At 36.8% G+C, this 288,358-nt stretch overlaps 9 protein-coding genes and 2 long non-coding RNA genes across 26 annotated transcripts in view; 5 read left to right on the top strand and 6 right to left on the bottom strand.

Annotated features, from left to right (window-relative positions):
• Nucleotides 1-53,878, top strand: part of dchs1b (dachsous cadherin-related 1b) — a 95,823-nt gene extending 41,945 nt beyond the window's left edge. The window contains exons 3-21 of the mRNA XM_042732587.1: nt 29,572-29,760; nt 31,620-31,851; nt 32,695-32,931; nt 34,532-35,578; nt 36,447-36,634; nt 36,874-36,970; nt 37,172-37,329; nt 40,278-41,127; nt 43,261-43,500; nt 44,333-44,458; nt 44,775-44,984; nt 45,205-46,071; nt 46,927-47,040; nt 47,154-47,365; nt 47,738-47,889; nt 48,269-48,399; nt 48,512-48,798; nt 49,050-49,191; nt 49,518-53,878. Coding sequence (XP_042588521.1) covers nt 29,572-29,760; nt 31,620-31,851; nt 32,695-32,931; nt 34,532-35,578; nt 36,447-36,634; nt 36,874-36,970; nt 37,172-37,329; nt 40,278-41,127; nt 43,261-43,500; nt 44,333-44,458; nt 44,775-44,984; nt 45,205-46,071; nt 46,927-47,040; nt 47,154-47,365; nt 47,738-47,889; nt 48,269-48,399; nt 48,512-48,798; nt 49,050-49,191; nt 49,518-52,135 — 8,097 coding nt within the window. The 3' untranslated portion in view covers nt 52,136-53,878. The remainder of the gene's footprint in view (nt 1-29,571; nt 29,761-31,619; nt 31,852-32,694; nt 32,932-34,531; nt 35,579-36,446; nt 36,635-36,873; nt 36,971-37,171; nt 37,330-40,277; nt 41,128-43,260; nt 43,501-44,332; nt 44,459-44,774; nt 44,985-45,204; nt 46,072-46,926; nt 47,041-47,153; nt 47,366-47,737; nt 47,890-48,268; nt 48,400-48,511; nt 48,799-49,049; nt 49,192-49,517) is intronic.
• A 22,582-nt stretch (nt 53,879-76,460) lies between these two features.
• Nucleotides 76,461-87,989, top strand: LOC122134045 (arfaptin-2-like). Of its 9 annotated transcripts, none has more exons than XM_042732579.1 (10): nt 76,461-76,707; nt 79,410-79,520; nt 80,730-80,789; nt 81,906-82,014; nt 83,394-83,456; nt 84,680-84,795; nt 84,896-85,117; nt 85,558-85,715; nt 86,243-86,417; nt 86,516-87,989. In XM_042732579.1, exons 2-10 carry the CDS (start codon nt 79,422-79,424, stop codon nt 86,669-86,671), a joined length of 1,158 nt encoding a protein of 385 aa, XP_042588513.1. In that variant the 5' UTR covers nt 76,461-76,707; nt 79,410-79,421; the 3' UTR covers nt 86,672-87,989. The 9 variants fall into 9 exon arrangements, with proteins under 9 accessions (XP_042588513.1, XP_042588512.1, XP_042588514.1 ...); XM_042732578.1 differs by having other exon boundaries at nt 80,730-80,813; XM_042732580.1 differs by having other exon boundaries at nt 76,462-76,707; nt 80,757-80,813.
• A 2,159-nt stretch (nt 87,990-90,148) lies between these two features.
• Nucleotides 90,149-97,476, top strand: fhdc3 (FH2 domain containing 3). The gene is made up of 12 exons (XM_042732577.1): nt 90,149-90,305; nt 91,124-91,570; nt 92,678-92,739; nt 93,165-93,264; nt 93,361-93,446; nt 93,613-93,713; nt 94,420-94,490; nt 94,591-94,698; nt 94,819-94,889; nt 94,968-95,085; nt 95,210-95,374; nt 95,987-97,476. Exons 2-12 carry the CDS (start codon nt 91,148-91,150, stop codon nt 97,169-97,171), a joined length of 2,490 nt encoding a protein of 829 aa, XP_042588511.1. The 5' UTR covers nt 90,149-90,305; nt 91,124-91,147; the 3' UTR covers nt 97,172-97,476.
• A 1,068-nt stretch (nt 97,477-98,544) lies between these two features.
• Nucleotides 98,545-130,849, top strand: LOC109097651 (tripartite motif-containing protein 3-like). Of its 6 annotated transcripts, XM_042732572.1 has the most exons (14): nt 98,545-98,611; nt 99,387-99,448; nt 117,982-118,163; nt 120,982-121,222; nt 121,558-121,748; nt 122,723-122,903; nt 122,982-123,714; nt 124,363-124,466; nt 124,640-124,807; nt 126,033-126,201; nt 127,901-127,942; nt 128,218-128,288; nt 128,623-128,763; nt 128,853-130,849. In XM_042732572.1, the coding sequence occupies exons 3-14, from the start codon at nt 118,018-118,020 to the stop codon at nt 129,003-129,005; spliced, it is 2,340 nt and encodes a 779-aa protein (XP_042588506.1). In that variant the 5' UTR covers nt 98,545-98,611; nt 99,387-99,448; nt 117,982-118,017; the 3' UTR covers nt 129,006-130,849. The 6 variants fall into 6 exon arrangements, with proteins under 6 accessions (XP_042588506.1, XP_042588505.1, XP_042588504.1 ...); XM_042732571.1 differs by lacking the exons at nt 98,545-98,611; nt 99,387-99,448 and adding an exon at nt 104,159-104,385; XM_042732570.1 differs by lacking the exons at nt 98,545-98,611; nt 99,387-99,448 and adding an exon at nt 113,857-114,033.
• A 118-nt stretch (nt 130,850-130,967) lies between these two features.
• Nucleotides 130,968-138,243, bottom strand: LOC109098010 (zinc-binding protein A33-like). The gene is made up of 8 exons (XM_042732576.1): nt 137,974-138,243; nt 137,481-137,698; nt 137,205-137,250; nt 135,343-135,438; nt 134,972-135,196; nt 133,991-134,013; nt 133,725-133,840; nt 130,968-132,802 (listed from the first exon to the last, which is right to left on the bottom strand). The coding sequence occupies exons 1-8, from the start codon at nt 138,157-138,159 to the stop codon at nt 132,273-132,275; spliced, it is 1,440 nt and encodes a 479-aa protein (XP_042588510.1). The 5' UTR covers nt 138,160-138,243; the 3' UTR covers nt 130,968-132,272.
• Nucleotides 138,244-141,960: 3,717 nt separating this feature from the next.
• Nucleotides 141,961-145,043, bottom strand: LOC122138599 (FRAS1-related extracellular matrix protein 2-like). Its single transcript, XM_042731996.1, has 8 exons — nt 144,965-145,043; nt 144,813-144,842; nt 144,589-144,716; nt 144,254-144,388; nt 143,844-143,970; nt 143,527-143,714; nt 142,926-143,072; nt 141,961-142,795 (listed from the first exon to the last, which is right to left on the bottom strand). Exons 1-8 carry the CDS (start codon nt 145,041-145,043, stop codon nt 142,289-142,291), a joined length of 1,341 nt encoding a protein of 446 aa, XP_042587930.1. The 3' UTR covers nt 141,961-142,288.
• An 824-nt stretch (nt 145,044-145,867) lies between these two features.
• Nucleotides 145,868-201,742, bottom strand: LOC109093620 (FRAS1-related extracellular matrix protein 2-like). Its single transcript, XM_042732569.1, has 17 exons — nt 196,508-201,742; nt 194,633-194,722; nt 185,644-185,790; nt 180,859-181,083; nt 175,312-175,437; nt 173,825-174,076; nt 154,639-154,788; nt 154,095-154,304; nt 153,722-153,919; nt 152,319-152,483; nt 151,961-152,143; nt 151,579-151,709; nt 151,336-151,494; nt 149,723-150,026; nt 149,401-149,532; nt 147,860-148,191; nt 145,868-146,126 (listed from the first exon to the last, which is right to left on the bottom strand). Exons 1-17 carry the CDS (start codon nt 201,504-201,506, stop codon nt 145,923-145,925), a joined length of 8,007 nt encoding a protein of 2,668 aa, XP_042588503.1. The 5' UTR covers nt 201,507-201,742; the 3' UTR covers nt 145,868-145,922.
• Nucleotides 201,743-212,919: 11,177 nt separating this feature from the next.
• Nucleotides 212,920-223,656, bottom strand: LOC109076322 (ubiquitin-fold modifier 1). Its single transcript, XM_042732568.1, has 6 exons — nt 223,493-223,656; nt 223,336-223,392; nt 222,074-222,131; nt 220,369-220,408; nt 219,589-219,621; nt 212,920-214,213 (listed from the first exon to the last, which is right to left on the bottom strand). Coding segments are annotated over exons 1-6 (273 nt in total). The 5' UTR covers nt 223,495-223,656; the 3' UTR covers nt 212,920-214,130.
• A 28,983-nt stretch (nt 223,657-252,639) lies between these two features.
• LOC109076317 (short transient receptor potential channel 4-like) lies at nt 252,640-269,906 on the top strand. 3 transcript variants are annotated; one of them, XM_042732565.1, is made up of 11 exons: nt 252,640-253,075; nt 256,970-257,373; nt 259,522-260,040; nt 263,688-264,033; nt 264,118-264,257; nt 265,907-266,235; nt 266,325-266,520; nt 266,713-266,907; nt 267,339-267,380; nt 267,634-267,723; nt 268,553-269,906. In XM_042732565.1, exons 2-11 carry the CDS (start codon nt 256,996-256,998, stop codon nt 269,087-269,089), a joined length of 2,772 nt encoding a protein of 923 aa, XP_042588499.1. In that variant the 5' UTR covers nt 252,640-253,075; nt 256,970-256,995; the 3' UTR covers nt 269,090-269,906. The 3 variants fall into 3 exon arrangements, with proteins under 3 accessions (XP_042588499.1, XP_042588500.1, XP_042588501.1); XM_042732566.1 differs by having other exon boundaries at nt 252,640-253,080; XM_042732567.1 differs by lacking the exon at nt 252,640-253,075 and adding an exon at nt 254,468-254,665.
• Nucleotides 269,907-271,176: 1,270 nt separating this feature from the next.
• LOC122138705 lies at nt 271,177-271,896 on the bottom strand. Its single transcript, XR_006155746.1, has 2 exons — nt 271,650-271,896; nt 271,177-271,294 (listed from the first exon to the last, which is right to left on the bottom strand). It is a non-coding gene; the product is annotated as an uncharacterized LOC122138705 (long non-coding RNA).
• Nucleotides 271,897-278,074: 6,178 nt separating this feature from the next.
• On the bottom strand, nt 278,075-278,688 carry LOC122138704. The gene is made up of 2 exons (XR_006155745.1): nt 278,547-278,688; nt 278,075-278,191 (listed from the first exon to the last, which is right to left on the bottom strand). It is a non-coding gene; the product is annotated as an uncharacterized LOC122138704 (long non-coding RNA).
• Nucleotides 278,689-288,358: the final 9,670 nt, after the last annotated feature.

Genomic DNA, 288,358 nt, shown 5'->3' with positions numbered 1-288,358 from the left:
CACTAGTTACACCGATTACATGTTGCTTTTATGCTGTAGTCTGAAGATTTTTAAATAATTTGTTTAGTGAAGATTCACGTCTACTCTGTGAATCTAGTTATGTGTGAAATTAGATATGAAAAGAGCATTGTGGGTTAAGTCAGTTGTAATATAGTCTTAAAAGATAAATTATCCTTGGCTTGTATTTCATTGTTTACTCTGTGAGCCATGGGTTGTTTTTTTGCACGTATGATAACATTTAGCCTATTCAAACATAGCATTGATCTTAAAAAGCTTTTATCAAAAAAGTATTTTGCTTAAAAATAAGCATTAAAAACCTCCATTAGTATCTGTTTGAGATTTTTTAGGTGAATAAAGCTTTGACACAGTAATTTCAAACATATTGAGCCATGGTTGGCATGTATTGTGATTATTTTTATAGCAATGAACTACAAAAAATTGATATTTATTATGTTCTTGTAATACCAAGTTATGAGGAAAACTGACGTCTGGACACATTGTTTCTTCTGTTTTATGACACGTCTTTTGTATGGCAACCAACATTGACAGTTTGCCACTCAGGTAATGCGCATTTTCCTCTGAAGTTTATTGTGTTTGTAACACATGAGCTCAGTGTTTCCGCATTGTTAAATTTATATTTTTACAGAGCCAAACTTAATGTGAGCTATATTAACTACAGCACTACAACAATGATTTTGCCATCTGCGCTGTTAGAACAGCAGAACAGCAGCTGTTCTTCGCTGCCAGGATGAAATGACAAGATGAAAAAAGAAAGCTTGTTGTATTATGTCATTTATTGTAATAATTGTATTATGTTGTATTATGTTATTAAAAATAGCTTTCTGAGAAGATATCAGTGCAAAGTTAATGTCTTCTCACGATGGTAAGAGTCCTGAAGAACCTTGAAAGAAAGAAAACAGCCTTGGTGCTGCAAATGAAGCCATTATCGCATTATCAAAGCTTCCGTTCTCTCTCCACCAACAATAGACACCTTTTCCTGGTTTATTACAGAATTTCCTCCAAGGTTGCATTTTTTCCTTTCTTCAACGTTGGTGAAGTAGCACAGGTTTTTTTGAATTACTTGTTCCTTAGGTGTTGCTTTAATGAGGCGTTTCTAAATGAAGATCACCGCAGACCAAGGCAGCAGACAGCACTCCCTATTTGTTTTCTTTATGTTATAAATGCTATGCTTTATGCTTTATTAAAAAGTTTTGTTGTTATTATGTGCAAATAAATTTAGACCCTTTACAGATTTGATTGATGTATTGCTGTTATCTGTACGATCAAAACTGAAAGTGTAATTTAAGTTCTTTTCTGTGTTATTAGGAGAAAATGCCACAAAACGCGTATCCGCATTAGTCAACCCCAGAGGGTTAAAGAGGAATACACACACATATTATTAGCCCATAACATTTTTAAAACATCTAAGGCGAATTCATGGGTGAATTCACACCAGGTGGTAAACAAATTTTTAGGGCCCTGTGATTTCCATGATGCAGAAAACATGGATGGAATCCAGTCATAAAAAAGGAATTTACTGTATAATGTGGAATGCATTACAGTAAAATCTGTATAACACAGAATTTGCGAAATTTTGAATAAATCAAAAGGAGGTCAGTACATTTAAATCAAATGCAAATATTGAATAGCATCTGTGAATACAGAAGACAAGAATTGTTTAATAAAGTTGTTCATTTTGTTTTCTCTGTGCACAAAAAGAATTCCCATAGCTTCGTAAAATTTAGGTTGAACCACAGATGTCACATGGATTATTTTAACCATGTCCTTACTACCTTTCTGGGTCTTCAACATGTCAGTTGTGTCGCTATCTTTGGAGGGTCAGAAAGCTCTCGGATTTCATTAAAAATATCTTAATTTGGTTTCTGAAGATGAACGAAGGTCTTACAGGTTCGGTAATTAATGAAAGATTTTTCATTTTTGGGTGAACTATCCCTTTAAGCCGCATGTTGATCCAATGTTCATTATGTTGTTATTTAATGTTTACCGTTTTATTTTAACATTATTATGTGTGGTTTTCTGGATAAACGATTAAACCTGCTATTTTCAGGGGAGATACATATGGTCAGTTAATATTGACACCCCAAGAAAAAATGTCTACAGAATGAACAAACATCTCTGGCTGTTTTCAGGACAGTGTCTGATTCTGCTTATGTTAACCTGGAAGGTGGTGTGTGTGTGTGTGTGCGCGCGCATGTGTATACATTTTGTCAGACAGACAGGAAAAGAGAGGTGGTAGAAGAGGTAGAGATATACACTGGGACGGAAATGGGAGAATGTTGCCTGGCGCCCCCACATTCCTCCAGGACTCTCACAATCACGCTCCACAGGTCCTGGTTAAACAATCGAGAGTGATAAGTGAAACTCTGACACACATGGGCAATGACTCACACTTAACAACTGGGTGGACAAACTGGCACTGTTTTGCTCTACAGCCTTTGCTGCCCTCAAACTTCATGATTCTTGCTTGTGCCAACACGACAAATCGCTTAACTGTTCTGTAGTGTCCAAAATCAGTTTATTTCCTATATAAGTCTTACTCATTTTCAATTTTGTTGTCTGAATTCTGGGTAAACATGTTTGTCTTTCCCCATATAAGTCAATGCGAAGAGGACTTTTTTTTGGAGGGGGGGGGGTGGGATTTATGCTTTATGGATATGACTAACTCTTGACTAACTATTGAATGTAAATGTTTAAAGATCTAGCAAATATAAGCTTAATAAATGTCACTTGTTGCCACCAAATGAACCCAGTGCCCCCAAAAGCTCTCATTTGGTTTTAACTTACAAATATTCTTTTCTAATTGTTAGGAACATAATGAGCTGTGCCAAACATGTGAAGTTGTTCGCTCCAAGTTGTTCGAGTGACGTTTGTAGGGTAGAATTTTTTGGACTTTTGCAAAACTTGGACCATGGATTTGTTTATTGTTCCATGAGAGAATGATGAATAACTTAAGACTGTGATTCTGTCTCCGATAAGGAGAGGTCAGAGAGTTGCTTGGCCAAGGCTACACATGAGCTTAAACAAACTTGATGTGTTGATCTGTTTATACCTTGACTGTTCATCTACAACACAAGTTGATAACGGACTGTGCCTGGCAAGAATATAGTGCCTCATTACGAGAGAATTATTCCCATAGTGCCTTGTCAAAAATGTTTGGTACAACACCAAAAATTTAATTGCAATTTTTGTGAAGAATATTTAAGTCATTATTTATTTAAAATATCACCCTCTTGACATATTCAAATACGCTGCATCAAGCCAGGTTTGACATTAAAACTGCAGAATTGTATTTTACTGTAAATTTTTCATTCAGTAACAACTTTTTATTCACTACAAATTTACAAGAGAGTGTATTTTGTGTGTTCAACAGGTAATTCTGTAACTAGTTAGCACAAGCAACCCAACTAACTTGACATTTACAAAAGAAACATGATTTGTTTGATAGTTGTATTTGATCGCAGAGACCGTTTAAAGGCAGAGCCTTGTCAATATGTGCAAAAGACAGTAAAAAAGTGTTCTAGTATGTGTGTCTGCGTGCATGTGTTTAGAGAGAGAAGATGGCTGGGGTATTAACTAACCTCATGCACACAGAGGCCATTGTGCGCTCTGGGTTTGGTGGCTAACCCAATCTGACGGCCCGGTTTAGAATAGGCCTGCAGGGAACCAAGTGTTTAAGGTAGAAATTTACAAGGCTGTGTTGTTTCTTCATCCCGTGCTAGTCCAGCTTTCTGGAGAGAAATGGTGAAGCCACCCCTCCACACCCCCCTCTCCTCAATCTCACATCCACTGCAGTAAATGTAAAAGATGTGAAGTTCACAGAAGTTGGCAGCTATTTCCTCAACATTGTTTTTTTGACCGTAGCAACATGAGAACCTGCTGAACGTGTAATTTAGAGTTATAATACTGTTGATATGTTTCACTTTGGGCGACTGATATTGAGATCAATGAATTGACTAGTGAAATGTGCTCATATTTGTTTTCTTCAAAGGATGGAGGTGTTTTGACCCCCTCACGTTCTGTCATTAGTTAAACGTGCATTCTTGTTGTCACCCTGCTCCAGAGGTCAACAGGTCAGACTCCGTAACTGGTTGGTATGAAGCTGTGCATCTTCAATTTCATAAACTATAAAGCTCTGGGGTTTTAAAGATGTTCTGGGTAACTTAATCTTTCAAATTAGTAATCTCTGCACCTGTGTACGTGGCTGATAGTCAGAGTTTAGACAACCTGTTTTCCTTGTAAAAAAAAAAAAGTGATTAATTGGAAAGAGTTCCATTATCCTTGATAAGGAGTTTTTTTTCTCTGTTTCATGAACAATAATGAAGAAACAAGCAAAATACATTGTTATGAAAAGTAATTAATTTTAATATAAAGGCTTTGTTGACAAAATATAACAGGAAGGTGACACTTTAGTATAGGAACAATTCTCACTAACTAGTTTCTTATTAGCATGACTATTATTAACATGTTGGCTGTTGTTAGTACTTATAAGAGCACATTTTCATATGCAAATTAGGAGTTTATTGAGGCAACAGTCATAGTTAATGGTTTTGTTAATTGCAAGAATTGAACTTTATAATAAAGTGTGACTTATAGGTCCTTCTCAAAAAATTAGCATATTGTGAAAAAGTTCATTATTTTCCATAATGTAATGATAAAAATTAAACTTTCATATATTTTAGATTCATTGCACACCAAACTGAAATATTTCAGGTCTTTTATTGTTTTAATACTGATGATTTTTGGCATACAGCTCATGAAAACCCAAAATTCCTATCTCAAAAAAATTAGCATATCATGAAAAGGTTCTCTAAACGAGCTATTAACCTAATCATCTGAATCAACTAATTAACTCTAAACACCTGCAAAAGATTCCTGAGGCTTTTAAAAAAACTCCCAGCCTGGTTCATTACTCAAAACCGCAATCATGGGTAAGACTGCCGACCTGACTGCTGTCCAGAAGGCCATCATTGACACCCTCAAGCGAGAGGGTAAGACACAGAAAGAAATTTCTGAACGAATAGGCTGTTCCCAGAGTGCTGTATCAAGGCACCTCAGTGGGAAGTCTGTGGGAAGGAAAAAGTGTGGCAAAAAACGCTGCACAACGAGAAGAGGTGACCGGACCCTGAGGAAGATTGTGCAGAAGGACCGATTCCAGACCTTGGGGGACCTGCGGAAGCAGTGGACTGAGTCTGGAGTAGAAACATCCAGAGCCATCGTGCACAGGCGTGTGCTTTTGAACCAGAAACAGCGGCAGAAGCGCCTGACCTGGGCTACAGAGAAGCAGCACTGGACTGTTGCTCAGTGGTCCAAAGTACTTTTTTTCGGATGAAAGCAAATTTTGCATGTCATTCGGAAATCAAGGTGCCAGAGTCTGAAGGAAGACTGGGGAGAAGGAAATGCCAAAATGCCTGAAGTCCAGTGTCAGTACCCACAGTCCAGTGATGGTCTGGGGTGCCATGTCAGCTGCTGGTGTTGTTGTCCACTGTGTTTTTATCAAGGGCAGGGTCAATGCAGCTAGCTATCAGGAGATTTTTGGAGCACTTCATGCTTCCATCTGCTGAAAAGCTTTATGGAGATGAAGATTTCGTTTTTTCAGCACGACCTGGCACCTGCTCACAGTGCCAAAACCACTGGTAAATGGTTTACTGACCATGGTATTACTGTGCTCAATTGGCCTGCCAACTCTCCTGACCTGAACCCCATAGAGAATCTGTGGGATATTGTGAAGAGAAAGTTGAGAGACGCAAGACCCAACACTCTGGATGAGCTTAAGGCCGCTATCGAAGCATCCTGGGCCTCCATAACACCTCAGCAGTGCCACAGGCTGATTGCCTCCATGCCACGCCGCATTGAAGCAGTCATTTCTGCAAAAGGATTCCACGACCAAGTATTGAGTGCATAACTGAACATAACTATTTGAAGGTTGACTTTTTTTGTATTAAAAACACTTTTCTTTTATTGGTCGGATGAAATATGCTAATTTTTTTAGAGATAGGAATTTTGGGTTTTCATGAGCTGTATGCCAAAATCATCAGTATTAAAACAATAAAAGACCTGAAATATTTCAGTTGGTGTGCAATGAATCTAAAATATATGAAAGTTTAATTTTTATCATTACATAATGGAAAATAATGAACTTTTTCACAATCTTGTTCAGTTTTTTTTTCATTTATTGAAATAAAGTAAAATATAAAATAAATACAAATATGATAAACGGTAAAACAAATTATATATAAATATTAGATAAAAACTAATGAAAATGAGGAATGTTGCCTTGACAACTAACTGAAATAAAATAAGTTAAATTTGAAATACTAACATACTGCAACTAAAATGGAAATACATACAGTATACAGTGAAATAGAAATGACAAAAGGACATAAAAATTAAATGTAAACTAAAATTAAAATGAAAACTGAAAAAAATAAAATAAATGCAAAAACAAAACATTAATACACTGATTTAGATTAATGTTAATTTCATATGCAGTGCATACACACAAATTAACATTAGTTGATATACTGTGGACAAACCTGAATTAACAATTAAATTAACATTAATCTAGATAAACAATTTGTGTTAAAAATTGTTGTCCATTGTTAGTTCATAATGCCTAATGCATTAACTAATGTCAGAGAATTTAACTTTATTGTAAAGTGTTACCAAAGTAAACAAACAGAAGTCAGAGCTGTATAGAGCTGTGACTATATCCCATCCTGGGTTTGAATTTAACTTTTTCACTCACCAGCCGATTTGGCTACTAAATTTTTAAGTTACTGGCCATTCATAACATTTACTAGCCAACAACAACAACAACAACAACAACAACAAAAATTACCGAAATAAACCATAAGCTAGCGGCTGTCTACACTGGATGGGGTAAAGCAGACATTGCAGATCACTTGAACTTTGTGTCATTGTTTCATAAACAGAACAAATCATCAGTTTACTGTCGGGATTTGTCATGTAGCACATCATCCAATGTAGACAGCATCACTGATCATAATGGGTTCTATGTTGCTGCGCAGCTCGCGTCTGGTGTAGACATGGTGTGTGTGTCTTCAGTCGTTTTCAAAGGAAACCAGCGCGCCGTTATTTGTCGGGAATGTTCAAGTAAGCTAGATAAGATGCTGCGCAATTAGGCTGTATTTAATATATCATGATGACTCACGAGTTTAGTATTTGTGTTAAATCTGCGCAGGTTTGGCTTAAATGAACTTGACCAAGAAATTAATGATTGAACATAATTTACGAAAAGTAACTTACCAGATTGGCTAGTGATTTGACAGCGTTACCCTCCACAGCTGATTTTTTCCGCATTTGGCAGGATGGCGGGTGTTAATTTCAAACCCTGATCGCATCAGTACTAAAGCAGAAAGAAGAAAGAACATTAGGGTGTCTCATCATGACTTTTCTTGCTCACACGCATTTTCTCTGCCTTTTATCTCGCACCCCGTGCTGAGCTGAGCTGAACATGACCCTGCAATGGACTGCCAGCTAAGCTTGATTAGAGGATCTCTGTCTCTTATCTGGGGACTTTGTAGGAAAAAGAGAGATGGCAGGAGACAGAGAGAGAATGTAAAGAAGTGGCTTGCAGTAATGTCCTTGTAGAGGTCAGGAACATTACAGAGAGGTATTACAGACCGGAGTGGGTTATGTTTTGGAGACGATAACCATTCTTCCTGAATCAGAAGAGAAATAACTTGTTATATACATTAGCTTGATTATGAATGAAATCATACAAGTGGAATTCACGGCCGTGAGCATGCTGACCAACACTCACAGACACTCCCAAAGGGTCATCCTAGGCTGGAAATACATGCAGCTTGGGAGTCAATGAAGGGGCAGACGGAACTTTCAATTCCGGGAGTTTTCCTGGGACAGGAAAAGAGGTTCACTGAACGTACGGAACAGAGACTCTTGGAAGGAAGCATTCATTTGAAACAAGCTGCTTTGTCTTGTGCTTTTAAGCAAAATATTAAGGAGATGCAGAGCTGTTCCCAGTCACAGTAGCTTTGTTTTCGCAGACGGAACTCAGAACCAAACAGTCATAACATGCAGTTTTTGAACAATACCACCAGAGCTAATTCTTATCGCTCTATTTTTTTTTTTTGTACTCGGCCTATATATTGACAGAGGAATTGGCCTGTGATTGCAGATTCTGTTATGCATTCTGTTATGCAAATGCATTCTGTTATGCAAACATTTTTTTTTGCAGCAAGATTTAAGAAATATGAAACAAATGTAATATGTACAGTATATCACAGGTTAGGAAAACATGGTGATAAATAAATATATATTTATAAGTTTATCTTGAACTGCAGAGTATGTAAAAAAAAACCTATAGCAGAGCATTGTTGTTACTGTGAACTACACACAAAAAAATCATAATTTTCTTAATCATAATTTTTGCCTTGATTTCTGGTTATGAATTTCTTTAAAAAGATTCATGTGCTTGAGAAGACTGATAAGATACAAAAAGATTTTTTTCAAAGAAAATATTTTTGTTAATTAAAACAGGAAACAACTTTTTTCAGATTACTAATTATTAGTAGTATTATAATAACATTGTTATATTATATTATACTATTATACATTATTATAAATAACATTTATTTTTAGTTATTAGTTATGGGTTACTAATTCTATTATTTTTGCTTGTATTTGCTTGTAAAAGAAAGTTTAAAAATGTTTAAAAACTTTATACATTTTTTTAAACAAGATAAATATTATTCAAAGAAAAAAGTAAAAACAAGAAACAATTTGCAGATTTCTAAAAATTAGTAATGGTAATAAGTATATATATATATAAATAATATGAATAAATATGTGTGTGTGTGTGTGTGTATTAATTCTAATGCTTATAAGAAAAAAAAAAAAAAAAAATAAATTGTATTATTTTATCTTATTGATAATAAGCTCTAATTCTAATGCTTTTTTGTTTTTTGTTTTTTTTGCACTATAGTCACCCTTAAAAGAGTAATTCTTTCATCTATTTGCCCACAGTGGTAAACACCTCCAGAGAGCCCTCCTAAATACCACTAAAAGGTCCAGCTGATCTGTTCAGAGCCCACCCTGAAAGCCAAATCCACTTTAGAAGACTTTGATCAGCTAATCACCTTCCTGCTAGCCGTTTGACCGCACATATCATGTGATGATGAGAGCTTTGCACCCTGACTAGAAGTCTTTTATTTAGTTGGCAGCTCAGAGGCCCAGAGGCACAGTGATTCAAAGATAATCTCATCCTCCTCGGCTTATATTGGCACACACAACTCTCTCTCATTTTTCCAAAACACACTCCTTAACTCCTTGTTTGCCTCCCATGTGTGGGAATGTGTGAGAGAGAGCGTTGATCCGTGCACATCTCCTACCTCGCTCACACGTCATCTCTTCTGTGTGTCAGTGATGGATCTATAGTAACGGGTTCGATTTAACCGACTGTGGGGACCCAGCAGGTGTGAGAAACGAACATCCACCCAGCATGGGTCCTATCCCGGGAGGTGACTGCAGAGGGGTCCGTTATGTCTACATGGTTTGATGTGACGGTTGGCTCTGTTTGCAGTGTTGTAACAGATGTGTTTTGTTATAATGGGACTCATAAAGCAACAGTTTTGGGAAAGGATTAATTCTGAGATAATGTAGTTTTGTGTGAAGAGAGACTTGAGCATGAAGAGGGTTTCATTTCCATTGGAAAGGACACGGGCGGCACTAACGCTGATGAGAGCAGGGGCTGGAAGGACAGCTTTAATCGAAACAATGGTACTTATATTGGCAGATCCTGCCTGTCATGCCACAAATATGGCAGTTAAATGGCAAGAGGCAATTTCAAATCTATGTGGGGTTTATTGGTGCAGAATTGTGGTTGTGATGTACTGAGATGGTATCTTTGGAGTTAATCATAAATGTAAGGAAACAGACAGAGTGAGAGCCTCAAAGGCATCTTTTCTAATTGAGGTCATGATGATGTCATGCTCCTCATCTCTTTCATGAGACACTGAGTTTATAGACAATCTACAGCTGGAGAATTTAGGAGCTCCACTTTTCTCTCCTCTCTAACTTCCATTTTCCTTCTTTGGTGAATCTAATGAAAACTTTAATGAACATCAAAAGATAATAAAAATCACCATTATATTAAGAAATAAGAAATTAACTGGTGTTTAATAAATCAAATGAAGCTCAAGGGCATTTAAAACAATTAAGTTACACAAAATCTCATTTTAATGTAATTTTAATGTAATGCATAAATTATTTTTTACATTTCTTTATTTCTTATTTTTTTATATTTTTTAATTTTTTATTTACTGTATTATTAATTTATGCACCTTTTTAAATATATTGAATATTTACATTTAGATATACTTGTATATGCTATATATATATATATATATTATATATATATATATATATATATATATATATATATATATATCATATATATATATATATATATATATATATATATGTGTGTGTGTGTGTGTGTTGGGGGGGGTATGTGTGAAAATAAGTATTTATTAAAGTACATGTAGTTAATTAATATTACTCAGTACTTAAATGTTTAATTTAGGGCTGCCCTCGACTAAGGATTTTTCTGGTCGACTAGTAGTCGTTCATTTTAAGCATTAGTCAACTAATTGCATGCTTCTTAATAAACCATTTAAATCATTATTATGAGCCTTTAATTCCCTACAAAGCCTAATAAGTGCTCATGCACACACATAAAGCTTGCCACAGTGCCCAGCATAAGTAATGATTATGAATGTCTCAGGGAAAAACAGTAAGGAGACTGCATTAACATTTTAATAATTTGATAAACTTGTGTTTTTATGCTTTTTGCTTAAGTCAGGGGATGAAGTCGGCGACACTGACTCGTCATCTCCACAGTAAGTGATGTGCCTATATGAATGTTTCATATGGATCACATAATCTGAGAATATTTGTTTTCCATTTGAATTGGTTCATTTGAAAATAGACATTTCACTCTCTATAGTAGTGTTGTCAAAAGACCCGGTACTTCGGTGCCAAGTCGGTACTAAAAAAATTAAAATGTCACGGTAGCAGGTTTCTTTAAGTACCGGTGGTACCGAGTACCCCGGTCAACCCGGTTCTTGACGCATACAGCGCTATGATTTCCGCGAAGCAGAAAACGCGACGGAATCTCAAAATCCAGTCATGAAAATGAAACTTACATTTTAATATGGACAGTCACGGAATTTGTCAAAGTTATCATAAATTAATCAATTCAATACTCCATATGGACCAGTATCTGTAAATGTTCTGTGCGTCTCTGTATGAATGAATGAATGAATGAATGAATGGCAGAGACGTGCGGTTTTGTTTACTAACGTTACATAGACTGAAGCGCGTGGCGCTTGCAGTAATTTCAGCATCTGCCGTCTCAATGAGGACATAAATACATAAACAACATCACCAGAACTGTTCTGAGTCACTTCACAAGCATTTTACCGTTTCATTTGAGTAAAACCAGTGTCAATTTAAAGGTATTCACGGCAACCCAGAGTTTCCCACACATTGATTTATTACAATATCAAAACTGACCTCCACAAATAGATTTTCCAAAAGGCTTTGACTTCACTGAATAAACACGAGCACTGCACGTTTCAAAATCAAAATCGGTGCGGGTGTTTTTATATCACTGTATTTCAGAAGGAAACCGACTGTGTTTAGAAAATTTTCGATTTCATTTTCATTTTATTTTGCATGTACTGCTTGATAAGGCAGCGTTTGTGATCTCAGCGCTGCTTTACAGCCGTTGTAGTGCCGAAATTTGCACCCTGCCAGATTATGCACCCCCTGGTATTGGTAGGTTTAGGAGTAGGTGTAGGGGAGGGGTTAGGATTAGGGGTGGGGTTGGGATTAGGCAATCAGGTAGCGACTTCAACGAGGGGATGCAGAATCTGGCAGGGGTGAAGAATTCGGCACAACACCGTTACCGGAGAATCCTGTATCTCTCCCGCTCTTAAAGCGCCTCCTGCTGGCAGAAAATGAATTCGCATATATATGTCTATATGGAGTGTAAGGCTGTGGGAAACACTGCAACCCATCAAAATAAAAGTTCATTTTTACATAAAGGCATTGTGCTTGAAATATTACTATTATTTAGTAGAATGTATGTGATACTGCTACTACTGTTGAAAAAATTAATAAAACTTTATTTTTTATACTTTTTTATTTAAAGAAATAAATCACACAATATTTCTTCCATGTTTTAATTTTAATAGCAATTCCCCTTTTTATAACAAAAAATAAAATGTGTTTAAATTTTATTAATTAAAAGACAAATTAAATTTGGGTGAAACTTGTTTACTGTTTTTCATAATTATATTACTTGTAGAAAAACGTTAAACACAAAAATAAATAAAAATAAAGAAATTCATTTTATTAATAATTATAAAAAAAAATTTTTTTTAATTAGCATATCATATTTTTTTGTTTTGCTTTGGTACCGAGAACAGTGGATTTTCACTGGTATCGGTACCGAATACTGAAATTTTGGTACCGTGACAACACTACTCTATAGATATATTTTTTAATGTCTGTAAGGTAAAGATATACACAGAGTTCCGCGCTCAAGTTCACAGACCGAGATGGCAGAAAACACATTCTGCTTGCTTTCATTATTTTACAAAAGCACAATGTTTTGTTGTTATTGTGAGTGCAAACAAATAAATGTAGTGTCTTTACAGATTCGAAAGATGTATTACTCTTATCTGTATGAGCGAAAATGGTGGAGCAGCTATTTGAAGAGCAAATGAGCAAATGGCGCCTCCATCTGTCCTGCAGCGAGTGCGTTACTATTCAGCTTCCACACTCCGCACAGACACTTGAACAGCTCACATATTTCTGGATTAACATTAGATTGAGCGGCCGTGTAAAGTTGCTAATACTTACATATATAAGATGATAAGTCATATTTGAGGTCGATAATTGATAGGCGAGCATTTGGATGTCCTGCCCGATGTACTGTACTATTATTAGCAATAAAAAACATCTTCCAGCCATTGCCTGCGTGACTTCGCCTGTGGATTTTTTTTTTTCTGTGACTGAGCGACTAATAAAATTATTTTTTTAATTCTAATACAAAGCCTCTTCTAGCTGACTAACGATTAATTGACTATTAGGGGGCAGCTCTAGTATAATTACACTGTAACAAGGATACCTTAAAATAAAGTGTAACCATTTTTTTATATTCTTTTTTATTTTTTATCAAACATTTTATTTTATATTCACAGACAACATTAACATATAAATCAAAATATATCTTAACCAAATGCATTGAAAAAGGAAACTTGTGTAAATGCACTAATTCCTCTGTGGTTGTTTTAGCGTTTGCCGTAAACCCATTTGTTTGGTAATAAGAGTTAGCAGTGGAGTCAGCGTTTTGTGGTTTGGTCCTCAGGGAACGATTCCAATTAGACTGATGTCAAACACTGGTCAGATAAAAGCTCCCTCTGGTAATGTTTTCTAATAACCATAAAGACACCACCTTAACAAAAACAAAATATGCTATTTTTGAGAAATACACCTTATATTTTGATTACATTCTATTTCAAAAATGCAGGCATAACTTGGATCAGTGCACTTTAAGGTCAAGCGATTCTTGAGGACAAGGTCTTGATTTAACGTTCCCTCGGATGTTTCTCGCACCCGTACGCACATACAAACACACGTGTGCTTTTCCATGTATGTTACTCCCTCTCTCCACTTGTGGCCCGACTCTCTAAGTCCCAGCTGGAGACTCATGACCTTTGACCTGTGCGCTATCTTGTGCTCCGCCGGCTTGTTTTTCTTGGCCATTTCCAGAGCTTTAGGTAGCCAAAAGTGAAGAAAATAGAGTGCAAGTGGGACCAAGCTGGTGTGCGCTGTCTAGAGGATGTTTGTGTGTGTGTGGGAGGGAGTGCGTCTGTGCCTGCAAGCGATTTATATGCATGAACTTCTTGTAGGTTTTGTTATGGATGCATATGGGTGCGCTGGAAGTGCTGTGCCACTCTCATAATTTATGACCCATTTTCCACAAGGGAGAGACTTAATTATCTGCTGAGCGTGTGGAATAACCACCATAGTTTGCTTTGATCCTGTCCGTCCGTGTCCAGAGGCTGTGACTAGGCTGGTGCATAGTGAGGCTGTAACGGTTACATCCGGACAGCAGGGATTCGCTGACAGCTTTATTTCGGTTTGTGTGCCCCTGCTAAGCTCCTCGGAAGTCCTTTCACAACAGCAGGGCACCCCTGAGGTAACAGGTGCTTTACAAGTTTGAATTCTCCCCCAAACCCTCATTTGAGAGGCGCATGTGTGAAGAGGTGGGGATTGATTGGGGAGCTTGTGTGCGTTTGGGGGCGTTGGGGGTCTAAATGCTCAGATCTAATTATAATTTATAGCCAGAGAGATAATGACTTCAATTACTCTATAAAATCGACTGAGTGTAGAGCGAGAGAGTGATTTTACTGCTCAAAGGTTGTTCGTTTAAAGCTCAGGGGATTTAATTCAGCTTTGAGTATCAGATGTTTTTTCTAAATATAGACATGAATGAATCAATAGTTGACATACAGTAAGAGTGTATAGCTATAACAAAGTGTATGGAGATACACAGTAAATTGGCAGAATAAATTTTTTTTTTTAATGGTTGTTTATGTGAAATAGCAGATATATTTGAGTTATTAAAATACTCAAATGATCAGGGCACTTTATTAATTCTATTTGACTAGCCTGTTGTTGAAATAAAACAAAGCAAAATCATGTCATATAACTTAAAATCTTAAAATAAAAATAATATAAAATAACTACAAAATTGTATTTAATTAAAATATAAAATAAAAATAAAATATAAAATTAAAATAATATAAAACAAAATTAAATTAAACTAATTTACAAAATAAAATAAAAATAAAATAAAAGCCATCAAATTTAAATAGAATAAAATACCACGTTAAAAAATAAATGTAGAATAAAATAAACATTGTAACATTTTGCCCATGTCCATTTATTATCCATTTAATTTTTACATTTTACATTGTTAAATGATTGCAGGACAAAAAATATTGTTTTCTGCGGTTGTACCTGTTTTAAAATTAAAAAGCTGTTTTTTTAGTGTACGTCATTTTGGTGTCATTTGAATCATGTAAAGATCTGGACTTTAAAAGGGAGGTGTTATCTATGTTGGGAGATTTTAATGAGAAATGTTTGAGCTTGTACTGATTTCTCTGACTTTGGCAACAAACTGGTGTTTATGCAAATGTGAGAACAGTATGAGTCATTGTCAAGATCTCTTCTGAACCTCTAGAGGAGATTTATGAGATTATTGAGACCTGTTTCTCAGGGGAAATAGTTGTTTTTTTTTTTTTATCCTATAGGGAACAGAAACCTGCTTGGAATGTGGTCTGAATAAACTGCAGTTATTTCTCTCTTCTGTACCATCTCCGATTCCATAACTCTCTCTGTAATTCCTTTCTGGTACATGATAATTCAAATAAATAATCTCCTGTTCCACCATCAGCGTAATACATAAACACAGAGCTTTACTGTACAAAGGAATGTCTTATTGTTTTGACCTTGTTTCAAGAGATCTTCCATCTCTTCACCTGTCTCTCTCTCTCCATTTCTCTTTGCTCCCCAAACAATCTTTCCTCCAATAATCCACGTCCTCTGGTTAATGTTCCCCAGGCTCATGATTGTTGATTCATATATTCATACATCTCCGTTGGGAACCTGACTGGGATTTTAACCCTTTAAATCTTTGTTTTAATGATATGCTGTTGTATATAATGATCAATAATCTTGGTTTCTCTATTTCCACACTCACAAAGGTCTTGATCGGTCAGTGCAGTGTAAATCAGGTTAAGCAAACTATACTGCACCCTTGCAAAACCAAAATCTAGTCACTGTTCAACTGAGAGCAGTATGTCACTTTAACCCTGGATTTTGGCGGCTTACACAGTTGTCAGCTATCAATTGGCCAGCATTTATTGTGATTTCTGTGGTCATAAAAGTGTGCATGAGTCACCTTCTACAATCTGCTGTGTGTGTTCACACCGGCCTAATTCAATATGGCTTCCATTAGACAGATTGGTGAGGTTCTGCTCAAGTGTTTTTCAAGCCCTAACGCTAAGCAGGGACTCTCGAGGGAGGTGCTTTCTCTCTCCCTTCCCCCGTTTCTGCCTTCTAATCACCTTTTTTGTCCTATTTTCCCCCCTTCCCTCATTCTTTCTCTATTTCTTTCTTTCTCTTCCTCTAAATTTGCATTGTATAAGTGAATTTTGAACAGCATTTGTGGCTATAACCTTTCTCTCAACCTTATTATAGATTCGTTCACCCTCTGTGAACTTCCTTCACTATACAACCAACATGAACATCAGTAAATATTAAATCTGGGTTATTTATATTGAACATTAAACATATACTAGCAGTGATTGTGTTATGTTATATTATATTATATTATACCCCACGTAGTTTAAATTATATTTTATATAAAACTTTTATATATTTTGTATTATTTCTGAATTATTCTTTTTCATTAAAATGGCCGGTGCAGAAGGTCTCAATAAAATAACCCACAACATAACCGCTCGGTCAAGGGATGTGGTTTTAAATGATTTCCATCTTTCATGGGGCTCCGTCATGGAATGGTGATAAGACCTGAGTCATTAGCTACATGAGATAGGAAAATGATGTAGAACCGACCCGCTCGCTCCATACTTTGGTCTGCACTCTCTGGGTTCACGTAATTGATTTCAGGCCTCAGATGTTTTGTTTTTCTTCTTACAGAGCTAAAATTTGACTCTTCCTTAAGTATTTTTTCCTGGATTCAGCCACATGTTGGGAACAGTTCTTGTTAGCATCTTTCTTTCATTTTTTCAAGTGCTATCCTGTATGTTTTCCATTCTTGAAACATATGGCACTAACCATTCAGAAACAGTTCCAGTTTGTGCTTAACAGGTCATGTTTCATGCTACGGAGCATTTTGATTCATCCAAATGATTTGAATCTTTGCGATCAGTTCACAAAGATCTGAATCATTCACTAGCTCTTTTTGCAGGTTTAATTACCAGTATCTTTTTGTTCTGTTGAATCATTCACTCAACTGATTTGATTTCTCCAAAAATGACTACAAATCATTTCTCCATTTTCCTCCAACCTTTAGTCATGAGCAAGCTATATTTTGCCTGTTCATAATTCATCTGCATGCTTTCTATCCATTCTAAAAAGATTCATATTTTCTTTTTAACAAATTATGTACACTGTGATTTCTGTTCACAGAAAAGCACTTGATTGAGATCCATGCTCTGATCAGATGCTTTAGAATTTGTCGCCATCATTGTGTTCCCATAATCCTCTCTAATGAATGTAAGTTGCCCGGTCTCTCTCTGCTTTAACTTTTCACATAATTTTCATTTGTAACGCTCAAATGAAGCTCAATCTCATGACCTCCCTGATTCGCATGCGTCCAGCCTGAGTTCACCACAACCACTGAACTCACATGACACTGAAATCTGTCTGATGCTTCACCCCAAGATTACAAAGCAAGTGTGTGTTTGTATATGGAGATGAAGCCAACGTATAACAGCTTTCCACAGTTTAAAGAGGTCACGCTGAGCCCCTGACCCTCTGGCTAAAACAAGTGACATCATGCCTCAGGATATCCCTCTTCCTAATTGAATTTATTTGCTCCTATGAAAAGAGATGAGCGGAGGCCACACAAGAGTTGTATTTAAAGATAGCAGGTGTCCTCTCATTGTCTGGCTATGTGGCATGTGTCACAGTCCAAATGAACAGCTCATTTTAGATGAAGTGAAAGGATTGTTTTTGCAGCTTAGCAGTCAGGGGTCAGGGGTCGAGGTGGCGGCTGACAATGAACTGGACGACATCTTGCTGACCTATGACCTTGACCCTTTAAAGCTCCATGGGTCATGACCCCAGCCTGACCAGCGGATGTGTGTACCTCTACAGGTGGAGCGTGTAAAGTTAGATAGTTAGATACTGTGAAATTACAATGTGATACTAATGAAATTAGCAACAGATTTATAATAAAAACAGTCAACTTTAAAAAACAAAACTTTATTCATCTGCACATTATTCAAATGAAGAAAGTTTGTCTTTTGATCAATTTAATGCATCCTTGCTGAGTAAAAAGAAAAAAAAAGAAAAGAAAAATAAACCCTACTGACCTCAAAATTTGAACAGTAGAGTAATTAACCATTATTTTTGCAGACTCATATTCAGTCTGACTCCATGATATTTATGATCATGATTAACTCCCAAAGTATCAAACCAATTCTACTTTTAGTTTTTCTACTTTATCTTTTAGAAATACATAAATGGCAATTCACATGGACTTATGGTGGACAGTTATAAAAGACAGAATAATATGATAATAGAATTCAGCTTTGTGACATTTAGACCATGTTTTTCATGTCTGAAGACGTGTGTTGAAATCTAAACCATGTCCGATCATCCGTTTGTCAGCAATGGTTAAAATTTGTGACAGGAAACGGAGGACGCTGCCATAATCAATGCCAAATGTGACTGTCAGTGTACTTCCTCTAACATAGTGGCTTTATGCTTGATGGATACTTGTATGTAATTTGTAAACTTACAGACGAGTGTGTCTCCCATCATGATGCTGGCGATTTACTCTGCGGCAGAAATTGTTTATAACAATTACAAAACTTGCTGTTATAGTTTGGGTGTCTGGAAACTCAAGGTCAGCAACTCTGTCAAGCTTTGGATTTTATTTATAACTCTTTTTAAATGGATAGTTCACCAAAAGAATCATCATTTACTCACCTTCATGTCATTCAAAACCTGGAATAACACAAAAAAGATCTCCTCATCTCAGTCAAGTCAGTGGGATCTAATTTTGTTTGTCCATTAACTCTTATCGTATGGACAAAAACAGTTTTCAAAATATCATCTTTTTGTGTTCCACTGAAGAAAAGATTTTTGGGTGAACTATCCCTTTAAAAAGACTCATGTAATGTTACAGAAGGTAACAGATTTGCCCTCTACAGTCCTGTAAATAAAGGCTAAAATAAGTCTTACAGATGCTGTAATCGACATCCACATAAACTTCTTCATTTCTTCTCTTGGGGTTCTGAATGATTTGCCTGAGGCCTGCATACCTTAATAACTCAATAAGCTAAAAGACTCCTGGTGCTCTGTGCCTTTAAGTCAAAGTGATACCGTATGGAGTGCACATCCATGTTTTTGGGGGAGAACACCGTTTGTCTGCCCATGTTTATGGGGCTTTGACAGATCATGCTTATCCACTGAACTCCTCCAGACCAGAGAGGCTGTTACGCTTTAGCTCCACCCCCTCCCTTCCCATACACAACCCATCCTCCCTCATCCAGAATAGCTGTTGTGAGGCGTTTGACTGAGCTGCTGCTGTCACTGTGGCGACTGCGTTGAAAAGCATTGTAGGTTATATATTAGTGTCAGTTTATGCTGCACTAATGTTGTTTGGGTTTTTGGGCGGCTGCGTAATTAAGACCACATTATCTGAGAGGAGACGGCGAGAGGGGAAGTTAGGATGGCAGTGCCATGAAGCCATGTTTCTTCCATTCTTTCCTCCCCCCAACCCCCATCCTCGTTCTCTCTTCCTTAGAGCTGGGATCATTTACCATAAGAGTGTTGAGATGTGAGGCTCGTGCCATTCGAGGTCAGGGGTTGGGGGATGTATGGAAGAAGGAGGCAGCGTTCCTTTAGTTTCTGGCCTGCACTTTGTCAGCATCACTGAGATAATATCAATAAATCAATGGGTTTGTACTCAAACTATGGGCAGGAAACGACATAAACTACCGTGTGCTTCAAGTATAAGGGTTTGTTTTTTGCCCTGGTAGAACATGTTCTTACAGTATAGCAATGTCTACAGTGGCTGCATTTACACTGGCACAAAAAATCAGATTTTTTTTCTCACATCTGACAGAGATTGGAATTTATTGCACATGTGTAAACACGAGTTCAGATTTTTTCGTATCAAGTTTGGCCCACCAATGTGGATCTACCAAATGTGGATTTTGGACATCCAACCTGTGTCTAAACACACATATCCAATTCCTTGCAGGACTCCTTATACAAGTGCTACACATTTGCCCATAAAGACAGCAATTTAATGTTGCATTTTATTGAGATGAAAACTTTATATAGGTAAGAAATTGCACATTTATCAGCTGGTTTTCAACCCCTGCCCTGTGAATTTTATAAATACAACATACTGTACACTACCATTCAAAAGTTTGGGGTCGGAAAGATTTTTTGAAAGCCTCTAATGCTCACCCAGACTGGATTTATTTGATTAGAAATACAGTAAAACAGTAATATTTTGAAATATTATTACAACTTAAAACAACTATTTATTTGTGTTATAAAATATTTATAATTTGTAATTTATAACTATCTAATCGTTGAATAGAACGTTTAAAAAAACAGCATTTATTTGAAATAGAAATATTTTGTAACATTATGAATGTCCTTCTTTACTGTCACTTTTGATCAGTTTAGTGTGGCCATGCTCAATGAAAGTATTCATTTCTTAAAAAAAAAAATAGAAAGGAAGAAAAGAAAATATTACTGGCTTCAGACATTTGAACAGTAGTGTGAAATGTACTAAGAAAGTTTCTTGGACCCACTTATTTGTCACTGACCCTGATATAAAATAGTTTTCCTTATGTATCCTTACACAATATATGAAATATTTTCCTTGTGATGACATGCTCATCTCTTATAAATGGTAATGACATAAAATGGTTATAATCAGTGCATGTACAGATGAGTTGCTGTCCCCGGCCAGACCTGATGAGGAACTCTGGCCAGATCTGGGAGAACTTAAGCTCCCAAGGCTCTCTCACATTCATTAGAGGCCTAGTGGGGATGCTAATCAGCCTGCATTTAACGGGATTGGTCCCCAGGCTCCATCAGAACAATCCCATGAATCCACTTTACAATGCCTGGAATAGTAAGGTAGATGTGCTTCGGGTGCATTTTAGGGTACATGTTAACAGTTCATACAAAAGAAAAGTGACTGTATAAGAGAAAAATAAAAAAAATTATTTAAATTTGCCAGAAATGGTGTATTCTAAAATACCCTCTGATGTCCCATTGAGCACATTGCCCCCTAAATGGAGCATACAAATGTTTCCAAACCTCAGTTGCCAAAGTAGAGGAATGAATTATGTATAACATGTTTCTGCTTTTCTCTTCTGTGTACATACTTCTGCCATGAAATACAAATTGGAAGCAACCAACAAGCATTGCATACACTTCAAAAGCATACACAAGTCTGGAATGAAGACCAAAGCCAGATCCCACAAACTTGTAAAAGGAAAATAAGACTCTTGTGGCATCTTGCAATAGCTGCTGCAAGGAAAACATCCACACTGTACCCTTCCTTCACTGTAAAACCACTAAAATACAGCCTTTTATATTCTCTGTAGTGATGCATAGCTCAGTGCCTCGGAGCGAGATGCTCTTGCCCATAAATTTTCTTAAAGGTGCAGTGTGTTACACAAACAGCACTGAGTGGAGTCAGCCAGCGCGGTTTTCAGTTGTTGAGACACAGATCCATTGAGGAAAAGAAGTGGTTGGAATCTGTCCGCTCTCATCTGTTGCCAGTTTAGAGAATGTTCTGGACTGTCCCCGTTCCATCACTGTCCAGCTTAATTACAGCTGTCTTTATGAAAGTTTAATGGCAGAATGGTGTGTTCTGAAAGTAATGAATTTTCATTTATAAAAGAGTCTGGAAGCATTTCTCTTTCTTATTTAGTTTGCATCTGGGCTTGTGCTTTTTGTATTCCTAATATGTGATTTTTTTATGGATTTGTTAGAATTTTAATCTGGCCATTGCTAACAAATTTCCTATATTCAATGAAATATTGTTTAGGGGATATTCCTCACATCAAATCACCAAAGAGAAAATGTTAGGGTAAAATCATGAAGATCTGTTTTTGCTCTCAAAACATAACTTTGAATAAAGTAGGATGTTATGTCTATATAGTATAATACTTGCAGTATTATGGTATTATGGTTTTTATGCTATAGTGGTTATGTGTTTCTTATATTAAGTAAACACTTGGTATAAATGAAAACCTTGTTGTTGTTCCATATTTAGTATCATTATCCCCAAACTGTCCAATTAAAACAACCGGTCACATCCTGTGCACAACATTATAAGAAGTATTGATCAAAGGTCTACTTGTACTAATCAATGAATAGTCCATGTGCACTGCAGTCCGCTAATTTACAGTAAAGCATTTATGAACAGTGCGGTCTGCTGATTCATGCCTGGATCAAAGAACAGCTACAGGCATGCTCCAATATACTGTAACCACCTCGCTTTCATCACTTCATACAATAGACCTCATATTTTAGCACTGGCATATGAGTGCCAGACCAACTTCCTCTTTGAACTACCATTTGCCAAATTTGCGGGAGGCACTGGCTCTGTCTGGCCTTCATAACACTATATGTCAGTAAAGGCTCCCATTGATTAATAAGACTGGTGGTTAGTCTGGAGTATATATATATATGGTGGTATAGGAGAGTTGATTTCATTTATGAGTTATATTGATCTTTGATTATCTGTGATCTGTTATATTTTTTAGTTTAGTTTAGTTTTTGTTTTGTCTTGTTTTGTTTTGATCTCTATAAAATGAATGTCAAAGGACAAAAATAGCTGAAACATTCTCTCTGTGGTGGAAAATCATGTATTGAATAGAACGAGTTAGGATTTTGATTTATGAGCTCTATTGATCTTTGATGATCCGTCATCCATTATTCATGTGTCCAAGGGAACGGGCTATATTAAAATATTTAAATTCCCAAACCAATCTATATCAACAGAGTCTAGGCCCTTCCCCTAAAGGGAAAAAACCTTGTTAGATCTATGTTGAATCCTTAATTTTTTTAAATATGTTTAAATATTGATCTAAATATCAATAATGTCTTTTAAAAAACTGCAAAGTAGTCCATTTTTAACTAACTTTGGTTAAAAGAAGCTCATGTTTGAGAGAAAGGGACTTAGAATCTTGCTGAACATATGGCCTTCTTTCTTTTGTTCTTTGTTTTGTTTTTGTATGTTTTTCTCTTAAAAAGATATTTGTAAGCATGTTTAAAAGTGTTTTTGTTACTACAGTGAAAGTGGGGTCCATTGTTATTTTGGATCCCATTGACTGCCACTTTATGGACAAAAACATTCTTCAAAATATTTTCTTTAGATGAAATCTTTTAGGTTTATAACAAAATCACAAGTAAGTTATGAATTTAAACTTTTTAGATAACTTAAAACTGCTTGCTGTGCCACACATAAGTTTTGGTCTAGATAAACAGGGACTAGATTTAAACTGTGTCTACATGGGAGCACTTAAAGATAGGCGTGATTTCATCTTGAATCAAACGTACTGCCACTCACAGCCTCTCACAACCTCTTTGAAAAGGATCGGCAGAAAGGTCACGGCGAAGGAAAGGACATCCAGAGCTTAGCTCTCAATTAATCACATCCAAAGCACTGTTGCTTATCTTGATACAGACCTGAGACCTTGTAATAGTAGATTCTTTTACTTATTCTAACCCCTGTGATTTTTAGAAGCAGATTCCCTTGGGAATGAAACAAGAATCGGAGATTAACCAGGTGATCTTGAATTACAGATATCAAGGGTTGTGTGCATTAGCAAGAAACTCTATAACTTTGCTGAAACATGTAAAAATAACAAAAATTTTCCTGTTGGACAAGCAGTGACCTGTAAAAGATCTGTTGTCTTATCTGAAATTGTTTGTGTGTGCCTGTGTTTGGGTCAATGGGTTCATGGCTTCAGTGTTTTGCCTTCAGTAAAAACGCAGATAAATTACAGCATCAACCTCTTGACATTGGATGCTAGCAAGAGATAAACTCAAAGATGAATAATTTAGACCACATGTTAGAGACTGTAAGCAATGGAATAACAAACCATTTATTGCTCTTGTAAAACTGCAGTGACCTAAGACATCAGGCAGTTTTGTTGTTGTTTGCTCTATAAATTTCACATACGTAGACATTTGTCAGCTTGAAATAGCTACTAGAATTTAGGAAATTAAACCGTTTGACCCCAAAAGACATTTACAGTGTAGTGCAATCACTCATCGATGGTATTTTATATATTTACATATATTTATAGAGCTTGTTTAATGCATGTTAAGATGTTCTAGAAATCTATCTAAATAACCTCGTAAATGCACACATATTTTGCTGTATGTTTTTTGTAGTTGCATTTGTCTGGGATGTAATTTTTCCTGTCAGGGTCTTAACTTTATAATATGGGGTGCAGTGGGGCGGCACCAGGCGAAAAAAATATATTGCACTTTAGTTGCGGAGATAAATTCAGTTATGTAGGTCAAGATAAATTTAACTTAATAAGAATAATAAGACTAATAAGAAACTGCTGTTTCATGACTCATTATTTTTTGCGCCAGTTTTTGAGAGGTTTTAATGGAAAACATCTACCGCATGATCATACAGTACATGCAGCCCTTCAATTACAGATTTTCTCCTTTAATCAGAGTTCATCTGGTTAGTTATTATGGCAGAGATCAGGCTCTTGAGATGTCTGCAACCCAAGAAAGCGATGAATTACGGCGTATGGTGTTAAGTCCTATTAGCGTTTGTTTGTCCCAAAAGAAGTTTGGATAGGGAATGGATGAGACTCTTTTCATCCAGACAGAATTATTGCAGTGCTTTCACACAAGTCGAGTTCAGTAACAACAGAAAGACTAAGTGGTGGTTGAAAGTTCTAGTTGCTTGTTGTGGGCTGTATGTGTCTCGACAGTATTGATCTGCTGTGAAAAGCGTAGCAAGATAGTGATTTGTTGCTTGCAACGCTGAGAAGCCCTCAGAGTCTGTCGTTTAATTTATTGATGAATAAGGAATGGAGTGATGCAGATGGGAATTCTGCCTCTCGTCAGGACTGTCGGATTGATTGATGCCAGAATGGAAGATGTATTATTGCACGTGTGCAGAAATACTGTACGGCTTTACACTTAATTGCCATTGATGAGTGAGCAGGAAATCTAGATGGCCCACTTTCAGTCTGCAGACTCGCTGACCTTCTTTTTTTATCTCTTGTGAAGCGTGCAAACTCTATTTATGGATAATTAAATCAATAAATAAAAATATACAATTTCATGTATTATTTCTTATTCAATTATTTGTTTATATATATTTGTTTATATTATTTTTTATTATTAATTGTCAAATGTAATGTGTATGTGTGTGTGTGTGTTTGTGTGTATATATATATATATATATATATATACTGTATGTATATATATATATATATATATATATATATAAAAATTAACAATTACACAATTAAATAATAAAATAATAATATAAATTATACATTATATAAATATAATTAATTTATTTATTAAAAATTGCATAATTTATCATATTAAAACTAAATAAATCACATATGTTATACATTATTATACATATAATTAGTTTATTTAATTGTTTGTAGTTGTTAATTGTTAATAAATGTTAATTTAATACATCTGAATTCATTGTTTATAAACAATTGCATAGTTAAATGATAAATAAATCATATAAATTATGCATTATATTATTGACAACCTTTGATAATGTTCTTTTTTTATAAATTTCTTTCATTTAGTAGTTTCATTTATAAGAAAATAAATATCTATTTAGGAGAGCAAACATGTGCTTGTATTTTTCCCACTAAATTACATGCAGATTTTGTGCAATGTCAGTGAGTGTGAACAGTGGATGTCCTTTCATTATCAACTCCTTACCGGGCCCCTTAATGCTTTTTTCACCTGCACCTTGTTTAACGAAGGAGACTTCTTAACACTGGTCTCATATCAGTTTGAGATTTGTGCCACCCTCCCAACCTCTCAAACACACACATTCTCTGAACCCTCATGCCCCATTACCCCACACACCTGATCCAATCATCCACAGCTTAACCACAATCTCTCTTGATGTTTAAATCTTATTCCTTTTTTTCTAATTCTTTAATACAATATAAATGATTGGCTCTAGTCTGCTCTGAAAAATGGGGTAGTGTAGAGGTCATACTCACCAGGTGGGCTAGACTTGTCATTTCTATCAGCGTCCTGAGAGCGAGGCCTGGCTACCACAGCGTCCCAGGACAAGTCATTATTGCAGGTGCTTAATCCCACCCACTTTACCCAAATATCCCAAGAACACAGGCAAACATGGGGCTTTGATTTGTCAGAAAGATAGTATTTCACCACACATAATCCCAACAGGAAATAACAGCGGTAATGGGAAAAACAGATGGAAAAGAGTTGACCACTGCAGAGCAGAGCATGAGCAGCGGTGCTCTCATTTGGACTGAGATCTGGCTCCATCACCATCTGGCTCCTCAGGACACGTCAGCCACAGCAGAAATTCACCTGTTGGTCTATCACTGCACACTAGAAGTATTCCCGTCATAACAGAACACCACAGCAAACTGCTACAGCGTTCCAGAATGGTAGATAAAGTGCATGTGGGAATGCATTGTGAAATGTGGACAGCATTCTCTAAACAGGTGTTTTGATTTTGATTTGTAATAATTACACCTAAAGTTTTCCCATTTCAGATTTTAAAGACAAACTGACTTGCTTTTCCTTTCCAATATCAAGCTGAGATGCAACTGTAATGCAAAAAAGAAATACCATTCTTATTACCATAATGCATCCAGATGTTTTTCTTTTGACTTTTATTTTTTAATTCTCATCATTCTCAAAGGTAATGTATAAATATTTGAGTATGATTTTTTTTAAAATAGAAATAAGATATTTGAATTGTAGTAAAATAAATTAGAGTTTATTTTTATTTGAATGTATTTATTTAAATATTTGTAAAGGCAATACAACAAAACTGTATCTTGTCATATATAAATACTTTGTGCATTGCACAAATGTTTTTTACTTGTATTTTTATTAACATCTATTTATTTAAACAATTATATTTTTTTCAGTACAACACAAAAATTATAAATACTTTGCTATTTATATTAGTTTTAGTAATAAAAATGCATTATAATTAATGAGAATGTTCTTATTTTAATCAGTTTGTCTTATATATATATATATATATATATATGTGTGTGTATTGATCTATATTTTTTTAAATCTAAAAATTTAGTAATGAGGATTTTGCAACATTTTTGCACATTTTTGTATTTTATTTTGTTTTTCATTTAAATCAATTTATTTGAAAAATTTTAAATGCAGTACAACAAAAAACAACATGATAAATATTGGAATATTTGGCAATTTATACATTTTACATTTTCTAGTAACTAGAATGAGATTTACTGAGGATTTTGGTAACAGCTGACACCTAAACAGGACAATCATCTTGCAGCCTTTATACTTCCTGTTTTCACAAGATATTATTATTGGAATGGATATTGAAAAAAAAAATAATAATAACCTTCAGTATCTATAAAGAATAGTTGCCTGACTTTGCTATTTTGGCCAGATATCATATCCTCTAGATCTCATAAAAAAGTTTTTTTTTTTTTACAATCCTCATAAATGACACCAAGCAACGTTATGACACTTCTTCCAGAGTCGACCGTATTAAATATTTGCAAGCTCGGCAGAGTCAAAGGTCATTTCCCCTTAATGTTTTGCAAGGAGCCCTTTGTTGTGTTACAGGCACTAGGGTCTTCAGGTCTTTCTGGAGTTGATGAATGGGAAGGTTTGTGGACCACCAGAGTAATTTTGTTTACAGAGTGCGTCATGGTGGGCGAGAGGTCACTGCATAAAGCAAAGTTGAGGGGTCGTGACCTCAACCTTTCCGGTAGCAGGCGCCCTGTTGAGTGAGGGCCTGAGATTCCTGAGTCCTGTATGGCTTCTCGCCTCTGCTTTACCATGTCAGGACCGTAATGTGAATCAGCTGTACAGCTGCAGTTATACGGCCGTGACAATATGAAGATTATCTGTGTTGGTGTGTGTAAAAATGTGAGTGCGGTTTCTTTTAACTGTATTATGAGTTCAGCTGATTTACTAGCTTCAAAACAGCAATTTTCATAAACCATAATTCTGCATTTCATGGCTCTCTGGAATGCTTGATTCTGACTGGTCACTTTCTGCAGTGAAATATTTTCTGTTTAATGACCATTAAACGATAATTGTCTGTTTTGCCAGGCGGCTGCATTTTATGTCTCTTGTATCATTCTGCAGTCTCTTTCTTTTAAATAATGAAATTATGTCAATGTTTAATTGCATTTGTTTACTTATTTGATAAGTAGCTGTGTAATAAGGAGGATAACGCACAGTCAGATGGTCATTATCACTAAATAAACCCCTTCAGGGTGATACGAGGCTCCTGATCCCCCTGTCTGGGTTTATATTGTGATAATGACCAGCTGAGTGTATATTATCCCTTACTTAATATCTTCCTAATGATTATATATGAACTGTTGGCCAAGATTTGAGAGAAATTTCTCCTGGTGTGTTCAGTTAGTATGAATTTAACCTGATCTCAACAGTCTAAAAGTTGTTACTTTCATTTTTGATTAATTTAATACACACTTGCATACTAAAAATATAAATTAATGACAGCAAACTTTTGGATGGCTGTATATTTAATCAAGTTACCTTTGACTCCTTCCTCTGCACCCCCCCATTAAAAAAAGAAAAGAAAACTTTTGTCTCTTACACATTTCCCTTGCTTTCCACCCTTTAAGTTGGTCATATCACCAACATATCATTGAGGTGCTTTACAGAAACCAGCGCACTGAGAGGGCAACATGCCCAGACAAACAAAGGCTTTTATGATTTGTGGAAGCATAGAGGAAAGAGATCCAATACATTTTCCCCTTTCCTATAACCTTCAGTAACTCCAGCAACAGTCCCTGAAATCTCCTGAGAATACGCCGAATTCTCTCAGTAACATTTGTCCCTCATGAAAACAGTATTGTATGGCTGCATATGGTATGCATTTGAGGAATCTACGCTTCTGTCCTCACATTAATGTCACCGTAAATTGGCCAAAGCCCTTCCCGAACACAAGGCCAGAATTTTCCGCTTGTATCAGTCGTGACGTCCTTCACTACGAGAAGCTAATGCTGAGTTACCTCCACCTCATTACTCCTTAGAGTCTCCATCTCTCAGCAAGAGTGGCCGTCTTTCCATAGACATTCACCCAGGCATTCAAGGGCAGGGAGTCGTAGAGTGGAGACACTTTTCATCCCTGCTGCTCTCTCTCTGCCTTCTCTTGTTTTCCCACTCTACTGTGAGAGATTGATGAGTCAGGTGTGGCCAAGAACAGACCGGCTGGCAGTAAATCCATGGTACAATCAGCTAGAGGACAGAGGGAAAGAAAATACAAAGGGATGGGGATTTATGTCTGGAGTGTCTTGGTTATTTAATGGGGCTATACTGAAGTTTCAGCATTGTTGATTAATTATTTTAATGAAAACATATTAAGACCTCTGAATCTGATCTTCTTGTGCTCTCTGGAGACGAGGGTTTATGACGTCAGTCGACCATAATTCTGACAACATTCTCTGTGTTTGGGCTCCACAGGTAAAAGCAGACGATGCAGATGGCGGGTCATTTGGGACCATTATGTACTCGATTGGATCCGGGCCCGCTAGCGCTCCATCCAGCCAGTTCACCATCAATAAGGAGACTGGACAGATCTGCACTAGTGTGGCTCTGGATCGAGACGAGGGATCGGAGAGTTTCGACTTCACTGTCACTGCAACGGATGGGGTGAGGGAATGAGTTTGTACCTCCCTCGCACAGGAATACTCTGGGCTCAGTCGACGTTTGTAGCCTTTATGTATAATCCATTATAAAAGTCATTTTAATGCATTAATTATGCCTTGTAAATGTACCTTATTGTGCAGTCTCATTAATAATTGTAACCAGTCAATATATTATAACACTTATCAATTCATTGATGAATTTGAAATTCAGTTGTAATTATTTACGACAAGATATAATGTATTACAGTGCACATTATGAATTATTCTAAGGCATTATACACTTTAGTAACCGTTTATAATGCATTATACATAATAGCTTTAAGTAAAGTGTTACCAAAAATTTTATTCAACTTTATGGTGAGCTACTTACTGTGGAAGTGAGTGGGGCCAATTTTTAGAGGATTTAAGACCAGAAATGTGATGCTTATAATTTTATGAAAACACATTAATTAATCTGCTAAATGTGTTATTTGAGCTATGACATTGTTCTTATAATTCTTATAGTCTTTTAGGGTTTTTGGTGTTATGTTGCCATGGCAATGGAATTGTAAATATGGGAATAACTGTACATGTTTTTCACACTAAAATCATGTCAGCACTCATATTACTTGCATATTGTTAACATCTTTTAGCAACAATTTTGAAACCGTGAGTCTTTTAAAACTGGACCCATTCACTTCTGTTTTTAGTAGCTGTAGTATTTTTAAATAAAGCTTAAATAAGATATAAATATTTTAACACTGGCCCCATTCACTTCCTTTTTTAATAGATGTAGAATATTTAAATAGATCAGAAATAAACATAAATATTAGATGAAAAATGAAAGTTTTGAAATGTTCCCTTGGCAACTAATTGAAATTTAAATAAATAAAGATGAATTACAAAAAATACTAAAACTAAAACTGAAGTAAAAATAAATTAATGTAACAGTATATAGCAATAAATAATAATAATAATAATAATAATAATAATAATAATAAAAACAAACTAATACTTGAAAAGCACAGAACAAAATTATTAAAACTAAAATGAAAAATAAAGATGTAAAAGTAAAAGTGAATTCAAAATATTCAGAAATGCTATAATGGTATATAAATATTACTAAAATAACACTGGTCTCACCAAGAATTTTAATTTTTTTTTTTGTTTTTTTTTGGTGGTAATCAACATTATGCCACAAACGCTGTTTGTTGATTTTAAACTCAACACACAAAATTGCTGTAAGGCCCACATTGTATGTTGGGCTCCAAAAGTGTGAGACCACTTGGCAAAATTGTTGGTCATTAATACATTTAATATGCTTTTTAAGTGTTTGAGAAACCTGTTTCATTTGGAAATTTATACACTGCAGCTTTAAGAGCTGAAAACCCTTTAAAACTCAATTCCGAAGCATAAAGGTTGATTTAAAAAAAAAACACCATTACTTCTATCGTGTAGCACCTAGATGCCCAGTCACATGCCCTACTCAATCCTGTCTTCACTTAGTTGCCAGTAACAACAATCATGAGCTGTTGTAAATGAAAAGGCAATAAAGCACAGTGTCCCAGGGGCACACTGCTGTACATACACACACACTCACGCTATTTCCCTTTATAAGCTGCTAGCAGTGGCCCGCTTTGTTTCCCATTTCAATTATTAATGCAGCCATAAAATGCTGGCTGTGATGAGCGAACAGCCCACTACACAGCATACTACAGCTCACTGGCCCCCCATAACCTGGAAAGGCAATTATATGCCACTGTGAGGTTTTCTTCTGCATTATTACACACCAGAAATCATCCAGATAGATTAGACAGTAGTGGGACAGTATCTACAGTCCTGTCGTCGTTATCATCAGTAATATGATATGATCTTTTCCCGCAGGGAGGCCTTACATCCTCGGCCTCTGTGAAGGTGTCACTGGTGGACATTAATGACAACAGGCCGACATTCTACCCTGTGAACTACGCCGTCAGCTTAAGCACACAGAGCATGCCCGGGACCTCCGTTGTCAGGGTAACGGCCCACGACCCAGATGCTGGTGCAAATGGTAAAGTGACATATCACACTGTGCCTGATGGAGGATCCAATTTCTTTACCCTCAACAAAGACACAGGTATTTAAATCAATTAAACTATTAAATGATTATATATAGATAGATAGATACTATTGTAGTTTTGGTCATATTTTTGTGCTCGTCTTTTTTTATTAGTTTTTGTTTTGTTTTTTTTGCTTCTAAATATTTATATACAGAATAGTGTATATACATGTATATAGTTTTTACAGATTTTTATTTTAGTTATAGTTTTTATTAGTTTTATTTTTATTTTAGTTATTTTAGTACATCAAGTAGAACTAAATAAAATTAAGAAATGATTCAACTAAGTGAAAAAAAAAATTTTTGCTTTATGTTTATATATTATATAGATTATGTTTATGCATTTTATGTTATGTTATGTTTATATATTTTATACATGATTTTATATATTTCTTTATTTTAATTTAAGCTGCATTTATGTCTTTATGTATTTTATTTTATTGTTAGATATTTTATTTTATTCTATCTATCTACATACAAACATACATGCATACATATAAGATAAATTGATGTGACGTTTATATAAAATTTATATAAAACTTTTATATTAATTAATATATTTAGTACCTAATCATAAATATACACATACTTCAGGCTTAATCGTATATCACCCCCAAATTTTGCTCATCCGTATCCTCATCTTTAATTTTCACAGTCTTCAGGCTTAATCGTATATTTGACTTTGAAAAGCTCTTATGACTTTCTTTAAGGAACAATAAATATTATGAGCAAATTTGCCCCAGGTTGAAAAAAGGCTGAGCAAATTTGCTCATCCGTATCCTCATCTTTAATTTTCACAGTCTTCAGGCTTAATCGTATATCTCGTTTAATTCCATTCCCACTATATTTTTTGTCTGTTAGGTGTGATCTCTCTGTCACGCTCGCTGCATGGAAAGGCCAACTCTGTCATCACCATGGTGATCACAGCACGGGACGGAGGCGGTCTCACAGCACCTGTCAATGCTAGAGTGAACATCAGCGTTGTGGCCGGCTCAGTGGCGCCTCCGGTGTTCGAGCAGACGCAGTACTTCTTCACCGTGTCTGAGGACGTGCTCCGGGGTACTGAGGTTGGCGTAGTGAGGGCCAGCGGCAGGAATGGTTAGTTTCAGCTTTTTCCATGTTACGTCTTCTTGGAATTACCATTATATTGTCTAAAAATAAACTAAAATAAGTAGCCATGTGTTGCTGCATACTTTCGCATAGCTCTGCTAACCTCAGTGCTACGGCTCTCTGAGGCTGTGAGACAGTCAAGGGTGCTGAAAAGCCTGATAGGGAATATTTTCACTCTCGCTGAGCCAGTTGTGCAAATAGAGCAGCAGCTGCAGAGTGAACCTCATTAAACAGGCACATCCATCACTGATTCCACTCTACCTCATGTTGCTGGAAATTATTATTTGTTGATGTATATTCTCTGATAGCACAGACATATCGTAGGGATGTTTAATGAAAAATAATGGGCAATTCTATAGGATGTACCTGTCTGTACTAGGAAAGCACTGATATTACAATTCTGGCTGATACTGATAAGCCGATAATTACATTCAAGTATGGCTGATAACTAATAAATGGCCATTATTAACAATTGATAGTATTTTATCTAAATAAATTTTAACTAAAACACTCATGTCATTAAAGTTATTAAAGTGATTTTAGGCAACACACCATTATAATGTACAATATGAAAAATGTAAATGTTGAGTTTTGCTAAAGACTTATGGTGTTTTTTTATTACTTTAATAATTAGGGAATAAGTAAATAATAATTGGGGAAATGTGAAAATAGCGAATATAGGCATGCTCAATTAAGTACCAATAAAACATGATATATATCCAATATAATCTGATATAATAATTTTTTTAAGAAATGAATATTATTTCATTCTGCAAGGATGCATAAAAGATTAATTAAAGAATCTTGAAAAATGTTTTCGAGTTTTTTGCAGTTTGCAGTTTTTGCAAAAATATTAAATAGCAGTTAACGATTTTCAACATTGATAATAAAAAGAAATGTTTCTTGAGCAGCAAATAAGTACATTAGAAAGACACTGAAGACTGCAGTAATGACTGTTGAAAATGCAACAAAAGAATGAATTACATTTTAAAATATGTTACAATAGAAAGCAGTTTAAATTATGGTAAAATTTCACAATGTGTTTAATCAAATAAATGCAGCCTTGATGAGCATAATTTAAAAATTTGTGTTTTTAATAGTGCATCCAAAATAAAAGTTTGTGTTTACATAATATGTGTGTGTACTGTGTATATATAAATATACATAAATAAATATCAATATTAAAGAAATATATGTAATATATAGTTATAATTTTACATAACATAAATAATACATAAATATGAATATAGTATATGTACATGTACATATTACTTAAATATACTGTATACATATATATGTGTGTGTATTTATTTATACATGTAAATATACACAGTACACACACACATATATAATGTGAATACAAACGTTTATTTTGGATGTGATTAATCATGAATAATCGATTTTTTTCAGCACTAGTTTATAACCAAATAGTTGCAGGTTTGGATGACTCGAGGGATGATCCATGAATCACTACCTTGTGTTTCTTCAAGAAACTGTCCTTGTAATAAGTTTAGAAAGTCACTTTAGATTAAATCATCTGCTAAATCACTGCTTATAAATCTTTTCCCATCTCTCTCTCTCGCTCCAGGAGTCTCTAAGGATGTCACCTACGCTATCTCTGCTGGGGATCCAGATGGCTATTTCATGGTCGATCCAGAAACTGGAGCGCTCAGAACAAGCCTTCCTTTGGACCACGAGTCACGACCCTTTTTCGACTTGGAAGTTCAAGCACGCAGCGGTTCCCCTCCAGCTTTTGGAGAGACTCGTGTTCGGGTCACCATTGCAGATGTGAACGATAACGCCCCCATATTTTCCCCATCATCCTCTGAGTCTCTGCTCCTACCAGAAGCCACAAAAATGGGTACCGTGGTGTACCGCGTGCAGGCGGAGGACCGCGACTCTGGCCCTAACGGACAGCTGAGCTTTGACCTGATGTCGGCCGGAGGGCAGCGCACGTTTGGGGTGGAGCGCAGCAGTGGGGAAATCCGGCTAATTGGGAGTCTGTCGTACGACAGCGTACCTCGCTACGACCTTCAAGTGATCGCGAAAGACAGCGGCGCGCCTCAGCTCAGCGCTACGTTCAGCCTGGTGGTCCACATCCAGGCGGAGAACGACCAGGGTCCTGTGTTTGACACGATGACGTACCGTGTGGAGCTGAAGGAGAACACACCACTCAACACCAACTTCTTACAGGTCCGGGCACTCAGTAGAGACCCCAATGGAAATGGAGGGACGTCCAAAGGCTCCACACCAGCTTCCACACTGGCATACCGGCTCCGGCCTGATGGGGACGCGGCAGGCTTTGGGATTGCCCCGGACAGTGGATGGCTGTTTGTTAAGAGTGCTTTGGACCGTGAGGCCAAGGATATCTACCTGTTAACTGTGCTTGCCACTTACGGAAGCGGTCAGATGGGGAAGACCGGCAGCGCGACAGTGAGAGTTTCCGTCACGGATGAGAATGATAATTCTCCTCGTTTCTCTCAGGAGAGGGTGTTCTTGGCAGTGAGAGAGAACTTGCCTGCGGGAACTGGTTTCGGGAGGGTGTCTGCTACCGACCGCGACGCTGGTCTCAACAGCCGCCTTACGTACAGATTACTCCACACGGATCGCTACTTCCAAATCAATTCCCACACTGGTGAGCTGGAACACAATCCGAATCTGCAAAGACATTTGTTATTTATACATTTAGGAAATGTTTTAGATGAGGGATTTTCAAGCTTTTTGATAGCAAATTTGTTTCCTAAAAAGGCAGCTATTTATAGTGTGAGACCCATTTATTGTCTGAAAAATTATTTTTTTCTACCCACTGTTAAAAGTACTGTTAAATGTAATTCCTCTGTAGAAAAACAAAACTATGCCTATCAATAAACTAAAATAATCACAATTATTATATCCAACAGGAAAGATTCCAGTTTTAGAAAGCAGAAAGAAACAGTTTTGTTTTTTCGTTTTGTTTTGTTTATTGTTTGTTTTTTGTTTATTACCTTCTGGGCATGGTTGAAAAGCCCTCTGTATACTCTAAACCTTTGACCATCAACTCAGTGCAACTAAGGTATTCAAAAATCAAGTATTATTTTAGTATTATTTACATACTGTATACTCTTATTGTTTAAAATTAGATAAAATTAGATTTTATTTTATATTTTGAGGTTTTCAGTTATTTTGTAATATGCTTTTGTCATTTTTATTTTTAGCATTTAATTGTTGATTTTTCGTATTTCTATTTAGATTTTTTTTTTTTTAATTTTAGTACTTCAAACTAATTTTAGTTCAGTTTTATTTCAGTTAGCTGCAAAGACTATTTTTTTTTCTAATATTTATATTTATAAATACTATAATATAATAATATAATCTATATATTTATTTCAGCTTTATAAGAAAATGTTTTTTAAATTATTTTAGATTAGATTTGTATCATTTTATTTTGTACAAAAACTACACTAAAAATCAATTGCAGCATTCTAGACTGAGTATTCTGACTGACTCAAACATTTCACATGTAGGTGAAATCAGTACCAGAGCGGCTCTGGACCGTGAGCATCAGTCCAGTTATCAGCTCATCGTGGTGGTTCAGGATGGTGGTACTCCTCCACGCAGTGCCACTGGAACAGCCCATATCACAGTGCTGGATGAGAACGACAACGCGCCAGCATTCAGCCACACACAGCCTGGCAGGGAGATTCTCATTCAGGCAAGAAACAGACTGGCACAGACTATATTTAAAGCCTTAACTCAGTGTGTCATAACATAGGTGCTTGTGTTTATTAAAGCACAGTTCACACATCATAAAAACATCATTACGTCTGTACATAATATCTTTCAAAAATTGTTTATGTGACCTTGGATTTGTTCCCGCTCTTGAAGTTGTTTGTATCAAGTAGAAAAGCAGCCAGACTGTGTTGTTTAAAAAACTTGCTTGATGTTTTCCAGGTTCAGGAGGGTCTTCCTGCCGGTTCTTTATTAGGAACTCTACACGCCAAAGACCCAGATGAGGGAGAGAATGGCACTATTTTCTACTCATTATCAGGTAAGCAAAAGTCTAAAATATATATATAGAATAATTTTTGGGTCTTCTTATTGCCAGAGGATGTTATTGCAAAAAGGTATAACTGCAAAACATAAACATATGTCCTTACAGTTATCTTTGTGCCCAATGTGATGTATTGTATGGATAATTATGCTACCATATTTGTCTATATTTATGCTTCCATTTGTCCTTGCTTTTTAGGCTCCAGAGCGGAACGTTTCTCCTTGAACCCAAACACCGGAGAGCTGCGTTCCTCGTCCCCCCTGAGGCGAGCTGAAAAAGCAGAGTACAGCTTCACCGTCACTGCCGCAGACCGTGGAGCTCCGTCTCAGAGCTCTTCAGCTGCCTTACTCATACAGGTGAGATTATCCAGGACCATATTAAAACGTAACTTTTTGTGTTACAAGCAAGGTAAGTATGTCAGACCCATGGCCTAGTGGTTAGGATCCATGATGGAATTGGGTGCTCATGCAGGTGATGCAGGTTTGAATCTGGCTTGCGTCATTCCACAATCCCTCCCTCTCCCTCATAATCAAAAAATCCTTTTTAGAGTCTCTATAGTTAAAAACTAAGCAAGGCCAATAGCTCACCAGGTTGCCATATTGACGACACAAACAGGAACGAGCGCACTTGACGATGAACGAAATGAAATATGCTGCGTTTTCTGCCAACTGGCAAAAAAAAATATATCGAAATACAATTGGGTGAACTGGCAGTGAGCGGATTTCACAAACCAAAACAAACACCGTCATTCCGGCCTGGACCACACATTTTCAAAGGAGAATAACCATTGTTTTATCAGATAAACAAATATGTTAACTTAGCATGTTTCTTAAATATCTGCAAACAGATTATGGTATTTTTATGCTTTAGTAGAGTCAAAATCAATATTTGTGTAGCATTAAGCATCAATTAAATTAAATTAAATTAAATTAAATTAAATTAAATTAAATTAAATTAAATTAAATTAAATTAAATTAAATTAAATTAAATTAAATTAAATTAAATTTGTTATTTTTCGTTTTTTTATTATTATTTTATACTCAAACTTTTTACCTGAAACTGAGTGTCTTCAAAAATTAACAATGTTTTTATATATTATAGTATATTATTATATAATTATATCATAATATCATTATAGTATATTATCATATACTATTTAGCGTATATATACTATTAAAGTCGTATTTATAAATATTTTAGAATTAGCTTTTATTTTTATATTTTCAGTTTTCAGTTAAATTAGTTTTTTTTTAGTTTAAAAAGTCATTTTGTTATGTGTTTGGCATTATTTTATTATTTGTATTTTTCATTTTATTTATACTCAAACTTTTGACATGAAACTGATTGTAACTAAAGTCTTCAAAAAAGACTTATTTTATTTAATTTAATTTTATTTCATTTCATTTTTTATTCTATTCTATTCTATTCTATTCTATTCTATTCTATTCTATTCTATTCTATTCTATTCTATTCTGCCTGTGGAAAACATTCAGAGAATTATTGTGTGTGGTTTCCAATTAGGTGCCTGTAGTGTTTTTAGCATGCTTTGCCGGGTTAGTTCAAGTCAAAAGACTGCCCTTAATTATTATTTTTTTAGTTAATCTGCCAAAATCTTCAAATCCTGCTGCGTGAGCACCAATACAGACAAGTCGTCTTTCACTGGGCCAAATGATCATCATTCTTACAGTCCCCTGATCTGTGGTATCATTATTCAAGCAGGGAAATGAGCTGTGACCCAGAGGCCAGCTCCTATCTATGCAAACACAAACACCTCAAAACTTCCAGGATTATTTCCTGCTCCAGAGGAACATACTGTAAAACAAAACTCTGTATTAATCCCAATGCTCAGCATGGAACTGCGTGAATCAGACATGTCAAACTATATCTTTGACAATAGGATAATTTTCATGGCTTTTCATTCCAACGTCAAAGAATACATATTCTGAAGAGTTTGTTCTCTACAGAATGATTCTCGCCAGTTCTCTTTTGTAACGAAATATCTTTAGTGCTTTTACAGATGTGATTTCAAAAAGGGAATTGGAGGCTAATTGTAGAGTGTGCGGTTGCATGTGATTTCTGTTCTCCCTGTTTGTATGGGGAAGATGAGAGTGAGGGAGCAGTGGAGTGAGAGAGAGACGGAGGGAGAATTCACCTTTGAATCAAGTGTTCCCAGATGGCTCTGATGAGGCCCAGCTGTGGTTCCCCATGATCAAACGGAAAGCTGCAAACCTCAGTAGCGCTAACGCCGATATGCTCGCACCACAGAACCTTGCACCGTAGCAATCTCAAGATAATATTTTACATACCATCAGTAATGCCAGCTTCATTTTGAAAGTCCAGGGTATTTTGCACCTAAAAGAGAGCCCAGGAATGGATCAGCGTCAATCCTTCTGTTGCTTTCCTTCCTGTGATCCAGTATGCATATAGTGTTTTGTTTTTTCCATGGGGATATTAGTATGAAAGGCTGCACCTGTCAACCATTTTCCAGCTTTTACTGTACTTCAGGGACTTGGGAAATGATATCACGGACCTTTAATGTGGCAGGTTCACTCCATTTTATTCTTAAATGTCACATGATCCTTCAGAAATCATTCTAATATACTGAAATGGAGCCAAATTTACTAAGAGCTTGCACAAACCGTCTTTTGGCATTAAAATAGTACTGTCAGGATTTAATAAACGCACAGTAAAGAATTAGCACAGAAAAGGCGTGGACAGTTATTTTTGTGCCTGACCTTATCGAATATGCATTTGTAGGAGTTTCCCTTTCAGACACAAAATTTATGGGAGGAGAGTATTAAAATGACTCACGCAACGCGATTTACTAAAGTTTGCACTCGTCAAGTTACTGGTATTTGTGCCATTATTTATGAAGCAGGCGGTATTTTGTGCTGCTCTTAGTAGATTGCGCTGGTCATTATTGAAATGATCTGGCTGCGTCTGTGTTCTTTAATGTGCACATTGATAGTAAATCACCCGCAGAAATTTCCCCTCCCATCGCACTTTTATGGAATTGTGCTCTAACTCTAATTTGTCCTGTTTAGTAAATCTGGCCCTTGGTCTCAAGAAACATTTCTTATTATTATCAATGTCGAAAACAGTTGTGCTGCTTAAAATTTTGTGTTAAAATGATTCTTTGATGCATTTATTTGAAGTAGAAATCTTCTCTAACATTATTATAAATGTCTTTACTGACACTTTTTGTCAGTTGTTTGGAAAGTTTCACAGTTCAAGGAGGTGTTTTGTAAAATATCCAAGTTGAGTTTAAAATATAACTAACATGTGAAATTTTCCCAATCTGTAGGTAATTGGCTCAACAAGGACTCCTCCAAAACCCAACACCCTATCCATGATGCTCAACTCCGTGGAGGGAGCCAAGCCTGGTTCTGTTATTGGCTCAGTTAGATCACATGACCAGCGTGAAGTGACCTCAAATGGTCAGGTGACCTACCTTGTAGTGGGAGGCACAGATCATGAAGGAACCTTTATGGTTGACCGTCTCACAGGAGATGTGTACTTGGCTAGAGAGCTGGACTATGAAAAAGGTTCACGGTATACTCTCCAGATCGAGGTAGACGATCTCTCCAAGACCTATCCAAGCATTCACATGGTTCAGTTGGAAATCAATGTGCAAGACAGTAATGACCACGCACCAGAGTTTCCAGAAGATCCAGTCACCATTGTTATTCCTGAGAACATACAAGCCGGTTCCTCCATTTACACCTTTCAGGCGACTGATAAAGATGGCAGTGGACCCAACAGCGAGATACGTTATTCTATCCAACAGCGGTGGCCTGACATCCCAGACCTTTTTAGTCTTGATCCTGTCACAGGAGTCTTAAAACTGGGCCGAGAGCTGGACCATGAGGAGACCTCCAGCCTGTTCCTGGTGGTCCATGCCACGGATTCAGCCTCAGATCCCAATCAGAGACTCTGGGGATCGGTGACGGCTCGAGTGTTTGTCACTGATGAGAATGACAACGCTCCAATCTTTAGCTCCCCGACTGCTGTTAGTGTGATGGAGGACCAGCCGGTGGGCTTCGTGCTGCTTTACGTCATAGCCCGGGATGCAGACCAAGGTGAAAACGGCCGAGTGTCCTACAGGATCCAGTCAGGAAACACAGCGGGGCGGTTCGGCCTCAGCCTGAACAGTGGTAAGACTCATTACTTCGCTCTATTTGAAAAACATCTCTTTCTCACACCACGCTGCTTTATGGGCCGTTCACTCAAATCCAGAAGCAATTTAGCAGAACGGATCATTTTCTTGAACGGTTCTTCATGGGAATGCAGTTTTATTTTGGCCCGTCAACCATACCTCTTTGATTTGGTGCTGGAAGTATGCATTTATTAGTTTGAAATTTCTCCCATTATTCAAGAAGACGTCCATTTATAGCTCACGCAAAATTAGATTAAATAGACAAAGTCACCTAAACGATTTTCCTTCCATCATTGTCGAATGGTTTATGATTTAGGTTAGTGTTTTATTTCTGTTCTAAATCAGCCGTATACTATATACTATACATATTAAGGTTGGTTTAAAGCACACGATAAAGTCACAGCTGATATTAGCCAGACACTGAGGAGAAAGTCTTCAAACTCTTTGGACACTTTAAGTAGGAGGTCTAGAGACGGACGTTAAGCACAAAACCAGAGCTACTGTACTCAGAAGCAGAAGCCAGCTCAAACATCTCAATGATGTGTTTAAAGCTAGAGTGTGTTTGGTGGACTATAAATAAAAAAAGGAGGCCGCACACAGACTTCTCACAAAGACACAATAATATTTCGCAGTCAGCAAGCAGTCAGGCTGCCATATCGACCGCAGGGGTGTGTTTATCCAGAGTGACCCTGGCCTGGGGTCTTGCTGATGACAGCATTGTAGAGAGGTATAGCTGGAAAGGTTCAAAATGGATCAATGACAACAACTTTCTGCGCTGGTCTTCATACCATACAGTCAGCAAAAAGCTTCATTCTCAAATTCCATATAGAGAGTGGAGGAGCTAAACTGAGGAGAAAAACAGGATGAATAAAGCTAAAATGAATGTCGGACTATAGTTATGGATATTGTGTTTGACTTCTATGTTGTATGAGCAATTTTATGTTCACATAGGGCCAGCAAAGATAAATTAGCCCCTGAAGCATGGATGAATGAATGAATTAATTAATTAATTTTATGATAAATAAACGAAAAACTTCTAATATATATAGAGAACGGTAGCACCCCCATTATTCTCAGTGGCATTTTCTGAGCTGGCACATGTATTATTATATTATATTAAATATTATAAATAATCTGTGTAAATAATAAATCAAATATGAAGTTGAACTAAATGTACTAAAACAGAAATCAAAATAAATTAAAGCTAAATAGAAATAATAAAAAAACCTAATAAAAATGACAAGCAAATCGCAAAATTAAATCGTAAAAAATCTGCATTTATAATATTTTTTATATATTCTATTCTATTCTATTATAAAGATGAATCTTAAACTAAAATGAAAATTAGAATTAGTTGCCAAGTTGAAGTAATTTACTAAAACCAAAACAGAAATAAAAATAAATAAAAATTAATAGAAATATTTAAATAATAATTATGATAAAAACATGCAACAAACTAAAACTATTTTTTGCATTAATATAAATGTTATATATTATATTATATTCAATATATATATATATATATAATATATATATATATATATATATAATATATATATATATATATATATATATAATTTTTTTTTTTTTTTTTTTTTTTTTTTTTTTTTTTGCAATTTATGTTCCTTGATTGAAATATATTGACTGCTTTTAAGTGGCCATTAATGGAGAAACATACTTTTAATCCACAGAATAGTGTACAGTAGTTAAAGCATCCTAAGCTAACTGCGTTAGCTAACCTGCCAGCTAACTTTGTCCCCCTGGGTAATACCATGTTTTTTTTAAATAATGTACTGGTAATATCATGGTATCATTCAATATTATGCTGTATACCGTCAATATGGTACTTTTTCTAAAGGTGAAACTCAGTAGTATTTGTTGTGGTGGGATATAGTTTAAGTCACATATGAACTTCTAACCTTAGCAGAGCAACAGACTTGTCCAGCCACATTCAAGAAGAGCTTTATGATGGTGTCTGGCATGTGTGTACATAATGAAATATTAGAAATATGCATAGTATAAAACAGAACAGCTCCCTGACCTCGGTCACGCGTCTTCAGCCACAGGGCAAATGATCAGGAGGCCACCTGCAGCAGATTTACAGATGTTTTTCTCTTCCCCTCTTCTCCAGGCTCTCTCTCCATCCTCAAACCTCTGGATCGTGAGGAACAGGAGAGCTACAACCTCACCATTGTCGCTGAGGATCATGGGATACCCCAGCATTCCACCACTCAGGTGCTGTCTATTCAGGTGATTGATGTGAATGATGAAGCACCATGGTTTGAAAACAGTGACTTTGAAGCCCAAATCAGAGAGAACCAGCCAGCAGGAACAAGCATACTGAAGGTCTCAGCCTCAGACCGGGATCATGGTGAGTTGATTAATTCCTACAATAATCCATGTTAAATATGCCTTTACTTCTGAAAAGAATCGCCTACATTTCGGGGTATTCCAACCTTTTAGATGTTCATGACCTGTGTCTAAAAACTTCACCATCTGGTTAAAGCAGTTTTATGTTGTGTTGTGGTGAAGGCAGTGTTTTTTTAACGCTTCCTGAGGAGGGTTTGTGGGACTCATTCTCAGCCCCCTGGGCTCAGTGAGAGAGTATGAAGGAGAGACTGTAAAGACATTCTTCAGGAAGCTTTAATTGAGTAAGCAGGTGCTCGTGCCAAAGCTCGCTGACTTTGCACGCAATCTGGCACCCGTATGTCTTTGGTCCACACTTAACACTTGTGTGGACCACGACTCAGCGGCTGAATCAGCAAAATGAACTACTAATGAAACCAGTATTAAATCCAAGATGAAAAGGTTTGAACCTGGATATTTTATGACATGTTACTTCTGTTTTAATTCAAATCAGGTTGTTCACAAACACCAACTTCCTTTTCACCTTCTAACTCAGAATAGAGGGGCAGACTGCCGTACATTTACTCTGTATTTTCAACAAAAAAATATGTGTCCCAAAATGCAATGCATCTGTTTTGACGTACAATTTTCAGTGTGAAACCATAGGTAATAATACCAACCAAGACTTTTGACATGTTATGTAAATAATATATTTAGGTAAATTATTTATATAGATTTTAATAATTAATTTTATAATTTTTTTTTTTTTTTTTTTGTAATTTATTTGTAGTAACTGGATGCCACTCATGTTCAACATATGTGCAGGATTATTAATTATATTTCTATTTTTGTTACAGGAACTAATGGGTTGGTGACTTACGGTGGTGTGACAGAGGATGGATTCACAATTAATCCTGAGACGGGTGTGATATCAGTCACTCAGGTTCTAGATAGGGAACTTCAAGAGCACTATACTGTAACAGGTATTAGCTTTTATATTTTTTCAATTATTTTTTATTTCATTTTTATAATTTAATATATTTAATTTTTAGTTAACTTGTTTTGTGATTTTATAATTGTTATATATATATATATATATTTATATATTTATATATATATATATATATATATATATATATATATATATATTATAACACACACACACATTATATTATTATATATATACACACACACACACACACACACACACACACACACACACATTATTTTATGTAATTATAATTTATTATTAAACTGCATTTAATAATCCTCTTTTTATCTTTTTTGTCTATGTAATAGTGTATGCAAAGGATGGAGGCATACCCCCTAACTTTGCCAAGGCTAAAGTGCACATCACAGTGCTGGATGTGAATGATAATTCTCCTGCTTTCGGGTGGCAGCATTATAGCCTGGAAGTGCCTGAGAACCAAGAGCCTGTGGAGCTGTTCACCCTCAAAGCCACAGACCTGGACACTGGAGAGAGTGGACGACTGGAATATAAGATCACTGGTAAAACAGTTTTGATTTTTAGATTTTTTGTAAAGAGGAACATGTAGAAGAACTTCTACAACCAGAGTCTATAAGTTAAAAAAAACATACTGCATTTTGAATTCTATGTGGGCAAGGCACTTTACTGTTTTTCTTCACATTGCAGGCTTGTTTCCTATAAAAAGAAGATTCATTCTGCTTGATTGTTAACAAATGTTGTGTCTGTGTGTGGCAATTCTAGCTGGTGACCCAGATGGTGACTTTCGACTTGATGGTTTCTCTGGAGCTCTGTCTACCACAAGACCTCTGGACCGAGAGCGGAAGAACAGTTATTCTTTAAAAGTGGTGGTCCAGGATCACGGCAGCCCGTCTCTGAGCAGCACAGCCACTGTGGAGATCTCAGTTCTTGATGTAAACGACAACAGCCCTAAGTTTGGAAGCAGTAGCTACACCGTCGATGTCTCAGAAGATGCTGCTGTAGGTTTGTTGGTGTTGGATGCGACAGCCACAGACATGGATGAAGGTGAAAATGGTCAGATCTTATACTTCCTTAGCCAAGAGGCCAAAGGTGCATTCACAGTACATCCAGACACGGGAAAGATCACAACCACAGCACTCCTGGACCGAGAGAAAAGAGCTTCTTACATCTTCCAAGTGTATGCAGTTGATCTATCACCCGCCGCTCCCCGCAACACCACAGCCCAGGTGACAATTTCCATCCTGGACGTCAACGACAATGCACCATTCTTCATCCAGGACCCACTGATTATCAACGTGTCCAGTGGAAGTGTGTCCACGCATCAGGTGGTGGCCACCATGAGAGCAGAAGATAAGGATTTTGGAGCCAATGGTTCAGTGTTCTACCGGTTTGCAATGCCAGTCAGAGGATTCGCTATTAACTCACTAACAGGGGAGATCCAGACCACCGAGAAGCTCCAGACCCTGACGCAAACCCAGCGCACCCTCATAGTGGAGGCGATGGACCAGGGCACTCCTCCCCAGTCTTCTCTAGGAGTGGTGATCGTCTATGTGAAGGAGCAAGATTACAAGGGCATTCGATTCTCTCGCACTGCCAGAGATGTTACAATACAGGAGAATGCAGCTAAAGGTAGAAAAAAGAAATAGTCATCATTCATTAAAATAAAAATAATTTTTGCTGTTGTTTTAGCTGACATCATTACAGCCAAGCACATTTATGACAGGGGGAAAAAAGTTAATCAACCTATTTTAGATAATTACATTTGTAAAAAAAAAAAAAAAAAAAAAAAAATAATAATAATAATAATTACACTATTATAAAAAAAAAATATTAAAAAATAAAATAAAACCTTTTATGCAACTTTTTGATATATTTTTATAATAATAATAATAATAATACTTTATAATTATTTAAAGATAAATTAATTCCAGTTAGAATTAATGTAATACAGATTATGACAATAAGTGCAAACAACAAATTTGAAAAACGAATTTTACAATTGGGTCATATAGAGATGATATTTTTTATGATCCGATCAATTCCAGTTGGATAATTTTACCCTACTTTTTTAATTACTTAATTTTTTTTCATATCCTGTTTCAACAAAACACATTTCAAGTTTCTATAAACAAAATGGGTCGCAAGTTTCACTTCATGTTGACTTTAAGTGCAAACAAGTATCAACTTTCATTAAATGACATGTAGAAAACCTTCTCACAATACATTGCACAAGTATACAGACCTTTTTTATTATTATTATAAATCCAAAACTAAAAGCTATTCTTTGTGGTATCTTCATTTCAAAGCACTGGCATGAGGGAGTTGAAAACTTTTGCAATGAACTGCATGATGAAACTGCAGCATTGTATTTCAGCACTCACTGGCACAGCCAGTTTTGTGAAGCACTGAAAGCCAATCCATCAAATTGTGAAAAGTGAGTGTGGCAGAGGAGTATTGAGTTTTTTTGTGTATTTTTCCCCATAGGCACTGCAGTCGCCCAGGCTCAGGCTCAATACCCTGACGGCACCCGAGACGGCATCACTTACAGCATCTTCAGTGGGAACAAATACCATTCCTTCAGCATCAGCTCTAGTACAGGTCAGATGGGAACCCGTGAAATGTGAAAACAACTTGATTTTGACCAGATGCATGCATAAACTATTAATTTTGCCTAGCTGACCTACTTCACTGCATCATTGGTGCTTTCATAGGTGAAATCTGGGTACAGAGCTCAAATGGCCTGGATTTTGAGGACACTCCAAGACTCCGTCTAGTGGTGAAGGCTGAAACTACATCCTCAAGCTCCTTTATGGCTGTCAACCTGATTCTTCAGGATGTCAATGACAATCTACCCCGATTCCAGCTGCAGAACTATGTGGCTTATATGCATGAAGCACAGGGCTATGACTTTCCCATCATTCAGGCAAGGGGTCTCTTATTTTTCTGGTATTTCTAAAAGGTCAAAGGTAATTGAAAACATATTGGGAAAAGTATTAAAACAAAAAAGTTCTACAGATAACTGTGTTTTGCATAGTTTTTCCATACTAGCAGGAGAGCTGAGAAAATATACCCTTGAAAACTGTATTATTTTTGTTAACCATATAAAGCATTAAATTATTTACCTGTTTTTCTGCATCTGTTTCTGACTTCACGTCAGTAAGTGTAAGATTTAGACCATGCATGATGTTGTAGTTCCTTATAAAGTTACCAGATACTTGTACTCAAATTTAGCATCTGGCAAGTGTTTATTTCATACCCTGCCTGTGCTTAATCAGTCTGTTTTCGAATGCATTAGGTTGTGGCTGAAGATGTTGACCAGGGTCAGAATGGTCAGGTGACTTACTCCATTGAGTCTTCGAGTCAAAGTGGCCTTTTCAAGATTGACCCTCTGACTGGCAGCATCACAACTGCAGCCATTATGGACAGAGAAATCTGGACACAGGCACAGTGAGTGTATATCATGTTTGCTCAGCCAGTGAAGTCATTGCTCTGCAGGTCTTTAATTTCCTTCTGTTCTGTGGAATGTAACTGTCCTCTCCAGCGTTATTTAGTTTGTGTGTGTGATGTGTTCAAGCCCTCGTAGTTTTTTGACCTCATGCTTTTTGTTTCTAAAATGCTCCCCAATCCCTATAAAGCTGTGTGCTTTTAATTTACTACATTTTTGGTCTGTTAGTGCTTTTGGATCGTTGTACGAAAGCTTTTTGTGAAAATAAAAGACATCTTTTTTTCTCTCTCTCAATCCCAAAAAGAAACTGAACAGAAATATTTCTCACATTATATATGTTAGGAACAATTTATCTAATTCATTTTATTTTATTTGCATCAGGCTGCTGATTAAAGCCACTGATCGTGGCAGCCCCAAATTAGTAGGCACTGCCACCATTACAGTGATTATCGTTGACCTCAATGACAACAGTCCCACCATCCCAGTGCCACGAGAAGTTAGAGTGCCAGAGAGTAAGTAAACTGACTGGTGACCTTTGACATTTTAACCTTGAAAGACATGATATCAAGCATTTTTATAATTGTACATGTATCTAAAAGTTGTGTCCTCGCTTCCCACTTGCAGACTCTCTTATCGGCACTGAGATCACCCTGGTTACTGGAAATGATGTGGATTCTGGCCCAGTGCTGTCTTACTCTTTACAGCTGGATGCTTCATCACAGGGAAAATTTGATATCCATCGTTACAATGGCCGTGTGTCTCTGACAGCACCACTGGACTTTGAGGAGAGGACATGGTACACATTGACTATTCGAGCTTCAGATTCAAAGCACCAGAGTGAAGCCAATTTGACTGTGTTAGTGGAGGACATAAATGATAATGCACCAACTTTTGCACAAGACCTATATCAGGTGATTGTTTTCTTTCTACCATTTAAAGTCTTTTAAAACAATATCTCTCTCTTATTATTGGGATTGATAAAGGTTTATCGACTGCTAAAACACATGCATTTATTCCAGGATAAATATACTTGCAGTCATTCACACCAGAGTATGCTGTTGTCATTACGTATTCAGCAGATGCTTTTATTCAAAATGACATCACTGTGGATACAGGAAAAACCATGCCAAGTAACAGCTGCTTTGTTGCTTTTGGTTTCCAGGTAACACTTCCAGAACATTCTCCATCAGGCAGTCCCATTATCACAGTAACAGCAACAGATCGAGATTCAGGAGAAAATGGAAAGGTCACTTATCGAGTGGTGTCTTCAACGAGGGATGGGTTTTACATTGATCCTAAAAATGGTATAAGCCCAGTGTTTATACTAAGCATGTTGATCATTTAGGCAGTGGCTATTTATACAATTAAAAGACTGTATATGCTATTTGTATAAAGTGTACATAGTGGTAGATAAATATGCACCAAATATAAGTAGCAACAAGCATTTTGTTTATAATAAGTGCAATTAGTAGTAGAGGCTATTTACATAAAGTTGTGTGTGGAGTTAATGAAAACCACCTCTACAAGGTCAGCTGCACTTAGTTTAAATAGCCACTGCCTCTAGTTTTACCATATAGTTTATATTTAAAGCATTAACATTGTAGTAAAAGCACTTCTCATGTCTTTATAGGTACACTTTTCATCAGACAGAAAGCAGAATTTGACCCGGAGCAGCCTTCAGTGAGTGTAGTCATCGAAGCTCGTGATGGAGGGTCTCCACCTCTGTCATCTTCTGCTACAGTCCAAGTTCAGCTGATAGACGTCAATGATAATGCCCCCATATTCCACCAGCTGGAGTACAAAGCCACAGTGTCTGAGGACCAATTATCTGGAGCCACCATCCTAACATTAGAGGCAGTAGACGGAGACCTATCTCAGGAAAACTCTGGTTTTGATTTTGCAATAGCCAGTGGGAATGTTGGAAATGCTTTCCAGATTGAGAGTAGCGTTCGTTTCATAGAGGGCCATGGCTTCCAGACGGTAGGAACCCTGATCCTAGTGGAGCGACTGGATTTTGAGGCGTTGTCACGCTATAATCTCACCATCGCAGTCTCAGATCGTGGTGTTCCCCAACGCAGCTCCAGTGTACCAGCCATCATCACAGTCACTGATGTGAATGACAACCCTCCTGTCTTTGGCAGAGCTGAGTACATAGTGTCTTTGAGTGAAGGGGCAGCTGCTGGTACAGAAATCTTGCGTGTGACTGCAACTGATCCTGATTCAGCTCCCTATGCAGAGGTCCAGTACAGCATCAGCTCTGGAGATGAGATGAAACTCTTCTCTGTGGATCAGTGGACTGGGGCACTGAGGCTTCAAAGACCTTTAGACAGAGAGAGCCGAACATCTCATGTGGTTATAGTACAAGCCTCAGATGGCCATGGTCATTTTGCCTTGGCTCCTATTAGTGTAGAGGTAAAGGACATCAATGACAACAGACCTTACTTTCCCATTGCTACATTAACAGCCAGTATTCGTGAGAACCAGCCGCCCAACTCTGCCGTGACTGTATTACATGCAATTGATTATGATACAGGTGTTTATGGACAGCTGAAGTATTATTTGATGGACCACGCAGGAATAGACCTCTTCTTGGTGGATCCAAATTCGGGAGAAGTCCGAACCAGGCAGATTTTTGATTTTGAGAAGGTGAACTCATTTAACTTCATTGCTTTGGCTGTGGATGCGGGCAACAACTCGGCTACTGTCACAGTGCAGGTCTACGTAACAGGAGAGGATGAGTATGACCCAGTTTTCACCACTTCAGACTTGTCCTTTGAGGTACCAGAAGGAGCCAAGAAAGGTCAGAGCATTGGGCAAGTACAGGCCAAAGATGAGGATGGTGGGGTGGATGGGATTGTACTCTACTCCTTCCCCAATTCCTCTCCTTACTTTGATGTGAATAAGACCACTGGTGTAATCTACCTAAAGATGGACAGCTCAGGGAGCTCAAGCGGAGGGAGTCGCTCAAAGAGGGAAACTCGCCTAATGACTATGGATGTGACTGCCCACAGCCCTCTTGACACCTCAAGAATAGCTTCCACTAAGGTCACCATTGATGTAACCAACACATCCTTTGGTCTTGCATCAGACTTTAACGTCCTCCTTGTGAGCATAATTGCTGCCTCTCTTGGAGTAATAGTCTTGTTAGTCATAATTGCTGTGGCCCTTTATCTAGTAAGATCAAAACGCAAGAAGAAAGGACAAGACACTGGGAATAGTACCCTATCTTCAGGCACAGCGTTGCAGAAGTTGGATGAGTCTAAACCCACAGGGGGTGACAGGATCTATCATCAGGCACTTCCTGGATATGCAGGTGAAGAGGAAGGAACTGGTGGAGGCTCCTATACTCGAGGAGGATCCCTAGATCCTTCCCACTCCAGTGGACGAGGATCTGCCGAAGCAGCAGAGGATGACGAAATCCGTATGATCAATGAGTACCCAAGAGTTGCAAGCATCACCTCCTCCATGCAAGAGCACATTTCCGCCAGGGGCCCTGATTCAGGTATCCAACAGGATGCGGACCAACTCTCTGATATTTCTTGTGAACCAGGACCACTTGATGCAAGCCAGTGGTTCAAAACTAAGAAACTTGGGAGCATCAGTGGGAGCCTCAGTGGTACCCTACTCTCTGGTCAGCTCCCAGTCTACAGAGACGAAGGTGGGGGCTACCTTGGAGTAGGTCGTGGGTTAAATATTTCCCACCCGAAAGATTACGCTTTCCCTGAGGATGGCAAACCCACAGTTGATGGCTCCCTCACAGCCATAGTGGCAAGTGATGAGGAACTGCGAGGCAGCTACAACTGGGACTACCTTCTCAACTGGTGCCCTCAGTTCCAACCCTTAGCCAGTGTCTTTACAGAGATTGCCAGGCTAAAAGATGAGAGCTTACCTCCCAACAATCCACGCAGACCCTTCCAACCCAAAGTTAAGACAGATCCCAAGCCAAGAATTGACCCTCCACCCCTCATTACCTCAGTGGCTCATCCGGGAGCCAAATCTGTCCCACCTAAACCTGCCATAGCACGGACGTTTCATCACTTAGCATCTCTAAGGCGTTCACCTATAAGCCACGAGGGCTCCATCTCCTCAGCAGCCATGTCTCCCAGTTTCTCCCCTTCACTGTCCCCACTTGCTGCACGGTCCCCAGCTGTCTCCCCATTTGGTGTTACTCAAGGCCCCTCAGCCTCTATCATCAGCACCACAGAGCACTCTCTGGAGCACAGTGATGAGGCTGAGATGAGGATTTAATGCTACATTGCACTCTGTTTTGTGGAGGCCATTTTGTCTTTTGATAAGACATATTAGTCGCTCTTAGCAATGTTGCATACCTGAAAAGGCAGTGGCTCAGCCATGACGGTGACGCAGGTGTCTGGTTACTAAAAGGGTAAAAACATTGTGCGGCGACATTACCCTTCTTTAGAGCCACCGCAGTATTGATGTGAAGATTTGTGTGTGGCTTTGTTTTGTCTCACTGGCTGGCCAGTGAGGCAAGATGTTGACTTCTCCTTTTGTTTTTTTCTTTCTATATTGATGACTCAAACAGCTTTGAAACTCCAGTGTTATGTTAAGTTCATCCAAAATAGCTGCTATTGTCATACTTTGTAGGCTGCAATGAGAACTTTGTAGAAACTCAAACTGATGTCATTATGTAAGTTTGTTTATGATTGGGAGTTAGTTTTATATTTTCTTTATTTTTTTATAATTTTTTTTTTTACAGTGCCACTCAGTTTCATTTACATTTTTTAAATGAAGGACTTGCCATTGCTTTGAGTGTTCTTACATTTTAGTGACATTCTTTGTATGTATATTTATATGTATACTAGCCATAATAAGTGTATTATCAGTGTATAGTGTCTAGGATCACCATACTGTATGGTTGTGAAATTTTGTGACACTTGTAATGTGAATGATTGGAAGATTGTTGTATTTTATTATTTATAAACAGAAAGGCTGAAAATGTTGAAACTTCCCGTGTTGCATAGTGTTGTATTATAGGCCTTCTGAAGTTGTATTTTGAAGTCCCTTGCCCTTTGAACTAGATCGTTAGCATCTTAGCTAATTTATTGTAAAAAAAAAAAGAAAAGATAAAAAAAACAGGGCCATACTTTTTTGGGGTCACCTGGACCTTTCGGGAAATTGGTGAAACCTCAGAGACTCTTCTCTGTGTAAATAGTTTCTTACAAAACTGCAGCTCTCTCACACTGTTTCTGTGCTGCTTTTTCTGACAATAAAAAAAGTTTTGTATTGTCTACGTAACCTATAGTTGGTTTATTGATAAATTTAGCCCATTATCTGGGATGCAGTTTATTTACCTGAAATCACTAGGAAATGGACCTTCTTTTGTAATAGGCAGTGAATGTTTTCTGCGTTAAGAAGAAATTTCAGAAGTGCCCTGCTTTTTTTCTCTCACTCAATCTCTGTGGAAAGCGATTTAAGCATTTGAATGACCTTCCAGAGCTGTTTTGCTACCTCTGGTGCATGCCTGATACCGCCACTGCCTCAAGTATAACTGGCCCCTGTTTAGCACCCAGAAAAGATGCAAGGAAAAGTGGGGCCTGGCATTATTGAAGACTGTCTAACACAATTCATCTTAAAAGTTGATAATTTTCTCACAGTATGGAAAACATCACTTTCCAAGACGACTGCCTGCATTCCGGCAGCAGTACAGTTTAAATCATCTGTACATATTTAAAAATTAAATTCCTACTGATTTCTTTTGTCAAACCTGAGTCTTCTGTCTTCCTTTCTCCAAGTTTAAATCAAAATGTGGATGGGGAGTTGCAAAGTAACTGAAGCGTAGCAAAAGGCCAATCATCTGGCTTTTAGAAAAAAGGAAACAGGAGAGGTCAGAGTCAAATTTGTCCTTCATTAAAAAGCGATTTGAGAAAATACAGTATGTTCCAAAGACCTAGACTAGAGCCGGGCCTCAGGCTGTGTATAGCCATAGACAGGGTGTGTCGATTCCCAAAATCAGTTGCAGCCATGAAGAAACTTTTCCTCAAATTTAATTTGTCCATACAAAATGAAAATAAGATGGACATTGATAATTACACACCATATAAATTAGCCGAATCAAATAGCTATGACTGATTATATTTGCTATAGTTGTGCTGTATATGTACGGCAACCACACATGCATACTAGTTATCATGTCATGTAACTTTCCAGATACAATTGGACCAAAAATACAGCATTTCCAAACAAACAAAAAAAACAAAATACTATCACCTATCATAATATACCTTTGTATCTAATTTAACAAAAGGGATAAAATATTAGTACCTTTCAAGGATACTGCACCAGTAACAAGCTTTTATACACTAAAGAAACTTTTTTTCGGACGTGAAACTGAAATGCTCTCAAGTTTTGTCTATGTTTCTACCGTATTGAGTTCTCTGATCCCCTGCTGTAAGGTTGGTGTTGGCAGAGATTCAGATCTTCTCCATCTCAGTGCTATGCCTGTCTAACTGATTTACACCATCCCAGATATCACGAAGAAACAACAGTCTCACTCGCTTGCACAGTCAGTGTCTTATAAACACTGCAATGAGTTGTGTGACCTCTGTATAAACATATTTTCTCTATCACTGATATTACTTTCAAGATGAGATTGAACCTTAGTCTGATACAGGCATTGTGATCTGTTATCAAGTCTAGTTACTATACAGTTTGTACATTTTACTGCTTTCTGCTGTTTTACATTAGGTTGTTTATTTCTTTTTGTAACATTTCAAATTCTCACTGATTTGCATGTGGAGATGTTTATCTAGCTACATATTGTCATTTAACCTTTAGTATACAGTAAATGCCTTTTACATTCAGTATAAATTAGTATAACTATCATAATCTGAATTTTTCATTTAGCTGTCATTAATCAAGGGTTTATCAAGAGCCCTGTTTTGGCATGTGCACTTTTTGGTGGATTTTGGTTTAAATAATTTATTATTATTATTATTATTATTATTATTATTATTATTATTATTATTATTATTATAAATACTATCAAAAAAATTATTAATTTTTTATTATTAAATAAAATATATTTTATTTCTCTGCACCTAAAAGGGGTTTATCAGTGATCAGGCATATGTCAAGCTTTTCTCATCGAAGATTATAGATAAAAAATAATCGTGAACATTCAACAGACAGGTCAACCTGCATTCCACTGTGACAACGTCCTCAGAAAGATACATATTCTGTCTGTGAATCCAAGAGTAAACCTCTGGTTTTGATATTAAACTGCAAAGTCGTGTGATTAATAACATGAGATAAATTTGAAAGTGATTAGTGGGCAGTTTATGCATTTTTAAGATTTATCATTTCTTAAATGCTTTGGTAGAAAAACAAGGGAAGTCTCCATAGCACCATTCAAGTTGAAAATGCACTTCAAAGAAAGATCCTGCAGTCTTACTTGGCTATTAAAACAAGTCTGCTATTCCCATCAGGTCTGTAGTAAATTGTAATGATCCCTGCATTCCTTATGGAAAAAAAAATGTCACATGTATCTTTCATTGATTAGAATTGCTCTGCAAAGTCAAAATTACTTAAGTAGAATAGAAAGCAAACGGTAAATGTCTCTATGAAATTTGAGTTATGCCAGACATATATTTGAATTACAGGACCGTAGTTTTGGCTCTTAGATCTTATCATTCTGAGATGCTATAAATTGTTCTTGAAAAGTGCCTGTAAAGTGTATCTGTTAATTAAGAGCAGATCTGGCTCAAGCAGAGGGGAGGTTTCTGCATTTTCTTAAATCAACCTCCTCTGTATTTAATTTTATTAGACTCGACTTAAAGTCACCCTCAAAATCTGTCTGAATCAGTGGGGAATGCTCAAATTTAGTCCACGACCACGAGGCTGCTACATTTGCACTTTATTTAACACTATGTTGCTTTGCACTTACAGCATGTAATCTATCCATTCCTGTCTTTCTGATTGAGGTATGTGATGTCTTCGGTTACATTGCGTGTCTGATATGCCAGGTTCATATTTGCTTTCTTGATTAATTTGTCACCTTCCTATTCACCAACCTGGAAACTCACCAAAATAAATATTATTTAATATGGTAATGGTCATGAAATATATAAATTTCCCATGGGTTAACTTGGTAGATATGTCAAAATGAGGATTTTCCTGTTTGGAGAATAAGAGAAATGGAAGAGGACTGAGAAGGGTTATGTCAACTTTATAATGCAACTGTTGTTTTTTGCTTCAGAAATTCATGCACGGTTTCACTGTTTTGTTTTTTTAAATGTAAAATTAGATTAGAACAACAGTGATGTAAGGAGTGCTTCCTCATTTAGGAGGAGATGGTTGCTGTCTTTCAGTGGTTGTGATCAATAGCGCTAACTGAGAAAAGCTGGTGCCGAGTGCCCTCTCTCAGGATCTGTGCATGAACCGGAGCTGAACGCGGAGGTGGACAAAACTATACCAGACACGGCTGATAGATCCCATCAACAGCTCCTGATTTATGATAGTCCGGGCTTGAGAGAGAATGAAAGAGATGGAATGAGAGAAGGAAATAGTTGCAGAAGTAAAATATAGTTTGACTTTAGTTTGGATTAAAGTCAAAAGTGTCATGTCCTCTCAATTGAGCTAATACGATTTTATTAACTACAACCTAAAAAATAGTTGCATAATTACTGTTGACAAATAGTCTTTGTCTTGGTATTGGGAATGGGACAGTCTCATTAAAGAGAGCATCTGATTGGACAAAAAATCTTTGTGGTGCAGGATGAGTCAATATTTTTGCTCTTTTTTCACAGGAGTAAAAGACTTACATTTTTTAAAAGTCAGTGTCTGCTAAAGGTTGTGCACACTTTTTCACTCAGAAATTGCTAGTAATTACCCGAAAATGAAAATGTACTTACCCTCATGTTGTTCAATACCTGTATAAGTTTCTTTCTTATGTTGAACACAAATATAGTTTGAAGAATTTTGAATAACCAAACAGTTGTTGGTCCCTATTGAGTAGGGGGGGAAAATACAATGAAAGTCAATGGGGACTATCAATTGTTTGAAAACCAGCATTTTTCAAAATATCTTCTATGTTCAACATAAGAAAGAAACTCTTACAAGTTTGGAATGACATGAGGAGAAGTAAGATGATCATTTTTGAGTGAACTATCCCTTTAAAGTAGAAATTTTGAAGTAGAAAAACCGAAATAATTTTTTCTTCTAAAACATGCTTCCAAAAATCTTGTTTACAACCTAGATTTTTTCCTTTTACAGTGTATATATGTGGCTTTAAATCTAATAGTCCTGGCCTGCGTCCCAATGTGCATATACTATCCACACTATCTGCCCTAAATAGTATTGAAATTACTAATATCACATTTTGTAAAATTATAAATACCTTTACTTTTGCTTTTTATCTCTTTAACACATCCTTGCTGTTAGCATAAGGTGGAAGGTTTCTCTTAATGCAACCCAAAGCCATGTGTTGTTCCTTCTTAGTGTCTTTTCTGTGCCCCATCTATTATTATAACTTTCCATTTCTGCTGGTTAAAATCAAGGGATAAACAGTGAGACCGAACGGTTGAATCAGTTACAGGTTGGAGTCACAGTGTTCAATAAAACAGCCTCTGTTTTTCCACTCAGTTGCTGAGTCACTGCAAGTCTGTATTACCACTGAGTCATAGGCCCGCAGCTTTAACTCATAATTACATCTCTTCCAGAGGGCTCGCACATCTCCTGGGGTGTCTAGAGGAGATGCACCCGAGAAAAGCATGGGAAAAAGTATAGGATTCTGTGGTTTGGCTCTGGAGTCACTCTTGGAAAGTAATTCATTTAAATATAATTTTGTTAAAAAAATGACTAGCACCATTCAGATTTCTGTTGCTGATTTGTGGAATTAAGTAACTCAGCTGTTGTTTTGGATGCAGAGATGCTGAGTTGCAAATGCAAATGATTAATGGACATGCTGAAAGCAGGATGCTGTCAACGTCTTTGTGTTGTAATGTGGCTGTTCATAAACAATTCCCTCCACAGCTCTGACAGATTTTTTCCATTCAAGTGAATAAATTACAGAATTTAGAGTTGAGGAGAAGGATATATTATCTAATGAGCCAAACAGTGTATGACAGTAACACTATCCCACCTGGTTTTGATTTGTCCATTCTTACTAAATGATTCAGCATTGAAAAAGACCTAAACGTTTTCTAAACGTCTACAAGCTGAATCTAAGACAGCTAAGACACAGAAGATCGTACATCAAGATGTAACAAAACAAGCTTAAAGATTCTGATATCAGCCTTAATGTGAAAGAACAAGATGAATCACAGTTAAAAGAGGCTCTATATGGGTTAATATCAGAGTTCCCATCACCTCCTCTTTTGTGTGGCCTGAGTTTACATCAACAGCAGGAAACAGGCTCCATCCATAACCTCTTCAAAGAGCTGCTTCCATTATCAGGGCCTCCTGTTGCCCCTTTTTCCAGCTCTCCCCTTGACAAGACCCATGTTTACTTTAGTGTGCAAAAATCTGTTAGGAATAAGATTTAGCAGGTCTGTCAGAAAATGCATGACATGTAAAGCACCTCAGGAAATAAGAGATGTACCCTAAATTGACTTGAAGAAGACTTGACCTTCTCAGACAGACTCTGAGCTCTCTGGCTCTCGGTTTGCTCTCACTTTTGGTAAGATGCTGAGTTTGTCTGCAGTATGTTTATGGCAATGCCACACTACTGAAAGGGGGAAATTTTGTACTGCAGTCAGTGCAAGGAAAATTTATGGTATTTTAAAAACTATTTTTTTGCACAGGAGATTTAAACTCATCGAAGAGACAAATGAGGTGAAACCAAAGACGTAACAGCTACTAAAGGTGAGTGTTTGATGTGAGTTGAAATATTTGACTCACAGCTGTGTCAAAAAAAAACAAAAATAAAAATAATAAGAAGAAGAATTCCAGAGCTAAATATTTATAAATATAATATAATATAATATAATATAATATAATATAATATAATATAATATAATATAATATAATATAATATAATATAATATAATATAATATAATATAATATAATAATTTATTGGTAGCGTTCAAACACCTCAGAAGTAATTATATGAAATAACAATTCTGAGAAAGACCTAGTAAAATGTAATTATGATTTGTCTGTCTGTTTTCCTATGTGTCAGAGATCAGAGCCTAAACGCCCCTCAGCCACTTGGACATTGAGCCAGAGCCGTTTGGACACATACACACTGACACAAAGCTTTGAGTGAATTCCAATGCACTACATTTTAAAGCCCCTCTTTAAACTCTCAAAACGAACGGCAGATAAATCCAGCTGAGTAAATTTTTGTGAGAACCCTCAAGTGTAAAACTGTGCCTCAGCATCCATCTTCAATGTGTGGTTTCACTGTCCCAGATTTGATTCTCTCCATGTATTTTTTTCTGTTTTATAACACTGTACAGAAGATGCAATGACTCAAAACTTCTTTTCCAATAAAATCGTTATAACACTGCAATGTTTTGTGCAGAGTTTAGGTTGTGGCTGGTGACATGTCCTGCATCTTAGACTGTTTTTAAAATCATTTTTGTATAATAATTATGCATGCACCTTTTATGACTAGATATTAATTGAGAGACTAAAAAATTAATTAATGATTCTGATCAAAAGGAAATGCATACACAGTAAAATGCTGACCAATGATGACCAAACTAGATTTAGTCTAACATATTACAATATTACTTTTTTTTACTGTCTTAGTGATTTTAAGAGAGGTCTTTTAAAATGTATGTATGTGTGTATATATATATATATATATATATATATATATATATATATATATTTATTTATATATATATATATATATATATATATATATATATATATATATATATAATGTATATATAAATTTAACCTAAATATTAAACATTTTATGCATCAACTATCATGCACATGCCTGGATGCAGGCACCAAAATCTGTCTGAGCTCCAGAATCTGGGTTGTGGAGCTCTGAAGTTGACCCAGAGTAGCTCCAGAGCCACATACTTCAAATGGAAAGTATTCTAGGCTATAGTACCATCTGCTTTCACTTTAGAGTCCGATTCCACACCTAAATAAAGATCCCTCTTGAACACTTTTATTGCTCTCCAGCCCCCTCTTGTTACGTTTTTCTTTTCTTTCTTTCATTTTCCTCCTTTACCTCGGCTATATTGCAGCAGGCAGACAGTGATGTGAGAGCTGACACGAATAAAAACTGCCCTATGTCAGATCTTATCACTCCTGTGAAACATCAGGTTTGTTTTTTATTGGTGTGTGAATGCTTTGGATTGATTCGCTTTTCCTGTTGCTCATTTGATTCAGTTGACTCGTTCGTGTTCCAGTGTTTTATCAGGTCCTGAGGGGAGGATAGGAGAAAAGGAGGTCTATAATTCCGGTGGAAAGCTCAAAGGTAGCTGATTGGCTCAAAGAGTTTGAAACAACAACAAAAAAAGCTTATAACCTTTCGAATTAGTGCTTCAGAGTCACTTGATTTTAGCAAACAAGGCTTTGAGGTGGTTTGTAGGTTGATCAAAAGCAAACTAACGAGCCAGTAACAAATACATGGCTTTAGTTGTATAATTTAAGTTTATACATTTTCATCAGAATCTTCTGATCCTTAAAGTCCTTAAAACTGGTATGTGTAGAAATGCAGTTACTTGTTGGCAGTACTGCTAGTAACTGATTACATGTAATCTTGATTACGTAATTAGAGTACTCATAATATGGAGTATATTACATTTTAAAATGCTCATAATCAGATTACAGTTATTTTTATGGATTACATGATTACATATTATTCATAAAATGTCAGTAAATTATTAATCATTTATTGATTCTCCATAATTCTTCTTTTTTTCTCTTTTTCACTGTTTCCTTTCCAAAAGTCTTACTGTGTATCACCATTTAGCTTTGACTATACTCAGAATATAGAATGGCCATGTAAATTACCCTGGTGTAATGTTATGTTTAATGCACTTCATTATGTTGATATCAAATCGTTTTTCTCTTTCTTTTTAAATCAAGATGGTAGATTTTAAAACAATGTAAAACAAAATGTAATAAACAAGGTTAAAGAAGTAAAAGTAGTTAACAAGGTAAAAAGTAATCTAAAAAGTAGTCAGAATACATGACCTAACATGAATAACCTAGATTACACTACTAACTACTTTTTTCATCATGTAATCTATGATCAGTAATAGACAACAATTTGTAAATTAATCTACCCAGCACCGCTTGTTGATACTATACACTAAATAAGTACTACATATTACAGAGATAATTCTTTACAAAAAATTACCAATGCTAAATAATACACACACCACAACACTTTTAAAAGAAAATTTCCCAAATGTTCAGAGATTCAAGTGCTTCAAAGAGATTCAAGTGCTTCAAAAAAATTCATATTTTGCAGCACAATTGATTCAATATATGATCATGAATAAACGATGAGCAGAAAACCTCACATTTTTTTCCAAGGTGATGCTTTACCTTCTCATGGCATCAGTGGTTCTTCTCTTTAGAAGCGGTGATTTATTTAACCAACAACATATTTATTTGTCTGTTTGGACCTTTTGCAAAATTGATTTTCCCCAGAAGAGTGCTGGATTTGATCTGTCTAGTGGTTCCAGACAAGCCTCCTTTACATTATCACAGATCAGGTTGCTGTAGAGATCAGACCAGGCATTATGCTCGTGAAGTCACAAGAGAGTTTATCCAGAGCCCTGCCAACTTGATCAGCCCGCAAATATGATAAACCTTGACACGAGGAAGAAATTACTCCGTGTTGGGATGAATAGGGATTCAACACATAGCCTAAATCCATTAATTTATCTGAAGTCTCCAAGTGGTTTATAGGGTGGGGTGATGGGGTTTAGTACTGAGCTGTACTGGATCATGCTCAAAAAAAAAAAAAAAAACTGATCTGGATGTTAAGGTTGCCGGGAAAGGTAAATTCAAAAAATCGGCGCTGACTTTTAAAGTCACGCAATCTAAGTTTAAAAGACTTCACCTAGATTATTTTGAACTGTGTAATTTCATCCAAGTGCAAGTCATGCACCTTGGCAGTTTTATCCACTAATAGTCATCGACACAAAAAAGAATGATTCAGCTCCAGGGAAATAAAGTCCATCTGTTTGGTCACAAGACATCAGAGATGTAGTGTGAATCACTGACATGTTGCATGCTTTGATTTCATTTTCTCATGCCACTGCGTGCCAAACAGCCCCTTGTTTTTCAGCTGACACACAGAAAAGGGTTACTGACTTCCCAAAAGTGATGCGATTCTAGTCTGGCAGAGTACTGTATACAGCAAAAAATAGCTTTGTACAAACACAACAATGACTTTTGTTCAAAACAAAGTAGAGAGTAGAGTAATGCCCCAATCATTATAGTGGTAAAAGATTTCTGGCCAACAGTTTTGTGATATGTTACAGTAAAATCACCATTTTAAGCTCCAGATTATTAAAAACAGTGGAAAATAAACTCAGAAGAGCACTGGAAAAATTGTGACAAAATATACAAATCAAGACTATGTGAGGACATTTTTGTTTTAAAGGGGTCATATGATGCGATTTAAATTTTTTCCTTTCTCGTTGGAGTGCTACAAGCTCTTGGTGCATAAAGAAAATCTGTAAAGTTGCAAAGACTAAAGTCTCAAATCCAAAGAGATATTCTTTATAAAAGTTAAGAAAGCAAATCTACTTTGTTTTGCCTTACAAAAGAGGACACAACTAGAAATCAGTGGTTAAGTTGTATTTAAAACATTGTTGCAGAACAGTTCAACCCAAATATTCAGATGTGTACAGCACATTTTAAGGAGGATGAGGACTGGTTCCTGGGAGAGTACCCTACAGTGCCGGTGTTCTGAAAAAAATGCCGACTCACAGCCTGTAAGTACATTTTTATATTTAAAGGATTTGCCATTGATGATTAAAAAAAAAAAAAAAAAAAAAAAAACTTTTGTGTATTTGTAGATTATTTTTCCACATGTTTCTATGGTACACTGAAAACAATGATAAGCATATCATACGTTTTAAAGGCTTTTATTGGCAAAAAAAAATAATGGTCAATATTTACAGTGTTGACCCTTGTTCTTCATATCCTCTGCAGTTCGCTCTGGCATTTTGGATATTAGCTTCTGGGCCAAATCCTGACTGATGGCAATCCATTCTTGCCTTATTAGTTCTCGGAGTTGATCACACTTTGTGGGCTTCTGCTTGTCCAGTCGCCTTTTGAGGACCGACCACAGGTTCTCTATGGGATTGAGATCCGGGGAGTTGCCTGGCCACAGATCCAAAATTTAAATGTAATGATCTTTGACCCACTTCTTTATCACTCTTGCTTTGTGACATGGTGCTCCATCATGCTGGAAAATGCGTGGATCATCAACAAATTGATCATGGATCGTTGCAAGAAGTCGCTCTTGCAGGACGTTTTTGAGACCATTCTTTATTCATGGCAGTGTTTTTGGGCAGAATTATGAGAGAGCCCACTCCCTTGGTTGCAAAGCAACCCCACACATGGATGGTCTCAGGATGCTTCACTGTTGGCACAACACAGGACTCATGGTAGTTTACCCTTTTCTTCTTCAAACAATAGATTTTCCTGATGTCCCAAACGGTCGGAAAAGAGCATCATCAAAGAAAATAACTTTGCACCAGTTTTCTGCTGTCCAATCCTTGTACTTCCTGCAGAATTTCAGTCTGTCCTTGAAGTTTTTCTTGGAGTGAAGTACAGTAGCTTCTTTGCTGCCCTTCTTGACACCAGGCCGTTGTCCAAAAGTCTTGGCCTTGCTGTGCATGCAGATGCTCTCACACCAACCTGCTGCCCTTCCTGAGCAAGCTCTGTATTGCTGGTGACCCGATTCCATAGCTGACTCCTCAGGAGGAGACGGTCCTGGCACTTGCTCTACACTCTGGGACAGCCTGAAGATTTCTTCACTGCAGAACCACTCTCCTTGAAGTTCTTGATGATTCGGTAAATGGTTCTTTCAGGTGCAATATTCTTTGTAGCAATTTCCTTGCTACAGGTCCCGGGCAGTCGGGAAGACTGTAAGCAGTAATCAACTTGACATTAAATGAGAGAGAGAGACAAGAGTTAGTTGTTTCCTTAATGGTCCTCTTTGTTGTCTCTTTGTTGTCTTTTAATACACATACACGTTTGCATTTCAGAGTCAGTAAGACACTTTGAATCACAAAATGATTCATAAACATGTTGGTACAAAAATAATACACACTGTATAGATCAAATAAACAATAAATAAATAAATGATAACAACCTTAACCAAATGTACAGGAATGCCCTAATTCTTACAACTGGCCTGAATTCAGGTAATGTTAAGTATCTTAAGTAAACAACTCAAGTGAGTAACTTATTTCAGGTAAGTGATAATGTTACATGAGCAAACTTTTCTATGACATACTGTAAGTGTCTTAAAATTATTAATAAAATAAATAATCAATTGAAACAAATTATTTGGACATTAAAACATGTAAATTACAGTTTGGTATGAAATGTAATTAATTTAACTAACCTTGACATTAAATGAGAGAGAGAGACAAGAGTTAGTTGTTTCCTTAATGGTCCTCTTTGTTGTCTGAGGATGCGCTGCAGTCGTCATGGTAACTCTACTCTCTCAACTGCCACCCAGAGTTCAGAAAATGCAGCTGAACTATTCAGTGCAAACTTATCATATATTTAAGTAATTAAAATAAAACTTATATATACATGTAAATAGAAATGAACATATGTAAAAATAAAAAGGAAATATATATATAAATAATTTAATATGTGACCCAAACTATATGTAGGGTGGTCACACTCTCCCCAACAAAGAAGCTAATGCCTCCAAATATTCTTTAAATAACCATATTAACTTGTCGGTTCCTTTTCTCAATAGGCAAATAATGGTGTCATTGTCTGATATGGTATGAAAGGAGCAGTTATGTAGAATGATGGTATGTATATTGGTGTTGGAGAAGTGTAGTAGTGTGAATAACTGCTTGCTGGCATGGCTGGTGTCCCATAAAACCCTAAAGTGTTAACTGCTGTGTGTGTCTGTAATGATGGCTGACCTAAATGTGAGTAGGTAAGTCTCTGTGCTGGTCTTTGATGTCTTGTAGATCTCCTGGGTTGTATTGAAGGGGGATTTTGTATAGTTGTGTGATAGTTAGTTTGGACAACAGGAATGCCTCCATTTTCATGGATGCTCTCTAGTATGATTGTATCCTCATCTACAGGTAAGTATTCTTCATCTGTTTGTCTTTCTGCAGGTAGATTTTCCTCATCTTTTTGTGTTTCTGTAGATTTCTCTTTTTGTTTGCTTTGTCTCTTTCCACTTACATGTCCTCTGAGACTGGGAAGTGTAAGTCCTTCAGACGATCCTTGGTAAGTTGGCTCTCTCTCCTTTGACAACATAGGTTGTACATTTTTATCTCTTTTTGGTGTACTCTCTGGTATCCTTATCCAGTAGCATGTATTTTCTTCTTCAGAATCAGTCATATCACTGTTTGATGAAGTATCTCTCTTTGTTTTAGACCTCGTCTTTCTGTTGTTCCCCTTTCTTGCTGCAGCTGGCATCTCCAATACAGGTGACGGAACAGGTAGGTCAACAGGTAAGTCATTTACAAGGTGTAGCAGATTTCTGTGTAGAGTACGAATTTTTGACGTATCATTTTCTGGACTGACTCTATATACTGGGCTGTTATTTAGTTGTTCTTTAACGATGTAGATTTGTTTCTCCCAATAAGACTTAAGTTTTTCTGGTCCACCTTTTCTCATCATATTCTGGACAAGAACTCTGTCTCCAGGGTGCAGAGTGATTCCCCTTGACTGACGGTCATAATATTTTTTTCCTTTTTCACTAGACAGTTTACTGTTTCCACTTGCAATTCTGTATGCTTCTTTCATTCGTGCAGCCCATTTATCCGCATATCTTGTTGGAGACTCATCTGTTTCTTCTGAGTTCAATCCAAACAGTAAATCGACTGGCAGACGAGGAGATCGACCAAACATTAAGTAGAAGGGTGAAAATCCAGTTGCCTCATGTCTCGTGCAGTTATAAGCATGGACAACACATGCTAGATGTTCTTTCCAGTTCTCCTTTTCCTTCTCTTGGAGTGTTCTCAGCATTTGTAAGAGAGTCCTATTGAATCGCTCAGCTGGGTTACCTTGGGGGTGATAGGGTGTGGTCCTTGAATGTCCAACTCCAGACAGTCTATTCAAGGTCTTGAACAGTTCATTCTCAAACTCTCTTCCTTGGTCGTGATGTAATTTATTTGGATATCCAAAGCGTGGAATAAAATCATTGAATATCTTTTCTGCTGCTGTTTTTCCAGCCTTGTTCTTGGTTGCATAGGCTTGAGCATACCTGGTAAAGTGATCAACTACAACCAGTATGTACTCAAAACCACCTTTACTTCTCTCCAAGTGTAGATAATCTATGGAAACGAGTTCAAGAGGAAAAGTAGTTGTAATGCTTCCCATTGGAGCTCTCTCATGGGTAACAGGCTTCTTTTGCTTAATGCATGAACATCTTCTGGTAACATAATGTTCAATGTCCATTTTCATATGTGGCCAATAAAATCTCTCTCTCTTGCCAGATGTATCACCCTTTCTGTGCCCACGTGACCCATGTCATCATGAAGATGCTTCAGGACCTTCTTCTTAAATTCAGCAGGTAAGACCAGTTGTTTCTGATGAGTGGTCCTTCGATACAGCAAGCCATTTTCAATGTGCAGTTTTTGCCACTCATGTAATAATTTCTTGGCTGGGCCCTTTAACCCTCTTCTGACTTCACTGGTGAGAGTTTGGTTGTTTTCTTTAAGTTTGAATATGTCCCCAATAGCAGGATCTTCTTTCTGTGCTCTCTGTAACTCACTGTGATGTATTGTTGACAGTAAACCATGGTATGACGATTCTAGGCATGTGTTGATGTCAGAGTTCTGAGATGTAATGAGAGAAGCTATCCAGGCTACATCCTTTTTATTTGCTACCTGGCTCCCTTCCCAAGTTGCACGAACTGCATCAACTGACATTTCCCCTGAACATGAGGCCACATACCATTCTATGTCCAGAGGACAACGAGAGAGAGTGTCAGCATCTATATTTTCCTTTCCTGGTCTGTACTTGATGTCAAAATGGAAATCGGACAATTCTCCGACCCAACGGTGGCCCACAGCATTGAGCTTGGCGGTGCTCATCACATAGGTCAGGGGGTTATTATCAGTGTACACAGTGAAGTGAGGTGCATAAAACAGATAATCCCAGAATTCCTCACATATAGCCCACTTCAAGGCTAGGAATTCAAGCTTGCCAGAGTGAAGATTGTAATTTTTCTCTGCTGGGGAAAGAGTTCTGGATCCATAAGCAATGACCCTTAACTTCCCGTTCTGCCATTGATAGAGAACTGCCCCCAAACCCTTCTGAGATGCATCAGTATGGAGAGTGAAGGGAGAGTTGAAATCAGGATAAGCCAGCACAGGTGGATGGGTAAGAATGTCAATCAATGTTCCCAGGGTGTTCTTGTGTTCTTCAGTCCAAACCACTGGTGTTTTAGAAGGAAGCTGGTTACCTTTCCCTTTGGTTTTGTTGTTTCTTTCCATCAGTCTGTCTGTATTATTGTTCTTTACTTGCAAAAGATCATAGATGGGTTTGGCAATTCTAGAGAAGTCCTGGATGTATGTTCTGTAATAGCTTAGGAATCCCAGCAATCTTCGCACTTCTCCAATGGTGCTTGGTGACTTTTCTCCCAGTGACAAAATGGCGTTGAGGTCTTTGGGGTCAATGCGGACACCTTCAGCAGTACTGAAGGTGTCTTCAGTACTGCACTTCAGCAGTGCAATATTCTTTGTAGCAATTTCCTTGCATGTGAGGCCATTTTGATGCAAAGCGATGATGGCTGCACGTGTTTCTTTGGAGGTAACAAGAACACAATGATTGGAAGCACTTCTTCCCTCCTTTTGTAGCAGTCTGCTCTTACAATCTAATTAGCATGATAGTCATTTTACCTGACTAGTACTCATTCACACTTTCACATATGCTGCTGATATGATTAGTCAGTTAATGTTAGCTGGTCATTTTGTGTCAGGATCAGAAACAGTGAAATTAGTTTTTAATTTTTCGGCCAATAAAGCTTTTAGCAATTATTTAAAATGCATCTGATCACACACAATAATCTAGAAACAATGTTAAGGAACACCACAACAGCTTAAGCAGCAAACTTTGCAAAACACAAAATGTATGTCACTGCCACAACTTTTGGCCATGACTGTACATACATGTTTTTACATTGTACTTATATATTTTTAAATACCTATATGTAATTACATCTGTAATTAATTTCTGTAATTACATTTATAACTACATTGTTGACCCAACCCTTACACCTTAACCCACTCTTAAACCAACAAAAAACAACAAACCTGTCCCTAACCTTACCCGTATCCCACCTCAATAGCAGCAAAAGTGTTTTGCAATACAATATGGACACAATAAGTAATAAGTAACATAGTACTTATTTTTTGTGCATTTGCATCATTTTTGGAGCTTGAAAGATCCAGTCTTATGTCACAAATTAAAAAAAGTAAGTAATCCTGGTTGACATGAGGGTGAGCAAATCATGATAGTTCTCATTTTGGGGTGAACTATTCCTGTAGGTGTTTAAATTACTTAGTTTTAAACTGACAGTTTTTTAAACTTGCTGTCATTTATAAATGCATTAATACTGACTATGATACTCAGTAGTCTGTTTTCCCCAATCTCTTAGCCTGTGTATATCCCTTCTTTGAGGAGGTATTATTAGCTGGCAGGAGAGGAGAGAAAGTAATGGAATGCAATAAGAACATGGATGCAGGGTCTGGGAGACAAGCATAAACCAAACACACTCAGTACCCTTATAAGGGCATCACCATTGTGATTATAGCTTTGCTGACACATTCGCTCAAGATATGAGCTGAGCTGGGTTTTCTCAGGATGGATTCCTCATGTGGAGCGCTGCATAATGAGAGACTGTGTCTTGACGGTTTATGAAAACTGAACGCTAGAACGTTCTCGTGGTTTATTGTTTGGGATTGGTCACAGCTCGCACATTAGAGCTATTTCTGCATGTGCTCGACATGTGTATGGAGACTCACAGCGCTCTCTCTCATAGAGTAATGTTAACGTCTAAATAGCACTTAAAAAGGAAATTGCTGTGAAAAGGTACAAATCTGGCAACATGATATATTGCAATTTCACGTAGATACAGACAGACCTCACTTTAACCATTTAACCATTTTCATGTAGATACACACATACCTCACTTAACCATTTAAAATTCATTAGCACGCATGCAAAATGCAGTAATGACGACACTCAACATCAAGCAAAAATGATAAGCACTTAACATCACTACACAACAAATAGCAAAAGCAACAGTCAGCAAACATTAAAACACAGAGACTATAACTCTAAATACATAATTTATTCATGCTGCAATGCATGCTGTGAGCTTGCAAGTCAGTGATATTGTTTAGTATAAAAATTTCTGGTCGGCAAATATATTTGGGGGAATATTATTGGTCTAACCAGTGTTATTTTAAGATACTGTTATAGTTTTTATTTCAATCTGACTTTTATTTGTATATATTGGTTTTCATTTTCATTGTAGTTAAAGTTTTAGTCACTTTGTATAGTGTTTTATATTTTTTATTTTATTTCAGTTTCCAAGCATTTTTTTTTCAATTTCATTATAAAAACCCAGACTTAAAGCCTAACTGTACACAGACTTATTTGATTATTTATTTTTGGCATTTCATCAGCAAATTAGACTAGTCTACATAACATGCATTTTCATGTAGATTCATATTTCTGAGTATGTTTTTGGCTGTGCTCTTTCAAACAAGAATTGTACTAGTTTAACAGTGATGAAATGCCAAATAAAATAGTGAAAATAAACATATTTCTGTACCATTTACAACATTTGTAAGCAACCTCTGTATAATACTTTCAGCTCTTGGTATGTGTTCTTTCCTTTGATGTTGGTTTATTTGATTCTGTTGCTTAAACCTGACTTTGTAAAATGGCCTTGGGTGTTGGTAAGATGCTACAAAATTATTATTAATCTTCACTTGACTTTCAGTGTCAAACCACAGTTTCTAGCTATTGGTGTCTAGACCAATAACTGTATTCACAGTGTTCACTTAATGAGAAATAGTAAAATGTCTGTGGATGCAAGTTTAGAAGCATTTCAAAACAAACACAAAGTCTATTATAAATGATCTCTCTACAAACTTAGTGGTTGGTTTCACCAGGCCTGCTCTTTTTGTCATTGTCCATAAAGCAAGTGCAGGTGGGTTTAGGCGATGGGCAGTCTGGAAGAGAAGTGTACGCTAATTCTAGATGATTTATATACTCTGTGTTCAGCCGAATAGCTGTGGGTGCAAATAATCAAAGAAGCGAGCCGTTACTCACTTACAGGTGTTCACACATTATAAGAGACTGACCTCAAGCTGTGCCTCCCTTCAATTCCCAAACCACCGAGGCCTCCAGTACCTACAGGACCCCGTCATGGGTCAAAGGACACCTCCTTGCATTTATTTATCAGTACATCTTTCAGAAAGCAGTTCCGGATCAGATGAAATCGGAGAGGAGTGTTCTGGAAAAGTTACTTGCTTTTGTGCGATTACTCACTTAATTTAGAAAGTGAGCCTTGTCGTTTTAAGAGTGGCTAAGGGAATGTTTGCTCACCCTCTCAATGACTTTGTCGAGGAAGACCATCCATCTTCCTCTCTGCGCATTACAGGACTGGACCCCAGGAGGTGACCGTCTGGCAAATACACACGGTTTACATGAAGCCATGCTGGAGACAATGCTGCGGTAAACACAACATCACAAGGAGCGCATGCTTTTTAGTTCTGGAATGATAAATATCAGCAGATTTTAAATATTAGTACACAAACACTCAAATCTAGATTATTATGGCTACAGGCCTGAACATGAGCTGTTTCTACTTGATGACTTGCATTGATTCATTTAAAATGAGGAAATCACGCTATAAATTCACTAAGATTGAATTGAAAAGAGTCATTATGACAAATTCTCATATTTGGGAGAAAATTTGATTTCTGTAAAAACAGCAGGAGTGACATCTCTTAAACTCTTAAAGTCCATGTAAACTTTCCATTGCATAAAAAGTTTTTTTTTATATATAGTGGAAAAAGGCTCTTTTAAGAACTGTTCACCAAATCTTTCTTTTGGTGGAAGCCAAAATAGTTCTCTATTATAAAAAAACTCTTTTGAAATCTTTATTTTTAATAGTGTATCACAATATTTCGTTTAGAATCGATTAGTGGAACACACAGATTTGACTCCCAGTTTGGTTACAGTTCAATGGTTTTGATTGAATGTGAAATAGTAAATTAGTGTCAAAAGATATCCTGACATAAACATACCAATCTTGCTTTAACTCTTCCTTTTCACATGAGACAATTTATCGATGGACCTCACAGGACACACCTGTATTCACAGCTGTAAATCTGCTCTTTCCTCCTGTCTCGCCCACTTAGTATAAACAAATAACACCTACCAAGTGAATTCTTTGTTCCTTGTACCTTGAAGCAAATGAATTACAGATCTCTAATGATAAACGCTTAGATAAATTAAGTCATTTTGGAACTCGATTTTGGTCCTCAGATATGGTTAAAGGTGATTTATGGGGAACATTTCGATTCCTCGGTCAGAAACAGCTCTGTGGAGAAAACAAGCAGAATTTCTGCAGCTGGCTGTTGAGTTGCGTGTGAACACTTTGTCACAGAGCAATCTCCCATAAACACAGATGCGTAAATACAATCTCCTGCTATGCTCACAGAGAGAAACTCCAAACTGAGGAGGGCAAAGCCACATAGAAACTTTTACCTCATGGTGTTTGAAATGCAGCGAGAGTTCAGTGCTTCTCAAATACAACAGCCCTGTTCCTCGTTTAGCTTTGCAGTTTAAATACCTTGGCAGTGTAATAGTGGCCTTTTGGCAGCAGCAGGCAAACATGCACTGTTAAATAAGTGAAAGTTTCTCAAGCCATCCTTGACACAGTTCACATCAAACAGGGAAACGTGGGAAGGTGCTATTGTGCAATGGCCTGGTAGATGCTGTAAATTATTAAGATGCTGTAAAGTAAATTTCAAACAGAGAAACTTGTGTAAATGTTTAGATATCTGTATAAATTAACAAAATGATATTATATTAAAACGTACATTTCAGACACAACGTCAATATATATTTGTTCCAGCAATGAAAATTGTTCCAAACTATGCCAAAGTAGAACTCACTGTTGCATGTCTCTGAGACACACATTAGTGAATCAGTGTCTGAATGAATTGGTTAAATAAATGATTCAATGATGCACTCAAAAAAGACAGCCACTTATTTTGTTTCCCGAATGAATCAATATGTTAGAAAGAAGTGGTTGTGTAAATGATTTCATGATTTTACGAGGCTATCAGCACCGACGGCAAGTCAACAAATCAAATTTTCCTTAAAGATCTTTTAATCTTTAGTGTTTACATTTTATTTTATTTCACCTTGTTACAATTAATGAAATGATTTTAGTAGCTCTAGTTAACAATATCAACACTGTCTAGAAGTAACTGCTCTATAATAATATGTAATTACATTTCCTTACCTATTTTACATAATGTTATCAGCATATTTTCCTCAGAAATTTTTGATTTAACTTGGGCCAGAGGAGTTTCAACAACAGCCGGCTCTGACATACGAAGACAAACTGGTGCTGTGTGTCTCATGGAAGCTGGTTTGGATCAGTCAGCAGCCTGTGATGTACCATGTCTCTGTGCTCTCTAGGGGGTGATTTGGGGCGAGAGCGGTGGGCTGAAAACAAGGGGCTCCAGCAGCTGCTTCTAGTTGTGCACCTTCGTGCAAATACACACATATGAACATACATACTGTACGTACGTGTTCATACACACACAGCTTTCCTAAATGGCATCTGGTTCCTCATGAAGGATATCGAGGTGGGATGTTGGGGTCATCCGCTGAGCCAGGAGTGCAGTTTGGTACTTAATCTCATAAACATGACTCTGGATTCTTCACAAGTGATGGCAGCATTCCAGAGCTGATCCCACGAGCTGCTGTAGCACTCGCATCCAGGAATCAGTCATCTGTGCTTAGGCCCGGACCCAAGTAACAAGAACCACACTGAGGGGAGATCAAGTACAAACACAAGGTGTGCGGTGTCTTCTTATTGCTGTAGCTCAGCTGGTAGAGCATGGCGCTAGCAATGCTAAGGTCATGTATACATATACATCTTTATTGCATTGCAAATTGCTTTAGATAAAATACAGTGCCTGTGTCAAAACGATGAAAGCTTTGTGCTTGTAATTTACAAATAATAAGCCAATTATTCACTGATAAACAATGATACAAAGACTAAAAAAAAAAAAAAAACTAAAAAACGTTCAAATAAAGCTTGGCTTAACAGTCAGTAAAATATAATCAGCAATAAATATTTTCATACTGGCATGTGTGCTGTCCACCTTGTGCAAGACAGTAAACCCCAGAATTAGAACCAGGATCTCTTTCATGACCTTACTTACAACTGTTTTTCTGAGTACACTGATGAGAGAGTTAGTCAAAACCAGACTATATTCAGAGCCAGAGGGTGAACAGATCAATGTTAAAGCAACGGCTCGATCAGGATCTCATTAGAGATGTTTTATGATTGAGGGACGTGAAAAGTTTGGCAGCGTGAGAAATACAAATTCACGCTTTGCTGACGTGTGTCGATGTGCGGCAGCTGTACTGGCCAGATTTTGCCTGTTATGACGTGCATCCGATTGTAAACTACCGAACGTCAAACTCACAAACATGTCAAGACGAATGCAGCCATTTAAGGTGAACGAGGTTACAGAGAGGTGGTGTCTAGTTTTCTCTCTTACAACTTTCAGAACATAGATTCTCATACGATCACTAACATTCATATGTGTAGGTTACAGCACCACCAAGTGGATCATGTATGAGTCTGTGATGACATAAAGATGTTCAAATGGTATACATTTGAAAACATGTTGATTCTTACTTAAAAAAAATCTAAATGAATCAGTACAAACTGAATTTTTATTATTTTTAATAAATTAAAAGACCCAGAAAAACAGCATCACATTAGTGACCCTTTCAATATTTGGGAAGTTCAGGTCACCAAATAATATTTTTACAAGACTGAGGGACTGGTTTTCCTTTAAATTCCTCTCTCTTTTTGGCTAAAATTAAAGTGTGGTTTGAAATACTTTCCTTGTGGAGCTTGTTTTAGGTGTGTAATGACTGTGGGTAGTGTGTGGGGAATGTTTACAACATCACTGTACGTGCAGATCGCTTGTTAAACAAAAAGTCATACGTGCAAGCTCCACATTACAGTGCCGTTACAGTGCTGTGATATATAAACCAACAACAAAAAACAGTAAAAACTTTGGCAGCTGAGGGAAACTTCTGAAACACCTCTAAAGAAAGACAGGTTGACCTGTTAACAGCCTTCACCTGCCAACTGAGCTGCTTTAGAAAAATATATTAGGAAATGCATTTACACGATTGAGAAGGCCAACAATTGCATATTGCATTAATAATAACCATAAAAATCCCTTTATGTTTTGGATGGTTGTTTGCTTGATTCAATCCGAAGAGTTCATATTAAATGCAGAGAGAACCCCTGCTGAATTACTGAACACCAGGACCCACCACAACATTGCTAACCTGAGGTTTGGACACAATCTCTGATCTCTGGGCGGGGTTTTTTTTTTTACAGACAATCTCATGGCACTTTGAGTGAGAAGCTGTGAGAAAGAGTATAAATGTGAATGTGTGTAGCTGCTATGGGGAATGAAAGAGAAATAAAATGGGACAGTTGAGTGGGACATTTTTTTTCTAATCACAATTTCTTAGTGTGTGAAATATTTTTACACAAATTTTCAAATAATATCGTTAACCATATTGTTTAAACATTTGATATGACTTCTAACTGATTGATTTTTTTTAAATAAAATGTTTATTTTTCGGAACAAAATAATAGCCCTATAATATCTTAGTAGTAAAAAAAATAATGTGTATTTTCTATAAGATAAAGAAATCTAAACATCTTTGATATTCAATTCACATTTATATAAAAAAAAATTACAATATCATTTCAAAGCAGAAAATGCACCATTGATACAAACCATTCAAGATTGCATGCATTTTATGGTTTAATAAGTTAATTATTGAAATTTTGGTAAGATAACAGAAATATAACTAATACTGAGTTAGTGAATCTTAAAATCTTGACATCAGCAACTGTAAAAACCATTACACTGTTTCAGGCATCTGCAGACAACATTTTATTCAGTATTCAGTAAATAAACTTCTGATATTTAATGCCTGCAAATCACAGAATGTACCAAACAGATTCTCATCTGATAGAGCACATTTTGAGTCAGTAAGTGAAAGTCTGAGCAACATTGATTTTGGACAAAGCTCTTTCTGGTGGTCTGTTAGTGATCTAAAGATGAGAGGTGCCATGTTGTTTTTTTCTACTACTGCAATATGATTCTGTATTTTTGTATCTAATTTCACTGACTTGTGTTTTTCTCCATTCTTTGTGCTCCAAGTCATCGGAAGAAATGAGTCAATAGACATTGACAGACTTTAAATAAAAAAAAAACAGATTGTTGTGCTTAAAGCATTATTTGTATTTGTGTTTAAAGGGAATTTCTGTCATGATTTACTCACTCTCCACTTGTTCCAAACCTATAAGAGCATCTTTCTTGTTGGTAACCTTCTGGATTTGCCAGTGACTTCCATAGTCAATGGCTGCCATCAACTGTTTGGTTGACAATTGTTTTTTTTTTTAAATATATTTTCTTTTGTGCTCAACAGAAGAATGAAACTCATACAGGTTTAGAACAACCAGAGAGTGAGTCAATCATGACAGAAATTTCATTTTGGGTGAACTATCCCGCATAGTCACATTTGAATGGTATTAAAGACAAAAATCATACTTTGACTTTCAGTTTCACTTTCGGTATCTTTTTAGCAAATATCCGTGTACTTAATTTAGTTAGACCTACATTTTCCACAAATTTTAAGTTGCCACTTGGTGTTGCACTGAGCTTTGACTTTGAAATACTGCCTTATACTGCCACCCTCTGATCTACTGGATTGTTGTTGGATCTAACGTTTTCTTTGTGATTTCTGTGTTCTGTGTTCTGTTTTTTTTTTTTTTTTTTTTTAATAAATAAACATAAAACAGATCATTTTTAAGTAAATAGTAACATATCAAAACAGTCTGAAGAAATGTGTTGTTTTTGTTAGTTATTAGTTTCATCTGTTTTATATATAATAATAACAATTAAATCAGAATTGTTTTGTTATTATTATTATTATTATTATTATTATTATTATTATTATTATTATTATTATTATTATTATTATTATTATTATTATTGGTGTTATTTCTAACATATATCCTACAGTGCTGCGACAGGTGAGTCGTCTCCTATATTCCCTTCTCATCATGGCTTCTTCCTCGCGCTATCTGCATGTTCCACGTCGGCTAAAGGAAGGTCGGCGTCAGATCCGCAAGGCATTTCGGGCTACTGGAGGCTGATTCGCCCGATAATACAAACAAGCCGCCGGACATAGTGGAACATGCGAAAAGCCGCCTGCTTATGAATTAACATAAATTTAGCCTCCATGAATGCATGCTTTTATTATTTCCTCACTCTTTTGGAAGTGGCAGTATATAATTGCGCATGAACTGGGATAAAATACCCAGTGACAAATAGCTAATCCTACAGTAGGAAACACACAGGTAAGATAACCATTTATGTTTTGTTTTTTATTTATGCAGTCTTTACCGCACTAAGCGGATGTTGAATTAGAATTCATGTAGTGCATTGTGGCTAAATATATGAAGACAAAAAAAAAATGTTTGTGGCTTTAGCTAGCGATCTTGCTGATCAAGTGTCATATTTTTCTTGATGCATGGGAAACGTTTTTAAAATTAAAGGCCCTTGGGCAACATGGACGGACCCTTGGACGTTGGATGCTTTAGTCAGCATTACACATTATAACAATGATGCGTTATAGGAAATAAAATGCTTAACTCTTTCACGGCTGAACGAGCCATTTAGGAATCACGTGCTTTTATTAAGTGGAGTTGGGGGGGAACAGATTAAAGGATTTTTTTTCTCGAGTTTGTAAAGGTGAATGATGTCGTAGTTAAATGGCATAAAAATGGTCGCCGTTCACCTGTCCCACCTGTTCGTCCAGGTAGTTGCTCCGTGGGATTTAGACAGCGCCCATATCAACGACACGTTCATCGCTAGTTTAGACTTCTTGGGTGAACGTTTTCGTTCACCTGCATGTACTAACAAATTTTTCCTTTGAGCTCATAACTGCATTTATGTTTTCAAGACTGAATAGCACGAGCCAATAACATTCGAGTGCTGTCTGTGAATACTTCAACACGAATTGAAAGAATTCTTAACTGAACATGTTGCGCCTTAGTGATAAAAGTCATTGCCAACAGTTGACTAAATATATATATATATATATATATATATATATATATATATATATATATATATATAAGCCTTAGTGATAAAAGTCATTGCCAACAGTTGACTAAATAGAAATACAATTGCTTTGTTGTTTGTGAGGAAAATGTATATTGTAGATTTGTAAGCATGCACGTTTTAATAGAAGATAATTGTTTTGGTCCTGGTACTTGTTGTTTGCTGACAAATTGGAGTTAATTATTTAATGACTAGCTCACAACACACTTGGAGCCACCTATTGACTGGATCTGAATGAATCCTTTAAGTGAACAGATTCAAAATATGGATCAAAATTTCTCATCACTTGTCAAAATTTGTTTTGTTATAAACAGCCTCTTGTTACCATTCCAGTCCCTTGAGACTTTTAGGAAGATGCTTAATGAGGTAACAATACCTCAGCCAGCTAGCTCGAGTCATGTTCCTTTCACTGTAGTGGTTGTCATAGATGCATCCTTGGTTGGACTGCAAGCTGCCTCCGCAGATCCAGTGGAAAATCACATGAAAAAGGCAGTGATGCATGTTATAGCATTATCATGGCTGTCAAATTACAAGCCTATCTATTTAATGATGTTGTGTATCTTTTGAAGTCTTGTAGAGCAACATAATTACACTTAAGTTGGAAAAAAAAAAATCTGTCCAGCCACCCGCGCATGTTTCCAGATGAGCTATTCTGGAGGGTTTGCATACTGTATATGACAACAGGTTGCTAAATGTCATCTAAATTGATGCCAGATGTCCTTCTGAATAATAGCATTTCTACAGTGGATTGTGAGTGTCATCCTCACAGCATCTTTCTGTAGGTGATGATAGTGCAAAGTATTCATACAAAAAAAGAATGTCATTCACATGCAAGCCACAAATCGAAACATTGCTTTCTGGCAAAAGGACTTTGCCACAGTTTCATAACGCTAAGTAAATGGTGCTTATTTTAATGCCTTCAATAAGGTCACATCAGCTCACATCCCATGACCGTGGTCCTATCCCCTGCATTCCATCATTATTGTAAAGGAGCACTTGCACTGGCTCACCGCCATCACCACACTGAGTGCAAATTTATTAATGCCAGTTTTCCATTCCTGTGGTTTACAGATAAAACCTGAACCATTAGCTTTTATCCTGCCTAAATTTCATGCTCAAGCACTCAGGAGAATTAAATGGCTCTTCTGTGAAGGCAGACAATGATGCCTCCGCTCAGATTGGCCCTTTGAGCACCGAGCCTCCCTCTCTAAACTCTTGTCTGAAGCTGAAGCTTAGACGAACTTGCATGAGTCACATGATTGTTACATAGCTCCCAGCATTCCTATATTTTCCTCTGCCCATTGAGGAGGCTGAGCCTGGGAGCTTTGTGAGAGCTAACAATGAAAGCCTGCTTGAGAAGTTGCTCACTCATTGCTGTGAAGCCCCTCCCGCAGGTGTGGGAATGGGCTCTGAAGGAGTAACCAAAGCAAGTATCGATGGAAATACCTAGAAACTTGAAAGGGTTTTTAACCGGGTTAATAAGTTTGAAGTGATAGATCTAGTCCTTGAACTTCATGGCAGTTCCTTTCGTGGCAATGACTGGGTTGGGCTTTGTCAGATCTGATAAGTGTGTTTCAGCAGTGCATTCCTGAGTTAACACTTTTCCATCTACAGCTTCCGGCAAACGTATGTGGAATATAGAAGGCCTTATAGATTTTACAATTAAAGGGATATTTTCCCCAAAATACAATGTGTTTTCACAAAATGATGTGTTAAGTAGAATAACAGCCGGCCTTGTTTATTATTCACTCCGACCTTGTGAGCCTGTTATAATCTAGTATTTGTTGTCTGAAGTGAGGTCTGCTCTGCATTGTTAATTATCAGCTGTGAATTTATGAATATATTATTCTGAAATGTCACAAACAACCTTTTGTTATTTAATGAAGGGCTCTGTTTTATTTTCTCGTCTTTTTCCTTTTCTCACTCTCTCTTTCAGTTACACTCCAGTATGGCGGACAGTATGATGAGTAAAGCAGCCACTATGGAGATTCCTATTAGCAGTAATGGGGACTCTAGGAATCTGGCAGAAGATGACAGTCTGGAGCAGGTGAGCGATATATGGTGATTCAGGTAAATTCAGGTGCAGTTTACCTGAACTCACCCTATTGGTTGAGGTTTTTTTTTTTTTTTTTTCGTTTGCAAAGTTGAAGCCGTATCAAATCAACAATGTTTCAAAGCGTCAAACTGTGGATGGTTGTGGTGTGGTTTTCATAGCTAGAGTTAGGTTTTCTTAGAGTCTAAAATATAGCTGTCTGCCCAGTTGGTTTAGTTTTGTTGCAGGTTTCACAATATCAGCCATGAGAAAAGATCTTAAGGTAGCAGGTGGTGCAAACATTGCAGTTTATGATTGTCCAGCTTTTTCTTGAGGACTTTAAATCCATTAAAAATAAGGTTGTCAGGCACGTTTATAAGTAACAGTAATCATTCATTTTTATAAAAATGGCTTGTGGCGATACTTCAGTTTAAATCTAATGTTGGTCTTACTTGTCTTAGGCTTTTAAGAAGTAGAAAGCTAATTCAGCTAAGCACAAAGTGTTCAAATCTCGGTATTGTTGAAACCATTGTAAAGAAATGGTAAAGTGGTAATGTTGTCACAAGACACACCTCTGTAAGACAACTAAACCGAGGCACTGGATCCGGGAGAAGACGTGTTAAGCAAACAGACCAGTAGTAATATTTGTTAGGACGTTTAATCATTCCTATCAGGAAGTAAAGGTTCTTTGTTTTAGTTTTTTCCCCCTAACATTTTCATGTTATGTCCATTTTTGAATGCTCATGAGGCTGATCATGTTCACAGTTGCAATAATGGCTCCGCTGAAGGCAGATGGTACTTTGGCGTTACACTGTGTCTTTAAATAGATCAGGAGCATTGAGCCAGAATGTGACAACAGACTTTCTAAATGTTCTTGTCTTTCTTTACCCAGAGAGAGAAAGAGTGGCATCAGTTTTTTCTTTTTTTTAATCATACCTTTGTTCACTGATGTTTGGATTGACAGGGATCTGTTAGCAACCCAATTTATGACTCATGATTAATAAAGAGTGCTTATTCATTGCTTAATTAGGGCTGAAATTATACAGAATAGTGTAACTCCATGCATTTTTTGTCTTTATTGTACTAGCAGGTGCTACTTGGCCACAAAATATGGATTCCATTGTGTTTGGTGGTTTACTTCATCATCACTGTTTCCAAGTCTGATTTTGTTTTACATTGTGTTTCATTTTTGGTTTGTTTATCTTTCTTTTTGTCTTTTTGTTGTTATGTTCTTCCCCGATGTCTGTGCAGGATGCAAAGATTCAGTGGAGCTTAAGAGAGAAGGTAGGGAGTCCCGCAGGCCTCAGGGTGAGAAGGAACACTGGGAAGGGTGGCAGAGTGTGTATGTGTATGCCTGCACGTGTTTGTCTTTCCACCAGATAACGATTATAGTTCTCCCCATAACCTGGTCACAATGGACAGGGTGTTTTTCAAATCACATGCATTATTTTTTGGCCTGTGTCACTCCCTGTTAATCAGTGTTTGAGGTCAGATATAAATGATACATATGCTATTTGTTTGTTTTGAAAAACACCCTGTTTTGTCTCTCTGTGGTATTAATCCGTGGGTAGCGACCTTTTAGTATCTATTAACTTATATTAACCTTTCCAATTATTTTTGTTTTGTTATATAAAGGGGGTATTGCCTACAGTATTATGACTGAATCTTTTTTTTTTTTTTTACATCAAGGGTCTATGAAGCTTGCATTGGAAAGCCATTTAAATAATCGTTATTGATAGACATAGTCATATACTTGTACATTATATTCTAATTTGACTTTGTTTCTGCCACATTTAAATGTATAATGATATGTTTAACTAAACTTTATTTAACTTTAGTTTGAGTTGAATTAATAATATATTTAACACATTAAAAAACAGCTGATCAAACCATTGCAGATTTGCAGACCTCCCGTTAAAGACCCCTGTTTTATCCGCAATGTTTAAAAATGTTGTTGTTTATTTGTGAGAGCTCTTTTTCTTAGTTTATTGTCTGAGATAACATGTAATGCACTGGTGTGGGTTGTTGAGAGTTTTTATAGTCACTTATGTGACTTGTTTCAGATAACAGACTGTTTCTTTGTGCTGCAAATGCCTCGTAAGATTTTACTACATCAAGGAAACCCATGGATTTTTCAGCGGGTTTGTTTTCACAGGAAATTAAATATGACTTTTTTTTTTTTTTTACGAGATTCACAGGCACATGATTTTTATTAATTCTGGGTCTAGTGTGATTCTAACCCTAAAATGTTCTTTCTAACATTTTAGAACTTTTGCCAATGTTTGTGTTTGTAGAAGTTACAGGATTGGCTCATTTCATGAAAAATAATGCCTAGGTTATAAAATTATGGTCTTAAGGTCTCTTCCTCGTTGCTTTTTTTTTTTTTTTACATTTCTGTAGGACTTACAGCAGGTCATGGTGTCTGGGCCCAACCTAAATGAGACCAGCATTGTATCAGGTGGTTATGGAGGTACAACAGAAGGCATCATTCCGACCAGTTCCATCAAAGGTAAAATTATGTTCTTCTAAAACCCAATTGCTACAGCACTGTGCAAACTATCCTTTTTTTGGTGCCCCATTATGCCATTTTTAAGGTTGCTAATATTGTTTTATGAGTCTCCTAAAACAGGTTTACATGCATGCAAGGTCAAAAACATGCTAGTTTTCTCAGAAAATAGATTTCATTTTACCTCATATCTAAATGATTCATAAACGACTCGTGCGAAGCAGTTCAAAGTTTCAGTCTCTCTAAACCCCTCCTTTCCATGAGCCCTCACTGCTGTGATTGGTCAGATGGCGCAGTCCTTTGTGTTTGGTCCAGAGCCATAGAGAAAGCTCTCTACGGCTCTAGATTGGTCTACCGTGTACAGTGCCTATAACGAAATGGCAATAGTCTTAACACGGCTCTAGATTGGTCTACCGTGTGCAGCGCCTATAACAAAATGCCGTTATAGGAAACAGCGTCTTCTCGAAATGATGTTAACCATATAGAAATTTTAGTGTGTTTGTGGGCAGGCAAGTTGGCGACCTAAAACGTGAGCGGACATTATGCAAAGTGTTACTTTGTGACGTAGAACCATAACAGAATAAGATTCAAAATCCACGACGACTCGTTTTCGGCAATTGCGAACCAACTCTTTTTTTTTTTTTTTTTTTTTTTTTTTTTTTTTTTTTGACAGACAATAAATTTATCTATCGTACACTGTCGGCTTCACAACTTTGCAGATAGTTTATGTTCACATACAGCTACATGACACACTGCATGAAATGTAAGGGTCGAAAAGGCATAATATCTGTGTATAATTAGGCTAGTTTTAGATTCACTTGACCCCAATCAAAACTGGAGTTTTGTTATTAGTGATATTTACCATGTTTGGAATGACTTTGATGACATTTGTCTTTCTAAAGCAAATCCATACATAAATTTTTTCTAGATACACTTGGAATTGTACAATATGGTTTGCATAATTTCAACCATGGGTTTTCCACTCCTTTCTTTCCTGTGGTGCAATCCAGAAGAGACCCCAGGGCATCCAGAGGCACTGGTCATTATGTGTATAGGTATTCATTGAGTCATGCTTAATGGCTTTAAAGTTTGACATTAACCAAAGTGAAAAGGGCCACAGATCTGAAGAGACAAAAGAGCTTCAGCTTTGTTTTATTTATTTTTTATGAATTTCCTCTGCAATAGAAACTGAGTCTAACTTCTGCAAAGTAACCCAGCCAAGACTGACTGCTTTTGATTTGATTTTAAATTAGTTACCTGTGGCTAACAAAAGGACTTTTTGTCTGGACAGGATTTGTGATTGTTAGGAGACCATCCTGGCCCCTTAAATTTATTCACTTCTGATTCAGTGAGGACCTTCTGTCTCTTTTACCCTTTCTCAGGCCCTGCGGTCCATCTTAACACTGACTTTTTGGGCAACAGACGCATTCCAAATGAAGGGCAAGGTCATTCATTCGTAACGCATCTCTCTTCTTTCTTGTTTTCCACCTTCCCATGGTGCCTTGAATTATAGTCCTTTTCAAAACTGTTTTTGTCTTTCCCAGAGTAAGGGATGCTGTACTTCAGGAATAAATTTAAGCTGGCTTTTCTTTTCTCTCTTAGTAGATTGGACTGGGCTACATTTTCTCTTTCTCTTCTTTCTGGCAGGGTTAAGGTTGCTTTTTTTTACTTGCAGGAATTTTGTAATGAGAATTATTTTGTCAATTTCCTTTTTAAATCAGTTTAAACTTTAATCTGGCTTTAATCTTGCTGACTTTGCAGAGGAAATGTTTAGAAAAATCTGCAAAATGGCTGTGTAAAATATGTTTGGAGTAAATCCTTTTATTTTTTTCAGACAATACTTCTGATACACATACTGCACATACTGAGACAATACTTTTTCTGATGCTTCTAGTCACACTTTCTTTTTGTGTAAATAAATACTTGTAGTTAAAAATAAATTACCAGACATATTGGGGTTTAAAATAAGTCATGTGATGTTAAGTGAACTGTAAATTGTCTCACTGTGTTTGTCATGAGGTAGCAGATTTAACAAAAGTTGTATGCTTTCCTGTTTTCATTTCATCTCATTACCACATTCTCTCTCTCTCCCTTTTTCCCTTTTCCCCTTCCTCCATCCTCCTGCTCTTCCTTCACATTCACACACTCGTGCACTGACATTATACACTTCACTCACATGGTACAACCCATTCCATTGTAAAAATCCTTTTCCCAATTGCCTAAATAATTGAAAAACTTCTTACATATCTACCACCTACTCCCTGTTCCCCATCATACTGTATACCCCCAACATCCCCTGCTATCCCTGGCCATGACCACCTCCAGACCTGCGAATGAAGTCTAGGGGTGTTAGCATTGCCTCAAGCCAGATTGCTGCCTGCCGATTAGCCCACCAATCAGAAGACATCCCCTGTATCCCAGGTATTCCAAAGAGCGCTGGATCATTTAAGGGCTCTTTGGCAACACATTCCCCCTACTCAGTAAAACACTTTCATTTATTCACTCTCATCTCATCTGTTTCACATATAGCTGATGCACTTTCAGAGCTGTCACTGATGCAGTTATACCAACAATATCTGCAAATGATGTGGAAATAATGTGGAAGTATAGACCATTGTACAGTGTATATGTAATTTAAAACTTACTCTAAGTATGTTCTGTGTATCAGGGTCCAACATGCATCACGGCGGTAGCAATTCCTCCATGACAGCAGAAGAGGCCACAAGAGGCGTTGCTGTGGAGAAATTTGACATTGTGAAGAAATGGGGCCTGAACACATACAAGGTTTATCAATTACCCATTTGTCTTTTGTGATTAGATGTCATGTGCTGTTAGCCACTCCTATTCTAAAGCCATTTGTATTTGTTATCCGTTTCTCCCTTAGTGCACCAAACAGATGATCTCGGAGAGGTTTGGCCGTGGCTCACGTACTGTGGATTTGGAGCTGGAGGCTCAGATCGAGGTTCTGCGGGAAACCAAACGGAAGTACGAGAACGTGCTGCATTTGGCGCGAGCGCTAACCAACCACTTTTACAGCATGGTGCAGACGCAGCACGCCCTCGGAGACACTTTTGCCGACCTCAGTCAGAAGTCTCCAGAACTTCGGGTGAGGCAGCGTGGCCAACTTAAGATTTATGACATTTGTTGTGATTGCCATGCATAATTATGGGACTGCTGTAAACATACTCATGTATTTCATGCTGTCGCGGAATGTATAATTCAAACTGTCAGTGTTAAAAATAACTAGTGTTTACATATGGGGAAGACTATGTCACCAAGTGCTAAAAGGCCACAGTTATTTTTGGGTTTACTTTAGCATTTGTGTTTTGTTATTTATACACAACATCAGTAAAGAATGTCTCTAACATTGCTGGATGGATTGTCTAAAAATACTGTCTAAAATACTTAAAAATGAAAGCTTTGTGAAAGCTTCATGTCCACTGAGTGTTATTTTAGTATTATTTATATACTATTATAGCATTTTAGTAATATTTCAGCTTTATATTTCAATTCAAAGTTTAGTCTTGTGGTATTATTCATGCACAGGATGAGTTCGGATATAATGCAGAAACACAGAAGTTGTTGTGCAAGAATGGAGAGACTCTGCTTGGTGCCATCAACTTCTTTGTGTCCAGCATCAACACACTAGTGAACAAAACAATGGAAGACACATTGATGACTATCAAGATGTATGAGAATGCCAGGTAAAAGCTACTCCGGCTCTGTAACCTTTAGTATAGTGGCCTTCATTAGTTTTTAGTTTTTTTTACAAGGTGCTAGAAGTGTTCCACTTGTTTGCAGTATGAAGAGGCACTGGGCCCTACTTTCTGTCAGGGCTGGAAATTCAAGCACTTGAATTGTGTTTTAAGTTAATTAGCCTGTGATGCAACTGGACGTTTGAGAGGGTCATTATACGTTACAGTTGTCTGGTTTAGTATCAAATATAGCTGCACGTGCAGACGAGATGGTATTGAATGAACTCAGTGTGAAGCACCAACAGGCACTGACAATCACTGACCCACTTACTCAGTCTTTAGATTGAAAAGAGAAAAATGAGTAGCATATTTTGTGTGGTACATATTGAGATCTTTGAGAAACCTTTGGAGCTTTGTTTTTATCTGATGCAATACTAGCTAACTTTAATGTCAGATTTCATCATAAATAACTTTCAACTTTGTGCATCACATTGTATAAAAAATAATTTTATGTGGTGTTTTCTGGTCTCCTGTAGACTAGAGTTTGATGCGTACAGGGCAGATCTGGAAGAGTTGAACATGGGCCCACGGGACGCTGTTACTATGGCTCGTATCGAGGCTGCTCAGCAGCAGTACCAGATCCACAAGGACAAATATGAACGTCTCCGCAGTGATGTCAGCATCAAGCTCAAGTTCCTGGAAGAAAACAAGGTGCCCGACCACCCGCATAACTTCCTCTTGAAATCACTCAAGTAGCCTGTAATCTATTTATTGTCTCTTGACGTGATTTGTGTATCTCTCTCTCACAGGTCAAAGTGATGCACAAGCAACTTCTGCTGTTCCATAATGCCATCTCTGCCTACTTTGCTGGAAACCAGCAACAACTGGAACAGACCCTCAAGCAGTTCAACATTAAACTCAAACCACCAGGGGCTGACAAACCTTCTTGGCTGGAAGAACAGTGAACGTGCCCGTTTACCCCTGCTTTCCTGTTATGTCTTTAGCCACACAGAGCAACACAATAGGACCACAAGAGACCAGCGTTATGAGATGCTAGCAGAGACAGGGGCTACAACAAAGCCTCCTTCACACTAACTCTCTCTATATTTCTCTTCCTTGATTCTTCTTCTCCTCCTCAACCTGTTCTTGCTCTGAGACTGTTTTCAAGTGTCTGAATAGTCACCTGTAGTATATAACCGGTCCTTAAGGCTCCAATCAAATGTCAAAGGTATCAGTTTTGGCTTCATCCCTATAAATATCATTAAATCAACTGAAACAATCTTTCTGATATATCAGTCAGAACAGCTTTTGTTCCAGATTTTGCTCAGTCTTACACACTCTCTCTGTCAGTGACAACATCTTTAGGAACTTTTTCCTTTTGTTTTTCTGTGAAAAGCGTTTTATTTTGCTACTACTGTCTTTCCCCTGTATTGTAGATTTGGTTTTGTAGCTAATGGGGGATGTAAATTATTCCTATCACAGAGCTTTCAGTGTCAGTGGTTCTAACAAAAAGTAATATTATTTTGATAAAATTCAGATATAGTTTTATCTGATATTGGTATTGCATCCTTGTATGTTTGAATGTTTACTAGGCCATGAGGGTACCGAGTCAATCCTTGTCCAGTTGTCTCTCTTTAAAATACTTTAAATACATGAAATACTACATTTATTATCTTAAAACGAGTTACTCATTTTAAGTTATTTAACCTCAAATTAATAATACTGAAAAATGTTATGGACTGAATCTCATCAGATGTAGGTACAGTTTCCTGCACGTTTTAACAAAGTTCCGGAACATGAAATCTAAAATCACTGTCTTTACTCAATATTGTTAATTTACAGCTTTGAATTTATGAAGCATGGTTGTTTTCTCTAAGGGAGAGGAGTGTTTTCTTTTCTTTTCTGTTTTTTTTTTTTTTTTTTTTTTTGCAGTTTGTTTTTTTGACAATTATAGTTTATAGTCATATTATGTACCAATGCATAATGCCGTAGAATGTTTGTAGGTTTATTATGTTTATTTTTAAGTTAATAATCATAAGTTAATCAAGGAAGTGTATGTATGAGTTGCATTTGATTGTTTAAAGATGGGCCAGTTATTGAGGCCCAATGTTATCTGCCTCTTTATCCACCAAAATGTGCACTAGAGTTCATGTCTTGACCTGTGTTCTGTTAACATAAGCGAAGCCCTAATATTGTGCATTCAAATTGCAATTGGTTCTGATGCACCGTGTTAAATGCCTTTATTTGCCTTGGTTAATAAAAAGGCAATTTTCCCCAATGAAATATTTATATACCCATTGATATCATAATTTGTTTCTGTCATATTAGTGCTATTGTGTTATTCCATTAACCCTCACAAGTTTAACAAAAATATAGTACAAAATCAAACAGATTTTATAATAATTTAACAATATAAACATTTCAGAATATATATTTTTTGTATGCATTTTTATTTGTGATCAGATGGTATAATCAGATGAGTCTTACTGGGTTTTCATTCACTGAAAATATCTGCAAAAACATAATTAATAGAATTCATATTTATAAAACAATAAAAACTTTCTTCAAAATACATTTGGAAATGTTTTTGCTTAAAACAGACTTGGTGCAGTGATAATGGGGTTAAAGTGCAGACTGTCAGATTATAGTTTGTCAACCTAGTTAAAATATTTTTTGTTTTGTTTTTTCATTACACAAGACTGAAATAATGACTATGATCTAATGTTCCGTACTTTTGAACATTGCACAAAATCTTTCTAAGCTTGAGATGAAGCAATACTGAAGATGTTTTTAGAAAGTGTATTTTCATGTATACCTATATTGGCTGTCCCTTGTGTGTTTCTGCATGGCAGGTCTGATGAAATTAGTTGTATATTTCCATGCATTGGGATTCAATCCTGTTCAATGTATCAGCAAAACACTATATGGGTAGTAGTGCAGCAAAATGTTTTTAGGAAAAACAAAACAAAGGTTTCTTGTGAATGTTACAGGATGCTTGAAATTTAGTTCTATTTGAAGATTGAAGATCGTACAATGTCTTTTTTTTTTCTTTTTTTTTTTTTTTTTTTTTGGTGCATTTAAATTAAATTGCCTAAATTGATTTTGTTTTCAAGGACAACATGGTATTCCTAGAATAGAGACTTTTTTTTACACCAAGTATTTTGTTTTTTATGTCCTGGCACATTTGTGTGGCTGCGGAGATGGTAGTTTGTGTTATAATTTTCATCTCCCCACAGACTGAACTAATTCATGAAGTGATTGACATTGTACCAGACCAATGGGATTTTAAATCAAGACCACCTGAACACTATATATATATATATATATATATATATATATATATATATATATATATATATATATATATATATATATATATATTCCCAGTAGATTTCTATTTCTTTTAGATCAAATGCATCCATTAAGTTTTTTTTTTGGGGATTATTATTCTTGCTATTATTATTCTGATTTCTGTTAACAGAAGTGTTTGGCATTGAAATGCATACTCCATTAGTAGTTTTAGAGTATAGCAGAATGAAAGGGTTATAAATATTAACATTTATACAATCGATATTTTAGGCTGCTTTGTGGTATTGTAGTGTATGAGTGATTGTATATATGTAAAGATAATTGAGACAGATTTTGAAAGTGGAAACCCTTGGTGTGAGCCTTTGCTCCTGGCTTTGACCAACAAACGTACAAGAACCCATCAGATAAAATTTGAAAAGTTTGCTAAAATGGTCTTTGTGTCATTTGTACTTTGCTGATGTCCCGTTTGGCTTTTTAATTTATTTAGACCCTGTTTGTCTTTCAAATGTAACGATTCCAACATAGGAACTGAAGTCAGGCCATGCTAAATTAATGCTGAACACTAGAGGGAAATATTGAATATGGAACTACAGATGTCTCTTAAGTTTTAGGCGCTCCAGTAATCCTAATGAATCTTTACACCACTGGATAATAAACGAAAGCTAATAAAACACACTGTTAACCTTCACACAATTTATGTTGAATGTAAATGTAACATTGACTGAATAAATAACCAACCTTTTCTTTCAAATACAAAATTATTTCTAACAAAACCTGTTTCTGAGGAGAAGGAACTTTCTCTCGACACAATAAAAAACAAACCCGACTGGATTCAATTAAATTCGTACTTTGTATGTTACACTTGATGAAAAAGCCGATAGAGGGCGATATAACTACATTTTTTAAAGATAAATACCGTTTTAAACACTGCCAAATGACATGACTTACTATACCTTTGACAGTAATAAATCTGCGGCTTCTATCTGCGACGACCGTTGCTATTCAAACTGTATTTGCGCGACCTGTGTTAACCTAGCGTGCAGTAAGTTAGTTATTTTTTTTTCCCTTTAATTATGTGGAATATTCTTTCTGAACAACAAGATTTATCCTACTCTAAACAGCAAAGGTGAGAGTTGCGCGCGTGAGGGGTGTGGCCACTCTCATCCATTAAAGTGCTCGTGCTGGGAGTCGATGGCGTTTGGCATGCGGAGCGTCTGTTGACTTTATCCAGCAATGGACGTCAGTTGATTAAGCTATCATCAGCACTAACCTTATATTATTGACTTACCGGTACGTACATCCAGAAAGTTCTTAATTTTCTGTCACTTTCTGTTGCTTTTCTCATAGTTTTCCGATAATCGGTGATGTTTGACTGCCTTGTCTATATTTTTTCACCATAATTTTACACGATTTTGGCGTTAACTATTTTGTTTAAAAAGACAGAGCTCGAATAATGTGGTGATATCTATCACTGTATTTGTTTGATCGGCCTCTTGTAAACGTTGAGTTGCTGTTAAGTAAAGCAGTCACTACTAAGTCCTTTCGTAGTGTATTTTTATTCAAAATAATGATTTCATTAAAATGTTCATATATAAAAAAAAATAGTAATTATATTAATGTATCTAAGTGTCATAAATATTTATATGTAAATTAACAAAATGACCCAATTTGTAGGCTATATGTAATGATAGCCAAGACAAAAGCATTACTTTAAATGTTGAAGTAAAATTAAGCAGCCAATAGAGTTTAAAAGTAGAGAGACCAAAGTACATGTGATATGCAAAGTTGCCTTTATGCTTGATAATCGTAATTAAATGGTGTGTTTGACTGCTTGTTGAAGTTCCTGTGCAAATTAGTCTTGTAAAGTATTATCTGATTTTGTGGTTTGCAGCTACCTTTTTTAAATAAGCAACTTGCTCTTCCAGTGTACGTGTTATCATTGGAAATTCTTATGTTGTATAGGCATGTTACTGATGGTAGAAATCTTGGATGTCTTAAGTTAATTTTTTTAGAAGTGCGACGCTAATTTAGAATTCTGGGTTAGTTTGGCACATCATTTCCCTTTCACTGTTTTGTATTTTTATATTCGTTCCTGTTTTTTCTATCAGATCCCTCCAGATTTGTGTCCTCCAATGGATGGAGCTCCAGTTGTAACCATGGCATCTCTACCTCTGCCTCCTGACCCCCCTAGATGCTTTCAAAATGAGACCTCACCCTGCATAGGTATTGCACAGCCCCCTCCACCCCCTCCCCCTCCCCCTCCTCCACTGCCACTACCACCCCCACCTCCTTCACCTATGGGGGACCCCTTCACCCGGACTGTCCAGCAGCGCTCCAAAATGCGCAACTTCAACTGGGACGCCATCCCCAGGCACAGCGTGTTGGGCAAGCGCAACGTGTGGACATCCCAAAGCAACCTCGAGAACTTTGAGCTGGACACTAAGCGAATGGAGGAGCTTTTTAGTCACAATGAGCACCACGGTTTGGTCCGTAAGGGTGGGACGGTCAGAAAAAGTGTGTGGGGACTTTCGCAAATCACTACAGAATCCGAGAATGTAAGTGGCACTGCTTAAAAGTTGATTGAAGCTGAACTTTGCTGTAAAGCTGATGTGTTTGCCATGGAAATCTAGTCATCTATACCTACAGCTGTACTTGCCCATGAGGCCCTTTAGTAGCGACCGTACTGCAGAATTGCAAGGCAGCTCAGATGTCATCTCTTGTGTATCAAGAGTCAGAGTGCAGGACAGGAGCAAGTGGGTGAATTAAACATGAAATCTAGTACTCGCTAGTGGCCTACATCAACCCAATCTATTACTCATTTGTGTCTCTCATCTTTCAAACGTTCAGGCTAATGATCTGGAGAGGTGACTCCAGTATTGATGCTCTGATAAAGCTTTAGTATTAGACATTCTGTCTTCTGAGACCCATCACAGTGTTTTCTTACTTGTTTAACCCTCTTGTCCCCAAGGCCATTGTAGTAGTTTAAAAAACATACTTTGTATTGAAGTATGAACTATGATCAAATGTCTAGATGAAACACTTGAAATGTCCTCAATTAAGACATCTATATTACTTGGGAGAATTGCAGGTATTAAACAAATTAAAACAACAACATCACACCTCAAAATAAATAATAAATATATAATGAGTGAGATATTAATTTTCAGAATTTTTTCATGTGCAGCAATGTGTTTCTTGAGACCTCAGATATTAAAAGGAAAAATAATACATTAACTAGAAGTGTTTTTTTGTTGTTTGTTTTTTAAGTATAGGCTCATGTCATGTTTAAGTTATTTTACGTTTAATTTTCTGTGGCGTCATAAATATTTACCAATCCTATCTGCATAATTTAAGTTTTTCTTTTATATTTTACTGTTATTGCAGAAATCTAAGGTTGGCCAGATGATTTATTTGCTCTAATTTTTGATCTGTTTGATCTATTTAAGGAACATTGTTTGTGTGGAAGTTCAGCTCAGACATGTTGAACTGTTCATAATGTAGCCACGTCTTTTTGATTCAATTTCCATCTAGTCTTATACTGTGAATGGTGTGTGTTCATACTTCCTATATTTTATTTTTAGTTGCTATCACTGAATGTTTAATAATATATGCTATTTCAGTACTTTCCCAGCTTATGACTCTATATCTGTCTTTTTTTTTAGGTATCAATCCTCAACTCTAAGAAAAGTATGAATATTGGGATTTTGCTAAAACAATTTAAAAGGTAAAGTACAGTATAAAATTTAGTTTTTCTCAGTCTGCACTTTCTTATACAAATTTATATATATATATATATATATATATATATATATATATATATATATATATATATATATATATATATATATATATATATATATATATAAATATAAATATATATTGAGCCATGATCACCTGTGTTTTGTACGTCAAGTAGTTTTTTCCCCCCTTATTGCTTGAGGTTGTAAGTTTCTATAAATGTTGGTAATGACATGAAAACATGTAGATAAAAATCTCAATCTGAATTGTTTTGAGCATCTCAAAGAACATTACACTGAATTATATCCATTATAAGTAATATGTGTAACAAGCTGCTAAGAGTCCTTAAAGTAACTCAAGTAGGCCATTTAAAAACATCTGTCTCTCATCTGTTTTCGGTGCACTTTGCAGGCCACCGAAGGACATTGTGGAGGCCGTCAGGAACGGTAACCTGTGCTTTGCTTCTGGGAAACTGAGGGAGCTCAGCAAGCTGTTGCCTGATGACATGGAGGTAAACCAGTTTTCTCTATATGGCCTCAATGTGCTGTGCTATTCCGCCCCGATGTGATCAGCTTTTTAATGCAGCTTTTGTATTAACATGTTCCAGACTAAGAAGTTGATGTCATTTAATGGAGATCTATCTCAGTTAAACGAGGCTGACCGTTTCATGGTGATGCTGGTTCAAGTGCCAGGGTGCGTTTTCTTGTCATGGTTCAAAGCATTTGATGGTCCAGTTTCAGTGCTGTTTTGTATAAATGTGCTCCACAGAATTTTCCCACGTTCAAGTGTTAAACAGCTAGTTGAAATGTACTTTAGCTAAAAAGCTGCTAATAATTCTGTGACTTTTATTTGTTTCCAGGTATAAAGTGAGGATAAAAAGCTTGCTTCTCAGAGAGGAGTTTTTTCCCTTTATTGAGGAGGTCAAACACTCCATTGCTGTCATGACAACCGCTGCTAATGGTACTAATTTTTAAAAATCTTTGTATAGAAAGTTATAAAGTCTATACTTGTGTAAAACCTGATGATCATGTTCTCGAGCATGATTTGACATTTGTTCAAAACAAGAACATCTTGCGTCTTGACATTTGAAATCAAAATGAACTAATACATTTTCTGTGTGATCTCAGACTTTTAGACCCCCACTATATATATGGTACTATGTAATCTGGCAAATGTTGAAAAAATTAATACAGTTTTCTTAACACATACACTACTACTCAAAATTTTTAGTCAGTATTTTTTTGTTGTTGTTGATTTTGAAAAGGGTCTTATGCACACCAAGGCTAGATTTATTTGATCAAAAATGTAATAAAAACAATAATATTGCGACATTTTATTACAGTTTAAAATAACAGTTTTATATTTTAAAATATGTATTTGTAAATGTCGTTTAATCCTGTGATGGCAAAGTTGAATTTTCAGCAGTCTTTACTCCAGTCTTCAGTGTCACATGATCTTTCAAAAATCATTCTAATAGGATAATTTGCTGCATTATCAGTGTTCAAGACCATTAATCTGCACAATATTTTTGTGGAAACATTGGCACTTTTTCAGGATTATTTGTTAATAACATTTATCAATGCATTTACTGTCATTGTATTTATTACTTTCGCTAAATAAGTGTTAATTTGTAAAAAAAATAAAAAAATAAATCTTTGTCTACCAGAGTTGCTGGCATGTGATGACCTACATTCAATCATCAGACTGGTGCTGAAGGCTGGTAACTACATGAATGCTGTGAGTGTCACATGGTCTGTTTTGTTTGTTATTAATACACTGTTCCTCAGTGTGAACTAGAGCTGGAGCAGATAAATGACTCTGGCTGTATCTTGTTCAGGGTGGCTACGCAGGTAGTGCTATTGGCTTCAGGATGACATCATTGCTCAAACTGGTGGACACTAAAGCAAATAAACCTGGCATGAACCTTATGCACTATGTGTCCATGGTAAATGAAGTGATCACTCTTTTTATGAGTTTTTATTATTAGATGTTGATTAATGAATATATCACTATACTTTTTTTTTGACACTGTGATTGTATGTTTATTATTTTCTGTGTATTATAGCAAGCCCAACAAACTGATGAAGCTTTGCTGCATTTCGCTGAACAGCTTCAACACATTGGGATTGCTGCAAGGTCTTTAATAAGACAAGTTTTGTATTGTTTAGGTGATGCATTGAGTAAAATTCTACTTTATTTATAAATTCAAAATAGGATCCAAATGCAGGAGGTGGAGGTGGACTTTCAAAGGGAGTTGGAGAAAATTAGGGAAGCGAAGATGGATGCCAGTAAACAGCCTGATCTACTACATCAGATGGAAGCATTTCTTCGTGTAAGAATAATTTGGGCTTTTCATGTAACCTACCTTGAAATTCCAGTGTAATGTCAGGTGGTTGCTTTTGCAGTGTCTTAGATTTCCAGTATTCAGGGAGTAATATGTGTCTGCTCCTGTACAGATGGCAGACATTCGGCTAGCGGATGTGGAGACCTCCCTTCAGGAACTGGACAGCATCAGAACCTCTGTGGCGGAGTACTTCTGTGAAGACCCAGCCACCTTTAAACTAGAGGAGTGTTGCTCTATCTTTCATTCCTTCTGTGAGAGGTTTGAGAGAGCTACAAAGGTAAAATATCATGCCTTATAAAGGAAAATTCAGGAAACTTTAAGCTTTATAAAACAGGGCGGTGCCCCATGTGTGGTGTTATAGTTCAGATACTTGCATCAAATTTCTGTTGCTTATTACTTACAAAATGTACTATGGTTTTAGATATCAAAAAATTAGGTATGATTTGTTAGCCTAGGATAAATTTAAATCAATTGCACCACACATTTAACCTGATTTGCTCATGGTTTTATTAAATGTTGTGTTTCATCTGGGCCATGCTTTTCACTGACACTGTTGACTGTGACAAACATGACAAGACAGAAAGGTTCAGTTGTGATGGAAGTGATATCACAATTTTGTCTTTTTTTGTGATCAACATCAATGTTGTTTGATGCAAAGTACATTTGCAGGCAAAACCTTTGAGAGCAAATAAACAAAAGAATAAATTAAAATATGTGTAATGTGTAAATATTTGTTTTAACATAAGATTCAACAACTGTGATATAAACAAGTTTTACAGACATTTGGAATGGATATAGATCTCCTTTGTTAAAGGACTCCATTTCTATATATGAAATTGAAAACAAAAAAAATCATTCTGTCACCCACACTCTCTTCTATGTCCTACAGGAAAACCGTGAGTGTGAAGCAGCTGAGACTCGCAAGCAGCAGCAGAGAGAAAGAGAAAGAGAAAGAGAAAAGCTGACCAGAACGGCTAAGCGCCGATCCATCGGCACATGCTCCAGTCGGGATGTGACCGATGAAGCCTCCGCTCTGGAATCTGTCTTGGCCAGCTTTCTCAGCCAACGTCCTTCTCGCAGGAGGCCCGGTGGGTTCATACCTGTCACAGACAGCCCCATCAAGAACATCCGCCCTCAGGTTGAGGAGCGTGAGGGCAGGGGGGATCTGGGCACCCCTGTGGAAACCAACAAGGAGAAATGCAAGATCTCAAAGGTGGAAGAACCAGCTAAAGTCTGCCAGAAGGAGGAGGTTCCACCCTGTATCGTTAATGATGTTCAGCGGGCAAGAGCCGCTTCCAAAAGAGGCCAGTGCATTTACGATGAACCGGTTCCTGAAAGCAATGACCTCAAAGAGGTCAACATCTGTAGCAACACCTCAGCCAAACAAGAGTTTGAAGATGGAGTGATGAATAAAGAAGTTGAGGAAATTGGAGACATGGATAAAGGAGAAACAAGAGAGGAGGAGGAGGAGGACAACGAGGAAATAGAAGAAGCAGATAAAATGCCTGAGCTCTCCGGCAAGATCCTCCGCTTTCAGGATTGTGGCGTTGGCGGCCTTAAGGCAACCGCTACACCTGATCGTTCCCGAGGCCATGGCGTATGCACTTCCACTCCTCAACAGAGGGATATAAAAGAGGTAGATCTGTCTTTGCAGAATGGACTGGGAGGTCTAGGCTCACCGTGGACCATCCTCAGCCCTCGTGTCTCTCCCCGTAACACGCCCCACCGCAGACACTCCTACTCCTTCTCCAGGGTGGACATCCTTGATGATGGAGTTTGGGCATTACCTGACACTCCTGTACGTGACAAGCCCTCATTCTCCCATTATGCAGGAGTGGGGACTTCATCCTCATTACCAGACTGTCCCTCAGAGCGAACTCCAGCACAGGGGACAGTTATAAGGTCTGCATCACTTAGTGATGAAAAAGAGTCGGCACCTAACTTCAAACTGGGACAGATCTTTCAGAGACGCACTGGACAGGAGCTTCCTCCAGATAAGAGACCGGAAAGCTCAGGACTTGTATCTTTCTTCCGACGCTTCGGGGAAAGAAAGAGGGCAGGAACTGTTGGTTAAAATGACATGGCTTGTCCTATAAGGATTTTACTTTGCCATAAAGGATATGATGAATGTAGACAAATGGGAACTTGTCTTACAACACTCTTGATTTCTTTTGTGTTCTCATGCAAATATTATGATGATGCTTGCTAATGCTAACGTCTTGATATTTTATTAGTTTTTAGTTCAGCATTGTTATTTATAACAAGCTGCTTTAATTGGTTCACAACACTGAATTTCAGGTACTGAAGCATTTTATTATTCTTTGTCTTTTAAAGTCTGTCTTATTTTTATGTAATAAAGTGTGGATCCCACCTTTTGAAGCATGTGTTACGTGTGTCTTTTTATGTAGGTCTAGAAATACAATATTGGCCCCAAAAACTTAGACACTGAAGCCACATTAAAGTCATTGTTGTGTTCTAAAGACAATGATGAGGTGTTTTTCAACAAAGAAGCAGTTCTCGATGAGGGCCTCAGCCAACTTCCAAGGAATTATGTAAATTATGTAACGTTAAATTAAAAAAAACACACCGAATCAGTATATGAGTCTTTTGGAATTAATCATGCTTCTTTTGTGGGTTTGTGTGGGTTTTAAATGCTAAAACAATAGATACAATGTTCAAAATTAAGATTAAAGTATCTGGACTACAACACTATTTGGTTAGTAATGACAAAGAAAGCAATAAGAAGTTTCCACTGTAGCATGAGGGACTGCTATTCTGGCCAACCTAAAGATTATATGGCCGCCTGTAGAGAATGGTGCTGATGTCACTACTCAGTCATGCATCTGTATTTTGTGTGTGTGTGTGTGTGTTTCCCTCCTACTACATTATTTCTGCTGCAGCCTGAACGTAACATCTGTCTTTCTCTGCTGTTGTTCATCAAGATAAAAGTGGAAATGATGAGAATTTGCCATGTTGTCTAGGTGATGGTGTATATTTACAGTACATGATCTCACTTGGCTGGTGTTTCAGTGAAATAATACCCCCTGGAAAAAGCTGCAGAGCACAGACTCTTCTTTCATACAGTCCTCAAAGCTCTCACAATGAATGCTGATTTTGTTCCTAGAACTTTTACCAAGTTCTGTTGATGTAGCATATATTTTTAGACCGTTTAAGAACTTGTTTCCATAAATACAGTAAATAAACTCGAATCCTATTTTTTTATTTGTTCCATTAGTGTACCCCACCATCTAGACAAGATCTAGAAGAGGATTGTCTTTGCAATGTGTTTTTGTGTCACAAAATAATGCATCTTAAATGTGGAAAAGGCATGCTTAGTGTGCGTGCATGTGTGTGAGAAAGAGAGAAAGAGAAAGGGCAGGGAAAAAAAACACCAAGGAAGAAACCCGAGCTGTAGAGAAAGGAGGACAGGATCACTTCATTCGGGACTCAGAACTCTCTTTACAAAACTGCAGCCTGAACACTACAAACCTGGGATATTTTTGAGCCATCTAAAGTAAGTGCACTATTTGGCAATTCTTTAATTTAGGCTAATAAAGGAGAGAAAAGTTTTCATCTTGCCTGACTACTGCAGTCATTTACATTATATTAGATTATACATTACATTTAAGATTTTACTCAACAACATTTGAGTATGTTAGTAAAGTAACATGTCCCGATCGCATAGTAAAACATGAATCTGCATTGTGAGGACCAGCAAGCAGTGTGTGTGCTTATTTAAAATTATTTTAATATATTATAAAATAGCTTTAATATATTGATATTGTGACGGAATAAACATCATTTTGACATGGCATCCTCTAAATGTAAAGCTGTGGATCGAGTTATACAAGGAATAACAGTGGATTGCCTTTGGGTTGTTAAATAATAAATAGTACATAATTTCTGTTTACGTATGTATGTTGTCTTAGTGGACTCAGTTGGGCTTTTCCCACACCAAGTAATTATTTGTGGTATCAAAAGTGACCAGGAGATGCCGCTATATTTTTGTAAATGATTTTTACTGTGGGAAACAACGACAGTGACGTCGACGTCGGTAACACAATGGAAACTATTTTTTTTTTTTTTTTTTTTTTTTTAATGGTAGAACTTTGTTATATACCATAAAAAAATTTAATAACACAAAGTTAAGTTAACTCCTTTAACTATTTCGCTATTTATACTCGTGGAGCTGTTTGTAAACCACTCACTTTCAAAGCCTAGTGTGTCATGTCCTTACTTAAGATTTATGTATTAATTTTAATTAGCCTATGTTTTGTCCTTCTTTATAGATCAGTTGGAATCATGCCTCACTTTAATTAAGCTTGATCACTAAAAGCAGCAAAATGTTGTGGTAAGTGGGTTATCTCCATTATGTTGGTTTGTGTTTGAAATGAATCCTCTAGTGGATAAAAATGTTGCATTTTGGTATTAAAATCTGTAATTGTGATAATCACAATTTGCTTTTCTTGATATGATTTCATTTTGTGGCTCAGCATGAATTCATGGTCCAATAGACATGCATGGGAGGAAGCTGAGTAAGGTTTCAACTGATAGCAGGACAATGCTGGGCATTCACAGTCATTTCCGGGTCCATGTTTGCCGGAAAAGTGTGAAAATGGATGTGACCCTGTGAAGTCATTCACTGATTATTACATGAGTCATGAGTAATGCTGGATATTAACTTTATTTGACCTCCCACACAGATTAAAACAGAGACGTACAAACAATGGTGACCAAATAACTCACATTCAATATATCATTCAACCTGAAGCATCACAATGAATGGGTGCAGGATTTGAAGGAGATATTGCGAAATAATTACTTGCTCTCTCATCATACCAGTGTTATAGTCAACCAACAAGTTGCTGAGCAAGTAAAGTGCTACAGGACTGTTGTAAGTGAACTTTGTCCCTTAGTTGATTAAGACTGAGCTGTAAAATGGTTTTTAATCCCTGTGGTTTATTCTCAGTACAATGCACTCATTAGTGCAGACAGTGGCAGCTGGGAGTTAAACCTCTTTTTAACTCTAGTGATTATTAAAGTTCATTCATACCAGTCAGTTATTAAGTAATTAAGCACTGGAATTCCTTGTTTGCATATATGAGGATACTGAATGTAATAAAAGCCCCCGATAAATGCTGATGCATATCTTTAGCTGGATTTAGCTGTCTTGCATATCACAGACATCAGACATGCAAGCGGTTTGTTATCTAAGCTTTATATCAGTGATGTAAACTTTTTTTTACTCCAACGTACAGGACAGTATTCAAATGCCTTCGTATCTAAGCTGATATGTATATCTGTTACTTCTTTTGAAATAAACTCTAAATATGATGTCAGTTTAATGTTATACATTTTTATTTTTAGTGTCTTATTTTAGCATTTTAATGAAGATTATGTAAATATAACTAAATGTAAATGATTTCAAGGCTTATTGGGGCCCCTTGGAGTTTTGCTGAAGACACCTAATAAGGCCCCGGACCCCTGGTTAAAAACCACTACTTTAGATGAGATGCTTGATGCGAAAAAGTGAAAGGAAAAGGTTTTAAAATATAATTGTGGTGCACAGATATATATATATATATATATATATATATATATATATATATATATATAAATATATATATAATTTTTTATTTTTTTTTGTACTTTTAATTTTTGTTATAAATCTTGAAAACATTTTATTATGCCTACTTCATTTATTTATTCTTCTTTCAGGTTATTCTTTCTTAGGCCTTTATTTTGTTTTACCTGCTGTGCCTAATTTTAGATCTTAATACTTTCTTATCCACAATTTTAAACCATGAAAATCCATCATAAAATATTATTTAATTTAAAACTGATAAGCTAAACCAGTTTTGCGTTTATAATGAAGACTGCTATTTTATTTACAGTAGCATTCAAATGTATGGGGTCATACTAAATTTTAAGAAATCACTTTAATTCAAGGATTTATTGAATTGATGGGGGAAAAAAAGAAATGATAGTGCAATACATTTTTTTAATAAATTATTTGAAAATAAGTACAATAAAATTTATTTAAAGAGTTTTTAAGCATGTTGGTGATTTTCATTGCTACAGATTTGGTGACGTTGTTGACCCAAATTTAAAAAGACTTAAAAATTCATGTTTAGAATATATCCACAGGGGCATTTTTACAGGAGAGATTTTATATGGAGTCAAAACGGGGCCAGCTTGTTGTTGCACTCCACGCCTTGCACTACCGACAAGTTGACATGTGGCAGACCATTTTCTTTTGCAAGTTTCAGCTCATACATATTTGTTTAAACTCGCTTTCACCAAACGCCTCCCAAAAGCACCTCAGCACCACCTGATGCTCTCCGAACGCCCCTGTTGAGAAACACTAATCTAAACAGTGATTCAAAAATCACAAACAGTTTTTATTCTTATGTGAAAAATATTATAATTTAATTCTTATGCAAATTGCTGTCATTTCCACCAACAATTTCCAGTTTCTTCGAAAGTAAGTAGCCTATACTTGGATAACCTGGAAGCAAAGAGCTATTTGAAAATGCTATGAAAAGCTTCATGGAAGAGCTTGAATTGAAATTTAAGACGTTATGTGTTAAAATGAAGAAAAATCTAGATAAATATTATGTATTAGCAGAATATTTTGAGTAGGCTATCTGAGTAGGCTACACAAGTATGCAAAAACTGTTAAAATATGATATCCTTCAAAATTAGAAAGCTATGAAAATGGATTGAGCAAGACAAAGACCATTTTATAATAAAACAGATAAATAAATATATATTTACATAACATTGTATTTATATCCTTCCACCACAGAATGCTACCAAACATAATATATCACTGAGATATGGTGAAAATTGAATTCATTCATAAAAAGAAACATTTTTAGATGTATGTAGGACAAAAGACAAAAAAGTAAAAAGTGAGTTTAAAGCAAGTCCACGGGGCCAAAAGCACTTATGATTGAAGAAACACCCTACTTGACATAAGAAAAAAAAGTGTGCATATCATAATATACAAGAGCAGACTTCAATGTTGCCCAGAGTATTTCTTTAGTGCTCTTTGGAGAGTCTATTTTCCAAACCACAACGTGGGAATCTGTAGCATCACATGTGATGGCATCACCAGCCTCAGGCTTCCTGAAGAGGTCTGCCTTCATACCACTAATAGAACACAAATACACACACTCACACAGTGCTGAGTGCTGGCTTTGTGTTGCAGTCACATGCAATTTACAATATAGATCCTGCAGGTTCTCTTCCTGTATGAATCTACTCCAGGCTGCCGGGGGAAAGAGAGAGAGAGAAAAAGAGAAGGATGAGGAGGAGGAGGGTGAACGAGGCAGTCTGCCATCTGGGTTCTGCTGCACTGGATGCAGTCTCCATGGTAACATCGCTCTCTCATGCAATCAAATCAAGGAATGTGATCAAGCCCGGCCCACCCCCTTTAGCACGGATGCAGTTGTTGCTTTTATCAATTAAGCCACGCCCCCAGCAGTTTGTCTCCACCCATTGTAACCCTTAGGTTGGTACTTAGTGATGAATTGAACTCAATTTGTCACTAGATGTCAAGGATACTAATTCAAAAGGTTGTGACTTTGTAGTCCAGGATATCACCATGTGTTTTTCTCCTTAGGTTGACATAAAGGATATTTTTAGCTTGTCTTGGAAGACTGATGTGACTTAAGTGACTCATGTTGCCCAAGCTGGAATTTCAGCACAATTATTTTTCCATTCTGCTCTGCTGGGTCTTATTGTATGTCCTGTGTAGTGTATATCTTCTCTCTTTGCCTCTGTAGTCATTAATCTCAATTAGCTCTCATGCAGTTAAACAGTCATTATCTTGTCCCCTTGATTTTTCTCATGTCATGTTCTTCCCTGCTATCTCTTCTTTTCCCCTCATTTCCCATTATTGTGAATTACAGTGTGCTGAGAAACCAAACAAAAGGGCTTGGGATACCTATGTGCCCGCAGAAAAAAATGCTATCTGTAATTTCATCACACAGGAGAGTCATTGGTTTACTTGTATATATTTGGCTCTCAGATTTGAACTCTTGATGACTTTCTCTTTGAGATCACGAGCATGTGACACATCCTTTGTGTGTGTGTGCATGTGTGTGTTTTCTATGGGTATTTAGATCTGTACACTACAAAAAAAAAAAAAAAAAAAAATTATCAGTATTTTTGTCTTGTTTTCCAGTAAAGAAATCTAAACATCCTACGTAAAGACATTTACATTGAGAATGAAACTCATTTATTATTATCATTATTTTAGAGGATTTAATTTGGATTAAGTTCATTTTTATTACCCATTTAGATGCTTAAAACATGAAAAAAGTGTACAATAATAAAAGTGTACACTACTGTTCAAAAGTTTAGGGTTAAAAAATCAATACTTTTATTCAGCAGGGATGCATTCAATTGATCAAAAGTGACAGTAAAGACATTTAGAATGTTACAAGCTATATATATAGAGAGAGAGAGTAGTTTTTGTTTTAAAGTAAACTTGCTGTTCACAACCTATGTAACCTCTCTTTCAAAGTGAAATGTTCCATCTGAAAGTTAATTGTAAAAGCACTGTTTTTTGACTGTTTCATTCCAGAATAGAGTCAGATCAAATGTGAGTTTGTTAAAACATCATCTAATTAGCTATTCAGCTATTGGTGATCATTATCCAATAGCCTGTGTGGCCCGAGTGACATCAGCAGAAGATGAAAGTCGTTTCAAAGGGAAGCGTGACTACAATTTCATTTAATATTGAAAGACAAACTATACTCTATAAATAATTATTAACAGTAACAGCATAAACGTGCATTAACAAAATACATTTCAGATTCATATTGACTTGTTTACATAGTTTAACTTGAAAGCAAGACAAAAATAAGATTTTTTAGAAAGAGTTAGTGAGATACCTCTGTATCTAAAGGATGTGTTCTCTCTCTGCCATTTTCCTGTTGCCTTGCACCTTCACTCAGAGCATTGGCTGAGCACATCCCCACCTCCCTTCCTTTCAGCCAATACCCTTCCACTATCTACATTTTCCTTCCTTCCTTATCAGAGTCTCTCTCTCTCTTCTCTCACACACACATTATACACCCTTGCTTGCTCACGCCCTGCTGCTGCTGCTTCTCTCCTGTCTGCTTGTCTTTCCTGCTTTCTGGATTTGCTCTTTTAATCTCGCTTTATCTTCTTTTTTGGGATGAGGGGGTGTAAGGCTGGACGGGGCTGTGCTTGGATGCTTCGCTGAGACCTCTCCGTATCTTTTTCTCTCTGTTTCTGTCAGCTGCGAGAACTCACGTGAGTACGGCTTCAGGGAGCTCCCCCTTATCCTTCATTCTTTTTCCTTTGTGCTTTCATTCTCTTCGTTAACCTCTCCATCCATCTCATGGGTTTAATCACACTGTCGTTCACGCAGCTTTGAGAAGGACTGTCTGTGATGAATAATTTACTGCAGTGTCTGGCCTCTCCCTTACAGTCAGCTGGGCATCTCTGACACGCACAAACACACACACACGAGTGAACGGACATAATCACATAATCAGCGCTTATGTAAAACAGCAGTGCATGTGTGCTGAGAAATGCATAGATGATGTGCATCTAGGTGAGTGTGAGTGTGTGTGTAAACACAAGTATGTTAGCGGTCTCCTGTTATGTGTGTGATCAGTGTGCTTTGCTTGCACTGATTCGAGTCACGCAGGGGAAAACATTGAGATTTTAATTGGATGGCTTCATATTGAGTACATGATTCAAATCATGAAGAGTGTGTTTGGTATCACAGCAGCTTCCTGTCTCTTAGCAATGATAGGAACTGTCTGAAGACTGAAGATGTGTGATCTTAATGATCCAGCAACTGATCTTTTGATGTATTCAAGAGTAAAACCATTTTGATTTTCACCATTTACTGATGAATGCTGTACCCTATTATAGTGACATGGTGTTACAGTCATTGTAATCATCCAAGCAGGCAGCCATAGATAATGTAATAATGACAACATAACAGTACAATGAAGGGGCAGGACAGGTGACACTCATTATAATATTGTTTTGTAGACTACTTAAATACAGCTGTTGATGTGCTATAAAAGTTTTCTGTCTGTAATTATTTTAATTAGCAATGATAGTTCCCAAGAGGGAAATTACATTGCTTGTTGGTTGCTCTTTTTATAGTTCAAGACAATTATCAGAGTTCTCAGAAAGGATACATTTATATCTATAAATTCAGTTTTGTTTTTTTCATAGTTTTGTTTTTATTATTTCTGTAATTTAGTTTTAGTTCAGTTTAATAAATGTAGTACTTCAACTTGTTTTATTCTAATTTTCTTCATAAATAAAAAATACATATTTTTTCATAATATATTCAAATTTTATTTTATTTTAGCATTTTAAATTCAATTATTTTAATAGTTTCATTGTAATTACCAATTAGACAACAGATGACATAAGAGTAATGATCTATACAATTATTATATAATTTAAATATTTTTATTTATTTATTTATTTTTTTAATCTCTAGAGGAATTTTTTCAGGAGACAAATCTGAGATGAATTAGACTTTAACAAATGTCTTCATTTGCTCTCCATGTAATCTCCTTTCATTCTAGGAGAGACAACTGAGATACAAACATCCCATTTGTGATTTTGCTTTCACACCAGCCATTTCTTAGATATTAAAATTCAATATATGACACACTTTTTACATAACAATTTCACAAACATTAAGATTAATTCTGAAACTCTGTGGTCCAATAAAATCTGTAAGAAGCACATGAACAAGTGAATGGCACTTGCATGCCAATATGTGTACGAGTGTGTTGAAGAATAAATCACAGAAATAACAACCCACAATAAACACAATCTCTCATTAAAAAAATAAATAATAATAAAAAGAAATAAGACTAGACAGCATATTCAACATCTCCTTTAGAGGTAAAAGTCAAGTATGGCTTAGAAATCTAGTCTTTGTTGACACAACCATCAGTTTTGGATCCATACAAACACGGTAGGGCAAAATTCTGAAGCAATCATCAGGCTTTTTGTCATAAAACCAAATAAAATGCTTTTCCAGAATTATTTTACACTAAAACTTCCCTTGATTGGTGCTGAGAGGTCAAACAGGGATTGTCATGCTCACAAATGGCGTTAAACGTCCTCTGGTTGGAGATTATGATGGGTGGAAGGGCAGTGAGATGGAGCTCAGCTGACAGATGTCTCTGCTTTAGTGTATTGATGTGAATTGCCATCCATGGCCATTGTTCATGTATGTGTGTGTGTGTGTGTGTTCTTGTGCTCTTTCCCTTAGGAACACATTAAATGCCTTTCCAGTGACATACAACACTTATTGTGATTAGTTATGGCTTCCTGAGTGGCCATTACTCTACCTAACCATCCCTTTCAGGGTATTCTTCTGTGTTTTTGTTTGTGTGTTTGTCTGGGAGAGCAATTTACTTGTGATGTGAGTTTTGTCTGCTGGGTGTGATACATTTGTGGTGTTGTTAATATGGTCAACAGAACCAGTTTAGCTCATTCAACCTGGTTTATAGCCACCAAAGTGGGCATTCTAGTTCATAAACGCACTTAAATGCACAGCTAGTTTGATGTGACATTCATAATCATAATACAAACAGTTTCTATTTAAAAGTCTTTGCTGATTCTTGTGTCTACTTGTACCTAAAATATGTACACTATCTTTGTTCTTATTTAAAATGGAAACAATTGTGCTTCCTGATGCTTATTAACAATCAGTCATAGTTAATTGTGGCAGATATTATTTTAGCTTTTTTTGGCAGATGCTATTTTTTTTTCGTCAGTCACATTATTATTTGAGTGACAATTAATATAAAATATGTTATGTAAATGATGCCTATGTGATCATACTGATTTGTATAATGTATAGCAGTTTAATATGCAGAAGTCGTTCTCTGAGCTAGTAGTTTGATTGACCGGGACAAAAGAGATCACTGTCTGAACTATGTTAGTTTTTAAAAAAAATGTATTTTTAGCCTTAGGATGGAAGGATGTGTGTGATGTGAAAAACAAGTTAGTTTCGATTTGAATATGTCCTGCAAAATTGTCAGTTTGCCAGGAAATTTACTTACATTTGCAAGTAAAATGAAACTGTTTTTATACAGCAGCTTACAGTGCAGGACCTCTTAACGTGTTGAACTCATTGACAGATCCAAATTTTTTTATTTAAAAATACCTGAAGGAGACAGGGAACCTTTCCTTTTGAAGACAGCTGACTGTGAATGTCAGCTTTCATGTGAAACAGCATGAGAAAAGAGAGTCTCATTGCCACTTGAGCAATGCATGGATGTGTTTGCGTTATGCGTGTGTGTGTTTGATGTGATCAAGCATGCTGTAATGCGATAAAACGAGCATGGCAACATGCACATCCTCTACAAAACAATCATTTAAAGCATTCTTAAGTCATCTTACTTCTCCGCAGGCTTGTTAGGGTTTATTCTGAATCTGAATTATTCCCAAGAGATCAGAGTGTTGTGTTATTTCTGTCAGTGTGAGGGGTCTTAGGGAGAATTAGTCTTTCTTGGCTTGGTTACAGATACTATCGACCGTTGTTCCTTGATTATGAAGGTGTTTCTGAGAAAGAGAGAGCATGAGAGAAATGGAGGAAGAAGGAATTAATGAGGGGTCAGGAGAGCTTGGGAAATGCTGCCACACACAGCCGGAATATACTGATGGTGAGATATGTTGAATAAACGATTAAATTATGGTAGCACAACTGCTTTGCTAATTCACTGCATTAATGGATTCGGCATATATGCTTTTAAGCGTTCAAAGTAAACATTTCATTACTTCATGCATTCCCTGGGAGTCAAACAATAGTGCCATGCTTTACAGTTTGAGCTAAAGGCATACTAAATTAAATCAATTGAACATGAAACCACATTTGTAACAGATTTTACTTGCATAATGTGATGTATTTCCAACATAAAAAGTGGTGCAGCACCTACCCACTGACAATCGGTTGGATTTGTGCTACTGCAAAAATGAAGCCAGTCCTGAATGAGAGTTCTGTAATAATATTCTCTAAATAGCTTTTTGTTGATTGGTTAATATATTCAAATATTAGTATTAAATATTAGACTATGGCCTATTGATGTCTCTAGAATAGGAAACTCATTTAAATTCATTTTGATTTGGGAGAAAGATTGCAAAGGCATTTTTTCTTTGGAATAATGCACTAATGAATTGTGCACAATAAGAACATGAATGTTTTAAAAATAAATACATTTTGAATTCTAAAAGAGCCTTATTGATCATAATAAGAATGATTCATCCATGGATATTTACATTTTTTAAAGGGTTCATATGACGCATTTTCATGTTTTCCTTTGTTTTTTGAGTTTTACAAGCTGTTTGTGCATATTTAAGGTCCATAAAGTCATCCACACTTTCCTAAAATGCCTCATTAAAACACACCCCCACAAATCTACGTCTCTATGTGGGAAGATTTGCATAACACCACCTAAATGTATACACAAAGAAAGAAGGTGTAACCTTTATTCTTGCTTTAGTATTGTTGCCACTCCCATGGAAGCTGTTATTCCAAATATGGTAAGGGGCGTAACATTTCCATCACACGCTTGAGATATTCGGCCAATAGCAACGCACTGGATAGCTGGCCAATCAGAGCACACCGTGCTTTTCAGAACGATAAGCTTTGTAAAAAAAAAAAAAAAAAAAAAAAAAACACGATTTTATATTTTTTATTTTATATTTTTACATTAACAGTGTAATTAATATATTCTTTTTTAAAGCCAATTATGAATCTAATCAAGTTAGTGTTTTTAAGGATTTTACATTTATTCCTAAATTAATTACTCAAGGCAGTAACATTTTAAACCATATATTTTATTTGTGTTTGTACTTATGTTCAGCTATTCTTTTTGGTAGTTAACTTTTTTTATTTATTTTTTTTTATTTTACTTTACCTGCTGGTATCAAAAATGTATGATTTATACACTTTTTAATGTATTTGCATTGTTTTATTTTTGTACTACAATTTTTTCCTCATATTTTGAGGATAAATTGATGTACCAAGCTTTTGAAAGCACCACAGCCACACTCTTCAGGAAAACCAACTTTAATTTGCTTACTTAAAGTTGTCTCAGCATTTGAGAACAGAAAATATTTAATATTTAAAATATTTTACATTATGCAGCATATTAATGGAATGTATCTTGCAATGCCCTTGGCAGTGTTTTATTATTCTGTGTTTGCTCTGTTTTTTTTGATGGATGCGTCAGAGCCCTCCAGAACCGCAGCCCCTCTGAACTCTCAGGGGTCTGGTGCTCTACTCACTATTCAGAGAACACTTGTTCAGGACACTTTTGCATAATTTATACTCCTAAACTGATAAACATACTGTATAAGTGAGTTTTTCCACTGAAACACCAGAGGCTGATCCGCATGGTGACTCACACCCATCTGCGAAAAGCACATGTGCATTAGCTTTGTTAAAACTCTCCACTTTACATATGGCAAGTGCTTTATTAAACAAAGAAGTCTTTGACCTGTTTGTTGGTATTGTTTATATGCTTAAGGCAGTAAGTGTTCTTAAGCATCTCCTCTGAAAACACACACACTCAAAAAAAAAACAGTTATTTGAAGGATCAGATTATTTCTGACCCGTCTCATGTACCCAGCTATGCATGCATTCCCTCCAGAAATATTCCCACAGTACAGAGAGAGAGGAAGATAGTAAGAAATTATTAGGACAGGCGAATGAGCTATTCATGGTCTACTGTCAGGACCAGGTCCAATTAAAGGAATAGTTCATCCAAAAATGAAAATTACCCGATGATTTACTCACCCTCAAGCCATCATAGATGTATATGACTTTCTTCTTTCAGACAAATACAATCATAGACATATTAAAGAAAAACAAAAAACAAAAAAACATCCAGGCTCTTCCAAGCTTTATAATGGCAGTGAATAGGGGGCAAGATTTTGAAGCCCAGAAAAGTGCGTCCATCCATCATAAAAAGTACTCCACACATCTCTGGGTAGTTAATAAAGGCCTCCTGAAAGGAAGTGATGCGTTTGTGTAAGATATTCATGTTTGTGAAAAATATTCATATTCAATACTTTTTTATTTTTTATAAGTTTACTTTATAAACCGTAATTTCTAGCTTCCACTAACTGTCTAACTTGAGTTCAGAAGAGAGTGGCGTTCCAGCGGATGACTCAGGCGTGACGTAACCTCTGGTGAGAATATGCTAGCTTCGCGAGAACCAAGTTTTGTTTATAGCAAAGGAATAACAGTCTCCTCTTGGCTTATATCCAAATCCTTTAACATTATTCTTTACAAATCCTTGTTTTGTACTTGATTTGTGACCGGTGTTTTGTTTTGCTCTCTCCTCTACACTTCCAGAGTATTGGGAGTTATTGACGCTCCATCAGCCCATTTCAAGTTCTTATTGATCCTTTGTCCTTACGGATACTTAATGACTGAAGTGGAGTTTTGTCACCTCATTCTATATTTGGCAAAGGAAGTTCTGATTAATCCTTTAAAAAAAAAAAGACTATTTTTTTTCATTTAATTTTATTTAATTATCTATAAATATCATAGAAGATAAGGATTCAAGAAGATACCGCAATAGTCAGTATGTTTTTTGTACTTTTTGTCTTAAATTCAATACAGTTATCTTCACATTCTATTTACGTTATATTCCTTTTTAATAGCATTTTGATTGATTTTTGTGCTATTTCTTCTATTTTTGTTATAATTTTCCAACATTAATCCATTAATAAAAATGTGTCTCAACTGAAAATGCTTTAAACTCTACATATTCATAAACTCATTATTTAATGATAATAACAATAATAATAATAAATCTACATATATAAATACAGTGGTGACCAAAATTGTTAGAACACTTGGCACATTCAAGAGGTTTCTGTTGTTTTTGTTGAATTGGCCATTACAATACCCATAAAATGAACTATTGCCGGAACTACCTGCGATGGAAGGAATCTGCTGGAACACTGAAAATGAAGGACTGGGCCCCTCAAAGTCCAGACCTCAACCCCATCGAGCAAATTTGGGGGCGAGTTGGAAAATAAACTGGACACAGATCTATTGTACATTCAAAGGAAAGCTTTTGGCTTGAGCTGCAGAAGGCATGGGATTACATTAGTGTTGAAGCTCTCAGGAAATATACTGACACTATGCCAGAGAGATGTGTTGCTGTAATTGCTGCAAAGGGTGGACATACCAAATATTAAAAATAAAGTGGATAAAAACAGCATGACTCACTGCATCTAATATTTGTTATGCTCAGAGCAACCATCTGCATGTTTCATGAACATTATGAACTGAATCATATTTTGGAGGCAAAAAAAGGTCAATCCTTTCAGATCTGTCAGGTGTTCTAACTATGTTGGCCACCACTTTTTCTAAATAAATAAATAAACAAAATAGATAAGGGGCACTTGCTAGTGTTTGAAGAAAAAACATCAAGTTGTCCTTAAACCAAATGATCTGCGCTATGAATTGCATATACATTCTAATAGCTCTAAGAAGAAACATCTAAGAGAAAACTGAGCACAACTAGGGTAATAAAACTGCATATGTGTCTAGATTTTATTGCCTGAGCTATAAATGAGAAACCACCCAGCAAAAGAAATTCCTCAAGGGTGACACCAGCTTGTGAATGTACAGTAAGAATTAAAACAGCGGAGCTCTAAATCCCAAATCTGTGTAATGACCACTACAAGACTGTGACATAGGTAGAGCAAGATCTTTCTCTCTCTGTTGGATCCCACTCTCTCTCTCTGCCCTGCGGTATCCTGACAGCATTCTGTTGAGTCATGTTTCCTGCGGCATGATAGCTCTCCCACTCTGCAATTGCAGTGACATGCTGTATTACATAACTGGACACAGTAACAGGACGGTCCCTGAGGGCTCCATCTGAGCCAAGTGGACTAGACATAGCATCTTATTGCACTTTAAGTAAAGATTAATTAATGCAATCATCAGGAAATTTTAATTACACTTCACTGTTTGTGCTGTGTGGGAGTGCTCCATATGTCTGGTTATCACACAGATGATATATGGAAAATATTTAAAGATAATATTTGAAAATTAATCTCTCCAATTAACTGGAATGACTAAATTAGGTGGAATTTAACTGAAATGATTGGCATTGCATGAATGTAATTTTCCCACAGCGCTATCCCACAGTTCCTTGCTGTTTGACCAACTTCCAGGGGCGCAGCCTGCTGCTGACCCTGTGTTTTGCTGTTGTCTCGTAGCGTTTTTGTGTTTTATTAGATTTATTTGTTTTTTAGGGATGAATGGATTAATTATTTGATGTGCGAATTGTACTGTTATTGTTGTTTGTAAGCAAGACCTAAGACCAATTTCTAACTAACTAGGCACAGCCAGTTACTGATCTACTGGATCGTGCAAAACCCTGACAGATGATATTAGCCCTGCTTAGTAAGTGCAGTCGAAATGCATTTAAGATTTCAATTGGCTGTTTCTGATGATCTGGTTTAAAATAATTCCCACTTTTTTTTAGGGCCAGTAAGTTCTGGGTGCCTCTACCTAGAAGCAATATTTATCATGTCAGTCCATATCATCAACCACAAAGCTACTCTGTTACAAAGATCACAAATATACAGACAGGTCTTTAATTTCCCTTTTACACAAGTTACAGCATGCATTCTCCCATATACAAAAAAATAAAAAAATATTCCATGATTAAAAGGTCCAGCTTCAGTGTGCCTGTTGTGTTGGTGCAAGTTTGGAGCAGTGGCGTCAGTCAGATGTGTGGGTGTTATCTGAAAACCAGCCACCGTGGGAGAAATCAGACAGTCAATCCCTCAAGAGTAATGACAGCTGATGTTTTCTGCTGATGGATTAAAAATGTCATACACTCACAATGTATTTTTAAATCTCTTTTTAAACAAATAAATAATTACATTCATAAATATGCAAAAGTATATGTATTAGGTAGGTTGAAGTTTAGGCCTTTATATTGATACATGGATGAAAAAAAATTATTCATTAATTTTTTTTTTTGTAAATTTTATTTATTAGTTTATTATTATTTTTTTTTCTCTGATGAATCAGAGGTATTGCAATTTATAATCCTGCAATCTGGAGTCACTCCACCCAGATGTAATGACATCATCTCTTATATAACCATCATACCAAGCAATTGTTTTAAGACTTTATGTGTCAGTCAATTCACAAGCAAGCAAAAGTAGGGCAATGTCCTGAGGTAAAACAAGATTAACATTCATTTAGATGATTTTGTCATGTTAAAATAGTTAAACAATAAAGGGAATACACTGTAAATAATCTTGCAGAAATAAAACATCTCACACTTGTTTGACTCAGAATGATTCAATCACTTAAAAGTAGCAGCTTTATCCACCTAGAAGCTTTTTCCTTTAGAAGCAGGTGCACAGTGAACTGAACACTTTCATTTGTGGCACACTACAACTTAAAATGTTGTCAAACCGAGCGTTATTGTGCATTGTTCATCATAAGCTTTCACTCGCAATAAAGTGCTTGCAACTAAAAAGCTGCCATTCAACTCAAATCCTCTCCCATTCCCAACCCACCCAATCTGTCAGTAGGAATTGCTTCTCTCTGAGGCAATCCATGCCTTTGGGAAGATAACACTGAACGGCCAATCACAGCAGAGCTTGTGGGAGGAGCAAAAGCTGTGCACACAGCCTCAGCCAATGGCGTAGCGCAGTAGACGTGGTTTGGCTTTAGGCAGCCGCCCCTTTGTGACATCACAGGTGTTGTTCAAGGAGTGAAAGAGTGAACTAGGCGTGGGGACGACGAGCGGTGCGTTCATCTGATGAGGGGGGCTGTTTGTTGTGCTATTGAGACACCAGGCCCTGCAGAAATCTCAGAAACCAACAATGGAACCTGCCTTAGAAGCGTCCACTCTGCTTTTGAGTGTAAGTGTGTTTAACCCTCTAGTGTGTTTGAGTCTTGGTGTGTGCACGTGAACGCTCTTCTGTGTGTTTTACATGCTCACTGGAGCAGTGAATAGCTGTGGCTATGAAAGAGAAGAATGCTTTTGTTTCTGTCTCCGGTTTCCTTCCTAAAACAGTTGGTCAGAGTTGGTCTGAGGTTTAGGAACGGTTTCATGACTCGGTTAGTATCATGTTCACGCCTTCACTGCATGGTCTAATTTTATCAGGGTTTCAGGAGACCCTCATCTGGAAGAGCAGTTAGAATGTTTGTTTTGAGGTTGTTTATGAGTAAAATATCATTTTTTTGAAATGTTAAGATGTAGTTCTGGAAGCCTGAGTTATGAGTTTGGCATCCCATGGAAGGTTGATGGATGTCAGAAGCAGTTTGAAAGGTGTATACACGTGCCATGCACACAGTGACGTGTGGGAGTGGACTGTGGGATCATTTTGTAAGAGGCTGCGTGATTCAATTGCTGATTGTTGTTGGCTTCTTTTTTAGAACAATGACACAGTGTTTGGTTTCTCAATCGTGACTGTATCTGGGTCAGGGTTGCTGACCGCTAGCCTGACCCCTAAGGTCTTGCAGATCTCGCTTTAGTGGAACAGGTGAATTTGCATCACTGTTGTTCAGCGTTTAGAGCAAATCGTGTGGTTGACAATCATGCATGTGGCTAAATGACAAATTTTTATTCATATCTGTTAAATCATTTATATAGATAGATAGATAGATAGATATAGATATATGGAGTTTATACATAATTTGCTTAAATACACTTTTTTAATTTCTATCTATCTATCTATCTATCTATCTGTATAGGAGGAGGATTATACTGTATTTAACCTAAACCATAAACAGAGTTCCCTTGCTTGAAATAAAATAATTTAAGAAAATAAAAAATAAAAAAGAAAATAAAATGTTTAAAATTCAATTATCATAGCTGAGGCAAACATTTGTCATTTTTATTTACTTTAAATGATGTACTAAATAACTAAAATTAGAATAAAAATTAATACAGAATATATAGACAACAAAATATATAAAAAACATTTCTTGAAAATAAAAAACTTAGTAGTTTGCCTATTATTGTTTTTTTTTACTATTATACTGTATAACAAAACTGCTTCATTACTTATTTATATTTTTAAAATGTTTGCCAATATTTATATTTTAAATAATGTTCTGTTAAATCAAAGTCATGAACCCTGAGCGAAATGATGTCATTCATATGCTGACCCTCTTGACTATGAGTCAATAAATCTTAAAATATCAGATAACCTTTTTATATCCAGACAAGGTTAGCTCAGGTCAAATGTCATGTGGTGTGACTCCCCAAAAACGTAATCGTATTTCTGATTAATAATAAATGTGTGATATTTGTAAGAATTTTTTTTTTTACAGTGAAAAATATATTCAAAAACCTGTTTATACACCTGATTATAATGATCAAGGTGTGTACTCTCACATTCATGTAAACTAAATCAATCATTTTTTAAGAACACTGCTATATGTCATTGACTTCTGGAAAGGTTCTGCGCTTATTTACAGATGTGTTTTTCAATTCAGACCAGTAAATCTCATTTATAAATAATGTGCTTTGCAAACATGTTTAGTCACATGATCATGAATTCTACGTGTCGGTGTATATTTGAGCCCTCGTCAGCACAGGTACTTGCTCTGGCTCTGCTTTCTGTGTTGTGCCATAAGAATCTCAGCCATCCGCTGCTGGACGTGACCCTTATTAAGCCTACCCCACTGAGACATACGTCTAAATATAGCCAGCATACATCAACACATCAAATCAGAGAGGGAAAGGGGTTTTGGGGGAGGAGGGTTACATAGAGTGGGCAAAGGGAACTTGTGTTTAAAGCTCTCATGTTACCATCACTCATACATCCATTAGAGCACATGTCAGTCCTGCAGAATTATCAGAGCAGCACTGGAGTAAACTGAGAACAAGACACTCGCTGTCAAAACATGGCAGAGAGCAGAAGTTTGAGACTCACTGGCCTGCAAACTAATCCGACGGAGAGACTTTCCAGAATTAAAGGCCTTATTTTATGTTTCTGTTGAATCTGACTTGTAGGGGAGAGGGGGTAAGATGTGCCACCCCTTAATCTAGAAAACTGTGCATTATTTTAGATGCCACATCTAAATCTGAGCCAATAGGATTGCAGTGTTAATACATATACAGTGGTGGCAAAATTATTAGAACACTAGTATTATCACCAGCTAAAAATGATTTTAAGTCAGTTATTTCTATCTTTTGCTGTAGTGTGTCAGAAGGAAATATCAGTTTACATTTCAAAACATTCATTTTGCCATTAATTGTAATAATTCAAGTCCAGTGAGATTTTAGTTTGAACAAGGAGTCTGACAGCAGCCAGTGCTGCACACAGAGATCTGATCTCACCATCATCCAGCATGTCTGGAATGACATGAAGAAACAGAACAAACTGAGACAGACTAAATCCAGAAGAACTGTGGCAACGTCTCCAAGATGCTCCAATAAACCTACCTGCAAAGCTACCTGAAAAACTATGCTCACCTAGAGCAAAAGCTGCTTTGAAGACAAAGGATGGTCACACCAAATGCTGATTTAATTTAATTAATAAAAGTTAATTGATAAAGAAAATCTATTTATGACATTATTTTTACAGAATTTTACACACACATATATACTAGTTATATTGATATATTCATTATTATTATTTTTGTTAATATTAGCACTGTTTTTAATGATACATTTTAAAACAAAATATTACACAATGACATATTTTTTTAATAATATGTATACATTCTATATATCTTTGATCTTGTATTGTCTTGTACATTATTACATGTATTATTATTTCATAGAACACCAAGTGAGTCAGGATAGTCCCATTAAAAAAAAAGAACATAACACTCCTGATGTGAACATATTAATCATATACAGCTGACAGATGACTGTGACAGATACACATGAAAAAGTAAAATTTTTAAAAATAATTTATGCAGAAAATTGCATTTTCTACATGCCAGATAAAGTTATTTGTCAAAGCAAATAGATCCAGATCTAAAATAAATACCATTTTCATGATGAATTGTACATCTAAATTATTTGGCTGAATAATTTATTAAAATACCCATTAATTATGGACCATTTGTTAAAAAATGGTAGCTGTGCATGGGTTAAAGTGTGTCAGATATGTTGATACATGCTGTGTCAGTGGACTGGATCATAATGATTTTGCTTCCAAATGCAGGAAATACTATTACAAAATGTTAAACAGTTTCCGTACATTTACTATAATGTTTCACTATATATAGTGTGCTGTGCACAGCAAAATGGAATTGTGCATTAGTATGTTTAATTTAGATTGATCTAATTTATGTTCATTTTTATTTTTAGTCCTTTGAAAGGACTATGTTTTATGTTTCTGTGTTAGACACTTTTCTTTATAATCCTGAAATAGAATGAATCCTGAATTATTAGTTTTACCACGGTCTCACATCTCTTTGCCTAGAGGACAACTAAAGTAAAAATTGGCACAGCATGTACCACCACCATCAGGAGCTAGTAATGGCTGCAGCAGTAGTTCATGTCCTTGTATCAGCCCGCTGTTGTTGTGTCTCATCTGGAAAAGTGGCATGAAAATTGATGGCATCTATTTGCCTCCACAACTCCATAATCCAATTTTCCATGCTCCTGTCTTCTGATGAAATACAGTGTGTTCTTTGGCCTGCAGAATAAGAGTTATTTTCCTATATTAAATTTACTGGATTTGTAGCAGCTCAGCAGGCGTCCCCTTTCGTCTCACTCTTATGTGTCCCTCTTCATATTGGAGGTTGTCTTCTCATGCCATACTATGAGCTTTTCCATCATTTCAGAGTTAAAATGGTGAAGCACTGTGGGTTTTTTCAGTAACATAGCATCTTGTTTATTTCAGGTTTAGGTGTGTCCTGGCCCCAGGCGCCCTCTGTGGATGTCTGTCACCATGGCGAAGTTTGAGACCGGCCGCACAAGTCCAGTGGTCCGCCAGATAGACAAGCAGTTCCTGGTGTGTAGTATCTGTCTGGACCACTACCACAACCCCAAAGTCCTGCCCTGCCTGCACACCTTCTGCGAAAGGTCTGTGTTTGTTGGCATAATTACAGTCCCTCATCTATAAAAAAAATAATCTTGTCATTTAATTTCTGGTAATTCCTAATTTGATGATGCGGAGTTAAAAAAATATCAACAAAACCTTTCCATCATGTATAGTTTTTTCACAAAATAAGAATGTGGATTTTTTTAATTACATGTACAGTTGAAGTCAAAAGTTTACATACACCTTGCAGAATCTGCAAAATTTAAATTATTTTACCAAAGTAAAATGGATCATACAAAATGCATGTTATTGTTTATTTAGTGCTGACCTGAATAAGGTGTATCACATAAAATATGTTTACATATAGTCCACAAGAGAAAATAGCTGAATTTATAAATAAATGACACCATTCAAAAGTTTACATCCCCTTGATTCTTGATACTGTGTTGTTACCTGAATGATCCACAGCGGGGGTTTTTTTTGTTGTTGTTGTTTAGTGATTGTTGTTCATAAGTCCTTTGTTTGTCCTGAGCAGTTAAACTGCCTGCTGTTCTTCAGAAAAATCCTTCAGGTCCCACAAATTATTTGGTTGTCCAGCATTGCTGTGTATTTGAACCCTTTCCAACAATGACTGGATGAGTCTGAGATCTGTCTTTTCTGATGCTCCAGAAGCAAAAACAATACATTATGAGCCAGGGAGTGAAAATGTTTTAAATTTGAAGATCATGGTAAATTTCATTTATTTTGTCTTCTGGGAAACATGCAAGTATCTTCTGTAGCTTCTGAAGGGCAGTACTATATTAAAAAAAAAATGATATTTAGGCAAAATAAGAAAAATGTACACATAGTCATTTTACTTCTGCTTTTAGTAAAATAATGAACATTTTGCAGGTTCTGCAAGGTTCTTGTAAACTTTTGACTTCAACTGTATGTATCAGCTATAATGCATTTATCAAATTAACAAAAGTTTTGGTTTTAATGACATATTAACTTATGCATTAAGTTGCAAGGGGTTCGAAAATCCTAATCAGGATTAGGCATAAAATAATGTCTTCAGAATCATTCAAACGTGTGAAATTGAGAAGTGAACAAATAAATGTCACCTGAGTCAGAGGAATATAGGAATCATATCATGTCTCGTGGCAGGTTTTCTGGTTAATAAAAGGATAATACAAGACTTGTTTATCTTAGAAATAGTTCTCAAAAGCGAAAATGCTAAGAAATGTCATATTTTGTGAGAAAGTGTGACTAGAGCAAAACGGGCACTATTTTTTGCATCAACACCAAAAAATTATTAAGAAACAAGTTATGTTGTCATACTATGATAAATATGATGTTTTCATATTTGCAGTGTAGTTATTAGTAGAGAGTGAACACAAAATTATGGGGAGGAGATTGGGTAATTAAGAGAGCCACACTTGAGCTTAAATTTTGCACATGGGCACCATGGCTCCAGCCTGAGCATATTAAAATCACTTGTCACAGTTTTAATAACATGCGTAGTGATTGAAGCATTGATCAGTTGGTAATCTTTTGATAGGATGGCATATGTTTACTTACTGCTGACATTCCTTGGCATGGATGTTCTGTCTCATCCACAAACATTTTCTTCTGCCTCAGTGACAGTGTGCATTGTGACAGTGATACTCTCTCTCTCTCCTTTGGGTGGTTTGTGCTTTCGGTGGGGTTCTCTGTTAGCAGAGTGTTTCCACTGTGATTGTTCATGTTGTGACTGAAATTTCAGCAACACTTGCCCTCCTAGTCCTCTCGTTTGCACTCCTTCACACAGGAGTAGCTATATCATTTATGAAATATGAGAGATACGCTACCATTTAAATGTTAGAGGTCGGTAAAATTTTCAGAAGTTTTTGAAAGAAGTCACGCAGAGGCTGTATTAATTTGATCAAACCAATACAGTAAAAACAGTTATATTGTGAAATATTATTACAATTTAAAATAACTGTTTTCTATTTTAATATACATTAAAATGTAATTTATTCCTGTGATGGAAAGCTGAATTTTCAGCATCATTACTCCAGTCTTCAGTGTCACATGATCCTTCAGAAATCATTCTGATTTGCAAATTTGGTGCTCAAGAAACATTTCTTGTAATTATCAATGTTAAAAGCAGATGCTTAATAATTTTGTGGAAACCGTAATACATTTTTACAGGATTCTTTAATCAGTAGAAAGTTCACAAGCACAGCATTTATATTTATTTACATTTATTTGATTAATTTGTTTCATCCTTGCTGAATATTTGAAAATAAAATTTTACTGACCCCAAACTTTTGAACGCTAGTATATATTAACAGTTGCTATATATATATATGTATTTTGCCATACTTTGGCCTATTCCCGCTTAAAGGGATATCCCACCCAAAAATTTTGTCTTAATTTACTCACTTATCTTTTAAAACCTGTATGACTTTATTTCTTCTGAGGAACAAAAAAGGAGTTAGCAGAATATTCAAGCTGCTCCTTTCCAGAAAATGATTGTTAATGGTGACTTAAGTTTTAGTTGTTTCCTCACACAAAGCTATTGTATGACTTTAGAAGACTTGAAATATAGTTAATGGTTTACTTTTATAATGGTTTTTGGTGCTTATTTGTCCTTTTTGGAGCTTGACAATCCTTAGTCCCCATCTGCTGTTAGAAAAAAAAGCAGTATTGATATTCTTTAAAACATTTCCTTTTGTGTTCCACAGAAGAGTTTGGAATAATACAAGAGAGATTTTATTTTATTTTATTTTTGATTTGAAAATGGAATCTCTTTGAGACAAATATTGACCGATAATAGTGGCTGGTCAATTTTGTTTGAGGTCTTTAATCATGTCTGTCATTCTCTCTATCTCACAGGTGCCTACAGAACTACATTCCTCCTCAGTCCTTGACACTGTCCTGCCCGGTGTGCAGACAGACCTCCATCTTGCCCGAGAAAGGTGTGGCGGCACTACAGAACAACTTCTTCATCACAAACCTCATGGAGGTGCTGCAGAGAGACCCAGAATGTTCTCGGCCAGAGGCCTGCAGCGTGCTGGAGTCTGTCAGCGCAGCAGCCGCTGGGAAACCGCTCTCCTGCCCCAATCACGAGGGCAAGGTAAGCCTCTTACCATCTGATGATGAAACCAAGTTTGGCAACATTCAGTGGGAATATGAAGGAAAAACCATCAAAACGTTTTTGTCAAATTGCAGCCAGAATGTAGAAATGCCTGTACAGCTACAAGTGAATGGGAATTTCTTTACCACCTCTCATTTTGTCTACATTTGAGCCAATTTTTCTTGTGTCACTTTCTCCTCATTGTTCTTTCTCATTCCTCTGAAACACCTGAAGCTGCCAGCTACTTTCTTTTATGTGTCTTCAAAGTCATACTACATGTGTGTTTACTGTTCAGGCCTGTTAGTGTTCATTAGCAGCCTTTGATAATCCATTAGGATGCTGAAGGAATGGGTTGCTCACTGGTGCCCCTGCAGGTGATGGAGTTTTACTGCGAGTCGTGTGAGACGGCCATGTGCCTGGACTGCACAGAGGGGGAACACAGGGAGCATGTGACTGTTCCACTGCGGGATGTTCTAGAACAGCACAAAGCAGCGCTAAAGAATGAGCTGGATGCCATACACAACAGGTACATGTCATACATACTTAACAGTCAGATGTTATATACATTTCTTCACTTTATTAATAATAACAATATAATTAATAATTATATTATTATATTAACACACTACATGCATATTGCATACATTTTAAATGTATGTTTACATATTATAAATAAATTATATATTATTTTGTTTTAAAATTAAATAACAGTACTAATATAATAATAATGATAATAATGAATGTATCATTGCTATATTAGTTTTATATAATTTGTGTATATACGTACGCACACATATACATTTATTCATTAAATATTATATATAATTATACAGTTTCATATATATATATATATATATATGTGTGTGTGTGTGTGTGTATATATTTTGTATATTTTAATAACAAGCACACACACAAATATATATATATATATGTGTGTGTGTGTGTGTACTTATTAAAGTATTCAAATAACATGTATTATAATAATTAAGTCTTAATTTACTAGTGACTAAATATAGGACAAAATATGTTATATTTATATAATTTATGCTTTATATATAAATTTGTCTATATATATATATATATATCTCATATGAAACAATTATGATTAACAATATTATATTAAATTATGAATATAAAATAATATATGATAATTATTAAGTCTTATTTTACTAATGAGTAAATATAGAACAAAATATTAGTTATATAAGTTATATTTAATTTGTTTTATACATAAATGTATATAAATATAAATGTTTTTTAAAACGTTTTAGATATTTTTAAAAAGCATTACAATATAATATTATAAACATGAATATAAAATAATATATGATAATAATTAAGTATCTTTTTAGTAGTGACTACACAGAATAAAATGATGCTTTTATGAGCTGTTTTAAGTCATTATTGTGAATAATACTGCAGACTGTTTAACTCTTTTCCATAATTTCCCTTCTAAAATTTCTTCTACCTGAGATCTTTGTTTGTTTTTTATTCGGTCAGGCTGCCCCAACTAACAGCTGCCATTGAGCTGGTGAATGAAATCTCTCAACAGCTGATAGAGAGGAAGAACGAAGCCGTCAATGAGATCAACATGACATTTGAGGAGCTTGAGAGGGTGTTGCACCAACGCAAAGCTTCACTCATCACCGATCTGGAGAACATTTGTAGCACCAAACAGAAGGTCAGAAATCTTTTGATAGGTTAAACAGGTTGTACTGTCCTATCTATCTAACGCTCCTTTCTGCTGTGTCCTCTGCAGGTGCTTCAGGCACAGCTATCATCCCTACTGCAGGGAAAAGAGCACATCCAGAGCAGCTGCAGCTTCACTGAGCAGGCCCTGAACCACGGCAGCGCCACCGAAGTCCTGCTGGTCCAAAAGCAGATGAGCGAGCGTGTGAGCGCCCTCGCCTGTCACGACTTCCCTGAACGGCCACAGGAGAATGCCCACTTGGACTGCCAGATAGAGACAGAAGGCCTGCGACGCTCCATCCAAAACCTGGGCGTCCTGCTGACGACGGGAGCTGTGGGACACACCAGCGTGGCCACAGGAGAAGGCCTCAGACATGCGCTGGTTGGTCAGCATGTGACTGTAACTGTTACCACTAAGGATAAGGACAGCGAGCTCGTGCGGACCGGGAACGCGGTCCTCCGAGCCGAAATAACGGGCCAGGACGGAGTGCGGGTGACAGAGGTGGAGGTTGTGGACAATAAAAATGGAACTTATGAGGTAGGGTACACACTTAAGAGTGAAGGGGAGTACTCGTTCTCTCTGATGCTGTACGGACAGCCTGTGCGGGGCAGCCCCTTCAGACTGCGGGCGATAAAGCCGTCAGACGTGCCCCAGTCTCCAGATGATGTGAAGAGGAGGGTAAAGTCTCCCAGCGGAACAGGAGGACACATCAGGCAGAAAGCCGTACGGAGACCCTCCAGCATGTACAGCACTACCAAAAAGAAGGAAAACCCTATTGAAGATGAGCTTATTTATAGAGTAGGTAAGAAACTTTGGTTTGGATGATAGCCCTGGTGTGCACAGTAAGTCTGACATTAAATTGTTGTGATATAGATGTTTGGAGTAGACATCACATTTACATCACTTGCAGCTGCGCGCGCATTGTGGTGGCTGAAAAAATTAGTAAAATCCATGGAATAAGAGAAACATTTTTTTTGTGCCTTTCGATGTCAGAATCGGAATGCAAATCTTTTTTATTGAATACTGTCATCAAAGCCGCCATTTTAAACTAAACGCAGACGTTTAAATGGACAGACTATGGATGAAACTTGCTGTGATTACTCTGTTTAAAGCATAAAGAACAGTAGGTCTACATAATATTTACATATGCAGTTAATAGGGGATATATTGTATTAGCCCTACAGTTACAGCATGAGATACTATTTAAACCTATTACTATTACATTTTACATAACATTTACCTATTTTATGCCACAAATCAAAAACTTTTTTTCTCACAAATGTAAGTTTATATCTCCTAGTTTGGACTTATAACTTGGATTTAACTCAACAATTGTGTGTTTGTCGATTCTAATTAAAAGCCAGAAGTCATGATATAAATGATTCTGATCCGAATTGGTGTATTATTTTGATTTTGAATGGTTGTGAATTTCTTTTGTCTGACCCCTCAGGCTCTCGTGGACGGGAGAAGGGAGAGTTCACCAATCTACAGGGCATCTCTGCTTCTAATAATGGGAAGGTCATTGTAGCAGACAGCAACAACCAGTGTATACAGGTTAGTCAATGCATGGCAATATTATGAAAATTATAGGCTTCATTTTATCTGAAGCGTTTTAATGGATATTGAAGTAATCAGCCAGTGTGCTTTACTTGGGATCAATAAAGACATAGAGAAAGTGTTTTATTGCATTTAATGCAAAATTGGGTTGTTTGTTTGTTTTTATGTAGGTGTTTACCAATGATGGGCAGTTCAAAGCGCGCTTCGGGGTCCGGGGTCGTTCTCCAGGACAGCTGCAGAGGCCGACAGGAGTGGCAGTCGACACAAATGGAGACATTATTGTAGCTGATTATGATAACCGATGGATCAGCATCTTCTCCTCCGATGGGAAATTCAAGGTAATGTTTAGATCACAATTTACAGCTTATATATGGGTATACATTGCCACTCAAAAGCTTGGAATAATTAAGATGTTTGTGAAAAAAAATCACTTTTCAAAAACTTAAAAAAAAAAAAAAAATCACTTAATTTTTTAAGTCAAAGAAATGAATAATTGTATTCAGAAAGGACAAGTTAAATTTATCAGAAGTGACAGTAACGACATTTATAAACATTATAATCTGTAATCAAAAAAAATATATAACAAATAAATGCTGTTCTTTTGAACTTTCTGTTTATCAAAGGATCCTGAGGAAAAATGTTTTCCACAAAATATTAGACAACAAAAGCTGTTTGAAATAATTTGAGAACCCTTATAGTTGTATATAGTTATGTACCAAATCAGCATATTAGAATAATTTCTGAAGGATGTGACACTGAAGACTGGAGTAATGATGCTGAAAATTCAGTTTTGCAACACAGGAATAAATTGCATTTTGAAATATATTTATAAAGAAAACCGTTTTTTAAGTTCTAATAATATTTCACAATATTACTGTTATTTACTGTAATTTACTGTGTTTGTGATCAAAATAAATGCAGCCTTGGTGAACACACTTCATTAAAAAAAAAAAAAATAATAATAATAATAAATAAATAATAAAAAAGAAAAAGAAGAAGAAATAAAAAGTTACCAAGCCCAAACTTTTGAACGTTGTGGAAATAAATAAAGAAACATTGCGATTAATCGCATCCAAAATAAAAGTTTTTATTTACATAATATATGTGTGTGTGCTGTGTATATTTATTATGTATATATAAATACAAACACATGCATGTATTTAAGAAAAATATTTTATGTTTATATATTAAATATATTTACATATAATATAAAATCTAAGAATATAAATATATACATGTATATGCAAGTAAATATTTCCAAAATATATGCTGTTGCTAGAGTATGAATATATACATAATAAATATACACAATACACACAAATATATTATGCAAACAAAAACTTTTATTTTAGATGTGATTAATCGTTTGACAGCACTAATTTAAATCTTATCGACCTTAAACTTTTGAACGGTATATCTGTACATATTGATGTGAATTATAAGTTTGAGTACATATTAATTATTCTATGTTCTTACTCAGTGCCATGATCGACTAATCCAAAGCAAGTATTTTAAAGAGCCATTTAATAAGGTCCTCTCTTTTTATGTCTGTACCTCATGCAGAATAAGATCGGTGCAGGCCGTCTGATGGGACCCAAGGGAGTGGCTGTGGACAGGAACGGTCATATCATTGCAGTGGATAATAAAGCCTGCTGTGTGTTCATCTTTCAATCTAATGGCAAACTAGTGACCAAGTTTGGAGCCAGAGGCACTTCAGACAGACAATTCGCAGGTAGGTAGGTGGGTGGGTGTGTGGTGGGGGCTGGGGAACTGTAACACAATGACAATAGAGACAATGTTGAATAATGTCATGCGTTTGTGGTGTTTCTAAAGCACTATAGTCGCAGAAGTGTTTTTAGCACCCCGTGTTGTGTTCTGTGACTGCTTGTCCTCTAACATATCTTCCTAATACTTCATTTGTCTAGCTCAGGATCTCTTCTTGTAACCTAAAATGTTGCAATTCATCAACAAACCTCCAAAAAATGAGATCAATTGTATTTCACAACAAAAGCAACAACAAAGAATCATTCTGGGAAGACAAAAGCCCCAGAAGGCTGGTTTGTTTTATACAGAAATGGCCAGATTTACCCAGGCTTCAGTTCCAGTGTCTGAAAGGATGTAAACTTGTTTCAGTTCTGTTCCTGTATGTTACTTTAGCATAACCCATATTTTCAGTTGCATTATCTGTCTGTATGATAAATAATGAAAGCCAATGCATGCGGGATGGGTGATATACGATTAAACGGTAGCGACTTCAAACTATCTTCTCTATTGTGGTTGCACGTTCACGTGATGTTGGTGTGCTACGTGGTCACAAGCAATTATTGTTTGCATGCATTTTTAAGAATTGTGGTTGAAATGTGATCAACAATGAAAGAGAAGTAATTTGGCTATATGTGAGCGCTGTCAGAGAGGCGCACGCACGTGAAGACGGTCCTTATAGTGTGCGGGAGTATGGAACGGAGTTATTTCTGCTGCTTTATAGGCCTTGAACGGTTAAATACACACACTTGTATGTGTCAAAATGCCTTTTCAAGTATCCTCTTAAACACAGTAGGTCTTAAGTGAAAGCAAACAGCTGAGAAAGAAAACGTGACAGTATAATAGATCCGGGCAGCTCTTAAAGTGACAGCAGTCTATTATTCTTGCTGTCTGTCATTCATGTTAATTAAACAATAAAAGAGAGAAAATCTCTCACTGCTCTTGACTAAATCACTTTTGTAACTTTAATAAGAAGAAATATATATTTAATTTACACAGTCAAGAATATGCAGTGTTTTTATAAATTTGATAACTTTATATAATGTACCATTTATTTGTTCTACTGTAGTTTTTTGTCCTGTTGTTTGTAATTAGTTTCTTATTCTTATTTAATCACTGACACTTTACTCATTTACAGTGAGCTTGAGGTTTTTTTTTAAGGCTAGTATACCTTTTTTCCTTCTTTTTTTATGTTGACACTGGTCACAAGAATGATCAAATTTCTATGTTATCAAAATGTTGATATCATAAATAACTTATTTAAAGCAAAACTATATATCTATATAGTCAATAGTTAAACTGTTACCATGAAATAAAATTACTTGAATCGTGATATAAGATTTTGATCATATCGCCCACCCCTAGCATGCATACATTTGATAGACTCTATTCTATTAGATACATAAATATTAGTCATGCTTTTTGTAGTTCATCAAAAACTTTCCCTTCTGCTGTTTATTTTATTATTTAAATATATCAGTTCCTTCTCCTAACCCTTGTTAAGTAAGTGCATGCGGACTGGTTTGGAATGTGCATCTTCCATTGTTCCTCTAGTCTGCTCCATATTTTTGAAGTAGTTCCTGCACTTTTTTATTTGTGTGAATCCCTTCTGGCCTGTCGTTTATTTGTCTCCGCTTACCCTTGTTTGTGTTTTTCCCATTCCTTTTTAGACAAAAGTGGTGCAAAGTTTAGTAAATCTGGCCCTGGGTTCAGTAAGTATTGAGTGAATTCTCATCCCAGAATGTGGTGGTTTATCTTATTGAAATGAATTAAGTTAAATTCTAGAACTGAATACAAGAGTCTATGATTCTGTCCTTTGTGTATCTAATCAAAAGTTGGCCAGAAACCAAATTGTCAAGCATCACAAATCTATGTGACCATTTAGGAGATCTTGATCACATGACATCTTGCTCTCCTCTCTGCTCTCTTTCTCTTTATCATGTCTGATTGTCTCTTCTTCCTCATTTTTCTGTTTTCTCACATCCAGGTCCGCATTTTGTTGCTGTCAATAACAAGAATGAAATTGTCGTGACAGACTTTCATAACCACTCCGTCAAGGTGAGTGATGTTGAGGTCATACTTAAAAAATTTTCACCTGGTCGACAATAAAAGACCATAAAATTGCACTGAAGGAAGGGAACTGAACCAAATTTGACGGTTGTCAATTTCTTCCATACTATGGGGAAGTCAATGGCTAGTCCCCATGAGGTGGCCTGCTCCACCCAAAAAAAATAAAAAAAAATATTATATATATAAATGTATTTATTTATTGACTGGATGATTTAAAATATATTATTAATTTCTTATCAGTAAAACTTTTTAATGAGGGGAAAAGTTACAGAATGTATCATATTCTATTAAACACTGGTGATTCAAATTTGTATCTCCTCAGGTGTACAGTGCAGATGGGGAGTTTCTGTTTAAATTCGGGTCCCATGGAGAGGGAAACGGCCAGTTTAATGCCCCAACAGGAGTAGCTGTTGACGTTAACGGCAACATCATTGTAGCAGACTGGGGCAACAGCAGAATACAAGTAATGAATCCTCTAAACACCCACTTCTTCTTTAGGTAACTAGTCACTTTAGAAGCACTTTTTAAGGCCATGTAATTTTTTTTCCTCAGGTTTTTGACAGCTCAGGCTCATTCCTCTCTTACATCAACACAAGTGCTGACCCTCTGTATGGACCACAGGGCCTTGCTTTAACCTCCGATGGCCATGTTGTGGTGGCCGATTCTGGTAACCACTGCTTCAAAGTCTACCGATACCTGCAGTAACAGCTCATCACAGTCTGCGGTCATATCAGCGAAATCCTCCGCCAAACCAGAGAGGAAGAATCGAATGAACAGATTGCACTTTTTTCATCCGCTGCTGATTTTCATGTTCCAAAACTAAGAACTGCTTCTCTAATAAACCAGGAATGTTGATTGTAAATAACAGAAACCATATCAATAAGCACAGATTCTTATTAGAAATCATGTAAGTTGTGTATAAATAAAATGATATATAGCAAAACCTTTTGTTAATCGCCATCTTCAACCCTTGCAGAAACGTCAGTTATTTCCAAAATTCCTCTCTCCTGTTTAATTGTGGTTGACCTTTCCATGATTGCAACAGTTGTGTATTTTAATTGTTACACTCTGCATCTGTAAATATACAAATTCGTGTACATATTAACATATTTGGTGTATGCAAGATGTACATGACACTGGCGGCTTGTATTGTTTTACGACAGCATTTGCCACTGAGATTTCACTATACCTGAGCTATTCAGTGAGCACTTTCAGTTCAAATTATTCAGATCGAACATCTGAGCGGATCATCCCTCAGCACAGGAAGTGACCACATCGCTGCTGTGCTCTTAAAATAAAATGTAACCACTAAACAAAAGGAGCCAAAAAAGGACATATTTTTTCCATTCCAAATTATTTATTTTTCTAAAGCACAAGGCTACTTTACATATTGAAAAATCCAGCTGAACGAAGAAATATAAATATAATCAAACCCAAGTATTTCACATATATTACCTCTGATTTTTAACGTTCTCTCAAAATGATCAGCTGTGTGGAATTATATGCTGTGTTCACAGTGTAGCAACCAAATGTTGTCTTTCGTCAGTATTATAGTTTGTGCTTCATTTGTCTATTTATTTAATGTCTTGTAAACATTTTCCTGAACAATTCATTTCGAGGTTGTCCTTCATCAACAGCAAACGATTTCAAAAATCACCTCCCGTTATGTGACACCAAGTCTTCTTAATAGGCTACTCTCTGTGATAATGTACAAGGTTAATGAACGTTGGCTCACAGTTGAAACGGTGAACGTATATCGTAATATCTGTGCAAAGAACATTTTTGCATGTTACTGATTTTACTAGCATTGGCATATGGTTTCTGCAGCAGCGAGATACCTGTATTGATTTTCTATTGCTGGGCTTGAAATTTAAAAAATAATGTAATAACCAAAAACAAATATTCTATACTGTATTTTGATTCATAATATATGCAACTTGCAAGTTGACATAGTTGCTTCCGTTGCGATAAAGGCCCGTTCACAATAATAACTGTAATTGTAACTATAACAACAAAATCTCTCTTGCTGAAAAAGTTATCGTCAATTTTAGTTTCCGCGAGCACAATTCAGTGTTATTTTAATTTAGAATCCAGAAGATCAGGAATTTTTCATATTAAAGCAAAATAATTTCAAACAGATTTCATGAATTCAAGTTGGTCACACGAATTCGGCGCATTGATACACTGTGCTTTGTAGATTGTGAAACTATTGACAATAGACAATGGACTTTTTCCTCGCAAAATTTCGCTAATGTCACCGCAAAGTCACACCACAGCAATAGTTTTGGAATGTTCCCTTTTCATCCAGTCATTTTAGAATAAACAATGTTAATGTCCATCGTTGCAAGTGCTAATATAATTTTCGTTCTTATTGTGAACGGACCTTAACTCTATCCAATGCATGCTCTAGTGCTTGGACATATGATTTAATAAATGTGCATCATCAGTTTATAAAACAACGAAGATCTTGTATAACATGAAGAATCAACCGTATGTTCGTTTTACTGGTCAATTATTGCAGTTTGAAATAAAACTGTAAATACAAGTCACCTGAAAATTACATTTGGTCTTTTTCAATCCAAATGATTAATTTCAAAAAATGTTAAATACTATAGATTTTTATATTTTAAAGATGGAACTTTGGTTCTATGAAATAGAGAAAAAAAATCATTGTAATATTTTATTTTTAAAATGACTATTACTGCAGAGAAAAACATTTAACATCGCAGTGGTTTTTAACAAGTCACATAAAAGTAAAATGTACTTGTGATGCCATCCAGCAGTTATGTGATGTAGCAGTTCTTACATCAGAGATTGAAAGGAATCCAAAAAATAAATAAATACAGTCAATGTGTTCAAGTTGAACTAATTTCTTATAGAGATTAATAAAGTACTATAAATGTTAACTGAAACTTAGTTCATAGCTGGGCAACGCAAAGTGTTCATTTTCAGAGCATATGTACAAAACATCCGGTTCCTTTCTCTGCTCAAACAACATTTTGTACAAATGACTGCAGTGATTCTAGTATATAAACTAATTCTGTAAATAGCAACAAGAACAACAAACCATCTGAGCTCAGTCCAAAAGTGCTGAAACGTCACTTTGTGCTTGTTTCAGTCCAAACAGAAACAAAAACATTGTCTCTCTTTATCATCAGCCCACGAGACAGATTAGACAGCTAAAACAAAAGAGATTAAAATACTTAATATAATGGATTTGAAATTGACTTTGAAATTATGTAACATGAACGGCACACAGCTTCCGGATGTACTCCTTTATAAAAATGAATCTCAACATAATTAAATAAACAGAAGGACACTCCTCACAGCTCATCTGATCTACGTTGTCGTTTTCGAAGTTGCATAGCACCTATTGCAGTCTGAGCTGTTACGAAATGTTGAACATGGAGCCTTATGTAACACTCTCATTACATTACGGGGTAATTTGTCTAACAAATACATCTTTTACAGATAAAACTGTGCCAAGAAGTACGTAAAAAATGTAACGGGGGAAACATGATTTTTTTTTCCAAATCATTTGATGAATTTTGACGGAATGTTATCAAACATTAATCCATTTTTCACCTGATTCAATCCTTATTTTCACCTCTACACTATTGTACAAAAGACAACACTGAAGTCTAAGACATAAGATGACACAGAGCAGCTAAAGTCGACATTTGCGTAAAAACCTGCAATGCCTCTCTACCTGAATTTCAGTGGGGCTACATCACAATTCAAGAGCAAAAGAAATTCAGTTGACTCCTTCAGATTATGGTGTATATCAAAGCTCTACGCAACTAGTAAATTCAGATCAACTGAATCCAAAAACCCAGCAGAGCTTAGGAACAATTGTCCTCCCTACTTCTAGAAGGGAAAATGCCCTGAAATGTTTACCAAAACACAACAACAGGAGCATTTATCATTATTTGTTTTCTTTGTTGCGAACTGCACGTACGCATCGCTTCATTTTCAGTAGAAATGACATATTTGTAGTCGGCTGCCTGGGTCGTTTTTCCCTGGGCTGAAGAAGGGCGAGACGGGCTCGTCAAAGTATGTGACAAAGTTATAGATGCGTTTCATAGTGACGGCGTCGAAGAAAGTAACGTGGCCCCGGTCGTAATCTAAGAAGATACCGACACGAGGAGAGTTCCAATAGTCCGCCACGGGCACACGCGAGTCTTCCTCGTTGGCGTACAGTCGGTCTTGAAGACACAGGCTCCAGTAGCCAGCAGAGGGTGATAGGTTTACAAAACCTTTGCGGTTGCTGTACTCAGTGGTGACGCCCAGATACCAGACCCCCTTGTCCCGTACGTCCACCTCCCAGTAGTGCTGCCCGCTGGAATACTGGGCGGTAGCGAGCACCCCGAAGAAACGGGTGAAACGCTGCGGCATGTCGGGCTCCTGGGAACGCATGCGGCCCTCCTCCACTTTGGTGTCAAAGTCGCTGATGGCCAATGAGGGGTGAGCCGTGTCTAAATCCAGAGTCAGATTTTGAGGCACTGGAAAACAGGGAAGATCTGGTTAGCCGTTTAGCATGTAACTAAAAACTCACAACAAGATTGTTGCAAAAACTATAAATAAAAAATTATACTTTTGTTATTAGGATTGTTGTTTCCATTTCAGATTCGCACAAAACCTTTGCAATATTTTAGAAATGTTGATAAACTATTGCGAAATCACAGCATTTCCATTAACCGATTTTATGCGAATAAAACATCATTTTTCCTCTCGCGACAAGTCATGGTGACGGATGTTGGTAGGTTTATTTATGTATCGCAGCCACCAAACATGCCATTATTTTTAATCGAAGGAGACGTAGGCGAGTATCTTTAGCAAAGCAGCGTGGAGAGCCACTTGCTCTGGTAGCCGCAGACGCAGACGTGTGCAGTGTAAATAAGGGATTATACAAGCATTAATGCCATGGAAAGCCCTTTATACTTAAGAGCGGCCATGTATGAGGTGTTTTTGTGGAGTTTATAGTACACTGAAGAATGATCATGTGACTTTCACCTATGCCAGGTACCTCTAAATGAGAAAAAACAGTTTCCATTGCAGTTTTATGAAATATTCCTTTTTCGAATTGCCTGAAAAGCCACCTCATGCGAGCATAAATCTTTTTAGCGAAATTGACATGTTTCCATTGGGTGTATTTTCAATTCACAATTTCAATGTGCGCAATTTGAAGGGTAGTGGAAACGCAGTTACTGAGGGGGTAAAATGTGTTCACATTAGTGACATTTTGGCTAAATTTCAAGTCCATTGTCAATAGTATAATGATGCATGAAGCTCCTTTCTGTTGGTCAACGAGACAAATTCATATGAAATTCCAAATCTCATAGATTCCTACCAAAATGACTGGATTTCGCCTGCAAAAATTCTCCAAATAATGTGACCGCACCTTAATGCACCAACAGTACTTACTTGTGTGTAACACGTGCATCATCTTCTTCCACATGATGAGCTGAAAGGGGCCTGTGAACTCTGAGAAATCTGGAGGAGAGTTAAGGGCCTGGACGCTGAGGTTTACGTGACAGGAGCTACGAGGAAAAAAAACATTATGAGAAACAAACACTAAAAATACCCAGATAATTAGCAGGGCAGATACAATCATAGCTAACAAGTTAAGGAATTAAACTGTTTAAAAAAATAATAATAATAACAGATTAAATTAATACAGATTCACATACCTTAAGTATGAATTACTGATACTCTGGGGAGAAAAAAAAAAGTTAATAAATGTTAAATGTTAATAAAAATAGTGTCATACTGCAAAGTCATATATAGACACAATTGTGAGAAGCAAAGCAGCAATAACAATATATAAACATACATGGCCAGATATAATGTAATGATATAATGATATATAATGTAATTACACCAAAGATAACAACTATAACAATAACTATAGCCTTTTATCATTTGTTCCAATTCTGTAAAATGTACAGATTTCAACTATAACGATAATGACAGATGAAAGATATTGTTGGAATCACTTCCAGAACTTTTTTTTTTTTTTTTACAGCTGATGAATGTTAAAACCTCGACAGCCAATCAGAATCCATCCAACTTCAAATAGCTTGAGCATTTAAGGTGGCAAAACTTCAACATCCTTATAATAAACACAGCATTATCATATTATGGATGACATTTTTGTGGACACTAATATAGTTATTGTTCTTTGGGTAACCTGTTATAAATATGTAAATACAAGAAATTGTATTTTTTTTAAACTGTAAATGGGCTTCAAATATGAAATTATAAATTGTTCAAATCTATAATTCAGATTTCCATTTTATGCTTACAACCATAAGTGTAGTATGTTTGTCGCCATTTAACACATTTAATTTTTTACTTGTATAATGTTATATTTATTAATAAAATTCAGAACATTTATAATAATAAAATTCATTATTCATGCAAACATATTCTGCATATTTTACACCCACGTCAGTTCAGAAAAAGTGAAAAATATTTCACCCAAAAATTAAAATTCTGAGGTAATGACAATTTTCATTTTTGGGTGAACTAACCCTTTAATGCCCCGTCATGTACAAAAGAACGCAATTCTTCTTCTGAACTAAAAAAAAAAGTATATATGTAATCGAAGCATTTTATTTTATAACACATGAGCTGTTTTGGACAGTGACTGGAGGTATGAAGTTCTTCACCTCGAAGTTAGCGCTGTCACATAGCTGGTTTTGAATTTCAGTGATGGCTTTGTCCACTTTGGCTGCCTCGCTCTCCACCCGCTTCAGGTTGGCATCGATCAGCCCGATAGTGGCTTCCGCTTCGACCTCCAACCTTTCCAACAGATCATCCTTCTCATCCAACAAAAACTGAACCAGGGCACCAACATCATCTTCGATCTTCTCCTTCAAGGCTTGTTTTTTGAGCTGTTGAGATGTATTTAGATGTTTGAGATCCAGCATCAAGGCCTCCTCGTGGATCATAAATCCACAGCAGGTTATATAACCACCAATTTCAGTCATTTGTATGTACAGTATGCAAAGTAAGCGTGGGAACAACTGAGCTTTCCTACCTTGACATCAGTTTTGGCCTGCTCGTCTGTGCTCTTTGCTCTCGTACACATGGACTTCTGCCAGTTCAGCTTGATGAGTCTCAGCTTCAGCTCACTCTGCATATTAAAACAAGAGAGAAATCTTTCTACTTCAAGTATTAATGCACAAAATTTAAGCAAAGTACAACAGAAAAAAATGGTTCTGGGAGGGATGTTGACAACATATTTGGACCTTATTACTGTAGCATCACCAACAATGTAAACAAAGAGTTAAAACAGTTAAGTGCAACAGTTCACATAATGAAACTGGACACTAGACTATGAGGGAGTTTAAGATTGCACACTTCAATAACCTTTGGAATGTGTTGGACAGTTGCTTTTCATTTTATTGTGTTTATTCACTAGATTCATTTTCTAATAACAGTTCTCTTTTCAGTCTGCAAAAGAGCGAAAAAACCTGTTGCTGTACACTCCATCTAATGTTTGAACAAGTTTGACCTTGGGCTCTGAACAAGGAGTATAAAAATAATCCAAAGGAACAAATAATTCACGCATGTGAAAGGTGTCGTACTTCACTTATGTGGAAATTTCCAAAAGTGAAAGATAAGGAAGAATTCTTTGCCCACCATGAACCATGACTAACGAACCAGTTTTACCAGCCATTTAACAGTCATTTTAGCTTTCAAATATATAAAATAATAATATAAAAATAAAATACAGATTTCCACTTAACTTCCCATTCAGAGTTTTTATTTGGAACTTAATTAAGGTTAACAACAAATATTATAGGAATTGTATAATTATGAAACTATAATGTTATAATTTAATAAATAAAATACATTTTAATAATCTAATATGAACATTTCAAATATATATGTATATATATATATATATATATATATATGTATATATATATATATATATATATATATATATATATATATATATATATATATATATATATATACACACACACATAATTACACACACACACACACACACACACACACAATTTTAATAATATAATTACATTGAAAATGGATCATTTATTGAAAAATAAATAAACAGGAAATGTATTATTTATTTTAAAAAATAGTATACAGAGCCCTTTGGGTTAACAACAAATATTAGCCAGTATATTTGGAATTATACAACTACAAAAAATAAATATAAAATTAATTTTTACAAAAATTTAAAATATTAAAATTTTTATTGAAATACAATTTAATATAATTATTTCAATAATATAATATGAATATACTGAAAATTAATTATTTATTAAAAAATTAATGTACAGAGCTCTGCGTTCATAATGCACCTTAGATTCAAAGCTAATTAAAATTGCAAATGGTCAAGGTTCATTTCTAGTGTTCACATTAGACTACAAATATGAAGGAAAACTCTTCACACACATTTGTGTATCGAACTCAGCAGCTGTTAGATGAGCAAAATTGTGCAAAATGTTCCCGCATTTGGTGTTAATTTCACACCTAGATCCAGAAAACACCAGACACTGGTCACATAGTATTTGGTTTGAAATGTTCTAAAAAAAAAAAAAAAAAAACTCAAGACTGCAAACACCACAATCAAACAATGGCTAGGAGTTACTTTTCCAAGGCTATCTGGTAAGAAAAAACACTTAACGCAAGTGTTAAATGCCACATTTACATACAACACTGTGGTGACAGACAGTCCCTCCTTGTTCCAGCCCCAAGGTTAGCAATGAATATCAATGACTTCTGATGCCAACTCTGGCATTTAGACCAAGATAACAGGAAAGAGGTCAAGAAGAGAGAAACAGACTCGATAAACAAGTGACAGAGACAGAAAGGCTAAATCAAATCAGTTACACAACAGACAAAACAAAGCGATGTCGAACAAACCTTCATGTCTTCAACAACCTCGGGTACAGGAGCAACATCATGGTGTCTAGAAAAACAATAAAATGACATATGATGCTTCATTTCTAAAGCCATTTTAATCTAAAATGCTACAATGAAGTACATATGGACCCCAGACAGAGGTCAAAGCATCGAAACCTACTGAGCTGCCCACACAGATAGCTTTTTGAGCATATAAACCCAAAAATAATGTCCGGCCAGAAAGCTCGCTAGGTTTTGAGTGAATATGGGGAACATATTCAGGTGACTGAGCCTCACCTGTGGGCTCTGGACTCCCGACACACCACGCAGATGGGCTTCCTGTCCGTGTGGCAGTACAGTTTGAGCTCCTCGTGGTGTCGCTCACATTTCCCGTCCATTTTCACGGGTTTCGCGGGTGCAGAGGGCCTACACGTCTTCAGATAGTCGAAGTCGCTCAGTTTATCCACTAAGTTCTTAACCAGGTAGTTCTTGGTGAAACTCATTTTCACGAACACCTGCAAAAAAGAACAAAGTTGCATGTACGACGCAGAAAAGTATCGGTGCTGTACTGACAAAAGGCTCGTGCGGCGATTTGTATGTTATGATACAATAAACGAGGTCGGAGAAATCACACCTATTATTGTCAACACAGTAAAGTCCGCTTGATATTTAGGTCACTGTGCATGATTTAGACGCGAATGTAACGTTATGGAAATCCATTAAGTTCATTCGAGCAGCTGTAACTAAGCAACCCAGAATCTAGCAACATTTATCAAAACAAACCACGCACCATCCTGCACTCCGGACACTGGTAACCCACATCATCGCCTCCATTTTCCTCCCAGTGCATCAAAATGCACATGCGGCAAAAATTGTGGCCGCATTTTAAAATGACGGGGTCGTCGAAGTAATCGAGGCAAATAGAACAGACTAATTCCTTCTGAAGCTCTACTCTCGAATCCCCGGCAGTGGCCATGTTTCCCCAAGCAACAGTGTAACTGCTTTACAGGGCCAGAAGTGATTCTAGGCGGAAGAGAGAGAGATCCTGGACTCACTTCCTGGTCCAGTCACGTGAGGGCTTGTGGTAAATCTGATTGGTTACGCTATCTAGCCTGCAGCGAAATGTTTTCGAGTCGGTTCTTTCGAGCAGTTCGTTTCAAAGAATTCCACCCTTCCTAAACATTATTCATTTGTTTATTTTTTCTGTCTTGGATTTGATCTGACTCTTGTGTTTTGAGCTTTTTCTTCTTCTTTTTTTTAATGAACTTTATGGAACAATATAAACTACCATAAATCATAAATCAACTACCATAATTCTTAATCAGACAACAGACAAGCATCATAAAAGAAAATTACTAGGGGTTTTCAGCAAGTTTAAGATTTTCTATTAAATTACAGAGGTTTAAGGCATTATTTTTCTTCATATGTTTCATAGACAAAAAGTAATGACATAGTGTAGTTCTTTGTGAAATATAGAAATTTGGAAGAATTTTTAGAAATCTGTTCTTATAGAAAAATAACCTCCCAAGAATAATAATTGTTAATTGCTAAATCATGTGTTTCATATAAAAATAAACCGAATAATAAATTTTCCTTTGTTAAAACAGGGAAATCTTAAAATTTAGGAAATAACCAGTAATGCAGATCTTCCCAAAAGGCACAAGCAAATTTACAATCATAAAAAAAGATGTTCTGTGGTTTCAGTTTGATCATCAAAAAAGAAACAGTTGTTAACATAAAGACCAAATCGACATCTCAAAAATTCTTTAGTAGGATACACTCCATTAAGAATTTTAAAATGGACTTCCTTTGCTTTTGGTGCAACTGGAAAATTAAAATATTTTGTTCTATTGGAATATTGAATTTTTATTTAAAGAAAGGATATAATTCCTAAACAAAGACATTCCGGATTACAGTATTGGGTAAATTTAGATTAGTAAGAGAAACTCCATTCACCAAAAGCTTGATGTTTTGAGCTTCCCATGTTAGTTTCTTGTTATAAATTGACTGCTATTGTATTGATATTTTGTATTCAAATGTGTTTTAATACATTTCTATCAAATAAAGTGGTTTTATGTTTACTGTGGTGAGCGACACATTCCAGGGCCCCCTCTCTGACCACAACAGTGGACAAAGGATTGCTACATTTTGATTGGATCTTGGTGAACTAACACAAACAAACTGTCCAAAAGTCATCAGATAGAGATGCTAGGACAACAGGCAGACACCTCTTAGAGGGCAAGAAGTAGACCTCTGCTACCAAGCCTGGGAAAGACAGGACTTCATTGGTCCACATGCAGTTTCTGCCTTTCACCCATTTAGAGACTTAATCCTAAGATTTTGGCCTGTGACCACCATAACAATTCCTTAGGATCTTTGGATGTAGCAGCAGTGGGTGAAACAAAGAGAGAGATCGGAAAGATCCATCCAAATCCTTTCAGAACTATGTTTTCAAACCTCAAAACTGATGCAAACTAGCCTACATCACATCCATTTTACACTTACTCAGAGAAATAATTATTCTCAGTGACAGATGTGAGATCTGTAGCGCGACATCTTACACAAATGTATCTGTTGATGGACAAATTAATGCATGCGTGACAGTTCAATCCTTTTCCATTGTGCTTGCACTTGATGCATTCAGAACATTACCAAAGGTATTCTGGTAGTGGTTTGGAAAATGAGAAATGCATTGGTAAATACAAACTTTAAAGACACTTTAGAGACTTCTGTGTGTGCCCCTTCTGAAACCAGCAGCCAATCACAGCCCTGTAATGGAAAAGCACCAAATTGTAATCTCTTCCCCATCAGAAAGGGATAAATGCACCCTTCCAACAGACACAACTTCTGAGTCTCCCGTGAGAAAATACACAGTGTTGTGAGTCTCCCATCCAGAGAGACATTAACAGATGCACCACGCTCTGAGTCTCCAGCTTTTGAGGCAGCAACAGATTTTGAGTTTTAAGCCTGTGAGGAAAGAGACATCAACATATACAATACTTTCAAAGTCTTCGTCCAGCAAGACAACAACAGATGCAGCATGTCCTGAGTCTCCATCCTAGAGAGACTAAAGCAGACGGACAAAATTTTGAGTCTCTGGTCTAGAGAACCTTCACTCCGAGGTACTCTCTTCAGCATGTTCCAGATTTTAGGACCCTTCGGTGCTCCAGATCAGCATCCTACAGAACTTCATGTTCAACGGATTCAACAGAATCATTCAACCACAGGAACCACTATGAATTAACTACAACTGAACAAACATATTTTTAGCAAAGTTATAAGACGTTCAAATATTTAAAGTCTTAAGACTTGTTTATTTTGTGCTTCAAGGCCCAGTACATAAAATGCGTTTAGCACTGTAAATATTTAGGAGTGAACCATGTACAAAAACACAATATCTCACCATAAATACCATTTAAAACAAAGATTATTTCATTGTGCCCAAATGTCGTGCTCATGTTTGTGAACCTGTGAATATGGAAACAATCCACTGATTTTATTGCATAGCACATTTCTTTTTAAATATTATCAGCCTGATGATGAATATATTTGACAGAAGGTGAACTGGATTTGACAATAGGATGCTGGTTTTTCATGGATGCATAAACAGTTTAATGTGTCTAATGACAGTGAAGACAACAAAAGTGTTTTAGCTGATACATCAGTGTGAGTGGAGTGAATCTGGTTTGGAAAAAACCCCCAACTCCAATAGACAATCAAACACAAATTTAGAAATCTGAGGGATTTCCTGTGTCAGCTTTCCCCTTATTTTAAAACAACACTCAGTGAGATAAGACTGCAATATTTAATACATGCGGTTCCCATGAATATTAATGCTTAAATTATAACAAGTAATAAAAACAGCAGCAACGAGATGAAATTTGACAACATTTGACAGACTGAATGTAAACTTTGTGACAACAACTATTTGACGGTGATGTGAAATGCATATTCAGCATTTCTCCATTAAAAGCTTGGCACTTGCTGTTTAAAACCAGCATATCTGTGATATGCTTTAATACAAGCAAATATTTAACACCAGAGATAAATAAAGGTGAAACACACAATACAGGTGTCTGTGTCGTGATCAGCTCATTTGAATGCACCACATGACCCATAAGAAATGACTTAAACATTCTTAAACTTACTTTTCCTTTCACAATCCTATCATCTTTATTAATGATATCATCTTTCTTTCATCTGGTGTTACTCAGTGTTCAAAGTGACAGGGCCAATGAGATTGAGTGTTTTTTTTTATTTTTATGAAACTTTCAGATACTTTGTATGGAATGTGCTATGAAAAAATTAATTTAAGGTAACAAATTAAAGGTAAAAAAAAAGTTAGGGCAACAATAATAATAATAATAATAATTTTAATTATGATTATTATTATTATTATTATTATTATTATTAAGTAATAATAATAATTTTTTCACGAAAAACACCTAAAAAAACTTAATTATTATTATCAATTATTATGACTTGGGGAAAAAAACTCAGTTATTATTATAATTTCTTACATGAAAAGTTTTTATTTTATTTTTTTTTTTACTTTTTTTTTCTTCTAATGATTGGTCATTCTTTACTTTATTGTTATTATTACTTTTATTATTACTATTACTATTATTCTAGTTAACATTTTATTTTGGATTCCAAAAAAATTATTTTGGAATTTTGGAATTTAATGGAACTAAAATGGAACCAAATGAGATATTGTTTCTGTCGATATATCCACTGGGATAAAAGAATATTAAAATGATTAATATTTAAAGGATAATTCTTTCTTTCTTTCTTTCTTTCTTTCTTTCTTTCTTTCTTTCACATTCTAGTCTACTTCCAAAAAAGTGGGTAGGGCACTACTGGGACCCCAAAGAACTCTGAACACTGGGCAAACCTCAATCCATTATTAGACAAACAAAAATTCAGAATTACAACATAAAACTTAATTTAAATAGAATTCTTTGGGTTGGTGATGAACTGGGTCATGAGTTCTACACAAGATAAAACCTGTCAGAGGCACTTGTTCAAAACAAAGAAAAGAAAACAAATTGATCCCATCTATGACAAAGGAGAACAGTAGGATCTCCAAGCAGTCCATTAGTCCTTCAGACCTCTGAGCTGTCACCATCATCAAGACTACTTCTAACTATAACAGGCTGCAGGCTGGACGAGACACTTAGGGCCTTTTTCACAGGCGTCCGCCTTGAGCGAACCATCAGTGCCAACACTATAACCACGAGGACGGTGAGCAGCAGTCCCACGACGGCTCCTGCCACAGTCACCGCGTCCTCTTCCGCACCTCGTCCACTGAGCTCCCGTGGAGACAGTCCGTCTGCGAACAGCTCGTCCCCAGACGCAGAGCGCCGACGGCTGCGGTCCAGAGCGATGTGCATGATATTCGTTCCTCGCTTGTTCTCGGGTCCGATCTCCTCCGCCAGGGCCGGGACTTCTCTGTTGGAGCGTCTGTAGCGTCCTCTGGCCTCCGCTGGTACAAGGTCACCTGATGTTATTGAGTGGTACTCCACACTTCGCTTGCTAATGCCACGCTTGGCGTTGTCTTTTGAACGCACAGTGTAGATAGTGTGAATGAACCACTCTCTTCCTACTGCCACCTAGAGACCAGAAGGATAATAGAGGATTGGAGCAAGGTTGACTTTGTAAATGACAGGAATCCAGTACAGGATGTCACACTGTATGTAGTTATACAGTACCATAACTAATAAACCCTCAAAAAGATTAGACCTGGAAAAGAGGAGTAGAATCCAGTCGGAATCCATCAGATCCTGGCTGCTTCACCAGAGAAAGGGCAGAGGGGTCATCTACAGCCAGCAGGGCCTTGAAACTCACGTCCCCAAAACTCTTGGCCTGAGTCTCTGGCTGGGCTTTGTCCTAGAGGCAAGGTCATGGGAGTTTTTTCAAAAATTGTTACCGAAAATTGTATTATTATTATTAACATACCATTTATTTAAATTGTATAATGTATAATTTATTATAAAATGAAAGATAAATATAAAAACATTATGAGCATGCATTTTATTTTAAAGACTTGTATACAATGTTATTTTAGTATCATTTATATAATATTATAGTTTTATATGCTATTTAATGTTCTGAATGAGCATTTGAATGAGTAATTTTGTTATATTGTCATTTTATTAGTTTGTGTCTTTTTATATTTCTATTTAGCTTTAATTTATATTTATATTTTTTTTTTAATTTTAGTACTTCAACTAATTTTAGTTTCAGTAAGTTGCCAAGATTTCAAGTTTTTCATCTAATATTTTAACTCTTAATTAGCTCAGTTAGTTTTAGTGAACAGTAACAACACTGCTAACATACTCACGATCATTTTGAATCTGTACAGCAGGGACGGAGAGTCTGCAAGGCATCCAAACTCAGACTTGGCGGGGTTGTATTTAGGAACATATCCATCAGCGCCGGTGCACAGATACACCTTCTCAATGTTACAGTAGAAAGAGCCACCCAAGTTCTGCACAGGGTCCACCATCACCCGGCCATAGATTGTGTCACCTGAAGAGAACACGCTCAGTGTCAGCATAACACCAAACAGGAAATGTAAATCACAAGAATGGCAGTTCTAGACTTCTAAAAAATGATATTCAATCACACAGTCTCTTGAACTGATTTAGTTAGACGTACCCTCAGAGAAAGCCACATCACTTTCTTGACCGAAGCCCATAGATCCATCTGACAACCACAACGCCTTCTTAGACAACAAGAACATCTGTGTGTTCAGACTGAACTCCACCGCGACAGGGTCACTCACCTACAGAACGCAAACACAATAATACTTCTTTACAAGAGCCTCAGGTTGAACTGATAAGATATATCACAAATACATATTTCATTTTGATTAATTATACAAAAATATATATTATTTATAACACACACAATAGAGCCTGTTTGCATTTTTAGTTTTTAATACACTACCTTCTAAAATAAAATATAAAAACAAAAAGTAAACTAAACATTTAACAAAAAAAAAAAAAGCTTGAATTTGAAAATGTATTTAACTTTTGCTTTAAATAACAATAGTTTTTTTAGTTTACCTGCTGAAAGCGGATATCAAGATCAAAAGTAACCGGCTCTCTAGGGTTGCAGACTGGAGGAACAGTGTACTCCACATTCAGCGCTGCTGTACAGGGAATCAGCTTCACTGTGTATGTGCCTGAATAATCTCGAACCTGCAGGTCACAGACACACAGGCATACAAGGTTAACATCACAGGAATTGTTTTATATTTGTTTTTCTCAAATGGTTTTGCTTTAGCACACAGATTTTACATTGGCCATCAATTGGCGACTCAACACCGCCAGAACGGTTTAAACAGAAGTTAACAGAAATGTCCTTAAACCACAAAGTGGGGAAAGAGTAATCGACTCACTGCAAAGTCTGAAATGAACATCCATTGCTGGACAGGCTGGCTGTAGGTCGGCTCAGTCCTAACCAGAGTGAGGTTGAAGGTCAAGCCTGGGTGGTCTGCACTCAATACAATGGACTTCACAGGGGATGCTGGGTAATCAGGTAAGATAGCAAGATACTGTAGCAAGTTCATTTAATCAAATCAAGGCATTTGTCCTATAAACCATTTAAGAAGAGAGATTTTACCTGCACTCTTCTGACCCCTCAAATTTGCTGCTGGAAATAAGGCAAAGAGTTCATTCATCTTTAAAAATCCACCTTTCCTTCCAGAAGAAAAATGCTGATGTATTTATTAATATTAATATAAATAATAAGATTTCAGAGATGCCAAAACGCACCAGAATGTGCTGCTACAAACAAGCCCCTGAAGCGAGCCTCTGTGCGGAAGTAAACAACTACAATCCCATAATAATTCATCATAATGATGGTTTGATATAAAACTCAAACACACAATATTGTATGTCTTCCCACTCAAAGTTCTGATTTCCACATCCTGATCTAGTTCTATAATCCTCTAAATGTCCACATGTGACAAAACGTGCTGATTGCCCTGATTTAACTTTTATTAAACATTATTACAGAAGGGAAAATAGAATTCAAAAATAGAGAAATTCTGGCCAATTAACATCAACACTACTAAAATTGAGGAAAAGGTCATTTAAAATAAAGTGATTGAATATATTGACAACTAAAATATATTGATCTGCATTTATTGATCTTTATTAAAGGGATAGTTCACCCTAAAATGAATATTCTGTCATGTCGTTCCAAACCCGCAAGACCATCATTCATCTTCTGAACACAAATTAAGATATTTTTGATGAAATCCAAGAGCTTTCTGACCCTGCATAGACAGCGACACAACTACCACTTTCGAGGCCCAGAAAGGTAGTAAGGACATTGTTAAAATAGCCAAAATGACACAACAGTTTCTACACAAAAATTATAAAAATACAAAAAAATATTCTCTGCAAAAAAAAAAAAAAAATAAAAATATTAAACAATTCCTCTCTATATTTTTTGAAACAATGAATATATTTTAATGATGTCCTTACTACCTTTCTGGGCCTCGGAAGTGATAGTTGTGTCGCCGTCTATGCAAGGTCAGAAAGCTCTTGGATTTCATCAAAAATATCTTAATTTGTTTTCCGAAGACGAACAAAGGTCTTATGGGTTTGGAACGACCCTTTTTGAGTGAACTATACCTTCAATGTTAGTTAGTAAAAATATAATTGCCCCCTAATTAAGGAATCACCTATTTGATTTATTTTAACACAAATACATTTGTGCTCAATTTCACAACTTGCCTTGCAGTTCTGCCTGAGGAGGGCTGCCGACTCCATCCCTCCACAAGATGGCAGTGTCATACACAAAGGTGAGCCGCAGTTCAGAATGCAGGTCGAAGTGTTGCCAGCCTCCAGCTCCCACAGGGGAATGAAACACGTAAGAGACGTGGAGAGGAACTCGCAGAGTCACGTATGACTGCACCAAGTTCAGCACCTTTCGAAAACACATTCAAATGATATTTAAGTTGAATAGCTACAAATACTGCAAAAAGCCTTTTTAAGATAAAAAAGAGAGCCAAATTCTCCACTAGAGGTTGCTATTAATCAGCACTGGCTGTTAGTCAAAGTTCATCAAAAAGCCAGGATGCATTTTGTTTTGATTGAATGAAACATTTGCTAATTTACATAGTCAATTATAATCAAAATACCGGGCTATAAAAATGTGCTCCCTAGTAATGAGGCCGGTCTGAACACCTGCTGGGCTGGGTTTAATCAAAACGAGAAAAATCCCCTTGAACATTGTCAAATTCCCATCCTGAGGGAGAGAAGATCCAGGCTTTTCATATTCAACCGGCTCCGTTCAATATCCTCAGCAGGATCCGAGCACGTCCTTTAGATGAAGTGTTTTGAATTCATGTCTCGTGTTACGGAGCTATTGCAGACTTTAGGGCTTATTTTTGTAATAACATAGATCATTCAGACATTTAGACGCTAGATTAGGAGGGGGGAGCAGCCATTTAAGCAAGACCTCAAATTCTGAAATCAAATGAATGAATACAAAAGCTCAACGGGTTACGGTGAAGTCAATCTCCTCTTCTATTGAGAACAATGAGGAGTGTGGCAGAAATAAAACCCAAAGAGAGCTACGGCTGTCACTAAGTGCTGTGCATAATAATAGATGAAAACAAAGAAAAAATCCGAAAGAAGAAACCTACCTATGAAGACGTGTGTTCATGGACAGGTGTTAATCAAGTTTAACTTGAGTGTTCTGTTTAAACATGCTAGTTCCCACTCTATACATGGTCTATAGTACAGCAGATGACTGTTACCAAAACACATCCAATGAAGCCAGTAATGGAAATTATGGGTTAAATCCACACCAAATTATCATTTTCTGCTTAAATCAGATGTCCTTTTAAATTTAGCATATTTTGCTCCTTAATTTTGCATTATACAGATTTAATTATAGCTTTTAATTTCTTTTAAATTAACATTAATTTTGCATCATTCTGTGTAATACTTAATATACTGTAGTGTAGTTCCTTCTTTTTTATGGCAAGCCAAACCAGCAGTTATCTGTGGAATGTTGAGTTAGATTTACTGTAATAAAAAATGTCAAAAATACAGTATAAATTGTAATATTTTGAAAGAAAATTACAATTTAGCATATCTTTTTCTATTTTAATATATTTAAAATGTATTTTTCTCATCATCACTCCAGTTTTGAGTGTCACATGATCGTTCAGAAATCATTATGGTATGCTGATTTGCTACTCAAGAAACATTTCTTATTTTTATTAATGTTAAAAAAGTTCTGCTACTTAATATGTTTTGTGGAAAATATGGTATTTTTTTATACCCAGAACAGTATTTATTTGAAATAGAAATCTTTTGTAACATTACAGATGTCTTTACTATCATTTCAATGCCTCCTTGTTGAATAATTAATATAATAATAACTGACCCCCAATCTTGTGAATGACATGTGAAGGGGGTAAAAAATCCAATTTGGGCCACTTTTACAATCTGAACTCATCTTAATGGAATTTTGCTATGATCTGGCTAAAACTATGAATGATAACTGAGAAGAATGAGGAATCAGAATATCTATTATCTTCTCAAACCTTTTATGTGCATTCTTTTAGCTCTAGGACAAGAACAGTTGCAATTTATGAACCACTAATCATTAGAATTCAGAGGATTCTATAAGCGGCAGAGACGTCTCACCTGCCCATCTGTTCCGATCTTTCCCCCGCAGTCTGTGAGCAGCTCAGACATGTCATAATAACTCACAAACTCCCACAGACAAGCCTCCAAGTTCAGGTTCCTGTAAAAGCGTAGAGTGCTTTGGCCTCTGAGGATGGGGCTGTACTGATACGGCAGAGTCTCTCCGATGCTCTCTATATTCCGGGTGGCCTTGGTTAGAAATCCATGGCGTGTGGACACCTCATTAAAGTCCAGCAGATTGGAGCACCTGTGGTTTCCCACGCGAGTGCCATCTGGGCTCAGAGTCAGCTCGAAACTGGACATTGCACGAGTGGAGACCACAGGGAGCATGCCTGGAGCACACCACATAGAAAAAACATGACAATTAACAAACTAAAAAGCACTTTCATAATATTGCATCGGTTAAGATGAATACGTCACTCTACTAATAATAAGCTATAGCACTGAAATCCAAATCTGAAAAAGAAAAATCAGATTCTTGTGAGAATCAGAAGCAATACATGACAATATTTAATGATACAGTTCACCCTGAAATGATGGTTTTCTCATTATTTGCTCACTGTTGTATGTTATTATTTACTTTAAAATACAAAAAGGAGATAATTTGAAGAATGTGTGTGCTTCTCTTTTCTAACAACATCAGCAATCAAAACAACTAAAAATACCATAAAACTAATTAATTTGACTCTTATGCACTATTTTCCTCATGCTTTAAAACCATATGCACAAATGTATTTATGAAACTCATTTCTGTCATGACAACTCTGGGAGGGATTGGCATGGTAATGTACATTACGATGTTAATATATTTGGTCTTGGAGGATCTGCTACGTTACTGCTAAGTACCAAGACTTGCTACTGCCAATACATCCACAAAATACTGCTGCTGCACATATAACATGATCACCCTGTAGCAGATCTATACAGGTGGAGCTGGGGAAGGTGGAGGGTTTCTGAAGTATCTGAATGTTGAGCAGCGAGCTTATTGGCTAAAAATCTTTTTGTGTTCCAAAGTAGAAATAAAGTCACAACATGAGGGTGACTAAATGATGATAAAATATTCATTTTTATAATAGTTAAAATGCACATTTTGCCTGCAGTAAAGGTAGTGTTAATGTATTGTAGGAACGCTATGGGAAAGTACAGTTAAAAGCAAACAGCTTTTGATTGGTTAGGAAGGTAAAAGTAATGTAACCCTATTTAGTCAAATGGCCTAGATTCCTGGTGTGAAACTTGTGACAATTTTCTCTCAAAATATTTTAAAATACTTTACCCTTTTATTATTTTCTTCCCAGAAATCATTTTGATGGAAGACAAACATGATTTTGATGGAAAATGTTGTTGGCAAATGTGTGACATGGCAGTTCATGTTTATGCATCATTCAGAAGAGAGCTGTAATATTTAGATTTGACAGCAAATATGGCATAAATCCTTCAAGAATGCCAGCTTTTTTCCCAAGGGGATATGTGAGAGGGGTTTCTCTCAGAGGGGCTGAACTAAGCAAACAACCTGGCAGCCAGAGGGGAAATAATTCTCTCACCGTCTATGTGGGGCATGCTGACAGTAAGCTTGACGAGATTGGCATATTCAGGGTCTTCAGCGCCTGTATAACGCAGTTTGGCAGAAAAGGGCTCAGCACCTACTGTGCCCAATTTACGTGGCTGGCACATCCCTGCCCAGGAACATCAAAGACATGAAACATTACTTCAAGAATATTACCACCTACTGACAAGTCTAATTCCACATTGCAAATGGCATATTATAACCAGTAGCTCAGGGAGAGCATAATGTTCTTTGGTGCTGCTATACAAAGCAAAGCATTTTTTATATGATTCCACTTAATGTGATGGTTTCGGGCTCACCTTCTTCCATGCTAATAGACACAATGGGGCTGCTCAGTTCCAGCCCCTCATCCCCGTTAGAATTCACGGCACGGGCCGCGCACTGCACTCTAGAACCCGCTTGGAAGTAAATGGAGTCTAGGGTGATCATCTTGGAGGAAGTAAAGAATGTATCAAAGTCAGCCTCTCTCATGGGGCTGGTGACTCCATCCGGACCACTGGGGGCGCTAATGAGCCATCGGTAACGAGTCAGTGTATCGTTGATGTGTTCGCTAATGCAGATGGAGCCTGTTTTGTCATAGTCGGGATATTTAGGATTGCAGGCCTGGATAAGGCAGAGAAATAAACAAGGATAAGAAAACACTACATTTTAAAATACAAAATGCAATTTGATTTTAAAAAAAGTACAATTATTATTATTATTATTATTTTTACTTTTACACAGCAAGCATGCATTAAATGGATAAAAAGTGACAGTAAAAACATTTTTAATATTACAAAATATTTCAGTTTCAAATAAATGCTGTTATTTTGAACTTGCTACTCATCGAAGAATCGTGAGAAAATACATCAAGGTTTCCACTTAAATAAAAGATTTGTAATAAGAATAAAAAAATTTTGAGGACCAAATCAGCATATTAATAAATCAGCACAATGATCTCTGAAGGATCATGTGACACTGACGACTGGAGTAACAGCTATTGAAAAATCAGCTTTGCTGTCACAGGATAATATAATATAATATAAATATAATATAATAACATATAACTCTTTAATTAAAGCCTTTATTTATAATGAATTATAAAATTAGTTTTAATGTATTAATTATGCCTTGTAATGCACCGTATAAGGAATTGTATGATCTCATGAAAATTTTTAATAATTTTAATAAATTATAATATTTATCATTATAATATGTATTCATTGTTACATGTTTTGAAAGCATAAAATGCATTAAAGCACATGAAAAACAAACCTTCAAATATTATAATTCATTTTAACTTTGGTTACTATTATATATGAAAACAAAGATTTAATGCATTACAGCATACATTACGAATACCTTTACAATTATACATAAAGGCTTTAAGTAAAGCATTAAATATAATGTAATATAATGTAATATAATATAATATAATATAATATAATATAATATAATATAATATAATATATAATATAATATAATATAATATAATAGTAGAGGACTTTGGCAATCATTGAATACCATGGTACACATATCAGACTACCAGTTTTACCATCATTGTTCTGTGATATCATCACAGTACTTCCACACAACAGACTTCTGTTTAATCATTTATCACAAGAAACAACACAGAGGATTTGAAAAATTAAATTGTTTGTGTTTCTTGCGCTCTTTCTTAAGTACTAATGGTTTAAGAAAAGCACAATCACTGTGAAGCCTATAATACTACATTTTTATAGCTGAAGATTTGGAAAAATCATTATCTTATAATCTTTTTCATTCTCTTGCACTTCAAGGACCTATTAAAAACTTGATAAAAACGACCACATAATTAGCATCAAAAATGCATTTAAAATAAATATATGAATGACGCTGGTCACAAGTAAGTTGGGAAATGTTTCTCACTGACATTTTCTTCTGACAAACATACCGTGACGCAGATGACAGGGTATCCAGCGGGTGGGTGTGCATTTTCTTTGGTTCGTCTGACAACATCGTAATGCAGCAGTGACACAACATGAGGCAGGGAAGGGAACGTGACATCAGCCATACTGTTGGTCTCTTCTATGTACACTATGGCTTTAGTCATCTGCCAATATGAGAGACATAGATTTTCAATTGACATAAACTGTGTATTAAACTCCAGATACATACCACAGGGAACATTTCTTACCTGGATTTCAGCAACCATGTTCTCGTCTGGTTTCAGATGGACAGTGAAGGCCTCTCTCATCTCTCTTACGCCATCAAACAAAACCTCCACTTCCACTACATGCTCGATCTCACCAGCTGTAAACTCAACATCTGCGCACACACACGCACAAAATATATGATTACATCCACTAAAAGATAAACACATCCTAACATTTCTTCTCCTAAATGCTTCAACACCTGATTGCATTTGTCATTTGCATCCTGAACTCTATATAACCTGATGTAGACAGGAAATGCATGCATGTGGAAGCAGCTTGGAGCCACCTGCCAATCTACAAAGCATAATTAGATACGGCATATTCCAAATGCAAATGACCCGTTCTGGCCTCCAGAAGCCTCACCGAGGGAGATGGGATGGTAGTCTTCTCCAGATACGGCAGAGCCATCTTTTGTGTGCACCCTCACCAGGGACACTTCTGAAGTGTCTCCCGTCCTGCAGATAGGGATCTTCACCAACGTCATCTGCCCCGACTCTTTTGGCTCACTAACACTGAACTTTGTCTCAGCAAACTTGATGATGGGCTCTGAGAGAGGAAGATGAGAAGACAGATGAGAATTGAGAAGTTTTTGTGCATTAAAAGATTCTTAGCTGAAAGTGAATCTGTTTAGTTTGACCCAAATTCTAGAAATCTGAACCTAAACGTCAGGTATTTATTATTTCATGTATTTCAGATGAAAAATGCTTTTGTTTCTTATTACTGTCAGTGTTGTCCTTGATCTTGATGAGTGTTTCATTCTGGATGCCTATAGATGCTCCGTACGGCGACTCGCTCTTCGCGCTCCCCAGAACCAGCCTCAGTTCCTCGTCCTCCTCATGAATCAAATCATCCACCAGCTTCAGCACACAGGGTTTTTCAGACTCACCTGGGGACCACAAACATGGACACCTAAGTCTGAAAATATAACTTACCTCAACATTTATTCACAATTCATTTCGCATTACCTCCTTTTTGGACAAATATTTATGTCACTTGAATGGTAGATAATATCAAGTGAAGTGTGTGATTTTTACCCGTTTAATTCAGGTTTAATTCATTTAGTTGTTTGCATGTTCATTTGCTCATTCATCATTTCTTTGTACATTCATCCATTCATTTGTTTGATTGTTCATTTATTCAGTTGTATTTCCCCATTCCACATCCTAGCTTAGAAGATCATCATTTGCATATTTTCCTTGAACTTGGCCAAATAAAGGAGAAGTGTGTGATTGTTTTAAATGATTAACTTAAGTTTAATTCACTCACATATTTGTTAGTTTATTTGTTTCTTCAGTCATTCATTACTTTAATCATTAATTTGTATGTCCAATCATTCATTTAGCTGTTTATTTGTTTATATGATTTTTTTCTCATTCATTAATTTCTTTTTGTTCATTCTTTTATTCCGTTGTATTCCTCTAATCCCCATGCAAATTTACAAAATGAGCCATAACTTGCATATTTCACATGAATTTGAGGTTAATATAGGTGAAGAGTGTAATTTTTGTAACCGTTTAATTCAAATGAAACAGTTAAATTCACTCAACTATTTGTTAGTTCATTTGTTCATTTATTTATCAAATTTGTTCATTCATTTACTCAGTCATTCATCTGTCCATTGTTGCTTCATTTGTTCATTCATTTATTAATTTGTTTATTATTTATTTGCTTGTTTATCAGTTCATTTGTTTCTTGTTTGTTCATTCATTCATTTCATATTTCTGTCCATTAATTAATGTATTCCTTCATTAATTTGTTCGTTGATTTATTAATTAGTTTGTTATGTTTGTTCATTCATTAATTAATCTGTCCATTGTTGCTTCATTTGTTCATTCATTTCATTTGTTCTTTGTTTGTTCATTCATTCATTTGTTCATAGTTTGCTTGTTTGTTCATTCATTTCATTTGTTTGCTTGTTAATTCATGCATTCCGTTATTTATTTGTTCGTTCATTTATTAATTTGTTCATTCTTATTTGTTTGTTTATTCATTGATAAATGCATTGCTCATTCATTTATTTGTTCATTCATTTATTTCATGTGTTTGTTCATTAATTCATTCGTTTGTTGGTGCATTCATTCATTTGTTCATTCCACTTCCCATCTTAAGTAAAAGGCTTTTTACCGGGCAAGAACGTTATGATGGACGTGTCAGTGTTGGGTCTCTCGTCAAAGTCGGACACCACCTGTGCAGAGCCCTGCCGGGTGTAGCAGCGTACAGTGGACTTGTGTCTGATGTCTCCACTGCGGTGTACCATTGCAGTGATGTGACCTTCACTCTCCTCTGCAGTCATCACAGCCTGTTTAAACTGCACTTTTGGCACTGAAGAAAGAGAACAAACAAATCCAAACGCTCTAATACAACAGTCTACCTCCACATCAAGGACAAAAACTAGTAATATTTGGGTCATTCATGCTGTTGGTGACAGACAAGTCTATGAAACAGTGTATGCATGTGTGCCAGTCACAATTTTGTAAGAAAAATGTTAAATACTCACAGTCTGAAATGGAGTCGTTGATAAAGATCGTGACTTTCGCTGGCTCTCCCAGAATTCCATTGGAGGGCATCCGGAGAATAAGCTCAAATCTTTCTGTCCCTTCCAGAACGGGCTGGCCTAGGTCATCCAGGATGGTGACCCGGACCGTCTGCATGCTCACACCCGGTGCAAACTCCAAGTTTCTGCTGATTCCCACATAGTCCACCCCCGCTAGCAGATGAACACACAGAAAAAGGCTACGGTCAGATGATATTTAACAGCAGAAGCATAGGATCCTCACTTTCCATTAATCCTCTCTGATGTTTCGGCTTGTCGATGTACAGTAGTTTGGGTTGAACAGCGTTTTTATTGATTGATTAATTGATTTTTAACAAATTTGTAACATCAAGTCAAGTTTTCTCTACCAAAAATAAAAAGCTTTATATTTTCTTTCACTGGCCATTCATTAAAATGAACTCTACATCTTATATGTAAATGAGTAACAATGATGGTTGAGGATGGGAAAAAAGATGGATTATTGGGAAAATCAAACGGTATCACACACCTTCAGCAGAAACCGGGTCTGTTTTGCGGGACCTCACAGTGACCATAGCTTTTTTAGAAAGATCTGTCCCTGTCCTCCACACACGGACTTCAACGTGGCCGTCGCTCTCATCGACGTTATACTCCTGATTGCCAAAATAGAACACAGGAGCTGTGGGGGGAAATAAGCCAAAAAGATAAACAAACATCCATGAATAATGAATTTCAATTAATTGATTTTTTTTTCCATGAATGTTACAGTCATTTGAAATCACTTAAAAAAAACAAAAATGTTTTATTTTATTTAATGAACATTATCCTGTTATTTTTCTTTATTTAATTGCTGTTAAATTCTCTTTTATATCGTTTATTGTTATTTTACAATATTCCTTTATCATAACTAAACATAACTTTAATATATTTTTGAAGGATATGAAAATATTTAAACCTGTAAAATACAATTAAACACAATGTTCAAAAGTTTAATCCATTAATGTTCACAGTTACACAAGTGCAATGTAGAACCAGATTAAAAAGTATTTTACAGCAGAACATAACTAAGAAAAAAGTTTTAATCATTACAGAATGTTAATGAATTTTCCAGCCATAACCTTTAAGGTTTTATTAATTCAAGTGGTATTTTCAAATGTATATTCCGTGACCACAGGAACCCTGTTGATTGCAGATATTGAAATTATAATATATGTACCAATCCTCGAAATCAACCTTCCTACACCTTATTATTTATATTTAACAGTACAGAAAAATCTTTGAATAAATTGTGTTCTGAATAGTAAATCAACCTCCTACCAAGTAATAAAAGCTGTATGCCAGCTAAATCCAGCTCTGTTTCATAACCTCCAGCTCCAGCATCTCAACACCACTGTTCAGATTGCAGTGCACAGTTGACGCCGGTTTCTATGACAACAAACTGACACCTTGTATGGTGGCCTAAAAGATGGCGGCTTGTTTATAGACGTGTGTTTGTTGCAGTTTTTTCTTATTTGTTTTATTCCTAAACAAACAGCCCAACAATTATTTCTTATTGTGTTATTTAAGATCAAGTTCAGTGCATTTTATTATTTTAATATTTTAAACATGAGACTATTTATACAAACATCTTATTTATACTGCGCCCTGTTACTGGGAATTTTCGCGACTGGTGCGTTTGATAAGGAGGACTGCCTCAGATACAATGCCGAGAACAGCCGTGAGGAAGCGGCTGTCTGGACGGATGCGACGGGTCTTTTCGGCGAAAACGAGAGGAGAAATTGGGAGGCAGTGACGCTCGGGCTGTGGACACAGAGGCCGGCTCGGTTTACTGGGACGGCTGCGGGTTTGCTTAAGGACCAGGCGCATGACACTCATCTTCTTTGGAGAGAACTTGTTTCTGAACTGCAGGCCTCCCTCACGATTGACTTCGCGAGGTCTACGGTGCCTGTGGTCACAAGGAAACGGGAGTCTTTCACCCTACGCTTCGTCGGCTGTTCGGAAAGAGTCTTCAGTCAACGTAGAAAGGAAAACATTGTTAGTTTTCCCCCCCCCCTCCTCCTGCTTTTATTATCAGGAAACGTCCACCCAAATCCAGGTCCTGAGGTAATCCAACTTCAAACACCCGATGAATGTAAATCTGCAAAAGGATTGAGGTTTGTGCATCTGAATGTGCGGAGTTTGGTCAATAAAATTGACTTCTTACGAATATGGGCGGATGTGACTGATGCAGATGTATTGGTTTTTACAGAGACATGGTTAAAAGCATCAGTTATAAATGATATGATAAAAATTGATGAATATAATATTTTTAGGTGTGATCGCACTAAAAAGGGGGGAGGAGTCGCAATTTATATAAAAAGTAATTTAAATTGTTCCTGCATACAGTCGATCAGCAAACCAAATGGTTTTGATCTAATTGCCCTAAGATTAAACTGTATCGGTAGGATCTGATATTATAGTTGCTGGATGCTATCGTCCGCCTTTCTTTCATCTTCGAGTGAAATATGTACTTTACTTGCGGAGTCTTTCTCTGAATGGAACAAACATGAACTTATAATACTTGGTGATTTTAATTGGGACTGGCTTTCGCCATCGTCAGACCCATTTAAAGAGATTTGTGATTCTCTCTGCCTAATTCAACTGATTACTTCAGTAACTCGAGTCAATCAAAAGGACCTGGGTAAATCAACTCTATTGGACTTAATTTTAACAAATGCATCCCATATGTTTACTGCAGTTGGTGTTTTTTGTAATGACATAAGTGATCATTGTGCTGTTGCATGTGTGAGAAACTGTAAGACTTCAAAGATGCCTCCACGTTTTATTTACAAAAGAATATTTAAACATTTTAATGAACAGGCTTTTATGCATGATTTATATAATATTGATTTAGGTGTTATTTCATATATGCCAGATATCAACCTAGCTTGGGATTATTTTAAAAAGTTTTTTTTCTAACAATATGTGACAAGCATGCTCCACTTAAACGTTTAAGGATAAGTGGCAAAGACAACCCCTGGTTTAATGATACTCTCTCTACACACTTATCAGACAGAGAAATGCTGCTTGGGCGAAGGCAAAAAAAATCAAATGATCTATTAGATTGGAGTTCTTATAGAGCATTAAGAAATTCATGTACTAATTCAATAAAATGTGCAAAACGTGATTATTATCTCTCTATGGTAAATGAAAATTTAAATAATCCTACTAAATTCTGGAAGCTAGTAAAATCTACTTCAGGAACGAGTTTATCAATTAAAATTCCAGATCACTTAATTGTTAATCAAAATATTGTTAGAGGTAGAGCGAATATTGCTGAATCTTTTAATAATTTTTTACTGCAGGCTCAAGTTATGAGTCTGATTTAGGTGTCTCTACAGAATTAGTTGTCTCTGATAAACATTGTCCCAGGCAGGTGTTTAATTTCTCTCCTATTACAACATCCCAGGTTTATAATGCTTTAGTGAAACTCGATGTCAAAAAAATCTGCAGGGGTGGATAAAATTGAGCCTTATTTTTTAAAAATAGCTGCTGGTATTTTAGCAGAGCCCATTGCTTCTATTTTTAATTTAAGTTTAATTTCAAATATTATTCCGAGAGCGTGGAAGTCGGCAACAGTTATTCCCTTATTTAAAAGTGGAGATCCTTCAGATCCTAACAACTACCGTCCTATTTCTAGATTACCAGTCTTAGCTAAATTATTTGAATCATTGCTAAACGATCAATTAAAACAATTTTTAACAGATAATAATGTTCTTAACGATTACCAGTCAGGCTTTAGAGCAGGTCATAGTACCCTAACGGCAGCTTTATTAGTTACAAATGACCTTATAAACTCTTTAGATTGTAAAAAGTCCTGTGCCGCATTATTCGTCGACCTTTCAAAAGCCTTCGACTCTGTTGATCATAATTTATTATTACAGAAACTTAGATCTATAGGTATTAGTGAAGCTGCTATGAAATGGTTTGATAATTATCTATCAGAACGAACTCAATGTGTGAATATAGAAAATTATAATTCTCCTTTTCTTCAAGTTAAAAAAGGAGTTTCCACAAGGATCTATTTTATCTCCTATCCTATTTTCTATTTTTATAAATGATTTGGATTCAGGAGTAGATTCTGCTAATGTGCATCTATATGCTGATGACTCAATTATTTATACAGCAGCAGCATCTATAAATCAAGCTCTGATGAATTTACAAAAAGCATTTAATACTATACAATATACGTTGGATAAATTTAAAATTAGTTTTAAATTCAAAGAAGACAAAATATATATGATTTTTAACCGCACTCACCGTAAGGATACAGACATAACAATATCAACTTTATGTGGTTCAGAAATTGAAAGAGTCGGTTCCTATAAATATTTAGGTATATGGCTAGATGAAAAAATTAGCATTTAATGTTCACATTGATCAATTGCTGAAGAAGCTTAAATCAAAACTAGGGTTTTTCTATCGGTTTTAAAAATTGTTTTCCCTATGAGGCCCGAAAGAAACTGGTTGAGAGTACTTTTTTGACAATAATTGACTATGGTGATCTTGTTTACATGCATGCAGCTTCCTCTGTACTAAGAAAATTGGACTCTGTCTATCATGCAGCGTTACGTTTTTGTATGTGGTGCAGAATACCGTACGCATCATTGTATTTTGTATGAATCTTTATCATGGTTCTCTTTGTATCATAGGAGAAATTTACACATGTATGTATTTATTGCAAAGGCACTCCTTGGTCAAATTACCATCATACATTACAAAATTTTTAACTTTTTATACTAATGGTTATGGTACCAGATCGCAGCTGCATTTTTGTTTTAAAAGTCCCAAGAGTATTCACTGAATTTGGAAAGCATGCTTTTTCTTTTTATGCCCCCTAGGGTTTGGAACGACCTACAAAATGTATTGAAATTAGAGTCTTTGCCATCTTTGAGCACTTTTAAATTTATTCTGTATTCTACATTTAAAGAGTCTTGTAAATGTTTTTCTTGAACTTCGATCTATTTTTGATTTGTTGGATTGTTTGTGTTTTAATTATTTATGTGTCTGAAACTATATGTGTGCTGCCGTTTTTGACCAGGTCTCCCCTGGAAGAAGAGATTATTATATCTCAATGGGATTTTTTCCTGGCTAAATAAAGGATAAATAAATAAATAAATGGACGTTTGTGTTTTTCTCACCCATGGCGTCTAAGAGCAGAGGTCCCTGGGAGAGGATTCAACAGCTGTCATCTCACATTATCTACAGGAAGCCACTTACAAAAGAAATGCCTGTAACCTCTCTGTTCAGAACACACTCCAAACATAAGATCAGGTCACAAATTGCAGGGTTTAATCTGAACAGATTCATCTTCATGAGAATATAAGGTATAAATACCAATAATACTTGCCCTGAACTAAGATTTTGTGGATGTTGCCATATATCTCTGATAACAGACCAAAAATTATTTTTTTTTTACAGCCGCCTGCGTATTAAAATAATTTTCATAAATTGAAACAAAAGGTAAACATATAAATATCAAATGAAAATTTGAAATGTTGACTTGGCAAGTAAAAGACTATAAAATAATTTAAATGAAAATGAATGCTATATGAAAGCTTGTTTCTACCACTGAATAAAGATAATTTAGACTTTTTATCTCAATTATGATTTTCTCGCAATTACGAGTTTACATCTCATAATTATGACATTTTTCCCTCAGAATTGCATTATATACACCTCGCGATTCTGACTTTTTTCCTCCGAATTGCATGATATAAACTCGCGATTCTGGCTTTTTTTCCTAATAACTGCGTGATATTAACTTGCGATTCTGACTTTTTCTCAGAATTGCGTGATTTAAACTCACGATTCTGATTTCTTTTCTTAAAATTGCGCAATATAAACTCATGATTCTGAGTTCTTTTTCTCAGAATTGCCCAATATAAACTCGCGATTCTGACTTTTTTTTCTCATAATTGCCTAATATAAACTCATGATTCTGACTTTTTATTTCTCATAATTGCCTAATATAAACTCATGATTCTGACTTTTTTTTCTCATAATTTGCCTAATATATAAACTCGCGATTCTGACTTTTTTCTCAGAATTGCGTGATATTACAGTACATTTTCGATTCTGACGTTTTTCTTAGAATTGTTAAATATTAACTTGCGATTCTGACTTTTTTTCTCAGAATTGCGAGATATAAAGTCTGAATTATGATATAAACTTGCAATTCTGAATTTAATTGTGAGTTTACAATCTCACGATTCTGAGAAAAGTCAGAATTGTGAGAAAAAAAGTTAGAATTGCAAGGAAATAAGTCAGAATGGCAAGGTTGTATCTCACAATTCTGACTTTGTTTTTCACAGTTGCAAGTTTACATCACTCAATTCTGATATAAAAAGTAATGATTACTTTTTTTTAATTTTTTATTTAGTGACTGAAAGAGGCTTCCAACTACACAGAAATCTAAATAAAAATGACAAAAGTACTAAAACTACAATTAAAGTGACTGAAAACATAACTGAAGATATAAAAATAATAGCAGTTATAATTACTACTACTGCTGCTACTAATAATAATAACACTTGTGTTGGATTCTGGCTCATGTAAACATACTAATCCCACATTTTTCTAACCCATTATTATTAGAGACAAAAATATGCAATTATCAATCATTTCTGCATGTCAGTGCTTGACCATTTAAAACACTGACATTAAGACTGAATCCTTCACATTTTCTCGTAATTGCCTAAGTAGTATTGTGAGGGACTTCAAGGGTGTTGCTACTGTATATGGTTGCTAAGGCATTCTGAACATTTGTTGCCATGTTGGTGCAAGGCGAATTCTTACTGGACCAAGTTTTTAAAACATTCCGGTCCCTAGATACAGCTTGAGACATTTGTTTTAAGCACAAACATGATTTCAATAAAATTGAAAGTAAAATATTCATGGTTAAGATGTTTTAAAATGATTCAATTGTTGAAAACAAGGGGAAGCATTAAAAAAGAATTAGTGTGTTGAAATATTCACAGCTGCATGAGACGAAGGGTGAAGCTGAAGGTTAAAGCCCCTCAGGGTAAAATCTCATGCTGCATTATATTTCGATACACAGGCGGAAGCTTCAAGCAAACCCATTTCAGGACTTATCACAGCATACATGAACTGTGCTGAATCATCCGAGCGTTATCATACTCAGTAGGGCTAATGAGGGATGATTCATGTGCAAAGCAGATGAATGATGGCATCTGCACCACAGAGAGCAAACTTGCAAAAGATTCAGTTTTATGAAGAAGATACAATTAGACAAAGCTGCAAATTATCAAGTCTGTATGGATATAGACACATGGGGATAATTCATATCCAGGTGTCCAAACAAACAGTTAGATAAGACCGCACCGTTAGATTCATATTCCAATTATCAAAAGTAGCTTGTGTTCATACAAAACATTCATTATATTAGCAAATATTTGCGGCTATCTCCCCCGAGATGTCCCGTTCCAATCAAAACCTCAGCACGTCGCGTTTATTTCCGGGAGCCTGTTCTCGGCCACGAGTCTGTCAGAGCTTTTTAAAGCTTCAGGTGACGGATAAAAAGTCTGTGTGTTCTCCGATTCTGGAAACTCATGTTTGAAAATCGCTAGCGCGTCTGTCGGCAGGCATGGAGTGCGGATGGGTTTATGCAGTTTTGACAGCTTTGTGTGAAACATCTTTCAGAAAACTGAGTAAGAAAAAGAAGGTGGGAAGCATTGAGACTTATGCAGTATTTAGTTGTATCTGTCAAAAACTGAAGCTATTTTTACACTTCAAGGGAAAATAAGATTAGAAATTACTGTTAACTAGGAACTGATTCTGAAAAGAGACATCAAAAACGTGTTTTTGGCATTGAGAATGTTTCTTTGTGACATTCTTGCATATTAAGCATAGCTGAGCTGTGGGATTTGTAGTGAAACCATGGACTGCTCCTCATTCTTTTGGTAGATCAATAGATTGATCTAGAAATTAAACTATTTGTTGTGGGGCAAAAATTATTTTAAATAACAGCTACTAAATAAAAGAATATAGAAGATTTAAACTAACCACAACTACCATAGTGACAAGTGAAAAGAAAAAAAACAAATTTAATATAATTGGACTATTTTCCATAAATAATAAGCATAAAACAATTTTGTATATTTCAATTTTTTATTTTTAGGTTTTATTGATTAGCTATTGAAATATTTCTGTTTGTAAGGCCTTCATGAAACCACTTTTTTAATTATTTAAAAACCTTTCATTGTGTTTATCTAGAGAAATACTATTCTGCTCTATACTAATCTATTCAATTACATATATAAAATACACACACACACACGAGACACACACACACACACAAAAAAAACACAAACAAAAACAAAAACACACACACACAAAAAACACACACACTTTGTAAAAGTATTTGAAGTCTCTTATGCTTTAATTATTTGGTTAAAAAAAACAGTAACAACAGTAATATTATTACAATTTAAAATACCCTATTTTATATTTGCATATATTTTAAAATGTAATTTATTCCTGTCTTCAGTGGTCACATGATCCTTCAGAAATCATTCTAATATATATATATATTATATATATATATATATATATATATATATACACAGTACACAAACAGCTACAGTTTTTGAAAGACATGACAACTATAAAATGTCTATGGTACATTTGATACATTTTACAAAAACAAACAAACAAACAAACAAACAACAAACAAAACAACAAACAAAACAAAACAACAAACTACTAACACGTAGCAGCATGTGAAACACTGGTCCACTATCCACAACTGAACATTAAAGTAAGTATTGATTTAGTCTGGAGCTACACGGGTGGTTTTCTAATGCAGAGGTGGTCTTTATGCCCCGAGGCTTCAACAGCACTGATTTAGTACTGACAGATTTATGTGAGCAATAACACCTGTGTGTACATTCCACACAATAAATGACAGCACAGGAAACAGCACAAAGCATTTCTTCAGACAGCTGGCTCTCTGATGCTGCTGACAGAGAACACCATTTTAGCTCAGTGTGCAGCAGTTCTTGATGATCTGCATGGGTTTGGTGTGCATCTTCACGCCACGTTCTGATATCGACGCTCGTGAAAGCTAATGCACGAGGGGGTGATTCAGTGTACATAATGTGAATGTAATACTCATTGACAGTCAGTGCATGCCGAGATGTGTGCTAATATTTGAGTTTCTCTGAGGATTCTGTCAGGCAAAACATTTGTCGTTCTCAGACTATGAACATCTGTCAAACAGACGTGCATTCTGTCAGGCATTAATTGGTGAAACTAAAAGACAGGTGTCTCTGTAGATATACTTCCTTCAAATGGTTATGTACAACCACATGTTTCTTGTATTCTCCACCTTCACCTAGGGCTACACTGTCATACAAATGATGCTGTGCAGAAAGCATCATGTCCGACATCAATCTCTCTGGCTCTTGGATGGTCTCAGCCTCAGGCGGCACACATATGGACCTCTCACAGTCCATTCAGCCAACATCTAATGCATATTGCACACAAAACAGTGGTTTTCCAAAGACTGAAACAGCACAACTGTTGTCAACATTGATATTAATAATAATAAAAAAAGTTTTCTTAAGCAGCAAATCATCATAGGAGTATGATTTCTGAAGGATCGCGTGACACTGAAGTCCTGGAGTAATGATGCTGAAAATTCTAAAATAAAATCAAAAGAAAAAATTTAATTAAAATTTAAAAAATATTAAAAAAGAAAATAGTTATTTTAAATTGCAATAATATTTTACAATATTATAATTTTTTACTGTATTTTTTTAAACTAACAAAATGCACAATAAAACCCGAGTCTTCCAAAAACAAATCTTACTGACACATAATTTTTAATGGTACTGTATATTGAAGTATGCGTTTTTATCAGAAATTGTTAATTTTTTTAAAAAGCATTTGTTTATATGGCATAGGTCATGCATTTCAAAACGTTAAAATAATAATATAATATAATATATCATTTTTACTGTATTTTTGAACTAACAAAACAATGCACAATAAACCCCGAGTCTTCCATAAACAAATCTTACTGACTAATTATTTTTTAATGGTACTGTATATTGAAGTGTGCGTTTTAATATGAAATTTTTTTTTTTTTTAAAAAAGCATTTGTTTATATGGCATAGGTCATGCATTTCAAAACCTTAAAATAATAATATAATATAATATAATATAATATAATATAATATAATATAATATAATATAATATAATATAATATAATATAATATAATATAATATAATATAATATAATATAATATAATATAACACCTGACAGTACTGCAGATGAGCAAATGCTCTAAAATATATTATATTTGATGAACAGAAAGTTGGAAAGAACAGCATTTATTCTTAATAGAAATCTTTTTTAACATTATAAATATTTACTCACGTTTCCAGTGTTTTCAAGATAACCTTTAACATAGACTACTGGCATCTTTTAATTATTTTTCCTATGCAAATATATTAATAAAGTAAAATCAATTTCTGTAGCCCTGCCCTAAATGGCACATAAAAACAAAAACTATGAATAGTAATTTTTACATATAAATCAGGTGGTCTCTTCCTTTTAAAGGAGCCTGAACATCCTGCGGTGAGGACCAGATGTTTCACTGGAGTCACTAGTCTTTGTTGTACTGTTTAATCTCTGCAGCAAAACATCTCTTCAGTTTTAATCTGCAGTGTGCTCAGTCGCTGCCGGCCAACAACACTGAGCTCGGCATCCGGACCATGTTTGTTTTTGATGCAGTTCATTAGCTCTCAGAGAGAGACAGTAGTATGGAGGGTAACTTCCTGACTCAGTTCACCACACAAGAGTATTTTGAAAACAGCTAAACTACCGTCACTACCACCGCTTCCGCTACCGAAAAGTGTATAGTTTTTCATTAGTTTTTTAGTTACTCTCCAATGCGGTTTCCGCACCATAAGAGGCAGCAGCAAACTACTTCTCAGGTTTAGCACACATAAATTTTTTGTTTTAAAAGTCCCCAAGAGTATTCACTGAATTTGGAAAGCATGCTTTTTCTTTTTATGCCCCCTAGGGTTTTGGAACGACCTACAAATGTATTGAAATTAGAGTCTTTGCCATCTTTGAGTACTTTTAAAATTTATTCTGTATTCTACATTTAAAGAGTCTTGTAAATGTTTTTCTTGAACTTCGATCTATTTTTGATTTGTTGGATTGTTTGTGTTTTTAATATTTATGTGTCTGAAACTATATGTGTGCTGCCGTTTTTGACCAGGTCTCCCGGGAAGAAGAGATTATTATATCTCAATGGGATTTTTTCCTGGCTAAATAAAGGATAAATAAATAAATAAATGGACGTTTGTGTTTTTTCTCACCATGGCGTCTACAGAGCAGAGGTCCCTGGGAGAGGATTCAACAGCTGTCATCTCACTTATCTACAGGAAGCCACTTACAAAAGAAATGCCTGTAACCTCCTCTGTTCAGAACACACTCCAAACATAAGATCAAGGTCACAAATTGCAGGGGTTTAATTCTGAACAGATTCATCTTCATGAGAATATAAGGTATAAATACCAATAATACTTGCCCTGAACTAAGATTTTGTGGATGTTGCCATATATCTCTGATAACAGACCAAAACATTTTTTTTTTACAGCCGCCTGCGTATTAAAATAATTTTCATAATTGAAACAAAGGTAAAATATAAATATCAAATGAAAATTTGAAATGTTGACTTGGCAAGTAAAAAGACTATAAAATAATTTAAATGAAAATGAATGCTATATGAAAGCTTGTTTCTACCACTGAATAAAGATAATTTAGACTTTTTATCTCAATTATGATTTTCTCGCAATTACGAGTTTACATCTCATAATTATGACTTTTTTCCCTCAGAATTGCATTATATAAACCTTGCGATTCTGACTTTTTTCCTCACATTGCATGATATAAACTCGCGATTCTGGCTTTTTTTCCTAATAACTGCGTGATATTAACTTGCGATTCTGACTTTTTCTGTCGTTCTCCGAGAATTGCGTGATTTAAAACTCGCGATTCCTGATTTCTTTTCTTAAAATTGCGCAATATAAACTCATGATTCTGACTTTTTTTTCTCATAATTGCCTAATATAAACTCATGATTCTGACTTTTTTTTCTCATAATTGCCTAATATAAACTCATGATTCTGACTTTTATTTCTCATAATTGCCTAATATAAACTCATGATTCTGAGTTCTTTTTCTCAGAATTGCCCAATATAAACTCGCGATTCTGACTTTTTTCTCAGAATTGCGTGATATTACAGTACATTTTCGATTCTGACGTTTTTCTTAGAATTGTTAAATATTAACTTGCGATTCTGACTTTTTTTCTCAGAATTGCGAGATATAAAGTCTAAATCACGTGAAAAATTGCATGCTATAAAGTCAGAATTATGATATAAACTTGCAATTCTGAATTTAATTGTGAGTTTACATCTCACGATTCTGAGAAAAGTCAGAATTGTGAGAAAAAAAGTTAGAATTGCAAGGAAATAAGTCAGAATGGAAAGGTTGTATCTCACAATTCTGACTTTGGTTTTTCACAGTTGCAAGTTTACATCACTCAATTCTGATATAAAAAGTAATGATTACTTTTTTTATTTTTTATTTAGTGACTGAAAGAGGCTTCCAACTACACAGAAATCTAAATAAAAATGACAAAAGTACTAAAACTACAATTAAAGTGACTGAAAACATAACTGAAGATATAAAAATAATAGCACTTATAATTACTACTACTGCTGCTACTAATAATGATAACACTTGTGTTGGATTCTGGCTCATGTAAACATACTAATCCCACATTTTTCTAACCCATTATTATTAGAGACAAAAATATGCAATTATCAATCATTTTCTGCATGTCAGTGCTTTGACCATATTAAAACACTGACATTAAGACTGAATCCTTCACATTTTTCTCGTAATTGCCTAAGTAGTATTGTGAGGGACTTCAAGGGTGTTGCTACTGTATATGGTTGCTAAGGCATTCTGAACATTTGTTGCCATGTTGGTGCACAGGCGAATTCTTACTGGACCAAGTTTTTAAAACATTCCGGTCCTAGATACAGCTTGAGACATTTGTTTTAAGCACAAACATGATTTCAATAAAATTGAAAGTAAAATATTCATGGTTAAGATGTTTTGAAATGATTCAAATGTTGAAAATGAGGGGAAGCATTAAAAAAAGAATTAGTGTGTTGAAATATTCACAGCCGCATGAGACGAAGGGTGAAGCTGAAGGTTAAAGCCCCTCAGGGTAAAATCTCATGCTGCATTAATTTTCGATACACAGGGAAGGAAGCTTCAAGCAAACCCATTTCAGGACTTATCACAGCATACATGAACTGTGCTGAATCATCCGAGCGTTATCATACTCAGTAGGGCTAATGAGGGATGATTCATGTGCAAAGCAGATGACATGATGGCATCTGCACCACAGAGAGCAAACTTGCAAAAGATTCAGTTTTATGAAGAAGATACAATTAGACAAAGCTGCAATTATCAAGTCCGTATGGATATAGACACATGGGGATAAATTCATATCCAGGGGTCCAAACAAACAGTTAGATAAGACCGCACCGTTAGATTCATATTCCAATTATCAAAAGTAGCTTGTGTTCATACAAAACATTCATTATATTAGCAAATATTGGCGCGGCTTCTCCCCCGAGATGTCCCGTTCCAATCAAAACCTCAGCACGTCGCGTTTATTTCCGGGAGCCTGTTCTCGGCCACGAGTCTGTCAGAGCTTTTTAAAGCTTCAGGTGACGGATAAAAAGTCTGTGTGTTCTCCGATTCTGGAAACTCATGTTTGAACTCGCTAGCGCGTCTGTCGGCAGCATGGAGTGCGGATGGGTTTATGCAGTTTTGACAGCTTTGTGAAACATCTTTCAGAAAACTGAGTAAGAAAAGAAGGTGGGAAGCATTGAGACTTATGCAGTATTTAGTTGTATCTGTCAAAAACTGAAGCTATTTTTACACTTCAAGGGAAAATAAGATTAGAAATTACTGTTAACTAGGAACTGATTCTGAAAAGAGACATCAAAAACGTGTTTTTGGCATTGAGAAATGTTTCTTTGTGACATTCTTGCATATTAAGCATAGCTGAGCTGTGGGATTTGTAGTGAAACCATGGACTGCTCCTCATTCTTTTGGTAGATCAATAGATTGATCTAGAAATTAAACTATTTGTTGTGGGCAAAAATATTTTAAATAACAGCTACTAAATAAAAGAATATAGAAGATTTAGAAACTAACCACAACTACCATAGTGACAAGTGAAAAGAAAAAAACAAATTAATATAATTGGACTATTTTCCATAAATAATAAGCATAAACAATTTTGTATATTTCAATTTTTTATTTTTAGGTTTTATTGATTAGCTATTGAAATATTTCTGTTTTAAGGCCTTCATGAAACCCACTTTTTTAATTATTTAAAACCTTTCATTGTGTTTATCTAGAGAAATACTATTCTGCTCTATACTAATCTATTCAATTACATATATAAAATACACACACACACACACACACACACACACACACACACACACACACACACACACACACACACACACACACACACACTTTGTAAAAGTATTTGAAGTCTCTTATGCTTTAATTATTTGGTTAAAAAAAACAGTAACAACAGTAATATTATTACAATTTAAAATACCTATTTTATATCTGCATATATTTTAAAATGTAATTTATTCCTGTCTTCAGTGTCACATGATCCTTCAGAAATCATTCTAATATATATATATATATATATATATATATATATATATATATATATATACACAGTACAAACAGCTACAGTTTTTGAAAGACATGACAACTATAAAATGTCTATGGTACATTTGATAAATTTTACAAAACAAACAAACAAACAAACAAACAAAACAAACAACAAACTACTAACACGTAGCAGCATGTGAACACTGGTCCACTATCCACAACTGAACATTAAAGTAAGTATTGATTTAGTCTGGAGCTACACAGGTGGTTTTCTAATGCAGAGGCGGTCTTTATGCCCCGAGGCTTCAACAGCACTGATTTAGTACTGACAGATTTATGTGAGCAATAACACCTGTGTGTACATTCCACACAATAAATGACAGCACAGGAAACAGCACAAAGCATTTCTTCAGACAGCTGGCTCTCTGATGCTGCTGACAGAGAACACCATTTTAGCTCAGTGTGCAGCAGTTCTTGATGATCTGCATGGGTTTGGTGTGCATCTTCACGCCGCGTTCTGATATCGACGCCTGTGAAAGCTAATGCACGAGGGGGTGATTCAGTGTACATAATGTGAATGTAATACTCATTGACAGTCAGTGCATGCCGAGATGTGTGCTAATATTTGAGTTTCTCTAGACATAAACATTTGTCGTTCTCAGACTATGAACATCTGTCAAACAGACGTGCATTCTGTCAGGCATTAATTTGAAACTAAAGACAGGTGTCTCTGTAGATATACTTCCTTCAAATGGTTATGTACACCACATGTTCTTGTATTCTCCACCTTCACCTAGGGCTACACTGTCATACAAATGATGCTGAGCAGAAAGCATCATGTCCGACATCAATCTCTGGCTCTTGGATGGTCTCAGCCTCAGGCGGCACACATATGGACCTCTCACAGTCCATTCAGCCAACATCTAATGCATATTGCACACAAAACAGTGGTTTTCCAAAGACTGAAACAGCACAACTGTTGTCAACATTGATAATAATAATAATAAAAAAAAGTTTCTTAAGCAGCAAATCATCATAGGAGTATGATTTCTGAAGGATCGCGTGACACTGAAGTCTGGAGTAATGATGCTGAAAATTCTGCTTTAACATCACCGGAATAAATTTAATGAAATTTTAAAATATATTAAAATAGAAAATAGTTATTTTAAATTGCAATAATATTTCACAATATTATCATTTATAAACTAACAAATGCACAATAAACCTGAGTCTTCCAAAAACAAATCTTACTGACACATAATTTTTAATGGTACTGTATATTGAAGTGTGCGTTTTTGTCAGAAACTTTTATTTTTTCAAAATGCATTTGTTTATATGGCATAGGTCATGCATTTCAAAACGTTAAAATAATAATATAATATAATATATAATTTCTACTGTATTTTTGAACTAACAAATGCACAATAAACCCGAGTCTTCCATAAACAAATCTTACTGACTAATTATTTTTTAATGGTACTGTATATTGAAGTGTGCGTTTTTATATGAAATTTTTACTTTTTTAAAAAAGCATTTGTTTATATGGCATAGGTCATGCATTTCAATAAAATAAAATAATAATATAATATAATATAATATAATATAATATAATATAATATAATATAATATAATATAATATAATATAATGTAATATAATGTAATTTGCCTTAAGGGTTTAATATAATATAACACCTGACAGTACTGCAGATGAGCAAATGCTCTAAAATATATTATATTTGATGAACAGAAAGTTGGAAAGAACAGCATTTATTCTTAATAGAAATCTTTTTTAACACTGACAAAAATTTAACAAAATTTCCAGTGTTTTCAAGATAACCTTTAACATAGACCACTGGCATCTTTTAATTCTTTTTCCTATGCAAATATATTAATAAAGTAAAATCAATTTCAGTAGCCCTGGCCTAAATTGCACATAAAAACAAAAACTATGAATAGTAATTTTTACATATAAATCAGGTGGTCTCTTCCTTTTAAAGGAGCCTGAACATCCTGCGGTGAGGACCAGATGTTTCACTGGAGTCACTAGTCTTTGTTGTACTGTTTATCTCTGCAGCAAAACATCTCTTCAGTTTTAATCTGCAGTGTGCTCAGTCGCTGCCGGCCAAACAACACTGAGCTCGGCATCCGGACCATGTTTGTTTTTGATGCAGTTCATTAGCTCTCAGAGAGAGACAGTAGTATGGAGGGTAACTTCCTGACTCAGTTCACCACACAAGAGTATTTTGAAAACAGCTAAACTACCGTCACTACCGCTTCCGCTACCGAAAAGTGTATAGTTTTTCATTAGTTTTAGTTACTCTCCAATGCGGTTTCGCACATACAGAGGCAGCAGCAAACTACTTCTCAGGTTTAGCACACATACACACAACGGAGAGAGAGTAATTGAGTTTTGTACTGAATTTTCAGCAGTAGTTTTGACCTTCTTTCCTAGCTCGTTGAGATCTTCTCTCCAGCATTCAGAGATAAAATCATTCCTGCATTGCCTGAGGGAGTCAACCTTTGTCTGTTTACCTACCTGCAAACTCCTACCTTACACACACACACACACACAAACTTCCAGTTTTTTTTCTCATCGTCTCTGATCATTTGGGGGAGGTGTTGTGCTTTACTTTGTCGGAGCAGTGTTTATCTCTCCATCTGCAGTTAACCACTCAACATAAATCTAAATGACATGGAGAATAGCCTAAATTCACTCGCTTCATTCTGAACTGAAACTTTGTGAAACAGAAAAATAAAATCAGAAATGATACACAACCTACTTGAGCAGCCCAACTAGGGCCACCAGATCAATAATTCATTTGTGTGTGTGTGTTAGTGTGTGCACAAGAGAGAAAGAGAGAAACCGAGGAGAACGGGATGATACAGATTTCAGAGGTATGCACAATTTCATTTTTACTATTCACAGTCAGCATTTCACAAGTAGAAAGAGTGTAGAAAAATAACTCTTACACACACACACGCACTATTTTTCAGCATCTCATGCAAGTGTGTCGCATTTTTAAAATTTAAGCTCAAGTTTCAGTCTCAGTTGAGTCTAAACTGACACAATGTCACAATGCTAAATAATCATTGACAGCACTAATACATACATTTAGTTTTAGATTCCTTAAAATGCTGTATATGTATGTTGTCAGCTATCATTTTGAGAGAAATCAATATATAAATAAGCTTATTTAATCACACAGGACTGTCTCTTTCACAGTTCATGTTTTGTATAGTTACACTTGTCTTGTAATATTATACTAAGCAAATGATTAAAGCTTTAAGGAACCTCATAGCCTTCATGTTAAGCATAAATAATCACAACAGGCTGAAACTATTATGCTCATTTGCAGCTCTAACACTGAATTTAAGGAGTGTTTTGCTACTGCAGGATGCTGATTGATGTTTAGGTGGTTTTAGCCCAGATTTACTGATAACGGCTTCAGATAGAGCGAGATAAGATCTAATACCCTTAGGATATTGTACCATAGACAAGAGGATTGCCCCAGAAAAAAAACTTCAGTAGCCTGAGGTGTATGTGTGCGAGGGGTTTTAAAAGGAAGATTAAGACTCAGAAAGACGTGCCAAAACAAAGCGCCAACAACACCCTCTAATTACACAGTCTCTTACTTACTTACACACACACACACACACACACACACACAAACACACTCTTTATGCTTTAATAAACAGTAAACACTATTTGTCAGATATACCAATTGCAGCATGCTCAGCTGAACTTAACTTGATGAAAGCTTTCACCTTCGTGTCACATGGGAATTAGCACTAATCCACGTTAAGCATCGAGCAGCACAGGGATTCAGTCGCACAGCGGTATATACACATATGTGCATGTATAGTTTCCCAGCCAAAGGATGAGCTCTATCCCTTCCAGCTCTCTCCCGAGTGCAATTTCACACTTTCTGTCTGAAGTGGGCTAAGCCAGTGGCTCCTATTTTCCTCTGCAAACTTTTGAGAGGTGCCATAATAACAGCAAAACAGAGATAAAAGAACAAAAATACGTTCACTTTCCGCTGAAAAACAATTAATTCTCTTGCTTTGAGGAAAGAAGGCTTTTGAATAACTCAACTTTATCTGTGATTTCAGGCCTCATAACGCTGGTGGAAAAAGAGACTCCTATGCAAACTTCAGCGTTGCCCATTTACATGTGCATTGTGTCTATTCTGGGTTCATCCGCTCGCTGCTGTATGTGCATGAGACACACAAAAATTCTGCCGCTATACGAGGCTTTGGAAAAAGATAAATGGCTCTTTAAATATCACTGTGTGTTGAACTAACAAATACATATCTGTCTGAGCATGATATGGACTGTAAATAGCTCTATTTGTATTGTTTCCAGACTAAATTGTAAGCAATAATTGTTTTTAAGAAAAAATATTTTAGTTTTTATTTGTTACTTCTTGTACTTTTAGTGTTTTTTGGGGGAAAAGTGGAACAGGAAATGACGCGAGCCAGACTCAAACTCAAATTTCCCACTTAAGCACTACAGCATGAGCACTGCACCACAGCTCCAACCATATTTATTATACTTAAAAAAATTAAAACCATAAAAATCTGTTTCCTTAAAATAAAACAAATATCACTAAATAATCATATAAATAATAATTAAATTAAATAATAAAAATATTGTGTATATATTTCAAATTTGGTAATTTCAAACTGGTCATAAAATAACTAAAACTGAAATAATACTAATATAACACTGGCTCCTACTTATTCACCCCGTTTATGACACAGAAGTGAGTTTGTTTCTTTTTTTTGTTCAGGTCACGTGTATATTATCATCAAATCGTCAATCATCAATATATATCATCAATATTTCCTGGAGTGAAGATTTCATATTCCTTTAAATGTTTACTTTCAATCAAACCAAAGCAAACAAGCTCTTACTGTCGTCCTGGTCTGGCAGTATGCGGATAAGCGCAGTGGGGTATTCTGGCCCCAGACGGCCTCCCACAGGCATACTGAGGGTCACGTTGAAGCTCTCCTCTCCCTCATACAGCGAGTCGTCAATGATCACCACACGACAGTGCTTCTCCGTCTCGTCCTTATCAAAGCGTAGAATGCTGGCCTGCTCCTCTGGACGGGAGATGTAGTCAGAGTAGGACAGAACAGAAGTGGGGACGGTTCCTGTGGCGGAGCCTGCAGCCGCACAGAAAGGACACATGCAGGGAATTCATTCAAATCCACATAAAGCGTTTACAGATGCTTCAAAAAGGATGCTTCAAAAGAATCTGTAAAGGGATAGTTTGCTCACAAAAATGGCTGTCATTCAAACTTTCATGTCACTCAACCTCGTTTTAAACCCATTTCCTTTTTTTTTTCATGGAACACAAAGTAGAAACACACAAAATTAAATGCTGGCTTGGTATGAATGACACTGATAAGAATATTTTTGAATTCTACACATGAATAAAGGCTTAACAGAAGCCTTTAGATAGATATGTCTGTGTATTAGAAGCTAGTGAGACATGGACATTTTAAACTTTTGTGGAAAGACCAGCACAAAAGGTTCTTAAGAACCATTTCCGAAATATTTGTGGGTGAATTATACCTTTAAAAAACACTTCCTGAACACATTTTAAACCAATTTTGAGAATATTGGTCATGTCAGGAGTTTTGAAATTTATTCACAGTATTTTAAAATGTATTTGCAGCATTTTAAATAATGACTGATAAAAGATCAATAAAAAATTATTTCAATAATGTCAAGTAATTGGCAGAAAAAACAAACAGTACAATTTTTGTAAAAATGTGGTAAAATATAAAAAGTGTAATACAAACAAAATTTGTATTTCTTTTATAAAGGCTAATTTGATCATTAAAAATTTTAGAATTAAACATTATTATTTTAACGTTTTCATTTTAAAATTTTTATACCAACATTTATTACATATACATATATACACACACACACACACACACACACACACACACACACACATAGAATATATATATATATTATATATATATATATATATATATATATTATATATATATATCTACACATACATACATATATATATACATATACATATACACATATATATACATATACATATACACACAAATACACAAAAAAAAAAACATATATACATACATATATATATATACACACACACACACACATATATACATATATATACATACATATATACATATACATACATATACATACATACACATATACATATATACATATATATATATATATATATATATATATACATACATATACACTTTAGCAAATATATACACATACATACATACATATATATACACATACATACATATATATATACACATACATACATATGTAATGAATGTTGCTATAAAAATGAGAGCTTATATCAGGTTGTATATACTGTGTATTGCACCTTGCTTAGTGTGACAGACCACCATCAGCTCCTCACTGACGTCTCCTCTCCTGTGCACCGGGATCAGGAGTTCTCCGATATCTTCTTCCACAGCAAAGCTGGCCTGAGGAAAGAACACCGTGGACTCTGTCAAAGGGAAAAGAAGATATAGCTCAGTATTAGGACTGCTGTTCTGTTATATCAGTCACAGAGGGATTTAGTGGCTCCCTGTCAGAAAGAATATTACAACAGGGCTTTAAAACACCACAGGCGGTAGACTGATTCTTCAGTATATAATTATTTCAAATCATACGCCTCTATACTGGGCGTGTAATGCACATTTATCTTGCACAAAAGGCAAAAACACATTTTCTATGAGAAAATAGATTTTTCATATTGAGCGCTTCATATTAGGTTTTTAGTGGCCTTTGGACTAAGCGGCATTGATATCTGTCCATACCGGCTGTGTATTGTGTTGTGTTGCAGAGTAAACCGTCTGACTGAGTGGGAGCTTGTTCAGGCATTGCTATTTTCAAATACCGCAGGTCAGGTCTGAGTCAACATCTAAACAATTTTTTAATAGCACTGAAAGAAAAAGGAGGGAGAAAAATGCTCTAGCCAGAGATGGAAAATCTATAGAAAAGACAGAGCTAGTGAAAGGCTGGTGAGGTTTCTGAAATGGAGCCGCACAGGGACCAATAATAATAAAAAAAAAAAAAAAAACAGTCCCTTTTTGCGTGGCCCATCCTGCCCCAGATCCTTCTTTGCAATTATACATGATCCTTTGCAAACAGCTCCAATCATCAATCTGCAAGTGGTCATTTGGTACCAAGGGAGAGTGGAGGTGTTCAAGTAATAGGTAAGAAAGAAATAAAGACCGTTGCATTTTCATTGACAGCTTTGAAAGATAAAACATGAATATAGTACACCTGGTGTCCCACAACTTTTTAAAAATATTATATTCACAAATGTTGTGCAATAAAAATAACTTTGCATTAAAATGGGCTAATTTTTTTTTTTTTTTTTTACATTCTACACATACATATATTTTCACACTATACACTAGTTATTGATGCGCAACCCTGTTACTCAAGTCATTATAAGAAAAATGATCAAATATTTATAAGGAATGTTATAAAGGAAATATAAGCTATACAAATTTGGTCTAAAACTAGCTAGACCCCGCTGAATTTCAGCTTAATTTAGGCTAAATCTACAGCCCTGTTACTTGCAGTTCTGTAACAAATTCTGGCTTTTTTCCAAATATATTTTTACAAATTTTGTCTGCTTACTTATGTTTATTTACTGTATATTGCTAGAAAACAGCACAAAATAAATGATTTTCAAATTTGCAACCCTGTAACTTGCAACTCTAACAAATTTTGGGATATTTATTATTATTATTATTATTTTTTTTAAATTATGGCTTTTTTTCAGATTTTTTTTTTCAAAACAATTGTCTCTACTTTTTATGTTTGTTTAATATATATTGCTAGAAAACAACATCAGATCAACTGTTTACAACTCTTACCAATTTGGGCATATTTATCAAATGTTTTTTTTTTTTATTACAAATTCTGTCTTTTTATTAATATTTTTACACATTTATTCTGTTTGATATTCTGTCTCTACTTTTTGTTTATTTAATGCATATTGTTGGAACAACATCAGATCAACTGTTTTAATCTGTATTTAGATACGCTAGCATGGTAACAGGGTTGCAAAAATAAAACAGAATATAACTGTCTGAAGTAGTTTGATCACCTGATTTTGATGACTAAGATTTTCTGAAGGTTAAGGACCTATTTCCACCAGTTGTTCTCAAAAAGAAGAAGAGAGAAAGACTGCAATTGCTATATTTAGCAGCCATTTATCCACCCCAGATTTCTTCAATTATATGACACTGGCAAGAGAGTGTGAACTTGAGAACAAAATATTCTCTGCAAAACCAGAACTTTGTCCACTGTTCAGTCTCAGAGCGTTGTACAGACTGAGTGACTGCTCTCCTGATAAAAGAATGAATCTTACAGCCATCAAGACTCAAACGCTGGCTGTGAGAAAAGAATAACAATGAGGGGAATCTATGCAGCCTCTCAGGTATAAGGCTTACGTATTTAGACCATCTCTTACCCTCACACAGGAAACTCTCATGCATGAGGGGCCGAAATAATGACCTTGTTTTGTAAGGATCAAAAACAAGGCAGATGAGAAAGTGAAATCCTGCGCATTTATATTCAGCTCTTGGAAGAGTCCTCCTGCGGATAGGCAGTTGAATTTGAATAATAGCATAGCATGGTATAGACAAGTTATTTTAATTGTATACTTGTCAGTCATAACATTATTTATATAGTGTTTTCTATACTCACTTTGAATGAATATATAATGGTCATTACAAAATCAACAAATAAATAAATTGAGCAAAAAAAAACTCTTAAAATCTAATTTTGTTTCTTAAAAAAAATAAAACTATCCAAAAAAAAAAAAAAAAAAAAAATAATAATTGCCCCTTAAACAAGATAAAACTATTGAGAAGCAAAACTAAACAAGATCCATCCATTCATCTATTTCCAGTCCATTCGATTCATCTTCCTATCCATCCCTGATCCATATAATATTACCCATCCAACTCTGACTTTATTTACAAAGCACCTAATAAAACAACTAAGTTGACCAAAGTGCTGTACAGTAAGTTCAATTAAAAGAATATAATAGCAAATAATAAATAACCATAATAAAATAATATTACCCATCCATATCCATCCAGCCATCTAGATCATCCATCCATCCATCTATATCCATATATATCCATCCATCCTTCAACAATCCATCTTTATTATCAATCTACTGTATATCCATGCATCCATCCATATCCATCTATTCATCCATCCATGCATCAATATCCATACAGTATGGATATTGTTTTAAGCATACGTAAATCTAGTTTAAATTTAGTGTGGTTTATGCTTAAAACAAGAAAAATTTAGTTTATTCATTTATTTTAACACATTTAAAAATACTTAATTCAACTGATATAACTTGAAAACAAACCTAAATGTCCTACACAGTTTTGCTTTCCAAGCTTTTCTTTTTTGAAGATATAAAGTATCTTTACAGTGTGGATTTCTTGACCTTTTCAATTCACAAGATCTTTAAAATTAAGTATTTCAGTGTTCAGTCAAGGAAAGGTAAAGCCATTTAAACCTTCATTAAACCTATTTCCAACATAAGACATTAAAACCAGAAAGCGAAGTCGAAGTAAGCATCTTTAAAATGCCTTTCCAGCCTCTGCTCTTCCTTTATTGCTCCTTACAGTAATGAGCAGTGAAAGGTTCTGGCTGTAAAGCAGGGAGCTTGTCACATCGCAGCCGTCCCAGTCACAGATGTGCCTCCAGATGCAGGCTTTTGTCTGAGCCCGCAGGTCGGTGTAGGCCATCATGTGTGAACGGCTCTGTGGCAACTGGGTCAGACAGGTCTCCGAAGGCCCCTGTCAGAAGAAAACCACTTCCCTCTTGCATTCAAATATTAATGTGCAAGGAGGGCGACCTCACAATGCCACACACACATAAACACTAAAAGGATAATTAACCTGAAAGGAAAAAAACTGCACGTGGAGCAACAGGACAGCAGCATGCCAACCAGCCCATCTCCCCTCCCTCTCACCATTAGAAAGAGCAGCCAAACTCTGTCACGTTAAGCCTCCCATGGGGCATTAGCCTCAGCAAACAAACCCCACCGTTAGACTGATAATTAGCTCACTGGGGAAGCAGTGGAGTTTTCTTTCTTTTTTTCTAAGGAGAAATAACTTCTGCAAAGATAGCGAGGCTTAAGTAACATTCAGATGGAAACTATCGCAGCGTTTGGGATTATAGATGAAAATTTTAATTATCCAGGGACCCTGAGGAGACGATAAAGACAAAAACACACAGAATAAAACAATGTAAGCCTCCGGTTATTCGCACTGCACATCTAAATACGCCAGTAATTGTGAGAATATGAGATGATGTCGTGATGATGAACAGGCAAATAATTCCGTCATGGCTCTTGGCGAGAAAACCCAAAACAGACAGTGTGAGACAAACGCGGTTTGATCAACAGACTGACAAAGCTGTATTTTGTAATGAGAGCTGCTTGGAAAGGGTTTATGCATGGCTGTCTCATTACAGCTTTCTGAAGCCTCTCTGTTTTGGTTCTCGCAGATAAAAGTGTCGCGCCCCCTTCAAAATGACCCCTCAAAACCTGCGAGACTAACTTTCATATGCGAACAATTTAATTACAGATGGAGCCGGTGCAGACTTGTCAAAGCTTTCTCAAAGCCGGTCGACAATTTACATTTATAGATGAGACGCTTTCAAAACAAAACGTAGAGCTGTGCACAGAATTCCAGATGAAAAGGTGGACGCCGAAACGCAGGGGTGGGCGGTGCGCTGGAAGCTCACAGGTAGGAAGAGATATAAAATGCTATAATAATTGAGGTCCACTGAAAGAGAGAAAAAGGCATCTGCAGTATAGAGATAAGGTTTGTGTTTTTATCTGCAACACTGAAAATTTTAGGAAATAAAATAGCTTGGGATGTTTTTAGCAGCTTGGGATGTTTTTAGCAGCTTTGTTGTGTTTTTGCTCTCTTGAACATCCTGCCTGCCTCTGACTCACTCACATCTTCACCAGATGTAATGGGTGTTTGGTATTTTGAGCAGCTGAAGCGGTGATGTTTGGATATTTTTGAAGAATTGAATGGGTCTGAAAAAGGACTCTGATCTAATATAATATTTACTTAAGTATGTGTTCAAAAAGCCAATGTGCATCAGATATAACAATGTAAATAAATGAATTTTGGTGTTGGGATAATTTTAACAATGAGTTTCATATAAGTCTGTGACTGATGTTTGTTATCTATCAAACATCAATCACAGAACATAATATGTTTATGAATAATTTTTTATTTTCTTTTATTTTATGGCTGTTACTTAATTTCAATGCTTAGTTGGAATTAAATTTAAAAATCAGTTCTCTGATTACCATTTGGAAAGGAGGCCACAGTGTTTTGTGGAACATAAAAAACAGAATTTTTGTTTAGAATGAACCAAAATGAAAACATTTTCGTTTTAATAACCCAATTCCATTTAGTGGCACCAATGGTGCAGAAATGACACTTTAGCTGTAAAATAGTATTTCTGTTTATATTTCTGGTGGGTATGAAAATATAAACTAAATCTTTATTAAACATTAAGGGTGTTTATACTAGAAGTTTGATTCTCTTGATTCTTTTAGTCCAGGCCAAAAAGAAAATCGCATGTTTAGTCCTGGTTCACTTAGCATTTAAACTGTCACTTACAACACTGAAGCTAAAGATACAAAACAAAAGACATTAGCAAACGGTAACAACCTAACTGGACAGCTTTTATGACTTAACCAAACATCCAAAACGATGCTGTGCTAAATGTGTTTGTTGTATTTGTTTACATGAGCCTGGTTTCTCCCAAGGTTTTTTTTCCTCCATTTCTTTCACTGATGGAGTTTGGGTTCCTTGCCATAGTTACATGCTTATCATAAAATTTCTGTTGGACTTACCATCACCTGGATCCACAATCTCAACTGTGGCTATTGCTGGTGACTCCAAAACAGCCATCACTGGCTCAGTCAGGATGATCTGGAACGTCTCGGACTGCTCGTATTTCCCATCAGAGAGAAGCCTCACTTTCCATGTGGCTGTGGTCTGGCCGGGGTTAAACTGCACCTGCTTCTGCGATTTTCCCAGGAAATCCTTCTCGGCACTGCCATTCAAAGTACCAATCCCAAAATAACACAATATAACAATTTTGACAAAGATTCCTGACTTCATATCGCCAGCCTCCAGATGTGTCACAACTCATGACTTTGAGAACGATCTACTCAAAGAAGCTTATTATGAAATTTATGAGCAGGGATTAGCCAAGTCTGCATTTTCCAGATTTATAAAGATCGAGCACAACAGTGCAGGCGTCTACGCACTATCAACGCCATACAAAAAGAGGTGCACTTTGTATAGAAGAAAAAAGCCCCAGGGCTGTAGGTGTCTGATACTCCATGGCTAGGATGTAGGAACAAAACCAAGGAACATGTTGAACTAAAGTACAGCATGTAGACTCAACTTCCTCTCTACTGTAACACTGGTGCGAAGCTGTGATGGGATTCCCACACAGTGGGAAAACCTGCAGTGAACCTGCCTGGAAGCGTTTGATCTCTGATACATTAAGCAGAGACACTGTCAGGGATCCGTCTGCCAGAACCTCCCAAACAGATGTGAGGAATTAAATCACCTCAGTATTTCAGATCAATGCTGGATGATCGCTGAGCTTCAATCCATAACACTTGAGCTACTACATGACAGGAAAAGCAAACTGTAGAAAAAAGACTGCAGATAGGGATTTAATTATAAACATTGATTTAAAAAAAAAAATTCTATTGACCCACTAGAAACATTACAAGCATCAAAAATGTATATAAAATTAAACAACACAGGCCATAGGTTTCAGATATCTCAAGCAGTCAAAGGCTGTTTTCCTCCAGGTAGTTGTGTTACATACAAAATATAATAATAATATAATTTAATTTAATATAATATTGTCAGCTAAAATTAAATGTCATTTTACGTCAAGTAAAACAGACACAAATTTATGAATTTGCCATGATGAAATATTGACCAAATATAAAGGACATTTAAAAAACATATATATGTAATGTATGACTGCATCAACAACTTCTCCAATCAATTTGTTTCAGATTTGAAAGACTGTTCTATATCATATTTAGTGCACAAATGATGCCTAAGATTGTGTTCCTTGAGAACTGTAATTTTATTCTTAAAGATCTTGAAGTAACATTTAAGATCTAAAATCGCCTCAAAAAGTAATTAGAAACATAAGTGAAGTATATGTATGCAATAAGAATATACTGTACTGTATAAATACAAAAAAAAAAACATGATTTTTGTAATTCAAATTTTTATTTCTGTCACACTTAAGCAGTGTTAGGAAGGCTACTTTGGGAATGTAATGGGTTACAGATCACAAGTTATGCTATTTATAATGTAATAAGTATCTAAACTACTAATAAACAATGTAACTTACAACAACTCATTACAATTAAACAATCCTAATCAACATTTTCAACTATTATTAATTCTGAAACATTTAAAGCAGGTAAGTGCTCAACACTGATTACTGTAAGATTCTCCAAATCCTTCACCACTTGAATTAAGGTTATAACAATTTAATTTTAAAGCACAGCCACCACAAAATCAGATTACAGTTACATTTATTTTGTAATTAATTTACGTAACTCTGCTACATGTACTAGTTACTCCCCAACACTGCACTTAAAGGACTGCATTTGAAACCATTTTTAGTCAGCGAGACATTCCCTCGTGGCCATTAAAGGTTATTTAGTTGTAGCTTTCAGCAGAATATAACTTCAGATGGAACAAAAGCCTTCACATGTTCCATCCAACCATGCATGTGAAAAAAAAAATCATCCAAGAAAGCACAGAGCACGGAAAGAAAGAAATTGATTGAAAGATATAAGGCGAGTTCAATAAAGAAAGGAACGAGAGAGAGAGAGAGAGAGAGAGAGAGAGAGAGAGAGAGAGAGAGAGAGAGAGAGAGAGAGAGAGAGAGAGAGAGAGAGAGAGAGTTCAATTCCATTTCTCTAACAACAGGGGGGCTCATTCTTACCACAACAAGTGGCATAGGACGCCAGCCACAGTGAGCGAGACAAGAGGAAAAGGAGAGAAAAGGGCAGAGGCAGGCGGGTGTGAAAAAGTAGAAAGCTATATGAGGGGTGGGGGGAGATATGTTTGGCAGAGAGAGCTCCAGGCTCCAGAGAGCACAGAGGCAGATGAAGCCTGATCTCAGACACTCTTCACTGGTTGTGAGCATCACTATCACACTTTTGCTGGTAATGGGGTGGCTCATCCAAAAATGAAATTCGGACATCATTTTCTCTCACTAATGTTGTTTGAAACCCATGTGGGTTTTGTTTCTTCTGTTACAGTGATTTGAAGCAATCATTTGTGACCCTGGACCACAAAACCAGCCATAAGTCGCTGGGGTATATTTTTAGCAATAGGCAAAAAAAACATTGTATGGGTCAAAATTATCGATTTTTCTTTTATGCCCAAAATTATTAGGATATTAAGTAAAGATCATGTTCCATGAAGATATTTTGTACATTTCCTACCATAAATATATCAAAACTTAATTTTTGATTAGTAATATGCATTGCTAAGAATTCATTTGGACGAGTTTAAAGGCGAATTTCTAAGTATTTTGATTTTTTTTTGCACCCTCAGATTCCAGATTTTCAAATACAGTAGTTGTATCTCGGCCAAATATTGTCCGATCCTAATAAACCATACATCAATTCAAAGCTTATTTATTCAGCTTTCAGATGATGAAATTGACACTTAAGACTGGTTTTGGGGTCCAGGGTCACATTTTTGCTTGCCAAATGAATTGTGACACTTTATCAAATTATACACTACTCTTTAAAAGTTTGGAGTTGATAAGATTTTTAAAGTTTTTAAAGTCTCTTCTGCTCACCAGGCTGCATACGTTTAAAAATACTGTAAAAACAGCAATATTGTGAAATATTATTACAAACTGAAATAGCTTTATTCTATTTGATAGTATTTTAAAAAGGTTATTTATTTCTTTGATGGAAAAGTCAAATTTTCAACAGCCATTACTCTAGTCTTCAGTGTCACATGATCCTTCAGTAATCATTCTAATATGCTGATTTGCTGCTCAAGAAACATTTATTTATTTTATTTATTTGTCTTTTTTGGTCAGCAAGAAAAATTCCATTTGCATCATTTTGCACAGGAAAAAATGAAACTTACAAGTACATACATACAATTGTACATATGCATGTACACCTACATAACCATACAAAATAAAATAATTACAAGATCATAAAAAAAAAAAAAACTAAACTAAATTTATTTCAAACAAGAAGTTTTATATGGAAGGCCAAAAAAAAAAAAAAAAAAAAAAAAAATCTTATTTTATATGGAAGGCCACTTTCACGTCAGATCAAAGAAATATTAAAAAAGGTAAATGCAACATATGGAGTTCCAGGTTTTAATGTGGCCTAATATAAATTTTCTTTTTAAATTACCAAAATTGCAGCTAAAATTAAGATAAAATTAAAAATAAATTAAAATATATAATAATGTCATTTGTTACTTTTTCTCTCACAATTGCGAGTTTACATCTCGCAATCCTGACTTTTTTTCATATCAGAATTGCAGGATATAAACTGGCAAATGTGAGAAATAAAGTCAGAATTTCATAATATAAACTCATAACTGCGAGAAAAGTCAGAATAACGAGATATAAGCTCGCTATCCAGACTTTTTTTTTTCTTGCAATTTTAAGTTTATATCTTGCAATTCTGACTGTTTCCCTTGCAATTTTTACTTTATAACTTGCAAATGTAAGTTTATATCTCACAATTCTAAAAAAAAAAAGAAAGAACTGTGATTTTTTTATATATATATTTAGTGGCGGAAATGGGCTTCCATAACTACTTAATAATAACTTAAGTTAAGTGTTTTTATAATGCTGTGAAAGATGTAACGGTCAAAACTGTCTGTCTAGCGCATGTTCACATAGAAAAATGAGTTTGCACACCATCCACAGCAGGAACAGTGAACAAAAGCAGAAATGAGTGGTCTTGATCACCCTACCACCCCCTAGAGACAGGGAGCTTCATTCATTTTATTAACCTGCAATCTAGAACCTCATTATTTACACCCCCATATCCCGCTTTTCATTCTGCACTCCTTCGTTTTCATCTCTCTTGTTGCCTTCTGCTCTTCACTTTTTCACATTCTCTCTTTTTAACCTCAACATCCCTTCAAGCCAACACACACACCACAAATCCGAAACAGCATGAACAAAGACCCTTGGTTTCATGAATACTGACCACATGTGGGGCTGAGCTGAGCTCGGTGCAGGGCAAGATAAGCAGGTGTACGCACAAAAGTGTTCAGACTGTTCTACGGATGTCAGAGAGAGAGCGAGGGCTTTCATCTCAGACACAAAGAAGCCAAAACCACTTAGAAAAACATCTTTAACAGCTTCCCGTTGATAAGCTTAAGTACAAACAGCTCTCACTGTGAAAACAGACGCTACTGAATGCTAATCATTCCCTGTTAACGCCTGTACTGGTGACTTCTTGACAAGTTTAATCAATTCTGGATAACAGTTTGTTTTTCAGCAAAAAATAGGTGATGGCGAATGGAAAATGTATGAAATAAAGTATTATGCTGTCAGAAAATCAAATAATGAAATTATACAGTGTACTGATACTCACCAACAAAAGACGTTTCACCTAGAAAACCTCTACGTCTGAGGATCACCTCGAGAACTTTGTCCTGCTCATCCACCACATAGTTCGGTTTCTCCAGAGAAATCCAAGCCCAGTTCAGACGAAACTGCTGGTTCTTCAGTTTGTTCCCTCCTGAAAACAACAATTAAAATGTATACACTCTTATCAGCATTTGAAAGCATAAATAGAGCACTGCAGTAACAATGCATTTTTGTAGGCCAACCCAGAAGTTCACATCACCCTGCTTCCTTTGACAAAAACCCAACAGGATTTTTCCACTGGCCTACTGGAATACTGGAGAAAATAAGTTCTGTGATCATCAAAAGTTTATGATTCTCATTTTTTTTTTTTTTTTACATCATGATAATCTTCACAAATGAACACAACTTTTATGAATTTTGAAGCCTAAATACAGTCCTCAGAAGTAATTCTGTAAAACGATTAATCACGACCAATCACTTCCAAAATAAAAAATTTTGTTTACGTAATATATGTGTGTGTACTGTGTATATACACACACATGCATGTATATATTGAGGAAAAATATGTTATGGTTAAATTTTAAATATATTTATATATAATATAAATGATATGAATATAAATATACATGTAAATAATTTCTAAATATATACTGTATGTGTTTAGATGCGATTAATCACGATTAATCGTTTGACAACATTAATCAGAAGTAAAAAGCTAAATGTAGACTATAAACGAACTACACCATGGTTGCATGACTTTAACGTCACCACTATAAACTCTCAGTCTTTATATAAATGCAACAAATTGGAAAGTTTGAGTTAGAATACTTTGCAAGAGCGCAAATATAAACACAATGAGGCTGTAAAAGTGGACTAGTGAGTAAATTAGCTTTTCTGTTTGGTGTGATGATTTTAATGTCCCAGACAAACTCTGTAGTCCCATTTAGTCACTAGTTAACTTAAAAAAGAGGTATTACTATTTTATGTCATTAAATAAAACATGAAAATATGCTCATATCAGGCATTCAACCAAAAACCCATTCAAAAAACCCACGATGGAACCTGAAGTATAAAAATGCGAACTCAGGTTACAGGATTCATTCCTGCAGCACTCTATGAAATATTTGTTTAAATATTTAAAAATATTCATGGAGAGGAGAAGTGCAAAACTTTAAGTCATTACAATTCTGTGGAGTTCTGCATACATGTTCCTGCTAATACATTATGAAAATGATCCTCATATAATCGACTCAGAAGGGATTAATTAGTGATCATCTGCATCATAACAATGTACACACCACCAGTTGTTTACTTAAGGGGTTTATGGGAAATAACTCTCTCATAATGCTACATACAGTACATATAATTTCCCCATTTGGGAAAACCTACCTTATCAGGTTTTATAGCATAAAACAGCACAATTAACTAGTTTATGCTACAAGGATCCAGCATTTTTTAAACATAATATATATATCTATCTATATATATATATCTATATATCTATATCTATATATCTATATCTATATATCTATATCTATATCTATATCTACAAAAAAAACAAAAAAATATATATAAAGAAAGAATATATATATATATATATATATATATATATATATATATATATGATTACCTACAGTATCTCTACACTGGTTTGTGTGTATAAAAGAATGTAGTTCAATGCAGAACAGACATGATGAAATATTTATATCTTGTGCATGCTGACTTCACATGCTTAGCTTCACAATTCTTGGTATATCTCACATTATCTGTATCATCCAGATGTTCCTTAATTACCATCATTGTTTAGTTAATAAATATACATTCATTCCATGACACTGAATGATTACCACGGTATAACTGCCCCAACCAAACCAAGCTTACAGAGATGCTTTCAAAGGCAGTCTACATATAATCAATATCCCAAAGAGCATGGATTTCATGCATTACGGAGCCAATGATCAAATCTCTAGCAAAAGTCTCTGTGAATGTATCATTTGGTGCACACATGCCTATAGACCAACTGCATATCTAATCTATATTCATGCCATGTATCGCAGTCTGCAAGCATCTTGATAACCCACTTCACATGCACGCAAAACATAAGACTAATTCCCAATTTCTCAACAAGCTAGACCATGTATATTCATGACTTTTCTATGCTTGTTTCACTTGATTTCCTCAAGCTAACCCCGGGCTCCTAATATCTCACTTTCTAACCTTGCCTGATAGATGTCAAGACTGGAAAAAATTGACATTTTGCCAATGCACCTGTATTTCTAACTCGATAATAGCCTGGTTGCTAGGTAATAACCATTCAGTACATGATATGCAGCGTATACAAATTCAGAATCAAGGAAAACAAACCATTTCACATGATGAAGTGATTATATTTGACATTTCAAGAAGATTAGCAGCATAAGCCACATGGTTCGTTGAATTATCATCGCGGTCCACAGTCCATCAGGACTTATCAACTCATATTTTGACTCCATTTATAGATGTGGATTGCAGATAAGAAATCTGTAGTAAATAGAAATATAATTAAAAAATAAATATAAATTTATATAAATCAGAAAGGCAACAGCCACATCTATATGTAAAAACAAAGATACTAATCACATACATTTGATTTGATTTATGTTTTATTATACCTCTGTGAGTGGATATAAGCATGCTAAAAGCATTTCTCCTATCATTTCTGCAGTCAATGGCATGGTATTAATGCAGCACATTATCCAAGCAGCAATGACACTTTTTCTTTCATCGTGTCAGGTTCTATCAATTTAAGAAAGAAGAGATAGATAGGGTGTGGTTTAAATGCCGGCAAAATCCATTTGCGAGTAAAGAAAAAGCTCTCAGCTCAGGGACTCCACTATTCTCTGTGTTTAGGGGTTTTCATTCAGGTCAATGAGCCGAACAAACACAACACCATCAGTTACCCCAAAGACAAACAAAATCAAATGGATTTTTACATTTTCTAAAGAACGTGAGTGGTGTTTGCCAGTGAAAGACCTGTCACAATGTCACAAAACTGTTTTGTATATTTAGCTCAAATGGATGTCTATAACACATGTAAATGAGGTTTAAAAAAATGATAAAACAAAAAATAAAATAAAATATTAAGGCATCACATCCTTGTCTCTAGCATAAAAGAGTGTACTATTTGGGGGTTTGAGAAACGTTAACCAAGTATGAGAAATAGTATTATTGATTCTCGCCTAAAAAGGCCACTGAAATTGAAGTAAACAAAGGATTCAAATAAATGAGAAGAAAAGAGAAACAAGCTATTTAGTCATAAAGGATAACATCACACATGTGGATTTAAAATTCAGTTGTATTTGTTCTGTTGTCAAGCTGAACAAGATGCTCTCATTAGCTTTCCGTCTGAAAAAATGTACAGACAGTTGCTTTTGAAGCCCAGTGGATTTGTCCAAACCCTGATACTGACAGTCTCCATGAAGCTTCTCACACAAAAAGCCCCTAATGACTTTATTAAACAGTAGCATTTCAGAGCCCGATAGTTCAGACAGAGTTTCCTAGAAAGACATGGAAACACAACAGCTGACATTCACTCAGAATAACTCATTAAAAGCTAATCAGTGTCTGGTGCATGAGCAGCTTTGCTCCATCAAGAAACTTTGAAGAACTTCTTAACAGCATCTAAAAATAGACCTCACAAATAATTCATCAGATACGTTCTCAATCCTCCTGAGTGACTGGATAAAGTCTGACAGGAGTCAAATGGAGATGACCCCTGAGGGTACTTACAAACTACTATAGTGATTCATGAGGGTCTTATACTATCAGGGCTGGAAAATAAATCTGAATATGAGAATGAATGAGAAGGGTAGAGTATTATGTGCCATAAAGCACAATTCCTTCTGTTTATTAATTCTGTGCCAAGAGCCAACAGCATCAACATCAACAAACCCTCAGGAGCGCCACACTCCCAAAACTAAGTTAAACACAAGTCATAAATAAGTGCTACTTTGAGGCCCGTTTTTCGAAACTATTATGCATGTTGCACATACTCATGTTTCTATATTGATATTCCAGGATGGATTACTTGGACATCAGTGGATAAGTATGATAACAGTTGTGTCAGTTTATGCCTCCCTATACAGTAGGTTTCCCTGAAAAAGCGCCATTGATTCTAGATCTTGAGTGAAGAACAGCAGCTTGTTGTTTATTTCATGCTTCCTCTAGCCTCTCCTCGTCTAGCTCAATGGGCTCTTGGCTACAGCCACAAAGTCTTGGCTGTCTGCTGTACTGTTTTCTGGTTGGATTGAAAAAGCTGAGCTAGTCTAGCAGAATTTGGAAACAATTCAACAAGGACATATAGTCATGCAATAAAGACAGTTCATAGCATCCAGGCTGCTCAGATTTAAACAAGAGGTCCACAACCTCACAAAACACAGGAAGTTATCTTCAACGAAGATCACGATTTGCCTGGATGCCCTCAATTACATTCTTCTGTGCCTTCCAGAAGGTAACCCAGAAAACTACATCTGAACTGACCCTAAATACCTGCGCTACCCTCTAAACCAAATAAAACATCCCACCTTTGGTTTAGTCTGAAGAGATTAAGCTTTCAGGGGAAATTCAATGCTAGCTCTTGCTAATCCACATGTGAATACACAATCGTATGTCTAGCCAACAATGAGAAACAGAGCTACAAAAATGTTCTATTGCAATGTTATTTCTGGTTAATTTGATATGGGAGAAGAAAATAAACAGCACAAACATATGGTTATCTACAACCACGAATATGATTAGTATTGTTCTGTATTGTTCCTACAGCGCCCTGGATCCTGTTCAACAAATCCCCTGTAAAAAACCTTCACAATACAAGGTATACACCAGGGAAAACAGAGCCAGCAATGAGATTTTTCATTTTTTTGTTAACCCAGACACAACAGGGTTTTAGGAACAACCTAAAAGGTGGTGAACAGTCTGCGAAATTGCTTTCCAGGAAACAAAAATGGTTTAAAATGGCATTAAATTGGCACCATTTTGGTTCCCAACCTGATGTCGATGTTCAGGTCTGTTGACAATAAACCAAGATTTCTTTTGAACAGTACACAGAAAACAATATTTAAGTACATAATGGCGTTTTTGCTTTAGAGCGAACACTGGTGTAAGTTCACATCAACAAATGTTTAAAAAAAATCCCACAGCAGAGCTATGATGCATCACGTAAAGCTTCCCTCTGATCTTTGTAGCCTCTGTGTGTCCCTGCAGTCATTCCTGTCATATTTCTATCTCTGCCTCTGAGACATGATTACAGTTAGAGGTGTAGAGGATTCAGAATAAGTGCTACCCATCATGACCTTTTGCAAAGGAAGGGTAAGTGATAAATCTGTCCTCTTTTACCCATTAAGTTTGGGAGCAGCAAGTTGCAAACTAGTTCAGAGAACTGGAGAACTGCATTTATTAGTGTCAGTCAAAGGGTGTTTATGTGATTAAAAAAAAGAGTTTCTATATAAGGTCTGTTCTCAAACCTAGTAAGCTGCCTCACTGACTACATACAATAGGCAACTGCCTTCTAAGGCAGAATCCTAACTGTTCTTGAACATTGTAAATATTCTGTGTACAAAATCAAATACAGTACACCTGTAATGGTGTCTAAAAGCACTTCAGGCAAACTCAGTGTCTGAATTTGTTCACTTGTTTTAATTCACCCTTTAAGTGCACTATGTTAGTGGAGTAATGTAGGGAATAGTGGATGAGGGTATAGCAGTAATAGCAGTATAGTAATGCACTTTCTAGGTATTAAAAAACATAGCACAAATATTATGTTTATTAATGTGTTTTGGTATTGAATGAAATGAAAATAAATGTATTCATTGCCTTGTCCACTTATAATTTTTTCAATGCAGCTTTGTTGTAGTGCGTTAAACATTTTCCACAAGGGATACATGCTAAAAAAGGTTTTGTAAAGTATGACAATACTGTAGTGACAACAGTTTGTCATGACAAAACAACTGGATATCATTTATTTTCAATAAAAGCTGGTGATTTCAGAGGCTGTGTTATAAACCAACAGCCCAGCAACTCACTGACCTCCATCAACGGAATCGCTGTCTGTGTGAATGAGGCTTTAGGAGGCAGAATAATGAAGTTGCCTACATTTTGGAACAGCTTTAGCATCGGCAATGCGCCTTTGATGCCTTACAATATTGTCTCCAGAGGCAGCTTGCTAGGTTTTGGAACAGAGCAAAAGAGACAAAGATAAACAAAAATTAGATGATCTAGGCCAAACTCTGATGGACAGTTTACAGACTAAAATATAGATAGTAAGCAGCCTTAGCGGTACAACAAAAATGTGGCTGATTTATAAATTCTGAAAAAAGTACACACAGAAATATCTTCAGAAGGTCACAATCTCTAAACTGCATGCAGAAAATATGATAATAGTTCTTTGCATTGAAAAACAGCCTCATCATCATTATAGGGAATGCAGAGAAAGAACATTTTGGAAAACAAAACAATTAATTAAACCCCTTTGGAATAGTAGTACTAAATACGTAAGTCGCAGTCTAACAGACTGCATTAAATAAATGCAGCTGTTTAACACAAATTGGCTGTAAAATGGAGTTTATGATGTTAGCTGTGGTTGTCAGGCTCTTTGGACAAGCACAAACTAAGATAGTCTAATTAGTTCAGCTTCTTCAGGCATAATGTGGCGAAGTGGTTGTAATCACTGAATTTCATGCTGAAGCTGTACATTACTGCACAAATGTGGGGGAAAAAAAGGGTCCTAGGAGAAAGCCTTGAGGCATTTCATGATAAAAACAGCTCAGCTGAGCCCTTTGTGTTTGAACACTACATCTGTAAAATGAGATGAGAAAGATACAGATAGTCCCTTACTGCTTGAGGTCTTTCCAATAATAAAAAAAATGCCTCCAGTCCATAACCAATGGAGTGAAACTATCCACAGGAATGCAAAGAAACAAAACTGGTAATGACCCACTGGGCTCAGGGGCCAGACACCAACACAGCTGCATACCAACGAGTTCCTACTCCTCAGTCTTTCCTGCCTGAATTGAGAGATGACTGACAGAGGGACAAACGCTCCCAAAGGGAGGAAGAGAAAAAAAGTGAAGGAAACAAATAGAAACATAACCCAAAAACAATTCTTAAAACTGGTCCTGTCAACTGAATTAGTTAATTTTGTGATACAAAAATGTATCAATAATTAAAAAAATAAATAAATGCTTATTTAAAAAATATAAAATTTAATAATAATAAAGACAAAATTAATTAGGGCCATTCCGTGGCAACCCCACATCTTTACGACTGAACGATACAGGTCATTGAAAATGAAGATTCCAAAAGAAAAGTTTATTAAGAACTAGAATATAAAATCATATTGTGATATCTTTAATATTTCTTGAGTTAAAGGCACGCAAACTTTGGAAAGAGAATATTTATGGCACTCAGACAGATATGTTCAATGCAGTTGTTTTGACAGAAGGAAACTAGATACATTTCTATTTTCAACATTATTTGTTCTTGTTAAGACCCAATATCTAAAAGAGCATTAAGATATCTTTAATACTTCTTGAGTAACAGGCATGCAAATTTTGGAGAGAAAAAAAACTTGAAAAGTGCCGTTTCCACATTTTTGAATGGTCACCATTGGCACATAATGCAACAAAGATTGCTGAAGTCAACAGGTTTTACTAACAGACCTACCAATCTCTGTGTAAAAGTAACATTATGATGCCCATACCTTTCTGAAGCCATTTGTAACCCCCTGTAATTTGACTCTGAATCTCATGGGAAAATTGCCATTTTGACCCCCCTCTACAAAATAGCAGATTACTCAGTAAACATTCATCCACGACATTTAATATTTTGGCTTTCATCACAAAATATGTTTATTTCTCTTCAGAAAAAAAAAATATTAGCAACCTCTGGATGCGTTGACACGGAATGACCCATTAGCATATTGTGCACTTAAGTCAGTTAAAACTATTAAAAAAAAAACACACACACAAAATGCATCCACTGCACAATACTTTCAAAAATAATGTCTCTTGACTTGAAGGTGCTAAGCAGACTGTTCTGGTTATTATTTCATGACAAAGCTGGTGATTTTAAGCATGAGACAGCCATAAAGCCCCAATACAGCAGTTGAACCAGCTGTTGTCCTACAGAGCTTGTATTTTCCCCAACTCTTCCCAATGCCAGAGACCCTCTAATATTCAAAGTAATTGTAAGCCTGACAAGGGGTGTGTCTTATACTCATGGCTATGGGCTTTAATTATGTGTCATCTTGCCTCTAGCTTTATATACCAAACAGACCTTTGTGTTGCATCTATGCAGACCCTTCAATCCACAATGTCCATTTCCGAGGCACTAACACAGTCAATCCACATCCTGCAGTGTGTTTTGTAGTGTGCATATCACACATACTTTGCTTTTCAAATAAAACACAAATCATCACTAATCGCAACAAGGTCTTTAGCAGCAAGCTTTTCCAGCAACAGTGACTAGATCATCACGTTCAACCTAATTTATACATGATTAACTATGCTTCACCAGATTTAATCCTGCCCTGTTGAAATATTTTCTTAGGGTCATTGTAACCCACACTAACTCACTTTTAAGTTTTCTTTGATGTACTAAAAACTCATTTTAATTTTTAAATGTATTTTTTTGCAGTCAAAGGAAGCACAGCATGTAATAAGCTGCACACACAGACAGTTCACCTACCATGCAAAGAAAAGGCCTAATTAAATGCTACATATCTAAATATATCCCTCTCTGGTCTAAGGGTTCACAATTAATCATCCAAGGCTATTTCATATGCAATGACACCTAAAATCAGAGGACATTATATCATTCATGAATTCAAATGATTTGTGCTGTATTATTTCTCACGTTATATGGCTAAATGTGTCCATGAATAATTCTAAACGCATAATCAAACCATTAAAAGGCTGAAAATTTTCATTTTCTTGTAAAATTAATGCCATTTTCCTTACCATTGTCCTCCACGGTGAAACTAAAGACGTCACTGGTGGCATTGTTCTCGTCCTTCAGGATATAGCAGATCTTAAGATCATCTATGTCAGCTGAGGACACACACAAACACAAAAACAAAAAAAAAAAAACAACAATTCAAAAATTAAATAAAAACACATAAAAAAATTCACATGTCAGGATTTTTAGGTTTTAATAAATCCAGGTGAGAATTTTCACAAAAGCAGCAGGGAGTGAGTCATAAAACAATCAGCAAAACAGGTGACAAGCTGTTACATAATGACAGGTGAGAACAAGAATTTTAAACACAGACCCAGACTCCCCTACATCTGGTCTGTCCCATCTCCCAAATTAGACCCCTTAACCACTTCCGCATTGATACACAGTGGTTAGGTTATGGTGTACCATGATCAACCTGGCTCTCTCTTCCCCTTGCTCTGACCCACTTCTTTAAATTATTGATATCAGTGGAAGAAGCCTCATAAAAATGTAAAACTGTGATTCTTTATGCATGGATGAAACCGCTTTTCATATTGAAAATAAAATGTCTTCTTTCATCACCAGCACTCACTCTCATCGTAAAATATTTAGCAAATGCCAAAGAGCAAGCGGTAGCCGAATATGGGGAAAGGGCAAAGTAAATAAAGAGAAGTAATTGTCCCTTCTGCTTCACTGCTCATACTGATGAGGTCAAGTCAGGTTTGCCAGGTCTTTCCCTCACTCTCCATTTCTCACTTCTGCTTCTTCCAATGCCTGAGACACCTTTCAGACTAAGTTGGACTGACATGGATTTCACATCTTCTCACCATGGGTCTCATGTTTGAAGGAGTGCATTTATACTTTAGAAGCCATGAACCTGTGCTGATTAATGCAGCTTGTTTCTGAACAAAATTCTTATTCTGGCTAATAGGTAGGGATGTGCAAAAGGATATTTTAAAAATCGAAAAGTCAGGCTATTTTTTTTTTAAATGTCTTTTTGCTTTTTTTCTAATTTGCATAGAGTTAGTTCCTTTAGGAGGCTAACTTGTTAGCATTACGCTAAGCAACTGATCACCCTGATTGGTCAGCAAACTAACAGAAAACAGTTTCTTAAAATGATATACTATGAATCCATTTATATTAATAATATCCATTTATATTAATATTATATTACATATATTAATAGATTAATAGTTATATTAAACATTTATAGCTTTGTTAAATGCAAAAACTTTGTTAAACTTTGTTAAATGCAAAAACGTTTTTAAGATATTGTAAAAAACTAATTACAAAACAGAATCCTGATATTGAGTATTTAAACAACAGGGCAGTTTATCTGAACAATGAAGCCTGAGCGCAAAACTCATGCTGCTGGTACTGTACGACCCAGTCAAGATGCTTAAAACCCCCAAAGATTGCAAGTCTGTTTGTTATGGCTAGCAGCGGAAAAATTACATTCCTTCGAACCCTAACTCTTTTTAAAATGTGGTTTGCCTGTAACCAGTAACTCCTTTCTCACTACAGGGACGTTAGAAGGCAAAAGTATGAGAACTTAATAATTGAAAGGAGATGTGTGAACGCTCTAGTTGTCTCATCAAGAATTTAAGCCGAAGGCTAAAAGACAGACACATCTTACAGCCTGCGCTCTTGGCAAAGGGCAAAGTGCCTGTTTTGTGATGGAACCTACATTATTTCAAGCATTAATAAGACCAGAGAACCTGTCCTGAACATGACGGGTACATAGCATTTCTTAATGAGACAATTCTTACATGCGTATCTTCAAATGATGGTTCTACAGAACATAACACTGCACAGTTCTAGCAAAACAAATGTAAAAAATAATAAGATTTCACAGGAATCAATCATAGGTGATAAGAACATTTCTGATGATACATTACCTTGTGTGAAGATGTTGATTGAGTCATTCCCTCTGTCCAGGCTGATCAGGTAGCCATGCTCTGGCTGATTGGTAATGTGAAAAACCAAAGCCTCAGGGCTGCTGTCTCTGTCCACTGCCTTCAGGACTGTGCTTGTGATCTGATAACCTAAGTGACCTGCGGACAAGACTTTTAAAGTCGGTGCACCTTTGTTAACCACAATCTGTGGCACACTGTTGTCCACTGACACAATGGTAATCTTCATGGTCTGCGGCCTTTGGGTCTCAAAAATAGTATCAGGAAAGACAAAAAACTCGGAATGGGTGCCATCAGTGACTGTAAAAGACAAGCTGTCCTTGTCCGACTCTGTGCCATCATGGTTGTAGCTGATCATATTCTCATTCAGGTCCTGCTTTGTGAACGAAGTCACCTGTCGACTGTTATTGAAGAGCAGTTTGCCGTGAATGGGTAGCTGGGTGACTGTAAACTTGAGAAGGTGCTCAGGTGTGTCTTGGTCCTCAACGGTCAACTCAAAGGGCGTAATGAGTTTGGTCTGTCCCTCCGTCACTTGAAGGTCATGAATGGTCAGTACCGGCTTTTTATTGTCAACATCAACAATTGAAACACGGAACGTGCGGAACACAGGGTTGTAGCCATCGGTCACCTCAAACTCAAAGCTGTCCATCTTGACTTCATCATCGGCAGTATGAATGTAGTAGATCTTGCTTCCGGCCAGCTGTAACTGGGTAAAAGACACAATAGGCATGCCTGGTGAATCTGTGCTTTCCAAATGCCCTCTCATTGGGGCTCTTGTGATGGTGAAGACTAAGTTTTCATCAGGGCTGTTGAGATCACTAGTGCTGAGGAGGTTCGTTGTGAGTGTCACCTTGCCACCTTCTTTAAGAGATACCCCTTTGCTGATGACGTCAGGGAACACCATGTCAATGCTGCCCACAGTAATATAGAAGTATCTGTCAATTAGAGGATTTATGCCATCTGTTACATCAAACTTTATAAGGTCTCGAATGCCTTCCTGTCCATTGTGAGTGTACAAAATGAGACCCTTGTTCACCTCATTTTGTGTAAAGTTCATGCCAACTGTTATGTTCTCTAGAGACCCAGCTGATCTTTTCTTTACATATCCTGCTGATTTTCTATGAAGGAAGCCCTGACCGGGTCCATAGCGAATTATGAAAGCAAGAGACTCATCATCTGAGTCCAGATCAGTAGCTTTTAGTACTTTACTGTTTATTTGTTTTGTCTCCCCAATCTCGATTTCAAGCCCATCGTTAATGGCAAGCCTTGGGGTTTCATCATCCACAGGGATAATCATGATCATGATGGTGGCTTCAGCTGAATGTTTCCCATCTGTAAGAAGAACGTCAAACTTGTCTTCAGTGGTTTCAGAATCATCATGTTCATAAATTATACTAGAGGCTTCCTTGATTTGTTCCACAGTGAAATTTGTGATTGGGACAGAGCCACTTGCAAGCTGATTGAGGATGAACCCATGATTTGGGGGTTTGGTGATGATAAACATCAATTCTTCTGCAGGAACATCAGCGTCAACTCCATTCAAGAGTGGCGTGTCAATGATAACATTCATGCCCTCCATTACAACAAACTCTCGCATAAAGATCTCCGGTTTTTCATCATTGGTGGGAATAATTATAATTGGAAAGAACTGTCTCTTTGAGAAATTCACACCATCTGAACATCTAAATGTGAACCTGTCCTCCACTGGCTCAACTCCTTTATGTATGCTTTGGACATAATGAATATGACCTTCATTCACATCTCTGATGGTAAAAGCACTTACTGCCGTTCCCGACCTTGACTTTTCAGAGCCTGGTGCTGGAGAGATGTTCTCCACGTATCCTGATGTAGGCTGAACAATGATGGTGCACAGGATGTCCTCAGTTGGTGTATCTGCATCTTCAACCCTAATATGATGCCCACCAATTGTGTTTTTATCCCCCTCAAAGACAGTAAAGGTAGGGCCAACTGTGACCACTGGAGTCTGGTTATCTACAGGCAGAATGGTGACGTGAACACGGACTCCGTTTACTCGGTTACCCCCTATAGTCCACTCATCGGACATGTCAGAGAGGGTTAGGTTGAAAAAGTCTTCAATCGAAGTGAGACCAATCTCACCGCTGGTGTGAGCATACACAACCAGACCACTGATGATGTCAGCTTGGGTGAATCTGCTTGAGGAAACTCCACTCACCAGAATTTCTCCAAACTTAGGGGCTTCTTCCACAATGAACGTCAACCTCAGGTCATCAGTATCTTCATCTTTTCCCTGGATAACACTGGTGGTCATTTCTGTGGCACCATTTTCCAGCACGTCCAAGCGAGAGCCAAAGGTGCCCTTTGTGAGGCTGAGAGTTGGCGTCTCATCATCAATTAGCTTTACCGCTACCTTCACAGTGATTGTTACAACATGAACACCATCACTAACATCCAATTTAAAAGAGTCACTTGTTGTTTCATCCCCATTGTGGACATATGACACTTTGCCATCAGAGATATCCATCAAATTGAAACTACTTCCTTTCATTAAGTCAGTAAATGTATGCTGAACATGGCCGTGCTGTGGAGTTTGACTTAGCGTGAATGAAATTTGCATACTGTCAGTGTCAAGGTCATTTGCGTCGAGTTCAGCACTCGTGATGATATGCACCCCTCTCTCAAGGACTGTAAATCCAGTGTTTGTTATCTGTGGGGGTTTGTTGTTCACAGGCTGCAGGAAAATTGTAAAAACTCCATTAGCACTGTTTCCAGCAGTGTCCTCTACTATGAAATGGAACTGCACCACATGTGGTGTGATGCCAAGCTCAAGGTCTGGTGGGCTGTAGGAAATCTTATGATGGTTAATTTGCGCTTGAGTAAATTCTGATACGTCAGTATCAGGGCTGTCAGTCAAAACAATAGACCCAAATTTAATGGGATTATTCTCATCTGTGTCAGTTGGCGGTTGAGTTATTGTATACTTCAGGTCACGGTCTTCAGAGTCCAAGTCAGTGTAACGAAGAACATTCTTGTTGAAATGAGTCAGCTGGTACTCATGTACTGTCGTCTGCAAAGTAGTGCCTGGGAACAGCACGGGTGGAATATCATCAATAGGTAAAATTTTAATAATGAATGAATTCTCTCCAGATTGGTTGGGAGGATCGGCATCATCTTGTACTCTAAAAACGAACTGATCAGTAACTGCCTCTGTGATGTGTGGACCTATGTGCCTATAGAAGAGCTTTTCATCTGTAATATCTTTCTGTAGCCACTGTGTCACCACTTTCTCATACACACCATCTTCTGCATTAAATTTCCAGGAGGATGGGTCTTCAGGTGCTTCAGATTGCCTCACCACGACCTCGCCAATGACAGAAAATGGAGGCTCGATTGTAAATTTAATGGTGGAATCTTCAGAGTCAATGTCTGCTGCACTGAGCATGAGCTGTGAGATGGGCACCATCTGATTTTTGAATAAAATCAGCCCAGTGTTTGCATTTATAATGGGTGGCTCATCATCTGTGGGTACAATTGTGATGGGGAACAAAAACTCAACTTGATTTTTGCCATCTGACATTCTGAATATTATATTATCACTGTATGTGTCACTGCCATCATGCTGGTAAACCACAATGCCAACCTCCAGATCAGCCGGCGTAAAATACTTCCTGTTGGTGCCCAGAACAGTTAAGTGACCATGACGCAGTCCATCAACCACAGTTATCCTCACACTGTCCAGGTTGTCTTCATCACTTATTTCTAAATTGTTCCGAGTAAACAAAGACCTAGACTGGCCTTCATATAAAAGCTGGCCAGTATTCTTAGTGACTACTGGCGCTAATGTATTCATGGGCTTCACAACAATCATGAATGCAAAAGGATCTGAAATGCCACCATCTGTGTCTATGACCTCAAACTCTATTTGAAAGATCCTCTCGGTATCCGAGTCCAAAGAGGGAGGTTTGTAAGCTATTTTCAGATCTTTGAGATCCCTTTGATAAAAGGATGTGATAGGTAAATTCCTATCATCTGTACTCACAATATAGCCCTCCTCAAAGGACAGAGGAGAAGTGATGTTGAAAATGAGATCATCAGGATTGGATTGTGTATCATCCGCAGCCAACATATCAGGAGTTAAAGCCGTCATAACAAACTGATCAACTTCCATCATCATCATAGCCACAAAACTCGGTCTGGGGGGAGTGTTTTCTTCACCCTCTTTTATCCGAATCATCACATGGAAAAACTCTTGTTTCAGTAAATTATTTTCTTTGCTCCGTAGCTCCACAACCATTGGGATGTAATCCTTATTAGGGGACTTGTGGGTAGATGTGTGCTCATAGCGGATATCAGATTTGAGAAACAGATCACAATCCATCATTTTCTCCAGTTTGCTCTCATCAACAACTTTACCATATCTAGGAAGTGCACTGCTGGCTGCCAGTGATGTTACCTCACATTGTTCTGAGGTTTTATCATAGGTGAAGTCTAAAACCTTCCTGCCGATTGGATTACTAGTTCCATGCAGTTTATCAACATTAAGAGGCATGTTCTTAGTAACAATCTCCAGTTGTGTGAAAACAACCTCCACCTCTAGCATAAAGGGGATGATAATAGTTTCAGTCTGAGTGTCATACCTGAGTTGCAGCTTCACCCTGTCACTTGCAGGGCTCCTAGAACCGAAATGAGAGTACCTCACATCGTTAGGACCAAATTCACACGGGAACTTTTTAGGAGACACATGTCCCGGTCTCTGAGACAGCGGATCATTATCCAGAACGGTAATACTGCACCTGTCTCCCGGCTGAACTTCAATGACCAAGTCGTTGATCGGATCGATGTAAACAGATCTCCCGAAAGGCACGTGTATGCCGTTGTTTGCCACCAGTATCGCGTCCTCTGAGAGTTCTGGCGTGGAAGCGTACGACAATCCGTGCGTTTCAACTCCTCGCGCTGAACTACCTGTCAATGAAAGCAAGAGAATGAGAAATCTATGAAGTTCCATGCTGAACGCGCAGTGTACACAGCCACAGGGGGTTCTTGGGCAAATGAAATATCCAAATGGAGCTCGATGGGGTTTTCCGCTCTTATGCTTTACATCCAAGAGGTAAGAGGAGACAAATACAGAAAGTTGAGAAATCCCACACACGCGCCAGGATGCTCGCGCGGCATTCCCACAGAGTCAGCGCGAGCTCAGTTTTAACTTGTGCATGGATGGCAGCAGAAGGACACGCCCACGGGCTCATTCTATTGGACGGAGCCTTGCATTCCCACTTTCGCAGGTGATGCTCTCAGAGGATTTGACTGTCTTCTGTAGTTGTGTTGTAGCCTCATCAGACGCGCCTACATCATTATAGGCGCGTCTGGGTACAGTTGTAACTCTCTACATTTCTTACATTAGAAACATTCATAGAATTTTTTTTTGTATGTTCCTATTAAAGGCATCCTTTCATTTAAAAAAACAAACAAAAAAAGTTTTAAAAGTCTTTTTCCCCCTTGGATATCCAGTATTTTTTATTTATTTATTTGTTTAATCATGCTCTCTATAGTTAAAGTGCATTTGAATTAAAACTTGTATTTATTCCTATATTAAATAAATGTATTGCTATTTTGAAACATCCAAATAACTGCTTACAGTTTTTCCCGTGTAGCGCAAATGGCAACGTTTAGTATTATCAATACCAAAGTGATGGGCTCGATTCGCCAGGAATGTAAGATACTATGTGACTCTTGAATGCAATGTAAGTTGCTCTGGACATAAAAAAAAAAAAGAAGTGAGCAAGATGAATAACATTTACCCTAAAGTCAGATAAAGATGATGAGTTAATGCCAGGGTTTTTATTGTAAGACTCTTGACCTGCCTCAGGGACCCTGATTAATATTTTACTTAGAAATTAGGCCCACTCAATCACTGTTCCTCCCTCCAGCCTCTCAAATACCTGTAACCCCCAGGATACAGAAACCATTTAAGAGTTAATATAAGCATTACATATCACAATGTCACTGGGAGCCATAAAATACTTGATCTTATCTTAGCTATGAGGTCAGGGCAATGCTAGCTGAAATAAAAAAATTGTTTGACTGAATTGAAGTATTGAATATTTAAAATATGTAATGAACATACTTCATTAAAGTGCCTATATTAAAGCATTAAAGACTGTTCTTGGCTTCTGCTGATGAATATATTTTAGTAAAAAGGATGTAACCCATTATAAATAGTGTAACTAAAACTTTTGCCTTAATCGGCTATCATTCCTGACAGCTAAAAGTATCATATGAGGATGAAAACTATACCGCAATATTAATTATTTTATATATATATATATATATATATATATATATAATATATATATATATATATAAATTAATCCAAATTAATACATTTATTTATTGCCTCCAATGGGAGTGTATCAATCTGAATTCATTTCAAATTATAATCAGGTCCTTTTTTTACTGTATTAAATAATTAATACTATTAAATGATCCTATTACTGTCAGGATATAAAAGATGGAAAGTAAAATTGTATTGTGTGTAGTCTGTGCGAAAAGAAGAAAAATGTTTAAATAAACTAACAATCTTTTGCCTTTTCTCTACAGTTTGAGATTTTCTGGGGAAGACACTTTGGACAACGGTTTCTTTTTGGTTAAAGAAAAATGCTAGAGTGAGAAGAAAGGCAAGAGTCTTCTGAAGTTCGTCGGGACACATGTGTTTTTTAATTACAATATGAAAGACTACAGTCAGTGTTTTCACATGTGCTCTCTGATAATGACTGTTTCCCACAAACCTTCAAACCTGTAATCAATCATCTGTTCAGGCACCATAAAAACTCCTGATGGCTCGACTGAGTTAGAGTCTTGGTATTTTCTCTCCCCATCTCAGTTTTTCAATTAAATTTTTTGTCTCAGTGTAGCCCTGGGAAAATACGACCACTTTATTGGTGAAGGTAGACAGAATCAATCAGACCTCTAATCTCTGTGATCAAGAATATAACAAACTTTGTCCAAAGGGACCAAAAGTGCCTTGAAAAGTCTGCAGTGCTGCAAAAAGTGGGGCACTTAAAAACAAAGAAAAGAAACAAAAATGTGCCAATGTTTAAACTGAATTTTAAACTATAAGCATATTTACGTATTAAAATGGATGCAATCATGACTTGAGCTGTCATATGACATAACACACACAATGGGTGACAAAAACATTTATTTGTCTGATATCTAATAAGTTTTTAACAGTGCATTTAATTTTTATATAGACATGACACAAATACTTATGAAAAAAAGGCAGCCCACTCATATTAAAGTTCACAGCTGTTAAACGTCCGTTCTCAGGTTCCTTGGTGAACGTCTCTCATCTGGCATAATTGCAGACTGAGAAAAGTTCAGAATTACAATGGAAAATAGTACATTTGCCCACTTGTCATCTCACTGAATGAGTCATGAATCAAACCAATTTAAAACCAAACTTTTGATTTTTGAATAAGAATTATTTCAAAATCTGCTCTTTCTTTGCAATTTCTTTCAAAGTAAATGTGTGGCATTAACCATGTGATCTTCTTGTGCAGGTGTTCACATTCTCTCATTTACAAATTATGTTCCATAACATGATCATCAGGTTCTTCACACATTTGTGGAGTTTATTAATCTCTCTTTATCTCCTGCATATAGTACAGATGAACACAGGTAAGATTATTAAAGATTAGCCACAATGCTCCTGGTATCCAAAAAAAAAAAAAAAAATAGATATGTGGAACACTCTCTTGGTACTAGGCCTAGAATTACAATATATTTTCTAGGTTTTGTCCCCCCAATGGATCTGGAAGAAGCTGCACCACAGTTAAAAATATCTTGTTGAAGTTAAAGGTGCATCTTTCCACCTTACAAACTAGCAAAACATCATCTAAAGGATTCGTTAGAGTAAACATTACAATGTATTTTCTGAAAGGTCGCTTGTCCCTCTTGAGTACTGTTGCCATTTCTGTTGCAGATGTTTGAAGGGAAGGGAAATATTCTCAAGCTGGTACTCGTTGTCTAAATGTTCATTTAACATTATATGTTTTTCAACTAAAGACATGAGGATGGTGGGGAAGATGTTACTCACCTTTAGAGCTTTAGCTTCAAATAAGAACTTTGTTTGGAGCTAAATGACGACTATTGAAACAAATGTCCTGCTGATGGCGCTGGGCTCAAGTCAGACGAGAAATGTCTTTGCTCTGAGGAATAACAGCTGCCATTCTAACAAAATTCTTTTTCCAGCTGCTATAAATTGGCAGCATCCAACAATAAAAAATAAAGAAACATTATTATATAATTAAAATGATATACACAGGCCTATAAATGTACATTTTGCCACATATGATATACCATGTATTGGTAAATCATAATTATGATATAAAAACCATAATTCTGACATAAAATTGAAAGTGAATCGTTTTTTAAACTGTTATTATGGAATTAAAAAAGGCAGTCTTTTTCAAAAGTCTTAATCATGAGATTAAAAGTCTAAATTATGTCATAATTACATAAGTCAATATTACAAGAAAAAAGTCACACTTATGAGATGCTAGGTTAGATCATATTTAGCATCAAACATACTTTTTATGGAAGACCATATCTGCCTCATGAGAAAAAGAAAAAAATGCTTTGGCAAAACCATAAACGTCATAATTATGAGATAACAAGTCATAGTTATGACATTAAATGTTATAATTATGACATACAGTGTAAGTTGAAATTATAAGATAAGAAGTCACATATATAGGACATTCTAGGTCATAATCAGCATATTCACCATCATACATGCTTTTTATGGAATACCATTTATTCCATTTATACCATTTATATGACATAAAAGTCTAAATTATGAGATAAAAGTAATAATTATCAGATAAAGAGATGAAATTATGAGATCAAAAGCCATTGTTGGCTTAATATGAAGTATCATATAAAGGACTATGAGCGTCATCAATCCTATATAAGCCTTTATGATTGGCTACTTCTTATACCTTGTCTTTAATGGAATGTCAGAAAGAGGATGCTTAAATTTAAGCATAATTTCAACTGTTTTTATTAGATTTTTTTTGTTTACATTTTCTTCAAATCACTTTTTTTGCTGAAAAACAAAAAACAATTTAATGGAAGATAATAGAAAACACGTGAAATAGAACACATGGAGAAATATGGCAAAACTCTAGAAGTTACTTAAGAGGGTTCGCATTTTTGGGAGGAAATATATGCAGATATTCCATACAAAGCACTGACATTTTAGGCTAATTCTCTGCATTAGTGCTGCTGGCAGGAGTGGGGGGAGGAGTAATTAGTATAATTAATAAATTGTTACCCTTTTTGTAAATGTCACACTACGTGGTAAATATTTATAGATATTTTCTCAGAAATTCCAGAACAACCCTCATTAGTGCCTCATTTGCATTTTACGTTCTATATTGTACTCTGTAACTAAATGTGCACGAGCGCTTGTTAACCGACTGCTATCATTATTTCAACGACCGCTGTTGAAGTCCAAGGACCAAACTACCAACCCAAGCCCTTTCCGGTCACTGTTAAAAAGTAAGTTTCATATTTAATATACAGTCAAAAATCACGTATGAGTCAGTGAGGTGTAATAGTCTACATGTTGGCAGCCAGCGGTGTGTCACCTGCTGCTTATTACCGAGGCTAATTTTCAAAAGTAACCCGCGGGAGAGAGAAAACTCTCATACTCCGGCTTGTTTGAGAGATTAATTGAGTGTTACATAAAGAGTTGAGATTGTAGGGGTTGAGAAGTACAGGCCTCATCAACTCTATGGCAGCCAGTTATAATTGGGCATCATTACGGCGTCTTGGCAAATGTCCAAATCCTCGTGCGATAAGTTAGATGATCCAGAAGAGGGCACTGTTGTATTATTATCTAGCCTTCACTAATGATCCAAAGAATAGTAATGTTTCAGCTGATTACAGTATTGATCCAAAAATAGCAGAATTCCAAGGGGTATTACAGTGAAATCGAAAGAATAAGCTTTAACAAGAGTGGCGAAGAATCAAGGAAGGTGAAGGACTGGGACAAATGTTTGTCTTTCGTGTATGTTCAGACCCTGTCGGTGAAAGGTCACTTGGATTTCCATTAGAAGCAGGTAATCTAAAATTAGATCTAATGCAGGGCCTGTGGAGGGTGGATGGATAGATACACTGGTATCAGGAGAGGCGCAGGCGAAGATCTGCTCAACCAGAAAGGAGCGTGCCACATCAGAGGGCTAATAGTTTCTAATATTACTATCTGAGAGAATGAAATACAGTTTTTAGGTCAGACCCTCACATTGAATCTGACTGTGGTGATTGAGAGAGAATCCAGCCTCCAGAAAAGATTGGGTAAAGCTTCTTAAAATGACGCCGTGTGGGAAGGTCAGACCTGCAAATTTAAAGTCATGATGGAGGAGGAAAGACAATTATAATGGACTGCAGTGGAGTTCTTTATATTCCTTGGGATATCTCAGATGCTAGCATGTAGATAAGAAGGAAATGATTTACCTTGAATTAGGCTATCCATGAAATCAGATCTAAACTTCCAAGTCAAACAAATATAAACAGAGCCTGTCTAAACAAATAAGGTCCACACATGTTACATTTTCATGACTTTATTGAATGAATCGCAAAAGGGAGGGTGGAAAAAGTATGTGAAACCTTGGATTTAATAAATAGTTTACCCTTCTGGCGATGACCTCCATCAAGTGTTTCTTGTAGTTATTTGGTATATATTTATAACTATGAAAATGCATATTATGATAATCATTTCAATATTTATAGTGTAAAAATAATTGTTAAAAAAATATATTTTAAAAAACATGGCAGTCCCGCAGTTGTTTTGCCATTTCCACAACACAAAACTATTTATTTGTTTGTTTGTTCACTCTTTTTATTGATTTATTTATTTATTAACTTACAGTGTCAATTAAAAGCTTGAGATAAAATCTGGTACGTGATGTGTTATATGCAGAAAATTAATTTTAATATCTTTTTAGTAAATATCGCATCTGTATTTTTATAGCATGAAAATGGTTAATATGCATTTTTCAAAAATTATAACTATCCCTTGCCATGTCCATTTCAACAACACAAAACAAATGTCTCATCTTTTTTCCCTTTCTTTTCTTTTCTTTTCTTTTCTTTTCTTTTCTTTTCTTTTCTTTTCTTTTCTTTTCTTTTCTTTTCTTTTCTTTTCTTTTCTTTTCTTTTCTTTTCCTTTCCTTTCTTTTCTTTTCTTTTCTTTTTTGGTGTTTATAAAAAACTTGAGTTAAAAAAGACACATGAAAAAAATCATAAAAGAAAATCCAAGGTAAATATCACCACGTAATATCAAAGAATGTTTTTATGTGCATCATTTCCAATCAAGCCTTTTTTGCCATTTATTTTATTGCTAATAATCATAATACATGATTTGAACCCTGATGGAAATTATACTTCTGTGGAAATATTTGTATTACTTTCAGGAAAAAAAATAAATAATAATAAAACCTTTACAATTATTGTAGGCTGTAATTTACTTAAGTTCAATTCACCTATACCTCTTCAGTGCAATCCCATAATTCATATATGTCATATGCAAAATAAGTGGCTTTAGTTATTCTTATTTAAAAGTTAATCTGACATGGAAAAAGTGCTGTTTAATTTTCAAACACTCCAACACTACTCAATACTAAAAAAGAAAATTGCAACAAACAACCCACCAAACATATTAATAACTACCTCCACTGACCTAATCAAAAAACAACACACACCATATTAACAACAGCTAAACACTCAAATGAATTCCTGGCTCGGAGCATGGCGAGGATCAAACCGAGCAAACACACTAGCATATCACTTCACAAGCCATAATCGAATCTTTCTGTACATAGACAAAGCCAGCTGGATTGCAGTTTGATCTGTGGTATCCAAAATGCTTTTATGGACAGCAGAGTGAGATGCTCATTAATGAGGCTGACAAAAGCAGTGGGCAAACTGACCGCTCTAATCTGACTCTCTGGAGAGCTTTGCTGCTGCTTTCTACAGCCAACTTTCAACCGCTGTGCAGCCACTAAAGAAAATAGGCTGTTATAATTGGTGCCGCCACATCATACTTTTGCTGTCCAGAGTAATGGGAAGAAAGCAAGGAAGGAGGAGTGGTGTGAGAAAGAGAGAGAGCGGGGGATGGAGGTTAATTATAGGCCGCATGCTGTAGATGGAGGGCCTAATCGATGCCGTGGAGTGACATAATGCTGCTTTCTTAAGTGTTTGCCTGCTGGTTGTATGCATGCACAAATCTAGTTCTTCTAATGTGAGATATCAAATAACACTTTTATGAAGGGATGATTAGGTTGAAATGCTTGTAACATTTGGTAAACAATAGTGAATCGAAATTTACACTGGATTAGATGAGTTCTGAGGATTTTAGTTTACCGCAGTCTCATTATTCGAGATGCATTTGTATCAGATTCCAGCTTAATCGTGTTTGTTGATTGAATTATCATAAATTGCATTTCTGAAACCTTGTTTGGATGTTTTGTTCTGATGAGGGTACCAAAGCTAACAAAATATGTTCTTAGAATGTCTTGCTAACATTCCCGTCAAGTTATGAAAACGTTTTTAACGAATGTTCTCTAAATTAACAAGTGTTGAGGTTTGTTAATCAAATAGTTTATGATATGATTAAAACTACGGTAATCTAAACAAACTTGAGCAGTTTTATTATTTATAGTGTGAAAATGTTTTACATGAACTTAAAAAAATAAATAAATAAAATAAATAATAATAATCCAATGCCCAACTAAATTATTTTTTAGAACAAAACATTCCATGAACAATGTATAAATAATGTTTTTTTAAAACGTTTTTAGAGTTAAAGACCAGATACCTTTGAACAAATTATAATCTAAACAAATAAACATAAATATTATTATAGTGTGAAAATGATTTGCATAAAAACATAAAGAAACTATATAAAAAAATTATCTAATGTCCAACTAAAACATCTCATAAAACAACATTCCATGAACAATGTTTTTACAATTTTTTTTTTATTAAAGACCAAATACCTTTCAATGAATGTTCTATAATCTAAACAAATAAACATAAATAATATTATTTATAGTGTGAAAATGATTTACATGAAAAACATAAAATAAATTATCTGATGCCCATTAATGCCCAACTAAAATGCTTTGTTAAAAACATTTTATATAAATAATGGTTTTGCTGCTTTTTAGAACATTATTAAAAACCAGATACCTTTGAATTAATGTTCTTTAAAGTTTATTAATCAATTATAACATGATTAAAACTATGGTAATCTAAACAAATATATATAAACAAATCGTATTATAATTTATACTGGAAAAAATTATTTACATGAATTAAAAAATATATTGCCCGGTGTCTAACTGAAATGTTTCATAAAACAATCATTCCATGAAGTATAAATAATGTTTTTGCTAACGTTTTGAAAACATTGTTGAAGACCGTATAACTTTGAACGAACACTAACATTTATTAATTAATCAGGTATTATGATTAAAACCATGATGATCTAAACAAATAAAGAAATAAATAATTTTATTTATAGTGTAAAAATTATTTACATACATTAAAAAATTATTATCCTATGTCTAACTAAAATTTCAGTAAAAAAAAAATAATTAAAAGCTATAGTATAAATAATGTTTTTGTGCTAACATTTTGAGAACTTTATTAAAATCCAGATAACACTGAACAAACATTCTTTTAACATTATTGGAAGATGTTAGTTCATAGCTCATGAAAGAACCTTGCCAGAATGTTCTGAGAAATCCAAACCAGCGCCATCACCAGGCAGCTTGGCTCAGGAGAAAAGAAATATTATGGTCTGTGCATTTAGAGACATTTTTCTACTCAAGAGCTTTATCATCACTTGAACTGTCTGGGGCTTTTCATTTTCTTCAAGCACGCCCTGACGCTCACTGTGACATTAGCCTCGAGCTGCATGTGCTTTTCATGCTGATCTATGACCGACTTTCTGAAGGTGTTTCCATGTTATGTTAATAGCCTCTTGCTTTTTCATTCCGTAGTCCATTTGTCTGCCATTGTGTAAACATCACTGGGACTACAGCAGTACTCTACTGCTTCTGAAAGCTGGAGTTTAGATTGTTTTGTTGAAAAATGAGTGTCATGCAAAACATTTAGAATGAATCTGGATTTCAAGTAATGATGGAATGAAATTGAGAAGCCTGACAAGATGCCTTTTCATAGCTAATAATGTGCAATAACTAAAAACACATTTTCACAACATATTACACTATCAACATTTCTTTGCATGTTGGAATTGCATGTTTGCGTGTGCCGCTGCTAATGTCCTGTTCAGTCATTCCTGTCACATCAAGTGTAAAATGAAACTGAAGCCGAGCTCTAAGAAGGTGCAGCCTCGTGCCAGCATGACATTTCATCTAATAGAATTTAAAGCAGGGCAAGACACCTCTAGAATACCAAACAAAAATTTAAGAGAGGTGCAAGGGTGAGGGGCTGAGCTCATATCTAAGGATGACCTCTCCAATATTATACCACAATATGCTGACTGGACTGAGAATTATTATTATTATTATTATTATTATTATTTTTTTTTAAGATGTAGAAGAATAGAAACAACATTTTCCCCACCCTAGCCCTAACCCCTGAGTTATAGAAACAAACAAATACAAAAATTCCCTAAATACATAATTATAGAGTGTATATATGTCAATAATGTACAAAATAAATTTTGAATCAGAGTTTAGAAAAAAATAAATAAAAAAAAATAATTGCCCATGTACATTGTACACATTTACATCAGCAAACAAAATGGGCTGAGAAAATTTAAGAGAATTCCAAGATAAATGTAAGGCGTTTTTTAGAACATTTAGTTGTAGCATGTATGAAGGTAGGCAATGCTACAGTAGAAGTATGAGGAGTACTTGAAATAAAACAAACAAAACCAAACAAACAATAAATAACTGAATCAAGCATTTTCAATTTGAGCATGTAAAATAAACCACAAGATGATTTAGTGGTTTGTTTGTTTTAGGCTTTTATTTTTGTTTGTTTGTTTTTGTTTACATTTTTTGGCTTTCTTTTGATTCTCGTTTTGTTTTCTGCTTTAATTTTTGAGATTTTTGTTTTGAGGGTTTTATTTTCGACTTTGCTTTAATTTTTATCGTGTTTGGCTTTGCTTTGCTTTTTATTTTTGTTTCTGGCTTTACTTTGATTATTGTTTATTTTTGTTTCTCCTTAACTTTGCTTTGATTGTGATTGTGGCTTTACTGTACCTCCAGTTTAATGTTTATCCAGAAAGAATTTTTGCCAATTATGAGTCTTGTAAAGTCAAAACATTATGATGCAGTGACAAAAAAGGCATTTCTTTGATATTCCCTGAACCTTGTTGCTACAAAGGACACGGATAATTCATTTTAGTGACTGACAAAATGAACATCATAAAACCACAGTCTTTCAAAGGCCAAACCAATTTGCTGCTGTACACTCACAAAGCTAGTATTTCCTTTGCTTGAAAAAATATAGCAAATTAATTACTTCTGTGAACTCCGGAAAATTGAAAACACTCATACAATGAACAAGCTAAATAAAAATTCATGCCACATATCTTTTCATCTAAAATATACACCTTCAACATTCAGACATGGAGGAGGTGGGGGAAAAATGACTTATTTGACAACAGCAACTCAAAGTGGTGGCCTTCATGTGTGTTCAGCTTCTCACGAATCTCTCAGAAATGTTTGATTAGGAGTTTCTATATTTTTTTCTCTGTGTTTTCTATAAAAAACATGTGTTTTTGCAGGTACATTAAACGGTTGTACAATCACAAGACCCCAGTATTGTACAGCTGTTTCATAGGCTTAGCTGGGTTATACCTGTACCATCAAAAGGCTTAAAGGGGTCATGAACTGCCTTTTTATTATTTTGTACTGTTCTCTGAGGTGTACTTATAATGTAAAAAAAAAAATGACATAAAAAAATGTCATTTAAAAGTAATAAGCTATTTTGATTTCTCGGTTCAAGACCCCTTTAAAGCTCTGATAGAAAGGTAGCAAGGTAATGCCCTGTTTAAACCCCTCAAATCACACAATCATGTCCACGACATCTATACAAAATATCTAACATAAATATTCAACAGTTCTGTTATTTGCTTGCTTAAGGCCTCTTACAGATGGCACAGAATTGAATTTATGCAAATAGCAACATCACTGCATGTCTTTCTACCTCTTTGAACCATAAAGGAGACTTTTGAAGCCGGTCTTATCCACTGAAAGCTTTGAAACATGGTTTATGTTTATATCCATTAAATTGAGTAAACAAACTGAAAAGACGAAACATCCTAAGTAGCAGAATTACAAGCTGAACATATTCAACAAAAACAGGCACTATACAGATCAGTATTCATTGGTTTCTTTAATGTTTATGATAAGAATACTACAAGTGTATTTGTAACGTTTTTACTTCTAAATTTGACATTTGTCACACTGGCAAGCTCTTTCACTTTCGTAAAAGCACAATTTCTTCCATGGCTAATGAACAAACCACATCATTTCCTGCCAAATGAGGCTGGAGGCAAGCGATGCCTTTTCAAATGTGATCCAGGGTAACATGTCTGCGTTTGAATAATGTAGGCCTTGCTGTATTTATAATGCACTTCTCCCTTTTCCCAGTAATGAGTGGCATGGAAAGGGCAAAGCATGCCTGCTCTTTTATTAAAACAAATGAAAGATCCATTATCACACTGAATAGTCAGTCCCTTTTTTCCCTCCTCCTCCTCCTCCTCTTCTGCCTGGCAGTAATGTAAGGGAAGGAGGGTGAGTGGAGGGTGTAAAAGCAAAGGTAGAGCCTGTCATTCATTAGCCTGATGTACTATTCAAGTCAAGCCATGATTTGAAGCCTTAATGAAAAGGCACGCTGACTTGAGTGACCACAAATGTTACAAAAAGCAACTTTTAAGAAACTAGACATCAAACTGGTTTATTACAACTATGGGAAGAGTTGTTTTGTAAAAAATGTTTACATAGTAAGTATATTATGAAATGCATCTTTTATCATCTTATTTAGAGCTTCATTAATCATACTGTTGTATAGTTTTGTTTAGCTACACAACTGCAGGAGTTTCATCACATTGACTTATCATCTGCCTTCAATAACAGTTATATAACAGAGCTCAAAACAACCATTAATGAAACACAAAATATGAAGTATATGTTTTCCATTCATTTGCCTTTTCTTAAAATGGAAAATGAGAATCATATATTTGTAACAGTATTTAAACATTTAATTGGACTTTAAGTAGACATTATGTATTTAAGGCATGTAAAACTATGCTTTGTGAACATATTAAGTGTTTGATCTTAAAAAAGAGAGATGGAATATTTTGTGAAAGATCAAAGATCAGTACCTAGTGGTTCGAAATTTTGGGGCACAACAAATCGACAACATCCTGCTATCTTTGAGAAGGGGGCTGTGACGGCAACTTGGTGAGATCTGTGAGGTCTTCTGACAGATTTAGGAGGCGCATCAGTGCCTGTGAGAGTTGACACCTCAGGGCTGGACAATAAATAAGCATGTTCATCGTCTGTGACAGAAATTTACTGGATAGTCACATCCTGGGCTGGCGACCTCCTCCGACCCGATCTCTGGGAATGATTCGTAGCTCCGAGCCGTGTTTCAGGAACACATTTCCTGTAGAATCAGAGAGATAAAACATATTACATACAGCATATGACACATTGTATGATTACAGCTAAAACTATAAATAAAGGTCTGTTCAGTGGTTGATTGGTACAGCTTGGTTCCCTGCCGAGGGAACTTCGAACTGCATCCTCTAGAGGTTGCTATGGGAAACGCCTTCAGCGTGACCAGTGTCTGAAGCATACACAAAAACACGACCATAACATTGGCCAGCGACAGCTAGAGCTGTAGTCAAGTCCAGCTTTGTCGAGTCCAAGACAAGTCCAAGACCAGGACTAGACCAGGACTAGTCGAGACTGAGTCAAGACCGAGTCCAAAGAGGTTCGAGTCCAAGTCAAGTCCAAGTCCAAGTCCAAGTCCAAAAGTTTCGAGTTCAAGTCAAGACCGAGTCCAAATGAAAGAAAAAAAAGGATCCTCTTCAAGACCACATACGTAACTACTGATAATGTATGTGATGCGAGAGACAGCATATCTCCTATTCTAAGAAAATAATTTTACATTATTATTTGTAATGATCAAAAAGCATGTGCAAAGTAACAACTTCGTATGACAGGGGTCTCCAAACTAGATCCTGAAGGGCCAGTGCCCTGCAGAGTTTGGCTCCAATTGGCCTTAACACACCTATCTGGAAGTTTCTAGTTTGTCTAGTACGAGCTTGATTAGCTGGTTCAAGTGTGTTTAATTAGGGTTGGAGCTAAACTCTAAAGGACACCGGCCCTCTAGGACCGAGTTTGGAGCTGTAGGGTCAAATTATTTTTTTATGTACTCTATTTACATTTTATTTACTTTACAATGCTGCTGTTTGCAGACATTATGTCTGTGGTCAAAAATTTTAATGACCGATGCCTTGGTGCAGCGCACACACACGCAAAGCTCGGTATATGATGCATGCGTGTGGTTAAGGCTAGAAGGGATACGTTTGGCTCTACTGGGCATGCACACATAAATACAGCGTAATTTTTGTCTTACTGTACAACATTAATTTGTATTTCATTATTGTAAAGGGTAAGTTTAAGGCTGGGGTAGGTGTAGATGTTAATAAAACACAATCTAACAGGTAGAAAATTAAATTAAAAACATCTAAATCTTTCAGAAAGCTGCAAGTGCACCGCTGGTCATGTGACAAGAATCAACGAGTCAGCTTCATCCTTTCCCATAACAAAATTGAAAGCTAAGCCAAGATGGGGAAACAGCTGTTCATAGCTGTACAAGGATAGCTATTTTTTAAATGAATTTATTAGCAGAGCTACTGCAAGGGATTTTTAGTGCTGGAAATCCATTTATTCTTTGCTGAAACTTCTGCGTCTTCATGGAGAGCAGGTCATGGTTGCCTAGCAACGGCAGACGCCACGGGAGCGCAAGCATAGAGCACAGGCTACAGAGTGCTTTGGAAAAAAGGAGAAAGCAGCACGTCTAGCTTTTTACACACGTTTCAGGCGCAACATGCAAATGTAGTTTTTGTAGTTTTGAAGGAGAAAAACAAATTTTGATGGACTTGGTCGAGACCAATGAGAACATTTGGTGAGTCCAATGACCAAGTCCGAGACAAGTCCGAGTGCAAACACCAACGAGTCCGAGACAAGTCCGAGATGATAGAAAAATGTCTCGAGAACGGGCTCGAGTACTACAGCCCTAGCGACAGTCTATGACATCATTACCGGGTGGCTGCACCAGTTGACGGTGTCTCAGTAGGCCCTAGACTGCCCATTCTAATTTAACGCTGCCTTGTGATCGAGCTGAGAAATGCTCCCTTCACTGCGAGGGTTAGCTATGAGCCTATCGCTCCCAGTTTGTGCTTTGAGGGCCTGCCTCAGCTTGAGAACTGAGAGTGCTGCTCCCGAGAACTCCATATGCAACAATACGGAGAGTTGTTAGGGCCATCCCTGTTGCCTTCTTGGTCAGTTGCCTCTATGCTGGGACCCTGTTGTTCCCTGTTGAAATGTGTGATCTCCTTTTAAGCTGGATCCCATTTCTGATGTCCCATTTGTGGTCAATCTGCTCTCTGGACATGGCCGTGTTCCCCTTACTGCGGGAGGGTATTTTATGAGCTCGCCAGTCCTGGCCAGATTATGTGAGTCCTTCTCTCTACTTGAGCTAGGTACTTTGCCCCTGGGCTATTAATTTTGTCGGTCGAGCTGGTTTCCTATCTCTTAGCTAAGGGTTGAGCCCTCCGCTCTTTAAGCTCCGTGACAGCGACATCAGGTAGTTTGGCCTCTCCGCTCACTTCTTAGCATCTGAGTCCCTCTTATTTGAGAGTCAAATCCTTTGCTCTGTGAGCTTTGCTGGGTAGCACATCAGGATTCTGCCTTCCTCTTAGGCTGCTCTCTTGGTGAGCTCAGCAGTGCTCCACTCACCCTGGAGGGTTATCGACAAGCACGCTGCTTCCCAGTCGGGCACCGATGTCCCCCTCTCAGTCTGAGAGCTGGGTGATAAACCCCTTCTAGTTATGCATGAGCAGATGCTCTGGAGTCTTTTCTGTGACTGCTATGGTCGAGTTGGCGATACTGCCCTCACATGGAGGTTTTTTTTCTTTTCAATCACATGTGGCCTCCCGCTGAATTAATTGTCACTCCCTGAGCGTGCCACAGTCACGTAGGGTTTCTAGGCCTGTCTAAGTGACAGTTTAGGTTACCCCTTAGTAACGGTGTTTCTAAATCCATGCTATGGTAAGTGCACATGCTGAGCTTCTGTGCACTTTCTAAAATCCACATTGTGGTAAGTGCACGCTAAGCATACTGCACACTTTCTAAAATCCTGTATGGTAAGGGTTACACGCTGTCAGCCTCGTTCCCTTTCTCTGAGTTTGTTTAGGCCCCAGTTTTCACCTTGGGCTCCACTTAACTTATGAATCCCTGTTGATACATTTCTGAGCAGGGTGTTGCTACCAAAGATCTGTCGAGCCAGTTCTTTGAGCAAGCTCATTCAGAGCTGGCAGTAGCCCCCTGGGTGACAGGCCAGGGTCTGGTTTGGTTTTTTTAGACACCTAGCCATATCCTCTCACAGTAGGGCTGGGCGATTTGGCAAAACATTTAAATCTCAATTTTTCCAGAATGTTTGACTGATTCTTGATTTTTTTTAATGATTTTTAACAAGTCAACTTGAATATTTAACTACGACATAATTCAAGTAACTTTTTCTTTATTAACCCTCTAGTTAAAGGAAATTCTATTCCAAGTGCAGCACACATGAAGTTGTCAACATGCAAATGCAAATGTTAAAAAAATGTTAAATATCTTTACAGAAAAGATGCATAAACTACAACTACATATTGTACAAATTTGTCTTATACATATTATGTGTTTAGAAATAATGTGAGGAAAATGCTTTTAAAAAATTTCAAAAGCCAAGGTAATTCAAATTCAAAATGACTGAGTGAAAGTCGTGACATTTGCCAAGTATGGTAACCCATACTCTGAATTGGTGCTCTGCATTTAACCCATCCAAGTGTGCACACACACAGCAGTGAGAAGTGAACACACCATGAACACACACCCTGGGCAGTGGGCAGCTATATATCAAGTGTCAAATAAAGTCAAATATATATACTAAGTGCTCGGCGTGGTTTCTGGCATGCACTCCCCTCAGCATGCCGGCGTGAGTATACTGTTCCCCATAGCGACATCTAGAGGACGCAGTTCAAAGTTCCCTCGTAAGGGAACGTCTCAGGTTACGTATGCAACCATGGTTCCCTGAGAAGGGAACAAGACACTGCATCCTCTAGTTCCCTTGCCATGCTTTGGACGCAAGCTTCAGATGAAGAAGCGCTGATTAATGACGTCATAGGCTGTTGCCAACCAATATTATTGTCGTGTTTAGATGTATGCTTCAGACAACGGTCACGCTGAAGGGGTTCCCCATAGCGACCTCTAGAGGACGCAGTGTCTCGTTCCCTTCTCAGGGTACCATGGTTACATACATAACCTGAGACGTTTTTCTCTCATCAGAATTCATGAAATCATACCAAAGCACCTGTATATTGTATATAAGCAACAAACTGTGACTCACTCAGTTCCCTCTGATATAAGTAACTCACTCATCGCATAAAGCAAAATCTATTCAGGTGTCTGCGCTATATTTAGTATGTGACTGTATAACTTGCAGAGCTGAAGGTACATGTTTCTATAATACACACACACTGCATATTCGGGTCAGGCTAGACATGTTGCTACCATAAAACTAATGAATCACAGCTTATTTGACATTAAGGTCTCAACCCATGACATGTATGAAAAATTACAGCCCATTTTCATGTGATTAGATGCAGCACAGCACTGAGGGAGGAAAACACTGACAGAACACCATTGGGACAGCTTATTAGAGACAGCAAATAATGGATTACAGAGACGGCTCCAGCGGTAAATGACAAGTAAAGCAGGATGGAAAACATCTGTAAAGAAACGCTTAGTGGGGGGAATAAATTCACAACAATGGGTAATTGTATAATTGAAGAACATCATAAATATTCTTCAGCTAATATGTTAAATTAACATGCAAAGCCTATTGATGGAGTCTCAATCTCTGTTATTTTCAATAACTTTTTTTTTTAAACATGGTTCCCAGGGTGGGTTATGGAAACCCTGAATATATGGGACTTTTAAAAATGTGATTAATGTAATATAAGTCTTGTAACTTAATTAAATCTTAAAATGGCATGGCATTTTTATGAAGAACATAATTTTTTCTAGTTTTGACAATCTCTAAAATATTTTATCACATCAAAAATGTGAGTAAAACCATTTTTAAATATCCTTCTCCTTAATCCTTAAGAGTCTTGTAAATGCATTGGATAATGGATTACAGACATAGACCGTTCCAGCATTAAGTGACAAGTAAAGTAGGATGGAAAACATCTGTAAAGAAACATTTATTCAAGGGAATAAACTCACAGCAATGGGGGATGGTATAATTGAAGCACATCATCAATATTCATCAGGTAATATGTGAAATTCACATGCAAAGCCTACTGAAGGAGTCTCAGGAAATCATTCGATCTCTCAAAAGGTCCCCAGGTGGATAAACATGAACAATATGAGGCAGAAAACAGAAGGGTCCATTCATTTGCATGTCTGTGATTATAAAGGATAGGCAGGAAAATCACAGCCACGCAAGTAAATACTGAGAGCAAGATGAGGTATCATTTCATAAGATGGCTATGAGAAAATGCAGGGAAAAGGAAGCTTAAAAAACATGGAAGGTGGATTGAAGCACCAATAAACTAAAAAAAAAAAAAAAACACATATCACTATTTCCAGTCCTGTGTGACTTATGGATATATCTAAATAATTTACAGCCGACAAAATGACATTTATTACAGTCAGATGCTGCTGCAGAGAACAGCCCTGATTGAGTGAAAGAGCGTCACCGACCTGCTGTTTGTGCCGGGTTGATTCCGATGCCATCTACACAAATAATAATCACAAACAACATCAGCATCACAATGTGAGTACATATGCAAAACAATCATTATTAAAGACAATCAATGAATAAGACAGATGGCCATGAGCAGAGAAAGCCTTGACGTGCTAAAACGCTGAACAATCACAATTCAAACAATCTCATTTACAATATCTGTCCTGTGTTGTGAGTGGTGAATAATGTCTTCATTCTGTTTATGATTTGTTTAATAATAACTCATGATGCAGCATAGCCTCACAGTCTCCCTCTCTAACTATATAATTGCACAACAGCTCATTTTGAGTGAATTCATTATGTGAAGGATTCAGCAGATGTTTTGTCTGAATCACCAAAAAACAAACAGTTTGTAATTTGAGCTATAGTGGTTGTTTTTTTTTTAGTGCAGTTGACAAAGAACCCAACCCAATGAATAATAAAAATAAAAATAATAATAATAAAAATAATTAAATCAATAAAAAAAAAGACATAATAATAATAATAATAATAATAATAATAATAATAAAAATAATAATAATAACAAAAATAAAAACAAAAATAACAATAAATAACTAAAATAAGCTTTAAAAAAAAAATCAAGATATTTTAAAAAAAAATATTTGATGAAAAAAGTTCCCATGGTTTGGGAAATACTGATTATTTTAGTTTAATTAGTCAAAAAAGTGAGAACCTGTGGTTTAAGGATTTGACCAAATATGAGCGTTATGATGATGATAATAATATCAACAACTTACCGTTTGTAATGATGGCACTGGTGGCTGCTGGCACTTTAAATCAAATGCAAGAAAAAAAAAGAAAACAAGTTTTATGGTTCAATCCATCAACAACTTATGCTGACAGCTAAATATGTCCCATAAACAGCCCCTCTGTCAGGCAAGGATAAGAAAAAAATCAACTTGAGTCAGTGTTTGCATCAGGTGATTTAAAGAGTCTGTCCTACAGAACAGAAGCCTTCGAACGTGTGAGGAAAGAGCTCTCTGGCTGAGCTTAGAAGAAACTGTCACTGTCACAAAGAGCCACTGAAAGGAAAAAAACAGGCAAATTCATTCTGAAGGGGCTTTGAAAAACTTGCCGGGTGACCTGAAGGCATTTCTACACCCTTGAACACCATAAAACTGATGGGGAGCAAGCAGCTAGGCTAGTGCCAGAAGTAGTGATCAGAAAATCAAATGTATAGCTGTTTATATTGCACAAGAATGCATATTTAATTAATTCACTACAGATTTTTGTGGGCGTTTATTTAGTTTCTAATTCTCAAAACAATGAAAGATCACATAACCATAACCTGAAGCGGGAATACAAAAATTGTTATTGAGAGGATGAAAAAAAGCTGAAAATAAGCTTGTGCATTTTTAAAAAGGCACTTTATCATTCTTTCTGGCTTCCACTTGATGCATTCCATCTCCTTATTATGAGGTTGTCAGATCTGGCATTTCATTATGTCAAAAAAGGAGTGATGACCCAAGCTAATCTGCAACATCATCCTGCCATGCCGTATGTCTGCGTGCCTTGAATACAGCCGTGAAACAGACCATACAGCCCACCGCAAATCAAGAGGGTTCTGTCAAATTTGTTCCTAATTTCATAAGATTTATGGCTAATCACAAACATATTGATATCAGCCAGTATTTGTGTTTTTTTTTTTCATTAATGTATCAGCTTTATATGAGACTTTACTTTTTTCAGTATAAATAGTTGGTCTATACTCTTTGCTAATGCAAGATTTTAAAAATCAAGTGGCCAACGCTGATACAGCAAAACAGAATAAAATCAAATATATTGTATATATCTTGATATAATTTAATGGCTATTATTGAATATTAAAATATTGATAAATAATGCATTGTTGTTAAATTATTATTATTATTGTTAAATAATAATAATAATGACAATAATATTATGTTTTTTTATCATATCAAATTACATGGGTTAATTAAGCTTCACAATATATCAAATTAATACATCGTATTAGGCAATGAACAATACTGGCCAATCTCTAATGTGAATGCCATTTTTTATTTAAACAATAAAAATGTCTAAAATCAAGTCTTAAATAATCAGATTGATTTTCAGCAAAAAATATTGTTATTCCCATTAATCATATTCTTGCAGTCAAACTATCATTGGCTCTAATTTCATTGAGAATTTCAGCCAAATGTATTATATATGATTCTCCATCGATCCTGTTCTGATTTTTACAAGAGCGGCTGTGGACACAAAGATAAGCCTGAGTGTGTTTCAAATAAGAATAAATCATTACCTACTCAAAAAAGACACTCTATTATTACTATAGGATACAATTAAGCTAAAGTTCACATCATGATCTATGCTATGATCTAGGCCAATTTAATAAATGATTGCACAGAATTTAGCAAATCTGTTATAAGATATAAGATTATGAACGTTAATTAAAAACAAAAAAAAAATGAATCAACTCACCTCTTCTGCTGCAAATTTCAAAACTGCCGTGAATGGTGTACTCTCAGGTACACTTAATCTGAAATACAATTATGCCAATGAATCTTGGTGCAACAGTAAACACACATACACACAAATATTGAGATCAAAGATATTTGCTAAAACTTGGCATGTGAAAAATCATCCACAATGGCTGGCAACCATCAGCACTGCAGGTGCTTGGAGATGAGCAGGTAAATCAGCCTGTTTGAATGGCCCTTGACAGACCACTCTCACCCACACAGAATGTGTGTCTGCCCATCCATCAGACACAGTATGACATCCACAGATTACCACTGACCACAGCACTACTAAAGTGATTGCAATCAATATAGCAGACACATGAAGAACACTAACATAAAGAACACTAGCTATGTTTTTATGCATTTTGGATTATCGCATAAAAAAAAACGCTGGATGGAAAATAAATTCTAAAAATGCACATAAAAAACTTATGCACACAACTGAGTAGGATAAACGTTTTATCCAATAAGAAAAAATGCGCATAAACTACAATACGAAATACATTTACAGAATAAATTCCACCATGTGCATTGAAAAAGTCATGAGACTTTGCACTATGAAATGGAATAACTTGACTAACCAGCGGAGCAATCTCGTTCACAGCATCTATATGTTGTTTTGGTTGTTCTGAAATGCCTGAGGAAAATCTGTCTTCAAAGTATTTCTGTATAATTTTTGTCTTTCATGACTGCGTTCTCAAACAGCAGCATCCACCTCTGAAAGCAATGACCACATTTATTGTGTTACTTCTGCTCTCTCTGAAGCGCAAGTAATTAATTATATTTGAAAATTATTATATTCAGCGCCTTCTCCTATTTTTCTTAGAGATATTTAGTGCCAGTTTATCAGGAAATGACAATTTTGTTCTCTTTGACTCTTTGGATGGAAAAAGTAACGTTACTGTCTTACATTTCTCTGTTGACAGTTGTGCTAAAACTGAAAATTAACACTAGAGTGGCAGTTTAATTTCCCAGTCAGGTCGTTATTTTATCAATTACTCACTTTAAATAAAATAATAAAAGAAAAAAAGTAATAATAATTAATAATAAATGTTTAAATAACGAAGAAAAAACATTTAGCTATTCAAACTAAAGAGCTGGGGAACATAATAAAACACGCTCCTATCAGAATGAATGAAATCAATCAAATCAGGGCTAATGCATCCATTAAAACATGAATATTAATGTTTTGTGTCATGTGTTGAATGATGTGTCACTTACACTTTGTATGGTAACCGAGGGTCCGACGTCAGCGTGATTTTAAACGTTACTTTCGACCTAATGCAGAAAGAGACACATATCCACGGAGCTTATTTATAGATACTTTACGTTATATCGCTATAATAAAGTATTGTTTTATGATAAAATGTTTACTTACATTATTCTGATTTGTATGACACCACCGCACACTGTTTACACAGACCCGGAAGAAGCAAGGACCCGCTGTAACACGTCATGTGTTCGATGGACCTCTCTTTTCAGTATTTTGTTATTTTCCCCTTTTTTTTAATCTTCTAATGTTAGACTTAATCGATTGGATTCTAATTAGGTATTTTAGAGAATTAAAAAAAAATATGACGAGCAGATAAAACAGAAAGTGTTGCGACCGGCTTGTACATTTCAGTCAGGCAAGTTTTAAGCTGACTTGAATTGTGTGTATTACCGTAAAGTGTGTTCTTAATGCACCCAAATATGTAAATTGAAGGGAAACAGTGATGCATTTGTATATACAGCGGCACCTAAATTATTTTTACACATTAGTCATACTTAAAATGTGTAAATACTTGTTCCATTGCTGTAAGAAACTTTTATTTTATTAAAAGAAGTGGTATCCTATTTGCAGACAATTTATGTAGAAACTTCAAAATCAGTTCCTTTTATCATTTGAAATTTACCAAACATATTTTTGTGAAATGTTTTGAGTTTAAAGTGTGCTTGTGTTAGATTTATATATATATATATATATATATATATATATATATATATATATATATATATATATATATATATATATATATATATATATAAAAATTATTCCCACAAATAGGGGAAAAAAAGACAAACCTCTAGGAAACCTTTAGAAAATATAGTCAACACCATTATATTGTTAAAGCTATGTTATTTTCTGCTCATTTTAAGGGACAGGTTAGGCTATTTTGTACATTTGATGTGATAAAAACTTGATTACAAATTTTTAGATAATTGATCAAACATATCTAATAAATCTCATGACAAAATCAGTGTCGTTTGATCCTGTAATTCATGCTTTAGAGAAAATGATGGAATTTAGAAAACTTTTTAAAGCCATAACCTAAGGAAATTAGGTCTATGAACCCTGTTTTAAGATAATTATCATGTCCTATAATGAGGTACTGGAATTTTTTTTCTGATCCATTGCTGTATATGTTATGAAAGTTAATTCACAGTCACTCTGGCAGAAGTTCAGAGGACACAGTAAGGACATTATTATTATTTTGTGTGTGTGTGTGTGTGTGTGTTTTTTATATCTCCAATGCAGACAGCTGAACCAATGAGCCACAGGTTCAAAAAAGACCCAGGATCAGTGTAGCAACACAGATGGAAATAGGTCCGTGTGTAATGCTCACATAATTTTTCAGATGCAAAAAGCCCACTTGGGCCCAATTAGGAATTGGGGGAGGACTGGTGTTGGAACAATTGATTAATCATATTTTAAATACACATTTGCCATAATCTGATGACCCAGAGGTCTATTTTCTGGCTGGTCTCACAGTGCAGCTTATAGCGCAGGTGGCTGCTGGATTTAAGGAGGGCTGGAAGCTAACTTGAGTCTCATGAGTCATCCTCATAAAGCCAACCCTGCTTGCTGGCACCATAGGGCACACTGCCAGCAGCTTCCCTAAAGGGACATGTGGGTGTTGAAGAAAACAGACTTCTCAGTGTGACTCAAAACCCAAATTCACCAGACGCTGGCAGTTTTGCAGGTAGTCCAATTATGCTTTTGTCACAGGTTTATTGAAACCACTTAGATAAAGTGGAAAAGTTGTTCCTCTGAATACAAACCAGAGAATAGCTGCTCTGCATCGTTATTGACACTGAATACAATTGTTTTGTATCAAATTTGAGCTACTGAGACCTCTAAGAATCTGCAAATCTTTTATCTCCAAATCGTGCCGAGAGGCAGGAGCCATGGAACCTACAAAACACAAACATTTAATTATGCATACTGAGTCTTGAGTAATTAATATTACAGAGATGTACATCAAAATACCTTTGAACAAAAGTACGTTCCTTTCTTTGACAAACATCTCCTGAAGGAATTTCCTGACTCTAAATCCTAATCATGTCCCGTGCTGAAGCTCGTAGTGAGTCATTTGTGGTGACAAGCAGCTGTGCGGTTCCCGTGGTGATGAGGATGAGATACAAAAATCATCGCTCATACTGTCAGATTAACTTTTTTTGTACAGATAATCTAATGAAGAATTCAGCTGTGACAACTGAAGGCAGAAAATAGATGTGGTGAACACTTTAAACAATGTGAAATTACATCAGGATTGTTTGCAGGATGTTCTGGGGTGCGTTTCCCAAAAGCATCATTAGCTAACTATGGTCATTATTCCATTAAACTTTACTGGTAATGACGGAACTTGTGACCATAGTTGCTTTTGGGAAACGCACCAAAGATCTGTTAAATGAGATGCAAGCAGCTACTTGTTTATTGGATTTTAATTTACATTTTTGAAAGAAACATGTAAAGTTAGTATTTAGTAATGTATCTATTGATGTGTTGTATTTTAACAAATTATTAGTGTAGGTAATGTCATATTTATTGATTGGTTAATTACCAAAATATGATGCAACAATATGATTCTACGAAAAGGTTTTGTACTGACTTGTATCAGTCATTGCGGATTAAAATAATAATATATAATAAAAATATAAAATAGCATTATATATAAAATATTATATTATAAAGAATATTTATATTAATTACAAAATGATAATCTAATATAATACAAATAGCATTTTTACTTCTGTATAAGAAGACCTCTTTACTTATACAAAAAGATATTCAACAAGGACTATTATAAATAATATTCTATTCTGAATAAAATTTACAAAGACAAGCATTTTTTTTTTCTTGGGTCTAAAATGCAATAAGGCCAGGAACATGCAATAACAAATTTAAATAAGGACCGTTTTAATTGTAGTGTTTAACAGAAAAAATACTGTCTTATATCATCAGGCTCCATACAAAAAAAAAAAAAAAAAAAAAAAAAATTAATGTCTTTATGTGTAAAGCCTTTAATGTTTTTTTCTTCCTCTTCTTTTTGAATTAGGACAGACTTAATTTAATGTGTGAAATGACAACAGCTTCTTCTGACCACGCTTGTCAGAGTATCAACATTAATTATTTATAATGAAAGGGAGTATTTTGGAGAATTGAAACAAAGCCAGTTTCAAAGTGTCCTTGTTTGCTGTCCATGGTGCTGAAAACCAAACTGTACAATCTAAAGCTAAAGACCTGAAGAAATTGTACCAATAGTATAAGAGCAATGCAACCTTACAGGACAAACATAGAAAAGCCACTGTACCTAAAGCAGGGACTGTTCAGGTTTGTAGTATCTTTTTTCCCCAATCATTCAATCGATTTCAATAAGTTTACAAAAGTGAGACATCCAAACAGTGAAATTTGCAATATGCCATTTAAAATGAGTCATATTTTTGGAGGATGAGGCATCTTTGTTTGCTTTGTTTCTAAAAATAAAACCTTTCATACCTACACGTTTGGTCCTTCTATACCATGACTTCATAGCAATTGTGTTTTGCATTCACTGCAAGATTTTAATAGGCAACCATAGGACTTTATGATAGCCATTTCCTCTTCCATTGTCTTGAGTGCACGTGACACCTCACCTGTGCTATAGATAACACGCAGAGTCAGTTTGTCGTTCCTCAGGGCTCGACAGCAGAATCTGGATGGCTATTTCAGGCAGAATCAGGTTGTTTTCAGGAGGAAGGAGGATTTGGACAGCTTAGAACATCTGCTGGCTCTTGATAAGGGCAAAGGAGTGTGGCATCCTCAGTGCAGTGGAACAGACGAGGAGGCTCCGGGCTGCCCTCAGGGATATGAGCTCCTAAATATCTCTGTTTGCTCTTGTGCACAATGTTTCTTGTCTGTTCTTGAAATAACAACAAAATACAGTGCATATTTATAGTGTTGGAATTCAGCAGTTCAGTTGTAAAACTGAAATAACAATATGAAACTGAATACTGGAAAACAGGGAGGTCAAAACCAACATTTGTCAAAAACAAACATAAATCATTCACACTCATAAAACATTAAAGACCATCAAATTTTAAATAACTTTTGTAACAATAAAAACTCCATAATAACGGGAAGAAAGGAGGCGGGAACCGGCGAACATTCAAATAAACCTTTAATAACCAAAATAAATACCAAACAGCGCAACAGCCCCTCACGGGCGACTGCCGCGCACAAATAAAAACCAAACCACAAAATAAAGCCCAGGCCTGGTCCTCTCTCGTTTCACTGTCGTCGCTCCTCTTTTGTATCCTCCCGATCTCCTCCGTGGGACTCGACACCAGTGAGTGGAGCAGGTGTCGCTCCTCTCCCAATCACTCCCACCGGCCTCGCTCCGTACCCACGGCTCTCGGCCCCGCCCCACTCGTCACACTCTTTCAGTGATTGTTTCTAGTGAGTAGTGAGTCTTTCCGATGCCTTTCTAGTGAGTCATAAACTGAAAAATAATAAATCATCAAAAAATATACTAACACAAACATAAACTGATTCATCCGATTTGTTCAAAAATGATTCGTTCAGGAATGAAACAAGTGAGTGTCTAAATGAATGAATCATTGAATCATGTACTAAGTCAATTCAAACACACTGATTCATTAAAGAGCAAAACACCACTACTGTGACTGTTATAATGCATTTCCACTGTTACACTGTAAATCAATTTTTTATATGTTCATTTAAAAAAAATTATGTATATTTATAACAATATACTTTGGTTTTCTTACCTTTTCAGTTAATTACATAAACATTACATTAAACTTCCCTTAAATGCTGCTAAAAACATATATCTGTTGTCATTATTCCATTATTTAATTGTAACTTAAGAAAATGTAGATAAAAAAAAAATAAAAAAAAAAGAATTAATTAGGAACTATTTAACTAAAAGATGCCCTAATGTTTCCGGGTAAGACTGAGAGCAATGCCAGTGCCAGTCATTTGGAAAATTTATTTTTTTTGTGTCCTGGCAATTCTCTCCATTTACGATGTTTAGAAATGCTAACAACTGGCACATCCCCTTTGAAAAGAACAGGAGAGTGTGTCATTTAGCCTTAAACACATCTGAATGTACCTGTCAGGAATCAATTGGAGTGCTTGTGCATCAAAAGAAATAAAAAAATAAAAAGCAGAAAAGGTCTACATTGTGCTTCAATTGTGTATATTCTAAAACAGAGAACATGGGCAATCATTTCATAAGATTTAATGCCCTGCTATTACTAATGTTCTATTGTATTTGTTCTGCAGCACGTTTGAAGTACTATTGAAGTACTTTCTCATCAGGCAAAATCAAGTATAATTGTTGGAAATTAGCCTAAAACAGTCAGGTTAAAATGACTTTATTGGAAGTTCAGTGTAAGTTCCTTATTAAGGTATTCATATGTTGTACTTTCACTCTAATTAAACTGGCACTCAGCTGAACACCTACACTCACTTCACTGAAGGTGCCTGCAAGTGAGATCCCCATATGTTGCACAGAACATCACATTTTGGTAGTACACTGAAAGGTTGAACAACAATGCGTACCCAATGCTAATCCAATTTACTTGGTCACTGTGGCATTTTGCTGTGCTGCATATTTGGTCAAAGGTCATACACTGAGCTCTAGACAAAAGCTTTCCTCAGACATTTTTTTTTTTGTAAAATAAGGGTGAGATGTGTCAGATACCCGTTTAATCTAGCAAACTGTCCAAAGTTTTTGTCATGTGACAATATATTCAGAAAGTACATTTACATATCCATTTTGTGTGTGTGTATTTTTAGTTTAAGAACTAAAACCTGAACTAAAATTAAAAGTAAAACAGAAAATATAAAAATAAAATATAATTTAATAAAAATAAATCAATTAATAAATAAATAGAAATAAAACATATTTTAGATAAAAAATGTAATAGTTGTAACAAAAATAGATGCAAATAAAATGAAATAAAAATTAAATAAAGCTTAAAAAACAAACCAGAACAAAAATTTAAAAATAAAAACTGAAAATATAATAATAAAATCTAAATAAAAAAAACTGTAATTCAAAATGACAAATAAAATAAATATTACAAACTACAAATAACAAAAATGCAAACTTAATTGCTAATTAGAACTGAAGCTGAAGAATTAAAATGACTAAAACTATAACTGAAATAAAAGTGAATAAAAGCAAGCTAAAACAAAGCAAAACAAAAAGACCTTAAACTAAAATTAAAAGTAAAATTGAAAATATAAAAATAAAATATAATTTAATAGAAATAAAACCATATTTATATATCTAGAGAGAGAGAGAGATAAAAAATTTAATTGTTAATTGTAACAAAAATAAAAAAAAGAAATAAAAATGAGTTAAAGCTAAAAAACACAAACACAAACTTTAAAATGAAAACTAAAAACATAATAATAAAATCTAAATAAATAAAATCTATAATCAAAATGACAAATGAAGAGTTCACATGCAAAAGCATCTAGCTGTCTGGAATTTTCTTCTAAAATTAGCATTTTCTCAGCCTCCTATGTTTATGTTTAGTTATTTCAGCCTGATAAAAATGCTAATTTTAGAAGAAAATTTTGAATGGCACTTACAGGCTTTTGCATCAGGTTTTTGTGCAACTCTTCAGATAACGGGTTAAATTGAACTTCAGATTTTTATTTCTTCATTTAATATAAAATGATCTAAATGGACAATGTAAGTAAACAGTGGCACATCTTACCAGTCTCATCTATTTCTCAGCACAATCCCTGAGGTGAGGCTGACCCTGATTAACAGCTCTAAACAGATAAAAGGCAGAACGTCAAAAAACATCAGCACAATAATTTTGCACTTATGCATGGTTAATTATAAATTAAACTATCATGTTTATTTAGTTTTCATTCCAAGAATAGCTACTGTACATACTGTAGCTACAGCAGAAATACAAATGAAAGTGACAGAGGAATATTTCACATCTGTATGTATGTTGGTGAAAGTCACTCTTGATTCAAATCATGTAGTAGTTCACAAAAAGGAGAAAGGTGTCCGGGTGAACAGTTAATCACCATTTTATCTGATTTACTCTGTTCAGGTCCACCAATTCTATTAGATTCAACAATTCTGGACACATTCAACCTTATCTGGACAAACAGAGGTTGTGCCAATATGTAGGATTTAATTGATTAAATGTATTTTCAATTGGATTACACAATCATTTGTGTCCACTTGATTGGTTCTATGGGCTGCAGTGACCTGAAACAACAGGCAATAAATAAGCCAAATGGTTCAGCAATGACAACAGCAATCAAAGCCAATTATTTGTCTCTCTAAGACTTTAACCGTGTAGAGCTACAGTTGATTTCTTAACATGAAGTGGACTGTGATAATCTAGGAGGGAGCCTCATCAGGGCTTCCAGCCAGAGCTCCAGAGATTTTCTTCAGCTTGTTTGTCTTTGAGAAAAATCCATGCACACATTCTGTTGACAGATCATTACATATTCTGTGTTTATGCATTAAAAGGACAGTTTACTGAAAATGAAAATTCTGTCATTATTTACTTTCATACATTTGAAATGAGCCCATTAAAGCAATAGTTCATTGACAAAATGAAAATTTGCCAAAAATGTACTCACCATCAGGCCATTCATGATGATAGATGAACAGATTTGGAGAAATTTAGAATGATATCACTTGCTCACCAGTGGATCCACTGCAGTGAATGGGTGCCGTCAGAATGCATGTCCAAACAGCTGATAAAAACATAATTATAATCCACAAATAATCCACACAACTCCAGTCCATCAATTAACATTTTGTGAATTGAAAAGCCGTTTTTTTTTTTTTTTTTTTTACATGTTTGTAAGGAACAAATTCATCAAAACATTTTAGCTTCCGGCTAATATATAAATCCTCTAATCATTATATTGTTGTCTCCATGGAGTGAAAAAGCTGTCTTGTCTGAATCAGGAGAGAAGAATGTACAGCTCAAGCACTGTTACCTACAAAACTGTCCAAAACCGTTCTAAACCAGTAAATCAGTGAATTTTGACAACAGGGGATAGACTTTTTCACTGGAGGAATCATTATTTTGGATTAGGGACTGGAACTTAAGCCAGAAAAGTGATGGTTTTAAAAATGTAAAATGTCTTAATGATGGATTTGTTTCTTATAAACATGCAGTTTATTGCTTCACAGGATGTTAATTGATGGACTAGAGTTGTGTTGATAATTACTTGTGCATTATTGTGATGTTTTATCAGCTGTTTGGACTCTCATTCTGACGGCACCCATTCACTGCAGAGGATCCACTGGTGAGCAAGTGATGTAATGCTAAATTTCTCCAAAATGGTTCTGATGAAGACAAACTCATTACATTTTGGATACCCTTAAGGTGTGTGTACATTTTCAGCAAATTTTCATTTTTTGCGTGAGCTGCTAAGTTATTATAAATTGGAGCTTCTCCAATGCCAACATGCAAAATACAGAGGTCTTGCTGGCGATCAAATTGTGTCAGTGTAGATGTCTATATTTTTCACCCTTCATGCAGGTTTAATTGATTTCAGCATGTTATATCAACTATCTTCACATCTACTTGCTTCTGACAGGTCCCTGCAATCTGTAATCTCCATGTCAAATACAATCAGACATCTAATATACACAAGGCAATAGCAGCAAACAACTTTTCTATACAGGTGGAAAATGTAAATCCCTGTTTATTTGCTATTTTCTTTCCTGTGTTTCCTCTAGAAATTATTTTAGAAACTGGTTTTGGAAAGCATATATTAAGATATTCTGCTTCTGGAGCGAACAATTTCACATTTTTGCATGTTCGATCAATATGCAAATCAGTAATCATAAGCAGCCAAGGATGGCAAATAAATGTCTGTACACCTGAAAGCTGACATGCTGTGAGTCATTATGATTAAAATGCAATTCAGTGATCATAAGATCAAAACAAAACCACAGATGCCCCATTTTAGTAATTATAAGAAATGACAGTCAATATCTAAACAACATTAGCATTGATATAAATATTTTCATCATGTATTGTGGGTTTGAGAAGAGATGTAATTGCTTTTGTAGCATGGGCATATTCAGGTGTTTTTTGTTTGTTTGTTTGTTTTTTTTAATAAAAAAAATGAGGGTGGGATTTTTTTTTTCTGTCTGTGTATAATTGTAATTCAGCGTACAATAGCATGCCATTTTGAGCTGATTAATCAAAGTCCAGAGAGCTACCCTTAGGAATAGCTCACCCAAAAATGAAAATTTGCTGAAAACGTACTCATCTCAGGCCATCCAAGATATAAATGAGTTTGTTTCTTGATTGGAATAGACTTGGAAAAATATAGCATTACATCAATTACTTACCAATGGATGCTCTGCAGTGAATGGGTGCCATCAGAATGAGAGTCCAAACAGCTGAAAAAAACATTACAAAAACCCACAAGCAATCCATATGACTCCAGTCCATCAATTAACAAATGTATTATTACAATGTTTTTAAAGGGGTCATGTGATGCTGCTAAAAAGAACATTATTTTGTGTATTTGGTGTAATGAAATGTGTTTATGCGGTTTAAGGTTAAAAAAACACATTATTTTCCACATACTGTACATTAACAAAATACAACAATATACTCTTCTATGCCCTGCCTTCTGAAATGCATCGATTTTTACAAACCTCATCGCTCTGAAAAGCGAGGTGTGCTGTGATTGGCCAGCTATCCAGTGCGTTGTGATTGGCTGAATGCCTCAAGCGTGTGATGGAAATGTTACGCCTCTTAACATATTGTGATGCCTTGTTTGGCCAGAGCGATGAGACAAACATAAAACCCATTATAAACGTGATATAAACATGATTTCTAGTCATGTCCTCTTTTGGAAGGCCAAACAATGTAGTTTCGCTTTCTCAACGAAACAGCGTCACACACCTCAGCCTTGAGTGAGCAGAGCCCGGAGGCCTTGAGCGAGTAGAGGCTGGCTTGAGTGAGCGGAGGCGGGCGGCTTGAGAAAAGCGCGGCAGGCGGATTCTACGAAGGAGCGTACCTTGTGTGTGCGTACCATGTGACGTCCCCAGGCTGGACTCCGCTTCGTCCACGGTGAAAGCCCATTCTGCAATCAACAGTGCAAAGTTGATGTATTTCCTCAGCGACCAGCACGGATCAGCCCCAGGCATGACGAAGCGGATATCATCCTCTTTTGGAAGGCCAAACAAAGTAGTTTCTCTTTCACAGTGAAACACACAGCGTCTATACGACATGGCGGCAGCAACAACAGTACTACAATGAGAAAAAAAAGTACGTCTTCTTTCTTTGCATGAACATCCGAGCATCAACATTCAAAAATACCCACATAGTGACGTAGATATGTGGGGACGTGTTAGAACGAGCCGTTTCAGGGGGGCGTGGACGAGTATCAACTTTTATAAAGAATATCTCTTTGGATTTGAGACTTTAGTCTTTGCAACTTTACATATCTTCTTTATGCACCAAGAGCTTGTAACACTCCAAAGAGAAAGGAAAATTTGAAATCACATCATATGACCCCTTTAAAATTAAACCGCAGCTTCCAACTAAAATATGAGTCGTCTCAATAATATTGCTTTCTCCAGTGAAAAATTTGTCTTGCCTGAACTAGGAGTAATATATGCATGGATCAAGCACTGTTTACAAATGAAAACAGTCCAAAACAGTTCTAAACAAATTTTCATTATTTAAATTATTTTTATCTAATTATTTTATACATTTATTATTATTTCATGTTTTTATTTTAATGTGTACTATTCCTTTAAAGAATATCACTGCAATGTTACAGTTTATGTTCATGTGTATTTTCATTTTCAGTATTACATTTATAGCTTTTTTTTCATCTTGTAATTGGAGACTCATGCTGGGATATATATATATATATATATATATATATATATATATATATATAATTTTTTTCTTTCAGTTCTCCTTTTATATTTCTATATTTAGCTTTCATGATCAGGCATCTGTTGAAAAGGAGTCAAAGGCCTGTACCGCAATCACAGATTTGCTAATTAGCGCCTTGAGCTTCATTTAGTGCGTGGGCAGCTGAGACTCGCTCTGAAATAACATTGCGGAGGTACAGCTACATTTAAATGATCAATACTCTCATAGTTATTATGGCGCCATAATTGACTGTCCAACTGTTTTTGCACTCATTATAAAGTCCAGTGTTGAACTTTAATGATTTGTTCCGGTGAGTTACATTACATTTTGAAATATGAAATAACATGGATATGTGCATAGTAAGATTTTCTAGAAAGAAATTAGTTTATGATTTAATACATTTCTATTGAAATATATTTAAATAACAATTTGTATTTTGTTTAATATGATAAACTACTTAAATTCTAAAGTTGTATATCATAAAAAATTAAATAGATTATTATTGAAAATAATATTTTACATTTGAAAAAATAAATGGAGAAATATACTTTGTGTTTTTACACAATAGCAATATTCAGTAAATATATTACATTCATATAATACATACACATGTATATAATACATTCATTGACTGTCAAATCTTGGAGTCAGAAATGTTTTTGTCTGATTTTAAACTTGTATACTGGATTCCTGTATATACAAATATACCCACTGCTTTCCTCACATTTTCAGGCATCACTCAGTAACCCTTTAATGAAGCATGCGCAGCTGGAGACATGCACCAAACTTTGCATCATTTAATATTGTTACCTTCCTCAAACATCCTCTTTTCGCTCCCCGTTTATTGTTATCACTGTCAAACGTGTGAGACACTGGCGCCTGCTCCATTAACAAATGTCATACATGCAAAGACATATAGACACACACTGTGAGCTCAACCTTCATGAAGAACTAAGCTGTCCTTTTTTTTTTTACTATTGTTGCCATAGCACAAGTAGAATGAAATACATTTCTCATGCCTTGCAGTGATGATGAAGGTAGCTGAAAGCCTCATTACAGTTGCACATCTTCCCTTTTTTACTTGAAATTGTACTTCAGGTTGACGCAGATACAGTGCATGGGCGTACTCAGGATATATATGAGACTTTATACAAGACTTGATATGTTTATAGCAGTATTAGGACAAAGGGAGGCAAATTGGTGCTCGTTCATGTGAATGAAAATCACGTAGTATGTGTTATCAAAGACATGATCTGAGAGAAGCATAGATTTGTCACCGATGCCAATAAGATATTTAACATCCTAAATATCTGGACCTGTCTGTGACTCCTGAGATTCCTGCAGTGTGAAATATGTTTTGACTGGAAATGACATTGCCGATGACCTACAGCCAATGAGAATGGACGACAGGGCAAGGGACGGTTCAGGTGGAGAGGTCAGATGAACAGTGTTCTGATGACTTTGAAAATCGTGCAGTGTTTGCCCATCATAAGGTGTTTAAATTGCACGACTAATTGATGTAACTGGGTTATGGAAAGCTTTTAGCTTGTTTTTATGATTCATATTCAGAATCTGACCAAACTCCATTTAGCATCAGAATATTCTTTTCCATGTGTGAACATTTCTGCAACACCGTCGGTTGAGAACCACTGGATGAGATACTGAAGAAAGGAAAAGTGTCCAGCTGTGCAGGGAACCAACACAACAACACCAACCCTCATGGAGGGGAGATACTGAGAAAGATACGAGGCAAGATGTAATATCATGGTGGTATTGGGGGTAAATTTTTCAAGCTGCAATGATGTGCACAAAACCTTGTCTTTTTCCTCATTTCTTGAGCTTAATGTCGTCTAAAAACAGCACCTGTTCCAAATCATTGATCTCTCCCTTGGCAACACCTGTGGGCTCCATTGAGGTCTACAGAGGTTGAGGACAGTGATAACACATTGCTTTCTTTATTATATGGGATCTGTTCTTGCTAGGAATTTCCTGAACCCAAAAGTGAACAGTTTGTAACACAAAATACCTAAATGTGATAAATTATTTATTCAAAAACCCTCTGGATGATCGCATATGTAGCCTATCTGTCTGTGTCTGACATAGAGAGCGAATGTCACATACAGAAGCAAAAAGACGGAGACAGAGAGAGAGAAAAGGTAGCAAGACAGAGAGGTGCTAAAATTAGACCAGCCTCAAGTTGAGAGGCAGTTGAATCTCCACTTCACAGAAGGAAAAGTGAAACATCTGGATATTTTTGTACCATTGCAGAGGGAAATCATTTCAGAGCAGTTATTGATTGACAATGTGGCACACCTGTAGACAGGAAATAGATTTTTGGCACTGGATTCTGAATCCACATTGAGCTGTTGTTGCACTGCGGTTGGTCTGAAGGTCCTACACATTGCGACATTTAACTGCTTTTCTCCTTTAAGGTGAAGTGTTTTTTTAAATTTTTTTTATGTTAAATAAATAAATAACATAAAAAACTACCTTATAACTAAGCCATTTGTAGATGGTTTTCCACAAAATGTTGAATGCATTTCAATGTTATTTTTATTTTTTGCTACATTAATTTCAATCACTGGAACTTGTGAATGTTCACCTATTCCAAATTATGCAATTTGGTTCCTTACTAATTTTTTAGGAGTTGTTTTTACTCATTTTTGCTTTTACTTGAAATCCGTGTGAAACAGAATTTGCATTACTTGCATGTAATTGTTTAACATTTTACATAAGTATTTCTGTTTTTTAAGTATTTAAGTATTTCTGCATGTACCAATAAATGAGACCCATTTCCAGTGACTGTTACATATTTGATTATACTGTTGCCAGCAGCAACATTTGGCACCTGCTGCTATGTACATTACTACTAATCAAAAAATCAATTATCCACATGATTCATTTGTGTCTAATCTCAAGGACTCCATTCGTGTTTACATCCTAAATTGTTGGCAGCTGCTTTTCCAAAGTGATAACAGTTTTCCTTTATGCCCATCAACACACAATGTATGTAGCAACAACAATAAAATGCTAAAAACCCAACCAGAAGAGTTCACTGTGGGAAATGTATGTATAGGCTTCAACTGATTACCACACCGCAGGCTTTCAAAGGTATGTTATTCAACAATAAGAGGGCCATTTATGTGGTTGTTAAGCGTGGCACAGCTGCAAACCAGTCACATAAAATTACAGTGTGAATCTCACGACACAATCCTGCTCTGTGATCTTAATCATTAGTTCTGTAATTTATATATTTTTTCAAGTAATCATGCAGGCGTATAGGACATGAGTGACACTAGAGTGTTAGTTCAAAGAAAGTATGTCTGTGGATAGTTTTAACAGGGTTTAGACAGACACTTTTCACACAAGCCTATAAATATCTGAGAAATGTCAGTGTGTTGGACAGTAATTTGAAGGGCAGTTGATGGCCACCTGGGGGATATAATCAAGCCTGCATTTCACTTTGATCCTCTGTTCCATATATGTGGCTCCAATAGCAAATCTTCTTCTGAGGTTTCTGAGATCATAAATAGTATATCATTAGGAGAGAAATACAATGGGTCAGGGTGAATCACATCGGATGCTGCAATATGGTCATATTATTGCTTTATAGTTTAAATCAGTTTTTTATATCGGATATGTCAAATACACTCTTAATTGTACAGTACATGCTTGCAGAATCATATATATAAAATGAAATCAGTTAAGTGTGCTAAATGCTCCTTCCACCACTAAAAGGACAGAAAACTCCATTACTGGTAATTTTCATCATTTCTCTGATGTGTATTGATTATGGCAAACCACATGTAGTTGTACAGCACATGATATTACTCAGGTGACTTTCAAACATATCAGTGCTTGATTGTTCATGAGGAAAATGGGTTTGTCTTTGTGGTTTGGGATGGTCTCATGTCTAAACTGATTTGTTTGCATTTGCATCCAACCACATTAGAGAAAAAACTGTGTCCCTCTCTCTCCCTGCCACAATCAAGATGGCAAACAGGAAACCAGTGGCAATAAAAAACAGCTAAAGTGGTCTTAATGTGTTCAGAGAGAAGAACAGGAAACCATTTCAATGCCATTTGATGTTTCTACTCAAAAAGGCCAAACATGTCTACTGTAAGACAACCACAGAGAGAGAGAGCATTAAAATTGAATGTCTTCTAAACCATTTCTTTAAAAAATTTATTTTACTTCATTCTTAAATTTACTTTGCATCACTGATCTATTCAATTGAGTTCAATTTACAATTATATGTACAGCGCTTTTCACAATCAATATAATTTCAAAGCGCTTTTACAGAAAATTATACAATTAAGAGTACCTTTTAAAGTAATGGTAGTTCTAAGATTACACAAATCTTCCAGTAAGTTAACCTCAAGTGTACAAGCAGAAACAATGAACACATTAAAGCAATGTTTACCCAAACACATTAAAGCATGTGATCATCATGACTGCAAAATTTAGCAGTTTTGATATATCATTTAACTGATTTGTGTCTATGCTTGCATATTCCATGCAGATAGATAGATAGATAGACTATGCAGATAGATGTTAGTTATTTTTCAATGGCTCTTTTTGGAGGTTACATCAATATGCCAGTAGAGGGCAGCACTTGACTGACTGAGTCGTTGAATAATTCATTCAACTGATTCCTTCAAAACACCAATTAATTCAGGAAAGAAACAAGTGACTGCTTTTATGAATCATTCACACAGATTTGTACAAAAACTGATTAATTCAGGAATGAAACACATGATTCTTGAAGACAGTATATAAAACCACTGCATAAAACAAAACAATATCACACAGTCATGCAGCTAGACTTAAGCTTACATGAAATTGCTTTATTTTATATTGCACAATTTCTCATTGTACTCATCCAAGCTGCAAATGTACAAATTCCATCATGACAATTAAGATAACCTAAAATGAAAATAGGGGATTTCTTTTTTTTCTTTTTTTTTTTGTGGACAGAATTTCTTGTCTCATCTTTTTTTACATTTCTTATTGTACTGTTGATACTTCAGAATCTAGTTTTAAAAATTGTTCACATTATTTGAAACCAATATAATGAAACATTACATTTGTGTTGAAATGAAATTTGCCCCTGCTGTTTAAATCAAGCTAGTAACTATTAGTCTATAAACGGCACTCATATTTATATTAAACAGCTCAGAGTGGCAGGGTTGATTAAATCTTAGTGATATCTTATCTTAATTGCTATACTTCTAAAAAATATCACTCTTCATTCTGATTTCAGTCCTTGCTAGTCAGTTATGCAGTAGGATTGCATTTTAAGATACTATGAGTCTCTTATGAAGCAAAGCACAGTGATTATTTTTTTTTTTTAGTAATGTAGTTTGGCAAATCCCAATAGTACAATACCACAAAATAATATGGAAAACCTTTACAGAACATATTTTGGCTGAATATAATGAATAAGGTTTATATGCCGAAAAACAGTCTCCAGCACAATATAAACACTTCAGTGAACAGTGTATGAACAGCTGAAAACACCTGCTATTTTCAGATGATTCCTTTAGGTGAAATCTTGTTCTGTGGCATTCATGTCACACTATCTGGTTGAGCAGCCTTTAAGGAGATCTCTGAACCGTGTAGAGACACAACTCGTGTTCTCAGATTATGTAATTTTTTGAGCACCAGTCCTAGTGTGATTCAACAGACTAAATGAACTGTATACACGTTTTTTTAATGAGTTATTACGTCCTTTTAAAGACCTTGATAATTACTTTCTTCGTAAGCATCATTAGCATTACACTGGATTCTTCAAAGCATTAGCTTGAATAAAAAACAAACAAAATATATATATAATTTTTTCAGACCATTAACACATTTATATTTCCTGAATACCTTATGAGTCTTATGGTTGTTCATTTAAACTGATTAACAGGAGTTTCTTGAAATTTAATTTCACGAAATTGTCTCTTAAGTTTTTGTGCTACTTCATTATTTTACACACAGCTAAAGCAAGCCATTTCCTAAGCCTTGCCTGGCCCGCTGTCTGCAGTCCAATAGCCTGGGAGGTTCTCCTTCAGTTGGTTTGAGTGGTTTTTCAGCCTGAGCTGGCAGATGGGGCAGCAGCAGAGGTTACAGTCATTACCTCACTCTCAGAAAAACACTCTCCAGCCCTCTGGGCTCCATTAGGTTTTCCTTTCCGCACTTACCAGCACAACACGCACTTCATTGTTAGTCTGTTTGACAGGAGTGAAGTGTTGGCTTTCATTGGAGCCACAAGCGTTACTCGATTATGATTCCATTCACCCTAAAGAAGTCAGAGAGGGTCTGCCTTCCTCTTTGGCTTGTTACCAGATAATTGCACAATAAATTTCTACTCGGGGCCATTCTTCATCCTGAGTAAGATGGTTTAATGGGTTCACTTTCAATATGAATCAGTTTATGACCAATGTGAAACATTCTATATATATCACATATATAAAAAATAACACCCATTTATATATACTCTCTTATATACACACACCCTTGTTATACTAAAAATACACATTTTTTTTTTCTTCTAAAAAACAAAAAAACAAAAAATCATGTGGTCTTGCCAAATAAATTAAAGTGAATGAATGAATTAATGAACAAACAAGGAAAAAAGTATCCTGTATTCCAAGTCCTTTGAAGTTGATAGATTGTTTCTATTGTCAAAATGATGAGAAGATTTGAAAAAGAAATAAATGTAAAATAATTTTTGCCAATGGTGGATACATGCAATTGAGATAAAATGGCCTTACAAATTAGCCTTATGTAATAGATAGGAAACAAAACAAAAACAGCAATAGTAAACAAAACAAAATTTAAAACATAGCAGTAATCATTACTCACCTAAACAAACACTGATTTGCCTAAGATTTTATGCTTTTTATTATTAGTTGTGTTTGATTCACTAAAAAAAACTTACTCATTCATTGTGTTTGATTCACAAAAAATAACTGACTCAGTCGTTGTGTTTGATTCACTAAAAAGAACTGACTCGTTAGAGTTGTTTGTTCAGGAATCGTACTGATTCGTGTGCTGTTAGTTGTGTGTGAAAAACTCTGTCAGACCCTTTTAGTAGGCTAAAACACATGAGCAGAAGAATGAACGTGCAAAACCAAACCAAACATTCTGCTATTTATAAAAATGAAACAAATTAATAAAAAAATGTGTGCCGATACATTGTCTATGGTAATTCAAAATTAATAAAATGGCTGGTGAGTATATATATATATATATCAACACTATAAACACCGCGCCACCGACAGTAGCATATATATATATATATATATCAACACTATAAACACCGCGCCACCGACAGTAGTTGATCCATTACCACTGTGGTAATGGATCACAGCCTCAGTTCCTGTACTAGCTTGCAGCAGCAGCAATAATCGACAACTATAGCAATAACCAACAGCAGCAGCAATTCAGCATGAAGCCAGTCATGAAACTCTAGATGGCCAGGCTGACGGGTTGTTAACATAACTGATTAACACAAGAGAGTAAAACGACTTGGCACAAGCTAATTGGTTTATGCTGCATATGCAGCCAATGAGCTTACTGTCTTGCATTTATATACCTGGATAGCATTCACTTGAGATTCCCTCCACCTTCCCTAGCGCCACCTGTATAAATCTGCTACAGGTTATTTTATAAGCTATTTGTGCAGCAGCAGTATACCTTAAATACTCACAGCACCATATCGCCATATGCGTTGGCTAGAGCAAGTTCTTGTACTCTCTCTTGCAACAGCAGCAATAATCTACTGTACAACTACAGCAATAACAAACAGCAGCAGCAATTCAGCAGCAGTGTAGCAGATATAAAACGCCTACAACAAAATCTTCTGAGAGTTGTCATGATTGATGGCCATGTTGCGAGCTCCAAGTAAACTTTGCCATTTTTCATTTGTTTTACTTGTTATTTTGTTGTCCTACGTGTTGGATGTTGTTTGTATAACTGTTTACGATAGACACACGCTTTTAAATATAGGTTCCTACGTCGCGAAATGCAATCGGACTTTGAGTTCTTGAACGCCGGCGCTTTGTTTACAAACACCGCATCAGAGCCCTTTGTCTGGGCTGCACGGTCGCGACTGAGGAAATGCTGCCGGAAAAAAGGGGGAAGAGAGCCGGCGTCCTTGTCAGACTCAGACGTCGTCCCCTCTGACCTCCTCTCCCAACCATTTTGCTGGCTAACGTTCAGTCACTGGACAACAAACTCTGTGAACTGCGGGAATGTATCTCTTACCAATGAGAAACAAGGGACTGCTGCATTATTTGCCTCACAGAAACCTGGATGTCTGCAGCAGTTCCAGACTCAGCCATCAAGCTTACAGGGTTCTCCGTGCACCGCTTGGACAGAACGAAAGAGCTCACAGGGAAAAGCAGAGGTGGGGCTGTTCGTTTCTTTATCAACAACTCGTGGTGTGATGAAAGGAACCTACACTCATTACTACACTCAATCATTCTGCTCCCCTAATCTGGAATTTCATATGCTTCTGTGTCCACCATTCTGGCTACCGAGGGAATTTACAGCGGTCATAATCACATCTGTTTACATTCTCCCTCAAGCCAACACAGACCAGGCACTCAAGGAACTGTATGGGAATATAAGTGAGCAGGAAACCGCGTACCCAGATGTGGCGTTTATTGTTATAGGGGACTTTAACAAAGCCAACTTCAGAACAACAGCTCCAAAATATTTTCAACACATCACCATCAACATGTGTGGTGATCGTGCACTGGACCACTGCTACTCTCCTTTCCGGGATGCCTACAAATCTCTCCTCCGCCCACCTTTGGCAAATCGGATCACTCTTCCATTCTGCTCCTGCCTGCTTATAGGCAGAAACTGAAACAGAAAGCACCCGCGCTCAGGACAATTCAATGCTGGTCGGACAAATCAGATGCTATACTATTTTGATCACATGGACTGGGACATGTTCCGGGCAGCGTCTGATGACGACATAGAGGCGTACTCAGAAATTGTAATTGTTTAATCAGGAAGTGTGTAGAAGATGTAGTGTTGACAAAAACAATCCACATTTACCCCAACCAAAAACTGTGGATTAATAGCGATCAGCCTTGTCATCGGGACATCCGCTTTTAAATCCGGAAACGCTGATGATTGCAAACAAGCCAGTTACGATCTCAAGAAATCCATCAAAGCCACAAAAAGACAATATAAAAACAAAGTTGAAGAACAATTCAACACCAACGATGCAAGAAGCATGTTGCAGGGCATCAATAACATCACAGATTTTAAAGGGAATAAATCAGCTACTGTGAACATTGCCGCCTCTCTACCGGATGAGCTTAATAACTTTTATGCTCGTTTCGAGGCTCACTTCACCGACCTCACAGACAGTGCTCCCACGGCTGCTGCAGAAGAGGTGAGTGCATTCTCTGTCTCTGTCGTGGATGTAACCCGATCTTTCCAACGGGTGAATAGCCGCAAGGCTGCAGGTCCTGATGTCATCCCAGGCCGTGTGCTCCAAACATACACATTCCAACTAGCTGGAGTTTTCATAGACATTTTCAACCTCTCCCTCTCTCTGTCTGTGGTTCCCTCTTGAAAAAAATCCACCATTGTGCCCATATCAAAGAAAAATAAAATCACATGCTTGAATGACTGACCCCGCTGCTCTTACACCCATCTTCAGCAAGTGTTTTGAGAGAGACTCGTCGAGACTACATCTGCTCTGGCTGCCTGCCTCACTGGATCTGCTACATTTGATATCGTAGCAATTCTACAGACGATGCTTTTGCTTTCACCCTACACACTGCTCTCTCCCACCTGGAAAATAAGAACATCTATGTGAGAATACAGCTCAGCATTTAACACCATAGTGCCTGCCACCACTTGTTGCGAAGCTCCAGACTCTGGACTAAAAACAGGTGCAGCGCTGACTCTTACACAACACCATCACCGCTGACCCTCAGGTGCTCTCCAGGGCTGTGTCCTCAGCCCACTCCTGTACTCCCTGTACACACCATGACTGTACAGACACACAGACGTCGTCAGCTGAGACAACGATGAGACAGCCAACGATACATCAATCAAGGTAAATGGTGACTAAATGGTGTCAGGAGAACCATCTCTCAATCAACATTGACAAGGTGGATTTCAGGAGACAGAGCAGAGAACACCCATCACCATCGACCAGACAACTGTGGAGCAGGTAAACAGCTTTAAGTTCCTCGGCGTTAACATCAGTGAGGATATCACCTGGTCTACATACACTGATGCAGTGCTGAAAAAGGCACATCAATGCCTCTTCTTTCTGAGACGGCTGAGGAAGTTTGAAATGAGCCCCAGCATCCTCAGAACATTCTACACCTGCACTATAGAGAGCATCCTGATGGGCTGCATCACTGCCTGGTTTGGAAACAGCACCACTGGCAAATGCAAAGCTCTGCAAAGGGTCGTGTGAACTGTCCGCCACATTGTTGGAGGTGAGCTTCCCTCCCTCCAGGACATCTACACCAGGCGTGGTGTGTAAGGAAAGCCCGGAGGATCATCAGTGACTCCAGCCACCCATCCCACAGACTGCTCTCTCTGCTGCCCTCAGGAAGATGTCTCTGCAGCATTTGATCCCGCACTAGCCGACTAAGGGATAGCTTTTTCCGTCAGGCTACCAGAATAATGAAAAGTCAAAACTAATACACCCTACAGCACCCTACAGAATACTCCCACAATATGGTATGCCACACACTATACTTTAACTTCAACAGTTCAACACTGGACTATACATACACACTGCATTTAATACAATAATCTACCTGCTACCACTGGATACCATCCAATGCACATCCATGACATTTTGTGTATCCAGTTCATGTATAATCTGTTGCACCTTAGCATATTTTTATGCATATAAATATCTACATAATGTAGAATGTGTACATACTGTACTGTGTATAGTGTATAATGTGTAGTGCTAACTGTAAGTATGTCTAATAGTACACTGTGTGTACTGACTATATGTATATGCATATTGCACAGTGTCATCTGTTGAAGTCTGTATTGTTATATGTAAAATGTTTCTGGAATTTCTGGAGCATGCTCCCAAGAATTTCACTCACCAAGGCACATGTGCTGTGGTGATGTGACAATAAAAGTGACTTTACTTGAATTGCAGTTCTGTCATGACAACTCTCTGAAGATTTTAGCATGGTAAAGGATATGACAGAAGGATATGTTAATGTATTTTGTCTTGGCGGAATAGATCTTCTACACTGCTGCTCTTGGTTTTTGCTGTTGAAGATAATTGCTGCTGCTGTAAAGCAAATACAGGAACTTGCTACTGCCAATACATACTGTAAGCTGATACGGTGCTATGAGAATTTAAGACATAGAAATAGCATATAATAACCAGTGGCAGATCTATACAGGTGGAGCTGAGGAGGTGGAGGGTATCAGAGGAACTCTGAAAGTACACTTTCAAAATGCTCTAGTGAATGCTAACCTGCCATTTAAATGTAAAGGAGCAAGCTCATTGGTTGTGTATGCAACATGAGCCAATCGGCTTGTGCCAAGTAGTTTAATGCTGTGAATATCATCAGTTTGCATTAACAACCCATCAGCCTGCGTAATCTAGAGTTTCATGACAGAACTTGACATTTACTATAATAACTACATGTGCATGTGGAACAGGACAGTAAAATAAAGTACTACTGTGGTGTTTTATTTGTTAGTGAGTTGTTGTTTATGGAAAGACCTGTGTAACAATTTACTTTTGTGTTGTACAGACAGAAATAACAGTAGGTTTATGAGGGTGAGAAAATAATGACTGAATCCTCATTTAGGGAACTATTCTATTAATGCCGAATCAACAGCGATTGATAACCAGGGTGCTTTCTGTTTTTAAATGTTCACACTGTTAATGGTGTTCTCAGCTCTTGTAGATTGTGTTCTGTTATAACAGGCTTTTTCAGACATTTTGAGTGCACAGTCAACTAAGATTGTGAACTAAGACACAACCTTGATGTATAAAAAAAAGCTGTTCCTATTTTATCCTTTTTAGACTGAAATAACAAAAGGGGAAATAAGGCTGATACATTATATTGTGATAACCTTCTGCTTTAAAACTTTTCTCGGCAAGAAATGAACTAGGTTTGATTTTTCAGACCTATTTAAAATCCATCTGCTCATGGTGAGAAGTAATTATCTAGACCATTGAAATGGAACAAATCCAACTGTTTTGTTGACTTAACTTGATGTGTCAATCATGTGAATTGAACCCCAGAAACAGATTTGTGTCACAACTATTTGAAAACCCACAAGATTCCCCTCCCTTATCTTTCACCAGCAAATTGACCCCTTTTTTTTGTTTAAACATACGTGAGTAAATCCATTATTTTCTGTTTTTGCTCTCATTATTTTTAAATGCATCACAAAAATGCTATTTCCTATGAAGCTGAGTGGTGATTTTATATTATGAATTTTAAAATACTGCTTCTTTTGTGTGTTTGGAGTGAAAATTCTGCAGATGCATTTGTGGCAGTTCAGAATTGTCTCAAAGTAGCTGGTCACTCCCCTGGCTGTGCTTGAAGGAAATTTTATTAGCTGCTCACTCGTGTCTCATATTGAGCTCCAGACAGTGGGAAATATGTTTCATCTTCTGTCTCCACCCACTCGCTTCATGAGAATCCAAACATTAGAAATAAATCCACCTCCAGAATACAGACACCTCATATCACCCCGGCTCATGACAAAGGCTTATCTTGCCATCACACCTGAATTTGCAATCCATTTAATGGGGAAGAGTATCAAAAAAATTATTAATAGCTTTTTTCCCTTTCGGTTTAAGTGCTTGTAAATTGTAATTTTTGAAAACTAATTTGGTAGGAAAAACCTTTTTGTGCCATACACAGACATTGTTGGCAAACTTGGCATTGTTTGTATGATCTTTGACCTAAAAGATGTACTAGAAGCCACTTCCTGCTGAAAACATTGAACTAACAAACATGGATATTTATTTCAGGAACCATTTTAATTATTTTTTTAAGCCATATTAAATCACATCTTTGAAATCACTTAATGTCTTTGTTTTATTTTAAAGTATCTATTTACATTTGACATTTCCAGTTATCCATTCTGCATGTCGTTAGAAATTAATTTTAAGCCACTCTCCTGACTTTGTCTGTGATGGATCAATCTTTAATTAATAAAACCCCCTCACAGACGCCTGCTGAGAGGGGGCATGCACACTTGTAAAGTGAGTGAGTGAGTGACACTAAAAGCATTCATGTTTTTATCCTGATTCCTGAGGCATCTGATGAACTTTATCTGAAATTAGAGCCTAATTCAGCTGTAGTTTGCTATTATTTAAAAGGGTATCTGACTCAGTCACCTGGTTCTTCAGTTGACACTCAGAGACTTTTTTTTTTGTCTTTAAAAACATGGGTTAAAGGCAGTTCACAAAATACCAATTTTGGTAGGAACAATTCGAATCTCTAGTCTTCAATATGTATTATACAATTCAAAAAAGTCTCTGATGCTCTGCTATTATTTGATCAAAAATACAGTAAAGCAATAATATTGTAAAATATTATAATTCATGTAAAATAACTGTTTTTAAAATATTTTAACATTCATTAATATATTATTAATTTATTTAAAATTTCAAATTCAAAAGAACAGCGTTATTGTTACTTTTAATCTATTTAATGTATTGTTGCTGAATAAAAGTATTAATTCCTGCAACAAAACATCTTACTGACTGTGCCATATCTCCCAAAAAAATGTAAATATGAAGAATTCTCTAATTCAAACAAAAGTAAACAAAATAACATAAACCATAAACCTAAAGGATTAATTCACCCAAAAATGAAACTCATGCACTCAAAAAAATAAAAAGAGAGAGATACTTTAAACTAACTTTAAACAAACTTAATTCAATTATGGTTCCACATAACAGAAACATGTCATCTCTACTCAAATACATAATGTATGATGAACTAAACTGAATTGAGTAAACTTGCATGTGGTTGAAAATAATTGTGTTAGTTTAACTTGATTTAAGTAAACTAAACAAGTGTCAAATGCTCTTTTGACCTACTTCATTGACACGTGTTCTTTTCAACTGAAAACATTTAGTTGAACCAAAGCATAACTGTTTCAAATCAGTTTACCACAATGCAACTGTGTTGCTGCCTGGTTTGAACCCAAATAGAATGGTGTTCAATTAAAATGAATTGTTTACATAAAGTGAACAGTATTCTAAATTCTAAAAGTGTGTTGTTCCAAACCTGTAAGACCTTTGTTCATCTTCGGAACACAAATTAAAACATATTTATAGAAATCTGAGAGCTTCCTGACCCTGCATAGACAGCATCGCAACTACTACGTTCAAGGCCAAGAAAAATATTAAGGACATTGTTAAAATAGTCCATGTGAGGTCATCACTGTATGCATTTAAAATGGATTCTCAGGGATTTTACAGGGGGTCAGTGATGTATCCCACAATTACAAAACTATAAAAAGTGTAAGAGAGCTGTTTTGACATGACCATATCCAAAATTCAAGCAGCTTCTGAGGTGATTTTGTTTTATCACGCTTTCAGTGCTGCCAACAACCTTCCAAAGAATCTGTCCAACATTCAGCGGGAAGCTTTCTGCTTTCAGTTGCCCCCTCAGATGCTTCATTAGTCCACTCACATTCCTATTACAAACAAACACAACAAGCCAGTCTGTGATTGACAGCGTTTTAAAATGCTTCTCCGAGTTTTATCACTTCATTTGACTTCTTGTGGCAGTGAGGTCAGAATGTGAGAATGATAACCATTGCTGATGGAAACGCTGAACTCTAATCAGTTTCTAGATGTATTTCTATGGCATTTGGTCATGTGTCCAAAATGTGGGGTCATTGATGGGAAGCAACTGAGGACTGCGATGTGACGGTCACTCATCACACCATCTCCAGAGACCCGTAGCCTAGGTAACAGGAGGTGTTTTTCCCTCCCCCCATCCGCCTTTTCTCATATATTTTCCTCATTTATTCTGTTCTGCACGCTTTGGATTTGAGTCCCCATTGTTCAAGTGACAGTTCGCTCATCAACCCCTCTCACATTTCTTCATTCAAAATAAGCAAACTGGTGCCCTGAGCGATGACAGCTCAGGACTCCAAGAGAGTTTTTCCACTGTTGTGGTTTCTGTGTGACAGATCAAGCTCGGCAGTATGAAATCAGCACAGAGAAAAGCCTGGCTTACCATCCATTCAAACTGAAAGAGCCAGACAAATTCAAACTAACACAGAGAAAACATATTCCGCTGCCTTACGGAGACACGCTGCATTTATTAACCATACGCTAATGATAAAAGCCTGGAAATGGCAGGAAACCTTATGAATTAAGCTTGGTGACATGCTGCCAATATGAAATGTAACTCTTTGGATAATGAAATCGCAGGGAACATTTGCATTAGTTTGTTATCTATCTATCTATCTATCTATCTATCTATCTATCTATCTATCTATCTATCTATCTATCTATCTATCCTAAATACTCTTCTAAATTTAAAGTAAATTTAATAAAAATTAATTAATTAAGATAAATCTTACACAAATTTTATACTTTTTTTATACTTTGTGTGCACCTTTAAAAAAGACAATGAAATGATTTTGAGACAAGAAGCATTGCATAAAAGAAAATGGTGAGTAACAATGTGCATGCGCTAGAACAATATTGTCTATTTTTCTAATTGCACTATTAAAAGGAGGCTTGCTGTCTTGCTGTCTGTACAAATACTATAGGGTCCAAGAATGTTGATCTGGAACTAGCAGTGTCATGGCCATGGCCTCTCTAAGGGTAAAATCCAATCAATTTTAATTAGCAGGTCTCTTTGTGGCAAACACCTATATGGTTTTAAACAGCTGCCATGAATATAGAGGCCTGATAAAGCTTTTCTTTCCATTTCTCCACAAGTAGGCTATACACAAATTGTCCTACCTGCACAAACAAAGAACAGGAGACGTTTAATTTATTGTGTCTGGCCCAGTAAATCAATACTGACATTCTGCAAAATTATCCCATTTTATTATAATTCACTGTGTCATTATCTGCTCACAGGCTTTAATGGTCTAAACTGAAAATCTTGATATTTGTTTAGAAAGATTGGAATCAAAAAGGTGATATTGGATTTGTTTTCCATTCTCATTTTTATTATCCTGTTCTTTTTCTTTATGTAGGTTGTGAGTGTTTATATTGAGGTGTGAATACCAAGATATTTCTGTTATTGCCTGGAGGTAGCAGTATGCCCAGCTTTCGGAGGGGCTCATTTAGAAACATGAACATCTAAAAGCTAATTCAGCTGTTTGTTTGTTTCCCCATCATCCTACCTCTCACTGCCATATTTATTTCCCATGCAAGGAATCTACAGGGTGTAGCACAGTATGGACATTATATGATTTATTAACCCTGTGTTATTCTAAACAGTTATAGCCAGGGGAAAGGTTGAAATAGTAAAGTGTCTCCAGCAACACTTGAAGAAAACTACTTTTTAATTGATTAATGGGCTTTAATTTGCATCTGGGATAAAAGCTTATACAAATCTGAATTTGTTTAACTTTGTTGAATGTGTTTTTTTTTTTTTTTTAGTTAAATTATTTATGATTTGTAAGCTGCTTAGCCAGTTGATTTCAGTAGCTTGTTGTTAGTATGTTGCTAAGCTAATTGTGCAATACTCTAAAAAGCATATAATATTTAATGAAAATAAAATACAATTTGAATTAATTTTATTAATTGTTTGTTTTAATTATTTATTTATTTTGTTAATTTTTTTTTTTTATCAATACAATGTATGTAAGCCCATTTCCACCATGGGATTAAAAAAAAAGCTTAATGACTTTTTCTGATTCTGATTTTTTTATAGACATAAACGTGCGATTATGAGGGGAGAAAAAAGTCAGAATTGCAAAATATAAACTGAATTCTGAAATTTTTTTCCTTGCAATTCCAAGTTTACATCTTGCAGTTCAGACCCCCCCCACACCACCACCACCATTAAAAATAATAAAGTAACTGCGACTTTTAATTTCACAATTACTTTGTCTTGAGTGTATATCTCACATTTTTGAATCTTTTTTTTTTACTTTTTAAATCTCAATTCAGAATTCGTGAATCAATTGTGAGATAAAAAGTTGGAATTACCTTTTTTTTCATCCTGTGGCAGGAACACTCTGGGATTGCGTTCACCATGAAGGATGCTTGTAAACATCTACATCATTGAGAATCAGATGACTGATATTATGCAAACAACTGTGAAAGAGAAAGATAAAAAAAAGAAAAAAGGATAAACAGAAGAAGATTTTCAGTTTGGGCTGAAAACCTGCATATTCTCAGAGGAGTTTGAATATGACAGCTGGTGAACATTTTGCAAGAGGAATTATGTGAAATTTGCTTTATGGCTCCACATCTTTGATTTGTATGTCCTTCACATCTCTGAGATGACATGAAATTCTCACAGAGAAATGTCTTTGGCTGCTGCTGCAGTTTGAATAGTCTTGCTCTGTGATGTTTAATGTGTAGTTTTAGAGTTGGCTTCTTCCCACCTAATACTTCAAATCCAGATCAATGACTCAGTTTCACAGGTTTGAACAAGAGAGACAAAAATCATCTCAGTGTCTGGACACATTTCATTTACTGTTTTGACGGCAAAGTGTACATGTGAATAAATGGCACATGGTTCTCAAGACTGTCCAAAACATTCATCTGTTCTAACAGACAGCTTGGCAATGTAATAAATTCCTGATGATAAATCTAAAGGTTTCATTTTGCTGTTGAGCCCAAACAAATGATATTCAGAAGGACAGTATCTCGATTTTCTCTGAAACATTTTCATCTCAGTGTAAAATTACATTTCTATATTAACCTGTGCCTGAGATATATTACAATCAATTTTGAGATAATTATTGAGAATTAATTCAGTCTATTTTTCAGCCTACACTATGTTGTCAAGCATAAAGTCACTGGTAGGATTTAAAACAATTGATTTCCTTATTGTTGACTTCTACACTTTAAGTGCCTGACGACTGACTGAAAGCACTATATAAAGTAATTATTATTATTATTGGTCATGTGATTACAAACATGGCAGTGCCCATTAAGGAGCCAGCCTTTTCTAGGTAGGCTATAGGCTATTATATGTCTATTTTTTTCTTGTTAAATATTATTTTTCAAAAGTGCTTTCCAATTCATTATGGGCAAACCTTTTTAATTAGCATTTAAAATCTGAGTGCACTTTTAAAGACTGTCCGTGATATACTAGACATCGAGTGGTGAACCGTATACACATGTACAAGCACTCTCTCAGGAGAGAGAGAGAGAGAGAGAGAGAGAGAGAGAGAGAGAGAGAGACTATGCAGACAGGACATCTGGTAGCCTTTGCGCTCCGAGTCTCTTCAATGAACAAAATAACTCTTAACGAAAGATGAGAACGCGTCACACCAAAGTGCGATGAAACCTACTTGGGAAAGCGAATATGTAAGATGATAAACGACCAAAGATCTCGCACATGCACTTTCTGGAGACAGACAAAAAATATGTTCGGCTTTGGGAAACTCTGCAGATTAGCTCCATCTTGAATGCGAAATGAGAGGATCGCTGAGCCTCGCTGCGCGTACAAATGGATATTATTTTCCCGCGTTCTATTTCTACCGTTGCGCATTTTCGCGCTTTTTTCTCTGTGGAGGCGGTTGGAGTGTAACGGGTTTTGTTCTCGTTGGGCACCTGTTGTACGTTAGTTAGACGGAATCAGTCACGAGTCGGTGCAACATCCAAAACCAACAGGTGAGGTGAGATTCCGTTATTTCATAAAAGGGCAGTTCACCGAAAAACGCAAATTATTTTCTTTGCTCACCCACAGGTTGTTCTAAATCTGTGTGACTTTCCTCCGTTAAACACAAATAGAGGTGTTCGGCAGAATGACAGCATCTGTCACCATTTACTTTGTTGCATCTTTTTTCCCCATACAATGGATACTGAGGCTATTATTACATGTAGTATAGTATAGCCTACACCTCCTCCAGTAAAAAAGTAAGTCATACAGGTTTAGAACAACACAAGGGTGAGAAGAATGACAACAGATTTTGCATTTTGGGTGTAAAGTGACAACTAGTTCCATTTTATAAAAGCGCTTTTGCAGAGAATTACTGTGGTATTTGAAAATCAATAATAGGCTACATTCAGTCTCAAGTAAGTCTCTCCGAAGACTGCTTTAAACTAGCCTACAGCAATGCATAATATGTAGCCTGCTTTTCATACACGTTGCCTACCTTTATATAATGTGCATCATGGTTGGGTATTGGATGCGCGAGGAAAAATATATATATTTTTCTGACATTTTGCAAACTTGAAACGCGACAAAACCATGTAATGTCAGAAATGCTGCTGAGGTAGGCAGCTCACAATATTTCGAGACAGCCTGCGGCAGTCATGAGTGGAAACTGAAGAGCGCACTGCGCACTGATCTGTCTGTGTTCATCAACCACTTCTTCGCACATTATGAAAATGCCCTCGTAAATTATATTAAAACCACTTCACTGTGTAAAAGGTTCATAAATAGACCAAATAATGCCAGAATTAAAATCTACGGGGTGCAAATGTGTCTAAAACGCCTTTAAAATTCTAAATTAACACTTAATTTAGTTGAAGTAGCCTACATCACATTTCTTAGTAGCCTATATCATCAAGTTCATAAGGTAGTCTTCTGAAAGAGTAAACTGAACCAATTTATTGGATTCAGATCTTAGGTTTTTGCTTAATTAAATAAAATAAATTAGCTTTATTTTTTTTTTAAATATAATAAGTGATTGCAAATAGTGTAAGAGGAATTATGAGTGAGTGGCCTCTTAATAAATTAATATATAATTGTTTCTCACCACACACAATCAAAAAACAAAAAAACAAAAAAAACCTTAGTGCACATAAAACAGCACCTTTGTAGATTATAAACAGTTTTATGAAGAAATAACTTCAACAAAGGTCCAAGTTCACTAGAAGCAACAATAATCTTATTAATATGGTACTTACAAAATGCAACATACACAACATAAGACAAAAGTGCTTAAATCTATCGATTTTTATTATTAGGCCTTCATGTTCTCATATGTTCAAAGGCTTTGACTACAAGCAACATTTCTACTGTATAAGTAATATTTTGATTCCAAAGTTAAGGAATTTAAGTAACTTGGTTAAAAAATAAATATATATAAAAAATAGCAAAACATTTAGCTTATGTGTTACACGTTTGTTTAATCTGACACAGTGAGTGTAACAATAGAAGCCTGGAAGATCCTCATGAGTCTACAAGTTTGTATGAGAACACTGAGAAGACTGAAGACCATCACTAGACTATATCTGTCAGTGCCAGTCACAAGTGTAAGTGTTTGTTTAAGTTTATATATATTTGGATCTGTAAAACACAATGAGCTTTTAGAATAGTAACTGTTAAGTCTGTTGAAGAACAAAATGTTTTAACAGCATGTTCCTGTAACGCACACACCAGAAAGCACTTTCCATAAAACATCAGCATCATCTACAAGCTGAATCAATTGTGGATGGTTAGATATGTATTTTCAGTCCCCTGATGCTATGAACCTATTATGACAAATATCTATCCCATATCTAGAGGACACATATGCGGATTTCAGTGACTACAGAAAATTTACCCATTTCGCCTACAGAGCGCTGCAGTGATGTCTCTCTGCACATCCCTGTATAAATTGGATTGATTTTAATAATTTTATATCTTAATGTACTTGAAGTTTGCACCAAGCAATAGGAAAATACAAGGATTGATTGGGACTCACTATCAACAGATACTCAATATTCAGTGACTCGGATCTGGGGCACAAAACAAAAAACCTGATAGGGACATCCCTAGTAAAAATATCTTGAGATTGTGTTAACCACAGACCTTATTTAAGGTGTTTAAAATGCCCCTATAGCACAGTGGCCCAGTAGTGCACAACACAACGCAATTAAAAAAGCAAACATAAGCTCACAACACAACAAAATAAAAAAAATAAAAAAAACATAAGCTCACAACACAATGCAATTAAAAAAGCAAACATAAGCTCACAACAACGAAATTAAAAAAGCAAACATAAGCTCACAACACAATGACATTAACCCACAACACAACAGAAATGCTCCCGACCACTAGGGGAGCAGTGTTGACAGTTATACACCGATATTTCCTCGAGCGCCACTAGAAATTCTCAAAGTAAGTGATTAATATGTGTAACTTAATATGTGTAATCGATTTTTAAATGAACAACGTGTTTTTACTGAACGTTTTGATATCTTGGTAATCTTAATGTATCGATTCATGAATCGAGCAGAAAATAAATCAATATTATTTTCGATTTGGACAGTTTAGCTCTGCTCTTCTGCAGACCAACTGCCCCCTAGTAGTCAGGATTTTTAATTGCGTTGTGTTGTGAGCTTATGTTTGCTTTTTTTTAATTCTGTTGTGTTGTGCACTACTGGGCCACCATACTATTGTGCCATTTTTAAGGTATATTGTTTTGGAAGTCTCCTACAATAGGTTTACATGCAATGCAAGGTCAAACAACGTTTTCAGTTTGTCAAAATATGCATTTAATATCACCTCATTTTTCAATGATTCTCAAACGATTTGTTCGAAGCAGTTCTAAGATTCAGTCTCTCTAAACCCCTCCTTTCTGTGAGCCTACTCTGCTCTGATTGGTCAGATGGCCCAGTCTGTTGTGATTGGTCTACCGGATACAGCGCATGTCAGAAACGATACGGACACTGCCATAGTACCATATTTTGAATGCTCGATAGAAAATATAAACATCAATTATTTGTCAAACTGTTTTAAGAACAAGCATTTTGTGAATCCCGCAATGAACTGATATGTTATTATGTTATATATGTTACCCCATGAAGTGTAGACAATACGGGAGTGGGAGTTTGAATAATTAACAACAGTTATTTCTTTTGGGAGACAACAACTTTATTTATCACACAGTTTGCATTCACATACAGCTACATTACACACTGCATGAAAGACAATATTCAAACCGGTGGAACCGGTAGTGATAAATTGTTAACTCATTTCTGGGTTTTGGTCTACAAATATACAATATCCCCACAGCAGTCTTAGTGATTTACATCAATCCAAATGACAGCTTACAAGAGGGCATTTTCAGAGTTCATTTGTGTGGTGAGGGAAAGCAAAACTGATCCTAACATTTGGATGTGAGATGCCTCATAAACTGTTGGGACAATGTCAACAGGTTAAATTCCCTGTAGACATTTTATTGATAACATTAATGATGACCTTTGAATGTACCGGATTGCTTTGCCCTTAGACAAACAACAAAAACCCAGTCCATGGTATACATTTATGACTTAACCAACATCAAGTGCGCTCTTAACTCCATTAAGATCTTGTCCCATTAGAAGTATCTGAGGTTTTCATTGTGGCCTTCAACATAACGCCCAAATCTAATAACCTCCTCATAACCTCGAAGTCAACAGAAAACCAAGCAAATGAGGGTTAAGTGTCATGCTAATGGGATGTTGGGTGTGGAGATGATGGTTTGCAATTCTTAGAGCCATTTCCTCTGTAATGCATGATTCCTACCCTCATTTACCAGCATCCTTTCATTGTCTGTACTTGGTCTCTCTATTTCCATCTCTCTTCTTGCCCAGTTGTCTCACATGAAGGCATAGCAGCAATGTCACAGCTCTACTTTCGCAGAACGGATAACTTCTCGTACAGGGACCGGATCCCTCTGCGGATAGTTCGAGCTGAGTCTGAACTGTCACCACTGGAAAAGGCCTACCTGTGTGCTGTGGAGAAAGGTGACTATGCCAGCGTCAAACAAGCGCTGATAGAAGCAGAGATCTACTTCAAAATCAACATCAACTGCATCGACCCTTTGGGACGGACAGCTCTGTTGATTGCCATTGAGAATGAGAACCTGGAAATTATTGAGTTGCTGCTCAGCTTTAACGTGTACGTGGGGGATGCACTTTTACACGCCATACGAAAGGAAGTGGTGGGGGCTGTGGAGCTGCTTTTGAATCATAAAAAGTCCAGTGGGGGCATGCAGGTAAGATGGCAATCACTGACAAATTTACTTCAGATTTTCCTGTATACCTGAAACAATTTGATGTCTCACCTACTGTAACATCTCTTGGGTCCTCTTTTCAATTCAACTTACACTTGCAGGAATTCCCAGTTGCCTTGGTAATCCCTTCTTTTGTGAAGCGACTGTAAATGTGCAGATTACGTCCAAACTGTTTCAGAGCGTTTCAAATAGTTTTCCTGACCATGTCACAGTGGTACCTGGAACCCGAGAAAGCACTAATCCTCTCTGAAAGTGATTTGTTCCCTGTAGACCTGGCTGTTTAATTAAAAGTTTTGGAAGTAGTGCTCTTCTTAATAGTGCTTTCTTGCTTTTCCGTGAAAATGACTTGTATTATCCTTTTCACTGTCTTGCAGCTGAAGATTAAGTAATTTTCCACTATGTTTGAAGGGTTGTGACCCCTGCTACAGATAAAGTGCTAATGACTTCAGTGGCACACAGTGTAGCAAACTGATCACCATGCCACCATGTATCACAGAAAAAGAAGGTGAATTTGTCATAATATCTGGCTGAGCAAATGAAATACATATTTTAGTGGGATAGCACAGAATAATTGAATCATGCATTGAACAGCTTAAAGGCTTTGTTCAGACAGGCTGCAAAAATGAAATTTATTGTTGTATACCACAGAAAATCCCACTCAAATGCATTTTTCATTGTAGTCTAAACAGCAAAACAAAAACACATGAAATTTTACCTAGCCTGATCCAGATCACATTTTGATGTGGTTTGCAACTAGATTGTAACTGGATTTTTGAAAAAGTGTTCTAGTGTAAACCACATTTATTTTGATCATTTATGGCATAATGTGTATGGAAAATAATGCACAATAGTGTCCAAATATTTTTTTTCTAAGTTTTACCTTGTATATTTAACTATGTCCCAAAGTCATCTTTTAAGTGTGAGTAAACAGTAATATTTTGTTAAAATGGACGTACAGCTACATCCGTTCCAAAATTTGAGGTCAGTATTTATTTATTTATTTTTTTGAAAGAAAGAAATAATTTCAGCAAGGAAACATTAAATTGATCAAAAGTTACAACATTTCTATGAACGTTGAACTTTCTATTCATAAAAGAATCTTGAAAACAAAAAATTTTCCACAAAGAAATATTAAGAAGCAAAAAAAGTTTCTTAAAGACCTAATCAGCATATTAGAATAATTTCTGAAGGATCATGTTACACCAAAGGCTAGAGTGATGATGCTGAAAATTCAGCTTTGCCATCTCAGGAATACAATACATTTCAAAATATATAAGGTATTTCAAAATGTAATATTTGTTTAATCAAATAAGTTTAGTCACTTTATTGTCCACATGTGCAGTAAATAAATGCAGTCCTGGTGAGCATAAGAGACATCTTACCAACTTCAGACATTTGAACAGTAGTGTATATACATTCATTTAGCAACACTTTTATTTGTTAATTTACGTTAAAGGAGGAGGGTCCAGACTGCTTGTAGACAACTGAATGTGAGAAATTTTAATGTTTAATATGGGGGCAATAGGAACGGATCTTTCACCTTTCTGTTAAAAGTGCCAATCAGCTTATTGATTAATTGGTTGACTCAAGTTGACATCAGCTACTGCTTACATGTTTATCTATAGCTTGCACACAAAATATCTTCCTGGGGGTGTAACGAAGATTGACTGACTGAATTGACATGCCTTGCATGGACTTTAATTTACTGTAGAGACAGACACCATGAAGCATCCTGGGGTTAAAGGTCACAGTGATAGCGTGTGGCTTCTTTAACAACAAATCAATTTCTTACTCAGTATTCTTGTCTTGTTTTCCAGTGAAAACACCATTAAAATAAGATACTACTGGGAAAGGTACTGTTTTCTGAGAAATCAACTATTAATGAGGTTTATGCTTGAAATATTTTCCAACAGGATTTCACAGGATTCAACCATTAAGTTTTTTTTTTTTTCTTATTTTAATAACTAAATTTAGTTTAATTTCTCTGCGAACAAGACTTGAAAACCATAATTCTGCTTTTTCAAGCAGATGTATCTTGTTTTAATCACATTTATACTAGAAAACAAGACAAAGATACAAAATAAGAAATTGATTGTGAACTTTATCAACCCTGATTTGTCTCTTTTCTAGGTGCCTCCTATCCTGTTGGATAAACAGTTCTCCGATTTTACCCCTGACATAACGCCCATCATCTTGGCCGCACACACCAACAACTATGAGATCATCAAGATGCTGGTTCAGAAGGGTGTGTCCATGCCCCAGCCCCACCAGGTGCGCTGCAACTGCATGGAATGCGTGTCCAGCTCAGACGTGGACAGCCTGCGACATTCCCGATCCCGTCTCAACATCTACCGGGCCCTGGCCAGTCCCTCGCTCATCGCCCTCTCCAGTGAAGACCCCTTCCTGACTGCCTTCCAACTCAGCTGGGAGCTCCAGGAGCTCAGCGAGGTGGAGAATGAATTCAAGTCCGAGTATGAAGAGCTTTCCCAGCAGTGCAAGCAGTTTGCCAAAGATCTGCTTGACCAAACGCGCAGCTCCAGAGAGCTCGAACTGATTCTGAACTACAAGGACGATATGAATCTCCTTGAGGATGAAGGGAATAATGATCTCGCCAGGTTGAAACTGGCTATCAAGTACCACCAGAAAGAGGTGAGTTTTGTGCTCTTCAGACGTCAACATTGGACAACAAGAGATTTGAAAGCAATCTACAACTACTTAAAGATCATTAGCAGTAGCACAAAATAATCACTCCAGATAGAAACAGCACTTGAGTGTATTACAAAGGTTCATCATTACAAACACAGGTGTTTATAGTTGTTTGTTTCAGTAGACAGGGACTGTGCTTGGACGACTGTTGGTTTGGCAATTACATCAATCCCCAATCAAGTGCATAACATACTTAATGTCGTGTTTTTTTATTTAGCAAATTTAGTTAGTAGAATATTTTCACCACAAGAAGGTAGGTTGTTTTTTATTCTCTCTAGAGCAGTGGCTCCCAACCATGTCCATGGATGTCCATTTCAGGTCTTGGAGTCTCTACTAATGAGCTGATGAATTGAATCAGATGTGTCAGACAAAGAAGACATGCCAAATGTGCAGTGTTGAGGACATCCAGGAAAGTATTGGGGAACGACTGCTTTAGAGGGATGCTGCAGAGTGGCTGCAATATATGGATCTTTGTTGCCCCCTTCTGTGCACATTAAACATTACAAGCACTTTCTGTTTGAAAGTTAGAAGGAAATTTCTTCTTTTGCAGAAGAGGCTTCTATGTGATATACATTAGCTTGCAGGTTTTTACTTTGCCATGCATATGTATGGTACTGTATTGCACTGCACTTGCTTAAACATGACTGAAAATAGAGAAAGAAGTGATGCTTACAAGCTGTGGAAGATGTAGCCTTTTATTCACCTGTGGCATCTGTATGTAATTTAACAGAAGCCCACCAGGATCTTAATATTCCATAGCTGAGTTATTGAAATTCCTCTAGAAGATCTTCCACATCACAGCCAGATGATAGCAAATTAGGCTAGATGGCCAAAGCATTCTATCTCATTATTTGTCTTTCATAAATTAGAGAAACAAAAAGAGAAATTAAACCTAAATGGTGGTCAAGATATTTTGATTTGATAGTTTTTTTTTTTTTTTTTTTTTTATATAAAAATAAAATAATTTTTGATACCTTTTCAATACCTTACAAGTGCCTATAAAAAAAAAATATATATATATATATATATATATATATATTATATATATATATATATATATATATATATATTTTGGGGTGGTACCTTTTCAATACCTTACAAGTGCCTATTATGTGTTCCTGTGACTCAGTGGTAGAGCAATGCATTAGCAGCACAAAAGGTTGTGGGTTCGATTCCCAGGGAATGCATGTTAAGTTTTAAATAAATAAATAAATAAAAAATGTTAGCCTGAATGCATTGTAAGTCACTTTGGATAAAAGTGTCTGCTAAATGCATAAATGTAAAAATGTAAATGCATATTAGTATGCAAATATGTACCACCCCAGTGACAGCTTTTGGATTTTTTCCCCCTGAGAGTGCTTAAATAAATACAGTATATACCTTTTGTGAAAAATTGAATAAATAAATAAAATACAAACCCGATTCCAAAAAAGTTGGGACACTGTACAAATTATGAATGAAAACAAAATGCAATGATGTGGAAGTTTCAAATTTCAATATTTTATTCATAATACAACATAGATGACATATCAAATGTTTAAACTGAGAAAATGTATCATTTTAAGGGGAAAAATAAGTTGATTTTAAATTTCATGGCATCAACACAACTCAAAAAAGTTGGGACAAGTCTATGTTTACCACTGTGTGGCATCCCCTCTTCTTTTTATAACAGTCTGCAAACGTCTGGGGACTGAGGAGACAAGTTGCTCAAGTTTAGGAATAGGAATGTTGTCCCATTCTTGTCAACTAGGCTTCTAGTTGCTCAACTGTCTTAGGTCTTCTTTGTCGCATCTTCCTCTTTATGATGTGCCAAATGTTTTCTATGGGTGAAAGATCTGGACTACAGGCTGGCCATTTCAGTACCCGGATCCTCCTTCTGCGCAGCCATGATGTTGTAATTGATGCAGTATGTGGTCTGGCATTGTCATGTTGGAAAATGCAAGGTCTTCTGTGAAAGAGACGACGTCTGGATGGGAGCACATGTTGTTCTAGAACTTGGATATACCTTTCAGCATTGATGGTGCCTTTCCAGATGTGTAAGCTGCCCATGCCACACGCACTCATGCAACCCCATACCATCAGAGATGCAGGCTTCTGAACTGAGCGCTGATAACAACTTGGGTTGTCCTTGTCCTCTTTAGTCCGAATGACATGGTGTCCCAGTTTTCCAAAAAGAACTTCAAATTTTGAATCGCCTGACCACAGAACAGTTTTCCACTTTGCCACAGTCCATTTTAAAAGCATTGGCTCAGAGAAAATGCCTGCGCTTCTGGATGATGTTTAGATATGGCTTGTTTTTTGAACTATAGAGTTTTAGCCGGCAACGGCGAATGGCACGGTGGATTGTGTTCACCGACAAAGTTTTCTGGAAGTATTCCTGAGCCCATGTTGTGATTTCCATTACAGTAGCATTCCTGTATGTGATGCAGTGCTGTCTAAGTGCCCGAAGATCACGGGCATCCAGTATGGTTTTCCGGCCTTGACCCTTACGCACAGAGATTGTTCCAGATTCTCTGAATCTTTGGATGATATTATGCACTGTAGATGATGATAACTTCAAACTCTTTGCAATTTTTCTCTGAGAAACTCGTTTCTGATATTGCTCCACTATTTTTTGCTGCAGCATTGGGGGAATTGGTGATCCTCTGCCCATCTTGACTTCTGAGAGACACTGCCACTCTGAGAGGCTCTTTTTATACCCAATAATGTTGCCAGTTGACCTAATAAGTTGCAAATTGGTCCTCCAGCTGTTCCTTATATGTACACGCCTCTTATTGCTACCTGTCCCAACTTTTTTGGAATGTGTAGCTCTCATGAAATTCAAAATGAGCCAATATTTGGCATGACATTTCAAAATGTCTCACTTTCAACATTTGATATGTTATCTATATTCTATTGTGAATAAAATATAAGTTTATGAGATTTGTAAATTATTCCATTCCATTTTACTCACAATTTTTACAGTGTCCCAACTTTTTTGGAATCGGGTTTGTACATATTTATGTTTGTTACATTTTATTTAATTACAAAATATATGTAGTATATGTAGTATGCTGATTTTCACTGCTGCTGACATCACAAAATGACAGTCACATGTTTAAGTCCATGTCTATGTCCATGTTCCATGTGCAGCCCAGATGGTTTTGCAAAAGATGCAGAAAAGCTCTCATGTAACAACCATATAGGGATTTAAACCAGATATGATGAGAACCAGATAGAGCACCCCAAGAGAAAAGAACATTGTGTTACTGTAAGCCTTTCTGTGCCTTTTTTGTTTGCTCTTTTTTAAATGGCACTTGTTTCTCATTAGGACATGGCTCTGTTATTTGTATTCTCCTGCAGAGAGCATTTCTTATGCAACTGCAAAAAGTGATGACAGTCTCCATGCATGATAGAAAGCAGAAAATGATTTTGCTTTGCTGCATATTCCAGTGAGAAAATGCAAGGAGATCATTAAAGTTCAGCAAAATCCCAATAACTCAATGTATACATTACATGTACTGTTTGTCTTGATTTATTTAGTTAACAGTGTCAATTTATTTTAGTTCATTCAGTGTCAATTTATTCTATTTTCATTATTCTGTGGTTAGTTTGTAGCACAGCCAAACTGTCAGCAGCTGCTCGCATCTCGCTGGTATGATGAGTTCTCAGGCTGGAGACGCCGCCATTGGGCCAGCAAGTTCATCACCTGCATGTTCATCGGATTCCTCTTCCCTTTCTTTTCGCTGCTCTACCTGATTGCTCCCAAGAGCCAATATGGCCTCTTCATCCGGAAACCCTTCATTAAGTTTATATGCCACACTGCTTCCTATCTGACCTTCCTCTTTCTCCTGCTGTTGGCCTCCCAACACGTGGACGGCAAGGACAATCAAAGGTCCACCAAGCAGGGTCCAGAGCCCACCACTGTGGAATGGATGATCCTACCCTGGGTTTTAGGTAATTTGTGTTTATGGCTGAAAAATCTGTCTGATTTGAAGTTTTTATTTCAAAGAGTTGCAGATTTATTTTCTTGGTTTACAGGATTTGTATGGGCTGAGATCAAACAAATGTGGGACGGTGGCTTTCAGGACTACATTCACGACTGGTGGAACCTCATGGACTTTGTCATGAATTCTCTGTATCTGGCCACCATCTCATTGAAGTTCGTCACTTACTTTAAGGTAACAAATAAAAATGAAGTATTCTTTTACACTTTTTGTATTAAACTGAATTTGGCTTAACTTTTATTTTTCATGAACATATGCTTTACAAACTGAAACATTTCCTTGATATTTTATGTGTGAATTAGTATTTGTCTAAAGCATATTCCAGGCCTTGGAACAATCCAGTTGGAACATTTATTAAAAAAAACTAATATACAGTAATATACAATACTGTTCAAAATAGGGGTGGCAAGATGTTTTTAAAAGTCTCTTATCCTCACCAAGAATCCATTTATTTAATTAAAAATAGAATAAAAACACTCATATTGTCACAAATTATTGGGGCCAAGCACCTCTTTTATGTTAATTTTCTTATTTTTCTTCTTCATCTTCTGCATCTAGTCTTTGGCAGCCCATAGAACTGTACGGTAAAAAGTTGTGAAATTTGGCACACTGATAGAGGACAGTCTCAACATTAACCACTGCAAATTTGGAGTCTCTAATTCAAACCATCATGTCTAAAGTTACACATATGTTTATGTTAATAACTTCTCAACTATAAGGTTGAGAAGCAAAATCTCCTCCTCCCTCTGATTCCTCGGCTCATGCCGAGTCAAATACATTCAGTAATTTACATTTTAGTGGGTCGAATTTTTCCTAGAAGGTTTGTCTAATTTTTTTTTCCTAATATTTTCTGAACGGTTTGTCAAAAACCCCCTAAGACTGGTGTCTTCAGATTCCCAAATGTACCCGCATTTCCCATATTGACCTCTAACATCTTGAGACCATGCCAGAAAAAAATGACCAAGAGTTTTTTGATAGACCAAATGGTTCTTGAATAATGTATCAATGAAACTGTTGGCATAATTTAGATGTGAATATTGTAATATAGTAACATGAAATCCCCAAATAAAACATTAATGAAAAGAAATATAGTACAAAGAAAAAATAAAACATTAATGAAAAGAAATATAGTACATTAATTTTATAAAAATAAAATTATTATATGATTATAGTCTCCAGTCTGTGTTGACCAGAAATAATTGCAAGTGTACCTACTAAAGGAACAATACCAAAGGATTAATAAATGTATTTAAAAAATGTAATTAAATTTACTAAAAAGTTTAATTTCAGCAAAAATGTTTGCATGGCAAGTAGAAATCTCACTTACTGACTAGTTGAAAGTGCTGCTAACCAGTGTTGGGTAGCTCTGCCCAGTGTGGAATCTCATTGGTTCAAAATTGTGGTCCGCATAACATTACAACACAAACATTTTTGATTGGCTGTGATTTGCATTCAAAACATTTGGACTTTCATTGTGGACAAACAAATTACTTGTCACTGGAAAATGTTTTGGGTTGTGCCCAGTTAGGACAAGATATTAGTCTAGTCTTAACTGGACAAACAAAGAGGTTTGAAATGATGATACTGTGTTGGTGCCGATAGCCTCGTGGTTAGTGTGCCGACATATACAGTGCAACTGCGCTCACGGCAACCTGAGTTTGATTCCTGTCTATGCTGGTCCCACTCGATCCCTCTCTCTACCCAATACTTTCCTGTCATCTCTCTGCTGTCCTGTCTAAATGATAAAGGAATAAAAAGCTGAAAAAATATAACTTAAAAAAGAAATGATGATACTGTAATTCTCAACACTTATATTTCTGCAGTGGTTTGATGACTACGGGAAGCGGCAGACCTGGGGGATGTGGCACCCCGCCTTGGTGGGCGAGGCCTTGTTTGCCATTGCTAACATATTTAGCTCCCTACGACTGATTTCACTCTTCACGGCCAACTCGCACCTGGGCCCCCTTCAGATCTCTCTCGGCCGAATGCTGCTGGACATCCTCAAATTCCTCTTCATTTACTGCCTGGTGCTACTCGCATTTGCAAATGGACTCAATCAACTGTATTTCTATTATGAAACTCCTGGCAAAATGATTAACAATGTCACATGCAAGGGTATCCGCTGCTCAGAGCAGAACAATGCATTCACCACGTAAGCAATCTCATATCTATAGATTTGATCTTAATTTTGCTTGTTTTGCAGTAAAATAGTGATATTATGTTTTTGGATTGTTTTCCCAGCATGTTTGAGACATTGCAGTCATTGTTCTGGTCTATATTTGGTCTTGTTGCCCTGTATGTGACCAATGTTGACGCCCAACACGAATTCACTGAATTTGTTGGAGCCACAATGTTTGGGACCTACAACATCATCTCTCTGGTGGTGCTTCTTAATATGCTCATTGCTATGATGAATAATTCCTACCAACATATTGCTGTAAGTGCTTTAAATTATTTGTTTGTTTTTTTATCTTTTGGACACAATTAAAAAAATTATACATTTATTTATATAGTTTTAAGTTTTTTATTTCACTTTTTGCCTCGTTTGGTGTAACAAATGAATTACAAATATTCTTTCAGTTTACTGTTTAATTGGCATATTCAGTTCTTCTCTTTGGTTGTTCCACAGGACCATGCTGATATTGAGTGGAAGTTTGCCAGAACGAAACTTTGGATGAGCTACTTTGAGGAGGGCGGCACGCTGCCTCCTCCCTTCAACATCATTCCAAGTCCAAAATCAGCATGGTACCTCATCAGATGGATCAAGACCAACTTCTTCAATATTAAACACAGAAAAAGAACAGAGACGTTTGGATCACTTGGGGTAATAAGCCATTTGCTCTCCTCTTCTGTTTATAATAAATATTCAAATTTGGGTTAGTTCACTTAAAAAATTAAATTTCTGTCATCATTTACTCACCGTCATGTTTCTGAACTGTTTTTTCTTCAAAAAAAGATTTTTATCAGAATGTTTACGCTGCTCTTTTCCAGACAGATGGTGATTTATATTCTTTATATACAGAAAGAACCAAACATCACCAAAAAAAAAAAAAAATTAATAAAAATAAAGAGTCCATGTCTTGTGAAGTCATACGATTGCTCTGTATGAAGAGTAATCTTTAAAATGTTCAAACGAGGCTAATTGATTCAGTGAACAAAATGATTGGAGCTGCTGAGGTTTTCACTACCTTGTAATATAGCAAAGTAGGTGTCATGAAAAATCAATACAATTGATCTATTCTCTTTTTTTCTCAGATGCGTGCTGCCGAAAACGTCCGCACAAACCGCCAGTACCAGGTAATGGTGTCTCTTTCAAAGCAACTGATCATTTAATCTGTCTACAAAGTGCACTTTGAATCAGATCAATAGATGAAAGGTTCCAGCTCACCACAATCTCTTATTTCATACAGTGTAAATCAACACAATTCCTTCTGAATTTAGACATTAATCTCCCATTTAAATGCACTTTGACTCTTCTGAAAGACTCTATGAGCTGCTTGTTTGGTTTAATCTTTTCCCGGTTCATAATCAAATTAATAAATTTTTTTAGGAGGTACTTAGAAATCTGGTTAAGCGGTATGTGGCAGCAATGATTAGGGATGCCAAAAAAGAAGCGGGATTAACTGAGGAGAACTTTAAGGTAAAGTGTACTTCACTGTATATATATATATATATTATTTACATACTATTATAGTTCAATACTTGATAATATTTTGAATTAATGAACTTTTATTTTTACATTTTCTGTTTTCACTTTAGTTTAACATTTAGTAATTTTGTTATGTGCTTTTGTCAATTTTATAAGATTTATTCTTAGATTTAATTTCCTTTATTTTATTTAATATTATATAACTTTATTTTTGTTGTAAGCCGAAACTTACAATTTCCATTTCAACAATTTCAAATATTTTTATTTTATTCAGCTTATTATATACAGTATACTTTATTATATATTTATTTCATTCAACACTAATTATTTTTTAAGTTTTGCTTTATAATAAAAACACTGCTTATAACAGCTACTTATCAAACAAAGAAAGAGTTAACACATAAAGACAAATAAGTATATATATATATATATATATATATATATAGATATATATATATATTTATATATATTAGTGCTGGACAATGTGTTTTTGTAATATGCGTGTGTGTACTATGTATACTTATGTATATATAAAGACACACATATATATTTAGAAAATATTTACATGCATATATTTATATTCATATAATTAATATCTAAATATATTTAATATATAAACATAATTTTTTTTCCCTAAATATATACATGCATATGTGTGTATTTATATATACATAATAAATATACACAGTACACACATATATTATGTACACAAAAACTTTTATTTTGGATGCGATTAATTATATTTGTCCATTTCTTAAATTGTTTTACATCAACTGTACATTATAGTTTACTGAGCAATGTGTGGTTATTATTATCATAGGAACTTAAACAGGACATCTCAAGCTTCCGTTACGAGGTGATGGGAATGGTGAAGGGCACTAAGAGAGGTGTGTCGAACTCAAAAGGGCACACAAGAGCTTCAAACCTAGTGTATCCTGATAACCCTCTAAAGTGCAATTCTACTTCAGCTGGAAGTCAACTAAAAGGCAAAATGAGACTGCAGAACATCACCACCTCTATGATCCAGGAGGGTGGACCCAAAGCCAACCCCTGGAAGCCTGGCGGCTTAAGTGGCCTAGCAGATGGTTTCGTCTCAAAAGATACTGTTAACAATCAAAATGACTGCAAAGGGCCAAACAACCCAGGAGAGATTTACTCTGTGTCAGAAGAAGCTGGTGAATCTGAAAGTGAAGAACAGGATGATGTCGAACAGGGAGAAAACGAGAACCAAAACAATGAAACAGAGAAGGACGAAATGAATGAGACTTTGCAAGAGGATGAAGAAATGTTATATATGCGTTATATGTGTGATGACGAGATGAAGGAGGAAAAAGAATATGAAGGAAGTAGATTATAACGGCATTCACGCTCTGAAAAATTAACAATCAGATTCCGAATGCTGCAAAACAAAGAGAAAGATGCTTGTCTCCTGAACTCTCTCTTTATCCCAGAAGCAGCTGTGGCGAAGGTCCAGTGCAGGGCGCTGCGTCTGTATGAGCTGAACATCAAGAGTTGTTCTGGAGTCTCAGGGATGATTGCCACTTTTAGGAGAATATGGGGTCCAACATTGTCATTCACAGTGATTTACACTCTCAACTGTGTAAATGCTCCTGTAGTTTATCGCTGCTCTGCTCCCTTTTCTGCTGAATCATATATGAAGGAGCAATAGCAGACCCCTTGCTATTCTAGACTTTTCATTCTGCCTTACTCTGTTAGATTTAGCATTTTATGCTATCTGTGTTTCCAACGTTAAGAGATGTCATTACCGTCATGCAACCTAATATCTTTAATAAAGGTTACTATGCAAATATTTACAACTTTTTACCTTTTAAGTCACGTTTTGCATTGAGCAAGAGGCAGTTGTATAAAAGAAGGAACTGGATGAAGGGTGTCTTTTTACAAACATGGATTAAAGTCCAAAGTAAACACTGCAAATCATAAAGTCAGTATGGTACAATGTACTGTGTAATCATGTCTGTTTCCTCCTCCTCTCATTTGTATTCATCCTAAAGAACAAGGAGAACATGGTATTATAGAGTTTGCACAGTACATAGTCCTTTATGCTTCTAAATGTCATATTCCATCTATCCTTGTTGTTTCCATTACAGATTATTGCCTCTTATTACAGATCATGAATTAATGCACAAATATAAATGAATAAATATATGCTGTACTATGACTCAGTATTATTGTGTGACTCAGTGTATATTTTCATAACCTGAGGGAAAAAAAGAAAATCTCACACTGCATTCAAACAGCAGTGTGACAGAGCTTAAACCAATATATGTTATATTAGATTTAATGTAAATTCTGTTGTGCTTCAATTTATTTTGACCCATGGCATTCCATATTTTAACCAGCATCAGGTTATCTCTTATACTAATGTAAATGGAGGATCTGTAGTGGTTTTACTGTAAATAGGCTCAGACTCCTGCAGTGCTGCACAGTTTGATGGGGTGGAAACGCTAAACTGTGGGCAGATTTCCCCATCTAATTTGATTCACATTCTCCATCCTTCACCAGGATACAAAGGCCCATCTATAATTTATTTGAATTAGCACCCTAGAGAGTCCAGTGTGCAGCCCAAGGGCACTTGAATGAAGAGCAGCGAGTCATTTGCACTGCAGCAAGGGGCAGTGCGCTGACACGCTATGCTTTGTGAATGCTAAAATCCAGAACTACTGAGCTAACCTCACAGGGATTTTCAACAGTTACATCACTGAAGAGAAAAATACAGAAAATGTGATCTTTGTGTATTTCTAGACAGGCTGCCAGTCTGTGCATTAGTGGTGAGGATGCTTCAGTGACTCTTTCTGCAGGTTACCAGTAGGTGACAACAAGCAATTTATATATGAATTCAGTTGATTCGTTCATACACAATGAATCATTCAGGAACAAAACAAACTTCTGTCTTTATGAGTGAGTCACTGAATCATACAATTTGTTCAAAATCAGAATAATTGAGAAACAAAAGGCCACTACTGTGTGTTACTTGGATATGTGCAAAAGCTGATTCTGCTTTGACTTCCTTTTTTAAGTATTTTTTGGCAGAGGGAAAATAGATGTTTTCTACATATATCCTAATCAGAGCCTCAGTACACGGTACATTTATATTTAAAGGGGTCATAGGATGCGATTTCAATTTTTCCTTTCTCTTTGGAGTGTTACAAGCTCTTGGTGCATGAAGAATATCTGTAAAGTTGCAAAGACTAAAGTCTCAAATCCAAAGAGATATTCTTTATAAAAGTTAAGACTTGTCCACGCCCCCCTAAAACGGCTCATTCTAACACGCACCCACATGTCTACATCACGATGTGGGAAGATTTGCATAACACCGCCTGTGGCAGGGTACCACCTCTGTCAACCTTGTTAAATTTTCAGTTCTACTGGCGGACAAATATGGACATTGATTCCGGTTAGAGAATCAGGCATGGTCGATGTGAATCCTTTCAAGCTTTTCTTTAATAGTACTTTTCAGGTAATCAGTGATATCCATTACAACATCATCTGAAGATATGATGGATCAAATGGTAGTATTTGACACAGGTTATTGCGTTGTGGTCTGTGAAACAGATAAAGAATACAATATGAATACAAAATCTGTATATATTCACTGCAAATTAACTCACAAAATATCAATAACTGATTAAATCACTCATCACAAACGAATACTCAACTATCAGATAATATATGAATATTATATAACAAAGTAAACTCCAATACACGGCATGACGCAGCATGAAATACAACAACACGTGTGAGTTCAATGTGATCAGACTCACGCGGCTTATGGAATTAGCGCCTATCCGCGATCACATCGCGATCGTCATTACACGTCTCAAAAACATTCCACAGATCGCCAGACATTCACAATTATAACTACAAAGTGTTAATGAAATATTTACATGATTACTCACATTTGTTTGCATAAACGCACAACACTGAACAATAATGGAGAGCGCACGTCTGTATCTGGCTATTGCATCAGTCTACTGGAAGTAGCAACTACAATATCAGTCCGTCAGAAACCGTTTCTTAATTTCCGTTCCGGTGGTCTTTCTGACATTGCCGCCCCCAATTACCAGCAGGCTAATTGTAGCCCTTAAGAAAGGCCATCCAAAGTGTCTTTATCCTCATCCCTCTTTGGAGGAAGTGGAATCAGTTTCACAAACAGGACGCAGATACATTTTGTCCTTGACTTTGACTTTAGCTGTCCGAATCCTCTTGTCTGCTCCTGCATAGGTCTCTGTCACGGTACCCACAGGCCATAGTGCTCGTGGGAGTTGATGGTCAATTAGGAGCACCACTTGTCCTACTGCCAACCCTTTGCCATCCGATGTCCATTTCTGTCTGCCCTGTAGTTCTGGTAGATAGCTGCGTATGAAAGCAGTCCAGAACTGATCAGCCAATACCTGGCTATGTCGCCACCTGCGTTTGCCCAAGAGCTCATTGGAGTCATAAAGGACTTGTGGTAAGGAGGCATCACGGCGTCCCATGAGTAACATGTTCGGGTTCACAGGGTCCGGGTCTGCAATGTCCGATGAAACATAGCCAAGTGGCTTGGAATTAAGTGTGCCCTCTACTTCCACTAGTAATGTTTGCAGCACAGATTCAGGCACGGATTGTTCCCGTAAAATGACTCGCAAAGCAGTCTTAACTGACTTCACCTCTCGCTCCCATGTACCGCCAAAATGAGGGGCGCTCGGTGGGATATAGCGAAACTGGATCTGCTGTTTAGCCAGTTGTGTCTGAAGTTCAGGTGTCATTTGACTAAAGGATTCTCTTAACTCATGATCGCCTCCAGTGAAGTTGGTGCCGTTGTCACATAGTATCTCGAAGGGCTTCCCTCTGCGGGCTATAAAGCGTCGTAAAGACAGGAGAAAGGCGTCTGTGTCTAGGTGTTCAAGGAGATCAAGATGTAAACATCTGGTCGTCAAGCACTTATATAAGATCCCCCATCTCTTTTCTTGACGTCGACCTATCTTCACCTGAAAGGGCCCGAAGCAGTCTACGCCAGTGGAGAAGAATGGTGGCTTGAACAGACGTAGCCTGCAGGGTGGAAGGTCAGCCATCTTTGGATTCTGTGGCTTAGAGCGCCAAAATTGGCAATCCTGACAGAAATGTTGGTGTCTGCGCACAGCTTCACGGCCTCTAAGCACCCAGTATCGACGGCGTAGCTCTGCTAGTACTCGTTCTGCACAAGAATGATTGAGCTGTTGATTTATGTCTTGGTTGAGCAACTTTGTGACCTGATGTTGAGGGTCTAGGACGATAGGGTGAATGACATCAGGAGACAGGGTTTCAATACGACGAAGTCGTCCTCCCACTCTGATAAGACCAATATCTTTGTCATATTCTGGGGCGAGAGACCTCAATCGGCTGTCTGTCGAGATGAATTGTCTAGCTTTCAAAGCCCGCAATTCTTCTGGAAATGAATCAAGCTGTGCCTGTGCTAAGAGGAGCTAACAACCCTGAATATACCTTGAGGCTCCAGAAGAGTTGTCAGAGTTGGCCGCCCCATCACAGGACTCCACAGTTGCTTGAAGTAGCTCCTTCCAGGTTCTGAATTGACTGAAGTCTAAAAGCACTGGACTGGGAACAACTGTGATTGCTCCAACAAAGGATGCTCTTTTTATCTCACTCAGGTCTGGTTCAGACTCTGCACTGGGTAATGCTGGCCACTTATTCTGTGGTTGAGTCAGGAAGGAAGGACCGGATCTCCATTGGTGAGGGCAAGCTAGTTCCACTAAGGTAAGACCCCTGGTGATGTGGTCAGCGGGATTTCTAGCAGAGTCAACATACCTCCATCTGGAAACGTCTGTCAAAGTCTGGATCTCGGCTACTCTAGACCCCACAAAGACTTTGTATCGGCAAGATTCTGATTTTAACCAATGCAGCACTGTGGTTGAATCAGTCCAGTATGTGACTTGGTGTATGGGAATGGTAAGTTCAGTCTGTATGACTTTAGCCATCTGAGCTCCAGAGAGCGCCGCGCACAACTCCAGGCGGGGCATAGATAGACATTTCCGAAGGGCCACTCTAGATCGAGCTAGGACAAAGGTGACATGGACTTCATCACTCTCGTCGGTGACCTGAAGGTAGGCAACAGAACCATATACCCTCTCCGAGGCATCGCAAAAGACATGTAACTCTCTGACAGTGGACGGAGTGTCGGACTTGCCAGGACCATAAGGTCGAGGGAATTGTAGTTTGGTGATACTTGAAAGCTCTGCAATCCATGTGGACCATTTCTCACGCAGATGTAAGGGTTCAATAGGGTCATCCCAGCTTAGGTTGTGTTTCCAGAGATCCTGGATCAGAGTCTTTGCCCTCGTAGTGAAGGGTAGGATGAACCCCAAGGGGTCATATTGGCTTGCCAAAGTCTTATACAGGTTCCTCATAGTGGGCTGAGCAGGTTCTGCTACACGGTTTCTATACCCAAGGGTGTCGTCGAGGCAATTCCATTGTAAGCCGAGTGTAAGTTCTTGCAGGTCAGTGCTACTCTGAGACAACCAGCACTCACTACTAGCTGATCTGGCTTCCGACGGGAGGTGCCTGAGAATGGATGGCACATTGGATGCCCATTGTCGGATTTCAAAGCCTCCCTGTAGCAAGGACTGACGCAATCCATCTATTATGGCCTTGGCCTCACCTTGATCAGGGGTACTGTGAAGACAGTTATCAACATAGAATGAGGTCTCCACAATATCAACTAGTCCAGCCATGGTGTGTCGGTATTCTTGGGCATGATACTGAAGAGCATAATTGGCGCAGCACGGGCTGCAGGTCGTACCAAAGGGAAGTACCTGCCACTCGTAAATGTCTGGGTGAGCTTCCTGATTCATGTTCCTCCAGATGAAACGCAGGACCGATTTGTCACCAGGTAATAAACGTACTTGGTGGAACATGCCTTTTATGTCCCCGCTCACTGCAACTGCATGTTGCCGGAACCTCAATATCACACCCAACAGAGATGGCCCAAGTGTTGGCCCTGGAAGGAGTTGTTCATTCAAGCTCTGACCATGGTACTGAAAGGAACAGTTGTAGACTATTCGATCCTTTCCATTGTGGTGCACTATGTGGTGGGGAATGAACCACGACTCTGTGGACTTGTCTACCTCATCTGGTGCTATCTTAGCAATGTAGCCTGCTGATTCAAGCTTTTGAATCTCAGAACAGTAAACTTGTGCTTGCTCAGGATTCCTTGGCCAGTTTTCTCTCAATGTTTCTTAAGATGGGGAGCACAGACTCCATACCTGCGTTAAGCAAAGTGATAGGAGTGCGCCTCAGCAGTGGAGTAGCATACCGCAGGACACCATCCACATTCACTCTGACAGTGGCAGTCTGCAAAAGGTTATAGCACTGTTGGTCTTGTTTCGATCTTGTTATCACCTTTTCATTGTATGGAACAGTGTCAACTTGCCACAAGCGCTCAACATGCTGATACAGCTCGTCACGTGTTGGGGCTGTCATAATATGCAAACATTGTTGCAGACCTTTAAGGGGCTGAATTGGACACATTGGGCCTTGCAGTACCCAACCAAGCTTGGTACATATGGCAATGGGGCTGCTCTCTGCTCCTCTTCGCACTGGCTGAACTGGCGTCAGGAGGTGTGGCATATCAGACCCTATGAGGAGTAAGGGTTTGACGTTGTCAACTGGCTGTAAGGGTAGACCTCTCAAGTGGCGATATGCTTTCTGGAGTGCTGCCACAGGGTAAGTATGTTCAGCAAGGCTTAAACCAGAGGCAGTAAAGGCATTTCGAATGACATACCTCTCTGTAGGTTTGGTGAGAGAAGACACCTCAAAAGTTACTGTGGACCCATCAAGTTTGGTATAGCTCTGGTGGATTGTCTGCAAGGGAAGAACTTCTGGAGCTCCATTTAGCCTGAGTTGTCGAACCACTTGGGGAAGGACTATAGTTCTTTCAGAGCCATCATCTAAGACAGCGTGATCTTCCATTGTTTGGCCACCATTGTGCAAGAGAACTCTGACAACTTTTAGCATGACTTTCTGTGAGCGGTTGGGTCTATCTAGATAGATCTGTGTCGATGGTAGGCTCACCATAAGCACTGCTCTGGAGGTGTCATTAATCGAGTCATGCAGCACGGTAAGGTGAAGCTCCTTGCAGACTTTACACGGTCGCTTGAGGTTACAGGAGTCAGCTGAATGATTCCGACCACACTTCCAACAACGTTTGCCCTCTGCGATCCAGGTGATGATCTGTGCAGTGGTCAGCCTTTTGAATTTATCACAGGAGTTGAGATAGTGATTTTGGTTGTCGCAATGAGGACAATAGGGCTTTGGCTTGGAGATGACTTTTACTTGTGCCAGTGCAGAAGGCTTGACAGATTTCTCTGATGTCAGAAGTATAGGTGTCGAACGCTCTCGATGATATGGAGTGTATTTACTCTTCCCAGATGACTTTATAGTGTCGGACTGAAATACAGCGGCTGCTCGGCTTGAGATACGTTTAGCTTGTGACTTCGTTTGTAACCAGGATGCGAAGTCGGGGAGAGTATAGGTTCTGTCTGTACCAGTTTGTAGAATTTCCATGGCTCAGGCAGTATTCTACAAAGCCGTCTCGGTAAGCAGGTGGCAGTTTACTCAGAAGGCGGTCTACGTGAGAACCACACATGAGCTCATACCCATTTTGACCTTCCAGTGTTCTCAGCATGCCTACTAGGGATTGGACAGATAAGGCGAATGAGTCAAATGCATTGGAATCACCCATTTTAAGGGGGTGGTGTACTCATGATTGCACCTAACTCAGATTGCACAAGCTGCCTGGGCTGGCCATACTTCTCCTGCAAAGCTTGCAAGGCTGTGGTGTATGGCTGTGGGTGGTGCATATATGCTTTAGCCAGTTGTTGGGCACTAGCAAATTTCAGGTGACTCAGCAACACTTGATATTTGTACTGCTCGCTGATGTGGGTATGTTGACTTAAGAGATTATCTAAGGCCAACTTCAACAAGGCAAAGTCACTTTCAGTGCCACTCTCAAACACTGGTAGTGTGGGGCGAGGAATGCCATAGGCTGCTGCCATCAGAAGTTCTGTCCCGGGTTGGGGTATGTAACCAGCTTGAGGAACAGGTAGAGGTGAATATGGCTGAGGGCAGATGGGTGTGTTAGATAAGAGAGGTGCTCTATGATGAGTGGTTGGAATAGGCTGATTCTGACTCATAAGAGGGGCTGACTGCCTTGGTAATGGTGTATTCACATGTGAGGTTGATGCAATTGGTGCAACAGGAGGTTTAGTCTGTGATATCAGAACACTACCTGTGTATGGTGTCGCAAGCTGAGTCGCTGCTTGTTGCACAGGGCTGAATGGAGGTAGTGGTATTGAGACAGGGCTTGGCTGCTGCAAGACATGTGACATATTCTCCTCATAATGTGCTACTTGTGATCTTCCTTGGGTTTGAGTGACTATACATGCGGACAACTGTGCGGTGTAAGCTGGAACTTGTAATGGCATAGTTGCTTGTAATGTCAATGGAGGAGTTTTGAGAGACTGAACTATGCTCTGTGCCTCTGATACAGTCTGCGTGGCTTGGATCATGGATGATACGGGGCAGGGAAATTGCTGAGGTACAGAAGACTGGACTGGGCTGGCATGAAGTAACTGCGATGGTGGCACGGTTGTGTCTGGGGATCCTTCAGGACCTGCATCGTCCACACTCAAGTCTTGGCTGAGCAAAGAATTCACCAGTTTGGCCACTTCTAGGTCAGTCTCTGCCTTTTTTAGCTTACGTCGTCGTTCTAATTGGTTAGTTAGTGCTTCCTTTGCCACGAGAGCCTCTTCCTGAACACGTTGAGCCTCTTTAGCTTGTGTTTGCAGTCTCTGATATTCTATTTCTGCCATCGTGTCCTCCTCTATCTGCTGAAGTAGGTTGTCATACTGCCTCTGCTTGATTCTCTCATCCACCATGGCTGCCTGACTGCTTGTGAGTGCAGAAGTAGCTTGCACACCAGAGATAATGGAATGACCACTGGATCTGGAATGAGAGCTGGCTTTACTGTGGGACGTTTTCCTCGATTGGCTCTTATGTTGGCTGTGACAGCGAGAAGAAGAGATTTGGAGGAGGGTCCACTGGGGGTATGTAGCCAACCTCATAGTCACTCAGATGTGAAGGTGGTTTACTTTGTCTCTTGGGTCTGACCACAGGCTCCGCTGCATCACTAGCTGCAGTGTCCATATTGTTTGCTGTTGCCAGGATCCGGCTCGAAGGACCAATTTGTGGCAGGGTACCACCTCTGTCAACCTTGTTAAATTTTCAGTTCTACTGGCGGACAAATATGGACATTGATTCCGGTTAGAGAATCAGGCATGGTCGATGTGAATCCTTTCAAGCTTTTCTTTAATAGTACTTTCAGGTAATCAGTGATATCCATTACAACATCATCTGAAGATGTGATGGATCAAATGGCAGTATTTGACACAGGTTATTGCGTTGTGGTCTGTGAAACAGATAAAGAATACAATATGAATACAAAATCTGTATATATTCACTGCAAATTAACTCACAAAATATCAATAACTGGTTAAATCACTCATCACAAACGAATACTCAACTATCAGATAATATATGAATATTATATAACAAAGTAAACTCCAATACACGGCATGACGCAGCATGAAATACAACAACACGTGTGAGTTCAATGTGATCAGACTCACGCGGCTTATGGAATTAGCGCCTATCCGCGATCACATCGCGATCGTCATTACACGTCTCAAAAACATTCCACAGATCGCCAGACATTCACAATTATAACTACAAAGTGTTAATGAAATATTTACATGATTACTCACATTTGTTTGCATAAACGCACAACACTGAACAATAATGGAGAGCGCACGTCTGTATCTGGCTATTGCATCAGTCTACTGGAAGTAGCAACTACAATATCAGTCCGTCAGAAACCGTTTCTTAATTTCCGTTCCGGTGGTCTTTCTGACACCGCCCAAATGTTCACACAAAGAAAGAAGGCGTAACTTTTATTCTTGCTGTTGCCACTGCTGCCATGTTTGGTGATGCTGTGTGTTTCATTGTGTTGGCCTTCCAAAAGAGGACACAACTACAAATCAGTTAAGTTGTATTTACAACACTGTCCCAGAACAGTTCAACCCAAATATTCAGATGCGTGCATCGCATTTTGCGGAGGACGGGGACTGTTTCCTTTGAGAGTAGCCTACAATGCCAGTGTCTGTTTCTATAAAGTGGGGCAGTTCCAACTTTGCAAGGATAGTCTGGCACTTCTGACTCACAGCCTGTAAGTACATTTTCATATTTAAAGAATTTGCCACTGATGATTCAAAGTTTTGAGCAGTGCAGAGAAGCGCTTGTTGGTTGTCATTTCTCCAGACATGGTTTTATGTTTACGCAGCGCAATACACAATCAGAGCACACCTCGTTTTTCAGAACGATGAGCTTTGTAAAAATCAACACATTTCAGAAAGGCGCAGCATAGAGCAGCAACAATAATGTACATTATGTGGAAAATAATGTGTTTTTTGAACCTTAAATCTCATAAACACATTGCAATACACCAAATACACAAAATAATGTTCTTTTTAGCAACGTCATATTCAATTCAATTCAATTCAATTCAAGTTTATTTGTATAGCGCTTTTTACGATACAAATCATTACAAAGCAACTTTACAGAAAAGTAAGTTTCTACAATATTTAGTAGTAGCTTATCAGTGGTGACTGTCAGTTCATGTGCATATGGCAGAAATGTTCAGAAAAATCAATAAAAGAAGTAAACAAAAGGACGATTAATACTATTAACAGCAATTATGCAAAATGTGGTAGTTCTGTATGTTGTCCTCCCTGGGTGGCCACTAGAGGTCTCACGAGTGTCACGGTGTCTGTTCTGTGTCTCCCTGGGTGGCCACTAGAGGTCTCACTTCCCCTTAGTGTCACCTTCGTCAGAACTACATTTCCCACTAGCCTTATCTGTTCATCACTGTTCATTGTGTTCAGCTGTCACCACTTACCTTGTTTGCACCTGTCTATAAATACCCTGGTTGTTTCTGTCTTTGTTACGGAGTCCTTGTTGAATGTCACCCTGCGTTTTCCTGGTTCCCTGGTTTCTCGTGTTTTTGTATGTTGTTTATGTTTCTTGTTTTGGACGGATTACCTGGATGTTGACCTTTGCCTGGCTAAGTTTATGATTTCTGGATTGCCTCAATAAACATACTGCAATTGGATCTACCTGTCTGTGTGCGGTTCGTGACAGAAGGACTCCGTCACAACCTAGATCCAGCGATATGTTTTTCGAGGATTCTCCCCCAGCCACAGAGCGGGAGAGGAGCAGGTTTGAGGGAACTCGCCTGGTGGTCTTCCGGGGAACCAGGGGAGGTCGCCAAGGAGGGAATGGTCGAGAGGAGGTGCAACATCGCTCTCAACCCTGGCTTCCCTTCGACCCTGGGCTCGTGGGGGACGGATCAGTGCCACTGTCTCACCATGGCGGACGGAGAGGGGAGAGGAAGCGCAAAGTCCGCCATGGTGGCGCCACTGCCCACGATGGCCGCAGAGCCAGTGCCACGAGGCAGGAAGGAGGCCGTCAGGCCTAGATCCAGCGGTGTGGGATTTCGAATCCGTTCCCCAGCCACCGTGGAGGAACGGAGGGGGAGACTCCGGAACTTAACCACCCTTCGTCAAAGGGGGAGTGAGGTGGGTGGCCTGGCGCAATTGTTTTGGACCATGGCGGTCGGGTTGGGTTATAATGATGCAGCACTGAAGGACTTTTTTAACAATTGTCTGGATGACCCTTTACCTCAATGGGAGATGAAGGGGCTGGAGATCCTAGACTTTTGGGGGTTTACCCGTTACCTGTGCCATCGGGCTCAGTGGGATACATCAACCACACTTGAGTCTCCAGACAAGATGGCCGCCAGCCCAGCGCCACAGCACAAGATGGCCGCCAGCCCAGCGCCACAGCACAAGATGGCCGCCAGCCCAGCGCCACAGCACAAGATGGCCGCCAGCCCAGCGCCAGAGCACAAGATGGCCGCCAGCCCAGCGCCACAGCACAAGATGGCCGCCAGCCCTGCGCCACAGCCCAAGATGGCCGCGGAGACAGTATTAAGCTACTTTTCCAGGATGTGCCAGATCCCAGAGTGTCCCAGGAGTGTTTACATCACGGCCGCTGAGCCAGCGCCAATGCCCAAGATGGCCACCAGTTCAGCACCACAGCACAAGAGGGCCACCAGCCCAGCGCCACAGCACAAGATGGCCGCCAGCCCAGCACCACAGCACGAGATGACCGCCAGCCCAGCAACACTGCACAGGATGGTCGAATCTACACCTGTGTTGGCAGACAAGATGGTTGACTCAACGCCTGAGTCTTCCGTCAAGGAGCCACCGACACGCCATCATAGAGGCCGCAGGAGGAGGAGACAGGCGTCAGCCGTTCCTCAAAGCCCGGAGGACGTTCCCGAGCAGGCCGCTGCCGTCCAGGAGGACGTTCCCGAGCGGGCCGCTGTCGTCCAGGAGGAGGTTCCCGAGCGGGCCGCTGCCGTCCAGGAGGAGGTTCCCGAGCTGGCCGCTGCCGTCCAGGAGGACGTTCCCGAGCGGGCCGCTGCCGTCCAGGAGGACGTTCCCGAGCGGGCCGCTGCCGTCCAGGAGGACGTTCCCGAGCGGGCCGCTGCCGTCCAGGAGGAGGTTCCCGAGAGGGCCGCTGCCGTCCAGGAGGAGGTTCCCGAGCGGGCCGCTGCCGTCCAGGAGGACGTTCCCGAGCGGGCCGCTGCCGCCCAGGAGGAGGTTCCCGAGCGGGCCGCTGCCGTCCAGGAGGACGTTCCCGAGCGGGCCGCTGCCGTCCAGGAGGACGGGCGGGCCGCTGCCGTCCAGGAGGACGTTCCCGAGCGGGCCGCTGCCGTCCAGGAGGACGTTCCCGAGCAGGCCGCTGTCGTCCAGGTGGACGTGCCCGAGGTTCCCGAGGCGGGGCTCGAGGTGGTTCTGGAGGCCGAGGCGGTGCCCGAGGCTGTGCCCGATGCCGAGGCGGTGCCCGAGGCTGTGCCCGATGCCGAGGCGGTGCCCGAGGCGGTGTCCGATGCCGAGGCGGTTCCCGATGCGGTGGCCGAGGCGGTTCCCGATGCAATGTCCGATGCCGAGGCGGTGCCTGATGCGGTGGCCGAGGTGGTTCCCGATGCAATGTCCGATGCCGAGGCGGTGCCTGATGCGGTGGCCGAGGCGGTTCCCGATGCAATGCCCGATGCCGAGGCGGTGCCCGTTGCCGAGGCGGTGCCCGATGCCGAGGCGGTGCCTGATGCGGTGGCCGAGGCGGTTCCCGATGCAATGTCCGATGCCGAGGCGGTGCCCGATGCCGAGGCGGTGCCCGAGGCGGTGCCCAAGGCCGAGGCCGTTCCCAGGGCGGTGCCCGATGCCGTTCTGGAGGTCGAGGCGGTGCCCGATGCCGTTCCCGATGCGGAGGCAGTGCCCGATGCCGTTCCGCAGGTCGAGGCGGTGCCCAATGTTGTTCCAGAGACCGAGGCGGTGCCCGAGTTGGTTCCGGAGGCCGAGGTCGTTCCCGAGGCGGTGGCCGATGCGCAGGCCGAGGTCGTTCCCGAGGCGGTGGCCGATGCGCAGGCCGAGGTCGTTCCTGAGGTGGTGCCCGATGCAGAGGTCGTTCCCGAGGCGGTGTCCTTGTCCAAGGCCGTTCCCGAGGCGGTGCCCGAGGCCGAGGCCGTTCCCGAGGCGGTGCCCGATGCCGAGGCCGTTCCCGAGGCGGTGTCCGAAGTCGAGCCCGAGGCCGTGCCCGAGGCCGTTCCCGAGGCCGTTCCCGAGGCCGTTCCTGAGGCCGTTCCTGAGGCCGTTCCTGAGGCCATTCCCGAGGCGGTGCCCGATGCTGTTCCGGAGGCCGATGCGGGGCCCGAGATGGTTCCGGAGGCGATACCCGTGTCCAAGGCCGTTCCCGAGGCGGTGCCCTTGTCTGAGGCCGTTCCCGATGCCGTTCCCAATGCCGTGACCTGGCCATCGCCACAGCCTGCTCCTTACTGGCTCCCCGATTGGCAGGTTCCGTTCGGGCCACTCAAATGGCGAATTCCTCCCTGGCCGTCTGCACAACGAGAATGGACTGATCCACCGTGGCCACCTGAACTGCCTGGCCCCTCGTGGTTCCCTGAACTTTCGGGTCCACCGTGGCCACCTGAACTGCCTGGTCCCTCGTGGTCCCCTGAACTTTCGTGGCCACCGTGGCCACCTGAACTGCCTGGTCCCTCGTGGTCCCCTGAACTTTCGTGGCCACCTGAACTGCCTGGTCCCTCGTGGTCCCCTGAACTTTCGGGTCCACCATGGCCCCCTGATCAGACCGAGCCACCTGGGCTACCAGGGGAGCCATCGCTGCCGGTCCCAGTTCCCCTACACGGGCCTGGCCCGCCATCCCTCCCCCGTTCTGCCTCCACCAGTCCACCTCCCTCCTGGTCTCTTTGTTTTGTGTTTATTTTGTTCTGAGGAGCATCTGGAAGCTGCTCCTTAGAGGGGGGGTAGTGTCACGGTGTCTGTTCTTTGTCTCCCTGGGTGGCCACTAGAGTTCTCACTTCCCCTTAGTGTCACCTTCGTCAGAACTACATTTCCCACTAGCCTTATCTGTTCATCACTGTTCATTGTGTTCAGCTGTCACCACTTACCTTGTTTGCACCTGTCTATAAATACCCTGGTTGTTTCTGTCATTATTACGGAGTCCTTGTTGAATGTCACCCTGCGTTTTCCTGGTTCCCTGGTTTCTCGTGTTTTTGTATGTTGTTTATGTTTCTTGTTTTGGACGGATTACCTGGATGTTGACCTTTGCCTGGCTAAGTTTATGATTTTTGGATTGCCTCAATAAACATACTGCAATTGGATCTACCTGTCTGTGTGCGGTTCGTGACACTGAGGGGTTGGCATCATCTCTTCTCAGGTGTTCTGGATCCAGACTGGAGCTTGTGTAAATCCTAGTTACCACGGGATGTAAATCCCGTGGCAAAGCAGAGAAACAAATAGAGACATAATTAGCGTAGCTGCTGTTCCAGCCAAGTAAAATTAATTTGTTTAACCCAAGCTAAAGAATAATAATGCACATTTGATCAGATATAACTGCAGTCCAAAATTATGAGATGCATTATTTGAATGCTTGGCCAAAGAGGTGTGTTTTTAATCTAGATTTAAACAGAGAGAGTGTGTCTGAGCCCCGAACATTATCAGGAAGGATATTCCCAGAGTTTGGGAGCCAAATGTGAAAAAGCTCTACCTCCTTTAGTGGACTTTGCTATCCTAGGTTCTATCAAAAGTCCAGCGTTTTGTGACCTTAGGGAGCGTGATGGGTTGTAGCGTGGTAGAAGACTAGTTAGGTACGCAGGAGCTAAGCCATTAAGGGCCTTATAAGTAAGTAATAATATTTTGTAACTGATACGGAACTTAATAGGTAGCCAGTGCAGAGACTGTAGTATTGGGGGTAATATGATCATATTTTCTTGACCTGGTAAGGACTCTAGCCGCTGCATTTTGGACTACCTGTAGCTTGTTTATTGAGGATGCAGGACAACCACCTAGCAGTGCATTACAATAGTCCAGTCTAGAGGTCATGAATGCATGAACTAGCTTTTCTGCATCAGGAACAGGTAACATGTTTCGTAGCTTGGCAATGTTTCTAAGATGGAAGAATGCTGTTTTTGTAACATGGGAAATATGATTTTCAAAAGACAAGTTACTGTCTAATATAACACCCAGATTTTTTACAGTAGAGGAAGTAACAGTACATCCGTCTAGTTGCAAATTGTAATCTACGAGATTCTGTGTAATGTTTTCTGGTCCAATAAGTAATATCTCTGTCTTATCTGAATATAATAGAAGAAAATTATTGGTCATCCAATCTTTTACATTTTAACACACTCTGTTAGCTTAGATAATTTAGAAGTTTCACCTGGTCTTGTTGAGATATATAGTTTAGTATCATCAGCATAACAGTGGAAACTAATCCCGTATTTCTAATGATATTACCAAGGGGCAACATGTATATTGAAAATAGCAGAGGACCTAGTACAGATCCTTGTGGCACTCCATATTTTTACTGGTGATAAATGAGTTGACTCCCCATTTAGATAAACAAAGTGGTAGCGATCGGACAGGTAGGATCTAAACCATCTTAAAGCCTGCCCTTGGATACCTGTATAGTTTTGTAATCTATCCATGAGTATGTCGTGATCTATGGTGTCAAACGCAGCACTAAGATCAAGTAAAACTAGCAATGAGATGCAGCCTTGGTCTGATGCAAGAAGCAAGTCATTTGTAATTTTAACAAGTGCAATTTCTGTGCAATGATGGGGCCTGAAACCCGACTGAAATTCTTCATAGAGATCATTTTTTTGCAGGTAGGAGCACAATTGAGCAGACACAACTTTTTCTAAAATTTTAGACATAAATGGAAGATTTGAAATGGGTCTGTAATTTGCCAGTTCACTAGGATCTAGTTGTGGTTTCTTAATGAGAGGCTTAATAACCGCCAGCTTGAATTGTTTTGGGACATGACCTAAAGATAACGACGAGTTAATAATATTGAGAAGCGGTTTTTCTGCTACAGGTAACAACTCTTTCAGTAATTTAGTGGGTACAGGATCTAATAAACATGTTGTTGGTTTAAGATGCAGTTATAAGTTTATTTAGCTCTTCCTGTCCTATAGTTGTAAAGCACTGCAGTTTATCTTTGTTTGCAAAAGAAAAACCTAAATTATAAAACGCAACAAAATCAAAAACTAATATCTTATTTCTGATGTTATCTATTTTATCAGTGAAGAAATTCATAAAGTCATTACTATTTAACTGTGAGGGAATATTTAGATCGGGTGGCGTCTGGTTATTTTTTTAATCTAGCCACTGTGCTAAATAAAAACCTTGGATTGTTTTGGTTGTTTTCTATGAGTTTGTGGATATGCTCGGCCCTGGCAGTTTTTAGAGCCTGTCTATAGCTGGACATACTGTTTTTCCACGCAATTCTAAAAACTTCCAAGTTAGTTTTTCTCCATTTGCGCTCAAGACTACGAGTTTCTTTCTTGAGAGCGTGGGTATTACTGTTGTACCATGGCACAGTACGTTTTTCTCTAAACTTTTTTAATTGATGGGGGCAACAGCTTCTAATGTATTAGAGAAGATAGTGCCAGTCATTTTGTCTAGTTCATGTGTATTTATGGGTACACAGAGCAGTTGAGATAAATCAGGCAGGTTATTTGCGAATCTGTCTTTGGTGGCTGGAACAATAGTTCTGCCCGGACGATAACGCGAAGCTATATAGTTATTATTATTATTATTAATACGCAGAATGCACGATACAAGGAAATGGTCAGTAACATCATCACTTTGAGGTACGATATCTATGTCAGTAATATCGATTCCATGCGATATAATTAAGTCTAGCGTATGATTAAAACGATGAGTGGGCCCGGTGACATTTTGCTTTACTCCAAAACAGTTTAATAAGTTAGTAAACGCAAGTCCTAATGCATCATTTGTATTATCAATATGAATGTTAAAATCTCCGAAAATTAGCGCTTTATCAGCGGTAACCAAACAGGTCTGAGAGGAAATCTCCAAATTCTTTTAGGAATTCTGCATATGGCCCTGGTGGTCTATACACAGTAGCCAGAGAAAGAGATACGATAGATTTCTTTTGCATATCTGACAGTGTAACATTAAGCATAAGTATTTCAAATGATTTAAACCTGTATCCTGTTTTCTGGGTAACACTAAGAATATCACTATATATTGTTGCAACACCTCCCCCACGACCAGTCTGACGGGGCTCATGTTTATAACAGTAGTTTGGTGGAGTAGACTCATTTAGACCAATATAATCATTTGGTTTTAGCCAGGTTTCAGTCAAGCAGAGTACATCAAAACTATTATCTGTGATCATTTCATTTACAATAACTGCTTTGGGTGTGAGTGATCTAATGTTTATGAGCCCAAACTTTAAAAATTGTTTTTGTTCATTTATTTTGCGTTTTTCTGGTTTAATCACGATAAGATTTTTTCTAGATCCTACATTAAATTTATATTTTGACCTCACTATTCGGGGAACAGACACAGTCTTAATAGATTGGACAGCGCAAGTACTTCTATTTAAGTGGGTAGAACAAAAGCCATCATAGCAGTTATTTGAGAACTGGCTTACTAGTCAAATGGAGCGTAGAGTTCTGGAGATGTTGTCCGAGAGCAGCTCCGCTCCGACTCTGCTGGGGTGCAGGCCATCAGCGCGAAAAAGCCTAGGTCGCTCCCAGAAAAGATTCCAATTATTAACAAAGAGCAGTTTCTGTTCTTTACACCATGACAATAACCATTCATTTAAAGCAAAAAGTCTACTGAACCTTTCGTGTCCTCGTCGATACGTGGGCAGCGGTGCTGACACGATGATCGTCGCCGCGGGCGTCGTGCTGCGAACCGTCTCGATCAGACTCCTGAAGTCCATCTTCAGCGTCTCCGTCTGCCGCTGCGTGGTGTCGTTAACCCTGGCGTGAAGCACGACCGCTCTGGGGCTCTCGTCGGCCTTCAGGATCGCGGGTATCTGCGCAGAAACATCGAGAACACGAGCACCAGGGAGACAGTGAGTGTGCACTTTACCTTCGGCTAACGTAGCATGGACGTGTCGGACGATGGAGTCTCCGACGATCACAGCGTCGCGTTCCGTCTCGCGGAGGGGAGAGAAGCGGTTCCGTGTGGAGATCTCGAAGACCGGAGGGGGAGAAGTCGTCGCCCGGGGCCTGGCTCGCGTCCTCCGCTGCGGATGCACCCAGGGTCCGTGGTTTGTCCCGGCGCCGGCGTGAAGGACATCTGGGGGCAGATCGCGTCCTGGGTGCACCGGGCCTGTGCAGAGAAACACACGGGGTGGAGGTGGTGGGACTGTTAGCAGCGCGCTGTATACTTACCCTGGACTTGTGAGCGTCAGCCCGGGAGGTTTCCAGCGCGGTTCTCCGCTCTCTCAGCTGGGACTGCCTCTGCTCCAGGACCCGAATCTGCTTCTCCACGGCCTCCAGCTCGAGCTGCACCGAATGCAGCTCAAACGTGTCGTCACTTGCACTCAAAGGTAGACAAACATCCGCCATTAAAGCAAGTAACAGTGAGTAAAGCAATTGTAATGTGTGTGAATGGAGTATTAGCGATGCACGCGGGTTTAGCGACAACCACGCTGGTGATGCTAATGGGCTATAAGCTACTAGCGGACTCGGGAAATCAAAATAAAACTAGTGATAACAAGGCGCTCCTGATTGTTTTTGTTGTAGAATACGATAGAGGATATATTCACACGTTATAGAAACGAAAATGATGGTGTATAAAATAGATTTCAACAATAAAAAAAATAGAAGATAGAGAATAACGTGACGGAGCTCAAACTAGAGGCATACGACAGCAACAAACAAAGCGGTATATTTGACCCCTCATATGACCCCTTTAAGTAACTATAAGTTTTTGACTCAAAAGTCCCATTACATAAACATCTCTTTTGATTTCAACAACCTACAATAAAAATGTATCCACAATTTTATATTATTTAGCAGTTGCTATATAAGGTTAGTGTTATGGCCATTGCTATTTGCCGTTCTTGCCATTGGATTTAAATGGAGCCTCTAACTCACATAGATATGTACACT

Source organism: Cyprinus carpio, chromosome B10 (genome assembly GCF_018340385.1).
Source record: "Cyprinus carpio isolate SPL01 chromosome B10, ASM1834038v1, whole genome shotgun sequence".
In the NCBI taxonomy this organism is placed as follows: domain Eukaryota; kingdom Metazoa; phylum Chordata; class Actinopteri; order Cypriniformes; family Cyprinidae; genus Cyprinus; species Cyprinus carpio.
This window is presented reverse-complemented; position numbering and strand designations above follow the sequence as displayed.

Bases quoted from the DNA above. Each gene is read 5' to 3' on its own strand.
- LOC122134045 (XM_042732578.1), top strand. From the start codon at position 79,422: ATGGCGGACAGTATGATGAGTAAAGCAGCCACTATGGAGATTCCTATT. The intron at 82,015-83,393 runs GTAAAATTATGT...ACCCTTTCTCAG, and splicing joins TCCGACCAGTTCCATCAAAG to GCCCTGCGGTCCATCTTAAC. The intron at 85,118-85,557 runs GTGAGGCAGCGT...ATTCATGCACAG, and splicing joins AGAAGTCTCCAGAACTTCGG to GATGAGTTCGGATATAATGC.
- fhdc3 (XM_042732577.1), top strand. From the start codon at position 91,148: ATGGATGGAGCTCCAGTTGTAACCATGGCATCTCTACCTCTGCCTCCT. The intron at 93,447-93,612 runs GTGCGTTTTCTT...ATTTGTTTCCAG, and splicing joins ATGCTGGTTCAAGTGCCAGG to GTATAAAGTGAGGATAAAAA. The intron at 94,699-94,818 runs GTAAATGAAGTG...TGTGTATTATAG, and splicing joins TTATGCACTATGTGTCCATG to CAAGCCCAACAAACTGATGA.
- LOC109097651 (XM_042732572.1), top strand. From the start codon at position 118,018: ATGTCTGTCACCATGGCGAAGTTTGAGACCGGCCGCACAAGTCCAGTG. The intron at 121,223-121,557 runs GTAAGCCTCTTA...ATAATCCATTAG, and splicing joins GCCCCAATCACGAGGGCAAG to GATGCTGAAGGAATGGGTTG. The intron at 126,202-127,900 runs GTAGGTAGGTGG...ATTCCTTTTTAG, and splicing joins TTCAGACAGACAATTCGCAG to ACAAAAGTGGTGCAAAGTTT.
- LOC109098010 (XM_042732576.1), bottom strand. From the start codon at position 138,159: ATGGCCACTGCCGGGGATTCGAGAGTAGAGCTTCAGAAGGAATTAGTC. The intron at 135,439-137,204 runs GTTTGTTCGACA...TTTAATATGCAG, and splicing joins AGGTTGTTGAAGACATGAAG to AGTGAGCTGAAGCTGAGACT. The intron at 134,014-134,971 runs GTGAAGAACTTC...TTTTCTCCCCAG, and splicing joins GTGACAGCGCTAACTTCGAG to AGTATCAGTAATTCATACTT.
- LOC122138599 (XM_042731996.1), bottom strand. From the start codon at position 145,043: ATGAATTATTATGGGATTGTAGTTGTTTACTTCCGCACAGAGGCTCGC. The intron at 144,717-144,812 runs GTAAAATCTCTC...CTGATTACCCAG, and splicing joins GAGGGGTCAGAAGAGTGCAG to CATCCCCTGTGAAGTCCATT. The intron at 143,715-143,843 runs GTACGTCTAACT...TGTTCTCTTCAG, and splicing joins TGATGTGGCTTTCTCTGAGG to GTGACACAATCTATGGCCGG.
- LOC109093620 (XM_042732569.1), bottom strand. From the start codon at position 201,506: ATGGAACTTCATAGATTTCTCATTCTCTTGCTTTCATTGACAGGTAGT. The intron at 181,084-185,643 runs GTGAGTATCAGT...TGTGTTATTTTG, and splicing joins AGGTGAAACGTCTTTTGTTG to GGATTGGTACTTTGAATGGC. The intron at 146,127-147,859 runs GTGAGACGTCTC...TGTTTTCGAAAG, and splicing joins AGATCGGAACAGATGGGCAG to GTGCTGAACTTGGTGCAGTC.
- LOC109076322 (XM_042732568.1), bottom strand. The intron at 219,622-220,368 runs GTAAGTTGTTGA...TTATTTGTGTAG, and splicing joins CAGTGCCATCATTACAAACG to ATGGCATCGGAATCAACCCG. The intron at 214,214-219,588 runs GTCGGTGACGCT...CTGATTCTACAG, and splicing joins CAACCCGGCACAAACAGCAG to GAAATGTGTTCCTGAAACAC.
- LOC109076317 (XM_042732565.1), top strand. From the start codon at position 256,996: ATGTCACAGCTCTACTTTCGCAGAACGGATAACTTCTCGTACAGGGAC. The intron at 257,374-259,521 runs GTAAGATGGCAA...TCTCTTTTCTAG, and splicing joins AGTCCAGTGGGGGCATGCAG to GTGCCTCCTATCCTGTTGGA. The intron at 260,041-263,687 runs GTGAGTTTTGTG...TTCTGTGGTTAG, and splicing joins TCAAGTACCACCAGAAAGAG to TTTGTAGCACAGCCAAACTG.